At 40.8% G+C, this 283,960-nt stretch overlaps 20 protein-coding genes, 1 long non-coding RNA gene and 1 other non-coding gene across 37 annotated transcripts; 11 read left to right on the top strand and 11 right to left on the bottom strand.

Annotated features, from left to right (window-relative positions):
* Window positions 1-9,319: 9,319 nt before the first annotated feature.
* Window positions 9,320-10,857, top strand: LOC115049346 (uncharacterized). The gene is made up of 3 exons (XR_003841119.1): window positions 9,320-9,386; window positions 9,479-9,583; window positions 9,810-10,857. It is a non-coding gene; the product is annotated as an uncharacterized LOC115049346 (long non-coding RNA).
* Window positions 10,858-75,810: 64,953 nt separating this feature from the next.
* On the bottom strand, window positions 75,811-84,081 carry LOC115048835 (nucleolysin TIA-1). 4 transcript variants are annotated; one of them, XM_029510619.1, is made up of 12 exons: window positions 83,890-84,081; window positions 83,050-83,146; window positions 82,741-82,839; window positions 81,886-81,940; window positions 81,396-81,483; window positions 80,945-81,020; window positions 80,691-80,799; window positions 80,506-80,601; window positions 80,082-80,166; window positions 79,750-79,888; window positions 78,778-78,929; window positions 75,811-77,254 (listed from the first exon to the last, which is right to left on the bottom strand). In XM_029510619.1, the coding sequence occupies exons 1-12, from the start codon at window positions 83,913-83,915 to the stop codon at window positions 77,116-77,118; spliced, it is 1,161 nt and encodes a 386-aa protein (XP_029366479.1). In that variant the 5' UTR covers window positions 83,916-84,081; the 3' UTR covers window positions 75,811-77,115. The 4 variants fall into 4 exon arrangements, with proteins under 4 accessions (XP_029366479.1, XP_029366480.1, XP_029366482.1 ...); XM_029510620.1 differs by having other exon boundaries at window positions 78,778-78,926; XM_029510622.1 differs by lacking the exon at window positions 75,811-77,254 and having other exon boundaries at window positions 77,749-78,899; window positions 81,396-81,489; window positions 81,859-81,940.
* Window positions 84,082-84,468: 387 nt separating this feature from the next.
* Window positions 84,469-84,539, bottom strand: trnag-ccc (transfer RNA glycine (anticodon CCC)). The gene has a single exon. It is a non-coding gene; the product is annotated as a tRNA-Gly (tRNA).
* Window positions 84,540-87,527: 2,988 nt separating this feature from the next.
* rchy1 (ring finger and CHY zinc finger domain containing 1) lies at window positions 87,528-92,181 on the top strand. The gene is made up of 9 exons (XM_029510813.1): window positions 87,528-87,647; window positions 88,046-88,165; window positions 88,337-88,452; window positions 88,939-89,017; window positions 89,111-89,155; window positions 89,262-89,320; window positions 89,625-89,654; window positions 90,178-90,298; window positions 90,499-92,181. The coding sequence occupies exons 1-9, from the start codon at window positions 87,597-87,599 to the stop codon at window positions 90,673-90,675; spliced, it is 798 nt and encodes a 265-aa protein (XP_029366673.1). The 5' UTR covers window positions 87,528-87,596; the 3' UTR covers window positions 90,676-92,181.
* Window positions 92,182-94,207: 2,026 nt separating this feature from the next.
* On the bottom strand, window positions 94,208-102,522 carry lrp13 (low-density lipoprotein receptor related-protein 13). Its single transcript, XM_029509847.1, has 19 exons — window positions 102,468-102,522; window positions 102,160-102,306; window positions 101,629-101,835; window positions 100,506-100,721; window positions 100,199-100,428; window positions 99,601-99,730; window positions 99,008-99,198; window positions 98,678-98,864; window positions 98,089-98,301; window positions 97,794-97,977; window positions 97,508-97,709; window positions 97,268-97,432; window positions 96,840-97,040; window positions 95,893-96,442; window positions 95,646-95,765; window positions 95,360-95,467; window positions 95,003-95,236; window positions 94,531-94,891; window positions 94,208-94,334 (listed from the first exon to the last, which is right to left on the bottom strand). Exons 1-19 carry the CDS (start codon window positions 102,520-102,522, stop codon window positions 94,208-94,210), a joined length of 3,828 nt encoding a protein of 1,275 aa, XP_029365707.1.
* Window positions 102,523-103,033: 511 nt separating this feature from the next.
* On the top strand, window positions 103,034-112,798 carry LOC115048648 (mothers against decapentaplegic homolog 2). The gene is made up of 11 exons (XM_029510299.1): window positions 103,034-103,182; window positions 104,190-104,597; window positions 105,898-105,987; window positions 106,219-106,412; window positions 107,142-107,276; window positions 107,626-107,700; window positions 108,590-108,643; window positions 108,826-109,038; window positions 109,210-109,347; window positions 109,946-110,090; window positions 110,484-112,798. Exons 2-11 carry the CDS (start codon window positions 104,362-104,364, stop codon window positions 110,605-110,607), a joined length of 1,404 nt encoding a protein of 467 aa, XP_029366159.1. The 5' UTR covers window positions 103,034-103,182; window positions 104,190-104,361; the 3' UTR covers window positions 110,608-112,798.
* A 542-nt stretch (window positions 112,799-113,340) lies between these two features.
* On the top strand, window positions 113,341-121,251 carry LOC115048895 (paralemmin-2). Of its 2 annotated transcripts, XR_003841099.1 has the most exons (4): window positions 113,341-113,478; window positions 113,909-114,010; window positions 114,090-117,159; window positions 120,090-121,251. XR_003841099.1 is itself a non-coding variant. In XM_029510746.1 (2 exons), the coding sequence occupies exon 2, from the start codon at window positions 120,103-120,105 to the stop codon at window positions 120,766-120,768; it is 666 nt and encodes a 221-aa protein (XP_029366606.1). In that variant the 5' UTR covers window positions 114,143-117,159; window positions 120,090-120,102; the 3' UTR covers window positions 120,769-121,251. The 2 variants fall into 2 exon arrangements, 1 of the variants encoding a protein (XP_029366606.1); XM_029510746.1 differs by lacking the exons at window positions 113,341-113,478; window positions 113,909-114,010 and having other exon boundaries at window positions 114,143-117,159.
* A 1,152-nt stretch (window positions 121,252-122,403) lies between these two features.
* susd1 (sushi domain containing 1) lies at window positions 122,404-133,235 on the top strand. 5 transcript variants are annotated; one of them, XM_029510689.1, is made up of 19 exons: window positions 122,404-122,461; window positions 122,842-123,068; window positions 123,178-123,306; window positions 123,823-123,978; window positions 124,842-125,021; window positions 126,322-126,501; window positions 127,950-128,129; window positions 128,284-128,463; window positions 128,758-128,937; window positions 129,049-129,228; window positions 129,376-129,555; window positions 130,419-130,583; window positions 130,709-130,803; window positions 131,034-131,220; window positions 131,325-131,418; window positions 132,096-132,351; window positions 132,441-132,480; window positions 132,672-132,765; window positions 133,117-133,235. In XM_029510689.1, the coding sequence occupies exons 2-19, from the start codon at window positions 123,023-123,025 to the stop codon at window positions 133,133-133,135; spliced, it is 2,541 nt and encodes an 846-aa protein (XP_029366549.1). In that variant the 5' UTR covers window positions 122,404-122,461; window positions 122,842-123,022; the 3' UTR covers window positions 133,136-133,235. The 5 variants fall into 5 exon arrangements, 4 of the variants coding, with proteins under 4 accessions (XP_029366549.1, XP_029366550.1, XP_029366551.1 ...); XR_003841098.1 differs by lacking the exons at window positions 122,404-122,461; window positions 129,376-129,555 and having other exon boundaries at window positions 122,809-123,068; window positions 128,758-129,228; window positions 132,441-132,566; window positions 133,117-133,152; XM_029510690.1 differs by lacking the exons at window positions 122,404-122,461; window positions 129,376-129,555 and having other exon boundaries at window positions 122,809-123,068; window positions 128,758-129,228.
* Window positions 133,236-134,074: 839 nt separating this feature from the next.
* zbtb26 (zinc finger and BTB domain containing 26) lies at window positions 134,075-138,160 on the top strand. Of its 3 annotated transcripts, none has more exons than XM_029510871.1 (2): window positions 134,075-134,209; window positions 135,210-138,160. In XM_029510871.1, exon 2 carries the CDS (start codon window positions 135,234-135,236, stop codon window positions 136,536-136,538), a length of 1,305 nt encoding a protein of 434 aa, XP_029366731.1. In that variant the 5' UTR covers window positions 134,075-134,209; window positions 135,210-135,233; the 3' UTR covers window positions 136,539-138,160. The 3 variants fall into 3 exon arrangements, with proteins under 3 accessions (XP_029366731.1, XP_029366729.1, XP_029366730.1); XM_029510869.1 differs by lacking the exon at window positions 134,075-134,209 and adding an exon at window positions 134,220-134,408; XM_029510870.1 differs by lacking the exon at window positions 134,075-134,209 and adding an exon at window positions 134,495-134,776.
* A 240-nt stretch (window positions 138,161-138,400) lies between these two features.
* p2rx4b (purinergic receptor P2X, ligand-gated ion channel, 4b) lies at window positions 138,401-142,579 on the top strand. The gene is made up of 12 exons (XM_029510816.1): window positions 138,401-138,545; window positions 138,683-138,830; window positions 138,975-139,046; window positions 139,903-139,975; window positions 140,066-140,162; window positions 140,252-140,332; window positions 140,460-140,601; window positions 141,289-141,425; window positions 141,505-141,598; window positions 141,689-141,754; window positions 141,844-141,948; window positions 142,086-142,579. The coding sequence occupies exons 1-12, from the start codon at window positions 138,403-138,405 to the stop codon at window positions 142,116-142,118; spliced, it is 1,191 nt and encodes a 396-aa protein (XP_029366676.1). The 5' UTR covers window positions 138,401-138,402; the 3' UTR covers window positions 142,119-142,579.
* A 410-nt stretch (window positions 142,580-142,989) lies between these two features.
* Window positions 142,990-146,060, top strand: gucd1 (guanylyl cyclase domain containing 1). The gene is made up of 6 exons (XM_029511312.1): window positions 142,990-143,553; window positions 143,638-143,722; window positions 143,865-144,030; window positions 144,129-144,220; window positions 144,317-144,558; window positions 144,997-146,060. Exons 1-6 carry the CDS (start codon window positions 143,547-143,549, stop codon window positions 145,086-145,088), a joined length of 684 nt encoding a protein of 227 aa, XP_029367172.1. The 5' UTR covers window positions 142,990-143,546; the 3' UTR covers window positions 145,089-146,060.
* upb1 (ureidopropionase, beta) lies at window positions 145,769-152,158 on the bottom strand. The gene is made up of 10 exons (XM_029511311.1): window positions 151,993-152,158; window positions 149,608-149,779; window positions 149,237-149,324; window positions 149,028-149,122; window positions 148,796-148,954; window positions 148,536-148,705; window positions 147,972-148,053; window positions 147,838-147,880; window positions 146,618-146,772; window positions 145,769-146,411 (listed from the first exon to the last, which is right to left on the bottom strand). The coding sequence occupies exons 1-10, from the start codon at window positions 152,094-152,096 to the stop codon at window positions 146,328-146,330; spliced, it is 1,152 nt and encodes a 383-aa protein (XP_029367171.1). The 5' UTR covers window positions 152,097-152,158; the 3' UTR covers window positions 145,769-146,327.
* Window positions 152,159-155,496: 3,338 nt separating this feature from the next.
* On the bottom strand, window positions 155,497-164,183 carry adora2aa (adenosine A2a receptor a). Its single transcript, XM_029510999.1, has 3 exons — window positions 164,049-164,183; window positions 159,168-159,839; window positions 155,497-157,357 (listed from the first exon to the last, which is right to left on the bottom strand). Exons 2-3 carry the CDS (start codon window positions 159,503-159,505, stop codon window positions 156,412-156,414), a joined length of 1,284 nt encoding a protein of 427 aa, XP_029366859.1. The 5' UTR covers window positions 159,506-159,839; window positions 164,049-164,183; the 3' UTR covers window positions 155,497-156,411.
* A 1,061-nt stretch (window positions 164,184-165,244) lies between these two features.
* specc1la (sperm antigen with calponin homology and coiled-coil domains 1-like a) lies at window positions 165,245-183,659 on the bottom strand. The gene is made up of 16 exons (XM_029511510.1): window positions 183,521-183,659; window positions 177,636-177,798; window positions 177,410-177,545; window positions 175,688-177,321; window positions 175,115-175,322; window positions 174,791-174,864; window positions 174,101-174,276; window positions 173,677-173,840; window positions 173,222-173,340; window positions 172,621-172,711; window positions 171,975-172,064; window positions 171,728-171,887; window positions 171,220-171,322; window positions 169,011-169,127; window positions 168,860-168,919; window positions 165,245-168,305 (listed from the first exon to the last, which is right to left on the bottom strand). The coding sequence occupies exons 2-16, from the start codon at window positions 177,759-177,761 to the stop codon at window positions 168,216-168,218; spliced, it is 3,348 nt and encodes a 1,115-aa protein (XP_029367370.1). The 5' UTR covers window positions 177,762-177,798; window positions 183,521-183,659; the 3' UTR covers window positions 165,245-168,215.
* A 398-nt stretch (window positions 183,660-184,057) lies between these two features.
* On the bottom strand, window positions 184,058-211,577 carry LOC115048529 (breakpoint cluster region protein). The gene is made up of 23 exons (XM_029510065.1): window positions 209,896-211,577; window positions 198,495-198,664; window positions 196,581-196,685; window positions 196,009-196,194; window positions 195,401-195,508; window positions 195,112-195,172; window positions 194,952-195,004; window positions 194,717-194,857; window positions 192,440-192,561; window positions 192,089-192,254; window positions 191,731-191,850; window positions 191,422-191,497; window positions 191,216-191,320; window positions 191,054-191,128; window positions 190,452-190,549; window positions 190,083-190,214; window positions 188,421-188,480; window positions 187,910-188,019; window positions 186,445-186,584; window positions 186,136-186,270; window positions 185,921-186,026; window positions 185,475-185,634; window positions 184,058-185,394 (listed from the first exon to the last, which is right to left on the bottom strand). The coding sequence occupies exons 1-23, from the start codon at window positions 211,229-211,231 to the stop codon at window positions 185,305-185,307; spliced, it is 3,855 nt and encodes a 1,284-aa protein (XP_029365925.1). The 5' UTR covers window positions 211,232-211,577; the 3' UTR covers window positions 184,058-185,304.
* Window positions 211,578-212,802: 1,225 nt separating this feature from the next.
* Window positions 212,803-228,674, top strand: ift81 (intraflagellar transport 81 homolog). 3 transcript variants are annotated; one of them, XR_003841095.1, is made up of 18 exons: window positions 212,803-213,182; window positions 213,303-213,406; window positions 213,507-213,687; window positions 213,798-213,887; window positions 214,038-214,103; window positions 214,441-214,551; window positions 215,546-215,630; window positions 215,985-216,148; window positions 216,232-216,327; window positions 217,474-217,620; window positions 221,674-221,823; window positions 224,754-224,882; window positions 225,404-225,493; window positions 225,856-225,942; window positions 226,108-226,183; window positions 226,680-226,765; window positions 227,018-227,063; window positions 227,236-227,247. XR_003841095.1 is itself a non-coding variant. In XM_029510665.1 (18 exons), exons 1-18 carry the CDS (start codon window positions 213,039-213,041, stop codon window positions 227,416-227,418), a joined length of 2,028 nt encoding a protein of 675 aa, XP_029366525.1. In that variant the 5' UTR covers window positions 212,803-213,038; the 3' UTR covers window positions 227,419-228,674. The 3 variants fall into 3 exon arrangements, 2 of the variants coding, with proteins under 2 accessions (XP_029366525.1, XP_029366524.1); XM_029510665.1 differs by having other exon boundaries at window positions 225,859-225,942; window positions 226,108-226,179; window positions 227,236-228,674; XM_029510664.1 differs by having other exon boundaries at window positions 226,108-226,179; window positions 227,236-228,674.
* Window positions 228,675-228,861: 187 nt separating this feature from the next.
* LOC115048349 (sarcoplasmic/endoplasmic reticulum calcium ATPase 2-like) lies at window positions 228,862-247,831 on the top strand. 3 transcript variants are annotated; one of them, XM_029509753.1, is made up of 21 exons: window positions 228,862-229,385; window positions 230,345-230,362; window positions 230,450-230,532; window positions 233,359-233,463; window positions 234,271-234,409; window positions 238,414-238,494; window positions 239,395-239,480; window positions 239,618-240,082; window positions 241,334-241,422; window positions 241,605-241,707; window positions 242,621-242,752; window positions 242,849-242,968; window positions 243,066-243,284; window positions 243,371-243,706; window positions 243,897-244,117; window positions 244,250-244,452; window positions 244,547-244,632; window positions 244,706-244,839; window positions 244,928-245,045; window positions 245,133-245,253; window positions 247,121-247,831. In XM_029509753.1, exons 1-21 carry the CDS (start codon window positions 229,268-229,270, stop codon window positions 247,132-247,134), a joined length of 2,991 nt encoding a protein of 996 aa, XP_029365613.1. In that variant the 5' UTR covers window positions 228,862-229,267; the 3' UTR covers window positions 247,135-247,831. The 3 variants fall into 3 exon arrangements, with proteins under 3 accessions (XP_029365613.1, XP_029365611.1, XP_029365612.1); XM_029509751.1 differs by having other exon boundaries at window positions 245,133-247,831; XM_029509752.1 differs by lacking the exon at window positions 230,345-230,362 and having other exon boundaries at window positions 245,133-247,831.
* Window positions 247,832-248,024: 193 nt separating this feature from the next.
* On the bottom strand, window positions 248,025-253,512 carry anapc7 (anaphase promoting complex subunit 7). Its single transcript, XM_029510688.1, has 11 exons — window positions 253,050-253,512; window positions 252,443-252,629; window positions 251,969-252,088; window positions 251,522-251,633; window positions 250,633-250,786; window positions 250,387-250,529; window positions 250,187-250,304; window positions 249,897-250,093; window positions 249,561-249,785; window positions 249,317-249,467; window positions 248,025-249,193 (listed from the first exon to the last, which is right to left on the bottom strand). The coding sequence occupies exons 1-11, from the start codon at window positions 253,148-253,150 to the stop codon at window positions 249,004-249,006; spliced, it is 1,698 nt and encodes a 565-aa protein (XP_029366548.1). The 5' UTR covers window positions 253,151-253,512; the 3' UTR covers window positions 248,025-249,003.
* Window positions 253,513-254,718: 1,206 nt separating this feature from the next.
* LOC115048665 (ubiquitin-conjugating enzyme E2 G1-like) lies at window positions 254,719-259,496 on the top strand. The gene is made up of 6 exons (XM_029510331.1): window positions 254,719-254,889; window positions 256,631-256,733; window positions 256,826-256,923; window positions 257,126-257,304; window positions 257,416-257,523; window positions 257,614-259,496. The coding sequence occupies exons 1-5, from the start codon at window positions 254,847-254,849 to the stop codon at window positions 257,500-257,502; spliced, it is 510 nt and encodes a 169-aa protein (XP_029366191.1). The 5' UTR covers window positions 254,719-254,846; the 3' UTR covers window positions 257,503-257,523; window positions 257,614-259,496.
* A 6,284-nt stretch (window positions 259,497-265,780) lies between these two features.
* Window positions 265,781-273,448, bottom strand: pptc7a (protein phosphatase targeting COQ7 a). Its single transcript, XM_029511655.1, has 6 exons — window positions 272,907-273,448; window positions 270,861-271,040; window positions 268,699-268,897; window positions 267,426-267,549; window positions 266,752-266,881; window positions 265,781-266,592 (listed from the first exon to the last, which is right to left on the bottom strand). Exons 1-6 carry the CDS (start codon window positions 273,106-273,108, stop codon window positions 266,534-266,536), a joined length of 894 nt encoding a protein of 297 aa, XP_029367515.1. The 5' UTR covers window positions 273,109-273,448; the 3' UTR covers window positions 265,781-266,533.
* Window positions 273,449-273,811: 363 nt separating this feature from the next.
* On the bottom strand, window positions 273,812-278,301 carry LOC115048377 (protein phosphatase 1, catalytic subunit, gamma isozyme). Of its 2 annotated transcripts, none has more exons than XM_029509816.1 (7): window positions 277,885-278,301; window positions 277,313-277,444; window positions 276,949-277,179; window positions 276,621-276,725; window positions 276,203-276,426; window positions 274,980-275,114; window positions 273,812-274,488 (listed from the first exon to the last, which is right to left on the bottom strand). In XM_029509816.1, the coding sequence occupies exons 1-7, from the start codon at window positions 277,952-277,954 to the stop codon at window positions 274,399-274,401; spliced, it is 987 nt and encodes a 328-aa protein (XP_029365676.1). In that variant the 5' UTR covers window positions 277,955-278,301; the 3' UTR covers window positions 273,812-274,398. The 2 variants fall into 2 exon arrangements, with proteins under 2 accessions (XP_029365676.1, XP_029365675.1); XM_029509815.1 differs by having other exon boundaries at window positions 277,900-278,301.
* Window positions 278,302-280,652: 2,351 nt separating this feature from the next.
* myl2b (myosin, light chain 2b, regulatory, cardiac, slow) lies at window positions 280,653-283,593 on the bottom strand. Its single transcript, XM_029511436.1, has 7 exons — window positions 283,527-283,593; window positions 282,209-282,298; window positions 282,021-282,096; window positions 281,464-281,568; window positions 281,263-281,341; window positions 281,135-281,183; window positions 280,653-281,022 (listed from the first exon to the last, which is right to left on the bottom strand). Exons 1-7 carry the CDS (start codon window positions 283,527-283,529, stop codon window positions 280,918-280,920), a joined length of 507 nt encoding a protein of 168 aa, XP_029367296.1. The 5' UTR covers window positions 283,530-283,593; the 3' UTR covers window positions 280,653-280,917.
* Window positions 283,594-283,960: the final 367 nt, after the last annotated feature.

Here is a 283,960-nt window from a genome sequence, read left to right as displayed (position 1 = left end):
TGCATGCATGTGAGTATGTGTATGTGTAAATTTCATGGCACTTATACAAATTAAAAACTGCTATTTTGATACTCCACAATAAAAAGGCCTAAAGTTGAAGGTTAGTTGTTAGTTTTGTTGTCGTTGATTGGCCAGGGTAAAGGGTGGACAGCTCTGTACTCTGTCCTGATTGAAGTTGTAGTATTGCATACAGTCTATCAATCACATGGTAGTCATGTCGTAATACGTCGTCGTAATAGTCATAATACGTACCCAGCTTTGTCATCTATTTTTTCTCCAAGCTGAGACATCATTTTAAAAATGAGGACTGTATTGAATGAAAGAAGACCATAAATTCGTGACCAAAAGTATTACTGGGATTAAAAATCAAGTCATAGTCTACAGTCCATTGTGCAACTGGGGGACATGAACCTTGACGGTCATTACTGTAGGTAGACTGTAAGGTGCTCCAGCACTGGCTTTACTTTCACTTCCATCGTCTTCATTCATTTTTTATTGAGCCTATTGTCCATGGCTAATGAGGTAAATTCAGGAGAAGAAAAGAGTAAAGCAAAACTAGAGGGTTGTTTTGCAATCCTTTCCAACTGAACTTGAAGTTCTCAAAAATTATGGTGGCCCGCAGCTAACCTGATAACATTAAGGAGGCCAAATAATATTGTTCTCCGATCAGTATTTTTTTTAAATGTGGTTTGTTTTGATGAGCTGAACTGAACCCCCCTTTTTAACCAACAAATCTAGAGTTGTTTTTCTTTGTTCGCTAAGATTGCTGTTTCCCGTCTGCACTATAAATTTACCTTTGGGTCTTGTCTTTAACCTATTGTAACTATAACAATAACAACAATGAAGAGAATGCTGAGTTTTATTCATTCATTCATCTCCTGCTGCTCATCCGTTTCCGGGTCATGGGGCTGCTGTCACAGGGCAATCCCAGCTCACACTGGGTGAGGACCGGGGTACACCCTGGACAGGTCACCAGTCCATCGCAGGGCCAACACACAAGGACAAACAAAGACAAACAACCACTCACGCTCACACTTACAGTCTCCAGTTAACCTATACATGCACATCTTTGGACAGTGGGAGGAAACCCACGCAGACACGCACAGAAAGGACGCGAGCTGGGAACCAAACCCGCAACCTTCTTATTGTGTGGGCGACCGTGCTAACCACTACACCGCCATGGGTATTTTATTGTTAGCTGCCAAAAGGGAGGACCAAGATTCTTATCAGAACTTCAGGGTCAGAAGAACAAAATGTATCTTGTAGAAACACAATGTTGCCTGACATTTTATTATTTGCATGCAATTGCAAATAATGATGTTGTGTGTGGGTGATAAAGACAAACATTAACCAATGCCACAGGGCAATGTCTCGAACAACTTGAGGGCTCTCCAGCTGCCAACATTGGCATGTGTCACGTGAAATGAATTTGACCCAGCACACTGTTAATGTTTCAGCATTGGCATCCTTCAGCTTCACAGCATTACACCTGTCAGTACGCAGTCACACAGGGAATGTGAACACAGAGTTCTGAAAGGACACCCTTGTGAATGTCTGAGTTAACTTATTCACTTATTCAAGGACTTCTTCCCAGGTGTTTTCCACAAAACAAAACAAAAAAAAAAAGAAAAAAAAAAAAGAAACACACACACACACACACACAGATTTATATTTCTTTACAGATGGTCTGTGCCGCGGTATAGAGTGGGTAATTCAGAGTAGTGCAGGCACTGGATGGGCATTAGAAGCGAGGGGGGATGGGGTTGTTGGCTTGGCTGTGGTCTGGGCTGCTCACTTGCAGGATAATTTACAGCCCCTTCATCCTGGCGGAATGTGTTTGTAGCCAGGCATAATGGAGGCTATCCATTCTCCCTGTCAGCATTGGGAAACAGTTTTTTAGCCGGCTATGTGGAGAAATGTCTGACAGAGAGAGGGCAAAGTTGTTTCTATGCATGGTGACTTGAAAGGAAGGAATACTTGTGTGTTTCAGTGTTTATGAAAGATGCAATTTCGTTTAAGCATCTCCCATCTTATAAATTTGCTCACTTACTGCACTATAATTGCAAGGGCAGCGCAGCATACTTCAGTTTTAGCCCTCCAGCTTTAAAGAAACATTTACATGAACTGCGTGTTCTGTTTAATTGTTTGTCCATGAAGCCTATAAAGCAGTTTATTGGTCTGTCATCAGGGAATGCTATTTATAAGAAGCCATGGACACTTGTCATCACCAACACCACTACATTTTACACAGAGTTGCTACATTACACAAGCAACACAATACCTATACGGGCTTTATTGATTTCATCAATAGCAACTTAGCCTTTTTGTGAAGACAGAAAGTTGGCAAAGATGAAACAGCTGTGTCCTGACCAGCCCGATGAAAAACAGCTGCAAAGAGAGAGATACAGGTTAAAATAAAAAAAAAAAAGAAAACAAACATGTGAAAAGAAGAGGATGACGAAGAGCAGATATGGAGGTTTATACTAGCCCAAAATTAACTGTTAAGCCAGCTCAAGTAATCAGTGTGATGAAATGCTGAACTTCTGAAGTGATAGAAGCCAATATAACACACTTGACATAATTCAGACCTAAGTGTGGAGTTTGTCAGAACCATGGGACTCTGCAGATGTCAAGCAGACGTGACATGGCTTAGCATCATCAGCTGTGTTCTTCATCAAAGTTGTCATGTCGGCCTTCACTGAAAGCCTGGAGGAGGCACTCAATATTGACTCCTCGCCTAGTGTAGTTCTGTGTTTGAGTACATCATTTTATATATGTCTGCATGCTTGTATCTGTTTGTGAGTGTGTTGTAGCAGGGTTGCAACTTAAATTAATTCCTCTATCACTTCCCACTGGTAGCTCCTCCTCTCCTTGTCAAGATTTGGCAGGTGACTCTTGTTAGCTGCACAGTTAAGTGGGAATGTGACTGTGCCTGACAATATAATTTACATTGTTTGTAAAGAGCAATTGTAGCACAGCAGCTTTATACATGCCACATTAGAGGATTTGCCTGTGCTGCTGTTTTCAGGTCCAATTCATCAGATGGCTGTTTTCCAATGCTGTTTTATTGGAACATGCCCTTGAGAGAGTGCTGAATAGTGGATAGAGTGTTAACCTGAGTGTGCTACAGTGTATAACAGTGTTGTGTGTTTATATAAATGTGTATTAGAGTTTGTTTTGCGTCTGTACAGACTGTGGCTAGTATTGTCAGACAAAGCAACTCTTTTCGCCTAAAGAGCTATGGCTTCAGCAGAGGAACGATGTCATTGTCATATCAAGGTGCAACAGCGCTTCTCACAGGATCCCCGCCTTCATCCGCCCTTTGGCTGCCAGGTCTCCATTGGCGTGTCTCCTTTTGTAATGGTCCCAAATCACAGTCAAGTCATTCCCCTGGCGTGCGTTTCACTTTATAGCTGCCTCAACAACTGAGTTAGATACAAAGTGACAGACACCCACACGCAGCACAGGCATGGCTCAGGACTAAGCAGGCAGGGGTATGCATTGGAGATGACACGGAGGAGCTCATTTTTCATAGAGGATGCAAAATGTTGGGCCCGGAAAGGCATGTTGGCGCTGCATTGCAGCAACACATGCAGTTCCAAGTGCAACTCATTAATCATAAACCACGAGGCTTCAGCCAGGGGGGCCCATATCCATCTGTAACATACTTATGAGAATTTCCTAAACGGAGTGCAGCTGGTTGACTGAGTGAATAAACAGCAAAGCAGTGTACTGCAGGGCATGCCCTTACAAGGGCAACGAGTGAGCCTGAAGCACCTGTTGGAACACATTGCGGGCTTATTGGTCAACTGATTCGCAATGCTACTCTAAAATCAGAATGAATTAGTGGATATTTAGGTCAAATACAGATTGGCTTTTATTCTAGATTCCTTTTGTTCTCCTCTGTAATCTGCCATTACATAGCATTGCTGCCAGCTAACTTGAAGATTTTTGATCACACTGTCATGAGAGCAATCATATCAATGGCCCATTTTGTATATCGCAAATTAAAAGTTTTCAAAAATTTGAAAAGTATTGTGTTTCAGCTTCAACTCCATGCTGCAAATCCAGTTGCTCTGGCAGAGTAAGGTTTAATGTTTGTAGAGCCATACATTTCATGTCTGTTAGCTTCTGCAATCTTTGTACCAGCTCTAACACCTACTGTAATATTCCTCTCTGCTCTCATGCAGCAGCGTTCTCTTTCACCACATAACTCACTGAGCAACCTGCACTACGGGGACCCAAACAAGAGTTATCCGACCCAGTTTCTTCCCCTTCTGTCCCGCAGCAGCTGGATTGATTATCATCAGCATGCAATATGAAATCTGGATGGCAAGAAAGGTCCCTCAACGTTTGTCCATTATACTGGACACACTGTAAGCATGATATACTGAAATCAGAAAGTAAAACATCATGTTAGATCTGTGAATTAACGGGATGAATGAACCCAGAAACTTTTCCAATTATCAGGCTTGCCTGAACCTAATATCCTCACTGGCGATCCCACATGGCTGGTTATCAACACAGTAAGTCAACCCAGGTTTGTCCTGTGTATGCATATAAAAGAGTTATCAGCATCCAACAAACAGGAAAATGGACAAATCTCAGATAGAGCCGCTAACTTCACTAATGAAGATGTTACTGTCAACAAGTCAGAGGATTTTAAGAACTTAATTCTGCTTTCCAAACATTTACAGACTGCAAACGATCCAAATGACTCCAAATGATGATAAGACTACTTGGGACAAATACTTGCTGTGTAAATGCGTAAATTATAAAATGTAACATACCACATCCAAGCTTCTAATATCTGACTTGCCCATCATGTAGATACCTAGCAGAGAATAACTGAATTTGTGTATTCCCTTAAAGTCTTGGTGTTGTCATGGTTCTTCACCTCCCCTGCACTGCCTGCAGTCTTTATCAGTAGTTTTCCACTCACCCTGGACTCCAGCCAACCCTACTCTCATTCACAACTCACCTGATCCGCTCACCTGTCTCTCATCTGCAATCCGCCTGGTTTATAACCACATCACTCCAGTCACTCTTTGCCAGATTGTTCCTATGTGTTATGAATAGCTTTCTAGCCTTGTTTCTCTGACTGCACGCCTGTTATTGACTTTGCTTGTTTCCTAAGCCTGCCTTCCTTCTCTCCTCAAACAAGAGTGCCGCGGCAGACCTTCCTGATTGTCTCAGGATCTGTACCACATGCTCTGGGTGTGTCAGATACACAGGACGGTTTGACTGTCTCCACTGTCAATCCATTGCCAACTTGGAAATTGCTAGACCAATTGGCATAGAAAGGAGGAGGCGGCCTTATTGACCTTGTGGGCTGCTTTCAAGACACACACTACAACCAACCATCACAATAAAAAATATGCAAACAAGGCCTGAGAGTCACGCATAACTCTTCCACTCATCTCTTCTGCCTTTGAGCTACTCCAAGGGCCTACTATGTTCACCAAGACTGACCTCAAACGCCTACCACCTAGTTCCCATCAGGGAGGGAGACAAGTGGAAGACAGTCTACAACACCCCCACTGGGCAATACAAATACCCTACCCTTTGGCCTCACCAATGCTCCTGCTGTGTTCCAGGCATAAGTGAATCACATACTTAAGGACATGCTAAACTGAGTCTTTCTCTACCTTAACAGCATCCTGATCTTCTCCAAGACCAAAGGAGTATGTTCACCATGTTCAGTCCATCCTGCAACACCCCCTTGAGAATCCCCTGTATGCGAAGGCAGACAAGTGTGAGTTCCACACATCCAAGGTCTCCTTCCTGGGGTATTTTGTCGCTCAAGGGAGCTTACAGATGGAACCATCCAAGGTTGCTGCGGTCACAGACTGGCCTGTCCCCAACTTAAAGAGCAGCTGCAGTGCTTCCTGGGGGTCCACTCTGATGTCAGGGTGGGGACTGTTTTTATCCCAGTATGCTACACCTGATTATAAATGTTTCTTTTCCTCTTCTCCAGCTGAAAGGAACTATGACATCAGCAACAGGGAACCAGTGGCTTTGTGGGGACTCCTGACCCTGCTTGGTACATTGAACAGAATCTCTCCAGCCGTGCATGTGTAGCTTATCCTGCTGCTCTAAGCTATAAAGGTCATCACCAACTAAACCTGTTGCTTGGTGAATAGCAACTGGGTGATACCAACACTTTATCTTTGTACTGAATATTATTACGCCTATTTATTTTATCTATCTACATTATAGCTTACATATGTGTATATATTCTTGGCGTATTTTTTGATTCTCTACAGTCATAGCAGAGTAAATAAGGGAAATTGTATTTCTGACCCTAATGTCTAACTTTCCTGCTGAATCATGCAAGCTCCTTTATGGCCTAAGATATCAGGGTTTTCTGGGAATCCATTAAACCTCTCCATTATCTGTATCACTATGTGTATGGAGCTGCATTGTTGCGTCTCTTCATCAGCTACAGAACACAAGTTCACTCCCGAGCTAAAGTAGTGTAATGAGAGTCTTGGGACCGTCAACACTCTTCTGAGTATCTCCAAACTCATATGGCTCTAAAAGCTGAGAGATGGATCTCTGTCCATCTGATTAATCTATATCTATCATATAAAAGCTTCCCCCGAGGGACCAAAGTTACTGTGGTGATATTCCCCTTTAAGAGGTGTTCCACCTTTGGAGAACTGAAACCTCAGAATTTAACCTGAAGTTACTTTGATGGCTTCACTTCCCACTCCATAGTTCAAGCGCCTATTTTGTTCAATGCAAACAAGTAAGGCTGGTGTAAATGGGATCTTCTCAAAAGCTCTGCTTAAAAGAGACCGATCATTAGAGCTGCTCTTAAGTTAGTCCATTGACTCATACTACTTTAAAGCCAGTCCGTAAAGCCAACAGCAACATTCTACAATATCATGTCTAAATGCATCAAAAGGAACTAACAATCAACATTTTTTTAAATTACTACTTTCGAGCACCAGCACCAAATACCTAACCACATCCTACATACTAACCCATTCCATGTAAGCACTATTTTCTTTTGCATGTCCTAGGGACACAGGGCAATTTAGCCTTTAATTGATTGATGCTGCTTCTTTTCTATAAAAAAAAAGGCAACAAATGACGTTAGGGTTTGGACAGGGTGCTGTGACTGGGTGTGCACCGAGTGACTGTACAGGCCTTTGGAGAGAGGGTGGTTGATAAATTAGGCAGGAGTGAACTTTACACCACATCTTTACCAGTGGGATTGAAAGGGAGAGACAAGGAAGTGAGGAAGTATATGAGAGGCTCGAGGAGAGACGGAGATGACAAGGCCTATCATGGTGATGGAGTGGCTCTGCCACTCTTCACTGCACACCGCTGTTTGCTCTCATTCCCAGCCAGAGACATGCTACTTCTCAAACACACATCTACCGGGTTCATCTGTCCTACAAAATTGTGCTGTGTTGTGCTGTGCGTGGCATGTATAAAATAAACCCCAACACAAAGGGAATGAGAAGCGCCACGGCTCTGTATATGAGCAAACAATACTTCCATGGATATATTCATATCCCTACTGCAGGAAACTCACCTTTACATCTAGCTACAGGTCCAGTTCAAAGTCAACACTGTGAGAATGATTAAGAATATTTTTAAACAGGAAATGCTACAGCACAGAGGAAAATAGAATGTTCAATTTAACACCCACAATGCTGCTGTTAGTGCCGTGAAACCATATATATCTGAAACTTCTGCTCTTCGTGAGCTAAAGCTTGGTTTGAAATTTGTCACAACGCATTTCTTTATTTTGGTACAGTGGTTAGTACTGTCACCTATCAGGAAGAAGGTTCTGGATTCAAGCCGTGGGTCTTTTGTGAGTTTGTGTGTTCATCCTGTGTCTTTGTGGGTTCATTGTAGGTTCCTCCCACAGTCGTAAGACATATATGTTAATATATATACGTTAATTTAGTTAATCTAAATTGCGCAAAGGTGTGAATATGAATGTGAATATGAGTGTGATGGGTAATTCTTTGCATTGGAAGAAATTATTTTCAAATACAGGCCAACACTTCGTACTATCTATGCAAGTGCAGATAGGCCAAGTGAAGAGGTGAACTGAAAATGCAATGCAAGTGCCAGTTAGGGAAGCTGAGGTGTATGATGAGCAGGTGCTGTCAGAAAATAGAGAGGGAGCTCACATTTGGCAAGGGCAGGGTACACCCTGGTCCATCACAGGCCCAACAACCACTCACACTCAGGCTGGGAACAGAACCCACAACCTTCTTATTGTGGGGCAGCAGCACTAATCACTATTCCACAGCGCTGCCCAGTTACAGAGACAGAGACGACAACAACAACAACAACAACAAGATTAGTGAAGGACCTGCAAAAGCATCTTGCTATACCAACGGTATAGTAGCCTTTTAAAAAGAAGCTGCCTAAAACTCCCTGTCATAAGCAAACAGGAGGGTGGAGGACAGCTTGACTAACATCCCCCAGTCAGCCATCCAGAAGACAGTACAGGATGGAGTTATGGCTCCTTATGGATCCTTTTCCTGAACCTTTTTATTTTATTTTCCTTTCAATAGCAGACTACTACATGGAGGGTGAATAATGCTAATACAGCATTATATGTGGAAATTTATTTTGGGCTAACCTGATTATGTTGCTGCAGACCAGGAAAAGCAGAGTAGATCATCCTTTGATTAGAGTTGGTGGTTTAGCCACAGCTCTTACTGTTCTCTGGAAAAGGCCTGAACTCCACTCCTAAATAGTTTCTCTGGTTCTCAGGTTAAAAAGTGTAGTAACAGCAGTATGAGGCCAATTATCCAAAATGTATGAAGAAGAAGTATGGGAGCAATGTGACATTTTAGGAAACTAGAAATGACCTAAATCCGATTTTTTTTATATATATATCTAAAACATCACCCAAAGGTCTAAATTTGTTGATAATTTGAGGAAGCCAGATTATGTGTGTTAACCCTTGTGCAGTACATAATATAGAGTGCTTTGCTCTCTATATTCAATCCCACTGAGGTGATAAGTAACTAAACAGGAGTTCTAGCACACTTGCTCCATATTCCTTGCTGAAAAGAACAAGTGTTTGTTAAATTAACTTATAAGTGGGAGCAAAATATCAGGGGCCATGCTTGCTCGAAACAAATACAACACTGGCCTATTTTTCCAAAGGAGAATGCAGGCAGTCATTGTCGCTGGCTTGTTTCCCCAAACAGCCCCACCCACATCACATGCACACACTCACACACCTACTTTCTCTTCTGGCTCTATAGAGTATCAAGTTAGTCACAGATGTTAGTGGGCGCAGAGATGAGGGTTGTACAAGTGTCACTGATGAAGGGGGGGGGGGGGGGGCAAAGCTCCACCAGGGGTTACACCTGGGGACGCACATAGAGCAGGAGTGTGTGTATACAGTAAGTACTGTACTTTGGTTTTGCTTTTGGTCAACTACTTGGTTCATGTTCTTTGGTATTTCAACAGTCATTTCTATATCTACTCTTACAAGGTTAGACACTGTGTTTACGGCGAAGATAGAGCCCTGTGGAAAAAGAACATAGAGAAAAGGAAAGGGAGAAATTGCCTTCGCACTGCAGATGGGAAAAGACAAATGGTGAGTCAGTTCATGTCCTTATAATTAGAAATCACATCAAACTGCCAGCCTACCATGTCCACAGTTAGCTGGCAGATTGAATCAAATGGTTAGCATGATTTGTTTCACTCCTTCATATTGACTTCAATGTGTTGCTTAGAAAACACAAATTAATAATGATAATAAAGGTGTCAGATGTTGTTAATATGATTTCCCCCTTCTTGCTTTTCGTTTCTCTGCCTTTTAGCGCAGCTCCAGGTTCCTGCACATGACTCACAGTGGCAAACTTGTAGCACTGGAAAAATATTTTGTAATGACAGGAAATGTGCATGTAATTCTGTTTCATGTGATTTATGGCTAGATGGCTTAAAATAAGCAACCTAATTACAGGAGCTATTAAAATTACATGCAGCCAAACCTATTAAGTTGTCTGGCTCTTGGAGTGTATTTCCTGTGGGGGGATTTAAGGTTCATCAGCAGTTTAGGAGCAGAGTGATTTGATTGACTGAATCAGATTATAACTGAACCTTTATACCATGTACAGCATACATATGAAAGTACATGTACGTGGTTAATGTTCATGAGCAGAGCAGGATAACAGTTATGGATACAGAGTTCCATTCAAAAAGTTCCATTCAAAAAGTTGCACTTTGGCTGCAGTGGGAATTGTTTATAATGGTTATAACATTTGACTATCGCTTTTTGCTGTAGAAGATTTTGGTATTTATAACTTTTTTTTTTTTGTTGTCGTTGTTGTTGTTTGTTTATTTCCAATATCTCCACGGAGCGCACTCATCAAAGGAATAAATGTTTGTTGACCGCAGTGCTCTTTTCCTGAATTATAGGTTTTGACTAGTGGTGTGCGGATTGATACTGAAGTAACAACACTTCCAATACGACGTTTATGTTGTAGCATCGATTCTCTTATATTCCCTTTTGTAAGTTGGGCCTAAATGTGCGGTTTATCGCGAACAAGAACTATACTATTGGGATCTCGACTAAATTACATCCAGTTGGTAGGAACTACTTGTTCTTCCGCCACATGCGTGTATGTGAGTGTAGAAGGTGTTGCAGTACAGCGGACTGCCCTCTCACTCTCAGTGCTAAGGTCATCGATGATGGCAGAACGCCCAACGCAGTCATGTATGGAGCCATTTCAGCTCCACAATGATGCTGCGTGTGATGTATGTGAAGAGACAGTTAAGTATAATGAATCCACAAACCTCATCAAACATCTCACAATATATCACAACAAAGAATACGATGTTGTTATGACGAGGCGATCCGGAGGGGAGAAGGAGAACATCCACCTTTTTAATTACGTTGTTTTTCTTGTATGACAGTTCTTCATAATTAAACAATAACAACGAGTAATCTGATGTCTTGTATTCATTATGTAGCTGTAATTTCAGCTAGAATAACAGCTAGCTCCTATGTTGGTTTTTGATGTTTGATTTTTCAGATATTTGTGTAAACCTTTGTGCACTTCACTGCTATGTTGGTTCTCCGTTGAACTTGGAAATCATCGCCCAGAATTTGGTGAAAGCTTTCTTCTATAAATGGTAACACTTCTTCTTGGACATTAGAAGTACTCAAGTTTAAGTGGTGCAAGTGCAGGGATCCCCTTGTAAAGAAATCTAGAAAATCCTGCCATATGTGATCCTGAGAGAATGATAAAGCAACACAGGGTCTCTTTCAGAGCTGAAAAGCCAAATTCATAAAGTTTTCTTGCTGCAAACAGACCTGTACTGTAATAGTAGAATAGTAGCAAGAGCTTTATACGGTTTGCATTATTGGGGAATTACGTACAGCCATGTATGGATCTTAATTCCCCAGTAATCCCAATCCCAGTCCCTGATAATATATATTATTCCTCTGTCTTTTTGTTCCCATCTCTCCTGCTGTCCAATGTAGGCATTACACTGTCTCGAGTCTTTGTTTTTTATCGTGGTGAGAGGAAGAAAAGAGGAAGGGTGTGAAAACAAAAAAAGATAAATGTTTTTGGTACTGTCACAAGTCTCCCGTTGAGGAAGGAGGGCGGGGGTCTGAACAAGCACGGGGAGCAATGGAGGAGTGGATCGGTCCATCCATCATGGCCATGAAGCCCCGACACAACAAAAGATGGAGTGCTAGGAGAGGCCTCTCAGCTGCGAGGGGCCAGGGAACTCGAAACAATATTTTTTGGCGCCTGTCAGGCTGTCCAATAAAGAAGGCCGATATATGAACTATCTAGCACTGATGTAATGCGCCTCATAAATCTGCTTTAATTACTCAGCATGGGGACAGCCACTGGGAGCTTGCGTCTGGATTTATAGCGTCTCTGCTTGGCATCTTAACGACTCTGTGCTTTTAATATCATTACCCTGTAATTTATTATGCTGCCAGGGTGCACACCCAAACCTTCAGCATAACTCTTGTTTATTTATGCCCATTTAAAGGCCACTTCAGTGACACAGGCATTTAACACATTTTAGTTGGGCTTTAATCATTTGTTCTAATGAGGCCATTATGCAGTGGTGTCCTTTGGCTGGCTCTGACTGTGGCTTGATAGTACTGGCCAAGCCCTGAGAAGCCAGTGAGGTGGGAAGACACAAGTCTGCTGGGTCATGGTTCTGTGAGTGTATATAGTATGTGTGCATGCTCCTCCTTTACCAGATCCAGTGCCACTCTCTGGGAGGCCACAGTGGGAACGGCAGGATTTAGTTCTGGGCGTTCTCTTGTCTAGAAAGACTCACATCAGCCACACTGGTAGAAAACCACTCTTCGTTTATCTTCCTTTTACTTTCTAAAGGCCCTGAGAGGCCCCTTGCTGTTCCACTTGGTTTCTCTCAGTTTCCTACTGGTTAACCTCTTCTCCTTGCTCTCACTCATCCCATTTATACCCTTCCGTCCTCCACTTTATCCTTCTCTGCGTTTCACTTGTTTGACTGCAGAGTAAACAGAACAGAGGAAGAAACACAAGGATGAGCCTTTAAATAATGAGTGCAGAGTGAGAAAAAGGTCTGCACTCCTGTATCCATGTCATGCTAATGGTTTCTAGATCTCCAAATTACGAATGCTAGCTGCTAAATGCCTGCACAACTGCCAGTAATAGTACCATATCAGTTTTGCGTCTATCTGCAATCCTATACTGCTGAGTTTAACAGCATCGGAAGATCTGATTAATGTTATTTCATTTGGAGTCAGTAATTGGCTACAACTGCAGCCTGCAGAGTAATCAGACACTCCCTTGCAGTTCAGAAGGTAAGTGGAAGGGGAGAAAGAGAAAAGAGGGCAGCTATGCTAACGAGCAAGACAGTTAATTAAGCCAGCAGCAAAGAGGTGACAGTTACTGATGACTCTTATGACAATCTGACTCTTCTGTTTCTGTTGAACAGGGATGACTAATCACAGTACAGGTACATTTTCAGCATCATGGCCTGTATGAAGTTTCTTTTTATTACTCTCTGCTTCAATTTTTCAAGTCATAGGACAGGTTTGTACTGTTCCAAATCTTTCTTACAATACAATTCAAACATGCTGAAAGTGAGCAGAGCTCATATTTCTAATGCTGTTTGTTATCTAGCAACTGATAGTGTTAATGATTATGCTACTGCCAAATCTCTCTCCCTCTTCTGGGTCCTTGCACGGTTGGCTCTGTGGCCAACCCTTAGGGACATCCTGTGCTCTGGGGGTTCCTTGGTGCTCTGGTGGCTTGGTCCTGACCTACTTGTAGTCCTGGACTGGGAGCATGTTATTCCAGCCCCCCACGTCAGCTACAGTTAGCTACCCACTGCATCCAATGACAAAGCGTCGCTTACACATACACACACATGCGTTTGCCATGGAAATCCTGTGACCAATGCTCTCACTGTTTCTCTTGACATTGTTGTTGTTGTTTTTGCATTCATACTGCCTGCCCCAGGTCAGGTTAAAAACAAAAAACAAAAAAAAAAAACGTTCTCACTCTCTCTCTGACTGTTTATAGATTGTCTTTGACTGCGACAGAACTGTATGAATCTGGACCCAAATGCATGACCTGCAAGACAAAGCAGCAAATTAATAAATGTTTATTTGTAAAGTTCAACTCCAAATCACTCTTTGTGGAAACAAACTGGTACAAAATGAATAGCAAAAGTAGCAAAAAAAGATACGAGCAAATACTTGGAAATTACAATAGAAATATAAACAAAAGGCACAAGACAATGCTTGGAAATACCTAGACAAAGTATCAACACAAATCACGAGGCTAAACCTGACACAAAAGATCCAAGTATCAACATAACTCAGGAAACGAGACAAGGCAAAGGGCATCAACTGAACTGGGAGATGGCTTAGTTCTACAGCGCAAGACTCGACAAACTGGAACAGGACAAACGGAAATGCTGACTATGTATACACACGGTAACTGGGAAAAGGTGAACACTACAGTATCAGGGCAGGGAAAGACAACCACAGTGGCACAAGGGGAAGGGCAAGCAAACTGAAACACAAGAAGAGTATGGGAGGAGAATTTCAAAATAAAACAGGAAATGACTAATAAATACTGACAATACTGAGTTTCAGGACATGACAAACTGTATTTGTTGCATTTTTCTGTATCATTTAAACATTTGTTTTTACCACATGACAACTAATTTTAAAAGTGTTTCCCGGAGTAATGACATTTTTTCCTATTACAACAAAATTTTGCCCCTTGAAACAAGAAACAAGAAGCATCAACCACATCATGTTCCAAACCTGTATATAAATTGTGTTTGTTCAATCTGTGTGTATTTATATAAATACATATATATACATGTTTTTTCTTCATTTGTGATCACAACTGTCTCCTCTATTCTGTATTCTAATAAAATTTTTTCAACTAATTCTAATGAACCTTTTTTTTTTTATATCGGCGGCGTAGTGGTTAGCGTTGTCACCCCACAATAAAAAGGTCGCGGATTCGGTTCCTGGCCTGGGTCCTTTCTGTGCGGAGTTTGCATTTTCTCCCCGTGTCTTGTTGTACCCCGCTCCTCGCCCAATGTGAGCTGGGATTGGCTCCAGCAGCCCCGCAACCAGGATACAGATAAAAGCGGATGAAGGTGAGTGAGTGAGTGAGTGCTGGGCATTGTTTGAGGTTTTTAACTTCTCTATTTAGCTGCAGTGATAGACGGCCTCGTCTATGAACACAAAAATCACAACACTTTACAGAAACCAAGAACGGGAAGAAAAAAAAAGCTGTTCTATGCCTCAGTAAAATAATTGAGTCAGTTGTTACATGTGTGACAGCTTATTTAGCTGATAGCTGTCACTGAACTGTAAAACAGCAATTAAATGAGTGTGGGATCCATCATGTTCATGTCATGGCCTTGTCTGGTGGCATTACACTAAGACACAGAATACCTTCCCTGACAGGCAATCAATCACAACCAGTCAGACAGTAAAACCGGGTCTTTTTCATTAAACAGTAACATTATAGGAGCACTGGAAGACTTTTCAAATTCACAGTCATACCTCTGTGTGCCACCTGACTGTTTAAAGGGGAATTCAGCAACAAATGGCAATGAGAGAACGAAGACAACAGAATAGAATTTATTGCCATTTGTTAAGGTGCATAACAGTACGAGTACACTGGAATTCTCGTATGTTTCCCTGAGTCGAACATATTTAAATCAAACTCAAAAAGATTTCAAAGGTAACGCACAAAAGCGACTACAAAGTTAATTAAAAACATGATGTGGGCCATGTTGTCCGCATAGGATGGGGAAATAATGCGCGTTTATAGTTTATCTGTAGTGTGGAGTGACTTATGGTGTATACTGGTCTTTTCCCTCCTTAATGTCCTGTGCCATTAAATGTGGCTAGGAAGAAGCTTTTATGGAAGATAGACCTGTGAGTGCTGATGTTGACTGGGCTGCAGGGTCTCGGGTGGTAGCCCGAGTCCAGCCACCAAAACAGACCATGAGCTGGGTGGTGCTTGTCTCCGAGGATGCTCTGTACCTTTCGTCGACAGCTCTCAGTGTAGATGGCGTCCATGGGAGGGAGATTGGAGCCAATTATCTTCTCTGCAGTTCTGATGACCTGCTGTAGTGACCTCCTGTCGGCCAGGGTGGTGTCGCCGTACCTAACTGTGATGGTGCTGGTGAGGACGATTTCCATAATTTCTCTTTAGGTCTGGATGAGGGGCTGGCGTCCAAGTGTGTGTATATGTCGTAAGAAACACCAAAACAGATATTTCACACATCATCCAGAGTCAACATGTCTGTGCAGTCCAAAAAGATCTATTGGTGTTTTCCTGCAGGCACAGGTGTCAGAAGCATAGACAGTACATAAACGTGGACATCGCCTTTTGGCAGTACACCCTGGGTTTCCAACAAGTGGTCTTGAAAATTAGAGTGGACTGCTCGCCAGTGCCTGACTAATTCCCAGCTAATCCAAAAAGGAGCAAACAGGTGGGGAGTTTGTGGAGCACTTAATATGCCCCTCATCTGCCTGAACACTGTCAGTTACACATAATTAAATGAAGTCATTAAAAAAAAATCTGGCTATATTGGATAAGACAGTTTGAAAAGTGGGTGACATGAGGCAAATGGCACTGGCTGGAACCAAACCAGCGCCAACAAGGACCTTGTAGCCTCCTGTTTATGAGGTATACACGCTACCCACCCTGCCACTGATGTTTCAAATGAAATAATCCAAATTTAAACTTATATTACAAATCAACCCATGATGAACTCAAAGAACTGTCCATCGATACCTAAATACGCCTGTTTCCTCCTCGAGCCTGTTGTTATTATCCTCATATTTTGGCACTTGTACGTGTGCGTGAGTGAGAGAGAGAGTGCGGTTTTGTTTATACTTGTGTGTGTGTGTGTGTTGAGAGAGTGGAGCTGTGAGAATGGGGTTATGACAGCAGATGAGTGCTGTGTTTGGAGAAAGCTTTGGCCTTAACTGTTTTGTCAGCATGCCAGCTCTCTCTCTCTCTCTCTGTCTTTCTCTCGCTTTATGTTTGTGTGTGTGTATGTGTGTATGTATGTGAGAGAGAGAGACTAGTGAAATCAAGAAAAACACCATTTGCCTCCTGAGATAGACTGGGCGAGGAAAAAACCATGGGAGGCAAGAAACTATTCATCTGCCAGGCAAAGTGGGTGAAGAGGGACTAGGACGAAGAAAGGCAGACTCAATGGCTTCTTGAACTGATGCTGACCTTAAAATAACCCCTCTGATCAATCTCCCTGGACGAGAAGAGTTCCAAAATGATTAAAAAAAAGATGAGATTGGAATTTATTTAGTTTTGTTTTTTCCCCATTAATGGATAAAGTATTTCTTGCATTACTATATTTTGAAACTTGAAAAATTAAAACATTGAAATAACAGATGTAGATGTTTTCTCATGATAAGGTAGGACAGTTCACCTCATCCCTCCTAGCTGCTTTTGATCAAAACTTGTGTTTTTTCTTTTAGAAAGGATGCACAAGGATAAGGAGAGACAGTGAAGTGAAACGCACGCCACTATGCCCCTACTTGCTCAGGTAAAAAGGGAAGCAGCATAAGACTAGATTGTCTTGGTTGAAAAAAAAAAAAACTAACATATAACAGAAGGAGGAAAAGGACTGACTGATGCTGCTCAAAATAATAAATAAAACTAAACAAAAGAGGCAACACAAAAAAATAACAAATTCTAGCACATCATGTAGACCTCGTCTAACGACAAAAATACACCTGGGGAGAAAATTCCCAACTCTCCCGCAAATGGATAGTTAAATGAGAGATCAGTAAGCTAAAATAAAGAAACCCCCCCAAATTAAACCAAGGGATCACATATAACTATTTTCTGCACACAACAAAGCAGACGGGTTGCTCAGATCCAGTCGCCCAAACTGACTGGTACACCATGATTTTATGTGCCCAGTGCTGCCATTTGCTGCTCCTGGATTGGCACGTGGAACCGGTCATGACGCCACACCAATCAGCTTGAAAAACTGTGGGAGGGACAACAAACACAGACACATATATACACATACATGCACACAAACGTGCATGCATACTGTGCAGTACAGGGCTACAACACATGCTGGTCTGTGGTTTTCTGATAATATTGGACTGTTCTTTAAGCATTGCTGTGGGTAAAAAAAAAAAAAATTGTCCACAGGTTGCACAGACCTATTGCATGCAGATTTTATGAATAAGAAATGAAATGATGCCTAGTAAGTGAGCAAAGCACAGGAGAAAATAACCAAAATAATGGGAATGTAAAAAACAGAGTTAAAGAATGGTAAAAGACTGGGGCTGATTTTCATTTAGTAGACAAGAGATACACAACTAATTTATACAAAACTATTGTGAGGAAATCATTAAAATGCTCTACATTAACAGGATTATTTGATTAAGTTGAAATAAGGCATAGCAATGAATTATCCTGTTTAAAAATGAATTTATGTATTTGAATAAAATATTTCGAGTCTCTTGAGCTCAAGTTAGTTATTCCATATTATATTTTATTTCATTCATTCATTCATCTTCTACCACTTTTATGTTTCCGGGTCATATGCGGGCGTGTATTTTTGTTTTTGTATTTGTTTTTAGTACAATTTGCTATGATAGCAATTAGGGATGAGCGACTACACCACTATACGTATCTGTTCAAGCATCTACATTATCTGTATCGTACTCTGAGGGGGTGGGACTTGAACCAGAAATAGGCGTGGCTTATATTAAAGTTGTATTTTTAAGCCAGAAATTGATATGGATTGGTCAGACGTTGCTATTTTTATTGTAAGCCTTGATATATTTTTATTTACAGCTTAATTAGTATTACACCAAGGTAAGAAGAACAGCTGACCGGAAAAAAAATCTGACTTGGTGAAGAAACACAGAGAATGAGAAACATGATGCGGGCAGCATGCAGCACCGCTTCTGTTACCCCATAAGCCCATAAAGTGGGGCAGATTTGAAATGTTTGTGTTATAAAAATCTGTTTCAAAATGATGATGTAGTAGTGTGGATGTAGCCTAACTTTTTATCGCTATCAGGTTAAATGATGATCTTACCGGGGGATTTCATCAGTTAGTTGGAAATATCACTCAGTGGGATCATTTCTTCATAAAAATGAAGGCAAACAGAAGGGACAATGAGAACGACCAACAGGTGTGAGTTTTTCATTGTACCGTTTTTTCTCCGGTACAGCTAGTGTGTAACATACTCACCTGACATGTTGACATAATGTGTTAAGCTAACTACTGGACAGAGTTTTTTCATTTGTGCGACCGATTGTTTTCCTCTGAGGTGGGCGTGGCTTTCGGAATATGACGCGTTGCTCTCTGTCCTATCACGGGACGGCCTGAGGAGGTTTTCCCCTCAGCCCAGCAGGATATTGACTCTTAGGTACTCGTACTCGTCAAAATTGCTATATCCTCACCGGATAGCAGTGCTGTTGGTCATTATAGCATACATGTTTTTTATGAGCATATTTTAAGTTCTGTTATTGGGCTGGTCTTTTAGCTGTTTCTGTACAAAATTGGACAGGTTTGGGCCTGATTTTGCCTCACAGACCTGGCACCCCTGGTTTCTATACCACAGCCAATTGGAGTGAGGCGAACTCCCCTCTGACTCTGGGATTTAACTCTGGGGTTTTCTTGTCACTTTCAGTTTTTACCATCAGGCTCACTGCTCAGGCTCCCACTTGCCAAAACGAACTGGTACAAACACTCCTTTGTCCCTTCTGCTAGCTCTCTGTGAAACACCAGGAGAAAAAGGCAGTTTACCCATCATTTATTAAGTTGGGTATCATGTTATTTTTTTGTGCTATGTGCATAATTTGTCTATCTGTTTGTTTCTATGTTATGTGTATAACTTGTGTATTTCTTTGTACTTTAGTGTGCTCTGACTGCTGTGAAACTAACTGCCCCAAAGGGGGACAAATAAAAGGCATTGAATGACTTGTCACAAACTGGCTAAAGGTATGCCACAATTTTAGTGCCAGCAACAAAAATGCATTATGAATTAAACAAGATACTGTTAAAAGAAGCATGAAGTGTGGATAGGAGTGCCAGCAGTAGTGAATGTCGTGCACAGATAAGTGAAGCAGTTTGGTGAAACGTGTGTGTGTGCCGCTGTTGCATGCAAAAGAAAAAGCCAAAACAAACCCAGAGCCTGTGGCGGCGTGGACCCTTGATAAGAGTGCGAGGCCATGAGTCCAGGCTGGCGTTTGTAACCTCAGTAGAGGTCTAACCAGGTGTCAGCTCAGCACTTTGACCCCAATGACCCTCCTTAACTGCCAGCACCTGCAGGAAGTGATCCAGTGCATCATGGGCAGCAGAAAGGGTGCCATAACACTTCATTCATTTTGGTAAGGACAGTGTTTCCTCTACTGTACCTCAAATGGCTTTTTTAGATTACAGTCTTCCTGTTTTCCGTCCAGTCCAGACAGACAGCAGTGTCTGGTTTCACTGTGAGATGCCAAAAAGTATATTTTGAAAGCGTGTCCAGACTGAACAACACAAATTTTATACTGACTGTATTTAAAGATTGAAGCGACTGACCGTGAATATGAATTCAGCTGACAAACTGGGTGTATTTCACCTACATCCAATGGCTGTAAGCCAGATACAATGGCTGCTTCCAGAAAAAAAAAAAAATCTGGTAGTACAAACAAACCTTTAGGGGGCTATTTATGATTTTTATATAACTGCAATCCAACAGAAAGATCTTTCCCCAGGGCACATTTCAAGTAACCCAGTTTCTTTCTACTGGCTAGAACAAGAGTAAAAATTAAGTTCCTGGGTGACTGATTTACCCCCAAAAACATCTCTGCCGTGGCGATGGTACCTCCAATGGCAACAAAACCTTAGTTGTGCAGTCCACAACTGGGTGGACACGTTCAGCAGGTTCTAACTTGCACAGGTGTAAGACGCTTGCAGCTTAAATTCAACTAATTCAGCTAAGTGCTCACTACTTTTACATCATGCTTCATTTGCTTCATTCCCTGAAGAATTTTTGCTTCAAGATGGAGAAATAAAAGAAGACATGATTGATAAGACAACAATGAGGGCTTTGTTCATCATTTATGATGAAGAAGATAGAGTATTGAAGTTACCCTAATTGCTTTTCCATACATCAGCCTGATTTGCAAAAATCCCCAAGATTTAATGTCTGGGTTGGAAGACCTTTATGGCCATGTGAACTTTATAATTCACATGGCCAGAATGCACTTTTTTTAAATGGGTAAAGCTGGCCCCAACTGCAGCATGACACTGAATTAGGAAGGACTTGTTTAGACTCTTCACTGAAACACCAGTCAGGCAAGATGGCGGCACAGGAAAACATACAGGACAAATTTGGAGTCTCTAACTGGTCGCACAGATAAATAGGAATAGGGTTTCTACTCACTTGAGACAGTTTGCAAGCAGGTAAAAACAATACAACCTTTCACTATTTGCCACATCGAAGTCCAGATCTTCTCCGACAGAAGATCAGAAGTGGTGGTGATGCTGACTGGCAAAAGACAGGCAAAGATTGAGGTCAGGTTCAGAAGGCAGGAGCGTTTCCTAGGGCAGAGCCAGACGAAGTTGGCACCGATATCTCTGTCCCAGGACGAGTCCAGCAGAGATCTCCAGACTCCTGTGTGTAGAGTGATGGCATTTTTATTGCTGGGCAGGCAGGTAATAATTAGACCCAGGTGATGGTTATGGAGCTGGTGAGTAGGGCAGAGGCAGGTGAAGAGATAGGTAAAACCTGGCCCAGGTGGTGGCAGCCTGATGCTGCTAAATTTGGTTTATTCCAAGGAGAAAATTGTGTTGGTTGCCACTTGACAAGGGCTTTGGTCAATTGAGCATTCAAATGTCAAGAAGAGATAAGCGGAGACTGGAAGCCACAGCAAGTTACCATCGACATGTGTTGAGTTGGGGCTGGCTGATTAGCAGGCTAACTTCAGTAAAAGAAAAAAGGCCAACACATCCAGTAGTTGGCCTAGGCATGGAGACAGCTGTATAAATGAATAAAGTTGGATGCTGAGCCCAAAGTAATTCAAATTGTCAGCTATTGATGATAATGTTGGCTATGTAGCAAAACAAACGTTTAGCTGCTTTGGTTCACTCTCAACTTCCATCATTAGATGGCACATTTGCTTTTTTTGGGCGACCAGGTGGTATAAGACAAGGTTGGCAGCTAGCTTGTTAACATGTTCCAGCTGTTTCCTTTGTGAGCTGGAACTAAGTGCAGAACTTTATACTAGCTTGCCAGATAGAAACACAAGTCTGAATACAATTTTTCCTTCACATCTGGTAAATGAATAAATTAGCAATACAATCGTGAACAGAGGCATTGCTATACATAGAGCTCTACTGGCCACCAGGCCCTTATTCCTTTTTTTTGTGAAAAAAAGAGAGATTTAACCCTAACCCTTTGTTGTGTGTTAGTAGTGTGGAACACAATACAAACTTCTCCTGCTCTTCTGCTCATCCTATTTTTCCTGTATTCAGTACAATCTGGCCAGTCATGGACCAAGCACCCATCAGTCACTTTGAAAGGATCGAGAAGCTCCTGCAGGAAGACACCTGGCTTCAGTGTCTTCATAGGTACGGTAGGCAGCAGCAGCTCAGCAGCAAGCCCTAACCACTGTAGCGACCCAGGACTAGCACATGGCGGCAGCCCTGAACCAGCTATCTATGGCGGATCCAACTTCATATCCACCATTTCCAGACCCACCTGTGCCTGACCCTCAGGTAGGAACTCTAGAACATTATTCCGGGGATGCAGAGGGTTGCAATCGCTTCATCGCAAACTGCTCCATTCTGTTTGTTCTGCATGCAAAACCTTGCTAGAGTGACTGAAACTCTGCCGCCCTTTGCAATGCTGTTTTCCAGTTTGGCAGATGGTATTAAAGATTATTAAGTCTCCTATGACCTCCCAGCTTGATCGAGTTGGCCACCTGGATTGACCTCTGCATTCAGGCATGAACAAGGGAGACGAGGTGGAGAGCAGCTGACCACATTCACGGAGAGAACCCCCCGGCACCGGTCCCATCATCTCTCTTAAACCACGGCACCATCTGATTCTGGAGCCGATACAGGTTGGACACGACAGCCTCACCCCAGTGGATCATGAGCAACACCAGAGTGCAAACCTCTGCATGTATTGTGATGGCCATTTGGGCTCCTACTCCCCAAATCAGGGGTCCCCTATCCAGAGGCCCCTATGGCACATCCAGATTCTTCTCCAGGAGGGATCCCACATCCTCTCCACCGTCATGAGAGCTAATGCTAACATAATGGATGAGGAACTGGCTCATCAGCTGAGGTCCAGCTGTGTGCCTCTTCCTAGTCCTGTCCCTCAGAGCACTCTCGACAGTCGTCTTCTGGGAATGATCATGCACCAGATCATGTCGTTCCACATCCTGCCATCTCCCAAGTAATGTCTTATCCTGGACTTTCCCTGGCTTTTCCTACATTGTCTGGTCAACTGGAGCTCATCTGAGTTGGAACTCCTCTGTCAAGAACCGTTACCCTCTTCCAATCATTTCTTGGCAACACTGTTATCCTGACCCCTCGTTGACCGGTTTAGCAAGATAGCCCATTTCATGACCCGACCCAAGTTCCCGTGAATAAAGGAAACTGCTTGGCTGGTCTGCTTACATGTTTCTGAGGTTGGATGTTGATGTGGTCTCAGATAGAGGTCCCCAGTTTACCTCAATCTTCTGGAAGGAATTCTGTTAGCTGTTAAGTGCCTCCATTAGTTCTGGGTTCCACACCCAGTCCAATGGACTGACTGAGTGTATGAATCAAGAAATTTAACCTGCCCTCAATGCCTGATCTCTCTGAACCTCTTGTCCTAATCAACACAGCTCCTGTGGATGGAGTACACCCACAACACCCTCACCTGTTCTGCCATGGGCCTCTCATTGTTTCAGTGCGCCTATTGGTTCCAGTGAGAGGCTTCCTGTCCCTCAATCCAGGCCTTTATCCAGCACTGTCAGTGCACATTGGCCCGAGCTTGAGCCTCCCTTCTTTGCTCCAGTATGCATGACTCTCCAGCCTTGTTTCCCAGATTTTTTGACTGTTACCAACCTCGCCTGATCTAGACCCGTATCCTCTGCTTGATCCCTGTTAACCCTGCCTGGTTTCTGTCCTCGACCATGAACATTGCCTCAGCCCCTCCTGATTCCCAGCTGCCTGCCCCAGGGGATACATGGCATGCTCTGAGTGTTTATCACACTTGTTGCACTGTGTTGTAGGGACTCCAGTCCCCCAGATTCATGGCCCCACTGGATACACTCATCTGACTCTCCCCTGCAGTGTGTGCGTTGCTTGCCTTGTTGTTATAAACAATAACGGTCATTACCAACTAGACCTGAGACTGGGTGTACTGAAATTGGGTGCTACAAACACCCTAATCTGGGACCTGACTCTGATGGCTGATGATGCCATCATATGAAGAGCATTCTCAGTGTTACACACTGAATGCAAACAGTCGTCATCCAAGTGGAAGATGATTTTATTTGTACACAGACACTGCAACAAAATAAAAAGAAAATCTGTGAATGTTCAGTTACGCTGCTTCTATTGTGAGTGTTTTCAGTATGAATGACATCCTTTAACCTTGAAGTTTTTTTTTTTTAGGTTTATCCACACAATTATTAAGATAATCACTTTTTATTAAATAAATGTTATATAATAATAAATGTTTATTATATACTAATTGATAATTGACCAGCATTTGATGTAAATAGTTATTAATTATTTTTTTAATTTAATTTAATATAATTATTTTTTTCATAAACTGTATCAGATTGTATCATATCCCACCAAATCATATCAAATCGAATCGTATAAAATCAAATCCTAGTGAATTGAATAAATCTATTTAAAAATGTATCAGTCCTGAATTGTATCATACTCTATGTATCTAGATCCATATCAGCTGCTTTTTTCTGGAGAGATGCGCGCCCATAATATATCGCGTCTGTGTAGTTGTCTTCCCTCCAACAAAACCAAAAGATTCGGTCACAGTGCTACTTTTGTTGCTGTCTTCAGTATTCCTAAGATTACTTTCTTTAACGAAGTATTATGGTGCCAGCCATCCGCATCATAAGGACGCTATGGCCATCTATTGGCAAAAAGTTGTATACCTCAACCAAGTTAAACTGATATCAAATCAATATCTTCAGTTCACTCAATGTATTCAAAACACAAATAACGAGAAAAATAATGGTGATGGTGGTGGGAGGGGTGCAAGTTAAAACTACAAACTAATATAAGCACAAATCTAAAACCACTCAAAAGTTGGAAGTTGGAACCTGCAGGATGCTATATGATTCTTATCTCCCTATACTCATCTCTCTGTTTTTACTGCTTCCTTTTCCCTGCTTCAGTCACTATTTCTGATGTCCATAAATAGGAACCAGTAATGTTTTAGTCAAAATAAGGTCACAGGTTTCATCTAGAAATGTACGTTATGTACTTTAGTTTCGTCATGTTTTCACAGCTGACCTCGGCTCTGCCGACACCTGAACTTTTGCGTTCAATGCAATAGAGTGATTAGGGCAAAGAAAGGTAAATTGTTCTGTGTTTTTATTCAGCCATGAAAAGAAGACATGTTTTTTTACGGCACACAGGTCATAGGACTCAATTGGAATTACACTCGAGCACAGTAGATGTATATATTAGATCACATACTCCAGTAGAAGGAGTCTAGTTACACCCATGTTTGGCAAATTAAGTTTTCAGTACAATACTACAGTGCTTTGTTTTTGTTGTTTTTTTTATTTTTTTATTTGTTTTTACCAAGTGGCAAAACAACATTTTTCTAATTAAGCAGTTTGGTCAGCAAGTTCTCCATTGGCTTCAAGATCAAGAAAGAAAAAGAATTTAAAAAAGGGAAGAAAATGATGGTCTAAGTGAATAGGCTCTGATCACTTGTCTCTTTGCCTTCCTGCCAGTTTGCCTGCTGGGCTGTGGCGCTGTGGTATGCCCCCCCTCCCCTCCATAATTATACTTTACGACTTGCTCCACAGTAAATTCTACATAAATCTTTTGACGCCCCCCCCCCCCCGCCCTTCCCGATTTCTTTCCCCCTCCCCTTCCCACACACCCCTTATCATGCAAACATCGTAATCCCTGCCCGCAATTTCCTCCCTTTATTGCCAGTCACTTCTGATATAATGGGGCTTTGATGATTGCACAGTAAAATGCTACATGGGGTGAGATCGGACCAGATTGCCCGGTGCCAGGGCGTGTTTGTGTATGTGTGCATGTACGTGAGGATATATTTTCTTCCTGTCAGTGTGTGTTTGCTGACAGAAACCAGGCCTAGAGAGTTTTGGTTTGGCATCCCTCAACACAGGGCTCTGCAGCCCAGGCTGTGTAGGTGTGGTGTTTCTCTGTTTTAAATAACTGTAAACATCCATCCCCTGATGCCAAATAACATATTAAGAAATCTTTGCTCTCAAAGAAAGACCCAATCATCTTCTGTCAGGATTGTTTGCACCCCCACTGGCTCATCATGAGTTAGGGTTGCTCTGCTACAGCCACACCTAATACCAATTTATGGCAGGGTGACATCAACTGGTTTTGACCTCTCAGCAGATTAGGTTCAGTAGGCAACAAAGGAGGAATTTCATTACCTGATTCTAGTGCCATAGATATGTAAAAATGTTTGTATATACCTACGGGGAGTCCCACATGCACAGTGATGCACAGTGGGAGCCACCATCTTGGGCAACTACGATGGATACGCACACACACACACATACACACACACACACACACACACACAAAAAGGCACCCTGTTCAATTGCAAGAAAACGTGGAAAAAAAAAGTTTTGTTACAAATAAATAAACAATAAATTTGCGGTAATTAACAATAAGTATACATCTGGAAATTTCTGGAAGTCAGACATAGAAATTAAATGAATTTTGAAAATGATACCAACTCATGGACGTTTGACATTGAATTACATTAATTATACAGTCATAGAGCTACGTGTGATAAAAGTAGAGCTGACTTCAAATTGTGCATTGCCAAACTGTCAAGAGGAGGGAGGAAAACCAGCTCCTACAACACTTGATAAAACATCTGAAGAACTAGCACAACGTCGAGTTCAGGGAGTTTGTAATTTCTTAAACACGGCACTGCAGCCACAGCAGCTTCAGCCTGTGTGCTTTCTGGATCTTATCTTCCTGTGCTTGTGTGTTGTTCTACTGATCCTGTTCCTCTGAGAGAGCGCACCGGTCCACCTGCTATCTTCAGAGTGTCCGGCTGACCAAACCATCTCTCTTCCAGTGTGAGTGGCTCTGGCTCTCCCTGTTCCACGTCGGACTTTAAACAGTGGAATAGGACTTTCATTCACCTGCTGTGATTGCACTGCATTTTTTCCTAACACATCCCATGATAATTGAATTTTCACGTAGTAATGCAGCATGCTCAGTAGTCATTGGCCGGACCTCATCCATCTTTGATGATCTCTACAGTAAATTATTTCCTTTTGCCATGATGACACATAAATACAGGCATGCAGACCCAAAAGATACAAGATTAGGCAACTGAATCAACAAACGCACATGATCAAGCTAAATGAGGCTGTGAGGTGGGGATGTGGGTGGAATAGCAGGTTATTTGTTTATGTCTCTATCAACTTATCAATAACATTTTATTTTTCCGTCTTTCATACAGTGGCAAGACAAAAAAAAAAAAAAAACTGAATCTATTTATCCAGAGACTCAGAAGCCCAGTCCTTTGGATATGACACATGTCAACATTGTATTTCTTTATGAAATAATACGTGAATAAATGGTAGTTCAGTTAGTTGTCATCAGATTTAGCCTGTAAATCCTGTGCCTTGTTGGCTCTCATTTACTCATTACAGCTGATTACATCTGCATATTTCATTTGTGAAACATTTCATGCCTTGAGCCATTTATCATGCAACCTAGATTTTAAGAAGCCAATGATCAAACCATCAACCCAGCCAGCCTGCTCTTCCACCTGAGCCACTGTCCCCTCTAACACACACGACTGTTTGATGTCACTTTTTTTGCTTTTTTCTTTTCACCATCACTCATGATGAAAAAAAAAATTATCCTGAAAAAAAAAAAATCGATTTCAGGGCCTTTAATAAAAGAAATGAATACGCGGTCAATGTGTGAAATTTAAGACTTAGTTGAAAGCTGACCCTGTCAGACATCATGTTGTTCTATTTGCATACTCCCCAGTGCAAGCTGAATTCTGCCTTTTTACCTCTTCCCTATTCACACTGATGGGTGATAGGTGTCATTTAGAAACTTAAAAGGTTTAGGGTCATGAGCAGTGATCCTAACCCATATCACAGCTCAAGTATGGCATTACTCATTCTAGATTATTCAGACAAACAACGTCTTCCCTTGCATGTTTCTGTTTGACATGAGTTTAGATAAATAGATTTGGCTGTCACCAAGGTGTTGCCTCTGACAGATAATTAACAAATTGGATGAAAATATGTGAAAGGTATTTTCTGTCCACTTAGATCTTCTGAGAAAAAGCCAGGCTGCTATCAAGATGCTCTGCTGTCCCGTGGTATACTGTGTGTGTTGTAAACACCAGCATGTTACCATATTGTGTGGCAGCAGATCATATTTCACCATGTTCACACGCCATCTGTTTACCCTCATAAACATTCATTACATATAAATGAGTACACAGCAGGCTGCCATCAGCGAGCAGTGGCACATTCCTCTGTTTCGCTCTCTGTAGACTGACAGCCAAACACGTCCCCATATAGTGTATAGAAACACAAAATCCTGGCAGAAGTAAAAACACATTGCTGCATGCTGCCACTATAATACTACATTTCACATGCACACACTTTCTGTGCAAATACTCACGCACAGTCCTCCAAACATTAAGCTGGACGTCTTCCTCAGCTTTATGAAATTGTATCATAATCATAATCATAGTGTGGAAGTGTACACGTTAGGAGTGTCCTGAGCTCAAGCGCTCATTTTCCCTTAGATATTCATTTATCATGAGTTAATTTACTAGTACATTTCTATTATTTACTTTTATGTTCGCATAGTTCACTATTTACATATAATTGTGTTCACATTCATTATTTACATTGACCAATCGGGTGTAACATTATGACCACTGAAACCATTATCTCTTCATCATGACACCTGTAAGTGGGTGGGATATGTCAGGCAACAGGTGAACATTTACTCATCAAAGTTAATGTCCTAGAAGCAGGAAAAATGGGCAAGCGTAAGGATTTGAGTGAATCTGACCAGGGCCAAATTGCGATGGCGAGACGACTGGGTCAGAGCTTCTCTAAAACTGCAGCTCCTGTGGGGAGGAGGAAGGAGCAGTGGTGAACAGATTTCGTTGCTCATGTTGCTGAAGTAGTTAACGCTGGTGTGATCGAAAGTTGTCAGAGTGCAAAATGCATCACAGTTTGTTGCATATGGGGTTGTGTATGTGCACTGCCAAAAGTACCAACAATTGACATGTGAGCAGCAGAACTGAGCCATGGAGCAATGGAACAAGGTGGCCTGAGCTAATAAACACGTTGTACCAGGATGCACTATGGCCTTAACAGGTCAGGGCTGTTTTGGGAGCAATGCTATATTTGGCAGGTGGTTATAATGTAATGCCCTATTGACTTATAAGAGTTTATCAGGAGTAATCCAAATCCACAGATCTCAAACTGCTTGTGCAAAAGATCTGTCTCTTGACAAAAAGTCATACCGGTTCTTTTATTTGTTTTGTTTTTAAGAAAACAATGACATTTCCTATCTGCACAACATGAATTAGTTGCTCAGACTGACTGACAGATGTGTCAGATCAAAAGCATCAGAAAATAACGTCTTGCTTTTTGAATTTGAATATCTGTGCTAACTGTTTCCACAACTGTATATTTTCCTCAAGTTCCATGTCCCAGACTTGGGATGTCCCAGGATGAGCTGCCGACAATAATGCTTAGGTCCTGCTTTGTGTGAGCTTATTTACCCATATCAGTTATATTGCCAAATGTCAGGGACAACATTTTTACGAAAATATGTAAATAGTTGGTCTGAGTTTGTCTGTATCTAATTGAATTGGGATTGAGAGGGGAGGGTATCTGGGGTGGTGGTTAAAAGGAGTGAGGGAGCATTTTGAGTGGGCTGACAGAGATCTATTTACTCTCCATGCAACAGCAGACAGGGAGCTAAGAAACGCAGTCCATAATTCGGAGTTCATCGTACCCTGTTGGTGCACATGCACACAAACATCTATAGGTGAACCCACAAACACACATACAGAACAACGCTATATGTATATATATTTCCACACATCCTTGTCTGTTGGACGACATAGTGCGCGTTGAATGAGCCTCCATTTTTAGGCTGCTGCCTTCACGCATGCTGCATACACGTACTGTTTCTAAAACTAAAACTTGTCCAACTTAACTGAATTAAGTCAAAACAAGCCAGCAGAGGAGGGCTGGTAATCAATTGCTATGCACTCCGTGAATTTCTGATTGATGGCTTTTGCCGTGGGGTGGTCCTTGTCAAAATCTTTTTTCTCTCAGTGGACTCTTTCAACGACAACTGGGTGGCTTCTTTCAGCGCACACCGCCTGTTGCTTTTTCTTATTTTTATTTTTCTGCTCGAGTGCCTCATGTCAAGAACATCAAGAACAAGTGATTGTTCATGAGTTAATTTACTAGTTGCTGGTGCACCCGCAGGCAGACACCGGCAAAGTGTCCAAAGGGGGAAGGGCTGCTGGGCCTCGGTGCCGGACCTGTGCCCCCAAGGCACACGGACCAAGGAGACCTTCCAAGCACAGGGAGGAGCCCTCGACCCCCCACAGAAGGAAGAGACGAAGCAGCAACCAATCGACAGAAGTCACCAGGGAGCCACCACGGACCCAGTACCTCACAGGCAGAGCCCAGCCACGAGGACACAGAAGAGCCCAAGAACCCGACCAATGCATTAAAATCTTGTGTAGGGTGTATGTGGTGTACCTAACTGTGGCTGTGAGAAATAACAGTGGAAAGATGCGTGTGGTGGGTAAAGCGTGAAGTAAGTGCAATTTAGGAGGCAGGCAGGTGAGGGCCCAGTCCCCAGCCGGAGGAGCGCAGGTGGCCCAGGGGACCCGGAAATCCTCCAACCAGACCCCGCCCCCCAGCGCAGCATAGCAGCAGGGGCACTACAGCCGCTCCGAAAGCCACCATGAAAAGGGCACTGCCAGCCTCCCCCCACGCCCTGCATCACCGGGCCCCTCCCCAGGATGCACGGAGACTCCATCCACCACAATTTTATCTCCTTTCTTTAGTGCTGCAATTGGCGTGGCTTTCTATGACAGGAGCAGCTGGTGCTGAGTTGTGGTGGCATTATTTAAGGTTTGTTGCAGCACTAGTAGCTGGACGACTTTCTGTTGGGGCAGAAAGATTTATGTTGTGTGTAGTTTTTGATTGCTTAGTAGTAGTATACTATCTAGTATTAGCACCTCGATCCAGGTTACAAAAAACTATCCTGCTTCTCTTCCTCCTCCCTTCACTCCACAAATCTGTTCTCTTTTCTCTTTTAATCTGACGTCTTTTATTTTGTTCTGCGGGTTTAATGGAGGATGCACTCTAGAGGGCTAATGATCGCCTTGGCCCAGGGTTATCGATCACACCCATGATTGATTTGAAGGTCCCCCTTGATTATTGGATCATTAATCTGGCCTGGATTACCCTATCATTGGAGCTGCCACAGACTGACCCAGTAAGGAGATGGATGAGGAGAGAGGTCTTCAAGGTACGATTAAAGAACGGAATTGTTGGAAAAGAAAGCAGACAAGATCAAATAGGTGAAGGGGGCGTGGACATGAGTGGACTCTCTTACTTTAGATTCTGTGACAGCCTCAATATCTCTAATAAAGTTTCCAGGGCTGGGGGAGAATGTTGAAACACTGATGCTGGTGTTCACATTTCTACACGCATTCATGCTGTTTAGTTGCAGCCCTATTGGTCGGAACCGGCCCTGTGCTCTCTTTGGGACAACATTTAGCATATATAGACATAGTCTCCATAAAGCCACACAAGTTCCTCCTAGGGAAAAGTTTGTCATCTGCACAGTAGGCCTTTGTATTTTCTTTGTATATTGTACAAGGCAGAGACTCAGACTCATAAAAAAAACACACACACAATTTTTTGAAAGATATATATCATGACTTCTACAAAGTCAGTGTGTAGTATGACCTTCTTTGGCACCGAGCACACATTGAACTCTTTTGGGGAAAGTCTTCTGAGGTAATTTTCTGGTATATTACGTTTCCAAGAGGTTCTTCAATAATTTTTTGATGACATTAGACCCGATGAACAAAAAGATGCAATCTAATAAAGGATGAAAAGGTTTAAATAGTTCTGTTGCTGTCTGTGATTGCACACGCTTTGCTGTATCAATAGCTATTAGCTATAAGATATTACAATTCCAGCAGTCACCTATCCCTTAAGAAATCAAGCCAGGTAAAAAGAAGTATTGATATGCTTGTTGCTAATCATCTGTTCCACGTCTAAATGTGGTCATAGTCCACGGCAGAGAGACTGACCATAGGGTCCATAACGGTGGAATGCTTGCCATAATCACATTTCAGCCATTGATGCATGTTCCTACACACAACCATAGCCACAACCACACATACACACACACGCACCATAATGAAGCACTCAACAGTGCAAGAGTCCAATTACATCTGGTGGTGTTATATTATCACTCTGACGCTTCAATGGGCTTTTTGAGGTCTTTAACATGCATTACATTCATACACACCAAAACTGAAATTCAGACTGCATGAAATTTCAATATTTCATTGGTTGAAATAATGTTGAATGAAGGTGGCTCAAAGGTGCCACCTTGAAAATAAACGAAAACTGAGCAGTTCCCTCCAGATTAATGGAGACATGACAACTAGAATTGATATACAATGGCCAGATACTGAAATTTCAAATTTGAACCGATTTTGCTGATTTCTACTCCTCATGCTTCAACCAACTCCTCCCATAGTTTTAATCCAAATGACTTTACATTCACTGAGTATCATCTCAACATCTTTAATATGAACAGTTCTTAAAATCTTTTTCATCTGTTGGTGTCAGTTTCAATGTGTTTCGCCATGAGAGAGGAAGTGCTTACAACTCCATCATGTTGTCCAAACCGAGTAGCCAGAGGTACAAGGGCCCATTCGTTGCTGCTTGCAGCTTCAAATCCCAGATCAAGAGAGAGCTAATGATCCTCAAACTGTGGTTGTATCTGAAAAAACAAACAAAAAAAAAAAAAAAACTAGTGACAATTGTGAAAGGATGCTTCCTTTCTTCTTTCATTGTCTAGCTCGGTGTACAGTTTTCAGCCATCCCCTCAGCTCTTGGTTGGTTGCTTTGATGGAGGCAGAATCTTTCTATTTCTAAGTTTTTCTGTAACTGATGAGATCTGGATACCATCAAAGGAGAAGTGGAACCAGTCAGTAACCTTCCCCCTCTTCAGTACTAGCGACCTGGATTTTGTCGGTTTGAGTGATTAGGCTCTCCAAGCCCTGGATGATCCACCTCCTTCCTGGGACTGACGTGGTTGTTATCAGGTCATCCATGAAAGACTTACTGGTTACTGGACCTCTGGACCTCTCCAACTCAACTGACTTGACCAGCATGTTTATGGCCAAGGAGAAAAAGGTCATGGATGGTACAGCCAGTTCTGATCCCTTTTTCCAGTAAGTGCCAATTGGATATGATAGGCCCAGAAGTGAATCTCAGATTAAAGGTTTTGTAATAATGTAAGATGAGGTCCTTGATAATACTTGGGCGCTACGGTTCTTGGTGTATTCGCTTTGGTTGCACACTTCTCCACTGTACCGAACCTCTCAGTGGTGATAAAAGTGGTCATGGTTTTGGGTCTGCTGTCTGCTCCGTGTCCTAATAACTCGGCCTTGCTGCTGGCTGGAGGCCACTTAACTCACTAATTTTGTTGTGATTTAGGTGGTGCTTGAGCTTCTGGGGTTCGGAGTTTCTGGTTTTGGCCTCAGGGTCCCCTTGGGATATGTTTTCTTGGAACTTTTTATTACGAAATTGGGCTCTTCTTCACAGAAGATGCAGGTTGGGTTGCTGTCTTTCTGGGTTGTCAGCTGCCTTTCTAGCAGTTGCCACACTCTTCATGGTAGTCATCTAGCCAGTTCCTGGAAGTCACTGGCCGAACGAGGTTGACATGGTAGTTGAATAAAACACTTGATAACTTGGAGGCATCATCAGTGATAGTACATAGTATCTGATATCTGAAAAGAGATTTCTGAAAAAGAAAGACAGCTAAAAGCTTGTCTCTTTATTTCAGTCTGAAACTGCCTGTAGCTCTCTATTTGTTGAATGCCTTCTTTATGCACCAGCACTTCTCTAAAATATTGTATATTACATATTTTTAAGCATTTCAAGAAGCATGGTTTTTACTTTTCATTATATTATAACAAGCATATTGAGCTGGTTACACGAAAAATGAATTAGCTCCAGAAAACTGCTTGCATGGTTTAAGTCATATATAGCCATTAAAATACTGTATAGTCATTATTCATTTTATGGTGAGTGGTAATGAAACGTGATAGAAAGCCGCTATTATACCACAACTGCAAACTTGCAAAAAGGGATCCAGGTTTCATACCCAGTTTTACGTGGCTGCCCACAGAGATGTTCAGCTTGTTACCCTTGGGGAAAGGGAATAATAAATGTAAATTTTTGGGGGTCCAGGTTGAAGTTCTGGTGCTGAGAGTCTGATCAAAAGCTGTTATCATTTTCTCAGTGAGGAATGTTTGTGCAGTTTCACAGTTCAATTTTCTTTGTAATTGCACACTAAACTAATGACAGCACATTGTTTTCTTCCCATTTTACTCTTTAGCTGTTTGTGTTCACAGCTTGAAATATGGTGCAAAAACACCTCTTCACTTCTCACCTTCATCGCCCTCCCAAAATATGCTCACTCCTCTCCCTCCTCCTCCTCCTTCTGCCAGGTGTGTTACAAAAGTATACAAAAGTATCTGCAAGCATGTGTGTGCATGTGCACAAGTGACAAGACACTACCTGTACTCCTCAAATATTAAATTTAAGGGATCCAAAATATGCCAGACAGTCCAGCTAGGAAAATCAATCACCACACCAAGGATGTGTACATGTGTGCACAGGGGTGTAAGCGAGAGAGTCTAAGAAGGACAAAGAGGAAGAAGGAGAACGAAGTAAAGGCGAGGAGGGGGAGGGCTTTTGGGGAAACTAAAATACATACATACAGTTGGTAGTGTGTACTGTGTCTATTTGACTCCACTGGGGAATTGGAGTCATAAATCAAACAGGCTGTCAGAAATGGTAGTGGGGTTGTTGGAGAACATGAAAGTGGGGAAGTGGTAAAGGGGGGAATGGAGGGATGAAAAGAGAAAGCGAGAGAGGGAGAGAGCCACAGAGCCATTCACACACTGAGACCAAATGCAATTTCCCTTGAATGTCAGGCAGAGATGCAAGGTGGGGCAGATAAGAAAACTGTGTTCTTGTGTGTGGGTGCGTGTGTGTTTCCATCCCCATCCTCGACCCCTAGATCTGAGACACAGGCCCAAATCTAATTATGCCGACGTGATAGAATTTGCTCTCTGTGCAACCTCATTATCCTCAGTGTTAGATAAGGTGCTGTAATTGCACACAGCAACAACAGCCATACAGAAATATCTGTATACAACGCTACAGGGTTTGGGGCCTAAGTTCGATTGATGTATACCAGGCAGTCAATATCCTGTGTGACAACGAGTGTTTGTGTGACAGGGTGGCAAAAGGTACAAAATGGAAGCAGCGCCACCTAGGGGAATTTCAGCTCCCAGGATATTAAATACATTTTTGAAATTTTGAAGCTCCCCACAAGTTCATTTATGCCTTGGACAAGAGGTGGTTTTACTAGAAAATGTAGGGTTTATTAACTTATTATTAGTCTTATTATGAGGAACAAGCATAGGCAAGGTACCAGTCAATAAAAAAGATAGAAAGTCCACAGGCAGCTGAGAATTCCACACCTCTAAAACCGCTCAGAAACCAGGACCTGGACAACAGTGGAGGCCCTTCTTGTATAGGGACAGTCACAGTGAACATACTAAACACATCCATCATGATCAGGGCATTCTTAGACCTGCCAGATCTTGCTATAAAGAAAGCAAAAGTCCATGCAGAGCTGTAGGCTTGCACCTTTTTACCTAATAACCAGATGTGTGAGGACTACCGCTGTCCGACACTCAAGGAGCTTATTGGTATGATATTGGTATTCACTTCTTAGTATTCACATGATGGGAGATGCCACAACGGAAAAATCGTCGCGGAGCGGTACGCAATTTGAAATGAGATTGAAATGAGATTTGTACACCCCAAGTCACCTTTATAACTTTACAGCTTTTCAGAACAGGTCCTAGCCACCACCCACATCACCCCACCAGGTATATTCACAGCCCACTAGCCTCAAACACATATAATGCCCATGGTGTCCTTGGGACTTGGGCAGTAGACTGGTGTCACTTTGGTAAGGCATCCATGACTGGGCCAGGTTCCTGTGACACAGACGGAACTTCTTAGTAACCGCAGCACATTCATAAGAAGGACCATAGGTATGGAAGACACAGCACCAGGGGGGTCTTTAACAAATGAAGTTGTACAGTGAGGCATCATTTTGCCACAGAACTCCACATCACAGCAGAATGAATGGCTACTGTGTACTGTCCGGCCTTGAGACATATGGCTGCTTTCTGGTTGAGCTGATTAAGCTGGTCTGCTTGAGCAACCTGAGGGGTGGACTTGCAAAGGAGAACATTTGCATTTGGCATCCCATCAGGTGTGCACTGTTTGACTTGGGCTAGTAAGAGCCAATGAAAACTCCTGCAGTGTCTCACCTTTTACTTCGAAAAGAAAGCTGGCTGTAAGGTGATATATGAATGAATCGACCCATATAGTGCTTTTATGGTCGAGGCACTTGCTGGGTGTCCTTACTCTGCAGGAGAGCAAGATTTAATCTCCTCCTTTTCTGCTCCCTTCAGGTTGTCATAGATGAAAAGGGCCTGGTCAGTAGGAGAAAGGTGATGGGCACAAATGCATGTCCGTACTTCTTCCACCAGTTAGGCTATTCCAATACCTGTCTTACCATCAAACACTGGGTACTTACGATCTCTAGATACAACAATCACCTTTGACTGCAACAAACTTGTAGACAGGGCATAGCCAGCTGGTCTTGAGGAGGTAAAAGCAGCCCTAGAACCCTCCAGGGAAGAAGTCTGCATATAAAGGAGTCATTCATTATCGGCTCCAAGCTGCAATATCAGCTTCCTCAGCTGTTGGACCTCCTCTATGGTTACCGGGGGAAAAGCCAAAACAAGTCTCTTTACAGGATGGAAATCAAAGTGGATCCCTTGAACTAACCCTGCTGTTTTGGGTCCTCACTTGAAAAGTTTCCGTTGTGACGTTTCTCCCTGTGTTGCTGTTACTCAAACTCCCGAGTTTACTAGCACCATCTTATTTGTGGCAGCCTTTCCGGGCTTGGTCGTACCACGATTCTGATGATACAATGTTGATCTGTTGCATTTTGTGCAATTGAAATCGCAATTTGTGTCAGGCAAATTTAAAGTTGCAATGCGTCCCCAACTGCTGGTAGCTGGTGTCGATCTGATCCTCGGAAACAATTTGGCTGCAGTTTTTCCCGACACGGTATTGACCCTATTCCTGGAGGAAAAACAGACGATAAAGATTTGGTACAGTAAATCCATAAATACATAATATGAATAGATAAAGCATTGTATTAATAGAGTTTAAATATTGTACTTTTAACACACCAAAATAATAATATCATATGTGGAGGAAGTGTGAAATGATCATTATGAGTCATTATGTTGTACAGTTCAAGTTTCTGCAGTATCATCACACTATCAACTTGCAGTAGCAGTTCTGACAGACCTGCTGAGTCACTTTCAGGTTCATTGAAAATCTGTAGAAAACCATCAGCGTATACATCATAAATTGTATAACTTGGTGACAATTAAAAGCCATCAATGCAAACTCCAACAGTGATCTGTAACCCTGCCCATACTGCCATGCTGTGACAGCTTGATAAATTATTTTGTACCTGAATTAGTGCAGAATTTTCTATGAATATTGACTAACATATTGTTTAGATGGCTAAGAAAAGAAATGATAGGAGGCTGTGAGATACAGCAGCCCTGCAGATAAAACTTGGTGGGAAGTTGCTTTTCATTTTGCAAATCACAAATCCAAAACTATAATGCAGTTTCATTGTAATGGTACAAAAAATACCGAACTAAGTCCATGCCTACGTGACAGAGATGCAATGAGATGCGTTGGACAAGCACCCCATGCTGGGGAGAGAGCACAGATAGCCAAGACACATTTTTGCTCACAGGTATTTATTCAGCTATAAGCAAAGCCGCAAATTGTAATTCTGGTAAGAATAGCACCTCTGTACTCAATCCCGTCGACAAGCACCACATTAGTATATGGTGCATGTGTGTGTCATTATGCATCGGTTTGCACACTCTCCGACAACTCACGCTGTATAAGAAACATCTCCAAGATGAGCTGGGACACATCGTCAGTGATGTTTACTGGCGTCATCAGCCATCAGGTGTTTTGGGTTTTCTCAACATCATCCAACCTCACCCACACTACAAGGTAGGGCTCTCCCTTGTGTCCCACCAGCAACCTCTTAATCTATAGCCACCTTGTGGCTTTCTCAGTGGCTTCCTTTGGAGATCAAATGGCCCTCTTCTTTGCTGCTCCTGTGACAACCATCCATGTGAAGGCTGTAAAATGAATGGCCTGCAAAACCCGTGCAACCAATCTCTATGGGCTCATGAACTGTTTTCAAGCTTCCACTCCAACATTCTTCGACCAATACATCTTACTCATTGTTCTCCCCTTAATTTTCTCTTCTCAGGGCACTGTAAGATTCCAGCATGGTCAGATGTTTTGAACCATCAGAGTTTGTGATCATGTCTCACCGTAGTGATGTTACAACTACGTGTTGGGTTAACCGCCGCTGCTTTCACTCAGAGGCTGTTGTTTTTGCCTCTACCCAGGGTTTCTCACCAGCTCAGGTGACGGTGACTATGCGCCTAATTTGTGGCGTGGTGGCGAGGCTCTCAACAACTCGTTTAAACACCTGATCATGGCACCACCAATAGTGGCCATCTGCAAGAATCATTGGGCAGCCACTAAGGACATGCGCCAATGGGGCAGGAAGGTATCTCACTCTTGCCCCAGACGTGGAACATTGCTTCGCTTGGCAGGCCACCATAGACTGCTTGTACCAGGATTTGGACACAATGGAAATCTGCCTGCATAATGTGTGCCCAAGTAACGTTGTGCTTTAGTACACTTGCCCACTTAGTCCATGCCACATGTTTTTAAGGTCCCACCACCTTGCTCACTTAGTCTTCCTCCAAGTCTGCTTGGAAAACTCTTCCTGCAGTGCATGCTGTCTCTCCCTGTGCCTCAGGAAGCAGCCCAAGCCCCCTCTGCCTGTCGTTAGAGTGCCAACCACTGCTATTTGCCAGTGTATGACACTACCACCTCCAACACCTTCACCCCCCTCCATTTCCTTCCTGTCCTCATCTCAATGCTACTTGTGAACACCTTGCAGTTGCTAGAGCCCCTATACTCTCCTGTTTGTGCCACCATGAGTTCCTCTCTGAGGCCGCTCACTGTTGAAGCTTTTGGAGGCCCGCCCACTTCCAAAGGGAACCACTATTTTTTATTTATTTATTTATTTTTAATAGGACTCAATGGTTGTCACTGGGACCACATAGACCAACAGCGTCCAAAAGACATGAGGCAGGGTGGAATGCTGGTACATCCAGACTTTAAATCCGCCAGTCAGAGCAAACTTGTGAACCTTTGTGAGCCAGGCCCGAGTTGTTGGATCAACTTCTGGATGGCGGCAGAGTCTTTCAGGCTTGCATCAAAAAGCTTCCCCAATCTATGGACTGGTTGCTCCATGATGGATAAGAAGACATTATCAGTATTTTACCCTTCTTCAGCACCATGGACCTTGATTGTGTGCTTGAAACTCTTCCTTGCCCATGCGATGAGTCTCTTGAGTCCTTGTAAGATCCACCTACTTCCTGGGACTGAGATTGTTGTGATCATCAGGTCATCCATGTAGGCTCTGATTGGGGGCTGTTGCATACCAGACTTGGTCAAGGGCCATCTGTACTCCACCCTAGCTGACTTGATAATCTAAAACATTACACCAGTTAAAATGTCACACTGTCACGCTTATCCATTTCCGGGTTGCGGGGGTACTGCAGACAGTGTGTGGTGTGTAAAAAGAGATGCTACTGGTTTGGCTGCCATCTTGATGTATATGTCTGTCTTTGGAGCTGGGCAGACAGAATACAGTGATTTGTGGGGGCTTTTCGCAAAAAAAAAAAAAAAAAAAAAGAAAGAAAGAAAAAAAGCAGCTTCTTCTGTAGCAGAAGAATATTAGGCTGATGAGACAAAAAAGTGAAGCCTTAAAACCTCAAACAATGATCTGAAATACTCCAAGGAGAAGGAAGGAGGGACGCAGTATTTGGACATAGCTGAAAAGTCTCATCAGTGTGACTGACAATTGGACAGACCAGCTGCTGTCCTACTAGAGGGAGGGAGGAGGGGGTGAGGATGACAGGGATGTGTGGGTGCGTGTCAGTCTTTTTGTGCGTGCCTGCATGAGATTTGAAGTCACTGTGTCGCTGTCATCTTCTTTGTGAGAGTTACTACATTCTGCAGCTCTTTGTCAGTGCTTTTTGCAGCAGGGCGGGTTTGACAGGCTCTGAATGGTCGTCCCTGCTGTGCAGTGGTGGCCTGCTGCATGGAGTCAAACCCTCAGCAGTCCTTATTAGTGTCAACAGCTTGCAGACATGAGGGGCCTCTGGCATGTGCATAAGCTTGAGAGCGCATGTGTTGTTCCTTGTTTATTTTTTTTTACTTTTCATGAAATCTTATTAATTTAGCCTTGTTTTAATGATTTGGAAAAATCGTCTCAATCTCAATACAAACTAAACGGAGACTGTGCACCAGGAAGTCTGTAACAGAATGCATGAACCAAAGAGTATGTGTGTGTGTGTCTGCACTGCCATATCAAACGCCCCCCCTCCCCGACCTTGTCCTCCCTCTCCTTCCAAGTCTGACAGTGATTAATGATTCTTAGCTGTCAGGTACATTACTCTCTGTCTCTCACTTTCTCTTTTTCCTCTGTCTCTCCCCGGTGTTTCACTCCCTTCTTCTTTCACATCCATGGACACCTCTGGACATAAATGTGTAGTAAACCGCAGATTGAGAGACAGCAATTTTGTCTCTTTGTAACTCAACTCTGACACTCACAGAGGCCGCTCTCCCTTCCCTTCGCTCTCTTTTTCTCCCTCTCTCAAGGCCAGGGGAATGACAACCAGAAAACCCCTTTCACAATCAACCTGCTGTTGAAAAGAATTATGCCACTAATGAAAGACAAAAATCTGGACTGTGAATCAGAATACACTTACTGGTCTGCGTGTGTATGTGCGTGGGTGTGTGTATCTATGTACGTGTTTTTACATGTGTGTATGAGTGTGTGCCATGAATGTGTCATGCTAAGGCATTTGAAAGAGGCCAGACACCGGGTGTCAGGCATTCCTCTGTCTTTCCACCCCCTCTTCTCCTCCCTCCGCTCTTAGCCCAGATGATGGATGATGGCGAATGAGAAGTTTCCTCTCCTTGACTTCTGGCTACAGCCAGCTGCCATCAGAGAACAGGCCATCTGCTTTCCATTGCATGGGTCGGCAGGGGCCCTTGGTTTTGGGCCTGGGTTTTGGCTACACTGTCAGCATGATGGGGCTACAAAGACGGCCAGGCCTGGAGGCAAGGTGGGCTGAAGAGGTGTGAGTGATCCTCTGACATATCAGATTTTTTTATTTTTTTTTTTATTTCCAACTTCGTCGCCATTAAGGTGCCTGAATCACTGTTTGTGTGGCAGCTTCTGTTGTCCAGCTGGAACTCACTTGTCCGAAAGCCATAGTGTGATTGATGGGCTTCAAATTGGAGAGGTTGAGATGACAATGACTGTTACATCACTTTAAAGAAACTCTGACACCCTACATTTTTTCATTGTGTTCAATCGAGTGAACTGACACATGACTGTGCATGATTTGCCAGCAGCCTATGACAAGAGTTAATGGGAAAGATGAGTGAATAAAGTGCTTGAGTGTATTATTCCATGACCAGCCAAGTTAGATTTCTCTTATTGAACTTGCTAGCTTTTTCCAGTAACTACTTATTGAATTGAAAAGACCCCTGTGATTCCCTCCAACACATTAAAATTGGACTGTACTCAAAATAATAAGGGAGATGTGTTTCGTTAAGCCACAAATTTTCAAGCGTTTAGAAATTATTACTGCATGCACTCATTGACACCAAACTTCTGAACGATACAGTTGGTCATATCACACCGTGCTCCACTTTGATATGGTCAGGCCACACTGGTACAAAAAGCATCACATCATCACAGCACACAAGAAGTCAAAACAAGAAAAAAAAGCAAAAGTTTTGCTGTAGTGTTTAGCTACATAAGAATCTGTAGAGTGACATTTTGAAAAGTTGAATTGTTGAATGAAAAGAAAAATAAACTGCATGAAAATTCATTATATCAGCTTATAAATAAAATTTTCAGATACAAACCAATGTTAACGTCATCTTTATGTATAACGCAGATTATTGATTGTTAGTGATTAGTGATTATTTAACCAGGACCAAGATGGTCCGTGTTCATCTACTTTAAAAACCGACCACAGAGCCAGGATTCATCTTGCACGTGATCTTCACTGCTTTGTCATGTTGTAGACTGTTCGAAATTTTCTGGAAACTTAAGATTTAAACAAATCAATCAAAGACCAGGAAGGGCCACCTCAAGCCAAGCCACCATTTGCATGTCAGTGGTGATGTATTAACCCTGGAGGCAGGAAATGGGGAGCCACACTGGCAGCACAGAGGAGAGAAATCTTGAGACAAGATGGGAAAAGAAACGGGGGAGTGACTAAGAGGAAAATAATCACTTAATGGTACTCTCCAGAAGGATTTATTATTTGGACATTTCTGCCTCTCTTTTTTTTTTTTTTTTTTTTTTTACTGAACCAGGGTAGAAGTTAAATATAAGTTATATGCTTGTTTTTTCCTGTGTCTAATTACCTCAGTATTGTTAAGTAGTTTATTCAACAATTATGTTGTATGGATATCTGAATATTTTTATCCTAAATTAGATTATAGATACCTACCTAAAAATTGTAAGAATGACACAGTTCAAATTTCTTTGTGTACATGGTCATTGCAGTGCACAAGTGTCATGTGAAAAACTCCCTCATGACTCCTTTCACACAAACCATCAATCATCATGTTTGTCTGTTATTCCCATGCCACTCCTCTTACACATCCTCCATTCCTCCCATCACTTTCTCCTTTTTGCTTCAGATGTTTGTCTGAATGTACTCCTTCCAACACCTCTGACTACTCTCTTGATTCCTGCCAGATGTCTTTCTGTCACAACAGTGGTCAATGAACACTGACAATGTAAATCTCAGCATGGATGTGTGGGTTGCTGGTGTGTGTGTGCATATGTTTGTGGGTCATTGGCTAATAAGTTAACGAATACAGTCATTAGGCACCTGCCAGTTTTTTGACAAGTCTCTCTCTTCTTGTGTCTTCTTCTTTCTGCCTGCCTTTGCTTATTTCTTTCTTCTGCTGACACCTGTCTTTTAGCGAGATTAATAGCTATCCATCACTGTGCGTGTATTTATGTGTGTGTGTGTGTGTGTTACACAGATCGATCAGGGTCCGGCCCAACAGGGGAAAGAGGTGGGAGTCAGCATTGATATGCCAGTAAATGAGGTGATTGGCAGGATCAATAGAGACCCCAAGGGAACAATGAGCATTTCTAGTTGCCGGTCTTTCTTTCTAGAGGAGCAGACAGAGAGACAGAAGGATTGGGTATTAGTGGAGACAGAGACAAAGTGTAACACAGAGGAAGTGAGTGCACAAGCAGAATGTAAAACATAATAGAGCTGGCCCCAACCCTCTGTCGCTGCTCTCTGCCTCATCCATCCATATGACAGGACAATGGAGCAGCATGGCACAATATGAGCACCAGCTTCCATTGTGAGATTGGAATGCCATCCCATGTACTCGCATTGATCATTCACCTCCTCAGACCAACTCTCTTTGTATCGTTCTGCTTTGACCAAAATTGTTCTGTATTTCATACATTTGCATTGGGGTTTTTTCATTGACTCCTATTCATGCCACATTTCATAAAAGTAGTGTCAATTTTGTTATTTTTGTCATTTAGACGATCCAAGAGGTTTTAAAATGCTCATGCAAAATTCAAGCAAATCATCAATAATCGCAAATAAAAAATATCAGCCGTAGTATGCATAGACAAAATGAAAAGGACAAAAATGTAAAATATGTGTCAATGGGAAATATTATACTTGAATACTCCTGTCTGTACATACACATAAAAAAATCTGATGGCAGCTGGTGGGAGGGAGCTTTGGTGTGATTAGTCTGTGACTGGCTGTCACTGTGCTGTTGTTGATCACCTCCACGGCATTGGAGTGGATGTGAGGGACTGTTCATTATTATATGCACAGCAGCAATAATGGTTAGCATTGTTGCCTCACAGAAAGTTTGCGCGTTCATTTCCCGGGCCTGGGGCCTTTCTGTATGGACCTTGCATATCCTTCCCGTGCCTGCATGGTTTTCCTTGGGGCACTCCGGTTTCCTCCTGTTTGGATTAACTGGTGGCTCTAAATTGTCCGTAGTGTCTGAGTGTGAGTGTGAGTGATTGTTCCTCTCAGTGTGTCTCTGTGTGTTGGCCCTGTGATGGACTGGCTGGTGTGTCCCACTCTCGCCCAGTGTGAGCTGGGATTGGTTCCAGAACCCCCCGTAACCGGAAACGGATAAACAGTAGAAGATGAATGAATGAATTTACTATTGTTCTCAGCTTTGAGATCATTCTCTGGTCTGCCACCTGCACGACTGTATCACCTTCAGTCCCAAAAAAAAGACAGCCCTCTTGATTAGTTTTTTGACTCTGTATGGAAACAAGCATCAGCATTAGCAAATCAGGGCAATCCAACTCTTGCAGCGCGAGCCCAGTGATCTTTGCTGTGTTTTATATCTAAAACCCATATCATCTGTAAAAGAGGACATACTTTGGAGACCTTCTTCAATTGTCTTGAAATAATAACTACCACAATAATGTCCTAATGGGCTTATTTGGTAGGTCTTAGTGTCTGTTGTGCTGGAGCACTAGCATTATACAGTAATCGTTTCTGATAAGTGTCATTTAAATTAAATTGCATTTTTAATTTTTCTTTTGCTCCCTTACCCCTAACCCAGATAAGCAGAAGAAAATGGATGGCTGGATCTTAATTTCATGCAAAATCTGCGCCAGTGGCTGATAATAGTTGCCCTTATGTCCAGAGGTCTCTACTGTGTCATATAACTTCTCTGTCTTGTCCAGCCAATCTCCAATTTCACCGTGAGAAACAGAGAATTAATGGATATGTATCGCAAGTATACATAAAGGATTGAGATCTCTCACTCACTTTCTTTCCACCTCCTTCCCTTCCTCACTCTGTCTCGCCTCTCAGCTGTTCAAATATTGTCTTTCTATTTATACTGAATTTAGGGAAATATTTACTCTGGGCCACTGAAGCAGGGTGGATATGAATGGGCATCATTTCAGCTTGTCAAATTAGCGGCCGCGTGCTGCCTGCTAATGCCTCTGTAATTGGAAAGGCTGGCTGGCAGCCTGTCGCATGTTCACATCCGTCTCAAAGGGTTGAAATGCTGCATGGCAACAACTGAGGTCACCCTACAGAGTACATGTTTAAAGCATTTACATGACGTGGGTATAAATACTTGCTGGACCAATTGTATGCTGCTATTAAACTGTCCATCAAATTTGTGAACTGTTGCAAAATCTATATTAAGATGCCATCAACAAAACAGTAATTAAAAAAAGATATTTACTTTTACACTAAATGTATATTCATGGAGCTAAATAAGTTGGAATGCTCTTTGTAAATTGCAGACCACCTTTTCTAACGAGTCAATTGGTGTTACACTATAAAAGTGAGTTACTTTGTAAGATTGTACTGCAGTTGAACAGTGCAAAACATATTTTATGTAAATCTAACTGGGATACAGTAAGATGCTGCATTTAGATGAGGTTTGGGGGTAGACATTAAATTGTGTCAAGTCAAAATTTTTATGTCTAAAGTTTTTGAGAATATATCATTCAGTATCAATTTACATCATTACATCATCATTTACTGTGAGATAGCTACGGCAAATAGTAGATCAGGCCATATTAAGCTTTAAATATATTCACCAGAGTGGGTGTCTTATACACATCTGTCTCATTACTGAACAGGAGGTTACTGTTGTACAATTGCTGTTTTTACTGTCTGTGACAGCGACCAGCAGATGGTTTATATTGGAGGTAGTTTTGTTTAAAGAGAATTGCTGGACCGTTCTTCAACTTGCCTCATGTTGTCTTGATTTCCAACAGTCCCCACTGGTATCATAGAACATTCCAGCAGAGATCAGTCATTGTTCTTCCAGTATCCACATGGTATCTCCATAAGGAAATCTGCTCTGTATATATTCATAGTGCTCCAAGGAAAAAAGAAAAAAAAATATTTGTTGACACTTATCTGCCAATGGATCTAAAACACAGATTTCATGATTTCCATGACATTGTAAATTAAATTGAGTTACTTCAAAGCACTCCACATATAGAGCAGGTCTAGAGAAAACTCTTTATTGGATTTCTTAAAGAGACCCTGCTTGACTGGTGACCTGTCCAGGGTGTACCCAACCCTCACCCGTAACGCCTGCTGGGATTGGCTCCAGCACCCTGCAACCTTTGCGGATGAGCAATAGAACATGAGTAAGCAACGGATCCATCCCATGAGCAAGTGCCTGGCAGAACCATGCTCAGGTTGGGCTGCAAACTGCCTCCACTGGTTGGGTTGAGAGAGAGATGAGGATAGAGAGTGCAGGAGAGACAAATCTGTGGGTGGGTGGTGAAAACAACACCTACAGGAGATAAAGCACAAACAAGTGTTTACCAATTTGAAAATAGCTGAAAGAGAGACAGTAGTAAAACAGTGCTGGTGGTGGTTAACGACAGCCGTTAATAAGGGCTGGACAAGACAGAGAAGTTATATGACAGCTGAGGCCTCTGGACATAGGGGTAACCATTGTTAACCACTGGCAGAGATGTTGCATGAAATTAAAATCCAGCCATCCATTTTTCTTCTGCTTATCTGGGGCTGGGGTAAAGCAGCACAAGAAAAATTAAAAACGAAGGGGGTTAGCTAATGGAAAACTGCATTTCCTATCTAGAAAGGATCCTTGTGTAGACAAAGACATGGGCTCGTAAGTGAGAAGCGAGGGGCAGAAAAGGAAAGAAAGAAAAGCAGTTCCTCCTCTGATATTGATCTTCTGCCAGGGAGATTGATTGAGCAATAAGGAGCTGAGGAGAGATGAAAAATGGAGTAGAGGAGGTGGAAGATGGCAAAAGAGAGAGAGGATTGTGGGGTATGAGATAAATGGCTTGCTGGGCAAACAACAGAAAGGAGAGTGGGGGAAGAATAGATGGTAAAGAGGGAAGGAGGAGATGGACAGAAAAAAGTGACAGATAGCAGATGAATGTAGATGAAGAAAACAGGGGAAGTGATGTTGATAAATGAGGCAGAATAAGTGACATAATTTGAGAGGCGAAAGATCAGGTGTCTCTTCCTTAATTAGGTCAAGGAGAGCAGAGAGCAGATTGATGGATGAATTAGAAAAGATGTGTGGAAAGCAATGGAGACAAGAAAAGAGGGAGAGGTGGATTTCTGTGTAGGCTGGCTGAGACACTAAAGGTGACCCCGAGTTGCTTGATGGCACAATACATCTTTTTCAATAAGGTCACCATCAAAGTATAGACACATCTAACTACAGTTGTGTAGAGTTCGGACTTCAGCAAGTGTGCGCTGAGTGTACAGGACCAGCTCAGACCTCAGTCAGGTACGAGACTTAATGGAGAGTCATGGCAGGCAGCTGGCTGATGGATGGCCTGACCTCCACACACTCACACTGTCATCAGATAACAGTACTAATGCCAGACCTAACGCACTGCACGTCCTTCAGATGGAGAGTAGGGGTAGGAGAAGAAGAAGAAACAGAAACAGCAGCGTGTGTGTGTGTGTGTGTGTGTGTGTGTGTTGCCATCAGTGTGTATTATGCATTGGGGTGCTGGCATGTTTACATGTCTGCCGATATTATCTCAACTTTTCCTGTTAGTTCATCTTTTCAGTTTGTCAGGAGCCATAAACTTCATCAGGGATCTCCTCCAGGATACTGCCCCAATCACACAGACGCATATAGAGCTGTGTGTTCCTGATTATGCCTGCTCTCGTGCTCAAGCATGATCAAGAGTGACACAAATGTATACATACACACAAACACACCTGCAGCAGCCACTTTTACGACATGTGTTTTGTGTAGATGTGGGCTGCTGTACACAGCCTGACGTCACTCTTCGTTAGCCTCCATTTGACTGAGATGCTCAGAGACATTAGGGTAATTTTACAGGCCAATAAAGTATTTAAAGTCCCGTGGGTGCCAAGGCAGAGGTAACATGGTGGTTTGAGGGCACTGGGTGTTTGGAGGAACAGGAAGAGGCCACCTGGATCTAGAAACTGTAACCAGTAGGAAACAGTAATAATATATCAAAAGACATTATCATCGCAAATACAGTGTGTTTGAAGGCGAACTGCATCCATGTCAAAATTCTGGTTTCCCAACACATGACTACAGTAATGATAGCCATTAGTGAGTCAAACTCCCAAAAATGGAAACGAAAACGCACAGCTGTGAAACTCTTGGTGCCATTTTATGCAGCAACTTCACTATTAAACTTTTATGTTGCCAAAGCAAGATATAGGCTGGTTTATTCCCCTCTGCCATTGGGCTTGCTCAATGATTGCTAAAAGCTGCAAAGCCCAGCTGCTCCAAGAATTACTGCTAGCCTTCAAAAAAAGTGAAAGTTTATATGGTTTTGAGGAACTCAACTGTGAATAAAAGGTTCAGGTCAGGTTAGAATGACATCAGATAATCGTTCTGTGTTCAGACTAAAATACTGAAAAATATAGAATGACAGTTTTACCCTTTAAGTCCAGACCATGATTTTAGTTTAAGCACTTCTCAGAATAGCAATTAATACCACTGACAAGAGGTCTGTGCAGGTGAGTCATTAAATTTGCTAATTAAATTAGCCAACTTGAAAGCCATTACTTTTATGTTTTGTGTTTTGTGTTAACTTGGACAGCTTTTGTTTATTGGTGCTGTTGCTACTTACTAAATTGGTGTTTGAGTTTGAAGTCAGCATATCCTGACAGAAGGAACCTGTAATTATATTTTCAGCATTTTCTTTTTTTCAACAACATAGCACTGCTTTATCCTGAGCAGGATATCTGTGGCTCCCTTCTGGCAAAGCCTTGAACATTGACAATGCATTTTGCGCTTTAACCACCAACTGTTGCTTTGATACTTACTAAACATGCAAATGAGACTCATTTTAAATTCTGCATGCTTCAAAATGATTTTGCTCCTTGCCATATTGTCCCAAATTAATAATAGCTATGTGACAATGTAGTAGCTATACTCTACAGTATGTACAGCTGTGTATGTTATTCCAATAACCGTGGCCCTCATTTTCTCCTGCGTCGCAGATGGAGGTTCGTCCATCTTGGCTGAAAGCTAACCCATGGCTAATTAATTTACCTGTTGATTAGCTATTTGACAATGTAAACTAATGAGCCCTGTATCGTGAGCACACCAATAGCTGCTTAGTGATAACGTAATTATTGCGAACATAATTACAAGGCGTGTCACGATTCTCTAATTCTTTGATTCGATTTAATTTCAAATGCTTAAACCTTAATGGGTTTTCCACCAGGGAATAAAGTCGCATGTCTAATGCTACAAATCCCCCAATAGTTATTGCTTTAGCAGGAGTTGAATTTCATGGGGGTTTTAGCTCAAAATGAGGACGAAAGAGTTGACTAGCACTACCTTGACATGATAGGATCGTGCATTTGCAGATTTGTCGGCTGCACATCCATTATGCAAATGTTCTGTTCCACCACATGCCTAAGGTGTTCTATTGGATTGTAATCTGGGAGTCTGTGGAGGGAATTTGAATACAGTGAACTCATTATCGTGTTCAAGAAACCGGTTTGAGATGATATTAGATACTGTTAGGATTTTGGTACACTGTGGTGATAAAGGGGTGAGCGCGGTCAGCGACAATATCGAGGCTGCAGCACTCAACCCGTTGACACCGGGTGTTGTAAATTCGCCTCACACTCAAAACTTTGCATAAGCCAGTGGTTCCCAAAGTGGGCGGCGCAGAGCAATCGCAGGGGGGGCGTGGGAAAAATTTGTGAATAAATAAATACAGTAAATGACAGCTAGCGTAACATGGACAAATTTAATTTTAAAGGTGGTTTGTTATTTAGTTGTCTTTTATTACAACTTGCAGTTCATGGCAGTTTACTTTTATTTTTTCAAAAAAGGTTGAGGTTTGTATTAATTACATTGTGTGAAATAAACTGCAATGGACTCTGGAAACAAAATATGTGTATGCATGTCCTGTTCTTTTTTTTGGGTGGGGGGGGGCAAATATGTTCTTATGTACCAAAGGGGGGCCCAGCAGAAAGGTTGGGAACCACTGGCGTAAGCCTGTATGCCATTTTATGCAGCAACTTCACTATTAAACCTTTATGTGGCCAAAGCAAGATATAGGCTGGTTTATTCCCCTCTGCCATTGGGCTTGCTCTACGATTACTAGCCTTCACAAAAAGTGAAAGTTCATATGGTTTTGAGGAACTCAACTGTGAATAAAAGGTTCAGGTCAGGTTAGAATGACATCAGATAATCGTTCTGTGTTCAGACTAAAATACTGAAAAATATAGAATGACAGTTTTACCCTTTAAGTCCAGACCATGATTTTAGTTTAAGCACTTCTCAGAATAACAATTAATACCACTGACAAGAGGTCTGTGCAGGTGTGTCATTAAATTTGCTAATTAAATTAGCTAACTTGAAAGCCATTACTTTTATGTTTTGTGTTAACTTGGACAGCTTTTGTTTATTGGTGCTGTCGCTACTTACTAAATTGGTGTTTGAGTTTGAAGTCAGCATATCCTGACAGAAGGAAGCTGTTATTATATTTTCAGCATTTTCTTTATTTGAACAACATAGCACTGCTTTCAATTAACAAACCAACTGCTTCTATTCAGAAACAAGCTGAGATAGGAAGGAGGGAAACGCCTCCTCAGGGCGTCCTGTGATAGGACAGAGTGCAATGCGTCATACCCTGAAAGCCACGCCCACCGGATGAGGAAAACAATCGGCGACTCAATTTAAAAACCATTTCAACATGTCAGGTGAGTATGGTAATACACTAGCTGTACCGGAGAAAAAACTCACACCTGTTGGTCGTTCTCATTGTCCCTTCTGTTTGCCTTCATTTTTATGAAGAAATGATCCCACTGAGTGATATTTCCAACTAACTGATGAAGTCCCCCGGTAAGATCATCATTTAACCTGATAGCGATAAAAAGTTAGGCTACATCCACACTACTCATTTTGAAACTGATTTTTATAACACAAATATTTCAAATCTGCCCCACTTTATGGGCTTATGGGGTAACAGAAGCGGTGCTGCATGCAGCCCGCATCATGTTTCTCATTCTCTCTGTTTCTTCACCGGGTCGGATTTTTTTTCCGGTCAGCTGTTCTTCTTACCTTGGTGTAATACTAATTAAGCTGTAAATAAAAATATATCGAGGCTTACAATAAAAAATAGCAACTTCTGACCAACCCATATCAATTTCAGGCTTAAAAATACAACTTTAATATAAGCCACGCCTACTTCTGGTTCAAGTCCCACCCCCTTCAAGCACAAATACGGATACAGATAATGTAGATGGTTGAACAGGTACAGATAGTGGCAAAACCTTTTGCAAGCACCGGTTTCTAAGGACCAGGCAGAGTGTGATTGGAGTTACAAAAACCACAAATGAAAAAAGGATAAAAACTGCTGTATCAAAGCAGTAGTTATCAGCGCAACTCACTGAGGCCTCTCAAAAAAGGTAAAGACGCATTCATAATCGTAATGGCTGTACTAAGACATAATTGCAAATGTCTAGAGGGGCAAGAGCCATAAAGGCCAATGGCAAAAAAATTTATGACATTGATAGACTGGACTTAACTGGATGGACAGACAACAGCAACTCACTGCAGTCAGAGACCGGGATAATCAGCTCAGATTAAACAGTGTTATCAGGAAAAGGTTATATTAAGTCAGTTTCAGTTTTATATTTCAGATTTCAACTAGAAGAGGTAATTAATGTAATTATTCCCAACTTCAATTCCCATATGGCCATATACACCAATCAGGCATTACATTATATCCACCGTACTAATATAGTTTTGGTTTTCCTTTTGCTGCCAAAACAGCCCGGACCTGTCAATGCATGAGCTCAATTGCACCCCTGAAGGTGTGCTGTAGTATCTCATGCCAAGATTATAGCAGCAGATCCTTTAAGTACAGTAAATTGCAAGTTTGGGCCTCCATGGATTGGCCTTGTTTCTCCAGCACATCCCACAAAGGCTAAAACGTTTCCACTAGATGCTGGTTTGGTTTCAGTCAGTGTCATTTGCCACATTTAATTCCCCACTCTCTCTCCCTCATTTCCTGTCACTCTTCTAGTTGAGCCAGAAAAAAATATAAATTAAAAATAAAAATCCTGTGTCAGTATTGCATGTTTTAATATTTTTTAATCTTTTAATACCATTCCATTTGAACAGGTAATATAATAGAAGTTCCCAATAATGGTGATCCAGGAAAAAACATTTTAAACAATGCTTTGTATTTTATCTCAACCTTTTAGATTTGGGTTGACCAAATCTACATCGGATTTTGTCAGATCAAATCTGAGGTATTTTGTTGACCAAAACTGATTGGTATTTTCATCAAAGGACTAAATATAGAAATAAATGTACATTTCATGTCAAAACACTGAAACACTGAACTGAATGATTATGAATAATCACGAACTTCATTATATATACTATTCACACTCATGGCACTCCAGGTTGTACACAAAGACGTACACACAGAAAGCATTAAATACATCACATATTACTGATGTAACACAGCAGTAAATGCACGGGCACATTTGGACAATGTAGAGGAACACACACATTTTAGATGGCGCCTATATTGATGATCCAAGCTAAATTAGCTAGCCACATTAGCACAGCTCTGCTAACTCACCAAGACGTCAAAGATGGTTAACCCTCGGTTCATTGCTTATCTGCTACACTGTGGGCCTCAGGGATTACTGCGATTCTGTGTCTATGTATGTCAAGTACCTTTACCACTGACAATAAAGCTGGCTTTGAACTTTTGAACTCTGAACTTTATCTGTCACAAGCATCCTGTGTGGGTACACTTGATTTTCATACAGTATTATTCGCTATAGCTTGCTGACAATTGGCTCATTCTAATACCGTTGACTTCGTCTTGTTTGTGCTGCTTCTGGCTCTGTGCCATCAACTGCTCACTGAAGGGACCGGACTTACTCCCTCTAACCAATAGAAAGTGTGTATTTCCCAATATGCTCAACAACACTAATCTGAAAAATATATAGAGATGAATATTTTTGTTTACCCAAAGTGGAATAACTTCTGAGGAGCGACATAGCTTAACAAAGTATAAGCTGAGTTATTGACATACTGACAAGTAATTAGAAAGTAATATTCAAGGTAATGTTTACTAATGTAGCATTATTTAATAATGTTGCTGCACTGACTGATCCTGCACATAGTACCCATCCCAATGTGTGCACTTTTTTCATTGCTAAACTTGTAGTTTTTTTTTTTTTTTTGTCCTACCATTGCTGCTTCATATTGGATCAAACCTCACTGAATGCCAATTTTTTTTTTTTTTTCATTTTTCTTCAAAATATGACAATAAGCCATTCTTGAATCTTGAATCTTTAGGTGAGTACAAATCTTTTTTCTCTGCTTTTTTATTACTTCAATGCAAACAAAAGAAATAAACACATTACCAACAGAGCCTTTGTAACTGTGATGATATTCTGGGACAATTGGTGCATTGTTTAGCAGAAGTATAAGGGTGGCATTATTTTTGGCCGTGACTGTAAACATAAAATGATGATGAATAATAAGCTTTAAACTTTAATGACTGCAGACGCAGTCAGGAATGAATCTTGCTTTGTGGACATTGAGTATAGTCCCTTTCCATTGATTTCTAGCCAGTTTCCATTTATGGTTATCAACTTAAGATCTTGCCACATTTTAAATAATTTGGGAGCGTTGTGTTTTTGTCTCAGGGCCAATGGGGTAATTCTAAATCTGTAGAAGCAGAGGCAAATGTTCTATTCTCAGGGTAGGAGTGGGACTTTTTTCAATGGGTGTCTGATGCGCATACCTCGGCTGCTACAAGGCATCCATATCAGTTGGAGAAAAGGCCTGTGAAAGCAATATTTAGCATCTGGTGACATTTTAATATTTTCTCAGGCTGGATCAAGGTTGTTTTTTGTTTTTTGTTTTTTTCAAAAATGGGACGGGCAGCTAGAATGAGATGCAGAAGGTAATGACTGGCTTCTTAATATCAATGGGGATTAAAAGAGGCATTGATGGAATAGTTCAATAGAGCTAAAGATAGAGAAAAGTGAAAGAGATGATGTGAAAATGGTCACAGAACAAAACACAGAATAAGCATGTCAAAGAGAAAATTTACTAAAGCCATTGAGGATAAGACAACAGCACAGAAGAGATATATGTACTCACAGAGAAAAAGAGGGATCCATTGAGAGGGGAAAGGATGAGAAGAGAGGACAAAAGTGCATTGGTTAAGATTCAGGGCAGGCAGTGGTGCAGGGCTATCATTACCATACATCAGGACAATAAATGAGGCTTTCAGCAAGCTGTAATAAGAGTTTGATAAATCATCGGGGCCAGAATTAACTAGATGTCAAAACAATGTGAGGGCTCTGACGGATGGCAGAGGAGGGGCCGATGGCACAGATTAGTCTAGCTGGAAGTGAAGGGAGCGGGGGATGTGGGGCACGAGGGAGGGAGAGGAGGGGAGGTGAGAAGCACAAGGACAGAGGCAGGCAGACTATTAAACAGTGCAATAAGACGGTTTGCTTTATCACACTCCTGATGAGTAAGTCTGCATCGCAGTGCAGGGAAGAAGTCTAGAAATGTGTGTGTATTACTGTGCTTCCCTTCATGTATGAACCTCTGACCACAAGGGAGCATGCGTGCTGATACTGGTAAAAAGTTCCTATGTGTATCAATTTCCTGCATCTATGTGCGTGTCTTTCCGTGTGCGTGTCAAGTCCTCAGCACCCCAGAGCTAATTGTGCTGGTTATCGTCATAAGAGCTTTGTGTAGTGCTACTGTCCTTATTCTCCACTCCCCCCAGTCCCTCTTATCCACACCCCCAGTGGGTAGCTTTAATTGCCAGGCTCTGACCTTTGCCGAGCAGCAGTGACAAGGCCTGTCTGTGGTAGTAGGAGGTGGTAGCGGCTCGATTAGCTGTGACAGCAGAGTCCGACAATTCGGAGGGAGGGAGTGAGAAAGAAAGCAAGAGGGGGGAGAGAGGGAAAGAAATGAGAGTGAGCAGGGAGTCAGTGCTGGCTAATTGGAGCTCCTCACCCTCGGAGCACTGAGCTAGGGAGTAGCCGAAGTGGTCGAGGGCAAAGTGACAAGCTTGTGAGTGTGTGTCAGGTGGGGAGGTTATGGGGATAATAACATCCACTCTACTCATCTAAAGTTGTGTGTCCAGTCCAATATTGTGGTTTCTGTGTGTATTTTTTAACTGTCTTAATGTGTGTGTTCTCTTCTCTTCATATTTGACACGTATCCATTCAATCAGACTGCATGTATGTGTTTGTATAATGGCACTATAATGGCACTCTGCTATATTTATATTTGTTAGGCATTTCTGTGTGTGTGTGTGTGTGTTTGTGTCTGGAGAGAGACAACTGATTGAACAGAATGAAGCACAATGAGAAAGTTACGCTGAGACAATGCTGTTTACCTACACTTACCCATCAAACTTTTCTCTCCATACTCTCACCTATTTTATATACATATATTCACCTGAAGAATCTGCAGCACATCTTCTGCTTCACTCAGGAATCTGTGAAGACTCACATGAAGAACAGTTTGCAGGTAGAGGCCATGCAACCTTTATCACTCTCTCCCACAGCATGAAAGTAGATGAGAAATATCAGCTTTGCAACCAAAAATTATTTCAAGTTATTCCTTCCTGCTTTTTGTTTGATAGGAAAGCTTGAAGAGGGAAAACGAGAGAGAGAGCAAGCGATGACACGATGCTGACAAAGACCTCGTAGCCTCCTGTTTATGGGGTGTGCTCTCTGCGCGCTAAGCCAAAGCCCCATGATTTCCAATATTATTTATTTATTTATTATTAATTTATTGTGAAATTAGGGGCAGACCTCTCAGGATGGTCACATAATGCCTCATCTAAAAAAAAAGTCATGATTTTACTCTGTCAAAAAAAATGCCAGTGGCAGTGACATCAATTGAAAAGAAGTTCAGTTTAAGATTACGTTCAGATCAATTTCAGCCCTGCATAGACGTCATCACACTCATTAAGTTGACTTTAGGAAGTCCAGGACAGAATCCGGAAAAATCGCCAGCATGCTGATGTGCACAACAATGTCCCAACACATGTTCCAAGAAAATAATGCTTTACATCCAACACAAGCCACATATTGTTTCTAAAACAAAAAGTGTACCCTGTCCTATGGTACGAGTGGAAAAATCGAGTGGAACGAGTGGAAAAATAAAATAAATATGATTCTATCGACAGTATGGACCAGAGTGTTGAATCAACTATGAAAAACAGACATATCAACCACAAAAGAAGTCTGTAAGTTGTTTTTGCTGTTTTCATATATGCTGGAAAGATGAAATATGGTATAAAATAGCACAATCTAGTTTATCTCTTGGTTTGTTGAAGTCTCCAAGAGTAAATCAGCAGCCAGCTCTTTCAGCTATCAGCCTACAGTTAAAAATTTGAAGGTGTAATTCCTCTTTTCATTTCAGTTGTGCTGCTACAGGCCTATAGCGTCTCCCCCATCTACATCACTACCTTACATCTGTCTAACTTTGTCTCTTCCTGTAGTCTGTGTTTTGTCCCTCCTGTCCCTGTCCTACAGGTGCTGAATCATCTCTGCTCCATGTTCCTGCTGTGATAGTAACCTTTAGTTATCACTACACACTACTACTCACTCACATTGTTAGTTCCTCTGCTAAAAACCATATTTCCCCCACTGCTAATATTTACTAGCGCACACTTAGTGTTACCAAGCTGCAATCCCTTTATATTTTTTTGTTAGTATTTTCCACTGCATCCTCGTTTCTCCTGTTCTTGTTCTTTCTCCATCCCTCTACCAAGCCCCCCTCTCCTCTTCTTCAAGCTCGCTCTCACTGTGTGTCTCTCTAAGAAGCAGGTGAGGGTGAACCCTCATCTGTGGGGTTACCCTAACCTGGTGTGTGAGTTACCCTCACCCAAACTGCATGAAGACAACCCAGGTTCAGGGTTCACAATAAGGACAATTTCAGCCCTTATCTGGTGTGAAAGTTCACTGTGGACTTTAAGTTTTGAAAAGAAAGTGTATTGTCCACATTTATAAAAAGGAATCCACAAATTATCTTGACGCTGAATTGAATTTACTAAGCAGGTGACATATTTTAAAATGTTTCATTTTCTTTGAACCAAAAACGTTATTTTTTATGCAAAAGATGCATATTAGCATATTCTATCACTTTAGATCTGTCTGAAATGAAAAGGCACAATCAGTGGGCAGGCTCAGGGTCATCTCTGCCAGCCAGGTCATATTGAAAATTTGCTGTAAGGGAAATATGTCCAAAAACGAAATCACATATGTACTTCCCTTGTTCTGTTAGTAATATTAACTAGGTTTTTATGGCATGGTGTCAAGTCTTTGACTGACAAACAGGAGTCTAATGACAACCATCTGGCGTAGTAATGAAGGCAGCAGTGGGAATGAGATGTTTTAATTAATGAAAGCCACTCCATTAACACTGATGAGTGGAATATCAGATCTGGCTCATTATGCAAATGGTAAGATTACCAAGCAGGCTGCATCATTAATAACTGGGATTTTGTCCAGAATGACTTCCTTCGACCAAGGCTGGCTTTTCAGAAGCAGTGGAGTGTTGCAACAATGTTAGAAAAAGTATTGGATATACATACACAGAAACGTGCGTGTGCGTGTATGTTTTCCTAAAACTGCTTCTGAAATCCTGTTGACCAACATATACAGTATGTACGGTTTAACGAATCACACTCATTCCCATACAATAAACATCCTTTTTTGTACCAGCTAACCTCATCAAATGCTACACAAGAGCACGCCCTCGACAGGTAGTCCGTCTGTCAGAGGTGTGACCGAAAATATTGGCACCTTAACACTTAACACAGCTATCAGAAAATCTTTGCAATTACAAATGACTTGGTATTTACAAATAAATGGACTGGACAAAATTATTGGCACCCACAACTTCATATTAGGTAACACATCATTCAGAGCAGATAAATGAAATGTCTTTCCTTCTATAATCATGAGTTAGTTTCTCACATTGATTACGCTTCTTTGTTTTTGTCCATGACGGTATAAAAAAACAACACTCACAGAAGCATAAATAGAAAGTGACAACCATGCATTTGTGTGTGGTTTATATACATGTTTTTAATGTTAAAATGTTTTAGTGTATGAGGAATTGATTAAATTATAGTGTTTAATGTTACTAAACAAGAATTAATGGCATTTAATATTCATATCATTCATAAAATTAGTTTTCTTCTTTGCAACCTCTTGAATCATACAATTACAACAACAAATATTTTTTTAGAAAAAGCACTTGCTCAAGACAACAAATTGTCAGCATTGAGGGTCAATAATAGGAATATTAGAAGCCAAAACAGAATTAAAATGAGAAAATATGGATAGGAGTTACAATTTAAATGGGCAGAAAAATTACTGGGACAATGTAGCAAATAAAGGAATTTGAATTTGATTTCTTCTGCTATCAGACAAATAGCTGCAAGCATTAAAGGGCAATTGTGTAAGCTTAATGGAGGCTCTGTGGTAGAATGTAATATTCTTAATTGTCTTTATATTAGTATATGTGCATGGTGGCATGCAAAAAGGTTTGGGGTTCAATACCTAGGCCAGTCTGAGTTTGCATGTTCTCCCACTGCCTGTGTGGGTCCCCTGAGGGACTCCTCCTTCCTCCCATTTGCATTGTGCATTTTTAGGTGCAGTGGTGACGCTAAATTGTCTGTAGGCAGTTAACGTTTAAATGGTTGTTTGTCTCTGTATGTCCCCTGCCCTTGGCTCGGGTTATGGTTAGGGAATGGATCCAGCACTCCCATGACACTGACAGATAAGCAATATAGATAATGAGATATTTGCCCCAAACAAAATACCTCTTTTCCAGGCTTTTTTTCTTTTCCTAAGCTGTTCCTAAGCTTAGAGAAGAACGGCCAACTGAGCCATGTTTCCACGTTTCTACAGTAACACAGAATGGGCAAACCGGACATGGGCTCCATAAAGGACCTTTCATGTTGGTACATCGTAGGTTCTGCTCCGAGTGAATTTACCTTGCCTTTCCGTCCTTGATATTGCGTCCCTGTTTGTGTGTGTGTGTGTGTTCATGCATCCATTAATGACTCTGTGGTGATTAATCTCACTTGCTGTCAATGTAATGGAGACTGATGGGCAGGACTGTGCTTGCTCTCTCGCTCTCACACAGGTACACACCCGGAAACATGCACAAAGCCACACTCCCACATGCACGCACACATCAGTAGCTCTCTGTGTGAGCAGCTTCATGCAGCTCTCCTCCCCACACATATACAACTCAGTTACTTATTCACAGCAGCTGATGGCCACTCACTAAATAGGAAACAAGCTCACTAGCTCCTTACTCTGCAGTTGTCCGTGTGTCCATTCAGCTATCATGCCCTCTGCTGGTCAGTCAGAGAACTCAACAACTTTCCCCTACAAACTAGTCAAATATGCCTGTTTACTGTACTCCAAACATATGTTACATTTGCCCCCCCCCCACCCCAAAGCAGAATGTTTTGACCAGCCTGCATGTTCACTTCCTCCATATTTCAAAGCAATTACTCCATGTTGATTTAGCTGTCATTGGGGGCATGTGTTCCAGCATGATTTATAGAGCGCCCGCCTGGTGCCAGTTGACTCGCGATAAATTGCACAATATTCTGAAAGGCTCATTTGCTTAGCGCTACATTAGGGGGCCAATGATTGCTACACAAAGCCATGTAAATGAGTTCTGAGAGGGGCCCCATCAGTCAAGATGTCATGTAGTCAATCCCATTATTATTTATGACTGGGAGCCAGGCCGTGTTTCCTCAGAGGACAAGCAAGACTTTTATGTGTGCTATGACAGCTCCACTCTGCTTCTACGTGTGTGTTTGTGTGTGGGTGTGAGACAGACAGTGAAAGAATGAGTGTGTGATCTAAACCATATCTGTGGGCTGAGGAGGAAGGAGCCAGGCTGTCTGTGTTATCTGCTGGAGTGTGAAGATTAAAAGATGGTGATGATTGCGGATGGGGAGATGGAAAGATGACCAACTAACTTGTTCAAATATCCCTCTATGTCTCTCTTTCCTGCCTTATGTTCGCTTTTTGCTTCTCCCTGTCCATCATGCATGCAAATGCACACACAAGCACGTGTGTGCATATCCACACGTACACACATACACTTAACAAGCCAATAAGTCCAGAGATGTCTTCAAACAAAAGCCTCTTCAGTGCAGGCGCGCTGGAGGTAGGTGTAGTTCATTGTGTTTGTTTTTTCTTATCTGCATGATGTCAGGGTACGGGTGAAGAGCAGCACAGGTCTGTGCCCAAAGAATTTGGCCTTTTTCATGGTCGCTCAGACATGTCATTACACTGCTACTTACATTCACTGCTGTCAAACATGTCAGTTCCCCTAACCATAACACAGATAACAGAGCTTCTGCTCTCAGATCCATCGCTCAGCACGTGGATATCTGCATGTGTGTGCGTGTCAGTAGTGATGAGGTGTAATCTGCTTTCCATGCCGGGGATCCATAGTTTGCAGCCTGAAGGGGAAGGTGTGTGTGTGTTTCTACATCACAGACAAACACACGCAAAACTGCTTTTTAAAACCTATGTTGAGCTATACATTCATTCATTCATCCTCAACCGCTTATCCGTTTGCTGCGGCCAATCCCAGCTCACCCTGGGTGAGGGCGGGGTCACCCTGGACAGGTCACCAGTCCATCACTGGGCCAACACACAGAGAGAGACAGAGACCAACAACCACTCACACTCACACCTACAGACAATTTAGAGTCACCAGTTAACCCAAACATGATGTCTTTGGGCGGTGGGAGGAAACCCACGCAGACATGGGGAGAACATGCAAACTCCACACAGAGTTGCCCCCGTGCTGTCCCCAGTGGCAATTTACAGTTACTTTACAATACTAAAGTGATGCATATGAATTTGAATCAGTGATCAACTACCGAGAAGATACTCTGTAGACAGTTTTCATGGGGAAAAGTGGAAATGAGGGAAAACAATAAGAGATTTCCAACCTAAGACAAGTATCTAACAGAGCAAACAAAAGCACAAAACAAGATTTTTGCTGTCCAAAAACATAGGTTGAGTTTAGACTTGACAGAGGATGTCAAAGCATCCAGGAGGAGATCAACTTGAATTTTAATATCCAACCGCTGTCCAAAGGTATTTTTCAACAAAAACAATGTATACAGCCACTATCAGAATTGTCTGCAGTGCCCTGATTATATTTATTTTGAAATTTGTAGTTAAAAATGTTTAAATTTGAAATCCTGCATACTATCTCTTCATATGATATTTCTTATAGCAAAAGACATATCTTGAGTGAATTAAGCAGCAATGTAAATATTTGGAACTGCAGGGAACCAAATAAGAGATACATAAATCATATGAAGGAACCAATAATGTAAACTTGCTGGGAGCTGGGCTTGTACATGCTAACTATCCTAATTGTTCTGAAATATCTACTTCTCACAGACTTTGTTCGCAAGAGAACCCTCATGCTTACTGTAATTACATTCTGTCCAACAACGCAAGCAATTTCTGAATGGGGAATGTGGTTCCATAACTGATATATTTTATTTTTTGTTTTTTATCCTTTACTGTGGGAAACCAATGTAAAACAAAATTCTTTCCAAAGCACATATCATGGTGTACTTTGGCTGTATGTAGGGACCTTTAAAGTTTGAACTTAATTTTTTAGGTAAAAATATAAGTTTTTGTAGAGGCTAAATTGTCATTCCAGAGTTTATATTAGGTGCAGTTATGAAAGAGTCTCCATCAATGGAAACATAATTATAGTCATTAGGAAACCAATTTCAGCCTTCCCTCAATAAAGAGGGGATTAAATTAGTCACCCACACTGACACATGATAGTGGATGACTTGAATCCATGCCTATTGTTGTGGCTGGAAACAGTATAATGCACATATGAAGGCAAAGGGAATACAACGAGTGAAATACAGAGGTTGAAACGGATGTTTTTTGGACATTCAGAAACATTTTAAGTGCTTTGAGGGTAAGTAAATCAATTTCTATCAAAGATTAACGTTTGATATTTTGATACTACGTACAATGAGAGCACTGTCTCTTTTCTTTCTCTCTACTTTCTCTCTCACATCCTTCTTGTATCCTTCACTGCCTCTACCCATCTCCTCCACCTCCTTCTCTTCACTGGAGCTTTTTGTTTTTTAACAGATGAGTTATTGACTTAAACAGGGCCGATTAATCAGGGTTTAATGGGGCAGTGGGGAGGCCGAGGGAAAGCATGCATCATGGGCAAGAGATGCACTTATGTCAGCCGGCTCATGCAGGCCTCCTCAATCACTTCTACATTAACGGCAGGCAAAGATGATAGCGAGGGGAAGGACGAGGAGGGAGAATGTGAATAAGGAAGGGATGAGAAAAGAAAAAGGAGGAACGAGGAGAGGGAGTCAGAGGGGGTAGGAGGAGTCAAACAAACAATGAGCAAGCTTGTGAGAGGCCACACAGAGACTGTGGACTTAATTTTGGGCAGCTGCGTGTCTCATCTGATCTTACCTCAGGTGGCCTATGAGTGAACAAATGTGTGTGGGGAGCGTGGTGTGTTGCGTCTAGATCAGATGAGATCTAACACTTGACTTCACTTTACACCCAAACATAGCATGCCAAAGATCAAACTAACATCATAAGATACAAACAAACATGTGGAAGATGAAAAAAGGCTTACTTGTGAAATGAATAGCATAGCATAGAGAAATTAAAAAATGAAAAGAAACCTTTTGTGAATATTCATTCACTATATATTGTTATGATCTATTTCATGATTTATAAAAATTTTATTAATGCCATATCTTCTTGCGTGTATCAGTTTGGGAGATTTATTTATTTATTTACTTAAAACTATGTTTCATTATTGATTAGTACATAAATGTTTGGCCTGAATGGTCCTGTATACTGTAAAACTGTCAACAATGCTAATCCAGTGGATTAGTTCATCAAACCTTAGGCTGATTATGTCACTTAAAAATGTTTGATTAGTTACATCACGATTTGGTATACCATATCCAGTGCTGCTTTCTCTTAACTTGTCGCTTCATTGTCCATTTCCCCACACGCAGCACTGCAGAAGAAGGTTCATATGAAAGAGGTAGTACACAATCTCAAACACCTGACTGACTCATCTAACTTCCTGTGTGTCATGGTTTAGTGCTTAAGGCTTACCAAGCAGCTGTGTGTCACATCATCATCATCATGAAGCTGAAAATTGTAATTGAAAATAAAGATTTTTATCCATAGTCCATTCTATCCTAAGGGCTTCCCCAAACGAGTCATAAATTCATGTGTTTTTGATGTGACTGGACCAAGACTTGATCTCTTGACCCCTTGCCACGTTAGGGACATGGTTTGCTCATTGACCTTCAGTGCATTCTGCTGCAGAAGCAACTAGTTTATCATATGCAACCCATATAAAACATAGAACATAAAACATTGGGCCACAACAACTGCTAGTGATTTAGGAGTGTGGTTGCACATTATTTTCTTATGGGGAGCACACAAACTACTACACTCTTGCCCTTGAGACCTCCTGAAAACATCTTGAGAGTCATAAAACCTTGCTATTACCTTATGTCAGTGCTAAAAAGTTATTCTTTTGTCAGAATCCTAAGTGTGAACATTAGAGAGACAGACTCACTGGGATTTCAAACACCATTAACTTGACAGGCCTAAGTACATACTAGTGTTGCTTGATGCTGTTGTGAAAGAGAATACATTATACTTAGAGTTCATAAAGATCAATAGGGGCTATGCTGTCTGATGTTTCTACAGTACTTTGCTGCTTACTGTATCGTTGCATTAATGTTCTACAATTCCTAGGGCCAATTGCTAACGCGAACGGCTTGCCGTTAGTCTTGGTTAGTGGTGTGCGATATAAAGCAGTTGCTAGTTTGATTAGTGAAACATTCACTAATACTCTCATCAAATATTAAATGTGCATTGCACTTGTTCCACTTGCCTTACAACTAATAATCCTGGAGTTATTATGGCTTTGTTTTGCAGATTTGGATTAATGGGCAACTGGATAGATAAGGCTGCTAGAAATTAATACAGATAATTCAATTCATGTAAAGAGAAATTTAAATGTTATAAATACTGTTACATGACTTGTGATTGCGTTGTGTGTGTATGTGTGACCAAGCCCCATGCTGAAGGAGGTAAGGCCTGGGAAGTGTGTGCGTGTGAGAAACAGAGCTGAGCAATGCCTAAGTGGTCCAGCGCACGAAATACCTGTTTGGACTTTTTTAGTTGTTAATGACTGTGTGTTGTTCCCAGCATGTGGCTGACAGTGTTGCATTGCCTTTGGCCTTTTCTTTGAGTCGTTTAAAAATAAATTATGTAGTTATTAACCTGTCTCCTGAGTCGCAACAATTTTTTTTTTTTTTTTTTGGTTAGTGTGTCCTCACTCAGAGTCCTCAGGAGGCATATTCTGTCATTTGTGATGAGGAGTACCTACATTACGAGGCTGTGAAAGCAGCCATGTTGAAGGCATACAAGTTAGTCCCTGAAGTTCACTGGGCGTAGTGTTGAAGCTGGGTCGAGTTTGTCCATGATTTGGATTTCCATTTTTAATTTTCACCTGATCCAAAGAGGTTTTCAAGTGGATTTAAACAAATTTTCCTTGTCCAGGGATTGGGTCACTCAGGTCTCCGCCCATGACTGCCACTCAAACTACATTGCATCAGCCCCCATCCTACTTCACGCGGGAGGGGTGGGCCTACGCGGAGGTGGGTCCATGTCGCTCCTTTGTGTCGAGCCCAGCCAGGTCCCATCGGCAAAGCCCTGGACACCAGGGCTCCAAGTCCCAGACCCAAGCTGGTTCCAGGGAGGGGGCCCTGGTAGTGTAAATCAAGAAGTTTGAGTGGGACAGGGTAGTTGGGCTCACCTCCACACACACCTCAGCTCTGGAACCAAACTCCATGAGAGAGGCTACACTCTCCTGTACTCTGGAGTTGCCTGTGGCAGGAGGCGTCAGGCTGGTGTGGGCCTGCCCATAGCTCTCCAGATCGGCTGCCATATGTTGGAATTCCCTGTGAACAAGAGGGTATTGCACTGCACCCTAGGGTTGGGGGTCCCTCACTGGACTGGGCTCTGACTGGGGGCTCCATAGTTCTACTGGCGAACTTCAAAGACTGGCTGGTGACAAAACCAAGTAGTTAGCCTCTATGGAGTCGTTATCCAAACTATTGATGCTAATGGCTCCTTTGGGCTCTGATGTTTAGGAACGACCACCATTGGAGGTGTTAGTTTCAACAAAGAGTCATTGGAGCCTTTAGTAAAAGACTGCTGTTTTCAGAGGCTGAGCTATTGAGTGTCCTGGGAAAAATGAAAGGACGGCATAGTAAATGGGAGATAGGTGGTGTCGCAGACTCCCTAATCTGCTGAGGGATGGTTTCTATCTATGTAAAACTGGAAAAGCTGAAAATTCAATGAACAGGAGAGCAACAGACACTCCTGTGATATTTGCTGTTTGAATGTTTCTGGCACAAATTAATCCACAGGCCCTCCTTTGGCTTTTAGATACTTGATTGCAAAAAGTGTTTGAAATCCATCTCTAAAATAGCCACACATCCAGTCGTTTTTGCATTCGTTATAATGCCTCTAGTTCTAACAGTTTCTTTTACATCACATGCATGGCCAGGTGTGTGTGCGTCACTTACCTGGGGAGCACATGGTGCCAGGATGCACTCAGGAAAGAAGGCATGTCATTGGAGGGAGTGTGATGCTTTGGGCAATGTTCTGTTGGGAAACCTTGGGTCCTGTCATCAATTAGGGTGTTACTTTGGCACGTACCACCTACCTAAGCACTGCTGCAGACCATGTACAGTGCAGCCCAAAGGTTTGGACACACATTCTCATTCAAATGAATAGGAAAGTGTGCCCAAACTTTTGGCCTTTCAATCAAACATTATTCCTCGATGGCTGTCAGCAGGATACTGAAACATGTCACAAAGCAAAAATGGTTCATGGTTGAGGTGTTGAATTCTCCATATTCCCCAGATCTCAATCCAATTGAGTATTTGCGAGATGTGTAGGACAAACAAGGCAGATCTGTGGAGGCCCCACCTCACAGAGGTGCCTAAGATCCTGACAAAGAAACACAAAACTGGCTTGAACGTATCGTAGATGGCATATATTTTTACTCTAATAGCAAGACTTATTGGCTCTGAACAAAGGAACATGCAGGCCATATTTACACACACATGGTAATGGGGAACATGTGGAAATAATCCGGGCAAGGAAGACAGTCAGACCAGCAGGAACACACACGGGGAAGTGGGAAAGTTACTTGAAAAGAGAAGATTTCAGAATAAAACAGGAAGCCACAAAACAACATAGACAAGACAAAATGTATGTTTTTCTGGACGTGACATAAACCTTGCCCCTGCAAAAAGCACAACAGCCGATGTGGCCCAACATGGGCCAGAGGAAATAGCTCCACCTGGAAGGACTGCAGGAAATCACAGTGAGGGCTGCATGGAGATACTAATCCGTACATAATGTTAGCCTTAAGCATTGAGCCAAACAGGAGGAGAGGACTTCTTCCACTTGTAACAGATGAAACAGTGTTGGAAGAAATAGTCAAATGGATTGCTCACTTTCAACATTTTCATCCTCTGCAGAAATAAAACCAAAACAAGCATTTACGTACCAGCAGGTAAGATTGGTCAAGAAGTAGCCAAAGACTACACAATGATTCCTCGTTGCTTAAAAGATATGGTCATTGAGATTTTATGGCTTCCATCTGTTTATGGTTGTGCAGTTTTACATCATTGAGAGTGAATCGTTTGACCGTGTTTTACCTATTAAAACTGCAACTTGTCTTATGTCAAGCAACTGAGCTAATTCCAGAAGCATTTTTATCACTCTAAATGTAGTTATATCTATTAGGTGCTTGTTCAACTTAACAATAATGCAATGGCTTTCCTAATTGAGGAATCATTTTTATATTTTTATTAAAATTCAGTTTTCTTCCCTAACAGACACACACACACACACACACATACAGATATACCACCCAATCCTTCACCCCACCCATCCTTCTCCTCTCCCTCTTTCTCTGGCAGTGCCTTGTGGTTAATGTCAAGTGACACATTTAAGCGGGAGCTGTCAACCCTCTGTATGAACTACTGAAATGCAGAGCCACTAAACACACACACACACACACGCACACAAAATCCACATACATATCCTACCCTCCATTATCGTGTCAGCCGAACCCTGCAGAGGCCCCCATTCAATTTTCACTCTGAAAGCACAAACACACACAAACACCATCCATAAGAAGTAAGTATGTGACGTTGAATACAAACATTCAGACATGCAGTGATATGGTCACTTTTTGCGCATGTGAGTGCATTTTTCAAACCTTTCTACCATCTACCATTTTATGCCCCTGCTCTGTCACCCCCGAAGCAGTCAGCACTGTCCAGCAGGCCAGAATGGGGGAGAAGAAGGAGAACAAATCTGGGAAATGAAGCTTAGTGCTGTCAGAAATCTTCTCTTCTTTGCTGACATTTGGATTTACACATCTCATTTTCCTCAGTGACAAAGTACATAAACACCCTTCAAAGTCACGGAGCTTGGCAAACTGCAATGCTCCAACACACACACTCATAAAAAGACAGTCCTCACTCTGGCTTTTTAGATGAATTTGAGGAAGGGGAGTGTGATGTGACACCAAGTCTTTGATCCATGGAGCACTCTCCTATACGCTGCATGTTCATGATGAGAAATGACTCAAGTCAGATGAGGGATTTTTTTTGCATTTGGATCATTGCAATGGTAATGGGGGGATTTAGCCGCAGGCTTCTTTTGTCCTATATAGGACTTATCCAAGACTTCATTTGAGGGTGCACAGGAATTGGCTCGGGCTGAGCAACAGCCAATTGGTGTTGTTCATCTGTGTTTCATCTCTCTCCCCTTCTGTGGTGCTGACAGCTCGAATGAAGATGTGACACACAGCTGTCAGTGCTGTACCTGACACACCCTGACAGTCAGAGAGTTTTTGCAAGTTTTTCCAAGGGAATGTAGAGTGGTTTGTGTGTGTGTTTACACAGGAAGTTCTAGCTTGAGTGTACCTCAAAGGATTAGTTAGGTTGTTTGACATGCTGCCTACAAATCAGTCACGACTGTCTAGTAAACACCCTAACAGCCACAAAATCACCTGTAGGTTTATTTACACATCCCGGGGACTTGACTTGCCACTAAGGCGATATAGCAAGTGCATAATGAAGGGTGGCAGAGATCTGAATGAGACATGCCATGGCACATCCTGGACAGGTTGCCAGTTTATCAGCCCTCACAGGGGGGCATTGGGTGGGGTTTGCTCCAGCACCCCCGGATACGATGTGGAAAATAAATGGGTCAGTGATCCCAGACATGTCCAGGATATGTCCTTTGTCCCTCAAATCAAACAAAAAATCAAGTGTCTGGGATGGATGGATGGCCACCCATAGGTGGCTTCTCCTCACCTGGATCGTCAGTGCCATGCCATGTCACCAGTATTTTTACTGTGTGTGTGTGTACGCGTGTGTGGGTGTCGGGATTATACGTGGGGGTAGGATGGACGGGCTTCCATTTTTTACTGTTGTATGTTTTATATGTTGTTTTTTATTTTACTCTGCAAAGCACTTTGGGCTGCATTTTCATATGCATGAAAAGTAAAGTAAAGGATGGCATTCTTCCACCAAAATTGCAAAAATCAGAAACATCCTGTCTCAAGAGGAAACAGAAAACTTTTCCATGCATTCCTTACCTCTTGATTGGACTCCTGTAATTCATTACTATTAGGATGTCCCAACAAAAATCTCTGAAAGGTCTTCAGTGGATTCAGAACGCTGCTGCACGAATATTAATAGATAATCAAAAACAGATCACATTTCTCCTGTAAGCTAGAAAGAAATCTTTCTAAAAATACTTCTAACTCACAAAGCTCTCAATGACCAAGCTCCATGATATCTCACAGAGCTCATAGTTGCTTACTGTCCCAGGAGGTCACTTCACTCTCTGGATGGAGGTTTACTTGTTGTTCTTAGAGTCTCCAAGAGCAAATCAGGAGTCAGCTATTCTATGGAGCCAACTTCCAGTATCAGTCAGGGTGGGGGGGTGGACTCTGTCGCAGCTTTCATGATCAGGCTTAAAACCTTCCTTTATGACTTCCTTTCAGCCTACAGTTAAAAAGTTAAGGTTTAATTCCTCTGTCGTTATGCTGCTGTAGGCCCACAGCAGACTGCTGGAGGACGCACCTCTCTTTCTCTCTCTCTCTCTCTCTACTCCATGTATGTATATCACAACATGACACGTCTCTAACTTTGTTTCTTCCCGTAGTCTGTGTTTCTCCCTCCTGTCCTCACCCTGCAGGTAGTGAAGCTCTGCTCCATGTTCCTGCTTGGTATCTGCTGCTGAAATAGCTGCCATTAGTTATCATTAAACGCTATTAATCATTTCCACTGTCACCTCTCATGCTAAAAATCCTTTTTCAATTACTGCTAATATTTACTAATGTACATTTAGTGATAGCAGGCATTAATCACACCTTACATTCACAATTTTTTGCCTGCATTTTCTCTCCTCCTGCTGTCATTATCTCTCTACCCCCCCATCTATTCCTTTTCCTTTATTGCCCCCCCTCCACCTCTCCCCTCTTTCTCTGTGCCTCTCTTTCACCCTCCCTGTCTCCCTGTCTCTTTCTCTTTCTCAATCCAACCAGTCAAGGCAGATGGCTGCCCTTCCTGAGCCCAATTCTGTGTCTCAAAGGGAATTTTCCCTTGCCACTGTGGTTTTCTCATTGAGGGAATTTAAAGGTCTCCTTGAATAACTCTATAAAGAGATTGGTCTGGACCTACACTAGGTAAAGTTCCTTGGTGTAACTCTTTTACGATTTGGTGCAATATAAATACATTTGCTTTGATTTGTTCCCTGGTATCTCCAACCCTCTGTGTGTGTGTGTGAGAGATTCCCTAAGCATGGATGTGGCACAACACTACCAGCCAGAAACACCTCCATTCCATTACTCACCAAACGCTTTTGAAAAAACCTGTCAACTCACGTCTCAATGTGGTAACAACTCGGGCCACTCCTCAGTCTCTGCTGTTCATGAATAGAATTTTGCTCCTGCCATCTGAAATTTTCAATCTCAGATTGAATCTCAGTTTCTCCTCACTCAAGCTCCTGCTGGAGTGCTGCTGCCTCAACATCTGTGACCACACCACCCTCCTGTTAGCTCCACACCGCTCAGATGTTACCTGCTTCTGGACTCACCACCTCCACAGCGCTTCAATGGCCGCTACACCATTCATCTCTCCTTTTCCTGGATTTTCTTTCTCCCGCATTTGCTGAAGACTCCCCTGGAACTCTAACTGCCAGTTTACAATAAAACCCTTTTATTAAACCACACTGCACCTCTGCTTCCAGGTCTGCTCTGGGATCCTGAACAGAAGCTCTTGCCAATATATAACAGCCAAGCTTTCTTGTAACCTTGGTTGGGGTGAGGGTTGAAGAGGCAATTTTGATATTGATTTTGTTGCAAAGAGACTGATTGGCCAGGATGACTATGAGCTCAGTTAGGTACTTTTCCCTCACCTGTGCAGATATGTCATGAGAGACTGGCTGAGATCTGTAGAGAGACCATGGGATTATCAGGAGGGTGGAAACGATAGGAATGGTCAGGATAGCAATGATAAGAGAGGCCATGTGAGCTGATACTTGGACTCAAGGAGGCGATGTATAATCCAAAGAGGAGGATTCTCAAAACTGATCCTGAGGGAGATTTGCCTCTGCCATGAGACAATGAAGTAGTGCTTGCTGAATTAGGATTAAAACCAAGAAAGGTGTTTTTGACGCTGATTGAGTTTCATACATTAAATTTCAACACGCACATGTTTTTTTTCTGTTGTTTTACAACCATGCCTTTATGTAAAGCTAATAGTACTTTCAGTGGCCATAAATCGTATACTGGATGTATTGTGTAAGCCTAATAAATGTCCTTGGGTTGCATCGATTGTGCTAGAATGTTAAACAGGAACATAAATCCAGTGAAAATTACACCAGTGCAGAGTTGCTGCATTTAAACTTTTAATCTAAACTACAATCTGGAACTAATTCAATGACAGTTGACTGACATGCTATCATCATCCCTGTAACAATAAGGAATACACTGGATTTGATAATATGATCTTATCACATCTAATTTCACTGATGTGTAGATCAAAGCGTGGCTCTCTGTTCACAGTTTGCTGTTCTGTGTAACAGTCCACGAGCCATAGATGTTCACCTGAGCTGCACCATCAGAGGGACCAGAGATTCAGCCCATTCAGGGGGCCTTGCTTTGGGAAATAGGGCCAGAGAGACAGAAGATATCATGTACAGAGGGACATGATATCTTAGACATTCCTGTTTCTGCTAGGCATCCCAGTGAGCAGCAGCAAGGCACTGAAAAATCTAGATTTAACCACTAACATGATGGAACCCGTTTGTTCAACTGCTAATGAATGAACTTGTAATTATTGAAGAATAACAACACATATAGTATATAATAATGTTACATAGCTTGTTGTTGTGCTTTTTATACATTGTTGTTAGGTATTGTTTAATGATATATATTGTTATAAGCTTAACAATGATCAGCAATCCTTTTGAATAAAGCATAATCACCCATTGTTAGTTTCATGTTCCTTTTGTGGCATATACTGCATTTTCCAAAGCAGACAAGCACCAGCTTCCCCGATTAAACGTAGACACACACACACAATGTTCATTGGCTGGGTATGTGTGAGTGGAGTGTGGTGTGAGAGAAAGCCTTAATTATGGATTAATTGTGTCATTAGCAGGTTTCTGCTGTTGGCACTACATTGGGCCTGTCAAGGTTAATTACTGGAACATGTTTATTTGCTGTCAGCTACTGCCACAAGCTGTCATTTGCATGCAAACACAGACAAATATGCAGACGCTGTTCACTCAAACAATTTACAGGAACATTGCGTCCTTCAAGCCCTCAACATTTCCCTTTAGTACTTTGTTTTTCTACGCCAGCACAGTACTTAAACTGTCCCAAGTCAGCCACCTGAAAGACGAACACTCTGATCCTGTGGTTTCAAACTGCCTAGAGGAAACTGAAATGAAATAGATAGTCCTGTTGTTCCAGGGCCGCTGGCCTGACGAGACCTGTCCATATCCTTTCTGACAAAGGTGCATAACTTGTCTAGTCCTCTTAAAACACTGTTGCAGTTTATATAGCAAATGTATATCACAGTCACTACATATTTACAGTGCGTGAAGAGACATTTTTGTATGTAATTAGGTGGTTCTGGCCATCGGTTCAGGTACCTCAGCACTTTATTTTATGATTTAAACAACAAAGCATTTATGTTTAATGTGAACTATTACACTTGTGATATAAATGTTAAATAATGTGATAGTATAATTCACTGTCCATCCCATTCCCCAGAACCTGTGATAATTTTACAATATTCTGATAGGCTGATGGCTCATAAACAAAGCCTTATACAACATGTACATGTTAAAGGAGCATTAAGAGATAATAAACTAAAATAATATAAAGATGACAAAATAAGACTGGCAAAGTAAGAAAAAATCCATACAATTAACTGAGCAATACAGCGGAAATCAGTTGAAAATTATACTTAAATATATGCACTAACTTGAAGTTGACCTAGTGTGTGTGGATCCTTACTGCATTAATGGGAAAGAAAACTTGAAAGACAATGCGATTAGTACAATTTTCAAAGACATCAATTATTCACAATACTAAATTGAGTACAGCTTATTCACTGGCCCCAAAGGTCAAACAGCACAAGAACATGACTCACAATACAGACAGAGGTCCTGTCATTGTCCTGTCAAGTGCCACACACACACACACACACACACACACACACAAAAAGACAGAAAGGAAACACAACAGGCAATAGGAGGAAGTGAGTATGATTGATTTCATCTAATCTGGTTGCTAAATCATACCCTGACATGTCAGTCTCTCTCTCTCCCTCTGACTCTCTGTCTTTTAGAGCCCAGCTGAGCTGCTGTTAAGAAACAAATCATTTATCAGCCTATCAACCTTGCTGTCTGTTATTCCAGCCCACCAACACTCTATAACGCTGACTGTTGACAGCTGGCAGACATACAATCACATGTTAACAGTGCTGGGCACCATATTTAAAAAATATATATATTAGCTGTAGTTTATAGTCACGTCTCTCAAAAAGTAACTGAGTAAATAACTACTTACTGGAAAAGTAACTAATGCATTGCAACCTTTAAAAAATAAATCTTTTTTTTCCCCTAGAATTGAACTTTGAATTCAACAGTTTAGTCAATTATATGCATCAAAATCCAAACATGATATATTTTTAAATGAATGAAATGGAAAGCTAATACAATCAGTGATTAACAGAAAACACAACAAAAGTCTGAACCCCCTGACAAAAACCTCCTCTAAGGCTGGGAGCTGGGGGTGACAGGGGGTAATAAACTCAATTATAGTACCACGCACCATGTGATGTTGGTAACTGTAACAGTGCTGTAATGATGTTCCATAACAGTGATTTTTAAAATTTTCCCTTACTGAAAAAAGTTAGGCCATTTATTTTAACGCCATTATTTCCACCAGTGTCTCACAGTTCAGTCAGTTCTCATGCTGACTGACATGCTGACGCTTTGACAGAAGTAAAGCCAGCCACCTGCGCCGCAACAGCAGACGGGAATATGGGCCCAGACTGCCATCTAGTGAAAAGTTGGATAGTCAGAGATCACATTTTTCATCTGTAAATGGGGGAACATTTTAGTGTAAATCTAGAAATACCAGAAAATTTATTTTTTCACAGGTTATATTCTCTGCCACCTATTGCACAATAGATTCACCATGGGATCATTTTGCTTCGTGTTTATTCTGTTTATCAAAGTTTTACTCACACTGCACTTTTTCTACAGCCCTGTGTGGTTTTATTCTTTATAGCGTCCTTCATTTAATCATCTGGGTTGTTTTATTTATCTATTGTATGTGCTATGAATGAATGAATCTTTTTTATACAGCAGATGGGGTAGTGCTCCTAAACTCATTGTCACATGTTTTGCAATGACAATAAAGGTTTCAGATTTTTCCTATTTCTGATATTGAACCAGCTTTCAGATTGCATGACTTTCTTACGCCTTACTGTTTATATGTATACTTTTATCTCCTATGCCACTCAGATCCAGTAGACTATACATTCATCCATTCATCTTCTACCATTTGTCCATTTCTGGGTCATGGGGGGGGGTGCTGGAGCCATTCCCAGCTCACACTGGGGGAGGGCGAAGTCATCCTGGACAGGTCACCAGTCCATCACAGGGCCAACACACAGAGACAGACAGAGACCAACAACCACTCACACTCACACTCAGACCTACAGACAATTTAGAGTCACCAGTTAACTCAAACACAATGTCTTTGGATGGTGGGAGGAAACCCACATACTCAAGGAGAACATACATACTCCACACAGAAAGGCCTCAGGCCCTCTAGTAGACTCATCAAAATTATTTTAAACTAAACTGTAAACTAATTTGGTTCGTGACCAAACTATTTTCCAACATTTATGTTGAAAGAGAAAAAACAATATCCTGATAAAATGATTAATCTATTTCCAGAGTTCAGCTGTATTGGTGACCCAGCAGCTGACCTAGCGCCAAACCCAGGGCATCACTAAAGTTAGAACCAGAGGTTTGTTTACTCCAGTTTCGGGTGATGACTGGTGTTTTACTGCCTATTTATGATATAGGCCATTCTACTGAAGACATTAAGATATTAACATTGTGAAAGAATTCAAGTGCTGTGTTCAGTCCACAGAGAAATTCAGAGCCTATATTCAGAAACCAAGCCCTAAAAGAGCCTTTAGGACTTTGTGATGTAACCTCAACAGTCACCTCTTTCAGTCATGTCCCAAAATTTGCCCACTTGTGGAGATAACCTCCAACATTGCAGGATTGGATTTCTCTGAGTGTCTGTTGACAAACTGGTTAGTTTTTGTTTGTAAAAAGTGAGGGTATCATCTGATTAGCTCACCAACCTTATTTTATGAAGGCTCCAGGAGGGGGTGGTGTTAAGCTACATTGGTAAAAAATTATAACGAGATTAAGTTAACAATGGTACAGTGTATGCAGGTATGTATATATAACGAGGACATAAAGACAGCTAAAGAGGCATATGCCCAGAAAATACAGGCCCACTCATATATATATATATATATATATATATCGGAATGCAGCATTTGTTGATGGTGGACGAAAAACACCTTTGCTTTTGTCAGAATACCTATGAAACACAGTAAAAAAAAAATATCTGACAGTACAAACAAAAGAGACATCTGCTGAAAAATAGATGAAAAGGTTGTTTCTTTTATGTTTCTTAGAATATGAAGCTGTACATTAGAAGGAGGACAACTAACACATTGTGTGGTTTATGTGCATTAGCATTTTAATTGGACAAAGCAAGAAAACATTGATTACAGTAGCAGAGTCATCAATTCTCAGGGCTAACACCTTTCTAAACAAAAGGGTCTGAAAATGTCTGTAGGCACTGCCTAATTAAAAAGAGATTCTTGTCAGATAAAAGAAACCAGCTCTATAAGGCAACAGTTACAATGTAGACCTCCCCATCCTTCTGGCAAAAAGAGCAAGTGTAAAGGTTGAATCCACTCAGATTTTTATATAAAATACTGGCGTTTCAATAGATATTTAAAAAAAAAAAAAAAAAAAAACATCCCAAGTGTCAAACGTGTTCACCCATTAACATTTGATTTGTGTAAATTTTAAATATGCACTGCATGGCAATGCTCTTATCCCTGCATGGAAGAATCATGTGTGAGTTTTGCACTTTGCCAGTGTCACATTTCATAGTGCCGTTCTGCTACGTACAATGTGGAGTCAACTGTTGAGTTATCAAAAAAGAAAAGCAAGCACCCACAGTTAACAGTAGCATTTTACTTACATTGTTTCAAATGAGTGAATGAATGGTTTTATACAAGGGGCAAATTGATTTGAGGTTGTCTGAAAGATATGAGGGAGAAATGGAATGCAAAAAGAAACACTCTTGGTTGTGAAACTTGTTCATGTACAAGAGAAGAAAAAACTGTGCAATATTTATCTGCCCTTACAGAGAAACAGCAGTGGCAACAATCCCTGCAATTGATTTAATCCAAGAGAAAATGAGAACAAATTAAACACATTTCCATTCCTCAGGTAATAACTAAGCATCATAACTTAGCACAACTCAGACTTTAACAGTTTCTTTTAAAAAATTACAAACCTCTCAGTGGCTCTGAGAAGACAGATGTGAAAATGGAAGCAACTTCTTAACACCCCCAACCCCCTCAAAAACAAACAAAACAAAAAAAAAAAAACAAAAAAAAAGAAAGAAGAAAAAAAAAAATCCAAAATTTCTCCTTTACAGTTTTATATTCATTTACAGTTAACTTAAAAATGGTAGGAGCCCTGGTTCTTGGCCAGTCTTGCCTTCCACAAAAGGTGTAAATACCTGTGTAGGTCAAATCACTCCTCCCTGGCTCCCATTACCACAACCCCCCTCCCCATGAAATCCCATTTACATCTCTTATAGACGTCAACCTTCCCCTCAGGATTCACATCCCAGTAAGAGTCTTAGTCCTGCCACAAATGGAGACGGTGTAATACAGCCCTGCAGGGCACCGTACAGCCAGTAAGAAGCTGATGGTGAACAATTCTCCCACCCTGTCCACTTATCAGTGTGTGGGGTATCCTGCGGCTCCCATACCAGGCTGGTTGGCTAGCATACTCCCATTCAATCCCTGTGTAGGCTCCATAACCCCACCGTTACTGATGGCGCTCATGCCAGTCCACCCAGCACTGGCCGGTAAGTGACTAAGAAAGAGAAAGAGAGAGAGAGACAAAATGCCAGCAAGTTAGAAGAGACAAGGCGAAAGGGAGCCAAAGGACGGTTTATATTAAAGCTACAAGAAACTGAACAGGCTAGAATGAGAACAAGAAGATAAATGAGAGTTATCAAAGGCTGTGAGGATGAGCAGGCTGGGCATAAAAATAAATCAAGCTAGCAGAAAGTGGAGGGCTTTTAGGAGGGGCCAAAAGGTGTCATTTGATTAAACAGGGGTGGACAAGCAAACAAAGAGCACACAGGCTAAGCACAGCAAGCTAAATATACCTCTCCAACCCCCTCCCAAATGCTGATAACCAAGAACAGGAAACTTCTGTAACCAGGTCACAGACAGATAAGCCAGGCTGTTTACAAACATGTAGATCACCTTCATTTCCCTCACAATACCTCTCCATATGGCCACAAAGTACAAAAAAAAAAAAAAAAGTTCTCATCTAATTCACATGATACATTTTGAGTCACCTGTGTAATAAAATTTAATTCATAGTTCAGTGTGGAAAATAGACAGCTTATACAGCATGAAGTTTTATCTTCAAATTTCAAGTCAAAGAGGCTTGCACCCATCTTATGAACTGTGCATTCACTGTACATTCAACACTCGCGCTGCTTTGAGTCACATCAATCTTGTTCCTTTGTACAGAGTGTATTTATACAACTATTCACCAAGAATGTATGAGTATAAACAATATATGGCCTCTCCTTAATTTTTCTTGGGTGCACAAAGCATCACTGCATGTAGGCTGCCCAAATAAACAAAACTTACATGATACATCATATTTTACATATCCTGACACATCTAGATGAAATCCTCAGGTATATGTAAAAATAAGTCAGCAAAAATGAAAAAGAAAATTGAGGGGAAAAACCCCAGCATGATCATAGACACTCCAAACAAATGAAGAGCCTTAAGGACCTTACATAGTTCTTATACAGTGGCCACTCTTGAAATTAAAAAAAGGAAAGAAAAAAAAAGAAAAAAAAAAAAAAAAAGGAAAGTCATTCCTTGTCAATGAACTCTCCCAAAGTGTGGAGCTGTTCTGATGTTTTTGGTTTTAACATTTCTTTGTTTTTGATATTTACTTATTCAAAGTGAAAAAGTTCAAACTGGTCTAAGGCAAGTGTTTTATAATCTTTTTCCCATTTAGTCATGAACTATACCTGCGGTAAATCAAATGCAAACATTTTTGAAGAAAACTTCAGTTATTAGGGTGTGCTAGGCACAGTGAGCTGTGATGACATACTGCAACATGATTACACCAAAATTAAAAAGTTCAGGTTGTTTCTGTGTTTGGGTGCTTTCGTTTTTTCTCAAATCTTCTCAAGTTGTGGAGCTGATGAGGGGAAGGGGGGGAAGAGGTGGAATTCAGGGGAGATATGGCTCCCTCTTGTGGCCAGAGCTGGTTTTCACTGCCCCAGTCTTGAAGGGGAACCCTGGTGGTGCTGAGTAGGAGGAGGCGGTGAAGGGGAGCCCTCTGCACAACATGCTACTTACTTGAAGCCCTGCTGATTCCAAGCCTGGCCGTAGACGCCGTAGGTGGGGACCTGCCACCCGTTTGGAACATACTGGCTTATCTGGGGCCCGTTGCCGTACCATTGGCCCCACTGACCATAGGGCTGGGCTGCAGCGAAGCCCATCTTATTCTGCTGTAGAATACAGTACACAAAGTTTGACTTCAGTTTGACTCATGGCAACAGCGAGCCAGCCAGCGAGTCTTTATAGCTACAATGACATGAAAAGTACTTTGTGCAACAGCATCACCAGTGCACAAGCTCAGAGTCAAAGCAAGCTTAGGGCATCAAAGCCAGCATAGAATTTATTATCCAATTATGACTTTTAATATTTGACTAATTGACTAAAGCAGGGGTCAGCAACCTTCAGCACGTTTCTTTTTTTGGATGTATCCATGGTTAGCTTACGTGGGATCAACAGCTTAAAACAAGTCACCTGGCAACAGGGGACGCATAGAAAGTGCTTTGCATTGACTTTATATTGGAGAAAAAAAAAAAAAAAAGAAAAGCTACTAATTAGAATACAAATGTATTGAAATGAAATGGCCATTATTTATTCATATTCTCTCAAAGCCACAGGCAGCCACGGCAGAGCAATGAAAGAGCTGACCCCTGGACTAAAGTAATGTAGCACAGCTTAAGTAGATAGGGCCTGGTGGATCGGCACACCATGATGTATGACTGTATTTTCAGATTACCCACCACTGCTACTACTAACATAAAATAAATAAATATCTGTAATAGAATAGAAGTAATAGAAGTTCATATACACTCTTTGATGTTACATGCATTAATGAGGGTAGAAAATGCGTGTAAAATAACTTTTCCCAAGATTTTCTCACATTGCCGTTTTCTGAAATGACAACTGGCAGATTTTTACTTATCTTGGCCTGAAATGTCTAAGAGGGCAGTAAGTAGATTAAGAGTTCGATTGTACTATGCATATCAAATTTACCTGGGGCATAGGCATCTGCTGCATCGGGTTCATCATGTCCGGGGTTTCTTTACCCCAGTAACATTTGACTATGTGGCCTTCTATTGAAGTGCCATTCACTGACACAATAGCATGGGCTGCTGACTCATGGGAGTTAAACCTGGACAAAAACAGAGAAGGAAAGCAATTGAGGAAATGCTGTCATTTCAAATGTATTTACTAAGTAATGGTGACAACACCATCGCTGAAGGTCCAGCCTGTTGGCATGCGTACTTGCTTCCGTCACATCACAATATCAACAAGGCGGCATCAAAGTTTGATCTTGCTTCAAGGGGGTGGGGGCATTCACATACCTCACAAATGAATAGCCTTTGTCTGGGAAAACTCTGATTTCCATGATTTGTCCAAAGGGTGAGAAGGTCTGCCTCATCAGTTGTTCTGAAAGCCAAATAGAAAGTCAACATCAGAAATCAACTGTAATGGCTGATGTGTCTTGAAAAGCCATGGGCAGCATGAAAAAAAGTGGTTTATTAAAAATAAATAAATAAACAAACACAATCTTGAAGACATGTTTTCATGTAAATGTTTTAATTTTTACTCAAAATTGGCTGAAAACTGTAGTTTATAAATGAATAAGCTTGAACAACATAGACAAAAGTTAAAAGAATAAAAGTTTGTTGTTAGTTTTTTGCATTATTGATGGAATGGTACACCCAGGTTAATCTCAGTTTGTCTGATATGACGTATCTTTCTGAAGGTAGTGATAGTCCTCCTTACCCGTCAATCCTGTGCTGACCCCACCACAATATACAGTGCAGTTACTGGGGCTCGACTGACTCACTACTTCATCAAAGGATAGGTGCTTTGAGTTATCTTGAAGGAAATTGCAAAGACAAATTAGCTGTTAACATACAAGTCTAATATTCTAAGCAAGTGAGGTTGACACTTTCACGCCAACATACTTTCATAGGTTGTCTTTGGAGCAGGGGGCTTTCTTGTTGCCCAGTTAGTCCGGATCTGTCTGCCTCCTAGCCACTGACCCCCCATTTGCTGAATGGCATTCTCTGCGTCCTGGAAGAATGAAAGAAAGAATTTGGTTAATACAAATATTGGGAATTGGGAATAAAAAAAAATTTAAGAAAAAAATGTCCAGATCACATGTGTAGAAGCGAGAAGAACACACAACATTCGGATTAACACAATACAGTCTACTCACCCATTTGTTGAAGAAAGACACAAAGCCATAGCCTTTAGATTTCCCTGTAGCCATATCTTTCACAACACGAGCATCTCTGTGGAAAAACCCAGCATAAGGAGGGTGAAGAACATGATATCTACATTGTATGAGATGCAAAAGGAGGTTTCCTCCAATTTTAATTTAGGTAGGAATAGGAAAAGAGCACAGCTTCATTTGGCATTTTCTATAACTCACTTAATTTTCTTTTAAAGCCAGCTACTAATGGTTATATTTCAATGAAACCAAATTCAACTCCAGAAAATAAATAAAGTTTCTTGATGTCATTAGCAACGGTTTTAAATACTTCGTTTTGTCCAAAAAAATAGGCAAAAAGATACTAAGGGGGCAATAACATGAAACAGAGAGATTCCTCCATTGAAATTATGAGGTTGAAGTTTTTAAGCCTTTACTTTTACTACTTTATACTTACGATATCCTGCCAAATGGACCAAAGGCAGCTTTGACATCTTCTGTAGTTATTTCTGGACTGAGGTCTCCAACGAATACATGAAAGTGATCTGTAGGAGGAAAAACACATAAGAATGAATGAAGAATTGTATGTGTGATAATACAAACTTTTGGTATTAGGAGTACAGAGTACGCCAATGTAGGACAACTACATTCAAGACAAGAGTATGAAATGACTATCACTATCTATGTATGTGTGTGTATTTGTATTTACAGTGTATATATATACACCGTGTGAATCACACTTTTGTTATGTCATCACATGGACATTCTGTTACCTGCTTATCATTAAGGGATCACCTAGTTAAAATAAGAGCCCGATAAGAGGTCGGCAATAAATCCTCTGTCATGAATTTAATGTTCAGTTTCAGTAGAATCTTTTATATGAGACTGCATTATTTTAAGCGAAGTGCACTGAAAATACTAATATTCAGTCAAGTACGTGTACTTACTACTTGTGTCTTTTTTCTGGCTTGTTGGTGTCGTGGCCCAGTTGACTTTGACCTCCTGTGGAGAAGGGCAAAGAAAAAACAGGCCAGGTGGAGTATGTTTACATCATTTACAGAAAAACCTTGTCATTCCCACTATATTGGGTGTATGACTAAAAAGTACTTTGTCATATACTATTTATTCAATGTGATATGGTGCCTTATCTCTTGCTTCTGTCCTGTAGATAAGTGATATAGTACAAGTTTGTTTTGTAAAAATTTATTTTTGTATAAACCATGAAATGATACTATCAATTCAAATTAAAGTGTAACTGGTGAGCCATTAACAATTTCATAACTGTGCGTAAGAATTTATACAAAAAAAAAAAAAGTATGATTCAAAGGGGGCATCAATGCAAAGCTTTTTGCACATTTTAATTAGATGTACATGTCAGGAATATTTTGTCTTAAAATACTCACTATTTTACCAACCAGCACCACTTATATATACATTGGTATTTTGATAGCTTTCAAATGTATCCTAAAAGCTCTTGGACCCTGACAATAAAGCACTAGATAGTTTGCCAAGCTGAAATTTCATTTGTAGTTGGCAAAATTCCTTAAGACCTAGCAAAAAAAATATTTGACCATTACATTTGGAAAATCTTCAATTCTGAAGAAGATGAAAATTTCACTGACAGAAAAACAACTTTCTGTGAGAGTCTAAAATAGTCAAGAGCCGTTGTGAAGCTTGGCTGTCTATGTAATGAAATACGAATGCTAGCCGTTCACTATTTGACTCTTCAGAAGTCACTTAAGCTGTATTCCAATACCTGATGCCCACCCATCCCCACTCACCCTGTAGATACGATAGCTTACCTTACCCATTATTTTCCTTCCATTCATGGCTGCCAATGAGGCAGCAGCATGCCTGTGGTCATAAAACTCCACAAAGCAGTATGGATCATTTCCAGCTGTCTGTCAACGGGAAAACAAAACTCATGTTTAATCACCCTGGACAAGAGTCAACTGCTATATCTAAATGTGTCAGGCCTGACAGAACAGATTGGAAAAGGACAATCAAACTCCAAATCACATGCAGATTGAGAGCTTCTGAGGCACAACAACCTTTCGGGCCACTCTTACCATTTCCTTTTGCCCAACAATACACAAGTCTACAACACTCACATCAACTATCATTTTACAACTCTTGCAGGGTCCAATCTGCGTGAAGACCTGCAGGATGAGTGGTTCGGTGACATCCCTGGACAGATTCCCCACATACCTGGAAACAGGGAGACAGATCAGAGAGTTGAGTCTTTGTCAAACAGGAAGTAGCATGCAGACAAAGGCTAGTTATCAGGGTTAGCTAAATCCCACAACAATTCTTTATTTTAACATAAAATCAGCAATGGCCGCGGACGTAATAATACAGAAAATAGTCACAGGACAACCCAGACAACAGGAGTGTGATCTCCCGCTTTCTGGTGCTCTCCCTTGCCCTCTCTCCGAGCGTTGACGTGGCTTGCCTAGCCGCTAGCTAAGGATAACATTAGCCGGTTCCAAACGGGCCTCATGCTAACGAGGCTGGCAGCTAACGGCGTTTTACAAAAAAAAAATCACAGCGCTTTTTCGGGGGTTTACTTAATGCCTGTTCAGTACTAAGAACAAACCACATTTACATTTTACAAGAAACTGCTATCTAGTTCCCAAGCGTTTCGCTAATGAGAGCCGGCATTGACTATCCCTTGGGTTTCATTTTTAGGCGAGATACGGTTCCGCGTATTTCTACGGGCTAAATCCACCAGAACTTTACGATCGGGTCAAAATGTGTCTCTGTCCGGATACATTCGCCAGCGCTGGTATTGTCAGTACGAAATGCTAACGCGAAAACCGTGCTTCTGTGTGTCTAGACTACTGAGTTTTTTGGATTTTAATTGAAACAACAACGTGGGAACATTTTTTGAACGCGCAGTAGTTACACAGAGCCTTCCATTCCAGGACCTAGACAGGGCCGCTGCTACTCACAAGGTTCTGGGTTGATCGTCCTCCATCGTCAAGGTTTACTGGTAGCGTCCTGAGAGGTCTTTAATCCAATGACATACAAATACTTTATGACTAACTTTAGCGACTGCGAACGTTTAGCCGAAATCAACCAATTCTTTGCCGATCGGTGGCCTGTTCTGCTCTCACACACACCGCAGACAGCCTCAGTCTGATGCAAACAATAGGAAGTTGAAGATGGCGGAGAAGCGGCGTCAGCAGCGTCAACATGCGCGCTGAAATGAAGCCAAAACCAAGCGCTCTTTCTCCGCACGCAAGACGGTGCACCTCCAGATTTGTCCGAAGCTGCACATATAACGGCTTACTCGCAGCCCGGCATAGCTGCAGATGGTCGCAATCAACTTATTTCTTGGCATTGCTTAATTGGCTACAGTACGAAACCATAAAGGGGAAAACGACAGTAAAAAAAAATAATAATAATTTGGAACGATAGCTATGACGGTCAGCTGAAGCAGACACTAACATAACATTTCGTGTAGATACCGATAACGTCTTTATGGGTGCTGTTTTTATTTGACATTTTTTGCTGTCGAAGCAAAAGCGTGCGCCGCCCGGGAATCGAACCCGGGTCGCAAGAATGGGAATCTTGCATGATACCACTACACCAGCGGCGCCGTGTGGATGTTGGGGAGCACAAAATTTATCAATTCCTTCTTAATACAGTATTTCGCCATCTATCATGTTTTCAGGTCATTCAGAAAAGGCGAAAGACTGAATATTTAAAGTATGACATTTATCATTTCGCTCAAAAAGTTTATGGCAGTTGACATACCATCATAACAATATATGTCAGTTATTTATAAATAAATAACCTGGGCAAATTTTTGAATATCTTTTCAACCTTAAACCCTGTCAAGAATAAAGAATAACTGACTAACTAAACATAATGCTGAGGTAGCATGTGCACCTCATCACATCCCCCTCCAGCACCTCTTTGCTGGGTTCTTGTGATGACAGTTGGCGTGACATGTTTCGTTGACTGGAGATCCTGGAACTTTCTCTCTTTGATAAGCAGACTCCAGGGAAATATTCTGAACCGTTACACAGGCTCATTTGGCACGTGTAGCCTCTGTGGCCGTGCTTTCCACGCAGAGTCCTCTGAGAAGGACAGCTTGAAATGGATCTTACCTTCACTGCTAAACTAAAGAGCCCACAAGTCATGCACAGTTGGATCACCAGCATTTTTTTTTTTTTTTGCCTGGTCTAATGCTAAAGAAGTAAGATCCGTTCGTTTTCAACTTCTCGTGCTTGAGCACTTTCACGTGGTAAGGTGACGGCCTGATTCTTGCAGTCTGGAGTATGATGACGTAGTCGTAGTCCCTCAGGGCAAAGATATCCACCTGACTATCTGTTCTATCTGTTCTCTCTGTTCTGTGTATGCTGTGACATTCCATTTATGTTTTGCCCTGTGGTAAGGTATTTCTGCCTTATTAGTAACCCATATGTCCTTGCAAGTTCAGACAATGCATTCGCCAAACATCAAACCTGATCAAACCTTCAAAATGGCAATATTGAAGGTGTGCAAATACATTGCTACCCAGATCCCAAATGTAGCAGTACCATTCCTTTGATCTCAAGTTGAAGTTATGGACCTGCAGTTTCGTTTTGTTATACAGGTTGCTGGCTTGGGTCTTTGAACACAGCACCACAGCCTGCAAGTTCATTGTCCTAACTGACTTCTCACTATTCACAGAATCCTTGTCACATGATTTCTCTTCATGTAACACATCTCTGAAATATCGTATTCCAAGAGCCCTCACTCGAGCCGTTGCAGCTACCTGTTGATTATCCTGATGCAACTTGAGATGGTTGTGCCTGGGTGAAGGGACTTCTTGTTTTTGTAGGTCTCTGTGCTTCTGCAGTACTGTGAATCAATAGTGGGCAGGTCCCTCAACCAGTCCTTCACAAAAACCCTTGACGTCAGTATCAAGCTTTGCATGCTTGCCGTTCATGTGTCCAGATTTAGGCAGTGGTGCTTTCATTTTATTATTTCTTACTTGGTCAAGAAAATGGGTTTTCAAGCTATTAGTAGCAAATACACTAATCATTTTAAAGCACCATAAAATCCAACCCATCTTCTTGAAATTATATGATCAACTTCTTGAGCAAGGTAGAGCAATCAGATTTATCATGGGTTGGGTTGATAGTTGATGAGCTTACATTACATTGACTAACTCTTCCGGGCGAGGTCAGGGCACACCCTGAACAGGTTGCCAATCCATCGCAAGGCCAATACATAGACGGAGAGACAGAGACAACAACCAGCCACTCTCAAACCTACTGGCAATTTAGAGTTATCAGTCAGTCTAAGGCTATGCATGGCTTTAGAATCTCCCTCCTCTCCCTTTTCCTTTCCTTCTCCCATGCTCTGCCTCTACCTTCTTTTTCTGTCCCTAGACCTGCTCAATGTAAACTGCTTTGATTTAGTTCTGCTATGATTTGGCACTATATACATACATTATGATTTGATATAGTCATGAGATCATTCTTTCATCCTGAGATTACAGATGTGTAGCATATGACAGCAGATGAGAGAATAGATGTACTCAGAGCTCAGGCCCTGAGAAACAGCTCCATGAACAACAATCCAGACAGAAATGGGGGAAACTTAGAGAGTGAAATTCAATGCCTTCAAATAACCTTCAGTACCTCATGAGACACATCCAACCAAGAGTGTTTGGCAGACTGCTGTGAACAAATTGAGGCAAATTACAGCTTCAAGTTTTGGGGTGATGATGTAAAAATGGTTCATAGGTTTACAGTAGTTACCACATGAACCGAAGAACAAGTCTAAGCAACTTGCAGTACTTGCAGTAGACATATATTCCAGAACCACTTTGATAATTTTTTCTCAAGCTCAGAATTCATATTTATGAATGGCCTCTGGCGATCTGAATACAGATTTAGCAGGTATAGCAGTGTATATTCCAGCAAATGAAATGCTAAGAAAAGGCTATCAGACTATCGGTCAGCATAGGCTACAGAGCTATTTGTAACCTTGCTGACCTTAAATTGGCTTGAAGAGAGAGAGCAATTAATAGAATTGCATGCATCAGTTGTGTTCTAAAAAGCAGAAAATCTGATAAATCAGCATCAGTGAAATATTCTTTGCTTTGTGAAGAATGGAAGTCAAGAGGGTAGTATATGCTTTCTCTGGGTGCCTGCTGATGTGGGTGAAGAAGGAAATGAGGAGGTGGATATTCTAAACAAAGGCTTAAAAGAACGCCATTCAGCAAAGCTGCAGTGAAAACATGCATTGTGAAAATTATCCAAAATATGTTGCAGGAATCCATAATATACAAATGGGAAGAAGGTGAACTGTAAAATGAAGGAGGAAAATTACATAATTTAGAATTGGTCATGCAGGTTTCAAAAATACATAAAAACCAGAAACAGTTGAACAGTTGGAAATATAGTAATAAGAGAGATCGACTCTTTCATCCACTAACTTTACAATGCCAGGTATATGGAGGAAAGCTGTAGCAAGCTCGCTTTCTTGAAGGAAACTGTTTTCATTTATAATTCGTGCATTGTCGTTCTTGCCACATTCCTGTCCACTTGGCGGCGGTAATTCCACATTTGAGCAGTTATACCATAAACCAATAAGAATCAGCGAAGAAGAGAAGACACAAGAAGAGGAAGAAGAAGAAGAAGAAGAAGAAGAAGAAATAATGGCTTCCCCCGGAGGTTGTGAGCACTATGTTCGCAGCTGTTTATTGAAAGTGAGTTAACTTAAATAAAATGCATACATTTGTACAACATTCAAGACTCTCAAAGGACAAACGAACCTGCACTGAAGGCTCAGTGCGGGTTCGTTTGTCGTTAATTACTTAATTAATCAAACGTTTATTAAATGCTACAACTGTGTCGTTATGGCATATCAGCTAGTGCCATGTGTGGTTCTTATATGGTAGCTACACAACATAGGTAAAAGCTGTTCCAAGTTTAGCTAGCGTCGTTTCTTACACTTCTATTGGTCTTTTTTTTAAAGTCCAGAGAGATGTAATTCGCCTTTACTACTGTTACCCTGCGTTTTCTCAGACGGATATTAGGAACCGTTGCGTAATCATCTTTATTTCAAACATGAATACAACTGAGTCGCGGCTTCTCTGCACTGCAGGCGCCTTGCTGTGGTAAACTGTACGTGTGCCGGCTGTGCCATGACGCAGAGGAAAACCATCAGATGGATCGCTTCCGAGTCAGCGAGGTGCAGTGCTCTGCGTGTCAGACAGTGCAACAGGTAACACACACAAACCTGCAAATGGATGTTTCTTAATTCCACTGTCGACTATCGCAGTGATCTTAAATGTCTGTTTCCTGACATTCCAGACATCCGTCTCGTTCATGCACGTGGTGGTGAACCCATACTGTGATAAATCAATAATAAACATTTAATATGTCGTTCTTTTAGGCACAGCAGACTTGCCAGCAGTGTCAAGTGCAGTTTGGGGAGTATTACTGTAACATTTGCCACTTGTTCGACAAGGATAAGAAGCAGTACCACTGTCAACCCTGTGGAATATGCAGGTGAGAAACATTAGCAGTAAAAATGTAATAAGTTGATCGTGTCAAAGTCAGAGGTTACATTTTTCAATTCTATCTCATGAGGTAATTAAAGTTGATGTAAAGCTAATTTTAACTGCATCACAGTTGTGGTCTTTGTTTTGATATCCTTGTATTGGATTTCAGTATTTCTAAATCAGTCAGTGGGTTTTTAAATGTACCCTCCGGATGCTTCTACATTCCATCTTGTTTGTGCAAAAACATCTTAGTCTGTAATGTTGTAGTGTTCCTGTACAATTCTACCATTGTGATGAGTATTGTACAGTACAACTATGATTCCATTATAAAAGCAATAAAACAGTAAAACTTGCTACTGGGTGAACAATTTTTATTGGTACTGTAACTTGTAACTTAGTGTTCGTATGTACTCCTCTACTCCCCAATCACATGTTATTTGTTCATAAGTTGATTGGCATCTATGTTAGCAGCTCAGTGTTTTGGCCCTTACAGGATTGGACCTAGGGAGAAGTATTTCCATTGTGACAAGTGCAATCTGTGTTTAGCACAGGATCTACGGGGAAACCACAAGGTGATAATTGTGATGCTCCTGTTTTGATCTACACACATCCTATTTTTCCATTTTATCCTCAATGTTTGTACTTACGATTATTTCTGGTTTCAGTGTGTTGAAAATGTGTCAAGGCAGAACTGTCCAGTGTGCATGGAGGTAATACAACTCAGTTCACATTAGGTGGTGGTTAAGAGAGGGGTGTAGAGTTTTCATTTTTATATGCTTATTGTACAGTCCAATCATTTCTTCTCTGTATGTGCAGGATATTCACACATCCAGAATTGGAGCTCATGTTCTTCCATGTGGCCATCTTTTACACAAGTATGACTCAGTATATTCATCATTATTAAATTGTGCATATTTAGCATAATTGCAAGTAAGGAAACAATCTTGAATAGTACAATAGTGGTATTTGTAATGTATCAAAAAATTTAAATCATTAGATATCAAAATGGTTGAAAAGATTCATGATGTAGACTAATAAATCCAGATACTACATTTTTAAGCCCAGTTAATCCCTAATAACTAGTTAATAACTAGTAGACATGTATTGTTGAAATTCAAATGAAACATTGTTAAGGAAAATAAACTAAGACCTGTTAACATGTCTTTCTTTTCCCTGCAGGACCTGCTTTGACAGCATGGTTAGAACAGGGTAAGTCCTAATAAGTAATTTTTCTGTGATCTTTTACAAGGTCAAATATGACTTTTTTTTGTTCGATTGACATAAAACATTTTCTGGGGTAATTGAGTCCTGTGACTGCCACCTTGCTCCATCCAGCATATTTTCTTTAACATCTCTGATAAACTCCAGACTGTCAGTGTGCCTGCTCTCATCCTTTCACTGCACTGTCAACCTCCTCTGGTTGGCATGCATACACAAACTGTCCATGTTACATATTTACAATATAAGTAAGTAATAAAGTGTAGGATAGTTTGGTATACCTGATTATTTATTAAATAAGACCTTTGCCCAAATCACATTTTCGTAACCTCTTCTGAATCACATTTGACCTTATAACAATATGCAGGTGAAATAATGGCTCCTCATGGTGGTTTCTGTGTGAACAATAAAGATTCAACATGTAGGACTGAACTAATAGCTGCACAGTCTGTAAAGTGTTTTTAAAGATTGGAAAACGCCGTACTGAATGTTATTCTTCCTTGTTTGTTTTCAGAGCATATCGCTGCCCTCTGTGTATGCACTCTGCCTGGAATATGGAGGACTACTGGGATCAGATAGACGTAGAGATTACTCAGACACCAATGCCCACTGAGTACCAGGGCTCCACTGTCAAAGTAAGACTGCTATAAATACAATAAAATGCTCATGTAATAAATTTTGCTGAGTTGTTGTTTAAGTTGAATTAGCACAGTGTTTTTATTCAATTCAAGTGAGTCTTCATTGTTCAATAAAAATAGACTTTGACTGTTATTATTAATAATCCAACTGGCTGTCTGTACATGTAATCCATTGCCCTTGTCTTTTCTCACAATAGATTGTATGTAATGATTGCCAAGCCCACTGTGTGGTGCCTTTCCATGTGCTGGGCACAAAGTGTAGTCGCTGTGGCTCTTACAACACAGCACAGGAAGGAGGACTCATCCAGCGTCAGCAACATCAGTCAGACCAGGACACTGAGAATGAGGCAGAGGCTGACACAGAGCTCGAGTAGCAAGATCAACCTGACTCACTGACAACATTAGTACTGCTGCAAAAACGAGTGGAGTAGAGTGCAGCACATCAAGTGACCAGTTGCCATTTTCTTCTTTTAAGTTCAGGAACTGTTCCATACATATTTTTGATGACCATATGTGTGTTACATATTGTGTCAGTTATAACTGAAAATGAAAACTAGCTTCAGCACCATGACTTACACTGTCTGCATATTCTCATAAATGGACTGACTGGAAGTGAAGTGTGACGCGGCAATTGGGCAGAAAAATAATGCTCAAAAAGTTCAGCTGGTTAAATTCATCCTCAAAAAAACATTTGCACCGCTTGTTCTGCTCAGTTTTTGCAAGTGAGTTATATAGTATTTTTCTATATTTGACTTAAATTATGAATCTAATGGATCTAATTCACCAACGTCTTTGATCATAAATTGCTGGTTATTATAACTGCAATATATGTACCATATGCACTCTTTTATACACTAAATGGACAAAAGTTTGGCTCACACTAACTTAATCCAGGAATACAGGTATTTTACACAGTCCCATTAGCACAAGTGTATAAATGTTTAAAAAACCTTTACAAACATTTGAGAAAGAATGGGTTCTGAAGAGCTCACTGAATTCCAACATGGTACCGTAATAGGATGCCACTGTTGCAGCAAGTCAGTTTGTGAGGTTTCTTCTCAGAAATTCAGAGTGCTGAGGCACATACTGTGTAAAAGTCACCAATGCGCTGCTCATTCAAAAACTGCAGGATACAATTTCAACCCTCTGGCACAAACATCTTCAAAAACACTGTGCAGTAAGAGCTTCACAGCAGAGTACAACATTAATGTGCTCCATTGTACCAACTAAAAACAAAGGATTGATGCAATGGCAGTCCTTAGTTCCAGTGAAGGGAAATCTCAGTGCTTTAGTCTACAAAGACAGGTTGAAGAATTCAATGATTCCATCTTTGTGGAAGCCGTTTGGGGAAAGCCATTTCCTTTTCTAGCATGTCTGTGCCAGAGTACACAAAAGCAAGGCCCATAAAAGCATGGTTATGAAACAAATTGACATATGCAGGGCCCACACAGAGCCCTGATATGAACACCATTCAACACCTTTAGGATGCGCCAGAACAGAGAACAAACCTTTTTGTGTGTGACCTCACAAATGCTTTTTGTGATGAATGGGGAAAAGGCTTCCAGAAACAAACTCTAGACTCTTGTAAAAAGCCCCAGAAGGCTGGAAACTGTTACAGCTGCAAAGGGGGACCATCTCTGCACCTATTGGAGCTTTTACAAAATCCTATTCTAAATCCATTGGAGAACAATGTGTTAAGGTGGTCCAGTACTTTTGTCCATATAGTGTATACTGTTTAGGTTATATTTGTATAGCTGTTGTGACAAATGTGCTATTAGTTACAATATTGTAGTGTGTTATTTTCAGAGCCTCCCATTGAATTAGACAGAGCCACAAGGATAGGAAATAGCAAGCATAAACAGTAAATAAAAAAAAAAAAACTCTTAAGTTTAAAGATACTGGAAGTCAATGGGAGGTAATAGGAGATCATCAATTGAAGAAAATTGTTTTATATCAAACTGAAATGAAACAGATCAAAGAGGCGTTTTATCTTTATTGAGGTATTTCCAGGATACCTCACTTAAATGTGTGGGTTACTGAGAAGCACAATTTCCATGGGAGGAGGGTATGTATGTAATTGAAGAAAACATATAAACATTAAGGGCAGAAAATCATGCAATTAAAAATATTAACTCATGGAGGACAGTGGACCAGACAGATTGATTCAATCACTTGACACAAGAGTATGAGACACTTTTTACAGAACTGGGACAGATTACTGGTTAGAGTGACACTGGACAGCAAACTGTCCTGGCTCTAATGATAGAAGCTGTAAACAGGAACTAGGCAAAATGCAACAAAAACTGAGTGGGTGCCTGTTATTCACACTGAAGAAAGACACAGAAGAATTCAAGCTACGTAATCCAGTGCCTTCTGTGGCCAGTACATTGAAAACTCTGCAAGGACCTAAAATATTTGACAAATTGTATGCAAGAAAATGATTTTGGCAGTAAGAATCCAGGCACCAGACTACTATCATTACACACAGAGGGTAGCGTTGCCTGGAGGCTGTCATCTGCCAATGAAAAGGCCTTGGACTCAATACCAAGAGGGGTGACAGTTATACCAGATTATGTAAATGTATCTCAACCACTTCTGAAATTTGTTAGCACGTTACTGTGACTGAAAGGTCATCCTAGGAACTGAAAAAAAAAAAAAAAAAAAAAAAAGCTGGTAAGTGAACCACTGACACTGCGCTACTCCCAGATAGAGTGGGAAGCTGGAGGATGTGTACGGGCAATCAAACACAACATATTTGTGACACTCCAGATTAATCACAAGCCTCTAACATACAGCACATCTGGAAAGTATTAAATTTTTCTACATTTTGCTATGATAGTCATTTGAAAATAGATGAAATTATTTTTCCCCCTCAAAATTCTACACAATACTTTGGCAATGTGAAAAAAGTTTCTTTCTAGTTCTTGTAAATTTCCTAAAAATAGAGAAGTATTCAAGGTCTTTGCTATGACACTCAAAGTTGAGCTCAGGTACATCCCGTTTCCACTGATCATCCTGCAGATTTTTCCACAACTTGATTGGCGTCCACTTGTGTTAATTCAGTTGATTGTACATGATTTGGAAAGGCACATACTGGTCTATATAAAAGGTCCCATAGTCAACTATATCAGAGTACAAAGTCCACAGAATTGTCTGTAGACCACAGATCTCAGTACTGATACAGAAACATTTCTGCAACATTAAAGACCCCAATGAGCACAGAGGCCTCCATCATCTGTAATTGGAAGAAATTTGGTACCATCATGACTCTTCCTGGAGCTGAGGGATCAGGGTAGAAAGACCTTAGTCAAACTCACTAACATACATATATACACATATATATATCCCCTCCACCCTAATTCAAAGCTGTGTGTACAAAGCCATGTGAAGCAGCCTTGAAGGAAGGCTGGGTTATGTTGTGGAAAAACCGAGCTTAATTGGAAGATGGTGCTAGGCTCCAGCCTAGCTGCATCAAATGAGACTTGCATTGGCCGCATGGAGCAAATACACCAGTATTATAAAATATTAAGTGAGCAGAGTTAAATTCTACATTAAATGAGGAGGGGGAAGAAATGAAAAAAAAAAACCTAACACTGAAGTTATGTTTTTCTAATTTCTTACTGTTTTCCTGTTGTAGAACTAAGCAGGAAACTAACAGCAATATGCTTTTGTAAAAAAGATGAGTTTGTTTCAGTCCAAGTGTGCTCAAGCCAGGCACACCATTACTCAAAAGCGGCCATCTTTAGTCAAAATCCTTTGGTAATAAAAAACTTAAATAATTTCACAGGAAGCAGATGAAAACAAACTGTTTATTTTAAATTACTGCAAATACAGCCTCAGTGCACAGACAATCCTGCAGAGAAAGGTGTCAACTTCATCCCACAGTGAGCCAAAAAGCAGAAACTGCTAGTTTATGGATGGGTCCACCTCAGACGCCACTGTTTCTGAGGCAGTTTGTGCAGTCGAGGCAGCTTCAGCTATGTTCTCCAGGTCTGTCATACTCGTTTCTTTTCCAGCAGCTGGGTTAGCTCCCCTGCAAGAAGAATACAAATTGCGTTTCCTATGTTGACATTTGTTAGATTAGGCTAAACCCACACATGACCCAACTTTAAAAAAAAAAAAAAATAAAAAAAAACTGTTTTGCAAGTGGCAATGTCCAAGTTTCACTAAAAGTGCATATAAAAAAAAATAAAAACCCAACCTTAGTTTAAGGAAAAAAAAAAAGAAACCTTGCATTTGTGCTCTTCCTCCTTTTGACCACCACTGCCAACACAGAAATGACCACCACTCCTGCACCAAGCACTGCAGCACCGTAGACAATGGGACGCTGCATAGTCTTCATTAGATGGTCCTGACAGGAATCACCACTGTAGCCTGCTGTGCACACACACACGGTTTCCCCACTGATCTCGACACAGTGTCCATTTCCACTGCAACGTCTCTGGTTACACTGCTGTGCATCCAGGTTCATAAGCTGACTGTTGACATTCACAGTTGTATTTAACTCAGTGGTTTCAGACAGAGGGGGAGAGCTGCTGCGAAGTTTGGGAGCATTGGTCTTGCTTTCTGACCAGTCTTTCAGTTCGATACCTAGAAGATGGAAGAATCTAGGTAAGATGTTTTTCCCTTGCCTTTGCTAGTTGAATGAGATCGTTTGGTTTATGTATGCATGCATGCATTTCATACACTGAAAATACTCACAGTTCTCATCAGAGTGGTCAGAGCAGTCCACGTGTCCATTACAAAACTTGTCAAGAGGTTGGCATGAAAGTTGATCCAAACATGGTCTTGTTCCAGTTAGGCAGCCATGCTCCAGGCTGCAGTGTGTGGCATTCACAAGCATGTGGTCATAGCCACACTTGCAGGTTCGACCTTCTGGGGTAGCAAGGCACAAGTGTTGGCAGTTACCATTGTTTTCTGCACACTGATTTGAACCTGGCAAACAACAAGCAAACTTAATTTGCTGCAGTTTGTTCTTCCAGATGGTATTCAAAGCCATCTGGAAAGCACAATTCCAAGATACAAACACCAACTTTATGACCCAGATGTTCTTCATACCAGTTTGACTCATCTTGGTGAATGCCTTAAAGCTGACCACTTGTGTGCCAACCTCAAACCAAAGGTTGTTCTGCTGATGATCATCTCTGTACCAGAATTCAGTCTTGTCTGAGGGAAGACAAGGCCAACAGAAGCATGGGGGGAGGGGGGGGAAAAAAAAAAAAAAAAAGTGTTGATGATAAAGCTAGTATTCATTACTGAGACACAAGTATGCTGAACATCCAAAACAAAAAGGCTATTGTTGAATCTGACAGTTGGATTCCATTTAGTAAATAATAAATCATACCATTAACTGTCATCCAAAGTAGTGTATCATCACTCAGAGCCACAGCAGCCAAGCCATCACCAGCTTTCAGCTCTCTGTATCCTGATCCATCAACCTGGACAGAGCCAATGGTGCCTAAACCTGGGACAGTATCCATGAAGTCAATTAAAAAAAAAAAAAAAGAAAAAAGTGTATGCTTGAGCTCCTGTGAGTTTAATATAAAAAAAAAAAGCCATCTGAAATAAGATTTATACCAAACATGTCTTACCAGCATCAGCCCAGTAAATGCTGTCACCATTATTGGAGAAAACCAGAGATGTGGGCTGCACAGCATCTTTCCACACTGTCCGCCGCTCAGCACCATCCATGTTTGCACACTCTACTGCGGCCACAGATGCTGTGACCTGCAGTGCCACGTTGGAGAAACAAACTCTGCCAGTGGGAGGATGGAGTGCAATGGACTCCACCCTACCAATATGTTCCTTAATTAGAACTGCAGTGTAGGCACCTGTGACTGAGGTGACCTGCAGACGGGGCTGTTTGTTGCTACTCCAGTAAATATTAAGTGTCACCCAGTCCAATGCCATTGCAGTGAAGGTGTTACCCAACAGCTTGAGAAGATGACCTTTGGAGGACAAGTCTGAGTCCTTCAACTTGAAGGAACTGAGTGATGTTGTGCCATCATCTGTCAAGAACAAGATGTTGTCTTGTAGGTTGTAGTCCATGATGGCAGCCTCATTGACACTGGGTACCTGCAGGGCCAGATGTTCAGGCCAGCCCTTCAGCTCTTCTGCTGAATGTAGAGACTGCAAGTAGATCTAGACACACAATTGGGATTAAATTTACATTTATGTAAGGCAAAGGCTAGCAAGTTACATAAATGTACACATCCATGTTACAAAGGCAGTCAAGTGGCAAAAGCATAATCTGCCCACCCCTCACTGGCACATTTTGTAACTAAACTGCCCTAAACACTACATTTACTGGCTCTACACATTACCTGAATGATGCATTCAGGTAATCTGGCTTTAAGTTAAATTGCCATTTGAGCAGATGCTGCAATTCAATTATTTAGAGCCAATCAAATTTTACCTTAAGATGCTGAAAAGTACATCCATTTCTAGAAGACCACCCATCTGAGCTAAGCTAACCCACTGTAGGCACAAACTGCACAGATGAGCAGTATTAGTTGTGTAAACCCCATTATAGCACAACCTGAGTGACAGTAGAAGGAGACAGTACAAGCAGGAATGCAGGATTGACCAGGCTGGAGCAGGTGAGACCATCCTGTGCAAGTAACAGACCAGCGGGACACTTGCACACAGCTTTGGGTCCTGGGGCTAACACACACATGTGAGAGCATGCCATCTTCTGACAGGGGCTCTTGTGGCCCACCTGTTGCAATGAGTGGATAATCTGCAAGACAGCGCATAAATATTTTACAATCTAGTGCTTCTTTGTTTCCAATTCATTATGAGCAGTAGAAATATACCAATTATGCATAAAATTTTAGAAAAACTGGTAAAACTGCAAGCAAATAAGTGCACAATTTATTTGCAGATGGTCCAAATCAAGTAATGCATCTATGTTTGATCCCAAAATATATTTTATATTTAAAAACCCACACACAACCCTTTACTGACCTTCACACCAAAAGGTTGTCTTGGTCTTTTCAGAAGTGTTTGACAGTTTTTGCCAGAGATTTTGTGAGCAGCATGCACCACTCGCCTCTTGGCATCAGACCAGTAAAGCATGTCATTGAACACTGCCAGTGAAAATGGGTTGGTGGTCTCTTTCATCTGGAGGATCTGAAAGTGATTTAAGATTAAAAACCATTCAAAGCTTAAAATGAAAGCCACTTCCTCAAGATTTGCCTAGTTTACCTGAATATCCTCTCCATCCAATGTTGCTGAGCCAATTGCACCAAGTCTTTCATCTGTCCAGTAGACCCTGTTAGCGATTGTATCTACAGCCACACCACCAGGCCAACCCAGACTAGAGCTCACTACTGCCTTTCTCTCTGACCCATCCATCCCAGCCCGCTCAATCTTCACAACATTACCAATCTCAGTCCAGAACATCAACCTGGTAGGGGAAGGAGGGGAAACAAGAGAAAAAAGAAAAAAGTTAAGTACTGTATGACAGGTTTTTAAACAAATTCAAACCAACCCTTTTTGTGGCAGGAGGGCCAGAGAATGGGGCTGATCCAGGTCTTCATCCAGGATCACACTGTGGTCCAGTGACTCTACAGAAGCTGTTGCCAGTCTGATAGCGTCAATTTGACTGTTCACCCCATCAATCCAGTACAGGTTCCTCCCAAGCCAGTCCACAGCTACAGAATCAGCCCGAATGCCTGTGGAGACAAATGGAGTCACCCATTTATGTACGACAGGGAATACTGTTGGTTGACTGTCAAAGTTGGACTAAGGGGAATAGTGTTTCAACCACTTGTGCTGCCCCCCACCTTTAATTAAAGTTCCTGTGGTCTTCTGGTCGAGTGAGGACCACCTGATGCTTTCAGAGTCAAGACTAACCCAGAAGACCTTCTGCTCCCTCCAGTCATAGTCCAAAGACAGGATAGATTTCTTGGCAGAAGATGCCAACACATCTAGGCTACCACTGCGCAGTCCAAACAAGAAGAGGTCTGTCTGTACTGACGCCAACAGGAAGGGTTCACCTGTGGTTGAGACAATTATGCAGTAGTTCTGATTGGATCCAGTATAAGGGTATATAGGGGTAGACTGCATTTGTTGGAAAGAGTAGTAAGGCAGACTATGTTAATAGGGATAGTCATACAGAATAAGTATCTTACATTGAAAATTATTTTTGGGCTTGTTTTCTTGTGAAAAGAAAGCATCTATGCTTAATGAAGCCATGGTTATAAGCCTGTTGGCTTAAGAAGCTTGAAATGGCTCAGGGAAATGTACACAAGTCTCAAGACATTGAGTGAGACACCATACAGGTTTGAGTTTAAAGAGCTGGTTGACGTATTGATGCTGCAAATCAGATTAGTTTAACACATTAATCTGTTTCCGCCACTGAACAGACTTTACCTGTGATCTTACAGCTGTGTCCCCCTGCCTCCATTATGTAGCCTGGGTGACAGTCACACTGGTAAGAGCCAAGAGTGTTGATGCACAGCTGACTGCACAAATTTGAGCTCTGACCACCACACTCGTCAATATCAGCACAGGTGATGCCATCCTCCATCAGACTGAACCCTGCTGCACAGTAGCAGTGCTACACAGAAAAATTAGAAACTGACATTTCTCTTAATAGCCAATTTAGTAGTCAAATATTGGCCAAATTTTAAGCCACTGATTTGCAGGACAGAATGCATTTGCTTGAGCAATTGGTGGAATCAGTTATAGAACACAACTCACTGGTCCCTGTGGGGTGCTGTAACAGCTCTGAGAGCAGCGGTCATCATCTGCCTCTGCACAGTTTATCTGGCAGCTACCGCCCTCATCTGAGCCATCCGCACAGTTGGTGATGTTGTTACACAGCAGGACTGGATCTAGACATTCCTGACTGCCACACTGGAACTGGTGAGTGGAGCATTCCACTGGCCCACCTGATACAAACTCACTGTCAGGTTTACCATTTCCCCAGGTATTCTGCCACTATGACAGTAGATTTTTCTATTCTCATGGCAGTAATTCTTAAAATGACAAATACAGCTTGCTAGAAGCTCAAACATGCTGAGGAGCTGCAAGCTATGCATTTATTCTGAAATTTGGATTCTTATTCTATTCCCAGTCAAGTGAAGAATCCCTCTTTAAAAAGAAATTGCCAATTCCTCGTATCTTGTTTTGCAAGTAACATTTTTCTGGTGTTTTGATTTCATACTGATAACCATGGTCACTTCTAAATCAGCTAAGTGTATAGCTGTAATTTGGCCCTTTAATCATTGGCACTCATTTTTGCAAAACAAACATGGAAATTTGGTCAAAAAAAAAAAAAGAATGCTACTCACATTCAGCCTCATCACTACCATCGTCACAGTCCTTCATGCTGTCACACCTCCAGACTGTAGGGATACACTTGGTCTTGGATTTACATGACCATTGGAACTCACCACAGGTCAGTGGCTCTATAGGACAATCCTAGAAGTAGATTTTTTTTAAGCCAATTGTACAGTTATGGCATAATTTTTTGAAATCTTGACTAACAGGGCCTAACATCTGGTACACATTCTTCAAAAACCTTGCTGAAATGCAGCATCTCAAAATCGACACTACTCATGAAGTCACTAATGTTTAAACACTGGGCAGGGAAACTCAAATATAAATTTTACATTATATAAACTGAGAAGCTACTAGCTGTTAAAGGAGTCAGTGAAACCTGCATTCAGAAAAACGATGCCATGCCAACTAAAGCAATAGTTAGCAAAAAAATAAATAAAAAAATCCTGTCAGCTCAGCACACAGGTCAGAGAAGAGGGGCAAAACCTATACGACAGCTATGTAGTTTAATGGCTTTTCTACTCTACTGAATGTTCAGCGTCACTAGCTTTCTAATGTGGTGTATTCTAATCTCAATTCTAGTGCAGAGATGCTTTTGTTGCCATGTACCTTCTCATCAGTGCCATCTTTGCAGTCCTGAGCACCATCACAGATCCACTCTTGCACCAGACACTCCTTACTCTGGAGGCAGCGATGTTTGGTGGTGCAGACTGGTGCTGTGCTACAGCTCTCCTCATCCGAGTGGTCCCAGCAGTCTGGGTGGCCATCACAATGCATTGTGGCGGCCACACACTGCCCACTGGTGCATTTAAACTCAGAGGCACTGCAGTCCTCATCAGCTAGAGGGTACAAAATTACATGACAAAAAGGTGCCACAATTAATGGAATAGCATTTTCAAAACTCACGGCCACGTACCACAGTTTGCCTCATCACTGCCATCCCAACAGTCCACCTCGCCGTCACAAAGGAAGCTGCTGGGAACACAGCGGCTCTTGTCATCACATTGGTGAGCACAGTCCTCCATGTGCTTGGCACATCCCAGTTCATCTGAGCGATCCTGGCACTGATGCACACCATCACAGACCTGGCTCTGCTCAATGCACTTCTTTCCATGGGCACACTGGAACTGATCTGCATGACATGTCAGGATGTTGACAAGGTGTAGTCAATTCTTTTTACTAAAGGGGGTTCCCAGTGGATTTGACTTAGCTGATACTGCTCCACTAGTCACACTATTGTTATACATGAGCCCAATCATGTTTAACACCAATTAATGATTTGTGCAAACAATACTTTATACCAACACTAGACTCTAAACCAATGTCTATAGGATTATATAATTTCAGATTACATTCAGGTCAATCCAGACACATTGAGTGTCATGTAATGCCAAAATAAAGGTGAAGGCAAGTTGCTTGCCATCTATGTACGCCTGTCACTGAAGCAAGACCCTGAATACTTAATGTACATGCTAGAGAGCTACGATTGACATTTAGTCTTGATCTATTTTCTATAAATGTTTGGTATTCACCGGACAGCAAAAAAGAATTTCATTCAGGGAAGTGTTACACTGTACATATGAAAAACACTTTGAATGACTCTTAAAGTATAGTTATATAGTTTAGTTATGCTACCCACTAGAGGGCACTGAAAATTCTTAAACTGTACAAGGAACCAAGTCCACACTGACAGCTGCCAGGTTACCAGTTTCACATGTTGATGAACAGTCTTCTTCATCAGAGCCATCTCTGCAGTCCGCTTCTCCGTCACAAACATGGTTGTAGAGGATACACTCTGTATCATCCTTGCAGGGTATGGCACCCAGGGGACACTTCATCACAGTAGATATGCCAACAGATGCAGGAGGTTCAGGTGTTGTACTGGCCTTTTCTTTTTCATTCCCATCCCCCTTTTGGTTCTCTAATTTTGATGCCATATAAAATGAACAAGCATGTCTTAATGTGGTACCCTGTTCAGCTCCTAGCTAGAGATGTCATTATCTCCAGTAAAATGAAGCTTCTGAAGGAATTTCACCTACCACAGTTCGCCTCATCAGTGCCATCTAAACAGTCTCTCTCGCCATCACAGAGGAAGCTTGCAGGCAAGCAGCGACTGTTGTCATCACAGTGGTGATCACAGTCCTCTATACATTGCAGTTCATCTGAACGGTCTTGACACTGAGGAACACCGTCACAAACCTGGTCTTTATCTATGCATTTCTTTCCATGGGCACACTGGAACTGATCTGTTTGGATTAGAAGGATTTGACGTTCAATTCCAGTAAGATACCAAAGAGAACGTCAGAATCTTTGCTATGATCATAGACACCAAGTTGCTAGTTTTACCCAGGCTTTTAACAGTTCCAACACAACTCCATTGTAGTTATGTTTTTGACCTTGGCCTATTCTAAACCCAACGGTGACAAATTCACAGAACTGTGCCATATGGTGAACAGCATGCATCTGGATGTCAAAAGCTTGTTTGCAGATCCATACTGTTCACGTTCATATGACCCTTAAGTACCAGCGTGTAGCACTGACTTCATCTTCGCAGAATTAAAGTGTTGTACCTCCTTCACATCCAGACACACAGTCCTCCTCGTCGGAGCCATCCCTGCAGTCAGGCTCTCCATCACATACATGGCTGTAGAGTACACACTCTGAACCATCTTTGCACAGTTTGGAGCCTAGGCCACAGTTTAACTGATTGCTTCCAGCTGAAAAAACAATTAGATGGAAAGGAGCAGAAGAAAAAAAAAAAAAAAAAAAAAAACACTAAGTATTATATATAGTACATAGTTTAAAAAGCGAGGGAGGGGGCAGGGGTTACAAGGTCCAGCAATGTTTTTAAAAGTTATTTTTGGTAGACATAGCTCACCTTGCAAGGACTCTGACACCTGCAACAAAACAATAAGAAAGAAATATCCACCCATCGCCACAGACAAACTAAAACTAAACACGTGCTACGCCAGGTTAGCATTTTATAGCCGCAACAGGTGCGCCCAATGCCACCTAATTGAACGTGAGGGGAGGAGCTTGTTCACCACATTAACCTGACCAGCTGTAATTGTTTTTATAGCGTGCATAAATGCAGGTAAAGACAATAAAGCCGTAGCTCCTGAAATATGAAATCATTATCTATGTTTTATTAACTGTTTTTTGTGTGTGTTTGCCTGTTTGAAATGGTGGGAATGTAACTATAAGGCCAATTTAATGTCCTCTGGGAATGCAGCACAGAATTTGCTTTCTCTACTAATGTGTGAATGACAGATAGGAACCATGCTGTCAAATTAAGAATAAGACTTGTCAAGGACATGTGCCACGATTCAGACGTCTTTTCACAATCTTCCAATCAGATTTTGTGTGGGCGGGATTAAGGGCTTGTACGTAGCTACCAAGCTTGTTGTATTTTCCGGTCTACCTAACCTAGCTGACTAGCTTCAATAGCACTGGTAGCAACTTGAGAGGAGCCTATAAGGCTTGTCGAAATTAGTTGCAGTACTAAATAGTTCAGGCATTTTTGTCAGCAGGGCGTCCAGAGCGCTGTGCACACATTTGAGTCTGAAAGCGGTGCCCTGGATTTTTAAACTGGGGTAACTATTGGATTGCTTTAAGATCCTTTCGCGACTTTGAAGCATGTTGATTTGTGTAAGATGTACATTAGCTCCGTTAGCCAGCGGGAGCCAGGGTTCAGTTTGGAAGAGTTCGTCCAAGATGCTAACTCATTTTTACTATATTTCAGCAAAAGTCACGTACATCCAATAGCTACGCTCAAATAAAACACAGGAATATCTAAATTCTGAAAGTTGCATTTTAAGTAATTGGATTACTTGTAGCTTGAGTTTCTTTCATAAACTGACGTTTGGTAACAAAGTAGCGCGACATGACTGTTGCGCACAGGAGGCTTTTTCGGGGATCACAACAAAAGGATTTTTGATAACAAGCTGGCAGCTAGCATGTTAAGCTAACGTTAGCTGATCTAGCTTGACGAAGACTTCTCCATGAAGTACTGTCGATTTACCTACAATTTTTCTGGTCTTCGTTTTTAAGTTAAGACTGACTCGGCAAATGACAGACGAACACTTGGCAAGCTTAAACGAGTGAATTTACTGTGGTGCTTTGAATCAAGCAGCCCCCCACAAGGTAGCTAGCTGCCGGCCTTCCCAAGCCAGTTGGTGTTAGCATTGAAGAGGGGCTTTCAGCAAATAGTCTGCTTGTGCCTTTTTCGTCGACCTGTCCACGATTTTAGTTTCAAACTTGCAAATGTTTTCATGTACGCGATACGTCAATGCGAGGGATAGCCTGTGTGTTGACTTTGTAAGTTCACAAGTTAGCTAGCTTAGATGTCGAGTTGTGATAAGCTAGCATCAAGTGGACGTTGTGCCTGTGCAACTTGTTCAACTAATGCCTAACTTCACGCAAGAGGCACCGATGTATGTCCGCTAAGCTATTACCACAAAAACCTCACGATTTCATTTTCTACTCGAAGAAACAGTATCTTCTAACTTCAGTTTTTTGACAGTTAGAGGTGGATATTTTCCTGTTCCATGGTTTGTTTGTAATTATGTACATTGTGTATGTTTTTTTTTTTCCCCCTAAGGTCTGCATCTCGTGAGTGTGCCCTGCTAGCACTGGCTTCCAACCTGTGACTTGCTGGTCTCAAGAGGGGCCCAGCCAGAGCAAGGGCCCAAACTGTAGTCCCAAGTTCCCCTGTCCGTGTGCATGAGAACTGGTGTTAAGTCCTCTGGAGACTCCCAGCTTTTCCAGTTAAGATGTCCTCCATCTTGCCATTCACCCCTCCTGTGGTGAAAAGGTTGCTAGGTTGGAAGAAGTCAACCAGTGGCCAGGGTGGAGCGGGTGGTGGTGAGCAGAATGGGCAAGAAGAGAAATGGTGCGAGAAGGCTGTTAAGAGCTTGGTGAAAAAGTTGAAGAGGACAGGTCAGCTAGATGAGCTGGAGAAAGCTATCACCACACAGAACTGCAACACCAAGTGTGTCACCATCCCCAGGTAAAGACCCCAACACTTGATAACTGTTGAAATTAGGATCAGAGAAAAAGCCACTGCTGTTACACTGTATTTTGCATTCTAGGTTGTAATCAGTACGTTTAGGGATTCAAAATAGTTGAACAGTAATAATACTAGATTTTGTGTGAGAATTTTATCATAAATTAATTTAAATTATTCTTAGTTTATAGGCATATTAACCCAGAGGCAGTTTCCATGATTCTTATTGGGAGAGAGGTTGGCAAAAGAAACTGTTGTCTTTATCAGTCAGCCAGCCTTGATGACCCAGACTCTTGTTTAGTGGGAACACTGTGTTAACAGATTAATTCCTCAAAGACGTGTCGCCAAAATCTGTGTCAGATTCTTGTATGTCTGTAGATAGTGGACTGGTTGTTATCGCCTGAGAATGATCATTGGCATCATTACATTTAGGGATACAGTGGCTGGCTGAATGTGAGTTACATTATTTCTGCTAGGTTATGGCATTACCACTAGCTTTACTTATTTGTACACTTTGATTGTAATAGGAAAGCTTGTCTAGGTCTCTTATATACTCTAAACATCTGGTTTTCTGTATTAAAAATAGCCTGTGGACTGTAGGCTTTACAAGCAAAGCTGCTTTGTTTTGAACCAGGTAATGGCAATCTTGAATGGTAGTTGAGGTCCCACAAAAGTAATTAAGGCTAGCATATGGTGTTCTCTTTTTGTAGCATATAACATGTAGAATACTTATCATGCCCTGTTATTCAGAAGCAACTATTTTCATTTGTCATTAAATTAATCAATACATTATATACGATGTATTAATTTATTGATGTAGTTTTTTTTTTTTCTTCATTAATTTTTAAACTTTTTTACAATTTCCTCTCTTGTGTCAGTAATGTCTGAGAACCAAATTATTGTTTCTTTCAAGGTTACCTCAGTTTTTCCCTTGTTTGTGCCATTATGTGTCTCCAGGGTTTGGTTAATGTCTCCCAATAATTTTACATACATAAACTGTAAACTGTAGCGAAAGAAAGGCTTGTTGAGTGTCTGATAAAATGCCACACTGTTGAAGAATGCTCTTTGTCGCACTTGTGTGTGTTAGCAGAATATGCATGTTTTTCTTCCCCTTAATTCTGTCAAAAGGCTCCAATCATCCATCTCCACAGCTGAAAATGAAGTCAATGTATTTATTTTTCCATCAGACTCCAATAACAGAGGCCTTTTAGTATTCACATTATCCATACTGATATTCTGAATAAGCCATGTCCCATGTTTATTGTTTTTTTTGTTTTTGTTTTGATGTTTTCTCTGTGCACAGCAATTGCTCTGAAATATGGGGACTGAGTACACCAAATACGATAGAACAGTGGGATACATCAGGCCTATACAGCTACCCTGACCAAACCAGGTGACTATCCTCAACTATTGTGTAGTGTTGCATACAACCTTGATGTGGGAGAGTTGTCATTGCAGTGATGGAGGTGACAGATGATTTAAAAACCTTTTTGTTTCTTGTTCTTGTCGCTACTCAATCCAAGACATCTGTGTTCCTCCTCCTACTTGGCTATATATGTCAGTCCCTCTTCCAAGTGGATTATCTGCCCATTTCACCAAACTCTCTTGTTTGCTGTTCAACCAGATCATTGGATGGCCGCTTGCAGGTTTCCCACAGGAAGGGGCTTCCTCATGTTATCTACTGTCGCTTGTGGCGATGGCCGGACCTTCACAGTCACCATGAGCTACGTGCCATAGAGGCCTGTGAGTATGCCTTCCACCTCAAGAAGGATGAGGTGTGCATCAACCCCTACCACTATCAGAGGGTGGAGACCCCAGGTAAGTACATGAAAACATGCACATTTCTATTTCACCTTTAACTGAATATGAATCTTTGTAGGATTTTTGTAATAATTTGTCCCCTCCAACTGGGACTTGGTGCTTTGGATTGTTTAGAAGCAACATGGTAGATGCATTTGCCATTTGTCTGTGTAGAATTTTCTTAACTTGCACCAGCTTAAATATTAGTTGGATACTTTCAGGAGCATTTATGGCCTTAGGGATCTGAGAATGAGTCAGTGTGCAGTGCACAGCACTATATTTACTGGAGCTGGACTTTTATTATTGATCCCATAGAGTGTTTATAAACAACACTCCAGCCCCTTGAATTCAAGTACTTTTCAGATGTGTCTGAAAGGGAGTCTTTCTTGAGCTGGGCGCAATGTCTACCTGCAGTCAGGGTAGTCATCCGACAGACTCCAATAGACCCACAAATTGTTAGGTTTGTGCAAATAAAACTAAGCAGGTACACTTTGAAATGATAGCTTTATGTGTTCCAGTTTTACTTTTGAACAAAATTTTCATATCTAATAAGTTAAAATCAGTGAAGTAATGGCATGTCCATACAGTCAAAGTCAGCTTCAGTGTGACAACACAATGTTCTGCAAAAACATGACAGAATAAGGAGATTTTGATGTTATTTATTATACTTTGGAGTATAATATTTTACTATACTTTTGATAAGCATACGTGCTAAGATACTCTTCTAACACTTGCCCAATATTGTAGTGCTGCCTCCTGTTCTTGTGCCAAGACACTCAGAAATTCTGCCAGAACTTCCACCTCTGGATGACTACACCCATTCCATACCTGAGAACACAAATTTTCCCGCAGGAATTGAACCTCCAAACAACTATATACCAGGTGACTTTACCTCTGCACCATGTAGCAGGGGCAATATTTGAGTGGTTCACTGAAGGGTTACATACCATAATAACTGAAATCTGAAAGTGACAAGATTGTAATTTTAGCTTTCTCCATCCTGTGTTTTACATTGTGTTTAATATGCATATGCTAAAAATGTTTTCCCATACTTACACTGTTCTAAATGAACTTAGGAGCCTCCATATCTTTTATACACTTAGCTGGTGCTATTACTATCTATTACCAAATGATGTGATATAAATAAGGAAGGACTTCTTTGATTCAGTAGGTTGAACGCACATTTTTAAGTTTTGATAATGTTGCACTGTTTCTCCACACATCTCAACAGAAACGCCTCCACCTGGCTATATCAGTGAGGATGGAGAAGCCAGTGATCAACAGATGAATCAAAGTATGGATACAGGTACCCAAGACTAGAGTCCTCTTATATTTCCCTTGTCTGCTTGCTTCATCAAAGTCAAATGTAATTGTTCATGGAAAACATTGGTGGTTGTTGTTGTTTGTTTGTTTTGGTTTTTTTTTTTTTGGTTTTTGTTTTTGTTTTTTTAATCAGCAAATATAAAAGGATAGCCACGATTCCTTCCTATTGCTTTCAAAAATGCATTTTACTTCTTTTAGAGCTTTTGGTCGATTGCCTGCAGATATTGATTTTGATGTTGCCTGTGTACTTCTGTATATATTTATGCTGTTGAAGTAAATTACTGAACTGACCCAACCTGTGGGACAATACAAACAAATTCTTTATCAAAGACCCATGACTGAATACTGGGTAAATTCCTTGAAGAAGTTGCTGCTTTGAATTAACATTCATTTGATACCCAGGTTAGTTTCTGTTGTATATCTATGCTTTCACCTTTGAAACAGATGATACACCTCTTTGTTCACTGTAGTTCATGGAAAACCCTATGATGTGAATATACCACATCTTTAATAGCTATCTCCCAACTCCCTGCCCTCAGTGTTTACACTTCAGTGCTGTTGAAGAGCATAACAGCAGAAGCAACCTACTTATTATTTTTTTTAGCATACATCATCCATTTTGTTCTTTGTGCAAGTAAATTATAGTTGAATCTGTAATCCCAACAGGGAACCCTAGGTTGTCCACATGAGGCTGTAGTTGAAGTAACAATAAACAGCATCCTTTCATCACTCTAATGAAAAAAGATAATTTTTACTGCCCCATGATGGAATTTAGCCAGTTTCATTACTAGACTTCCAATCCACTGGTACATGCATTATGGCTTCCATTGACTTAGTGACTTCCTGGTTTTTGTTGTTGTTTTTTCCATCAGGTTCTCCAGCAGAACTCTCCCCCAGCACTCTGTCTCCTGTCAATCACAGCATGGGTAAGATACAGTTCTCTCTCACATCGAACACATAAGCATACGACATATGAACTGCATCCTAAGATGGAAGCCAATTGAATTAATGTAATCGTCACTGAAGGTACCTATCATTTTAACTGTCAAAATATGCATCATAAAGAGACGATTGAGATAAATTTTACCAACAAACTCTTCTGTCATAGACCTGCAGCCGGTGACTTATTCTGAGCCAGCCTTTTGGTGCTCTATAGCCTACTATGAGCTGAACCAGCGTGTGGGGGAGACATTCCATGCCTCTCAGCCCTCACTGACAGTGGATGGATTCACAGATCCATCAAACTCTGAACGATTCTGCCTGGGTCTACTGTCCAATGTCAACCGGAACGCAACTGTGGAGATGACCCGGAGGCACATAGGTATGGCAAAGATTCACCTAGCTTCAGGGTAATTCCTCATCTGAGTGCAACATTTTAGATTCTGATGGTTAGTTAGTTAATTAAAATATTGTCATTGGTTGATTCATATTTTCACACCTTCCTCAAGTGAGTATTGTGTGAGATAAATTAATGTGTGTCCTGTTTTTACAGGAAGAGGAGTTAGACTCTATTACATTGGAGGGGAGGTATTTGCTGAGTGCCTGAGTGATAGCGCCATCTTTGTCCAGAGTCCAAACTGCAACCAGCGGTATGGCTGGCATCCAGCAACAGTGTGTAAAATTCCTCCTGGTAAGATACTGAATAAGTAACTCATGGCACATCCAAGAAAATTAACTTAAATTGGCTGTAAGGTACCACTTGAACTAACGAAAATATCCTTGTTAACAGTGCATCACCTGGTATAAACATGTTTCTCTTCCCATGGTAATAATGATGATGATGAAGAAGATGTAACTCACCAAACCACTTCACTATATGTGCACCAGTGACACCACATCTATACGTTTATATAAAAATCTGATCCTCTGTGATTTGCAGCTAATTCCTTTGTGGTTTAGGTATATGTTACAGCACATGTGCAACACAGACTTCTGCTCTGAACTCAGTACAGACTGTACCTTTAATGTGCTTGTAATACTGAAGTATTTTTATGGCATTGTAAAGTTTTGTTTGAAGTTAAAAAGTGAATAAAAATTTATATTATGAAAGCACCTTAAATCCTTCAGATTTTAGACTAGGCTTAATGATGACTTGCATGTGGAAGAATTTGCTACAGATGCACCAACACAGATCGCAGCCATCAAAAAGCCGCAAGTCATCTTAGTGTGACAAAGCCCAAGGGAAACGCGCATTAACTGCTGCCCTGTTTGTTGTTTTGCTCTCTCAGGTTGTAATCTAAAAATCTTCAACAACCAGGAATTTGCAGCTCTTCTGGCTCAATCAGTCAACCAGGGTTTTGAGGCAGTCTACCAGCTCACTAGGATGTGCACCATCCGCATGAGCTTTGTCAAAGGCTGGGGTGCTGAGTACAGGTGAGCAGTGCCAACAAACTATATTTGGATTGTTGATTTTTCATTTTAATGGTTTATACCTACTCAGGACTGAAATAACTGGAGATTTTATATATCAACTGCACCCAAAGTTGGAAGCTAATTGAATCCATTAGGAATTTAATCCTAACTAATCCATCACAAACTTAACTTGAAAGGACTTGATATTGGGTTATAGAGTGAAGGAGCTTTCCTTTCTTTCTTTTAAGTATGCCTTTATATCCTTGTAGTATAATATAGATTTTTCATATTAATTTTGATACATGACGTATCAAATATAGTCTTGAAAACCACTGCATCCTGTACATTTAGTTCTATGTATTTTCTTAAATGAAAGCACAAACATACTTTAAATTATTTGTGTTGATTTCACAGGCGACAGACTGTCACAAGTACTCCTTGCTGGATAGAGCTGCATTTGAATGGCCCTCTGCAATGGCTGGACAAGGTTCTAACCCAGATGGGTTCCCCATCTGCACGTTGCTCCAGTATGTCCTAAATGGCAAAGGAACCACCCCAAAAAAACCACAGCCCATTACAAAGATCATGAAATTCTAAACTTGAGTCCTCATGGAAAAAAATGAAAACCCCACAGAATGAATTTTCTGTCATATACTTCATAGTATTTGTGGCCCAGTACCACATCCCTCCATACCCTACCCTTACACACACACACACACACACACACACACATACACACACCAATACATAAAAGAACAAATGCACCTACACTGCTACACACATACATCTAAAGACTTTTCAGTAGAAATTTGGCACTTTGTTACCCATCTATGTCATGCACCTTGTTAAATTGCTTTTCCCCAAATCCTTAATATTAGATCTATTTGTGGTACAAATAAAATGTATATTGGTTTTTAGTCCAGGAAGTAGGGGAAATACCAAAAATATTTGTGAATAGTTTCTCAGTATTGAAGGTTGCTTGCATAAGTAAGACAAGCTTGGATGCTAAAATGATTTTGTTTCAGCCCAGCCCAACCATTGTTCTGAACCTAAGTTTACTTTTCCCTGGGAAACTTGGCCCCATCTTTTGTCAAGGGGAGGAGGCTTGCTGAAGAGACAGATGGCCTTGGTCGCCCTTCTCCTCTGACGGAAATGCCACAGTGTTTTGTGAAATTTGATTGAATTGACTTTGTCAGGATGGCCCTTTTTATAACTCTTGGTGTGTCTTTATAAGACGTGCTCTTAATGGACAAATAGGAATGTTAGCTTAAAAAAATAATCAAAAACCCTAAAACTGTAAACTCAGTATGGCCATAGTTTATTTCTATGTAATTATCCCATCATCACCACTGAATAGCCTGGTGTGGAGGAAAAATATGTTAGCCGGGCTTTGTAAGATGCACTGGGCAGGGACCAGAGGATATTAGCTGTTATGTAAAAGCTTATTTCTTTTTGACACAACACTGGGAGTCCTAGGGCTCTCCAAGGTGAAGCATTAAATGTCTCACCAGGAGAAATTGAAGGTATCAATAAATTCATTCTGTTTTTAGCCTATATCCCCATTGTTTTGCTACTTTTTTGTATTCTCATGTATTTTTATATATAAATATACTTAAAATTTTCTGTCGTTCACTTTTTATTGAAGTAATATTTTCAAGACCACAGTTGTTTCTAAAGTGACATGGAGGGCATGGATCATTCCTTTATTTTAACCAAAAGGGTCAGTTAGAATTTATTTCCAAATCATGGCTTTTTGTCATGGTTAACAAAAAAGAAAATCACTGCCCCACATGACGTGTAGCCTGTTTTATCCTTTGTTTCTGCAAGATGTCTTGTGCATTTAAAGTACACAAAAAATATATTTGCCTGAAACCCAAAGTCTAATTTTGCAAAAATGGTTTAAATGATTCCAGAGGCATGTAAAACTTGTAATGGCCATTGACACGTTCACTGCTTCCATTGTTTTGTTTTGGTTTTTTTTTTTGAGAGACCATGTGACCTCTTGTAAGCTTTTTGTGTTCAGTCATGCGGGTTACAGTCAACCACATATAATTGGCTTTCAAAATGTTTCAGAAATGCAGTTTTCTTCCACGTGAAAAGAAGAGCAAATGTGCCTACACACTGGGACATTCTGTGTTAATGTATGTTTTGTATTTGTTCTGTCTATAAAATACAATATGTACGACAAGACTTATGAGCTTAAACTCTGCCATTATTGTCATTATGTGGCTGTTGAGAGTCTAACATGACCCCTCACCCCCTCTTTTTTTTATGTAAATGTGTTTACCTTATGGCACTAGTGATTGTACTTTAAGTGCACCTAGTGAAGTTTGGATTTGGGGAACTGAACCATGTGTTAGGGTCCATTGTTACATTGTTTTTATCTTTGGCCTGCAACATATGAATGTGAAAAAATACATATTTCAAAAACTGATGTGGACCAGACACCAGACATACATATACATAACATTAGTACAGTATGTGTGTATTTAACAGTAATTCTTTTGCAAAGCAGTCAGTACAGTAGATGTCGCAGTTGTTTTACCAGTAGAGGGCGGTATCAATAGATTTTTTTTTTTTTGTTTTTGTTTGTTTGTTTTTTGTTTCCTATTTTTGGGTCTTTTTTTTTTTTTTTTTATTCCTTTCCTTTTTCTGACCATAAGCTTCTCAGGCGTGTGGCATATTATGCAGACTTCATAAAACACTAATAAAGATTTTTATTCTCATGATTTAGTCTTGTGTGTGGGATTATTGATCTGGCTGTTCAGGATATGGATTAGTGGAAATATATTAGATGTAATTTAATAAGCATTTTCCGCTGTCAGCCTTTTAAATATATGTGTTTGACATGGTAATAATATTGGGCGGGATCACCTAGTGCAGTTTCCAAGCGCTCTAATTCAGTAAAAAATATTTTCTTCAACTGTTTCGTTTTTGTATTATTTATTTGTGTTATACATAAAAATTGGAATTTGTAGTATTTTCATGAGTATTATTCTACTTTTTGTATTCTACCAACCTCTCCTCTATTATTCAGAAGAAATTATTTCAGTATTTCAGTATATCAGTTTTCACGACTACAACATTAAATATTCCAGGAGATTTTCTACATTGTGCACTTTAAAAAAAAAAGTATATTTACGTTTATGTTTTAAGTTCAGAATTTACCGACATTTTAAATTACAATATACAATTTTACATTATGTGAGGCGGTAGACGGCAATGTTTGTCCTTTCTCAGCCACCGTACTAAGCTACGTCATAAATAAATACGGTAGTGTCTCGCAGTTAGCTACTTGTAGCTACTTGTGGAAATAATATGGCTTTTACTTTGTATTCCCTCATTCAAGCAGCGATACTCTGTATTAATGCTGTCGCTGTGCTGCACGAAGAAAGATTTCTCAGTAAAAGTAAGTGAAATCATGACTGTTTGTCTGCTAAGGGATAATTTGAAAGTTGAAGTTTGGCTAACCGGTAGGCTATCTCATGCTAACTAATTTCTGATAGAACAGATGGAAACGTTTCAGATTTATCCGAGAAGGTCGATGTCGATTAGAGTCATTGGAACTGTTTTTAAATAATTACTAAATGGTCTGAGGTGATCCGCTGTCTAAATCCAAATTAATATTTGTTATAGCTTCCTAGTTTTGAAAGCTTTTTAAAAAGAAAACTGCTTTGCTAACGAAGGCTTTATTCAACAACCGCAACAAAGTAAATCAGAACAAAACATTTATTGTCCTAGTTGCTTTCACTCAAACATATTTATTTAAAAAACAGAGAATAGTCTTTAAATAATGAAGTTGTGCTAATGATATGTGTGCGCCTTTGTCTCCATATCAGTCGGCTGGGGAGTGGACCAAAGTGTCGGAGGATTTGGTGATGAACCAGGGGTCAAAGTGCAGCTAATGAACCTTATCCGCTCTGTGAGAACTGTAATGAGAGGTGGGTGTCCACTGCAGGTTCTATTCTACAGCGTTTCATTATTGTGACACGTTCTCATGCCAAACTGTTTGCCTTGCAGTGCCTCTGATCGCAGTCAATTCGGTTTGCATTGTGCTGCTGCTTCTGTTTGGATGAAGGGAATTGGCAGAAGATATCGGGAGAATGTCTGAATTAACTCAGGAACCATTTCATGTCTCTGACCCACAGAATGTTTCCTGTGACTCTCAGTATGAATGTTGTGATCTAATAGTTCACATTAATACATTGGGCATTTTTAAGGTCTGTTTTACATGGCACAGAAATTCAAAATAAATAAAAGCAGATGATTAGGACAGCTTCTGTCCCTATTTTTGAAAGGTTAAAAGAATTTGATGATGCTTCTTGTTAATCTCAATTTGTTTTTAAAGGCAGAATGGCAGAATGACTTTGGGTTCGAACCCTGGACCTAGGGCTGTTTTGAAAGTTCTACCTGTGCTTGTCTGGGTTCTTTTTCTTCCCGGCTACTCCAGCTTCCTCCCCATCCAAAGACTTGCTGGTGTAGATACATTTTTGACTCTAAATTGCCTGTAGCATGTATGTGAGCATGACAGGTTTTACATCTCGGCCCTGTGAGAGACTGGCAACCTGTCCAGGGTCAGTTGCGATTGCCCCCTCCAACCCACGTTGTTTGTTTTGGTTTTTTTTTTTTAGGAGGGGGTGGGGGGTTTTCCAAATAATATGATTTATACCACTTTTTTTTTTTTATTTGTAATTGAAGACTTGACTACTACTACTACCATCACCACAGATGAAGAAGCCAACCAAGCAAAAACTTATTTGAGCTCCACTTGCTACAGGTCCGATCCTCCCTTCAGCTAGGCAGGATTTGGGGTTTCTTTGTGTTTGCCTGAAATATGTTTTACCATTAATAGCGCACAGACCCAAGTTTGATTGTTTGTTTGTTTGTTTGTTTGTTTTATTCGGGTAAACCCACTAATACAAACTGATTAGTCCATCTTCTACTACCAGTCCATGAGCCCTGCTGCTCACACTGAAGACACCCAGTTGTGAGGAGCAAAGTCATTATATGCAGTACACAATGCAATGAGACAAGTATTACTGGAAATTCTCAACTTTTTTTCCCTCGTACTAAATTCATTAACCTGCATGTGGATACCTCTGGGTTGATGCAACACTTTTGATTGTCAGGGTACAGATCTGTGTCCGTGCTTTGAAAGTTGTTAATAAAGAAAAAGGTAGAAATTAAGGAAGGAAGGCATTTTTAAGTGCATAAAACCTTTGAGTCAACATACATAAAAGGAAATAAATCTCAACTCCAAACTTTGATTTATCCACATTGACATGCAAGTTCTGCTTTTGAAATCATGGGGCCTAAGAGGATGTCCTTTTCATGAGCCCTGACATGTACCAGAATTTATGGCTCTTTGCCAAAAACCTTTGTATTCCATGATCAAGGCAGATGGCTGCCTACCCCGAGCCTGATTCTGCCCAAAGTTTGTGCCTCCTAAAGGAAGTTTTTGCCTTTTCACAGCTGCGCCAGGCCCCTGGATGCCATTGGTCTCCTTGGCTGAAATAGAAAAACACAGAGGTACACACATGTATGTTAATAAACATAAGAATTTTCAGCAACACTTATCTAATTGCCCTGTTCTGTCCTTTGGGTTTGATGGCATCCCAGCTCCTGTAAATGTCACCACCCAGTTTCTGGAGTCTTTTGTTGGTGCTAGGCCAATGATGATCATGTTAACTGAAATAACTGAAAGGGGCCACATTCAGCAACACCGAGGCACAAAATAATTTTTGGTTGAATTCTTTTCAACGTCCTGATTGAAATTGAGTGTTATGCTGTCAACACACAATAAATTGTAATATTAACATTTCCTTCCTCTTTAGTTGGTTGGTCTCGTTTTTCTCATATGAAAACGATCTGTGGTAAAGTCATACTGCAGGAGGAGAAGGCCACGGACACATTATCCTGACACGTGCTTTCAGTTTTTATAGATCCAGTCTGTCTGTTTTGGGTAATGGGCTCAGAGCAAGACGTTTCTTTGTTTCAAACCTGCTGCCTATCAGGCCCTTATCATAATTTAATAATTTAATTATCTTTGGGAGGCAGCATGAAGACCCTTCTTAGTCCTAAATTTAGACATCACAAATCTTGGCTTTTCATTCTGTGTCATGTTGGATCATTACAATAATGAGACCTTTTTTAATTTTGGCCTCTCCATGTAACTTCAGCAAATTACATGTTTTTGTCAAAAAGCCTTCTTTTCTGCACAGTGTGTGCCGATTTGTGTGGACAGAATTGTATTTTTGTAATTTTTTTTTTTTAATAACTTCGGATACAATGAGGCTAACTTTGACTTGCATATTTGAAGTATTTATGTAAGGTAAGTGCTTTACTCTAAAGAAATGAGATTCTGTGAGAAATGAGAAATTATTTTCTTCTCCGACGCAAAGTGAAAATTGAGATATTTTCCAGTTAGGGCTAATTTTAATTAAATTTTAATTCGGAATTGTATCACATAGTTGTAACAGCAATTTCACAAATGCTGCTGTGCTCAGGAAAGGTCATTATAGAGCTGTGAATCAATTTGGATTTCAAACATTCTGGTTTTTGTCAAAAGTACGTTGTGTTGGGGTTTCATAGATGTACTGTACAATCGCACTTTGTGAGATACCGTGTCTACTCGATGACTGTACCAGGCTAATGCAGCCATAACTCGCACAGGGCATGACAACTTTTCAATATTTGATCCCTTCCACGTTCCTGTTTGCAACTTTCATGTATGTGCATCTCAGTCTTCTTGTTTTATTTATTGGAACATATTCAACGCATGGGAACGAGAGAAGAGGCTTTTCATGCATCCCTGCACCATGGCAACATTTCAGAAAGGAATTACTTAGGTAGCAAGTGTACAAAAGAAAGCAAAAGCTGAATGAGCAAAAGAAGCAAATGAATGTCCTGTGCCTGCCTCTCTGCATACAGTTGCAGCACAGGAGGAGGGAAGGGTGTGTGTGAAGGCTCTCTGTTTTTTGGCAGGTGGAGGAATCGACTTGAGCTGGAAATCAGCTGTATGCCTGTCGTCTCGTGTGATTCTCATTGGACAGGCATCAGAGGAGCAGGGTACGGCTGTGGAAGGCTTAAGGTAAAGTAGTTTTCAAAAGTTTAACTTCAGGATTTTTCATGAAAAGCTGACATTTCAGCATGTATAACCTCACAGCTGCTCGTGTTAAATAACTTGTTATTCACATGCAATCGAGTTACATTGTATAGAACAATAAAGACATAACTCCTATTGTGTTCTGCAGAGAATAGTGAGGTTTGAAAATGTAACAGCACTTAAATTTTCTGTCATTCTACTAAAGGGACTTTTAAACAAAATGCTTCAAATTGTGGTTAGTTATTTCTAGTGGCATTTTGTTTGTAACGCAGCAAAAAAAAGTTAACTCAATACATAGAGTTGGATGACAGACAAGAACTCTGGTTTGAGGGTATAATGGTCAACTTCAAGCGCTGAAGAATTATTGTCTAATTTCTCTGTCTTGCCATAAGGCCATTCTGTCACTGTGAATGCTGTTTTCAGCCTTTTCAAATCTGGACTTAGTTGTAGAATTTTCATGATTCAACTTCTTCAGAGAACTATAACCTGGATGACTGAGAACCTGCAAAGCCTTTTGACAGTCACAACAAATGCAACTAATGCAATTAATGTGTTTAAATTGTGCCTATTTTTCAGCTATTGTTGCAAAGTCACCACAAAAGCTGTAGTGGAGCACGCTAACAGTCACATGAACATGTACATTGCTGTTATTATTCATTTATAGAGTCCTGATTCTGTCATGCATATGAATCAGTCAAGTGTAAGAAGGTCAGTCTGTGACGCTCTTATATGGAGCACTGTGTATTTCAGTCATGCACTTACCCAAAACAAAAACTCATTTCTTTAATAATAATATAATGTCAAATGTGCTTTTTCAATGCTGTAGCAGCAAGCTGAATGTACATATCAAGCTCTGACAGTTATGTTAGTTTCATGTAGCTGATTTTTACAGTATCTACCATGAAAGCTAACATTCAGTCTCGATTGTGGAAATGAGAAGGGTGTGTGTGTGTGTGGTTGTGTGTGTTGTTAAACAGATGAGGCACACATTCCTTTGAGAAGAGTACTTCTGATGAATTCATCCCCTTTCTTATTCAAAGAGCCGGTCCTCAGGGAATTCAAGTTATTTTTTGCCTCTTTTAAAAGTTACAGCTTTGTTTATTTATTCAGAGACCAACACTAAATTACAGCTTGCTGTCTCTTACATGTCCATTTTTTCCCATCAAAAAACCCTGCTGCATTTACTGCAGTTAGTTATAGATATGGACAGAATAAGTGCAATGTTACGATCGCATACAAACTGCATGGGAGTATTTCTGAATGGGACGTAACCTTTCTTGCAGAGAGACTAGCTGACCAGAATGAAATCTGCATGTCCACAAAGACACATTACTGAAAACAAAGAAAGATTACACCACTAGTGATGCAGAATATACAACCACAAAGAGACATTATACATCTTTAAAAACATTAATACAGAAAGACATTGAGCAACTATAAAGATGTATAATACAGTTGCAAAGAGATGCAAAAAAAACTTGTCGGTTTGATTCCCAGGCCTGGGACCTTTCTGTGCTTGTTTTGTGAAGCTATGAGCTTGAGAAAAATAAATGAAGCTTAAAGATGTGGGTAAAACTGTATTATAAGAAAACTTTATGACATGATCAAATGAAGACAGTGGAGAACAGGGCAGTTTTTGGCTTCTTTTTGAAACTAATCCTGTTTTGGGTTAATCAGACATCCACTGGACTCTGTTTCTGGTATATTACGGCTTTATGTCATATCACCTATTTTAGCCTTAGTTTTAGACCCCACTAATGGATTTGTCCCTGCTGATCTTTTTTGGACATATATACATTGAACATTTTAGAAATAGAAGGTTGCAGGTTTGGTTCCCGGCCTGGGGCCTTTCTGTGGGGAGTTTGCATGTTCTCCCCGTGTCTGTGTGGGTTTCCTCCCACCGTCCAAAGACATCATGTTTGGGTTAACTGGTGACTTTGAATTGCCCGTAGGTCGAGTGTGAGTGTGATTGTTGGTCTCTGTCTGTCTCTGTGTGTTGGCCCAGGGTGAGCTGGGATTGGCTCCAGCACCCCTGTGACCCAGAAATGGAAGAGCAGTTGAAGATGGATGGTTGTAGAGGCCTCATGGTCTAATTTGATAAACCAATGAGGAGAGTGCTGCAATAGTCTTGAAGAGACACACTTTCTGACCTTAGTTCGGGTTTTTGAGAGCCAGTTGCAGATTTAGTTTAGTTCCTTTGATGTGACCTACAAGATTTGGGATCCATCTATTTCTCAAATACAAAAATGTATAGTAAAACTGTAATAGAGAAAATATGACAAGGTGTTGTAGCACATGCAGAGGCTGGAGGGGAAATAATTTGTCATTACATGAAGGTACAGCAACGTCCCAGATATTGCCAGATATGGTGCTGCATTGTAGCTCAAGGGATCATCAACTCTTTCATCTTGATGGCAAGTTGAAGGTGTGCAGCAAAGTCGTATACAAGCCATAGCCATTTTACAGTCTGAAATATTCCACACAGAAAAAGTGTTAGCTTCATGGTGGCAGAAGAGCTACATGATAGCAAAACTCACCCAAGAGAGACATTTGAAATATCTGAGAAATCAAACTGATAATTTCTACCATGCTGACTTCTTGTTATTCAATTCTTCTGAGTATATCTATGTGTCACGAAACTTAATGACAGGGCTCCTGCTTAATTTGCTAACTCAGATTGAGAGCAGTAGAGCAACAGAGGAAACTGGAAAGTTAAAGGCTATTTATCATTAACTTGCCATTTGATCAGATCTTACAGGCTTTAGACTGAAAGTTAGGATTGGTATCATGTCCAAAACCTGAGCTTTGCGTGCCACAGTTGAAACAGACAAGTTATAGTGTCTTTAGCCATCAACCTCTGAAGTGAAGAATGAGCATTTATTTCGATTTTCTGGGTTTTTTTGTTTTTGCTGCAGTAAGTGAAAATACATGAAGAAAGAAAGCAAAGGGAACGCAGCCAGCACCCCTCTTTCATCTCCGGCAGGCAGCCGCGGCATGTGGGGTTACCATGACTACCAGATGGGAGCTTTAAAGATGTATCCTGGGAATGGCCACGCTACAGAGACAGCTTCACACAACACAAGACACCATGTCAAAGAGCCAAATGGTACAGGGAAATTGCCTGACTCTCAGAGCCAAGATGCAAAGTACAAGGTCAAAGACAAGAGTGTGAACAGAAACACCATGTGGATGATGGATTCAAGCAGTCAGGACTGCTCAGGACCACACGAGAACTCCACAGATCTCCATGAGACCCTAACAGAGGCTTCAACTCTGACCTTTTTGGATGCCCACATCAAGGAGGACTCAGCAGACAACCACAGTTTCAACAGAGTGGGGATGGCTTACCTCAAAGAGTTTGTGCTCATTGATGATGATGATGATGGAGACATGTCACTGAGGGAGAAAACAGTGACAGACATATCTGTCATGGATGGAAATGCTGCTGACCTGGTGTGTGGGAGACTGTTTACCACCTCCAGTGACTCACTGTCTGAGGACAAGGAGGAATGTCTGGCTCCTGAAGCACCTCCAACAAAGGAAGTCCAGACATCACCTGAAAAGAGATGCTGCTGCTTCTGCACCCTTTCATGAACCTGCATTAAGTCACAGATATGACATCTGCCACATCGTGTGTCCAAGACCAGGACAGTGTACCCATCCAAAGATATTCCTGTACTGATTGTGTGCTGACACACGACCTTGTTAAAGCGCAGGGCACACTTAGCGTTATGATGACACACAGTTGACACAGATGCAAAGGCTTCTCTTTTATTTGTTTTTTCTGGCAGTCATTTTCTACAGCATTTTGATTATTTTGACATACCCCCCCCCCCCCCCCCATTGCTGTGATTATGGAGTGTGTAGTGTGTGGGCTGAGAGATTTAGTTCTTTCATAGTTAGTTATTTCCATAATGTGAAAAGATGGGTGATCATTTCAAGTCCAACAAACTTTTCTCTGACTTCTTTGATAAAGTTTATACACTAACAAATATATATATTCCTGTTTCTGTAATGCTAGATCTGAATTACAGACTTTGTGATAAGAAATCCATCCACATTGAATAAAATTGTTTCCATTAGCACAATTGTGTGTGTAGATTTTTATATATATCTATACAGTACTGTGGAAAAGTTTTAGGCCACTAGCTTTGGCCTCAAGTACTCAATCATCCATCTCTTTCGAACTCTCCAAATCCAATGATTGGACCTTTTCACCCTGTTCCCATTCCAAAAAAGCTGTTTCTTGGCCATTCCTGATCAAGCTTCTTCAGACGGTAGAAGGATCAACTTCCCAACTATCCCGATTACCAGGGAAACACACAGTTGGATTCAGGCAGGATCTTAAATCAAAGTCTGTTCATTCAGGCAGGTAGAGGCATTGCGGTGAAGCTGTTGGATGCTGAGTCACGTCCTTGATGAACTTCCTCCAATCACCCAAAGAAGAAGCTCTGATAAACTTCTCATCAGATTTTCAAACTCTTCTTGTCCTTCCAGTCCCTTTTTGTCCACTTAAACACTACATCTTGAGTATCTCGTGTTTTGTTTTGTTTTTGTTTTTTTTTTGCTTATTTCCTTTTGAGTGGCCTTGCTTGATTGAAATTTGGTCTTTTATGTATAAGCAGGCTTCCAATAAGTTAAAGTCATACGAAATGTGTGTGTATGCTTCTACTTAAACACAAAGCTCATGTAATACACCTTTTTCAAATAGTAGATCAAATACAGGTGAATATTATAGAGGCAGTATGGGATCAAAAGCACAGCAAAAGAAATAATGGACGGGCCTGAATATGAACGAGAACTCTTGAAAGTGTTGAAAGAAGCCTTAAGTGACAAAAACCAGAAGATTACTTCAGAAAACTTCAGGACTGTCTCCTCACAAGAGTTCAAAGTGAAATTAGCGCCAAGGAATGGCATTCATGTCGCTGCATGTTGGGAAGCTTCCTCAAATCTAACTTTACAAACAAATTCTTCTAAATATAGACATAACCTAATAATGTATTTGGCAGGAAAAGACTCCAAGTGACTTAAACATGCACCACTGCAGGAAGAATAACCTGAGCTTCCTGAAATAGCTTCAATTGTGGGATCTGGGCCCATCCAAACATATGGGCTGATCTTGCAGTTTGGGGGTTGGCTGTACTGTGAAACAGACCAGGGTTTATCAGTCCAGTCCAGTGGGCTATGGTGTAAGGTTGTAGTTTATGGTTTGAGTGACAGTGAGACCGGGCCAGGACCCTTCTGTGCAGAAAGATAGAAGTTCACCAGACTTATCTCTCACGACACAGTAAGCGACCCCCCCCCCCCCGTTCCAAGATACACCCTGTGGTAGGACATAGAAGTTTAAGTTATATGTGTTTGGATAATCAATAATTGATGAACCAAGTATTTAAAAGGCATTGGATAAAGATAACACTGCCAAGATATCAATAAAATAAAAATGGCTGTGCTACTCAATATTAACCTGAATTTAGTAGTAGTTGTTTCTAATGATATCGAAGACTTTTCACAGACATGATGAAGGCGTGTTTAATGTGCCGTTATATGTTTGAAAAAAGTTGTGTTTGTGAAGGGGCTAAATATAGCTGTTATCAGGCCAGCAGCATGAGTGAGCCGTTGGGTGAGTGTGCCATCAACACATGTGAAGCATAACTGACTGTGTCACAGAGCAACAGATGGAGCCACAAAAACCGCAGGCTGCAAGAAGACCATTCAGAAAACAAGGCACCTCAGCTCCCCCTCTCACAGAGTCCTCCCAGTCTTTGTTATCAAGAATGCCCACCGTCACCATAGTCCTCAAGACGTGATGAAGAGACAGACAAGGTGACTCTCATAGAAGACTGAACAGATGACCAGAACCATGATCGCGATTTTTCTACTCTGTGCCATCACAGGTGAGGATGTCAATGATACGGCCTTCACCCCATCATTCCCATTTGGTAATTACCGAGAATGGTGATGAATAAATGATACTTACTAATGGGCATCCTCTCTGCCACTAAGGAGTGCAAACTCTAGACGTGTGTGCCAGCTGCCATGTTAACGCCACATGTGATGACAAGCCAGATGGCTCTGGCAAAGTTTGTAACTGCATGTACGGGTTTGTTGGAAATGGAAGAACCTTCTGTCAAGGTAGGAAGAATTTCTGTTCATCGTTCATTATTTATAGCACTTGTCCATCGGGGTTGGGGTACTTGAGCCAATCCCACCTGACACTGTGCGAGCCTGGTACAGTCTGGACAGGTCATCACAGCATCAATATATATAGACAACTATTCAAAGTCATATAAATCATTATATTAATCATCAGCATCCTCATAAGTGTCTTCAGCACAAATCTATGGCAAGCAGGAGATATGAAAACCGCCTGGCCACCTGGTGACCATGAAGGAAAAGTTGAATACTGAACAATGGGTGGACTCAAATTCAACGTGTGTGAAAAGAAACACAGTTGACTAATATGCTCAGGAGATCAACTTTTTAGGGTGATGGTCATGCTGCAGATAATTCCCACCATCAGGGAACCATGACAATGTTCATGGTGATGCGTCTCATAGTATTATTCTTCCATAGGTATATTCTCAGTTCTTCCATTCTGCTCCAAAGTGTCAGATTCAAAGTTTATTTATGATGTATTTTTTCTTCCAGATAAAGATGAGTGTCAGATAGGTGCCAGTAAGATCTGTGGGCAGCACACCATATGCCACAACACATATGGCAGCTACTACTGTACCTGCCTGTCCGGCTACACTCCCTCCAACGACATGGGCGTCTTCATCCCAAATGATGGAACCCACTGCCGAGGTGAGTGTCGGCTGGGCCAGGTTGTTAAAGGCAGGAATCTACAGAATAGAAAAATGGCTAACAACTTTGTGACTCCAAAGCATGTAGTAGTAGTTTTTGTGCCAGTGTAGAAATGTAGACACTGTAGACATAGACATGTGCCATGTAGACAAAACCTATGTGTGCAAATGTGATGCATTTTGTTACCATTTCACTTCAGTCTGTTGAAAAATTACATGTCAATCCTAATTATTTAATGGTTATATGTATTAAATAGATGATGCCTAGATGAATCTATTCATGAAATTGGTGTTTGGTCAATTAAACATTCATGTAATTTTTCTGCTGCATCACCAGCTTCTCTTTAGCTTCAGCAGGTGGACACACACACGGCTGTTATGTTGAAAGGGATCTCAATGCCAAGCTGTCCATACCAAGGAACAGCAAAACTCTAAAAATATGATAAGCTCCTACCTGGACCTGACTGCTCGGGTGATGGTGTAAATGCAGGACTAAACTATCTCCATTTCTGAACTGGACTCATGAATATCTAAACTCTGAGGCTTTACACCCCTTTCTTCAGTTTCATGCACATCAATTGTTAACCATTAATCTTCTCTGTCATTTTTATGATCTTTTATTCAAAGGCTGATGTTTCTCATTTAAACCATAGCCTGTAACTTACACCTCCAATTTCTCATTTATTTCAGTTAGTCTTCAGTTAGTGTTAGGTACTCACACACCTATTGAAGGCGCTGACTTAGTTTTTCTTAACAGTTGAATTAGTCAAAGTCCATTCTGTATGTGGACTCAATAGAAATGACTGGATGGAGAAAACTTGGATCTAAAGCGCAGTTGTTCTCCCCCCCCCCCCCCCCCCCCAGAGGTGGACTGTGGCCAGCCTTCTACAGAGGAAGACACAGTGCTGTTGTCAAAAACGGGAACCACATATGGCAGTGTTGCCACATTTGTCTGTGATGAAGGCTTCTTTTGGGCAAATGGAGACAATACCTCAGTGTGTGGAGCTGATGGACTGTGGACAAGAACATCAATGGTCTGTGAAGGTAACAAAATATTGGTGAAAAAAATCTCTTTCCATACCTTTCTGTTTTCATATTACTAATCATCAGTCATCAGGACAGTGAAACTGCACACAATCTTTGGAGATAAAGACATTCACAAAGAGAGTGGATTTCTTGAGTCAGTTAAAGTGAAATACATATTAAGGTACAATGATGCGACCCCCAAGCATTAGCTGTACTGCCATGAACATCGCAAGGTGACGTGTAATCATTTCAATGATATCTTCATTTCAAATCTTGTGTCCTTATCAGGTAGTAATTTTAATGACTGATGCTAAACCAACAACATGTCCATCAGCTTCAGCTGTCGTTAGTGCTCTTAAGCAAATCTTGCAAATCATGCTAAGACACTCAACTAAGACAGTGACGCAGGTAAACGTCAGAATTTTGGTGTGATCATTGTTGGATAGCATTTATGTCAAAGCACACGTGTTTGAGTGCAGCTTCACAGAACTTCTGACATCAATTCATGACTTCCTTAAACAAGTTTCATGCAGCATCACTTTGGTCCTCAGAGGTTGACTGCGGCCCTCCCCCTGCACCCCCCCACTCTCACATGCTGTGGAATAAGAGCTCAAGGATTGGCACTGAGGTGCTTTATCAGTGTCAGTCTGGCTTTCATAATGTTAAACCTAACCATGTTCGACAGTGCCCTCGGCACCAGTTGTTCACTACAAAGAATTTGAGACTGCCATACCAACTTTGTGGCTACGCAGGTCAGCCAACACACTGGACCCAATCAGCTAAAAGCCGAAACAGCCATGAACAATGTCTCACTCTTTGTTGCAGGAATGAAGCAGACATGCACGTTCATACTAAATTAACAATATTCATAGTTCACAAAGCTGATCATTTTTATTATTTTTCATTCATTCATTCATTCATCATCTACTGCTTATCCATTTCTGGGTCACGGGGGTGCTAGAGCCAATCTCAGCTCACACTGGGTGAGGGCGGGGTCACCTTGGACGGGTAACCGGTCCATCACAGGGCCAACACACAGAGACAGACAGAGACCAACAACCACTCACACCTACAGACAATTTAGAGTCTCCAATTAACCCAAACATGATGTGTTTGGATGGTGGGAGGAAACTGGAGGACCTGGAGGAAACCCACACAGACACAGGGAGAACATGCAAACTCCACACAGAAACTGTGCTGATTATCTGGCAGTTGAATTAGTCAAAGTCCATTCTGTATGTGGACTCAATAGAAATGACTGGATGGAGAAAACTTGGATCTAAAGCGCAGTTGTTCTCTCCCCCCCCCCCCCCCCCAGAGGTGGACTGTGGCCAGCCTTCTACAGAGGAAGACACAGTGCTGTTGTCAAAAACGGGAACCACATATGGCAGTGTTGCCACATTTGTCTGTGACGAAGGCTTCTTTTGGGCAAATGGAGACAATACCTCAGTGTGTGGAGCTGATGGACTGTGGACAAGAACATCAATGGTCTGTGAAGGTAACAAAATATTGGTGAAAAAATCTCTTTCCATACCTTTCTCTTTTCATATTACTAATCATCAGTCATCAAGACAGTGAAACTGCACTTTGCTCTCTCTAACATTCTGAGATAATTGCATTTATCATCTACAAAGAGATATGTGTTCAAAATCAGAGTTGGGTTACATCAGGGATCAGCTCTGAGCCCGTTTTGTTCACTATGGTGATGAATAGACTGACAGATGAGCTTACGGAGGAGGCGCCATGGACTGTTTGCAGAAGACATTGTAATTTGCAGTAAGACCAGGGAAAATGTGTGTGTGTGTGTGTGTGTGTGTGTGTTGGGGACAGAAGAAGAATGAAAATCAATAGAAGTAAGACAGAATACGCTTGTGAATGAGTGGAAGGAAGGAGGTGCAGTGAAGATGTCAGGATTAGAAGTGGAGGATTTTAAGTAAGTGGGGTCAACCATTCAGAGTAATGGTCAGTGCACAAGAGAGGTGAAGAAGACAGCGCAGGGAAGGAAGAGTGGGTGTCAGGGGTGATCTGTGACAGATGAATAGCAGCAAAAGTGAAAGGAAATATTTAGACTGTGGTGAGGCCTGCTATGGTGTATGGTGGAGAGTCAGTGGAACTGACACAAAGACAGGAAGCCGAGCTGGAAGTAGCAGAGTAGAGGATGCTGAGGTTCTCACTTGAAGTGACTGGAAAGGAAAGGATTAGAAATGAACACATCAGATGGATGATTGAGATTGCGAAGTTCAGAGACAAAGCTAAAGAGGCCTAGACTTAGATGGTTTGTAAATGTGCAGGGAAGAGAATATGTTGGACAGAGAAGTTTAGAGATGGAGGGGACAGGAAAGTCGAGGAGAGGTCGTTCACAGAGAAGGTTTATAGATGTAGAGAAGGAGGACATGGAGAGAGCTGGAGTGATGAAAGAGGATGCTAGAGATGGGGTCAGGTGGAGGAAGCTGACTTGCTGTGGTGACCCCAAATAGGGAAAAGCCAAAAGAAGAAGCTCTATGAAGGCAGTGTGTCTTTTCTTGTTTTCTTGAGTCAGTTAAAGTGAAAAGTGTTAAAGTGACATACGTATTAAGGTGCAATGATGCCACCCCCAAGCATTAGCTGTACTGCCATGAACATGGCAAGATGGCGTGTAATCATTTCAATGATATCTTCATTTCAAATCTTGTGTCCTTATCAGGTAGTAATTTTAATGACTGATGCTAAACCAACAACATGTCCATCAGCTTCAGCTGTCGTTAGTGCTCTTAAGCAAATCTTGCAAATCATGCTAAGACACTCAACTAAGACAGTGACGCAGGTAAACGTCAGAATTTTGGTGTGATCATTGTTGGATAGCATTTATGTCAAAGCACACGTGTTTGAGTGCAGCTTCACAGAACTTCTGACATCAATTCATGACTTCCTTAAACAAGTTTCATGCAGCATCACTTTGGTCCTCAGAGGTTGACTGCGGCCCTCCCCCTGCACCCCCCCACTCTCACATGCTGTGGAATAAGAGCTCAAGGATTGGCACTGAGGTGCTTTATCAGTGTCAGTCTGGCTTTCATAATGTTGGAGAAGGAAATGTTTCCATTTGCACTGCTGCTGGAGTGTGGGAAGAGCCGCTGGTGCTCTGCAAAGGTACAGTCACAGACCATTTCAGAGGTGTGCTACACAGATACACTGTGCGCTTCTTTTTCTTCTTATATTTTACATTTCCTTAAATTAAATGATTGAATCAATATTTTTTGTTGGAAATGCACTGCGTAGTTATGGTGTATGTTGTTCTTCGTAGAGACTTCATGCGGAAGTCCTCCTCTTAGGGAATCCACTGAGCGTGTGTGGAATGGAGACACAGCTCCTGGCACTACTGTGCTCTACTTCTGTAAAAAGGGCTTTTTTAGCAAAACAGGACGTTATAAATCAGTTTGCATGGAAAATGGTCAGTGGACAACCCCTGCTGTTTCCTGTCAAGGTAACTCACTCAGTGTGTGAGACAAATGAAAACATCTTTAATCTAAAACTGTAGGAAACCATTGGTTCTGTTTTCTGTTCTATACACTATGTTAGAATATGTTTTGAGGAAAAATTACTTATTTAAAAATAATTCTACAAACAATTTGATCATATGTGCCCTCAAACACTGTCCATATTTAAAACAAAAGAGATATTTTGCGTGCATGTAGTGGATGGGAAATTGTTATGAATTTATTTGGGGGAAAAAAAACTTGAATTTGAGATGTTTAATGTGCTTTATTTCTTGTCCCAGAGATATTATGTGGGGACCCCCCTCTACCACCTCACACGAGGCAAGTGTGGAGTGGCAGCTCGACCCCTGGAAGCACAGCAACTTACTCTTGTAAAATAGGATTTTATCACAGTGAAGGAAATAATGTGTCACTGTGCAAAGTTGATGGTCACTGGACAGAGCCAAACATCTCATGCAAAGGTAATGCCTTGCTCCAAAACACTGTCCATGCTGTGGTTGGTCTTGCTTTCTCCTTCTGTTGTCTAAGGCCAAATAGTAACCAGTCAAATGGTATCATTTCTATCCCTGTAGAAATTCAATGCGGTACGCCCCCATCCATCCCTCACTCTGTCATGCTGTGGGATAAAACTTCCACCGTGGGCTCTCAAGTTGTTTACCAGTGTAAATCTGGATATAAGAGTGTGGGAGAGGGAAACATATCAGTTTGTAGTGCCAGTGGAGAATGGGATGAGGCGTCTCTGCTTTGTCAAGGTGATAACGGCATTTATCTGCACATAACAGTATTAAGTCACCCATTGACTAATTTACAGTAATCTAAACTGTGTTACAAGGAATTGTGTCTAGACATTTGAACATCTGCCGATCTTCTTGTGATGACTTCCTGTGTTTTTATTGTAGAAATCAGCTGTGAAGAGCCTGTTTTTAAACCTCATTCTAAAATACTGTGGGATGGCGCAACACACATTGGCAGTGTGGTGTATTACCAGTGTGATGAAGGGTATCACACCAGGAGCCCGAGAAGCTCCTCAGTATGTGGAGAGAATGGACTGTGGGAGGATGTTGATCTGTGGTGTGAAGGTGCAATGTCTGATGACAAATATATTGGGGAGAAAAAAAAATCTACTGAACGTGCTCATCAGAACAGTTTTAGCTTGTATTTTATTTGCTTTGTATATTCAGTTCTGAATGAGTGCAGTAAAAATAATGCATTTGTATATTGTTCAATACTGAAGTATTAACAGCTCAACACAAAGCACACATTCACTTGTTAGAATGAGCTCCTCTTTCAATGTGTAAATGCTCCATGTCTGTTATGAGTCCACAGTCTGTGCTGATTGATGTCTGTGTACAGAAATAAGCTGCGGTCCCCCACTAATTCTTCCCCATACTAACCTCCTGTGGGACCACACCAGCAGACCGGGCAGCGTTGTGTTGTATGAGTGTGTGGATGGATTTTACCCGGAGGGTGGAAATATGATGTCAGTATGTTCAATATCAGGAGAGTGGGGGGAAATTTCAGTTAAGTGCCAAGGTAAAGTGTCTCTACGTAACAGTGGAATCATTTATGAATATTACACATCACTGATGCCTTTCTGCTGATCCTTCTTTGTCTATCCCTGCTTGGGTTCTCAATGCCAAGTGTTTACTTTGATGTTTGAGATCATTTTTTAGGTAACAAAAGATTTTACTTTTGTATTTTACCTTCAACATTTAATTAATCAGCCTTCAGTAGAAACATATCAATATATCAGTCGTATCAATCTTCTTCCAGTCTTCCAGTGGAGGTCACCGGGAACCCACGCTAGGATAGAAATGTGGACACGACCTACTTTGGAACGTTTACAACTTAGATTTAACCTTTTTTACACTCATTGGTTTCCTTTGAGTGTTGCTCATTCAGAATGAATCAATAATTTAGTGCAACTATTTTGTTTTCTCAGCTAAATGTGGCCCAGTTCCCTTCCTTGCCAACTCAGAGGTGGTGTGGCATAACAGAAGTGTAGTGATCCACCGCTGTGTGGAGGGGTATCACAGCTGGAGAGGAAGCAGCCTATCAGTGTGTGGCATTTCAGGAGTGTGGGAAAAAGCAACTCTGAAATGCATAGGTGAGTGAAAGAACTGTTAGGCCTTACTAAAAAGGGCTGCTGAACAGGTGTGATGTCCGCATTTTCAGTATATTTCATATCATATATTCTAATGACGGATACTTGGTGTGCTATCACTCTTACAGAAATAAAGCCACCGATCGATCACCTCTATGTTTTCAATGAAAATTGTGTGCATTGGAAAGCAGAGAAGTATGAAGAGGATATGGAAGTATACAAGGTAACAGGAGATTACAAATAATCATCTTCTGCCACTGCAGCTGCTGGATTTATCTTTGCGGCTCATTTTGACCTGTATGTCATCAAAGTGAACTGGCATCTTCAGTCAGTTCTCCTCTGTGTTCTCTACTTATATCTGAATATCCATAGAAAGTCCAATGTTTCATTCTTGTTTATCTGTGGAGGATGTTGTGATCCAGAAGTACGCCACATTGCATGTAACCATTTCAGGTGACATATGTGGGATCCAGAGACTACCAGAGGTCATTTCAAGATAGAAGGAACAAGTTTCTGAGCTCCAAGGCTGGCCAATTGGAGCTCTGTCTCAACCTGCTGCCAGTCACAAATTACAGCATCTCCATCACTGCAGTATCTGCCAGATTCACAGCCATCATCACCACTAACACCAGTTTACCGGGTATCACTATATCACATTCCACTGCTGCAAATGGAATGACATCATTATTGTATTTGACTTCTTTATACTTGGCAATGCACATTAAACCTAACCATGTTTGACAGTTCCCTCAGCACCAGTTGTTCACTACAAAGAATTTGAGACTGCCATACCAACTTTGTGGCTACGCAGATCAGCCAACACACTGGACCCAATCAGGTAAAAGCCGAAACAGCCATGAACAGTGTCTGACTCTTCTGAAACTGAAAATGAACAAGTCCTCAGTTTACAAAGCTGACTGAATCATTTCAGCATTTAATTATAATAAATCAATTTCATAACACACAGCTACACAGGTACTGTCTCACTATGTCTAAAATGACATACACTCTCACACAAGCTCAACAACACAGAGCTCAAAATTAAGGCTAATATATTTATATATATATATATATATATCAAACTTCATTTTGATTACATTGCTGTAATCAAACCTAGGAAATGTAATCCTAGTTTTGAAGTCATTAAGAAACAATAATAATGCAGAGAAGTGACCACTGATTTTACCTCTCACAGTCTAACAGTTTAGTTATCTTGGTAACAAGATAATCAAGATTGTTTGTAAGTTTATATTTTCAGAAAAATCTCATTGGTTAGTCTATTTCAAACTTCAAATATTTCACTTCATATATTATATATATGTATAGATAGACGGATAGATGATAGATTCCTTCCAAGGGGAATTTCTTTGTCTACTTCTCCTCATCCACAATAACACAGTGGCATTAAAACAGACAAAATAAAATAAGAGCATAATATATAGCCATTGAAAAGTCACATACTGTTGCCTGATACATATACACATATATATATATAATTTATTTTTACCATTGCAGTTTGTATCAAGTGTTCGTGCTTCCTGTAGAGAAGGTCATGGTGTTTGATTGCTCCAGTGCTGGACACCAAGACCTCTTAAACAAAAGCAAATCCTCTTCAGAGTACATTACTGCCCAGATCCTTGTCAAGCACATTGGGTCAGAAATGAACTTCACTGTTGGGGATGGATTCCACTATGGAGGTTTCTATAATGCACCACTGGAAAATGGCAAGAACTACTATGTCATCTTACGAGCTGTCACTCAGTGGAAAACAGTGGGTGAAATAATTACTCCACAGCATAAAATGTGTGTTTAGGAAACAGCTGGAGACTCATTAAATTACCTGAATATTTTCTCTCTTAGGCTTTAAAAAGTTCCTGCATCCTCTGGGCTAAAGTAGGCGGTAAGTAACTGACCAAATCATCCACATGCTTCAGCCTGAACTTAAACATTTGGATTGAGATTCACCTTGGGAGAGGACATTTTTACGTAATTACTTTTTGAGCTTTTCATAGAAAGTCATTTAAAATACAAAAACAAGAAGATCTACAAAGTGCTTCACTGCCAACAACTTATCAAATGTCCTTATTACAGGTACATCATATGCTCTGAGGGTGTCGTTGCTTTCTGCTGTTGCCTCAGTAGGACTGGTTGCTCTTGCCATTTGGGGTGGATACAATTGCATTTGGTACTGAAGACATACAGTTTAAATAATTAGTCAATTAATAATTTGCCTCCTTCTAAATAATTAAATTCACTACACTCATAGTGCATCATGTAGTGAAAACAATGAAATTGTTGTGGCTATAAGATACATATGCGATCACATGGTACTATTTATATCTTAATATCTTTAAAAAGACTATTGATAAATGAACAGAGGCCAGAGATCCAGAAGATCGACATTATTCCCTTCAAAATACCATCTTCACAGAAGTAATCGCATATCGCATATGTATGACTAAAATGCAGTGTATTCCATGTTCCAAGTTCATGTTAGACAATGAATATGACCTTACCAGTTTGTTTCTTTTTTTAGGTTTTTCAAGAGGACATAACTCTCTGCAGTGCTGATGGTCAATAAAATAAATGTCTTATTTTTTCTACTTTTGTACTTTTTATAAATAACAATAAACCTCTACCTGCCTTAAGACGCAATGCTGTGTGATAAACATCATTTTGTGCATAATAACATTTTTGTTTCGTTTTTTTCCACTTTCACAGCCCACACTAATCCGCCATGTTAACTCAAAGCCGTTTTTTGTTTTTTTGTTTTTTGTTTTTTTTTTTTTGCTGGGGGGGTTGATAAAATTATATAGTAGAGACCTAATCCACCTCCAAGTCATTCAGCTATATCTAAATATTGGTGGTTGCAATATTAAGTAACATCCCTCTGTTTTTTCTCCCCGATTCTTGTGTTAATGTACAGCTATTGTAGGAAATAAAAACTGCAGTTATACATTAAATAATGGACAAAACAAACAATTCCATGATCAGGTGGGAATGATAACACAATCAATGTAATGCTTATATATCTCATAGATCGGCAAAAACCTGTATTTTCTGAACAGAATATTGTTCTCATTTTTGACCCTCGATGATTGAAAAAAAAAAAAAAAAAAAGCTGAAGGGCTGAAGATGTGGAAACATCAGCCTGTTTCCAGTCACAAATGACACCATCTGCAGCATCCACGAAATTCCCAGCCATCGTCACCAGTTTACCGGGTATTGCTCTGCCAGTTTCCAACGCCACACCGAGCCTGAAACATCGATCACGTTCATTCCTTACAGATTGTTTAAACATAGCAACCGCACCGGGCCCAATGACACACACCGAGTCCGTCATCAACACAGAAATACACATCTTACTCTTGAGATTACAAAAGATGGACAAGAGACAAAGCTTTATTGAGTTCCTTCTCTTGCTGGTATGAGGTGAAATAAAGCCTCTAAAATAACGTTGTATCTGAGGTGCCTTGTGATTAGTCGTGGCAACATGGCAGAGGTAATAACATGCAGAAACTGGGGGAACGTCTCTGTGACACACACACAGCCTGTGGACGGGCTCCGTACGGGGGTCTTTAAATAGGATTTGCATCCGGAGCAGGGCGATCACATCCTCAGACAGACAGGTCAGTGTCCTGCCGAAAACGACGCTCTAACGGCTCCCTTTACACGGCTGCACTGCCACAGCGCTGTTATTCAGCCTCGGCGAAGGCAGAAACACAAAGTTAGCTTGTAGCCACGGAGTCCCCACGTAGTGAGATAGCCTGACATGTCCGCTGCAGAGTGGAGTAGGCCAGAGCAACACCTCGGGACCAATTGGTTTTGGTTTGTTTGCTTTCGTTTTTTTTTTTTTGTTTTTTTTTTTGTTTGTTTGTTTTGTTTTTTGTTTTTTTTTTTGTTGTTGGCATGACTGCAGCTAAAGTTCAACAAGGAAGGAGCTCTGCACAGGCTGTTATTGTTTTTAACGGAGACTATATCGCAGCGACACGGCGTCCTCGAAAACTAATACTATGAGATTGCCGGGGACGCTAAGCTAGTTGTTAGGCGGCCATAGGTCAGTCAACTCGGACAGCGAAAGCTCAATGTTCATCCTGGATAACAATCAGTTTTGGTTTTCAAACGATGGCGTTGTGTTCACCTGCAGTCCTTACGACCATCGTATGTGTTGAGGCAACGATAAATTAGCGCTAGCGGTAAGAGCTCGTTTCGTGTAGTTTGGGTTGATGATCGCCGAACTGAGGGATGGACAGTGTTTTCCCAAAACAGATAAACTGAAGCGGAAGTTCACTACAGACACGCTTTAATGGGTGAAATTGTCAGATTTGGGCTTTAAGTTTGCGTCTGTGTATCCAGTCTCTCCGATCTTTGGGCGATCAGGTCATGGCTGTTTGTGTTGAAAGGTGTTGTTATGATGGTATATCAATGATGCCTTTTGTCTACTGTAATCATATGAGCCTTTTTATTCGTGTGGAATGTAATGTGTTTTCAAACATTAACAGTTGTGTTACATATTCATATAGTATGTTAATAATGTTGACGTTTTTCTTTGTCTCTGTTTTTATTTTATATGATACCATTGGCAGAGTTCTGCCAGGAGAGATTTTTATTTGTGTTTGTCCTTCACAGGTGTGCTGTTGGCCTCATTTCAGTATGGCCCAAAACCAGGTGGTCCTACAGTTCAGATTCGCTACATTTGGGGACTCCATGCTACAGAAGATGAACCTTTTACGACACCAAAGACGGTTCTGTGATGTCACTGTGCGCATCAACCAGTTGGAGGTCCCCGGTCATAAGGTTGTGTTTGCTGCTGGGTCGTCTTTCTTAAGAGACCAGTTTATCCTTCAGCAGGACTCCGGCGAGGTCCAGATCTCCATGATTCAGGAGGCGGAGGTGGGCCGGCAGTTGCTGCTCTCCTGCTACACTGGCCAGCTGGAGTTCCCAGAGCTGGAGCTGGTCCATTACCTGACAGCGGCCAGCTTCCTACAAATGGGACATATTGTGGAGCAATGCACACAGGCCCTTAGCAAATTCATCAAACCTCAGGCTGCACACCAGCTGGAGGTTGATGTTGATATGAGGAGGGAGAAGAGGGAGGACGGTTCATCCTCTGAGGCCCAGAGAGACCAAGAGCGAACTCAGGTGCAGGCTGTTTATCAGGATGAGGAGGACGAGGTGGAGCAAGTTGAGGATGACAACAATGGTGACGACGACGACGACGATGATGATGATGTGATTATACAGCCCAAGTCCCCTCTCCAAATTTTGAGCAGACCCCAAAAGCAGGGAATGGTGGAGAATGATATCACAATAGTAAAGGTGGAGTCTGTGTCTGATGTAGCAGAAAACTCCATCACTGGCCGTTTCCCCACCAGCCCTCCTGCTGCTCTCCACTCACCTGAGCCCCAGCACTCACTCATCAACTCCACTGTAGACAGTCGCAGCAGTGAGATGGTGATTCCACCGGGCATGGCCAGATACCCTCTCACCCCCCCTCCTCCCTCGCCCACCACAGAGAAACACAGTGCACACCAGAGAAACTATGACAAGCCTTTGCAGTGGTACCACCAGTGCCCGAAGTGTGCACGGGTCTTTCGTCAGCTCGAGAACTACGCCAACCACCTCAAGATGCACAAGCTCTTCATGTGCCTGCTGTGCGGAAAGACATTCACACAAAAGGGCAATCTGCACCGACACATGCGTGTCCACGCTGGCATCAAGCCCTTCCAGTGCAAAATCTGTGGTAAGACCTTCACCCAGAAGTGTTCTTTGCTGGATCATCTTAACCTGCACAGTGGGGACAAGCCCCATCGCTGCAACTACTGTGACATGGTGTTTGCTCATAAACCAGTTCTTCGCAAGCACCTCAAACAGATCCATGGCAAGAATAGCTTTGACAACGCAAACGAGGGCAGCTTGCACGATGGAGGACTTGAATATGATTTTGGTCGAATATGAATACAATTTTCAATAGATTTGTTGCATACCATCAGTTATTTAAATAAGCATGCAGATTTTACTTCCAATGAGCGCATTCTCACGACAGTTTCAGAGCAAAATGCCAGCAGCTGTTTTCTTATGGTGGCTTCAATTGGAAAATATAAACATGAAAAATTAATCCTTACTGGTTTCGATTTCACTCTAGCTTCATTATTATGGGCTATTTTTTTTATATTTGTATACAGTACATTATAGATGCCTTCATATCATACTTGAAAATTCAGCACTGAAACCCAAAACACAATGACTGTACATAATAATTATTAGTTTTATTCATGAATGAATATATCTTCATGTCTCATTTGTCAAATGACAAAAACATTGCAGAAATAAAAATATACCTGGTTGTATATTGTGTATACGGTCAATTGTTGACTTTCTGTCTTACCCATGTAAATATGGTAACAAGGACATTATAAGTAATTGGAAAGTAAGTGAGGGTATAATAATATTTTATGGAAAGCAAGCTACACCGGTGACAAATAGGATACCAAAGTGTATCCTATTCAATGGTTCTTTTACATCAGCTTTATTTAAGGTACTATTAAACCAAAGTGGCATTGTATTTGTCCTGTTCTCATGAAAGTTACTGTGTTATGAAATTAAAATCTGACTCTTAACATATTTTGGTTTCATGTGCCTCATGTTGTCACACACTTCTCACAGTATGTAGTCACAAGACAAACACTTTGTCTTTTTGTGTGTAGTGTTTGGACTGTTTTTTGTTCATGATGCAGAGGATTTTAATTTCGTATTGTCTTCAACGTGCAGACTTGGTTTAACAAGCTGTTTAATCAAGTAGAGTTTGCAGTGTGACTATCTGAAAGTAGCATGTAAATGTGTGTGAACTGCTTTAACAAAAAGTTTCTTGTGTTTGTGGCAACATATTCTCTGAGTGTCTTCAGACCAGCAAGTAGATCGCTACAGAGCAGTGAACGGCAGTGTAGCTTCACAAATTAAATTAGATCAATAACTTGTGTGAGTGCTTTTAAGTTGCAATGCTGTATATTTCCATTGTGTGTCTGTGTTGTGCAAACCCCACACAAGTTCAGCCACTGGCTGGGCCTGAGACATCGCAGATAGTTCTTTGTCACCATCTTCTAAGATCAAATATAGAGAGGTTTTTACACTTACATTCATAGGTGAGATCAACAATCTGTGATTTGTGTTTGCCATGTGGCCATTGTATATGGAATCAGGGCTGCTAATTGTTTACAATAAGTAAAGTGGAATTTATCTGCCTCAGTTGTTTAGTACTTATTTCAGAATAATTTACAACAAACATGGGTAAATGTGCCTGCTCATGAGCTAAAGTCTCCAATTAAAATGATAATTGAAATGAAACAGTTCTGAAAAGTGGAATATGGGGTACAAAGAGTAACAAACATAATATAATGCAACACTTGAGGAAACAATTGAAGTCTTTGATAAGGAGCTGAATGACAAATTTCTCAACTTGAAACTGCAACGACAAAAATTACACTTGCTTGAGTAACAAGATCAAACCTCGTCCTTGCCACATTCCAACTGCATAATTTTGTACTTTCACTATATATATTTTACATTTTCTATCGGAATGTCGTCACTCACATTATTTTTTGTATTAAATCATTTCTGACTTATTTCAGTATGTCTCAACTTGATAATAAAACTTTATAAACTATGTCGTTATTCAAAGATACTTAATGTCTTCAGTCCACCACAGTTGAAGTGAGGTCACATGTCTGTGCAAAGAATATAATTTGAATACAATAATTTGAATGTGGGCTGTTATGATGGATAATCCTTAGGACACAGTCTATCACTGGCGTGTGGTGCAGCAATGAGCAAGTCTGCAGGATTCTGCCAGGGCTGTCTGCATTATGTGTTTGATTATGAAACACCCAAAACACTGGTTATTCCAAACATACGGCTCGGATTTGCATTCAGGTTCACTCAATTCCTGGTAGTGCTGTACGTGGTGGGGTGAGTAACAAAAACAATATGCGTACTTGAATTTTATGAAATTTTGTCTTTGAAGCTGAACTGCTGCAGTTGTGTGGTGACTTGATTGTGTCGTGATTTGATTCCACTATTTAGATAAATGTGCTGTAAACATGCAGGTATGTTTGTGTGGTGCAGAAGGCTTACCAGGTGACAGATTCTGTCATCAGTTCTGTCACCACCAAAGTAAAAGGCTTTGCTTTAACCAACGCATCTGACATGGACCCCCGACTCTGGGATGTGGCTGACTATGTTATCCCCCCTCAGGTATTTAAAGAAACACATACACTCATTATCAGGGGTGTGGACTATATGACATGACAGCGGTACTTAACTGATTAACAAAGTATGTTAATCAGGTAATATTGTATGCCTTTGATAGTCATTGGCCAGTGACATCCTGTCTTGCAGGGTGACCATTCCGTCTTTGTGATGACCAATATGGTGGTGACCCCAGAACAAACACAGTCACGTTGTGCTGAGGTGAGGCTTGAATGTAGTGTATTGACTCACGCTACATCGTTGGAGAATAGAAATAGAGATCAAAGTTCCATTTGGTATCTTTCGAAGGAAAGCTGCTAATATTTTATGTCGTTTTTGATTAATCTGTGAATTATTACCACATCTAATCTGCATAATTATTTCATCTAATTTAATCAAAACATATCAAGGAGTCATTTTGCCTCCAAAGCTCAAGGTTACATATCTAAATGACCTTTTAATTAGTCCAAAGGATACAAAACCCTATTGTGTGATCCTCCCATTTGGAAAAATAGAACCAACAATTGCTCAGGATTGTAGGCTAAAATACATCAATGACTACATTTATCCCTAACATTCATTGTTCACCTACAGATAATCCTAAGAACTTTCATGATCCACTTTTTTTTTTTCTTTTAGCATCACCATTACATTTACATTTGTGGTTTTGGTGTAAATGTTAACTGTTGGAGCCAACTACAATATGGTCATTGTAATACAATACAATTTCCTTTACGAAGTGTTTAACTTCCTAAGAAGTTCCAGTTTTGTAGGAAATAGTACTTTCCAGAGAAATGACTCACTCTGGGTATGTCACTTTATGGGTTTGCAAACTAAAGCTTCCAAACATGTATCAACCTTGCTGCTGTTTTTTTCAATCAACAAATCAATAATGGGTTTTTTTTATGTCCTGGTAAGGCCACATAGCCAATTCAAATTCCCTACCTTCAGCACGATTAAACACCAAGTGGTTTAGACCAGTAACTTAACTAAAACAACAAATTTTGCATACATGCACAGCCAGTTCTGGAAAGTGACTTATGTCCTAAGAGGTTAAGAGTGACCTTTTCTCCTCCAGCTTCCAAGTCCATCAACAACTTGCACGGATGATTGTGACTGTAGGGAAGGATACAGTGATCCTCGGGGCAGCGGTACTTCCTTTGATACATCAGTTTTATAAGTCCAGTGAATTTGTGGCATACCATACACCAAACAGCATCTGACATTTATTCTGCAACCAGGTATACAAACAGGACTCTGTGTCAACTACTCTTTAACTGTCCAGACATGTGAAGTGCTGTCATGGTGCCCCCTCGAAATAGATACTGAGCTGCCGCAGTAAGAACATATGCAACATTATATTATTTAGGTATAAATATCCTAAAATGAAGATTTGGTTGTCCTGATATGTTGTCTCTGTTCCATAGAAGAGCACAGCTGGCTGCAGCAGAGAATTTCACTATGCTGATCAAAAACAGCATAACATACCCGATGTTCAAATTTTACAGGTCAGTACAGCTCACTGTATCTGAAGGAGCAGAGATGGAAGCGCATCGTATGCTGTTATCAGTACACCATATGCAAACATACTGCTTTATCATGTGCAATTACACTGAATGTGCTTTTCCCCTCCAGAAGAAACATTCTGCCACATGTTAACTCGTCATACTTGAAGAGATGTAAATTCAGCCGTGCAACAGACCCTGACTGCCCCATATTTCGCCTCAAAGACATTGTCTCGGAGGCTGGCGAGGATTTTCAAGACATGGCTGTGAAGGTACACTGAGAAAAAAATAAATGGGATGGATGGTCAAACAGACAGACGGACAGAGCCGGTCAGTATTTCAGCACATGGGTTTCCGGCTGTAGCTGTTTCTCCTGTCCTGTCACAATGTTGTGAAAGGGTGGCTGGTATTGTCTAAAACGTCCTGCATCTTCCAGTGCATGCATCTCACCGCAGCAGTCCTCAGTGTTGTGGTGCCAAGCAGAGAGCAAGCCTTTTCAACAGCTCGTCTAGTCTCTTTGCGTTCGTGTCTGACATGGTGCTGCCCCAGCAGATGGCAGCATAAAAAAAAAGAACTGGCCACAACTGACTGATAAAACATGTGCAGCAGTTTTACTTACTCCAGAGATAAAAGCATCGGCCTAGCTTACCCTCAGCCCTTATCATAAGTGGTGCCATTTTCAGGAACCAGTTCAGTTCACTGCAGGTATTCATAGGCGTGTACCACCTCAATGTCCTTCCCTTGAGCACTGACCAGCTAAAAGCTGGGCCTAAACCTAAAAAAAGGATGAACGTCTCCTTGGTGACAAAGGTATATTTGTTGTACAATTTGCATAATTAAGTCCTAAGACATGCTAATCTATTATCTTCCCAGACGTTCAGTGTTCAGGTTTTCCAAGAGTGTGATCTTGTCAACACTTCAATGCAGTGACAAAGAATTTCGTTCTTATGTGTATGAAGGGTGGCGTTCTTGGTATTATTATCGACTGGAGCTGTGACCTTGACTGGTGGGCAGGGAAATGTTACCCCAAGTACAGTTTTCGCAGGCTTGACAACAAGCACCCAGACAATAACGTGGCCCCAGGATACAACTTCAGGTAAAACTGCTTTTTTTACGCAGCCTTATTAATAAACAGACATACACAATAGAACTGAAAATATTGGCATTTTTCTTAGGTTTGCCAAATATTACAAGGCCCCAGATGGAGAAGAAACCAGGACTTTAATCAAAGCATATGGGATCCGGTTTGACATCATTGTATTTGGAACAGTGAGGAATGAATAAATGCTGCTTTATAGGAATTTGAGTGTGTGCTTTCCTTGTGCTGACAAAGCCTTGGGGATTGGTTTTATCTTGCAGGCTGGAAAGTTTGGAATTGTACCAACTATAGTGAACTTAGGTGCTGCATTGTCTTTCCTCAGTCTGGTGAGTACTATGTTCTGCAATGGAAAGAGGAAGAAAAAAACTGTTTTGTGATGATATACACAGTTTCAGTATTCGTTTTTCTACCTCAGGTTCCTGTAGTTTCTGACTGGTTTATGTTGACATGTACGAGGAAAAGAGATCTTTATGGCAAACTTAAAGCAACATATATGGCTGAGGACACTGTAGCTGAAGACGTGAGTGACTCTTCCTTCAGTTTTATATTCAAGTACACATGCATACATTCGTCACTGATGGAATTTTCTATTGACTATCAATAACCTTATATTCTTAGAGTGTATCATTAATGTTTCTTTCATTTTTTTAAATACAGGTTTCAATGGGCACCTCCTATGGAACACAGTGACATGGTCACTGGTCATTTTTCTGAAGAGTGATCTAAACGTGCTCAAGAAATCAATTTAATTTGAATTCTACAAAATATCTTATATAACCACCGACAGGTAACAAATTGAATGAAAAGATTAGGAATTTTAGAAACAGTACAATGCTTTCACAAGAAATGAGGGTCACAGACACACTAACACACACAGCAGCGGCATGTGACCCTGTTCTTCTCATCATGTAACGCATACATATATTTACATATATTATTTATTTTAATCATTTGTGATTTATATTGCTTCTCCCAACTGATTTTGCAAACACAATTTCCTGCTCCTGACTCAGAAAATATTTCTGATTCTGCTAAAAAAAAAAAAGGGAAGTGCTGGCAATATATCATCTAACCACCTCTCTCAGTCTTTCTTTTCCACTGCCTAGATATGCTGTAAAATGATTAAAGTCAAAATAAGTGTTTTGGTTTTATGTAAGTGGATGGTTTAAAATCTATAAAATATCTTTAAAAAATATCTTTAAAATAAATATTACAAGTCACCCTACCCCTGTCGTCCATTTTTGGTTTTTGGTTTGAAATGAGTGTGTGTGTGTGTGTGTGTGGGCAGTTGTGTAAGTAATAAACTGAATTTAGCTTTTCAACATTAAGATTTCTTTTGTGCCCAAATCTGGCCTAAACTGTGATTCTCCTGCTGTAGCGGCGGAGGGAAAATAAGATATAGCAATATGTCGCGTGGTCACATTGTATCGATACTACAAGCATCGATCTGTTATTATATTTAAAAAAAAAAATAGAATTGAAGCTTCGATTACTTTTTGGGTCCGCTAGAGGGATTTAGTGTGTCTTCTGCTGAGGCAGTCAGCCTAAAGAAGGAAGTTACTGACATGGAGTTCACTCGACTCCATGTCGAATGAATTCACTTGAACCAACTGATTGGCCTTCTGTCAGCGGCTGTTGACGGCTTTATCAAACCGCTCTGGTGACCTACAACTTCTCCAAGACACCTTAAACACGTTTAAGCTTCCATGTGTTGTCTGCCCCGGTGTGTTCCACCATGGAGCCCATGCCGGACTGCTCCTCGCCGCCGGGGGCAGCACAGCGTTAGCTCACAAGCTAACAGAAGAAGCCTCCTTAGCATCGTTTGCTAGCAAACAACAGTCCACTTTAGATGGCGGCGGCAGAAATCAGGATTGTGCCACTTTTACCGCTGACGTGTTCGGGGAACTAACAGTCAGGCGGGTCGAGGAGCAAGACTCGCTGAATGAACAGCAGCTAACCAGCGAACAGGCCGGTCAGTACTGAGTTGCAGAGTTGTAGAGTTGCAGCGGGCCAGCTGGTTTCCTCCAGTTAGCCTCCATGAGGAAACCCAGCCCAGCTGTAAACAAGACGAGACTGAACAGCTGGTCTGGAGGTAGCTAGTCGGTCGCTTTTCTCAGAATGACAGGTGAGTGATACGATCAGATGTTGAGCTAATGTACCCTGCTTTGGCCTGCTGTTTTGAAGCTAAAGGGTTATAATGACTTTTCAGAAGATGACGTCCTGCTGAATGTACCCATCATCCGGCAGCTGTACCACTGGGACTGTGGCTTAGCCTGCTCCAGGATGGTCCTGAAGTAAGTGCGCAGTCACCTATACTGACCCTTACTTATACACTCACTGCAGTGTGTTTGTCGTTTATATGAGACCTTTAGTGAACTGCAATACAATGTAGAGTTATAAAAGTTTAACATGGGTGCGCTACAAACTCTCCTGCAGATACCTCCACCCTGTCTGCGAAGAGGAGTTTCAGAGAGCATGCTGGGAGTTAAAGCTGACAGAGAGTGTGTGGACTATTGACCTGGCCTACCTTATGTGCCATCTTGGAATTAAACACTGTTTTTGCACGCAGACTCTGGGCGTTGACAAGGGTTTTAGGAATCAGGTACTTTACTGAGTCTTAGTTAGTTCTGCCTTAACCAAATCTGAAGTTTCAGGCCTATGTGTGATTGTGTCTTGGTATTCTCTTGCTGTTGTTTGCAGTCGTTTTATAAGAAGCATTTTGATGCAGAAGAGGACAGAGTGAATGAGCTCTTCCTTAAAGCAGAGAGCAAAGGTGTGGTGGTAAGGAAATGGTGAGCTTTACGTTTATTATTACACATTCAGACAAGGTTGATTTACACAAGGTGAGACAAACTTGTGAAATGTCTTGGTTGTTTTTCTCTCCATAGTTCTGTGTCCATTCAGGATGTCCAGTCTCATCTGGAGCAGGGTCATGTGGCCATAGTGCTGGTCAACGCTGTTGTTTTGACATGTGAACTATGCTCTTCACCTGTCAAATACTGTTGCTTTCTGCCTGTGGGTCAGAAGTGTTTCTGTAGGAAGCCTGAGTACCAAGGTCACTTTGTGGTGGTGTGCGGCTTCAACAAGACCACAGGCTGTATTTTCTACAACAACCCTGCATATTCTGACAGTGAGTTATTTCATATTTCATACATTATCTAACTTTATGAATTTTAATGAGACACAGTTACGCTGTCAGGCCACAGGGATATCAGTGTATGACATTTTTTCAGAACACACCACCAATAGCCAGCATCAGATGCTGAAGATTTGGTCCCTTTAATGAATTTCTTTTGATTGATTTTATAACTGATTGTTACGTTACAATGTAGCTTTTAAACTGTGGGTCATACAAGTTCTAACTTGTATATACACCCACACACACACGCACACACTAACACTATCAAAGTACTGTGGATTGGAAACGCCACCTAAGTCTGAAAATGTCATCATCCTGTGGGGGACATACATGTACCAGCTGTCATTGTAATTACAATAATCGGCAGATTGACTGCCAATTATTAAATCGTGTGCAGTTTGGTTCTAACGTGTGTCTGTATGTGTTTAGGGGTGTGCTGCACCAGCATCAGTAACTTTGAGGAGGCTCGGCGGAGCTATGGGACAGATGAGGATATCCTGTTCATATATAAGGAGAGTTGATGGGCGTTGTAGGATTTCACTCCTCCTCAGCTCATCATTATATAGACATCATGTTGCTGCAGATCTCTGGACAGTCCTCTCTGGTGCTAATAAGCCTGACTTACAGGAAAAACAATCATTGCAGAATCACCATGGAAGTCAGTACTACTTGACCTGTGATAGGTTAAAAGCGAAAGGGTTCAATATCTTAATTTTTTACTCCCTTTTTTGACACAAGCAGAGAGTTTAAATTACTTTTATTGTCAATGTTGAATGATGACTGCAGTTGCTCTTTGTAAAATTACAGTTACAGAATTGTGGGCATCAAAACCTAGAGCAGGAATGGTCAGGATATAGTGTTGGAAGTAATTCAGGGCTGCTAATGATGATATTTCGTCATGTGTTGCCACCACCTCTACTTGTCTTTAGGATTCCTCCTAACTTACTTCTTGGCCCAAACAGAAAAAAAAAGGACAACAGTAGCGTTGCATTAAGTCTCAGGTAATTAATGCCCTCAAGTATGAAGTGTGCATCAAATAAAATTAATGTAAAAAGGTCAATGCAATACTGCCTGCAAAAGAACACAGATACAGTGCTGATAATGGGGGACACAATGAATTATACAATCACTGGTTTCATTCATCTCGCAGAGGGAAAAAAAAATTCCATGGCAGCATACTGGATAGATGGATGTATTGATTGGTTGTTTTAATTACATGAAAGTGAAAATTGAAAACCGACAAAACTAGCTAAGTAACATATCTTCACTCATTTTTATTTTTGGTATTGTGTACATTTTTGCACTACAATTTTCATACAAAACATAATTATGTGTTATTTAATTTAAGGGTTTTACCATGAAATTGCTTTTCATAATTCATGAGGAGTATATTTTACTGGTTGTTGTTTTTGCACAATAAGTGACACGTTTTTAACTGCATACTTCATTTTTTATTAAACATAAATCACATTCATTAAATGGACTTAAGCATTGTTTTCTTCCCTCTGTACACCTCGGAAAGAATTTGATGTTCCAAAAAGCTATATTTTAAAGCAAATAATAAAATTTTTTAAATGAATAATAAAATCAAGCTCATTCAGTTATGCACAAATGTAAAACAAAGCTGGGCTTTGGTTTTTGGTTTTACAGAGCATCAATCACAAAATGTCAATGAAAACTGAATTAGAGCAGAATTTAGTGAGTACCCTGCTGAAATCAATCATAATTGCAGAAAATGTGCAGTAAAGTATGAAGGACTCCTACTCTTTGACTATGTTGGGTTTAAAGTCATGTCTGACAGCCTTGGAAAGTTCCTCTGCATACATAGGATACCTGCCCGTCATCTGCAAAGTCAAGTACAGTCAACAGGCTAGTATGAGAAAGAGTATCAAAGCAAAACAGGTTTGACAACTACATATATGGGATCATATGAAAGCAAAATAAATGCTTGGAAACTTACAACATATCTAATGAGAACTAAAATTACTTAACAAGTAAGTTGAAGTAATTTTTCTTATAAAAGTGGCAAAGTAAAATCTCTAGAATTCACCTTAAAACTCCATTTGTCACTTATTTGTTGGTTCAGGTTGAGATCCATTTCTACCACCAGAAGTCCATCACGGGTTCTAGAGAGCCCTGGGGTACGGCTACCGTCAGGAGCAGCCACATAACTGGATCCATAGAAGTGTCCAAAGTCATGGTGAGCTGCAAAGGTCAGGAGGGCAATTTTTACCTGGCTTTCCTACATTTACGGTCTGTGTGTGAGACCTAAATTAAAGTATATCATGTCTGGACATTACAATGGTTAGTATATTAAACTGGAAAACAAAATGTTCGATGTTCATCAGATATTTTGGGCTAAACAAATCAGACTATGGTCACAAAAAATAATAACTCTATGAATGACAAATTTGTGGCCTAAGAATGAACTTGCTCAAAGTGTCAGTTCTGGTAAAAAAAAAAATTTAAAAGTTAATAATGAATGCATTCCAGAAAAGCACTTGTCAATGGCACTATATATAAAATTAAGAAAGTTGAACTTCTTGCTCCAGAGTGACGAGGATGAATGAAAATCACTGCATATATGTATCATGACCAGGCAAACAAAAAACTCTTGGACCCATATCCTAACCCCAACAGGAAGTCCAACATTCCCATTCCCTGGGTGTAGTGATGCACCAAACCTCAAGGTTAAAATTCCTGTCCATACTGAGTCAGATTCAGAACGCAACCTGCTCAACTTCATATCGTAAACATCAATCGATTTACATGATATTTACAGGTTTTTTTCTCCACATCATACACTATCACATGATGCATAACTGGCGGTGGTTCCATAGAGCCTGTAGAAGTTAATAACAGAATAACTTGCCAATAATGTAATAACTTAACATAAGTTATGTTGATGCTTGGTTATTATGTAATTGGCCTCCTAAAAAAAGTCTTCTGAAAATAACTTATGTTATACTAGTATCACATTATTTGAGTTATATTTATCGGGTAGAACTGAAATTGTAGTGAAAATGCACACTTTCACTGTTTGCCTGTCTGTCTAGCTCTCTCTCTTTGTCCATCTGTCATTATTTTTATTTTATTTTATTTTATTTTTTTCAATTAAATGACCACAGCATTGAGAGAAGGATCATTGAGAAAACTCCATGTCAGCCAAAGTGTTGGCTATAGACTGAACTTCCACATCAGAAAAAAGGCTGACTTTAATGTCATACCATATTCAGCACCTTTGTGAATTTAAGCAAATAAATCTTGTACCTTTTTTTCCATCACCGGATGTGAACTCATTTTGGAAATTTTCCTGGAGGATACACAAGACGTAAAAGACACATTTGGATGATTTCATATAAATACATTTGCATCTCAATACATGTTTGATTTGGTTGACTTACCGTTCCAACGCGGTTGATTGCACAAGTAAAACAATGGTTAGCTATCGCTGCATTCCTGGCTTCTATAGGCCACATGGGCTCACTGTGGAATGGAAATAACTTTATTGTTGATGTATATGATATTTGTACTATCAGTAATATAAAATGTAATGTTTAATGTCGTGGGGTCGGTTCCCAGCCTGGGGCCTGTCTGTGTTGAGTTTGTATGTTTTCCCTGTGCTTGCGTGAGTTTCCTCCCACTGTCCAAGACATACATGTTTAGGCTGATTGGTGGCTCTCAACTACAAGTAGGTCTGAGTGTGAGCGCGAGTTGTTGTTTGTCTCTGTGTGTTGGCCCTGCGATAGACCCCGCCCTCTCCCAATGTGAGCTGGGAGTGGCTCCAGCACCTAACCCCGAAACAGCTAGCATAGGGGATGAACGATTGAATATTTTTTGTTCAATATTTTCATATAATCACACTCCAAATATGGGGAAATGAATATGCTGAATAGAGAGCACAGACAGGATCATGGGTCTGTGCAGGAAATGAATACAGCTATTACTTAATTTATTCAGTCTCTTACCTGAGGTCTCCAACAGTAGCCGAAGGATTGAAGATGATCTCAGCTCCATTCATACTGTACATGAACCAGTTGAGAGGATGATGGCGGCCATAGCAGATATTCACAGCTATCTTCCCAAACTGTGTCTGGAAGACTGTGTGGCCAGTGTCTCCCTCCATATAATATGTAGACTAAGATTAAAGAAAACCATGAACGCATCAGTTTTCATAATTCTACACGGCGTTTATGGTTCATATGGTCTAAGTGAGATTCCCACTAACCTCATTAAAGTCTCCAATCCTAGGAATGTGGTTTTTCCTGCTCTTTCCTAGCACATTTCCAGAGTTGGAGATCACCACTGCTGTGTTCCACAGAGTGTTGTGCAGTGCCTCTCGCTCCAGAATTGGGGAAATAACCACCATGTTGTACTTTTTGGCCAGCTAATAACAGAATGACAGTGTTTTCAGGCTTGCATTCTACATTGAATCATGCCGGCCACCTGTGTACTCTCACCTCTTGACAGAAGCGTGTGGTGTTTCCCACTTCAGCAGACTCTGCAAACTCCGTCCATGGTTCTTTTTCACGGGTGCAAAAAGCAAAGGGCATGGCTGTGTCCAGAAAAAAAGGTTTTCAGATTTTCACAGTCATTTTTTTTTAACTGGAAAGAACTGATTTATGATATTATTTTTACAGCTGTAACTTAGACTCATGAAAACACTTACTCCAGGTCTCCTGAAAGCAGACAATGTTTACGCCGCACATAGCTGCGACCTTCACCATTTCACCGACCCGGCTGTGCATGGCATTGATCTGCCAAGGGAGTATCCGGAATTACACTCAACACATCTGCTTTCATGGTTTTAAAAAGAAACCCATGTCACCCAGCACCCTGTCTCTGTCTTTATCATCGTTCAACAAATAAATCCAATGTAGAAAGTTGAAGAAAGTTCTTTCCCCACACCATCAACAAGAAACAGCAGCACAAAAACCAAACATTTGAGATAAATAGAAATAGAAATAAATAAAAAATCCTTTGTATAAAGTGGAATGCACTGGAATAACACCCCGGTGCAATAAGTGTCTAAGACCTGACCTGGTCCAGGATGTGGTTTTCCGTAGCCAGAACAATATGGTGCTGAATGAGTCCCACTCGGATCCTCCTGGGTGGCCTCAGTTCTTCCTTCTTAGCATCAAACATGTAGCCTTTCAGCTCAAAGTCTTGTTCATTGGCAGCTTCGATAGCACATTCTGGCAAGTCCAGTTTTCTGTAATAGAGAAGATTTACCGTGTTTTCTTTACCCAGCACAATGTTAACAGGTATCTCTCTGGCTTTACGTCAACAGTGAGAAGCCAAAAAATGACTTTGACCAATTGGTCAAGAGAAGATTAATGCAACTATTTTTTCACTATTTAAAGAAGATAATTCTTAACTTGCAGCAAATTGTTCTTCAAATGTTTATTGCTGAATGGGCAATAAATTTGCATTACTGTAAACACACACACTACATAAGATAAGATCCTTTATCACACCCTCAGTGGGGAAATTTGCACATTTCAGCAGCAGCAGACATAAGAGAGAGAATAGAAGCACACAAGAATAACTAGAAGAGCTAGATAAGGTAGAAAGGAGAAATTGACAGATAGAATATATAAATAAATATATTAAACAATAATTTAATCAACAGATATGTACATGAAATTGGTAGTTGGATTGTATAATTCATCTATGTTACTGCATTTTTTTTTTCTTCTTCGTGTTATTATTATCGAGCAGACGGTGTGTGTGTTGAGCGGACTACTTGGTGGATGGTTTGCTTTGTACTCTGACCACCCAAGGAAGGACCTGCTTCCCTGGACAGAGCTGGCCTTCTTGATCACTTTATCAAGTCTCTCCCTGCAGACAACTCCATGGAAAATGGCTGATGCCATCTGGAGCCAATTATATCATTACAACATAATTATATATTATACACAGAAGGTCTTTAGAGGTCTCTAAAAGACTCCAAAAGACCTCAGTCTCCTGAGTCTGCTCTGACTTTTCCTGTAAAGTCCAGATGTGTGATGTGACCAGTACAGTTTGTTATTAAGGTGAATACCCTGGAATTTATAGGGAGTCATCATGTCAGTGGACATTTACATGGTGACATGGGGTTTGGGTCTGCCTGTGAAAATCCACCACCATTTCTTTTGTTTCGACCTCATTGATCTTGAGGTGACACCAGTCCACGAAGCTCTGCATCACTTCTGTGTACTCCCTGACATCCCCATCCGTGATGAGGCCAACAATGGCAGAGCCTTCAGAGAACTTCTGCAGGTGGCAGGTGAGCAAGTTGTGGAAGAAATCTGCGGTATAAAGGGTGAAGAGCTACGGAGGCAGGACTGCTCCCTGCAGGGCCCCTATAATGCAGATGACCATGTTCTGCGCCGTCACACACTGTGGACGATTTGTGAGGTAGTCCTTGACCCAGGATGTTAGGAGGAGGTCCATTCCTGAGTGTTCCAGCTTGTCCCTCAGTAGTGCAGTTTCAGCTTGGGAAAACAAAGAACCACAACCTCACTGTGCTTCCAGGCTTCTCCAGGTGAGAGAGGGATTCAGTGTTGGAGGAAGATGACCTGCCAACCTGGCATCGGTAGGTAGGCAAACTTAGGTGGGTCCATAGGTGGAGGCCCCAGGGTCAGGAGATGCATCAGGACCAGCCCCTCCAGGGTCTTCATTAGGTGGGATGTATGTGCCACCAGGCTGTGGCACATATCCGGCACCGGACAGGATGTTTTCTATAGCTGTGGCAATCTCCCCATTTTCAGGCTCAAGTGGAACATGCATTCAACAATCCTACTCCCTGGTGCTGTGTCTGCAGCCTGCTTGTGTGATGGCGTGGAGGACACCACCGAGTTAAAGCATCCGGTGTGAGACACTTCAACTTGGCTGTCCTCCTCCTCACATGTTACAGCTGATCCTTATTGTAAGTGAAAAAACATGCACACACACCCGAAGTAGCAGCTTTGGCCTCTACAGTGGACAAAAACTGTTATAAAAAAAAATTTTTTTTGAGAAGAACATTTCAAATTGAAAAGGAGCTCACTAGTGAAGAAATGCCACAACAAGCTAACACTGTGAAGTATGAGGTTTTTACTGAGGAAGCCTGCTTGAACTGGGGAAAGGTCGTGTAGGTTGAACATCCAGCTCTGACAAGACGGGCCAAAGTCCACTTATAAGAATAATTAATTACTCAGGACAAGGGAAGCTATAACAGTTCTAACCGTTTTTCAATGTTTAAGCTTTAATGACTTTCAATGACACACAGAGGGTAAAACTTATTTTCTTATCCATCACGGTGAAACTCACAGTAGTAAACTCACTGTCTGAATATTAGCCTACAATCATCATAGTGGCTATTTCCTACAGAAAACTACTAAGCAAAGCCAAAAGCGCCATTCCTCTGATGAGTCACATTCTTCACCATGAACAAAGACTCACGGTGTTTCCTTGCCGAATAAAATCCTCCTGACCTCGGCCAGCTCGGGCTCCGGCAGGTGAGACTCCAGACACTTCTCCAGAGAGTCCAGCCGGCACGCGGACATGGTGATGTCACGCTGCAGAGCAGACCTGTGCTCTGCTGTGGCAAAGTTCAACTCCCTTCCTGCTTTCGATGCTTTTGAACGGAATATAAGGAGCCGCCCCTCCTCTGCCTCCGATTGGTTAGACGGAGCCATGAATTCCTCAGATTGGTAAAATTCAGACAGGAGGAGCGGGACGTTTCTGTTAATATTAACCGATCAGAGGTGGCAACGCGGGGAAGGACAGAGTGTGTCCGGGAGGACAGGGAAGGACAGGGAGGGACAGAGTGTCCGCGGGGACAGGGAGGGACAGAGTGTCTGGGGGGACAGGGAGGGACAGAGTGTCTGGGGGGACAGGGAGGGACAAAGTGTCTGGGGGGACAGGGAGGGACAGAGTGTCTGGGGGGACAGGGAAGGACAGAGTGTGCCCGGGAGGACAGGGAAGGACAGAGTGTCTGGGGGGACAGGGAAGGACAGAGTGTGTCCGGGAGGACAGGGAGGGACAGAGTGTCTGGGGGGACAGGGAGGGACAGAGTGTCTGGGGGGACAGGGAGGGACAAAGTGTGTCCGGGAGGACAGGGAAGGACAGGGAGGGACAGAGAGTGTCCGGGGGGACAGGGAAGGACAGAGTGTCTGGGGGGACAGGGAGGGACAGAGTGTGCCCGGGAGGACAGGGAAGGACAGAGTGTCTGGGGGGACAGGGAGGGACAGAGTGTCTGGGGGGACAGGGAGGGACAAAGTGTGTCCGGGAGGACAGGGAGGGACAGAGTGTCCGCGGGGACAGGGAGGGACAGAGTGTGTCCGGGAGGACAAGGAGAGACAGAGTGTGTCCGGGGGGACAGGGAGGGACAGAGTGTCTGGGGGGACAGGGAGGGACAGAGTGTGTCTGGGGGGACAGGGAAGGACAGGGAGGGACAGAGTGTCCGCGGGGACAGGGAGGGACAGAGTGTGTCCGGGAGGACAGGGAGAGACAGAGTGTGTCCGGGGGGACAGGGAGGGACAGAGTGTGTCCGGGGGGACAGGGAGGGACAGAGTGTGTCCAGGGGGACAGGGAAGGACAGAGTGTATCCGCGGGGACAGGGAGGGACAGAGTGTGTCAGGGGGGACAGGGAAGGACAGGGAGGGACAGAGTATGTCCGCGGGCACAGGGAAGGACAGAGTGTCCGGGGGGACAGGGAGGGATAGAGTGTGTCCAGGGGGACAGGGAAGGACAGGGAGGGACAGAGTGTGTCCGCGGGGACAGGGAAGGACAGAGTGTGTCCGCGGGGACAGGGAAGGACAGGGAGGGACAGAGTGTGTCCGCGGGGACAGGGAAGGACAGGGAGGGACAGAGTGTGTCCGGGGGGACAGGGAGGGACAGAGTGTGTCCGCGGGGACAGGGAAGGACAGGGAGGGACAGTGTGTCCGGGGGGACAGGGAGGGACAGAGTGTGTCCGCGGGGACAGGGAGGGAAAGTCAAAGATGGTTCAACATTTGGACACGCCGAAGCAAGTCCAATGATAAAGCAGAGGGCAATATTTGGAAATCACATATATCATCTAAAATTGGCTCAACAATCTTCACAGTTCGTACTTTCGAAGATGTGATTTTTTTTCTGTGAGTAAACTGTTTTTCCAATCTCTTGTCACACAACTCTGTTGTGTTTGTATTGTGTATAATGTTGTTTACCAGTAGCTAAGAGCTTTTTGAATCAATGTCGCTCAGGGGACAGGAGCACAATTTTTGTTTTTGCCAAAGATGGCAGCTCAGGTGGTTGACACTAAAACCCGATTTGGACTGAAATATTCTTTTGCACGAAAGTTCACTGTGGCTTTATTTTCCAGTAAAGAAAATGTTAAATTAACTGTTGCATAAATGTAATTAAATTTCAAGGCAAGTTATTTTACATAACAGTTTACGTATGGATGGTGTAAATCAAAGTAGTAGATTCACTGACAAAGTAGAGGGAGGTGGTGCCATCTTGTGTCTACATTTGAAAATGATCTAAGTATTAATTTATGATTATACGGATTATTTCAAAGGAGCCATTATTTTGATCGGAGGTCCAGCCACAGTGGCTGGTCCCCAGGTTATATAATCTGTGATTTCACTTTATCTGATGCAGGTCGGTTTTCCTGAAGTTCGTCATTAACTCGGAGAGCTAAGTCCCAATGATGGTTGTCAAGTTTCCAAAAATACTTGCGCAGGTTTTGGGGAACATTCGGTAAAATAGATACCAAATAAAAAGAATGGAGCTGTCTTAATGATATACAACCCGAAACGGTGTCATTGTAGACATCAGGATGAAATACTCTAAACATCTTGGTTTAGGACGATGATGGAGCCAATCCCAGCTCACCACTCACTGGTTATACCCCGATAAAATCATTTCCTTTAGAGGTTACACAACATTTTCAATGGATTATTGTTCAGATAGACCCTGACTGTAATTGTGCAAAGCTTCATTTGATGTTATTGTAGCCTTTTAGTAAATCAAACTTTAATACTCTTGGGCTGAAAACATAATTCACTTGTTACCATTTGCCTCCCTTCATAAAGAAAAAAAAAATGTTTTAACTGGTAAAGCATACTGAACTAGTAGACCCTCCACACCAAAGACTTACAACTCACAGTGTTATTTCTAAATTGTCCTTTTCCAATTTCACATACCCTAATCTGCTTCTACTTTTGTATATTTTTTTAAATATCTAGCTTTGCTTACAGTATTAATACATATAATATGCATATATAACACCATGCATACACCATACATATATACTACCATACATATGAAGGACACAACTGAGGGGGCAATATACTGCCACACAGGCAGCAGCACAGCACATGGAATCAGGAGGTCTCTGTGGTGAATCTTTAAAAAACATTTAAGATCCCAGGGGATGCTTTCAAAAAGTAAATGTAAACTCTGGGCCCTGTAATCTGAACTCATCTGGGAATTTTAATGAAAGCTGAGAAAATAAAGAATTCCAAAGATAGTTTGATTTTTTAACTAACTATTCCCAGAGAGAGGAAAGCAGATCTGTGACTCACTTCTATGAATCTACAGATCAGAAATTAAACATGACCCTGTCTGGTAAGAAACCAATGGAAAGTATGGAAGTCTTCCTGCAGGAATTGATAAATGACTTGGAATATCTTGTGACCTATGCTGAGTGCAGTTACATTAAAAGTTTGAAAACATTGAATACCATTGAATACTTTGTGACGCTGTCCTGGTGAAGGTCATAGCTGAACAGGATGATTTCATCATCATCATAAACATCATAAACAAAAAATTCTCCCATGGGCTTGACCATTTAGAATATTCATCAAACTATTAATTATCAACGTGAATTAGCATTCATCATGAATTTAACTCAAATATGCACACAATCAAGACACATTGTCATATTGAGCAAACAAAAGTTATATTTAACCCCTGAATTAATGCAAAACTTTACAACAATGACACGGACATGAACAAATCTATCAATGAAGGTATTGTCTGGAATTTTAATACATTTAGGAAGAGCACAAAAATCTTTACCCATTCATTTCTGTTCAGAATGCAAATGGAAGCCAAAACGCTTAAATTATATCCTGAAAGACAAGAGGAGGCTGAAAGTGAGGACTATCATGACCTTTGCTTTACTGTGTACCCTACAAGGCCACAAGACATGATGTAGCTAGAAGTGGTCTAAGTAATGGTGGTTAACAATACAGCTGCACAATTCATTTAAATATAATCAAATTCACAAAATGGCCAAGTACATTGACTGGTAATTTATATATATATATATATGTGTGTGCGTGTGTGTGTGTGTGTGTGTGTGTGTAATTTTATTAATAATACATTTTCTGCATATCAGCTAGCCATAATTTATGTTGAAATCCAATAAAAGTGTTAATATCCATATAATATCCATCTCCCTGAAAATTGAAATCAAATACAATATCAATCATCTAATAATGAATCTGTTGTCTTCAGCCAAAGGCAGATTTAGATCAGTTGTGGCAAACACACACTGTGGAGAAGTCTTTCAGTTTTCAATGCTCTACAGTTAAATAATGAGCGATGTTCCTGAAAGTCTCTTTCCCCAGGTTGGTTACAGTATGTTTTTAGAGATCTCCCAGTTTCACTGGTCAAAGTTCATTAATGAAGTCTATCCATGAAAATGAAGACAATGCGTTTAATGATCTTGTTTGTAATGAGAATGTGTATGAAGTGGTGGCGCTTAAAAATAAAAGTAAGTGGAAAGCTTCATGTGGAGCTCAGTTCCAAAATAGCACAAGCTCTCTGTGCCGCAGCAGTACCTTTACATTTCTACTCCGATTTGAATTGAAAGGTCACTGTGTGTCTTCACTGTTTGTCAAGGTGAGGAGATTCAAGTTGTCTTAGTGACACATACTGTCTGTTATCGTCGCAGTTATCCAGATACTTATCCACTGTGATCGGTGTTTGACTGGGGGCTTGCAATAAACACTGCTCCATCTTGGGAGAGTGGGAGATGACAACTGTCAGAGAAGGGTGGGAGACTGCCACCAGCCCTCCCCTTACAGGAGAAATGTCAGCGGGGCAGTGAAGGGAGCTCTCACAGCTACTGCTGCTGCTTTGCTCAGTGAAAAGTTGAATGCTGAGGCTGTTTGCCTTGAGTCTGATGGAGTTAGTGACGCTGTTATGACCGGAGCTACGCCGACTGATGCCAGCCTTCACCAGCTCCTGTTGGCCCAGGATGTGGCGTTGGATAATTTTACGAAAGGTTTGCCTGAACTCCCGGATCCGGTAGGCGTAGATGAAAGGGTTGACCACAGAGTTGGCATGAGAGAGGATGATAGCTACATACATGATCCAGAGCGGAGGGCGAGGACACTGAGGACAAAAGAGGGTGAAGCAGTTGATGATGTGTAAAGGCAGCCAACACACTGCAAATAACCCAACAATAATGGCCAGAGACTTGGCAGCCTGAACCTCCTTCTGCAGTGTGGAACGTGACTTCTCACTGTGAACAGCTTTCACCTCAATCAGTTTGAGCTGGTGGCAGGCTGCCATGAAGATGCACAGGTAGATGGCCAGCATCAGAAGGAGAGGGATTAGCACGCAGGCAAAGAAGTTGAAGTAGACCATGTACTCCATGTCCACAACGGCCTCAAACAGGCACTTCATCAGGCCAGGCGGGCAGGTGCTGTTGCTACTCTCTGGCAGCTTGTGCCATCCCATCATTGGGGTCAGACCGATGATGATAGATAAAACCCAGCAGATGGCAATAATGCATCGAGCACGGAGGCCTGTCACCAAACTGTTGTACCTGGAAAGGGAGACGGTAACATCAGCTTTGTGCTCGTTCAAAATTCCCTCAGAGTTAACTGCAGGTCTTTTTCCCTAATAAATTATCTGTAGGTGTTAGAAGACGATCTCAAGAAACAAAGCTTGTATTTTTCAGGCCACTCTACAATAATGCTTCACAAAGCATTTATGATTGACTATTAGCTTCTTTATCAAGTAGTCTGTTAACACTTAATAGAATTTATTGTAACACATAAGATAAAAGGAGGCAGATAGTAAACCCACATTCATCTGTAATAATTGTAATAATTCATTAGAATGTGAGATTTCTTTCATTTTTCTGTTATCCTGCATTTCTACCTACCTGCTTCAGCTATTTGTTACGTTTCTCACAATTAACAATTATCAGCCAAAGGGCAAATATTGTAATTTCACTGTTGTTTACGTTGACGTTTCACCACCAGCTTTCATTATAACCACAGATATGAAAATGTTATCAGATTTATATACACAGTGGATGTTACAGTGTGGATGCTTGGCATCTCATTTTCACAAGAGTTATCATTAGTTGTTGTATAATTACAATAGAATTACAAACCAACACTTCTAACCACTACTAACAAACTACACACAAAAGTACCAGATATAAATTTAGTTAGATTAATGGCATTCACTTTTGAAGTCTGATTGTAATCATAAATTAAGTGTTTTATGAGTCATAGACCTCTGAGCCTATTTTGAGGATGCTCATGGCAAGTGTGGGAGAGCAGCTGAGATATTTGGCTTGATTCCGCTGAATTCTCAAGATGTTAAATATTAATACTGTGAAAACAACCCCCCCCCCCCCCCCCCCCCCAAGGAGGGCTCTGAGTTTTAATAGTTAATTGGAAAAGGAGCTGACAGCTTGAGTTATGAGAACCCCCCCCCCCCCCCCCCCCCTTTGTCAACATTCACCCTGCCATCATTCAGTGATAGATTTAATGGCTGACAAAGCCTTCTAGGCACATTTGAATCCTAAATCAAAGTTAGCATCCTAAGTAAACTGTCTGATGAGTAGCATGTTTTCACAGCAATGTAATAAGATTTCACAGGGGCTGATGAAAAGGTTACACAGTCTGTATAAGCAATTAGAGCAGTATTTGTCCTATTGCTCTGGGGGGACGTTGCCTTATGGGAAATGCCATTTCTGGACAAAAAATTCTTCAGCCAAGTCTTTATCAAATGTCAGGACATTACTGATTGGAATAAAGTACGAAGATTTATTGTGAGCTCTTGCTGCACGAAACTAAGAGGCACATTAAAGAAGTAAGAAACAGTTTCAGTGTTCTGTTTGCTTTACAAATATTAAATGAGGCACCATATGTCCTTTCTTTTTTTTGTCTCGGTACTTTTGTTACCATTTTCTGATACATCATCATTTCTAAACTGTAACTTGATCTCTTAATTAAGAGCTAATAACTAATTGAATAAAGCTTTATAAATCCATTATTAAAATTTTTTACTTTTTGGCTGCCAGATTTTGATGAACATCTTTGGTGGGAGTTTGCTATGGTTATCTATTCATGAATGCTCATGACCATTAATAAAATTTAAATACAATTATTATTCTCTCAGGTCTGCAAAGTATGGGTTGATTACATGACGGTACTAGTTCAAGAAAGAATTTTTCCCAATTTAGCAACCCACAAGTTATTATTAAGACAGTATAAATGATATGCAAACCAATCGAATATTATTATAAACCACTAAACTGGTTTCTGTGTAGAAATGGTGGCAGAAGGTGATACCAAACATTTTTGTGTCTCTTTCTAACTGTTTTCTGGTTCACTGACCTGAGCGGTATCTTGATTGCAATGTAGCGGTCAATAGCGATGGCCAGCAGACTGAAGATGGAGCTCTGTGTGAGAACCAGGACAAAGCACGCGATGAACAGGCAACCATAGAAGTTGGAGCAGAAGCCGGTGCTGATGACGATGGCAAAGGGAATGGCCAGGACACCAACAGCGATGTCAGCCACCGCCAGCGAGACCACAAAAAAGTTGGTAATGCTCTGCAGGTTGCTGTTGAGGTACACGGCCCAGCAGACCAGTACATTGCCCAGCACAGAGAACACAGCAATCAGCAGCTCCAGGATGATGTAGAGGACGGAGGCGGCAGGGTCGTCCGGCATGATGAGACAAACAACGAAACCTCACCTCAACAACCATAGCTGCAGCCTGGCGGCCGGTGAGCTCAGCCTCCTCATCTCTCAGATTCCCTACAGCTACGGCAGCACCTCTACACCTGCTCAGCTCGAACAGCTGATCAACAGGTTTTTCCAAGAGCAGTACAAATGTCATTCCACCGATGCCTACACATAGTACACGGCTGCTTGTCTCCTGGCGAAAGAAAAGATGCTCTGTTGGAACCGCTCCTTCAGTCCTTCCCCTGAGTGTCTTGTTCCCATGAACTTCTGAAGAGGCTGAGATAATGCCAACAACACAAGTTGCTGGAATGTTATGTCACTGGAGATAAAAAGGTGCAGACAAAGAGGAACTTTTTCAGTGAAGGAAATATATATAATCAGATATTTACTGTGGTTCCATTTAATCCTTCTGTATATATGATATTACACATACTGGATCACCACATACACACACACACACACACACTACGTGACCACCATGGCCACTGCCAGTCAAAAGTTTGGACACGCTTTGCTATTCAGTTCAATGGGGCAGTGTGTCCAGCCTTTTGACTGGTACCGTATGCTCCACAGAGCCATGGCTTTCACAGAGCTATGACAAACAGGTAACTTTTAGAGGATGGCAAGATAATATTTAGCATATTTAGAATGTTGTTACTTGTTTTGGTTTTCGAGCCACAGATGTTATTGTTATGGTTCACTTTTAAAGCTCATTGGAAAAAGATATAATCTTCCAGCAAGAAGGGTCGAAGAGTCCACATTAGTTTCTGAGCACCTAGTGCTTTGTAAAACACGTTTTTAAGAGCAGGTTGAAGAGCCTCCTTTACAACTCAGTACAAATCAGTCACACAAAAGACGCCTTTCATTAATATTAAAACTGTATTTTTACAAATCCTGCCAAGAACCAGCTCTGCTTCAATCTTAAATGACAGAGCTGCACCTCACAAGTCTTACTTTGCAATCATTCGTATTTAGCTTGTGAGTGTTCAATAGCTAAAGAACCAGATGTTTTCCTCGGGAGTTGGTGGAGAACGACAAGAAAAATTCATATCCAACTTTCATTGGCCAGGTGCTCACAGACATCAGCTCTAAATCTATGCTAATGTTTCCTCCAATCTGATTAAGAAGGAAATGCTGTCAAGTTATTCCAAATTAAATCCCACTCTCAACATTAGTTTAAAGCCACCTTTTACAGCTGGTGCTCGTTTTGTTTTGGAATTCGTAAATATGGCTTTTGCACAGTTACACTGTGGAAGGTTTCATTCTTCTGTCAGATTCATTTCAGCGTAAAATTGCATACAAATGGATCCAGGTCTTTACACTGTAGTTAGATTCTGTGGTATCCGCAGGAAATCTGCCATAAAAGGCTTAACAACTTTTTTTTTTTTTTCTGTATTCTCTCAGAAGGAATGCCCCTTGAGGTCATAAAGAAAGAGGAGATAACAGCTGTACTAGAACACAGAGGTCTTTGCTCTCCCATTCAGGTCAGGCTTTTCCCTTTGGGTTAAATGAGTTGTTATTTCAAGGATGATAGCCATCAGGAAGTTTTCAAGTTCATTCTGTTTGACTTACAAATAAGGTTTCTTTTTGTCTTTGGTGTTATATTGCAGTGTGTTATAATGTTTTATGCAGCACCATTGCAAACAGAACAAAAATCCCCAGGGAGCGTAATGGGAATAATGAATCTCTGAAAACTAAAACAGTGACCCACCGTATCCAACAACAACAGGCTATCCTGAGATGGAAGTATGAAGCACATCAGTGAAGCTCAAGGGATTCAGGATAAAACAAGAGACAGTGAGGTCTTGCATAAGGACAAACTTTGGTTCACATTGGCTGCTGCAGGAACTTTGAGAGTATCTTTGTTTTCAGATAAACAACCGAGATTGTTTGCGAAAAAGGGATTAAAATGCACCTACAAGTCTATTAAAGTTTGGGGGAATTTGCCAACAACCCTGCTGGAGCTAACCAACAAAACAAATGCTTTCATGAAGGAGGAGCAAGCATCAAACATTAAGCCCTCGGATAAAAGGCATCGGTAGCAATGTGATTATTGTGTTAGCTGAGTACTGACATTACAAACAGCGCATGCTAGAGCCTCTACAACATGATCACTCTCCAAACGACAGTGAATCCCAAGTTGGTGGTATCCACCGTCTGTGTTGTCTTCATATTGCAGTGGTCACATCCAAACTCTGGTGGACTCTCGGTGAAAAGCAGCTAATTCCTGCCACCGAATAACTCCAGTGGCTTCCTGTTTGTGCTGATTGAATTATGGTAATTGACCTTCTTACACCCTACCAACAATACAGGGTTAGCAGCCCACACAGATAGCCATGCAGGACTTTCCATGAACTCATGATAAAATTATTCTGATAAATTTATTGTCTCCATAAAAGGTGCGTGCTTCAAGTGTTGTACTTTTGCTATATTTCCATTTTTTCATTTTCTCTTTTTTTTTGTCATCAGCAGATCATTTGAAATGTTTTCCTGTTACAGGACTCCCTGAATATACAGTTTCCAAATTTTATGACATGGGAAAGTTTTTGTTTTTACCTCTGTTCTATTGTTGACTGGAGAGTTATATTGCTCTGAGCAAGGGCTGAGTTTTTTTTTTTATTTATCGAGTTTTCAATCAAACACCAACATAACCTCTTTAATTACTAAATGCCTTGTCACAGCTTTGTTCAATTTATCAGGAGATTGGTTTTGTTTCATTCTCTAAAAGTTTGATGAGGATGCTGTATGCTGAACCCTCATGGTTCATTTTATGAAGTTTGAAGATGAGTAAGCAGGCAGAGAAACTGAAACTGAGCTGAAGTCGAACAACAAACGATCATCACAGGGAGTTTATGCACTTACAATTTACTGTTGTGTTGTGTTGATAGCAGGTGAGGAAGGCTAACTTGCTGTGCAGTTATGCTGCAGCACAATCCACATGCCACTGATATCTCACTCAGTCGATTAAGAGGCCCTGACAGACATTTCCTCCAATCACCAAGCAAACACAAATGGGAAACGAAATTCATTCATACATTAAACTGAAAACCTCCAGCACAAACAAATGAAAAACTCTAAAACACAACATTGAAACCCTTTCACAAAAACAGCTAAAAATGTATACTCTCCCATAAACAGCTGAAACCCTCTCACCTAAATTGCACACCGCACAAAGGAAAACCTCACAAAACAATACAAGTACACCTCAAAAATTGTTAATGTCTCTGAAATGCCTCCCTCCTTTTGTTATTGAATATTAAAATGTAAGACTTTTGTACATCTGATTTTGAGGATTATGACCACTCTTCTGACTTTACCTGCCTGACCTGAAATCTGAGTGTTATTTATTGTCAAGTGGAAGATCACCCAATTATACAGATAATTACCAATTATTAAGCATAATGCCCCGACAGAGGGTTTAACTTCCAGAAATATTATTTATGTAATTTTTTGTAATTTTATTTTGTAATTCACGTTGAATTCTGTATTCTGATGAATTTGATTGTGGCAGTCCCCTGGAAAGGTGGGATGGCAGCAGGTGTGTTGAAACCTCCACTGGGAGGTTGGCCCACAATAAAAAGGTCAGGGGTTCGATTTCCCACCTCGGTGCAAGATGGATTAATAACTTTTTGTGAGCGCATATATCTTGAAGCATGTTGAGGTTAACTTATTCCCTCCAGGTCGTGTGCAGCCAAAGGAAGGTTTATTTTTGTGATATTGTATCGACTTTATTATGAATGTTCATTCATTCATTCATTCATTCATTCATTCATGCATTCATCTTCTTCGTCTTATCCGTTTTCTGGGTAACTGGGCGTGTTGGAGCCAATTCCAGCTCACATTGGGGGAATGGGGGGCACACCGTGGACAGGTCACCAGTCCATCAGGGCCTACTATCAATGTATTGAAAATATATTTCATTTTGTACACCATTTGTTTGAACAGTTCGACGATGTCTTAGGTTGTTTATGACGGTGAAGAAAAACCCTGTCACTTTAAGAACTGTGGGACAGTGTATTTCCTGATGGGAGTGATACTTTTCAGAACATGAACATTTCTATATTGTAGGCCAAGGAAAACATTTTTAAATGGGCCTATTTTATTATATCTAGAAACTGGCTTTTGGAATTCCATAAGTTCTAAGCAGAAGTACAAAATAAAAACAAAAAATGCTGGAAATCTTTCACTTTAGGTGTAGTAAATCTGGAATATATTTAAATTTCACTTTTTAAGATATTCTGTCTCGGAGATATGTCTGTACTAGTGAAATATTTCCCATCTTAAATGCTGCCTTAGAATACTGATGGCGTTCGTGCAGGGGAAGGACACAAATATGGAAGTGTCCAGAAGTGAACCACAGCTGGTGGAGCTACATCTGCTGATCACTGTTGATATACAACTTCATAAGCATTACATAGAGCTTTGAAATGATGGTAAAACTGTGTCTAACGTCTAACTTCATTAACATATTCCAAATTTCAAATTCCAAATTTTATTGATTTTTATCAATAAAATAAGAATGACTTACCCCTTTTTCTTGATGCACGGCCACAGTGTAGCTTTGAAACTCTTACATCCGACAGAACTTGTCTTTTAGGATATCGGTGTAATCAGAATAAGAGAAGAAAAAGAAAAAAACCCTGTAAAGCACGAACAAGTTAAATCAATCTGGCAGTCAGGGAGAAATGATTCCACTTGTGTGGTGCTGGACTTCCCACAGCTGAGAGCATTTCCTCTCTCTTTCACACACAAACACACGCCCCTCCCTGACTCTGGGGCCCACAGTACGTCTGACTCCTCTCCTGCTCCATCCGCTGATTCACTGTTTGCTTGGAGCATCTGCTGTGACACTTCAGGCCCATGAATCAAACAGTTGCAGTCGGGCAGGCTCTTGGGGGCCGTGGCGGCATAAACAAATGACACTTGACTGCAGATTTAATTTTTGCAACCTATTTATTGGCTGGCCACTTGAAAATATCTTTTTCCCCTTAGAACCACTACAACTTGTACGTCTCAATCGTATACAACGTCAGACAAAGGCTGAATGTAGAAAGTAAAATAATAATAAAATAAAACTGTAAAATTCAGTCAGTAAAAGGCTAGCATCATCTGAATCAGTTGTCTTTCTCTTCTCAGAGAAATGTTTGAACAACCTCATCTTAAAATTCAGTCAGAAGTTAAAACATCATGGCGTGTAGATATTAGCTTAATGCTACCAATTAGTTTACCCACGTTAGCGCCCAATTAACTTAAGCTGCCGGTATGTTACGTAACGTTAGCTGGCCATCGATACTTTGTGAATGTCTGTTTAACTTGTAAAATCTATGGTTATTTATCTTAAAATCTTTAAAGTCTACCTTTCCTCCGGTAAGTTGCTGCCCTATTTTCCAGGACGGCACCCCTCTGACTCTCTGACCTGGTGTCTGAGTGACGTCACTTTCAAGGCCGCGCTCTCGAGAGCACTTACCGTCGTATTACCTCCAACAGGACCCCGCCCCGGCCGCCTCTCCTGAATGAATGGAGGAGACACTGAGTTGGTTCATCCGGACACCGCCTTTAGTCAACATGTCCGGCTCTTTGACAAAGACTGCAAACACCTTCCATCAATCACTCTGCATAAATAAAATGGGACTGAGACAGTGATAAGAACTCATTCAAATGGACTTTAATAAGTCTATTACTATTGCCAGAAAAAGAACAACATGAAACCAGTTTTTTTGTTTGTTTCGTTTTTTTTATTTCAACCCATTGTCATTATTGTGTGCACTTAATGCTTGGCTTAGTCTGTTTAGACACTCGCATACAAATCTGCACCAACAAATACACATTTATTTAGCTTTAACTTTGCCAATGGAACATTTCAGAACTAGGTTTAGTCTGATCAAGGCAAAAACAAATTGTAGCAAGAAAAACAAGAGGAGCCAACGTTGGAAACAAAAGACAAATTAAAGCAGTTTCAGTGGAATCTTCAGAGCATTTTCAAGTAAACTGAGAAAATGTTCACATTAGCTTTATGGTAAACGTAAGGGCATCAACAAAAAAATGAACATGTCCCTTGTGGTTGCATCTTCTGAAGGTGGAATGGTGAATTCTTAGGTTCATTACAGCCTCATCAAAATGCACACAAGGAAACTGTTAGTATTGCAAAAATTCTGTCAAACGCAATCAACACAGAGACAACATTCTCAAACATCATTAAATAATTCACTTGCATTCCCTTCAACGCAAAAAGAGGCTGTCCCTGCTGCAGGCTCTTGTGCTAACTTTAAATGTCAAAAACGGTCTAAAAACTGTGACCTGACTGAGTGTTTTCTGTTGCAATGGATACCAGCTATCGGTTTCACTTGGTCCAGATCAAAACAATGTGTAGTCACCTTAACCAAACACTGGAGGAAATTCAACATACTTCCCAAAATAGCTCAGCTGAGTATCCTCAAGAGGCAATTCCAAAAAGCACCTTCAGCCAAAAACTGTTTGCACACTAGTCTCGTGAGAAAAGAGGAAGGATAACTGCAGTTTGAAGCATCACAGTCTCACTTGTAGAAGCTACGGCTTAACTGTTAAGGCAGGAGTTAAGTATAGAGTACAAAAAAAGCTTATCTCAGTGCAGCTGTATACTGTCTCTGTAACAAATTCATTTGCACACAAATAAAGCAAAGTCCTTGCTACAATGACTGCAAACCTGCAAATAAATACAGTGAATTTTGTATGTTGAGGCACAATAAACTTACAGCTGTCAGTAGCAGCACTGCAGTAATTACATCGGACAATTTTAAGGACACTGTGCTTTAAAATTTCTCCAAAGAACTGTATACAGCATCAGCTTTCACACAAATTGAGTCAGTGGCACAATCACGTGCAAAAATTCATTTTGCAACATTCACTGACGTGTTGAGAAATACGGTCATTTGCTTTCTTTTGGCAACTTCAATGGTAAAATCAATGCTCATGTTTGAACAGTAGCCAGTCAGCTTAGCACAAAGGCTGGAAACAGCTTGTCTGGCTCTGTTGGACATGTCACAAATTCAAGCCAAGAAAGAATTTAGTGCATATTGAGCCATTGAAACTATAATGTAATTTTTATATATAAATTTCATTAGTGAGCTTCAGAGTTGCTGGAAGACAGATATTGTGACCTTGGGAAAGAGTCAGGCTACCTGATTCCTGTCTTTGTGCTGAGCTAAGCCAAGCAGCTGCTGTCTCTGCCTTCATATGCACTTTACACACATGAATATTATATCAAACTTTCATCTAACACTGCCAGAATGTGAAAAACTATGCCAGGAAATCATACCTTTCAAGAGATACTGCACTGGCTTAATAACACAAGCTCTCACCAATGAATCCATTCCAAGTGATTTCTACTAACTACAGTACATTTTACCAACAAGAAGCCCCTGGGCGAGAGACAATTTATCTCAATTAAAGTTGTGGGCAAATGATTTTGGTTTGAATTTCTCTTGTCAATCTAAACACAAACTAAAAGAAAAACCCAACTTCATTCACTCGTGTTTTGGTGATGATGAACTGATGTGCTATATGTGCCTAATTAACTCTAAATGTAAGGTAGAAAATATAGGCATACAAAATGCAAACATTCATACTACACAGTTCTATGATAAGCTTTCACAAAAATCAAATATCTCTTAGTTTACCTTTATGAGTTTATTACTGAGAAAAAAAAATCAGTGTGTTTGAGCTGATTCTTCAATTGTGTTGTAGTATTTTAGAATGTCACATATTTCTGTGCTTAAAAAAAAAAAAAAAAAAAAAATCACTTAATCACTTGTGATCACACTCTAGTCACAAGATGTAACCTTGTATCAAACGTGGTATCTGTCGACAGCATTGCTTCACCCAATAACCAAAAAAGTCACAAAAGAACAATGGAAAGGCTCTGAAACATATTTCAGCAAAAACTTCTCAAATCTTCAGCTTCATAGTCTGTATTGAAAAGATAAGATACTGCCTCTGTGCTAAAGAGAGACCTCATTACCTGTTCTCCCGAAACAAAAACTCAAACAGGCATGCTATCCATTGAAAGAGGCATCAAAATTGCACTGTACTGTTTGAATTAATTGCTGCTGAAGTCCTTTCAAGGGGAATTTTCAGGGTTGTGGAGGAAATTCTAACTTTTCCAACTTTTGGTTTGTTGTTCTGCAGGAGCATGCATTTTCCACAAAATGTTCACAAGCAGCAAAACTTAGAATATTTAAGGAAAATTCTCCTGTTGTAAAGCAGTACACTTAAAGTTAGATTTAGCAGAATTCCTCTTAACAAAACTGGGAATAGTCCTCTACATTTGCAAGGAAGAGCCAGGTAGAAGGCACTCAGACTCAGTCTTTTCCAGACTGCTCTTTCAGATGTGATTGTGGTCACTCACATGGTCAGTTGGTGGTAACTTCACCTCCTTTTTGCATGACTCTAAAGACTCATTAGTGTAACAGTAGACATAAATACAAGCCCTTACTCTACAGAGAAAATACTAGGTGGTATGTCCAATCAGGCTGTGGCCTGCCTTTAGTGTTACTAAATACTGAGGACCGGCATGCAGTGTGACTGGCTGACTGGATGTGAAGGAGAGAGCTAGGTGAGGTATAACAGTTGACTGTGGTGATGGAAGGTTGCTGACAGCGCAGAAAGGCTGTTGTGGCACTGACTGTACTGCAGGAACAAGGCAGGTGAGGCGGTCAAGTCAGGTCTCAAAGTACTTGTATATGGCTGTGACATAGGTCATGACACTTTGCCAGTCCGGCCTCTCTGTGTGGACCATCTCATTGATGTCCTGGAATAGAGATGGAGGCGATTTAGGAGAAGGAAGAAACTGCTAAACTAAACAATATTACTTCATTATTTTTGTTTTAACGTAATATTTGTAATTTCAACAATTAATTTGGACAGTGCATATAAATGAACCATCTCCATAATAAGTTAACAAGTTGTCACTAAAAGGTCCGGCAGATCTAGTCGGTGAACCCTAACACATAAAATGGACACAAATACCAATGAACTAGACAGGATAACAATGGAGGGTATTCTGTATAATCATTAACATAGGGTTTTCTCTTTGAATTTATAGTTTTTTTATATTCTTTTCAAGAAGAAAATCAATACTATACCACTTTTGCATTTATATAGTAAATAATAAACTTCAGCAGGAAATCAGTCTAGCTTAGCATAATTTGACTAACTTGTAGGAAAGACTGGAAAAACAAAAATATGATTACATGTTTCTGTGCACATTCCTGTGAGTTTGTATAATGTTCACATTGGTTTGTATATAGTGTTACACTTTACTCGTACTCATGCTAACCATCATCATTAAGATTCGAAGCTTACCAAAGTGCATTTGATGCCCACACTCTCTGCAGCTTGGAAAGCTAAGGTGAAATTTCTCCTCTGAGAAAAAGAAGATGCACCACAATGAAACAACTGGACAAACAGTGTTGGCCATTTAGAGGGACGGGATTCTCCTCTGCTCTACACTTGCCTTCTCTTGGCTGGTGAGCTCCTGGTAAGGGATGTGTGCAGGCAGATAGGTGTGGAGCACAGCACAGAAGGCCAGGCCATCGTTCCAGCTACTGCTGAAGTTTGTGATATCAATGTTCTGAGAAAGCAGGGACAATCCAGTGTCACTCTGATTTCATCTGACAGAGCATTTGCAATCCAGCATAAAAATCGATAGAAAATTAATTTCACTCTGAACTAAGAGGGTACAAATTCGTTATTTCAAATAATGTCACTGTCAGACATGTTATCGCAGGCTTTCAACATTGCTACCAACACTATTATGCTAACAATATATTCAGTTTTCAAATCAAATCAGATCAGATTTATTTGTATAGTGCCAAATCATAACAAAGTTACATCAAAGCACTTTACATATAGAGCTGGTCTAGACCAAACTCCTTCACTTTTTTTTCCACTGGACTATTTAAAATTATCTAACAAGAACATTTATCAGCATACATCATCTCTCCCACCATCAACTGTCGCTTGACCTTTGAAGTCAAAACTTTATAGTGCTTAAGTTAAATGTAGTAAGATGTTCATGTCCCACCTGTGTCATCAGCATAATCTAAATAGTGCACAATGACTCAGATAGGATCTTGGGTTTTTGTCAGGCAGGTAGCCAGGTAGCAGGATGCATTCAATTTCACACATCTGCTGGAGAGAACATTAACTCCCACAACAACATAAGCTGTAACAGTAAAAAAAGGGGTACACCTCACATCAATATAGCAAGTGTCTCTGGACAACTCTGGACAACAGCTGCTATCCATTTTACTCATTTCTAGGTCAGCGCTTTGATGATTAAGATTGTCTCCGCACAGTTCTAGACTGACTTCTTCAATTAGAGTAGGCTATCTTTTTGGAGTATTCAGAAGGCTGCAGGTGCTGACTCAAAAGTTTTCACACAGTGGACGCAGAAGTTGGAGATGACCAGTATTTCTTTCAACAAAGCCAGATTCTGGGTTCCCTTGTACTGAACCATATCCAAGAGCGACGAAAGGCCCAGGCTTTGTTGTTCCAGGTGTGACGAAGAAATCCCCCTCCAACGATAAAAGGGTTCAGCTTTATCTTAGCTCAGTCTGAATCTAGGCTGCAGTGGCTTCTTTATTTTTCATCCTTATTGATGGGCCCTGAGCCTCCGTTACCTCTGGTGTGACGGGGGTTGTGTCTCCATTCTTTGCAAAGGCAGGAGTGGAGTCAGTGAGCTGGTACGCTAACCAATTAGTTGAAATTTTTTACAGCTTTTGACCACACAGGAAACTTCAATGAGAAGTGGCCTAGATGCAGCAACCAGGCTGCAGAGGCCGTGGAATAAGATAAGAACCATGGTTGATTCCAAATAATCAGGACCGAAAATCTATAATCATTTGGGGCCACTTCTGCAGACAGGGTGAGTATTTTTCACTCATAGTCAGTAAACTAGCCTCTAACAATATATACTTGTAAAATAACAGAAAGTCCAGAACAATCGGCTCTAAATAGTATAAAAGTATTCTTTAGCTCCTTTTTGTATTTGCGTGGTTTATTAATTTTCAATTAAGCAGCTAAGACAGACATAACTACATCAATTACAAATATGTGGTACAATATTGTGGTCTTTCTCAACTTGATAACTGACAAGTTTCTAATTTGTATTTCATTTTGGAGAACTGGGGATGTCCCCCAACTACTCTGAAATCTTATAATTGAACTACACCATTTATCCTGCCAAATGAACTAGTTTTATTTTATTATTTTTTTATTTATCACGGACCTCCTCTCAAGTTCCCACTGCTATTATTAATTAGACAGAATCTAGTTTTACTACAACAGTGATACAGAATTGTCCCAGACAAACTCTTCCAGGTCGAGGAACTACTGACGCTTAAAATTGCTATTGTGACAGACGATGCTTCTTCTGAATTCGACTTCTGATGTTTTGAAATTATGTAATAATTTCGTAACTATATGTTTAGCTAAGTCAAGACACAGTACAAGGAAATTTTCTACCCTGTAACAAATCAAACTCTTTTGCCTATAGCACCCACCACGCAGCTCAAACACTGACAACTTGATCACAGATTTGGGTCTGCGGATCACTTGCATGTGGATTCTGATAATCTCAATTCTAACTCCACACACCCAGAGACACAGAACCATAGGAGAAGAGTGGAATCTACCTTGACAGGCCAGAGACAGGAACTTACCTGGTAACCCTCAGTCTTCTTCTGGCACCACTTCAGCAAAGCATTTCTTTTGGAGCCTCCATACTCCCTGGCCAGTGCTGACAGTGGGTCCTTTCTCTCCTCTCTGAAACAGACATACAGAACATTTAAAACTTTACAATGACAGAGGGGCAAACACATTTTATGACAGGGAAAGATGGCATCCCTAGAGCTGTATTTTCAGTAGTTCAATCAAAACTAGAGTAACAGGAAATGATATTGCACAAGCACATGACAGATCAAAACCAATGACACACATGGAACAGACATTATACAAACTAGGTTAGTCTGTATAATGTTAGTAAGTGTGTGTGCGTTGTGGTACACAATAACAACAGTTTAATAGCAGAATGTAACATTATCATTACATGTAAAGATATATGCAGAGAGCAATATAAAAATACTGATAATGTATGATAATTATCAAATTTGTGGGGAATGGTGGAGGAGGGGCCACCATGACCACCACATACAAGTGAGGCAGTGTTACCTTAGACGACTACGTGCTGTGGGGGTGATGGAGGCTGTGGGAGAGGAGGAAGACAGGGAGAGAGGAGAAGATGCTGCACTCATAGCAATTAGGGAGGATGAGGAGGTCCCATCTGAGGTGGACATGTCCCTTTTTATCTCTTCACTGCTCCTGCGGGACACTGCTTAGAGCAGGGGAGATGGTTATAAAACTACAAATAATGTAGATTTTTTTTTTTTTTTTAAATAATTAAACTTTAATTTCTCACCTGAAATTGCCTTGGTGGAGTCCATGTTGGAGACCCTCTGGAGAACTGATGGAGGTCGACTACCCGAGGTTCCCCTGAGAAGGTGTTCAGCTGTGTACAAATGTACATGCAGTGTTTAAATTAGATGCAAGAGGGGCATTGTGATTAAGTGTTCCTCTGAAATTAGAGGAAACAGGGTCAGTACAGAGCCACATTGAGTCCTTCTGAGTTTAGGGAATATCCACACACAAGGCCAACTCTCTAAGCAGCAAAAATCAAAGAACAATAAACTGCCCCTCTGTGGCTCAAGCCAAGTCTGCACATTCATAAAAGACTTGAACTCATTACTGGTGAGGGAAACTCTACAGAACATGGTGGCTTAATTTTTCCCTCCTAACATCTACTCTTGTGTTTGATCAGCTGGAGAATCGGCTAACAGTAAACCTGCCTAACTGGGGCCGTCCATCCAATTAATCCTTAATAATATTTTGCTCTGAGTCTGCAGAGGAAATACAGGCTATGGCTCATTCGATGTGTTGCCCATAGTATGAGCACACAATTTTGCCTTTACAGAGGCTATGGGTCTCAAATAAATTATAAAATAAAATATATTATAAAGTGCAATGATCAATTCAGAATTCAAATGATCATTCTGGCAGCTGCTCACCTGGCATGGTGATGTCTGTGTAGCTGGGCCTCTTGTCACTCAGTGAAGAGAGTGGCTTGGGTGCTGACATAGACCCAGTTAGGGAGTGTCTCTAAAACAGGTAGACATTAAAACAGTTTTTATAAAATTCCAAGATAAATCTTGATTAAAAAATAAATAAATATATATACATATATATATATATATATATATATATATATATATATATATATATATATACCCCATATATATATATTTTTTTTTTCCACTGTGTTCTGATCATTTCCATAAAAAACTAGAGAAATTCTATTAGACTGTCCCATTTTGTACGATCTTATTATTTTTAATTTTTGATTTAGCTCATGAATTCACACTCATACTGTTATAAGACACTGCTTCTTAAAGCTTCATCCAATCTTTAAGTTTAGAACTAAGATATATCAAATTAGTATAGATATCTTCAGATTTGAAGCTTTACAAATTTTTACTACCAATAATACCTCATGTTAATGCAAATTATGTGTAATGAAGAATGGGTTATATCTCCAGAGAGTATGCTGTAGGTACAAGATAAAAAGAACATTTTAGGAATTCATTCATTCATAGGTTTTCCCTCCTGTACCTGTATGGGTGAAACAGCAGCAGCTGGAGGCGTCTTCATTGGACTGGGGCTAAGGGGGGTACGTGGGAGTGGGGCAGCTGTTGCGGTTGGAGCCACGGAGGCACTGGTTGAAGGTGGACCTTAGTAAACACAGAGGACACACAGCTTAGAGCTGCTGCACGTAGGCACCTTCAGTGATAGTCTATAAAACATTTTTGTGAAACATTTGGAGCGAAAACCCCAAGAAGAACTTGAAGTAAACAAAATCAACATTCCCCAGATTTCCAATAAGATCAGTCACTGAAACTGAAAATAAAGTCTAGGTGCAACTCAGAGAACATCATGGAAAAGCATGATTCACCTCTCCATGTAAATGTTTCAACAGCACTGTCACATTTAAATCTGCAGAACTATATAGATGCATAACTTGAAGGTATAGAAATTAGTAAAGCAGGACAGTTCACATTTTACGGTACCTTGTGAGGCACTGTCAAAGCTCTTGATGAGTGTCTTGACAGTGGGGGAAGGCTCTGAAGAGGTGGAAGAACGCCGGCTGAGGCCCATCCCTTGTCTGAGAGCAGCCAGGTCTCTTTCCACAGCGTTCATGTAGTTGTATACGCGGCCTCTCTCCTCTTCCTGCCTGGGACACACAGTATTCTCCTTAAAATGTAAAGCTAATGACCAATATTCAAAAATTTACATTAAAGTGTAGGCACAGATATCCAATCAATTATAATGTATTATTTTGGTCTGCTGTCCTCTAACAGTAACTATAATCCTGTGGGATTCTGACGAGCTTCCAGCTTCATAATCAAATAAACAGTGACATTGCTCCTGCAAGAGACAGAACAATGCAAGCACGACCACTGGAGCTGCTCCACTCCTCTCTCTGGCTCTTACTTGCGGCTCTTGACCTCATCCAGCTCTTTGCTCAGCTTCTCGTTCTTCTCCTGCACTTCCTGTAGTCGCCGCCGCAAGTCTCCAATCTCCTCCTGCGCTTCCGACTTAATGTCATTAGCAATGACAACAGCTGTCTGCAGGTCAGCCTGGAACTGACGCCACTCCATTGACTCTTCCTGTAAACACAGACAGGCCCGACAGACAGAAACCCTTAGAGAATTATCGCATAGGCTGAAAGTGTTTTAGTCATTTCAGTCATTCTGGGGCTGACACTGTGCTAACAGACCAGTGCCAGCAAAGTAAACCAGGTGCAAGCAACTAAAATGTACACCTCTACTACTCAGAGCAGGTTCAGGTTATCATATTGGCTGTGCGAAGTATTTAGTTAGTGGCTATAAATCTTTTGAGTGCCAGAAAAGATTTAGGGGAAATGTGAAGGACTTCCCTTTGTTTGTTATGAGGAAGGAAGGAAAGTGCAAATTTGAGTTATAATTCTCAGTGGGTTGCTAATACCAAAAAAAAAAAAATTCTGAGCTAAAATAAAGTCTGAATATTATTGGATTTATCAGTCTCTGGATACATGTACTATTTCACTGTCTTTCGCTGACTTCACTGTCTGTCATTCATCTTGTAAATCAGAAGCAAACTCATTTTAATCAAACAATCAAGCAGCCTACAGTAGCACCTCACCCTCAGTCTGCGGTGAAGAATCTTAATCTCTCTCTCCATGTCATGCTTCTGGTCCTGCAACTTCTTCACAGAGTCTGAGACAGAAAAAAAAAGATACATGCTGGCTGAGTTAATGCAACAGAACAGACCGAGTCAACACCACAGACAGTCCTTGGAGAAAGCTGTTTGATTTACGGACATGATAGCGTGGTAGAAGCATAATAAATCTCAAAAAAATCTTCTTTCAAATGTTAAATTTAAGGATATCTGGTTTGTCCCTTTCAGCGAACAAGAGGTGCCTAAACTCACCACCCAGTCTAACTTTATCAATTTTGACCCACTTACTTTCAAGGTCTGTGATGATGAGGTTGTCGTGGAGTTTCAGAGCTCTGTGCTGCTCTACCTCATCCTCCAGCTCAAAGATCGTTTCCTTCATGTCTGCGATCTCTGTCTCCTTTTCCTGCAGCTCTATGCGCTGCTTTTCCAGCGCGTGCTCCTGCTCAGTCATCTGTTGTTGCACCTGTTCTTGGAAGTCCCTGTACTCTCTGTCCATCTGCATACACAGGATGGAGAGTGTCCTTAAGTTTATAATCAACAAAGATTTAGGTAATCTACTGACTAATGTGCACCACAGTTAAAGCACTGTCACACTGTAATACAAAAAGATCCACGGTGTGCAGTATCTATATTTAACATCTGCCTAGGTATCCTCGGAAGTTTCAAACAAGGACTATGCACCAATCAACGGAATGGCATTTCACCTTCCTTAATAAAAAGGACACTCATTTTGATGATGCAAAGAGTCTTGAAACATAGATTAAAATTCCCTTTGGCTCAAACTCCAATTTAGTGTCTTTAACGTCTCTGTAACAGCTTATAATTTGTCATCTTATCTTTGGGCCTCACATTTGAACTAACCTTGGTGAAAGTCTCCTGCAGCCTGCTGAGTTCACCGTGGGCTTGTTCCATCTCCTCCTGCATCTTTGCAGCCTTCGCCTCAGCCTCCTCCTTCCCCAGCCGCACACCTTCCAGCAACTGGCAGATGTCGTTCTTGTCTCCCGCAGTGTGAAGAGAGTACAATTCAGCCACCTTTTGCCTCTCCTGGTCCAGCTGGGACCTGCAGCGGCTCAGCTCCGCCTGGTCATTGCTCACTGCTGCCTTGTACTCCTCAAGCACAGCAGCCATGGCAGACCGGTCCTGCCTCTCAGACTCCATTATCCGTTCCATTTGGTGGTTCCTCTCCTTGAGTGCGCCAATCATCTCCTGGGCCTCAGCATTGTCTTGTTCAGCCATCTTTAGCGTGTTGGACAGGTGTTGTTGCACCCCAAGCAGCTGCTCTCTTTCAAAGCGAGCATTATCTGCCAGGTCTGCATAGCGCTGCTCCAGCTCCAAGTAGCGGCCACTCTTGATATCTTCTTCTAAAACGTAACAAATGTGGTGCTCATCCAGTAGGGAGCGTAGATACTCGATTTGGCGACCATAGAGCTCAAGCTTGTCACTCTGCTGGCACAAGGAATCCATGAGGATCACCTTCTCCTCCCCAAGTCGCTCATTCTCCCCATTCAGCTCCTGGGTGATTTGCTGCAGATCAGCCAACTCCTGTAGTGTGGCCTGAAGCTCCTCAGCAGTGCTGTGCTGGTTCTCTTCCATCTGGTGGATGCGCTCTGTCAAACAAGCTACCGACACCTCACTGGCATTACCACTGCTGCCCCTCCGTGAGCGCTCCCTGCTGGGTGCACACTCTGACTCAGATGATGAGGATGTTCCAGAAGGAGCATCCAAAGCATCATCACTGGAGGTAACAGCCTGGTAGACCTCGCTGGATTCACTGTCGAGGTTGTCCGCTGAGCCTCCATGCTGGTGTCCTGTAAGCAAATCCTCCAAAGAGCCTGGGGCAGAGCCTTCAGCTGAGGGAGTCAGTGTACCCAAACCCCCACTTTCACCCTGCCCAATGCCTGCGGCCAAGTGGTCTGGGCTCAGCGAAGCATAGTTGAACAACTTGTCGGAACCATCCAACCTTTGCTCCAAAGAGAAGCCCAGCGCATTCAGCCGGTCCTTCAGCATGCGGTTCTCACTCTTAAGCAGGTTGAGCTCCTCTCTGATTGTTTGGTTCTGCTCTTGTAAGAGAATTAAAGTGGACTCCACATCAGCAGCTGTGATGGCTGAAACTTGGGGCTTTTCTTCTTCTCCGGCTTCTTCCTGCAGTGGAAACTCTTTCCTACCCAAACCAAGCTGGGCCCTCATGTCCCTCAACTCGCTGCGCAAATGTAGGATCTCTACGTCTTTGCTTTTAGCCAAACCTAACAAGTCTTTCACTTTAGCCTCCAGAGCCACCTTATCACTAATTTGGCCGTCTGATTTAGATTTGCTCATGCGTCCTTCATTTTCTGTCAGATTCTGGCTACAAGAGCGCTTCCCAGAGGGCACATCTCCTGCTACAGTCCCTGATACTAACTGCTTCTTAGCAGCTGATATCCTGGATGTCCGAAGACGATCTCGTGATGAATTTGGCTCCTTTGAAGTTGAGGATGTTGTACGCTTGGACGAAAATCCTGGTAAGAGAACAAACGGCTAACTTTACATTTCCAGTAAATCATCACAAGAAAAAATGTATACCCAGGAATGCGATTTTAGATAAACCTGATGTTTTTTGCTTGTTGTCTAGATTGTTAGCACTAGTCCCAATGGAGGTGGTCCTCTTGGTCTTGGCAGTGCCACTATTCGATGCAGAATTCCCTCCAGCCATTGCTGCTAAAAGATCATCATTGCTTTTCATCTGAAATCACAAGCATTCAATCCATTCACTTTCAAACATGATGGAAAAAAGTGTGTGTAATCAGCTGGTCAGTCACACAGTGATTCTCACCTTGGACAGAGGTGCTGTGATGCCAGTTTTGGCTCCAGGCTTTCCAGTGCCAGCAGTGGCCAAAGCCTCAGCCTTCCCCCGATCTGCACTCACTTTACTCGCCACTGTCCGAACCGACTTCTTCATTCTGAGTCCTCTGATGCCAATTCATTTATAATTCAATCTGTGGAAAAATTAAGAAGGAGAAAAGTAAGATATGTCAGCCCTGTAGAATAATGGCTTCATTTTCTATGAAAGAGGAATTCTTTCCATAGATTCTGCCCCCTGTATACCAAGGCCCACACCTAACCCTCACCCCTAACCCAGAACCCTGTGACTTTAAGTTCATTCTAGATGGTTGGTGTTTGGTGGTGGCAGAGAATTTGGCCTTTGCTGTTGATCTCTTCTATGATACTGCAGTTTAAATGGTTGTGCATTTATTTACTTGGACACTTGCTGGGCTGTTGTATTCACTACTTAAATAATTTTACCTTCACAGCAGTTATATTTGGTGGCTGTTAATGCAGCTGCAGTATCACCAATAACGCGCACACAGGAATGCAAGATAAACAGTGAAACAGGACGAACTACAAGCCAACCAGAGCCCCCACTAGATGGCATGTATCTACAGTTGTGGAAAAATATTGCAGCGTTAAACTCCTCTGAGATAATGCACGACTTCACTCCCAGAAAATCAGCAATTAAGAATGCTTTGGTATTCAAATGTTCATTTGCTTTGATGCACTAAAGTAATACAATGTTGTTTTTTTTTTTATCATATTCAACACAAAACTCTCAAATGGGCTGGACAAAATTATTGGCACCCTCAACATAATGTTTGATAGCACATCCTTCAGGATAGATATCGGAAACTAATTGCTTTCTGTAACCATGGATTACTTTCTCACACCTCTCCCCTAGATTTTTGGACCACTCTCCATTTGCAAACTGCTCCACATCTTTAATATTTCAGAATCAGAATCGGCTTATTGTTATATATTCATGTATACAATACATATCATCCCATGGTGTTGGTGGGAGGGATGGCAGGCAGAAATGGATGCCTTGCTGGGCATTCTTAGTGAGAGCTGTTGTGTTGATGAACCAGTTCAAATCATCAGCCGTTCATGGTCAGCGGACCTTCTGCTTGATTTTCTCCATATTTAAGGAAAAGTAGTAGTTGTTGCACTGCTTGGCCAGTAGATTCAACTCATCACTGTTCTGTGCAGGATTGTCATTTGTGACAATACCCACCATTGTCATCAGCAAATTTTATAATGCTGTTGGAGATAAACGTGGCAGAGCAGTCGTGAGTGAACATAGTGAACCGGAGTGGACTGAGGTTCTCGAGGCGTTGCCTCCTATCTGTAATAACTGTGGCCTGCAGATGAGAAAGTCCAATACCCAGTTGCATAGAGATGTGTTGAAACCCAGTGTATGAATTAATTAAATAATAATTAAGTTTATTTCAGTACATTTCAAAATAAAGCAAAACATAAAACACACAGTAAACAAAACATTTTTGGAGGGATTTTTCAGTTATGTATACAGATGGGTGTAAGTAGAAGCAAAAGCTTATATAGACCTACTCCTGTTACTTTACATGGCTATACCTGTCACAACAAATCCAGTGTGCTCGGTTTCCCTGTCAGGTTTTGTGAAAAGATGGTGTTAAAGGCAGAGCTGAAGTCAATGGACAACATGATATGGTGGTGGGTTTGAAGAATTTTGAGACAACCCCCTGGAACAGATATGTTTTATAGACGTCAATGACCCAAAACATACTACAAAAAGAAGTACAGAAGAAGTACACCTCTGCGTTGTATGCTTATTAAAACTAAAGAAAACTAAAAAAAAAAAAAATGTAAGAAATACGGATCAACGCACAAAAAAGATTAACTTCATTTACCCTGTTTTTCAGTCTGAGTGCATTTTCAGAAAAGATTAAAAAGTGCTTCAATTTACATTAACTTTGAGAAAGTTAAATCCTTATAAGCCTTAAACACTTCTCAGCCAACAAGATGAATGTGACTGCTACGTCAGTCTCCAGGGAATAAGTTATAATACAAACTTATAACAACTGCTGGAACCATTTGTTACTGCAAAATAACTCTGGCCCCGTGGCATGTCACCGCACCCCTCTATTTGAGAAACACTGAAGCCATGGCCAGCTGCTGCATTCAGTGTGTATTTATTTGTTGGAGGAATGCGGCCTTTAAGTATGGACACAGAGGACAACAAAGAGTTTTGCTTTCTTTGTGTCATATAGAAAGAAGAGTGAGGCCAAAAAAAGTAGATTCCCTTACAGATCAAAGGCAGAACTCCAACTTAACAGCTGATGTCTTATTTGTTAAGGCAAAAATGTAAGTCTTTTGGTTAGGCACTGGCCAACCACTCTGACACACTACATTTCACAATACGCTGCTGGAAAATGAGTTGGTGCCATTGTTGTTCAAGGAAAACAAAGTGTATAATTCACAGGAAATAGTCAATATTTTTCACATGTATACAGGTCTGAAGACTGCGAGCCAAAGTGATTTATTAAACACAGGAACTTCAGCTACGATCTGTCTTTGAGTCGATGCTATACTGTTTTCCTCAGCAACTACTCTTTATTCAAAACAAATACTGTACTGACTTTAGCTGTGTTTCCTCATTACGAGTGTTTTGAATGTGTCACAATAATTATTTTTTGTCAACATTTTTTTTTTTTGGCTTTTAATTTCTGCCTCCATAGACAGACACCAAGATTTTTGCCTTCTTCTTATAGCCAAACCAAAAGAAACACTCATTACTTTCATTTTAACAGTAACTGCCAACCCAGGATTATAAGATCTTACATTATTTATCTGCAAGAGGTAGAAATAATTGCCTGGAAAGCTTTTAATGTGTTTAAACCAGACAAGACAAGACAAGCACTTGCCTCTAATAAACTGAAGCTGAGCTGAGGCTAAGTAGCCAATTAACCAATTAACTAAGCTAATCACTACCTACTTTGGATAGTAATTAATTTACTTATTCTTTCAAGCTACTATATGTTTAGCTTCTCATTTGTGAGAATTTTTTTCCCCCTATGTGACAGAGCACTTTAGAAGTTCTACGTTCTATAGTGTTGCCTAGACAAAACATAGTTTGGTTTCACCAGCATTTCCTATTGTTTTCAATTATTAGATTTGTTTATAATAAAGCATATTGTTCTAAAAATGACATGCTTATTATATCATAGTTTGAAATCTAGCTAATCAAAAGCCATTTAATTTGTCATTTGTCTTTACACCACTATGTGCTACTGATTGTTAAAATGTGTGTCTCACTATGCATCCTTAACATATGTTTTAACTGTGCCAGGCAATTTGCTGAGAACTAACATGCTCTCAATGAACAGTCATTCTTCTGAATAGCTGAATATGTGTCAAAGCAAATGTCTGACACAGAGAGCTCAAACGTTTTTATTGGATCTGATTAAACATAGGCGCACAGGCTGGGGACCAACAGGGCAGCTATATGGGGCAGAGTCAGTTCCCTGTTCCCTTTTCTTTCAACTCTCCTTGTCTGCAGCACAGCATGCGTTTCACCATGGGTACATGGCCTTCAACAAAAAGCTTTTGAGTAGGGCCCATTTGAGAACCCCTTAATTTATACACACAAAGTGGTCACTCTCAGTTCAGTTAGTTTAGTTTTAAGAATGCAGGCAGAACAACTTGTTCCTCTCATAGGACTGTAGTTTACAATAACATCTGTGATGAATCACACCAACAAAACAAAGCTGTGTATCTGATATGGAATCGCAACTTTCCTGATGACTCCACATCACTGTGTTGACTGTAACTGTGTTTTTCTTTAATTATAGCTAAGATCTTAAACAGCACAGCAGTAGAAAAGGCCATGTGGGTAGTTTAACGGAACCAGGCATTTTCTTAAATATTAGCCAGTGACTCACTGTCAACCACACAAATTTGATGCAGAGGAGTGACAATTGCTGGATTTCATATGAAGAATTTACCATATAATTAATTCATCGAAAATAAAAGATGATGTAAAATGTTGTAATTTTGCCTATTGAATATATATACGAGGTCTACACCTTGTAATATCAGCAAAACAAAATTGATGAAAGTTGTGGAAAACCTGCAAACAATATTAACATATTTAGTTCTGTGCTCCACATTAGTCCGGAGACCAGTAACACAGTATTTGATTTCATTATTATCAGATACAATGGACCCGATTCAAAGTCAAAGTGAAGGAAAAGAGCTGTGGGCCATAGTAGTCAAGTTATAAATAGCCCTCCTTTGCTCTCCTCCCACACTCATAGTTTAACCATAAGAAGGCACTTCCTTGCCATAACACCAGCTTCCTGTGGTGGCCTTTCCAATAAATAAATAAGTAAACAAACAAAAACCTAAAAGTGTTGCTTGTGTGTGCCAAGGACAAACAGACATCAGTTTGCCTGAGACATAGCTGACACTTTCAAGCATTTACTGCACTACGCCTCACTGTTAATACAGAGGTCTAAAACTGTATCAATCTGGACCTTCTCTTTTTCCAACCTTCATTTAACAGCAACCACCAATTTTAATATTTCAATGTTGCTACATTATGCTGATAAAGAATCACTAAAGTAAATACCTACACTTAAGTCATCCATAGGATTCATATTTCTGACATAATGATGTTTTTTTTTAGCTCCCACTGTAAAGACAACCTCTCACACAGATGAATTTCTGTTTTTCCCCTTCTTTACTCACTCGGGGTGGGAGTTTCCAGGACTGAAGTGAAATCATTTTTCTACAAACAAAGCAAAAAACCTGGAAAGGCAAAGTAGAAAGATCCCATAAGTCATGTGTCCCAGATACTGAACTGAAGAGTGGGATGTGAAACACTGCTGTTTTCCAAGCTGGGGAGTATCGACCCAGATTTAAAGGTGTGTGAGATGAGTTTAGTGTGCAGGAAAGAGAAAGACCTGGTCTACAAAGGACTGAGCTGGAGCATCATTTCTGTGTTCAGCACCACGACAAGCACTCGGTTACACATCAAACCGTTCAGGTAAATAAAACCACTTCACACCGTCTAGGAAGCCACCGTCGCTAAATGGCATCTTTGAACCAAGGAGACCACCCAGCTAGCTATCTAGCTAGTTGGTTAGCTGCTATATCGCAGGGAATTCCAGTCATTTCACTTCCTGTTTGACCTCGCGCTTTCAAATCAAAAGTACTAACAAAGACACGTAAGCATGGCCATCATCAGTTTTTACTGAATCGGAAACTGATTCACTTAATGGGTTTTTTTTAACCCCCACTTAGAGTAATAGTAGGCCGAATAGAAACGACAAATTAAGCTTGATCACAAGCCTTAATAAAAGTTAGACTCAAAGGCTTCTACTCTCCACAGACGTGCCCAGTGCTGTCTGCATGTAATGCTTGTGCAGGCAGATGTAAACTGAGCATGGCTAGAGTTTAAAGCGACGGTTTACATCCTAGAAGACCAATGTCGGAGTTTAAAGTGCCTTCACGTGGTTCGGCCCAGTCCCAGCTGCGGAACAGACATTGTAACACATTCACGCCCGAAGCACGCTGAACGCGTCCTTACACAACGAGGACTTATTTTGAAATCATTCATACAACGGGTCCAAGTAACGTCTGCTGTCTTGACAGCTGAGCTGAAAAGTGGCGTGAGGTTTAAAGCAGCAAATCATCACGTTGTTCAAAATGAACCACGCCAACATGTCAAGTATGCGCTGCAAGTGGAGCTCTAGTGCAGGTTTCGCGTTTCTGCTACTTCGGCTCGGTTAATTTACCTCAGCTGTCAGTGAGCTTATGGTGGCTAAAGCTAATGTTAGGCTAACAGTGTTAGCGTAGCCGGCAAAAAGGCAGCGCTCCGGCAGGAAGATGGTGAAATACCCATACCTGGTAGTCTGTTAACGTTTCATCTCAGAGAAATTAACGAAAATCCATTTATGGTCAGCAATCCCACAATTTGAGACACCACCAGGTAGCATCGGTTTCGGATGTCAACTCCTTTCTGCTGCCAGCAGCCGGATGATCCTCTGCTCCCTCCTCTGGTTGCATCACCTAGTATTATCATGACTCCTGCAGGGGGACACTTCACTCTCCCAGGATGTTTTCATATCCACTGCTGGCTTCCCATGACCCTTTGAGCTCACACCAGTCACAGAGGGGCAGATGGCCGAATGCTATTCATGTTCCTTCGCAATCCATTTCTTTGGATGATTGCTTGACCACCTGAGAGTTGAAACAAGTCGTTCTCATGTGTGACCATTCCAAAGTGCTCAGGCTGACATTTCGTGGTAAGAGCAGTTCATCCCAGCTCATCGCTCTCTTCACCGCATGGTGAACGGCGAATCACAACAACTTGCAGACAAAAGTCAATAGAGCACAGTAAAGGAATAGTATTTGTTTTTTATTGGCATAAATCATACAATCATGACACACTTGTCACTGATTACCCTACCAACCCCTAAGAATTATTGCTGATTTTAAATGAATTGCAATACATGAAGAAAATAGTTTGTGCTATCCAGTGTATACTTGTGGAGAAAAGGGAGAAAACTGCAGCGTAACCAAACAATATATGTGCACAGACGTTGGAAAGCAATGCTAGGCATGTGAATAATAAACCTGTTCATAACTCAGCAGATGTGGATATGAATGAATCCTGGTGCTTCCTACAAGAAACCGTTCTAGCCTCTCTAGAACAGTATTGGCTTGTTGTATTAAGTTAGAAGATTACACACGGGGAATGCAGAGAACAACACACATGCATTGAATCCAGCTGGATACATCAGAAACACTATAGACTGTGGGCTTAAAACATAAGAAATGTGGACAAACAGAAAACGCTCTCTCATTTTCTACCCCTTATCCATCAGGGTCACAGGCAAAAGAACGTGAAATTAACTGTATACAAGCATTAGGCCTTGCCTTTCCTGGAATGACTTGTCTTTGAGCTTTGGGCATAACCTACAAAGATACACCCACAGCAAAATGGAAACACCACCAGAAGAATCTTCCAATTAAATAAGGACACTATACAAATTTTATAGCACAGAAAGAAACACTTCCAACAGTTGGGTCAACATGCCTGCATGTTGTTTTTTGATGCCTGCACTTTTTCAGTCTCAACCTTTATATTCTGTACAGTCAAAAGAGCGTGTAAAACATCATGAAATGTGAAATGTTCTATTGGTCATCAGCAGGGAAATACTGGTACAGCTGAGGTTTCAAACCAACTCAAACATTTCTGGGAAACAAATATGTAGAGACGGGAAAAGTATATGCCCATTCATTTAACCATTTAACCATTCATCCATCCAAAAAACAGCAGAAGTCCTTTTGTTTGTGGAGCTAATGTGCACAACAAGAAATCGGGCAGGGAATGTTTTTAAGTACAGCATTTAATACTTTTTGAAATTTTACTTACTTGATAATGAACAATGATATGAATTGTCTATATATCATATGGGGATGTCTTTTATTGAGAGCAGGTAAACTAGTAAATAAACACAATCATTGCATCTTCAAAAGAAATTGTGTCTTGAGTTTACAACGTGTTGATGGCTCCCCCTGGTGGCTACATCAAGCCTCATTTGAGTCAATCAGCCGTGAGGTGCTGCTCCATGGTGATTATTCTTCTGAATGAGACTCTAAGACGCAAATACATCCTACTCCTCTTACACTTCAGTTGAGAACAGCAGGCTTTGACGTTTGCTGTCAGGCAGTGGGATACTCTCCAGCTGGAGGAAATAGAGAAGCACCTGAACCTATGGAGACAAGCAGAGGTGATCAGAAACTCACAGGCATTCCATATCTAACTGTTTCACGGTTCTGACAGGAGTTTTACCTGAGCCATAACCTCTAGAGACCAGCTGTCATTCATGGAAATTGGCTGTGAACTATATGAGATTTTGCTGTCCTTATCAGAGGGACGAAGCAAGGTGGGACCAAAAACTGTGGCCAGATTGTACAAGGACATCTTATTGATGCTCTCATTCTCAGCCACCCTGTGAAAGCAATCCAGAAAATGACATTAAAACCTGTATGTACTAATAATTATCAGATTGTTATATTGTTATTAAAAACAAATTGTTCTTCCACTATCAGTAGCATGGCTAATGTCCTTCAAGGATGAAGGACAATCGAGACAGATTGTATTAAATAGGTTATTAGACAAACATTTATGTAGTCTATATATTTTATAAAGGCACACAAAGTGCTGGATTCAATGAAATGGCTACCAGTCCCATTGTGACAGACACTGAATTATGTATTCACCCATAAGTTGTTCACCTTTTTAGGTGCTCAAGCAGGAAGAGGAAGGTGACCAGATTGGGCTCTGGTAGAGACAGCAGCAAGTTGACCATGCAGCTCTCCTTAGCCACACTATCAGAGAGAGCTGTGAGGCCAAAGCACACGTGAATATATTAGATCTAAGAATTTGCGACTTGGATTTATGTAAAAATGTTCAGATGGAAATGATACAAAGATAAGTTTTGGCAGCTGACCAATGCCTCCAGCAAAGTTGAGGTACAGCTCATCGGTAAATAGAGGCTCTGGCAGCTCACGGAAATACAGCTTCAATGTTCCAGCAACCGCATTTACATCCATCCCTCTCATCATAACAGACACATCCTTGTTGTCTGTGCAGGAGATGAAACAAAATTCTGTGATTCACAGAAACTGAGCAGAGCCTTTTGAAATGATTTCACACACATTATGAATCGATTCTGCTGTTGTTTTTTTTGTTTGTTTTTTTTTCACCCCACAGTTGTCAAATGGCTTTTGAAAAGAAATCAAGTTCAGATCCAACTCACTAAAATCAAATGCAGACTTCAGCGCCTGGATGTCAGTTGCAACGCCAGACACTCTGTAGATTCCCACTTCCTCCAACCCTCGCTGCTCAATCTCTTCCACACACTGTCTCACAATGAGGGGAACCTTGGAGCGCTCTCGCCTATTAAAGATACAGTCACACCAACACAAGTGTAAGAGTAATTTACAAATCAACAGATCATATAAACACTGTAAACATAAGTGCCATGGAAACCAGAAGACAACAGATAAAAGTAGTCTGTACTATATTACCTCCAGAGTAGTGTTTGTACTAGTGTTATGCACAATCCAGAGATTTCCCATACAGGAAACAGTTATTCCTTGGTTAGGGCCAATGTCTATAGGTTTTTCACAGAGCGCATATTCTGTCATGTTCCAGTAGAATGAGCACAAGTGTAAATAACATAATTCATGTTAAATTTACTCTTTTGAAGCCTGGTAAAGAAGCCATCATCTTGTTCTCAGTATGAGATGATCTTTGCAAACAGACCTGCGAATTTCTCCGGGTAATAATAGCCAATCAAATGAAATGGAAGGAGCATGTTGTTGCTCAAACTGTGCGCTGTCTCCACTGTCTGAGATTCTTTAGTTTGAGTGAAATTTTGCATTTTGGTTTTACAGCTGTGTTTTTAATCTGAAATTAAACCTCCTTCATCACCTTTTATTGGTCATGGTACACATGCCATATCTAACACCATCTTATATTTTTGGCCTCTACTGTTGTTTTTATTTATTATGATGAGCAACTGTGCTCAGGTAATGTGTGGTATGTTTAAAAAAAAAAAAAAACATGATGTATTGCAATTGCACTTTTTGCATGTTGAACTTTGAATTTGTTTGAGGTCCCATAATCTCACTAATGACTAAGTGTAGATGCTGGACCACTGTGTCCAGGACAAATTTCATTTTTAAGGACAATGAAGTTAATCCTGATTATCCTTTTTAAGGCAGCTTGGTCTCAGGCTGTCCACTAGTTGGAAAAATGGCTAATAGTTTGATTTTGGCTGCATCCGTCTGCATTTTGAAATGAGTCCCTGAGCAAAATACTGAATCCCACAACTGTCACCGATGTAGCTCTCATATGCAAATGTGTCTATGGTAGGAAAGTGCTGTGCTGTAGGCATAGGGAAAAGCAGTGTGTGAATAAATGTATGCCATAGGACTGGAAAAGATCTCATTTCAAACCATTGAAATGTAATATCAGAGTACACTGTCACTGTCAGTTTACTGGGACCATTGAACAGAACAAAGCTATCTTCAATATTATTAGTAACATACTTTGTAGAACAGAATAATTGTCAGTAAGCTTATGCCGCAATTTTCTTTTATAGCAATGCTGAGTCACTGAAAACTCAAAAGATTCTACCAACACCAATCTTGTATATCTTGACCTATTAGGACATCTTAAAATGTGAAAAATAGGTTGTATAGCTCACAACAACTCACTTAGTTACTACATTGATTTTTACTCCAAAGACACCAGATTGTTTCCGTGAAGGCGTCCTCTTCAAACTGAACTCTCTGCTGGCGTATTTCATCGACAGCTTCACCTCAACCTGAAACGACATAATTTAACAGTTACTTTCAACACATCAGCAGGATTGTACGTGGTCATATTAAACTTACTGCTAAACCAAAAGAATGCTACACTGCGGCTACAACTAGTGAATGTCCACCACAGAAGACCAGCTAAGGTTGTTGGCTAGACTCCTCGTAAAATTAAACTTTTATTCTGTTAAAATGAAATTAATACATTTTAAATTTAAATTTAAATTTCAGTTTTTATACTTTTGACATTTTTGCATTCAGACCAGTTAAAAAACAACTACATGTACATTTGTAAAAGCTGTACTAAAGCAAACTGCATTTCTCTGTTTTCACAAATAATATAACAGTCCTACTAAGTTTTTAAATGAATATTTCTGCAATGTCTTTTTCAAAGCTGTAAATCACTTACCCCATTCATGGTGAAGGCCGTCCTCTGCCAGTCTTTGTTTTGCAATGTCTGTGGATCCAGCTGAAACAAAATAAACTCCTTTTGACACCTTCGATTATATTAAGTGACGCACTTAATACTATCAAAAATGATAAATATTGAACCATATTAAATTCTGTGATTTTATAACGATTTTATAACGAAAACAAAACAAAAACAAACACAAACTATGACAGGCATAGATTTAGATGCTGGCATCTAAATATTGAAATAGATAATTCAGTGTTAAACTCAGGAATGAAATGAGGGCAACTAAAAGTAAGTTCGTCCTCATAAGTGAGTGTCGACCTGCCCATACCACAGTCTATATCATTACCTTTGGTCTGAGCAGAGCATGCTATGGACTCTGTCCCACAGACGTACCATTGTACTCAGGAGATGCCTTGAGCCAAGTCTCCCTCTTCATCTACATTGCTGCTGGCCTCCACATTCTCCTCCTCATTAGGATTACACTCACTCATCCTTTGTGGCACAAGTCTCTCTAAACTCCAAATTGTTACATTCATTGAAAAATGCAAATCCAAAAAAAAAAAAAGGAGCGGAACAAGCGTCTCCCTAAACAAGAAGCCACTGATCCCTTTGGTTTGAAGAAACTTGGCAATTGTCAATGATAAGAGTCCATCTGACACACTGCAAAATCTTTTCAATGTTCCAGCATTGTTAGATTTCAATTGTTTTCATTCCATCAGGAATCAGTGGGAATCATGCAAGCTGTCTGCGTTGTTCTCCCTGATGGATTTGGGAAATTCACTGAGAATCCCCTGTTCTCCTCATTACCATTGTGTTTGTCACAGAGAGCTGTGATGCCTGGTCACTCAGATAGCCTGCAGAAGATCACTCATTCGCATTTTTAAACTCAAATATGAATATGACATGTGCATTGTCCTCTCCATACCTGAAGCAATATAGAGTAGTCAAGTCTAGTTTATATTAAAACCTTTTACTTTCTCTCAGGATCCTGGGATTGGCATGATTATATTATGTCAAAGTCAATTTATTTCTAAATTCTTCTATTTTCTCTAATAACGAATTTTTCCCATTTATAATTTTAAAAAGTTGCATACTCTATTTATTTTCTCTATTATTATTTCTATAAAATGAAATTCTAAGTAGCCATTGAGTGAAGTAAAAAAATTGAATAAAGTTTTGTCACAACAACACAATGAGTAGAAAGGCTAACATGACACTATGGGTCAAGAAAGTTTCTTAAATACGGGACACATGTCCCTTCTCCAGCTGGTTGCTTCCTGGCTGACAGTGGCCACATGCTCGCAGACCGGAATGTGTTCAGCAGGGAAATCCCTTCACTGACTGAGCAAAGAACACTCTGAGTTGAATGAACGGACCTGCAGTGTATAACACCGTGACAGAGACATAAAGTCTAACTGTCTGTCGCAACTTCTCATTAGGGGTCAAGCTCAAATGAGTTACGGCCACCTTCGTGCCTCACGTCTCTTTCAGCAGAGGCGTCCCATAGAGCAGGTTTTGTCCAAATGAAAAAAATTTATAAATAAATAAATTATGTGTAAAAACTGACACAGGTTTATAGCCATACCTGTCTTGTTAATTCTCAACAACACAAGAGACTTCTTCTGTGGCATTTAACCCCTTGTCTGTTCATACCTTTATCTGTCCTTTGGCCATAATCTTGTCCGTGAGCTCCCTGTCCTCTTTGCTCTGCTTGGGTTTGTTGCTGCACTTCTCATAGCAGAGAAGCCTCAGTGTTTGAGAACCCTCCAGTTCAATCTCAAACTCCTTACACAGAGACAGAGAAAAAGGGTATGTTTTTGCTCTGGGCATAGCATATTGCTTTTATTGTGTCAAAGCACCAAATATCCCGAGGCCACTTTCCAAACATTATACTTTCATCTTATGTAGTTATGTGTTACAGAAGTGTAGCTCTTTACTACATATCTTACTGACACACAGCAATGGTTACTGAGGGTGGATACCTCACTCATCTACTTTCTCTGTTCTTGTGTGGCCTCTCACCTCATTCCAGTTGGGCTCTGTGGAGTCTCTGTACACTCGTGTTTTTGCCTTGTTCACAAAGTACCCAAAAGAATCCACCTCCAGGGAGCAGTACAGGTCTATTGGGAGCAAGCAATTTTAACAGCTGAATCAAAATTAAACTTAAAAAAAAAAAGAAGAGAGATCTGCGTTAATGATCTGGTTGAGACATCTCCGGACAAAGAAATTGTATGAGCCAACAACCTCATGCTGGTGAGTTTTCCACAGGTGTCACTGTAGCTGTACTGGTGTTTGTGATAGAGGGCACACGCAGAGTGCAAGCAAGGAGATATTTGAAAGGCCAAAGACATATTTCAGTGCAGCTTGCAGACAGGGTTCCTAGCTAATCCCACATGTTCCCCTGCAGCTGCCCTTCCAGTTTACAACCACACAGAAGAGAAAGAGAGAGAGAGAGAGAGAGAGAGCGCAGGAGAGGCTGTATAAAGCAAATGATACCGGACTGACTCAGTGGATGATGTAGCAAAAGCAGCTACAGTATTATTAGTCACATGATTTCTGGTAAAACAAAACAAACAAAGAGAAAAAAGAAAAAGAAAGAACAAACAGACAAACAAGCCACCTACTTAAGCTCTGTTGGAGCCCTGATGCAGAGTGAACAATGACATTCAGGAAGCCATATAAACCAGGGGACTCATCGTCTGTCAAAGTGAGAGATCAGGCTGAGATACAATACAAAACTGAGGGCATGTTAGATGCATATTAACTCAGAGTAGAGTGAATCCCACCTTCCTTATTCATGGTCATTGGGATTGTGTGAACCGTCTGGAGCTTCACACATGAGTTAGTGAGCATCTGCAACTCCAGAGAGGTCAGGGAGAAGCTTTTGAAACCTGCAGGACACAGTCAAAGCCATTGCAAATTGAGACGTGGCCTGATAAGCAACATAACATAGCAATATTTCTGCGACCATATCTTGAATGTTAGAACTCACACTTTTTTTGCTGCTCACAGATCATCTCCCTCCATTCAGCACGTTCGTAGTCAGATGGGATGAGCAATGTGAAACCCTGGAAGAAACAAAATGGTTGAACATTTTAATGTTCACACGCTGCAATTATAAACTCCAAACAGCAGAGGGGAGCAAAAGACAAAATGAACAGACAATTGAGGATTACAGGATACTAACAACTTTACTTTGTAGAAAAGGTCCACTCTAAAGGTAAACTGTGTCATCACACTAGATCCTCACACTTCACCCATGCTTAGTTTCAGAAAGGAGATCTGACATGTTCTGACTCACCTTTCCATTTCTGTTGGCCACTCTGAATGCTATATTGGGGGACATGAGAAGCAGCAGAGACTCCTGCTCTGATAACTTCTTTTTTAAACGCTCAATCACTTTGGGTCCTTTAGTGGTTCTCTACATGAAAACAGTACCAGGGTTAATGCCATCATCTATACACTGTGTTCCACTTATGAGTATGCGTATTTATATTCAACTGCTCATCACACTGTAGCTTATCTTCAAACTTGGGTGTTCTGGCACTGCAGTTCCTGCATATTACTAATAAAGCAATATTCCATTCAGTTTGTTTGTCATGTTGGCCTTGTGTTTTATGTTGGAGATATTTGACTTTTGTAGCTGCGTTTAATCTCACCTTTTCTCTTTGGATCTCATTTTTGATCTGAGAGATTTTAATCTTAATTGCATCAATCTCCTCATCTTGGACCAGAGGAATGGGAGTGGACTCGCAGTCCTCGATGGTCTGGAAGGTCAAGTCAGCCAGTGGGATGTACCATTTACAGTCATACTGTTGCCCTTTGCTTTTGGGATAGAAATGAGATAGTTGTATAAAGTTTGTACAAAGCAGAATTCATATTACCATGTTAAATATCTATTTGGGTGGAGCAATTTTCCTATCTCATCAAAATTCGGATTTGAAACAGTGGATTCCCCGGGTCACATGCCGCCACACCTAAACTCCAGCTGGACAGTGACCCAAACTCACCCTGCCGCCTGTTTCTTCAACTTGGTACAGAGCAGCAGATCTGTGAAAAGGAAGACATGGCGGAGTTTCCTGGAACCCTCAACAAGCTCCACCATGAAACGATCTCTCAGCAGCTGACGGTTCTGGCCATAGAAAAAAACAAGAAATCATGTCTAATGGAAATGTGAGGGAGTTCAATCGCTGTACTATTGCAGCAAATCCAAATGGGTGTAATACTATGAACTACTAATGGTTTAGTATTGACATTGAGTTTGAAATGGTTTCACAAATAATTATTTTCCACTGATGTTTGCACATCCTTGAAATTATTGCAACGTCTGTGGTGATGCTACTGCTTTCTGTAGAAAATAAACAAAACTATAACTAATTTGTAGGCAATAAATGGCATAACGTCAGTCTCCCATGGTCTTTGTTCCTTGGTGAAAGATTCTAATTTCAAACTTCCTCTCTTCGTCACCTACCAAGCCAGCTTAAGATCAAGCTGTACGCGATGACATGGTTTCTTTCTGAAGCAATGTGCATATAAATGCGACTGCCTACAGGGCTGAGGCTGATTATAGTGACACCGTCTATTTGAGACTCCTGCCATCCCACACTTGCCACAATTTGACAAAAACAAGGAAGTCACTTTGGCATGTTTTCCTCTGCTTTTTTTTCTCAAGTTCAGCTCAGGCTGGTTCTAAATATGTTGGTGACACACCAGTGCTGTCCTGATTTCAAAAAGACGTGGCAGGGTATTATCGGTTTTTGTTTCATTAACACAAATGTGACCAGAACAGTCAACAGTGCAATGGAAAAATAAAAGCTGTCACCATACAGTGCTTGCACCTAGAAACCATTCTTGATTTTAATGAGAGTCCAACTACTGAGGCATGTTCACAAGGATGAAGCTAAACAAAGTCATGTCAAAGGCAGATCACACACAACTAACCTGTCCCCGCAATCAATTGTCATGGGCTAGTTTGTTATCTGTCCATCTTCCTGTGGGATTTCAGAAGAATGTTCCCAAGAACTTTCTTTGATTTAATATCCCACTCCAGGATGGTCAGTTCCCAGAAAAAACTGAGGAAGTTCTCACTCAGGTCATCTGAATCATAGCTCGGAAGTGCCTGATGTAGGGGGACAGCGGGATCAGGAAGCATTGGCTAAGTCGGTACACACCCAGTGTAGGGGGCTAGTTAGATGTTAGAGGTAGATAAGGCATGCCTCAGGTCATTTCTGTGAAGCAGTGTTGACACTGGCAGGAAACGATGGGAGTGGGAACAGAGTTAATGAAGAGGTTTTCCTGGTTTGCGATACATAGACCCTTCAGTTTTTGCAGAAGCTTTGTCACAAGCTTCCCCTACACTCCGCTTCCTTCAAAACAAAAGCAACAGACTGAGATGAGTCAGCAACAACATGACTCATGCTTTATTACAGTTTCCAACACCTTGAAAGAAAGAGCAGCACACTAAAGTACTCTACAAGGGTTATATTTTTGTTACGCATTAAAAAACTCAAATTCATATCGGCAACTGAACAACAAGATACCACAGAATATAGAATAGAAATTCAATAACAAGATTTACCCATGCTAACTGCATCTTTTTCTGGTGACAGCAAGATTAGTCTCTCACTATTTGGATCCAAGCTGAAACATCGCAACAACCATTGCATGCAGCTCCCATAAAAATCTAGTCCTCATATTTATGTCTCCCTCAGAATGAATCTGTCATTCCTTCTAATTACCATCACCAGGTCAAAATATTCACCTGTCCAGGGGTATAAATGCCTGCAAACCCAAAGCATTCTATTAAACCCCATGAGGTCAGAAATAGCTAAACCAAGATACTAAGATATGAAGATATACTCACCAAAGATAGGCACATTAAACATAGAACTAATTATATGACTGTCTGACTTTTGTAACAAATATCCAATTAAACACGATTGTCCAGTTGGATATTTGAGAAAAAAGTCAGAACACGCTGTCCAGTTTTCAAGAAAATGGTCTGTATTACAGCGTATAAAAGTATAAAAACATAAAAGTTGGAGGCCCAAGGAGCTAACATGGTAGTGCCACCACTTCATTCGAACACTGAATCTGTCCATGCCACAGAAAATCTGTTTAGCAAACATCTGTTGGTGAATAAATAGCAAAACTAAGATGCACCATGCTGATTTATTTAGCAAAAACATGATTCATATGTATTTCACTTTCTGCACAAGTGAGTAGGAGACATGATTGGACAAATATTTGTACAACCCTGAGCTGATGAAGTGACTTGCCACACTGACCTCTCCTTTCTTAACTGTCATGGACTGTCTGCGCGGGGTGATCTCTTCGTTAATACTGGACAGGAAGTTCTGGGAGATCCGCAGAGCGTCCTGCAACAGCGGGTAGTCTGGGTGACTGGATGGGGTGTGCTTCAAAAGATCCTAGACCACAAAAAATAATCACTAATTTGACTCATTTTTGACTCTCGTGCCAACAGGACGGTGCTCCAAATTTAAGTAAGGCAGATTTACTCACATGCAAAACAAGTGTGCTGCGTGTCACTCTGTCCACAGGTTTGTAGAGAAGAGCTTTGGAGGAAGGAGAATCAGCTTAACAGGCACAGTCACAGCTCACTTCCTTATAGGTGATATTGATAATGTGTGAAGAGTGGCCACTCATTTCACTCAATACTTACTTTCCAGAGAATTTTTAGCTGGCTGGTCTTTGCAGTCCTTTGTGCTTTTGACCTTGAGATTCTGGTAGAAATATAACACCAAGGGGACTGGTAAAAAAACTCATTAAATTAACTCAATTAATTAAATTTCATTGATTAATTAAATTAATTACATTTAATTGAATTAATTAAAACAACCCACAGATCTACACAGATGAAAAGCTCTAAGCTGTGAGGGCTGCTGCTCTGTCATCACTTGTTCCTGGGGGTTGCCCATCAAAGTCCTGCTGTGTGTAGTGTGATCACATACCTCAGATATCTCAGCAAACTGAGCGTTTGCCTGGCAGCACTTGTCTGCTGTCTCCACAGCAACTTTATAGTTATCCACAAAGGCCCGGTACACGCCAAGCTGGCTGGCCTACAGGGCAAGAGTACCGATCAGATGCATTCCATAACAGCAGCATTCATTAGTCGACTATCACTATCACTTGGTATGTAGCAGTGTCACTTCAAGATGTGGACTGCAAGTTTACTTTGTTGATTAATGGTTTTATGCAGTATTAAACTTTTTTTTTTTTTTTTTTTTGCTTTAGCTCCAAAGCAATGTCATGACACGCTTCTATCCACAATTATATAATACAATGATATGGTTAAATTAATTTAACCATAAAAAAAAAAACAAAAAAAAAAACAATCAAAGGTGGTATTTTTGTTTTTGATAAAGTGCAGTTGATTAGATTTGTGGTAATATAATAGATGGAATAAGTCAGTTTTTGGTGTTAATTAATAATTAACTTGGTAACCATGTGCTGACACACTCATGACAGCATGAAGATTATGTGGACCAAAAAACGTATTGACAAGATGAATGTTTTTGTTCAACTCGCTCATCCTGCTGAGACTACATAACTTGCATACCAGTTTCTGGAAGAGGTCGCCCACACACTGCTGGAGGCTCCAGTCCTGGGCTCGGGGCAGTAGAGAGTCGTAGAAGTCCTTGTGGATCTCATGAAGTTCTGGCACTTTGAAGAAGATGGTCTCTATCTGCTGGATGGTCAGCATTGGTTGTGAAGTTGTGGCTGCTGCCCTCAGAGGCTTCATGGGCTGGACATAAAGGACAATTTATATTTTAACACTTGCTGACTAACAAAATATATTTTGTTTGTAGCTGTTTGCATTCACTTATTGTGTATTAATTCTAAATACATTTATTGAAAATACAGAGTAATGATAAATGCCGAGCAATGTGGTGCTTTTTGATTCAACTTTTAATTACAAAGTGAAAAAAAAAAGATTGGTGTTTTGTCATTAAAAAGTCTTATTTTCAGTAATTCATACAGTACACAAAAAGTTTGATTTAATCAATTTTAAATATACTAGCTAATCATATATCTTATATCCACAAGCTATATTGACCAATTATAATTAGCTTAAGAATTTTGTGTTTGATTTGTGTACATGTTTGTGTGTGTGTTATAAGTTGCACATACTATCAGTAAGGCCTCCAGGTGACTGAGGTACATCTCCTCAGCGGCCAGGATACCTGACAAAACCCACTTTCTCATCTCCAGTCCCTTCTCCTCACTCAAGTCCACCTGAAATAAACATGGTCAAAGAATATGAGGTTTGCAGAAATAGATATACGTGGCCTGTAAATGGACTTGTATTGAACCACGCACACACACTCTGCAAACCCCTGGCCACAGAAGTTGTTGTTGTGGGATGGGACAGACCAGATGTGTTAAATTTAAATCCTGTCACAGTTTAAGATGTCAAGGTCTGAACCAGATAGATTTACCATCTTCAATAAGATAGATGTGTTGTAACTCCAAACAGGTTAAATTCATTATTCATCCTAGTGTTGTCTATCACGACAGACAACACTACTCAACTCTTTGGAACATCAAGACAGGCTGTAACAAGCTCCTCCATTAGAGTCAGCCCCTCCACCCTCCATCATGATTTAGGCTTTGAAGATCCACATAATTAAAATAGAAACAGAAAACCTTTATGTCATTATACTGAATATGTGATTATATGCCCTTATATGCCCAAATACAGACTGATGAAACATGGCACATACACAGCTATAATAAAATGAAGACATGCGTATAAGAGTTCATGATGAATGTAAAGAGATAATGCAGTTTGTACATATTACATTATATACATGTAACCTGATGGAATTGCACTGTAAGCGTGAAAAAATAAACTACACTGTTTGTGGGTCTTTGAATGACCTACTGCCTGCCAGCAGATCAAATAAACGATGAGCTGCTTGTGAGGAGTCTCTAAGAATAGATCTGGTTCTTCTGATGCGGCAGGAGCTGGAGATCTCATCCAAAGAGGGCAGAGGTCAGCCATTAATCCTCTGGACCCTCTGCAGAGCCTTCCTGCCTGCAGCCAAACTCCTAGAATTGTAGAGCAGTAGAAGGCGACCAGCGACTTTTATCCAATTGGGTGTTTCCTGAGAATTCCCTGAAAGTGATGTCACAATTGGGGCTTCTTTGCCACTGCCATGACTTATGTGGTATAGGAGAGCTCCTCTGATATGTGAACTCACAGGAATTTAAAGATGCCACCCTCTCCACACTGTCCCTGTTGATGTGGAGAGGGTTGAGGTCCCCTCTAGTTTACGTCATCGGTTTTTGCCAGTTGCTGGACCTCCTCTCATTAGGCTGCCTCAACCCCTCCTGAGAAGAGTCATTTGCCAAATGGATGATGGTGTTGAAGGTTTGGGGGGGGGGGGGGGGGGGGGGGGGCACAGCCACATAAGAACAGGATACACTGGAGCAGACTCAGCACCCAGCCTAGTGGTGAGCCAGTTCTCAGTGTGAGGGGCGGGAGGAGATGGGAGCCAAGTTTTACAGATCACGGTCTGTTGGTGAGCAAGACCTTTATTCAGGCGCAGGTGGCAGGGGGAGGTTTATCGATCAGAATATCAGGGATTATGGCATTAAAAGATGAGCTATAGTCTGTGAAAAGCAGTCTTCCATGGTTCCCTGGGTCTTTCAGGAGACTCAATATACACTGTATACACATTTTAATATAAAATTTTATTAAAGAAAAATTGAAATGCGACTCATAAGACAACAATGACTTTCACTTCCTATCCCTCTTCAACCTTTCAGGTCAAGTGAATGATTGAATGAATTCCATAACTGTGTTATTTACACACTGCTGCACAGATGAATCTGTGGACAGACTGAAAACAAAATACCTCTGCACTACTGAGATCAACCTTTACATTCTAAAACCTGTTTGGAGCAAGATTCATATGGTAGTGGTGGATAGTTCTTGGAGAGAGTAGACAGTGAAGGACAATGTTCCAGAGCTGATCAAGTTACAGTTAGTGATACTTAACATGTCAGAAATGTTTGCGGTAGTTGACCAAGAAGCATTACCAGCAATGTGGCGTCCAGAGACCTGAAGCACACCTGTGTGTCTCTGCCGCTCTGGCTCTTTGAGTGAAGCCTTGGTGAGGAGGGAGGAGAGCCAATGTAGGACAGAGAGTCGTGGCATGGCTGGTGCAGTTCCAAGTGCTCTTTGCCACAGCCATATGATGGAGGGGTCTCTGTGAGAAGCAGCACAGCAGTCACACAGTATGTCATCACTGTTGAGTCACAATGTAAACAATGAGAAACATAGCACAGCAAATTGAAGAATCAATTTCTGTTGGTATGACAGTTTGAGTAACTACTGACCATGGGCATAGCTACCGTTATATAAGGGTGGGTATGGCAAGCGCAGCTCACTTTTAAAAATGATCAGTTTGGACCCCCACCTTTTACTATGCCCGTAATCAGTACATCTGTTTTTCCATTTCAGTGGCATAGTGGTTAGTGCTTTTTCCCCACAACAAGAAGGTTGTGGGTTCAGTTCCCGGCCTGGGGCCTTTCTGTGTGGAGTTTGGATGTTCTCTCTGTGCCTGTGTGAGTTTCCTCCCACCATCCAAAGATATCATGTTTGGGTTAACTGGTCACTCTAAAGTGTCCGTAGGTGTGAGTGTGAGTGTGAGTGGTTGTTGGTCTCTGTGTGTTGTCCCTGTGATGGACTGGTGACCTGTCCAGGGTGACCCCGCCCTCACCCAATGTGAGCTTGGTTGGCTCCAGCACCCCCCCCCCCCCCCCCCCGTGACCCGGAAACAGATAAGTGAATGAAGATAGATGAATGAAGGAATGAATGGCTGTCCACTCAGGGCTTTTTGTTTAGTGCACTGCCAGTGTGTCAGTGAGAGAAAACCCAGATCAACCAAACTCCAGTTCATGTTTTCACTGCTACAGGCATCTTCCTGCATATCACGCAAGCACATGGACGCACACAAGAGAGAAAGTGGACATCACAATAGACCCTCAGTGTGTGTCCTTTGTTCAAGCAACCACAAGTGCTATTATTAAGGAAGCGTCCAGGCAGGTCGTGCTGGAAACTTCAACAATTCATCTGCTTCAGTGCGGAAACAGGCTTTCTGCTCAAGGTCATCCTTTCACAAACAGCTCTCTGTCCAACTCCTAACACACACAGACACACACACAAACATGGTCAAAAACTACTGAACAGGCCAGAAATCATGGTGTAGTCAATGACTTGGACTTCCAGACTCAACTTTATCTGACAACTGTAAATCTCTTTAAAAATATATCCAGGACACGAAAAAGCTTTAGTTTATCCCCAGTCAACTCCACCACTGTGATCTCTTAGCACTTTTAGACCATCTGTTTTGTTTTGCTCGACTGTGTTTTTCCCTCTTGTTGTTGTGTCCTCTGTCTGTGTCCCAATCTGTGAGTCTATCAGTCAGGTCACTTTTTTTTTTTTGCATTTTCTGACCAAAAATTAAACCAGATTGGGACCATCCAGTGCTTCCAATCCTCTCTGACAGATTGCTCAATGAACTTTTGGACTGCTGCAGGTGATGCTGAATTTGAATGCTACAAAGTGCTGCAGGGAGTTTTTTTTATGTAAATACAGATGCCTGGGAGGTTATTAGAGTGACTTCTTCCTCTACAACGTACTAAGCCCAAGCTAAACATACAACATTCAGTAGTTGCTGCACATACAGACAGCTGCAGGTATGCCTGCTCCCAGTTCTGTTATATCAAGACTTTTCTGTTTGTCTCTGCCTTTTCAAATAAATGCTTGATCGTAATCAAACTTTTACAAGTGTATTTCTCTTTTTCTAAATGTTTTACTGTGACTTGCATGTTATCTTAAAAAGATACAATACAAAAGAACCTACCTTACTTATGTTGAGAGTTACTATAATTACATTCCAACTAACTCCAAATTGTCTTTAGCAATTTCAGACTTGGCAACAACGGCCTATTTTTCTACAAATCTAGTTGACTCTTCACACTCATTAATTTCTTCAGACTTATTTCTGCCTGACTGAAATGTTCTGGTTATTCTACGTAACCTGTTTTCATATTCTGTATTTAACCTGATTGAAAAATAACTTGACTTTTTTATGTCTGAAGAAATCAACCTAAGTAAAGACCACTCTGCAATTTCAAATCTCAAATTACCTGCAAAATCCAGTTAAACGTATTTAGTATCTATTTGTATTTTCTACTTTTTCTATTTCAGTCAATGTCAATAATAATTCAGGCCAAAGCACTTAGTGTTATTATTACACTTGTGCCTCTTCGGCAGCCTTTTTTGGGGACTTTAGCATATACCAACACTCATGTTGCAGCATTTTAGGAATATATCTCATATTCCTAACATGCTTGCCAATCCAGACACACAAAAGAGTCTCAAAGACCCATACCCACGTTCCTATAGGAAGATGGCCAATTTCCACACCTTGTACTTTAATGAACTCCTACAGTTTAGTTTTTTACAGATCGAGCCCCATTTCATATTTCATCTGCAAAGGAGAGCGCATTAAAAAAGGACTGAAAGGCGCCACCTTGAAAATGAAGAAACTCAAGTCCCTTGCTCCAGATTGAAGTAGATAAATGAAAATTGGTACACTTGTGTACATAGCGGGACGCACAAAAATGTCTCCTGGACCCGATTTCTTTATAAGATGAAAACTTACAAAAATATTTCCTGTCCATTAGACCTGCTGGGTGTGGCGATGCCGCCAATTTCGATGTGTAAAAGCGCAAGGCCTTGTAACTCCAGCATCTATCATCCAAAATTCCCCAAATTCAACACAAATGTTTGGAATCCTGCCCCGAACACTACTCTGTGCCAATACTGAGTCATATGAGAAGTGCCACCTATTGGACACAGGAAGTAAGTGCATTTACACAAATTCTGATTACACATCATCTGATTTAAATGATATTTACAGGGTGTTTTTTTCCCCAAACCATTCAGTATGACATGAGAAAGATGAAAAGTGATCAAAATCTTTTTAATCCATGATAATTGCTCTGGGTGGCGGTGCGGTGAGGTTTTGAGGCTTCGCCAGGTTTCGCCGTAAAAAAGAAAGCCCTCATAATTTAGACATTGTCCAAACAGCTCTGAATTCATCACGTTTATCACATGCCCTGAACACTACTGTGTGTGACTACTTAGTCATATGCAGACTGCCACCTTTTGGACACAGGAAGTAAGTGCAATCACACAAACATCATCCGTTTTACATATTTACAGGATGTGTTCCACAAATTTTTCTCAACGTGATATATAATTCGAACCCTCCAAATGTTGCACACATGATAAAACTGCTACCCTGAACAGGCCTATGTGTTAATACTGAGTCCTACTCTGAGCGCCACCTACTGGAAACAGGAAGTAAGGCTTACGGATTTTAAATGTCTGTCTGTCGGTCACACATAGACACACGCATGCTAGCTCTCTAGTATGCGCCAACTTCTTCGTAATGTATGATTTGAGAACTGTCAAACAGTTTTGACAGCATGCGTCAAACAGTTTTGACAGTTCTCCCAGCAACGGCATAGCAACGCAGCAGTTGATTGTGGATGCTTCTTACAGTATTTTTATTTTTGCTTTGGGAGAGGTTGGGGGGATTAAGCCCCCGACCTCTAGCCCCCGACCTCTAGCCCCCCCTTTCACCGTCAGTGCCAGGGGCCTCTGAGTTGCAGAGGTATGCAAGGGCCCGTCCACCGCTGCTTGCAGCTTTAATTTGGTTTGTTTTTAAAATCTTGATAACAATCCAATAAATTTGGTTATTACGTCATCATTATATATAAAAATCTTTTGATCACTGACAGTTTCTCTTTTTTTTGACAGCTTTCTGGCAATTATAAAATTGCATAAATACATGTCGGGAGTAGAAAAAAACTCCCATTTTGGCAGACCACTGTGTATGTCTCATATCCATACCCAGCTACTAGTGGCTTAAAATGTTTCAACTTCTGCAAAGCTGTAGGAAATACATGCTAATGGCATTACATAACGCAGCTTAGCCCAGTAGTTTCAGTTGTGAGCTGTGTGAAGCCATGGATCACAGAGAACCACGTTTTGCTTTGCACTGTCTATGAACTCTGTAATTCTGTCATTCAAGAATTTCACCTAGCTTGCCACTTTTCACACAAGCCAATATACATCTTAGAGTTTTGTAAAGAATCATTAAAAAAAAGTGTATTTAGTAGGAATCATCTTTTCTACCCATAACACAGTGTCTTTGCTTTCCCACCCCACTACCCTTAACACAACGCCTAAAAATAGAACTAATGATGACTAATTAGTCATAATGAAATAGTTTTTCTTCCAGCAGCATACAAACCAGACCCATGATCAGAGGGCAATCAGAGTGGTTTAATAAAAAGGGGCACGCTGGATGTCCTATTACTGACAAAGCAAAGACACATTCAAGGCCCTAATCCTAATCCACAGAGATGAACTGAAATAAACTGACAGGGAGGGGGCAACAGATGTGCAGCCAAGACAGTATCACAGCATCAGATGCACTATCACAAAAATAATCGTGTTGTGTTTTCCCTATACCAGACCAAGAAACAGTATCAAAAGGAAAAGGGACCATGGGATGCTTTCAAGGCTGAACCAGAAACCATAATACCTCATTTCTCAACTGTGAAACGAAATGTGCTGCCAAGCTTTGCACACTGACTGATCACTGATCGGTGTGTTTTGAGCCAGAGCCAACTTATTGTTTCCTTTCTACTGGTTATATAAATCCGGAGAGATTTTAAAGCAAAAGCAGCTGAAAATGCTGATATGAGCTGCTAAAATATAAGCAACAATTTTAAAGCTCCTGAAAATGTAACCTTTTCCAGACTGTGTGGTCACTGGAGAAACAACAGTGGCAGGCAGAGCAAAGAGAGGGGAGTAGGCTGACAGGTGATGGCTTTTCAAACACTCCATGTAATGACCCTGGACTGCGACCTTTGCAGTTTTCATCCCATCACGGCATGTGAAAAGATCTCGATAGTTGTATCTGAGATGCACGTCACAATGACTCTTTGCATTGCTTTGCCTTCAGAATACAAAAAGCCAAGATTAATCGTACAACTGCAAAGGGGAGCTCTCTGACCACATATGGCAATGTATGGTTTTCTGCTCTTCACCAAAAGCCAGGTGAAATGCAAGAAGTAGATTCTAATAACAACTACTGCACCTGTAGCTAGATAGATAAACTGACAATTAGTCCCAAGTGTGGTTCAACCTGGATCCTGCCTTTTAGCATAACGCAAATCCATAGTACATTTTGTTCATCCTCCCCCTGAACGATTTTGTGCCTTGTTAGGGTGTGAAGCCATGCTAACTCCTGTGTGGTTCTATTTTCTTTTTAGTAATTGTGGGGTTATAACTTTTTGTTAATATTCTCATGTCAACATGCTCACGACGACGATGGTTAGCTTGCTCTTAATTTGACTTTAAATAAAAAAAAAAAGGGACTTCCACCAATGCACCTGCAAAAAATCCATAAAGAAAAATCATGTATTAATAGTGCAAGACTGCTATCATTTCTAAGTCGGTAAATTCGCACTGCTTTGAACATTTCAGACAAAAGGATAATTCGAACCTTACATGAGGTGCACTTTCTGTGCTGGAAAGCCAAAGGATTCCCAGTTTACAATTTCATTATTCTTGAAAAAATACAAGCTATACATGTTAAGTGAAGTTCAGCCTAAGTTATTGGTGAAGCACAAGCCTTGTTTTTTACCTTTAAAATGGAAAGGTGAAGGCATCGGGAAAGAGATTTTGTGTCTTGTCCTATGAAGGTTTTGGTTGTTTAATTGTACAATATTATTACACTACTGAAATGCAAGTGGTTAGCACTGTTGCCCCACAACGAGAAGGTCGTGGGTTCAGTTCCAGGCTTGGGTCCTTTATTTGCAGGGCATGCATGTACTCCCCATACATGCGTGGGTTTCCTCCGGTACTCCGGTTTCCTCCCACCGTCCAAAGACGTGCACGTTTAGATTAATTGGTGACTAAATTGTCCATAGGAAAGCATCAAGCGTTTGATTGGTTTGTGGTCTCTGTCTGTCTCTGTATGTCGGCCATGTGATGGACTGGTTACCCGTCCATGGTGACCCCGCCCTCGCCCACTGTGAGCCACGATTGGCTCCAGCACCCTCCGCAACCCGGAAACAGATTTAGCAGTGGAAGATGAATAAATGTAATCCAAGGAAATAATGTTAGTACACAGTAACTATTGCTTGTAAATGGAAGATAGACCCCATTAGGCTCTACAATGCTCCTCCTCTGTATGGGGAATGGAGTACAGTTAACTTGAGCTTTTGTGCTTTGATTATTCACCATAATAAACATTGCACACTTCAATTTTTTTAATGCCTTGTCGTCTAAGTTTGTTTTAGTAAAAGTAACTTGAAAGTACTGTAACCGGTTACTTAATACTCTAAACTGAAAGTAATTTTACAGCATCACATTACTTGCAAATGAAAATAACTATAAATATAGTACATTTTGGAGTACCTCACCCAACACTGCTAATCAGTGTGTGCTGCAATATCTTAAGGATGTCCAGCTACTTAATTCCATGTGCTGAGTAACGGACAGAATCAAAGTCAGGAAATGAACAGGTGATGCACATTTTTACTGCACACAGATTATCTTTATGGCTGGAGCAGGAAATGGCAGTTTATCTGATATGAAACAGCAACTTTAAGATTCATTATTAAATTAGGGAATTATTCTGATCACTTATAAATTACATTGGAACCTGGCCAGAATTTAGCCAAGTTTTAGAGTGTAGCAAACATGTCTGCTTACATTGCTTATTACAGGCAAAGGATAACCAGGCCACATGAAAAGCCTCAATGAGATATGATCAAATATTAATTTGCATGTCTGGATAGAATTAAATATCTGTGAGCAGCCATCACCTGATAAACTTAAATGTGACTGGTAAATCATTTGTTTTGTTTTGCCAAATTACAATGCTGGAGCTCTCCATGTGCCATGAGAAAAGCAGATGCACTTTGAGTGGAAGAGGGAGCACAATCAGGACCTAGTCAGCAACTACCACTGACCAACCACACAGCTAAAATCAGGAAAGGTGCCTATCTGTGGTTGTAGGGTGCAGAGGATTTGCAGGACAGTCCCTCAGCAGGGCCTACCCTGAACTCAGCATCATAGCCAAAAAGAAGAGGGGAGCTATCGCCAGCAGTACAGAGGCTATAGAGAAAGCCTGCAGTTGGTTCTGGATTAAGAGCGCAGATAAATAGGAATGTGCTGGTATGGCACAAGATGAGGGCTGATCTCCCTCAGCTGGGTTGCCAGAGTGCCGGTGTGTGATGTTTGTAATACCCATTAACACCTGATGTTCTTAGGATACGTCACTGATGATGTGTCTGTGCTTAGCATCAGAGTATGGTTCATTACAGTAGAAAAAAAGATGGTGTTGGAATGAAGAGTGGGAAATGTAGCAGTTTGTGTTAAGGGGCTTGGCCCATACTAAAAACTAATGGTCAGGACATGTCTCGTCCCTTTTTACATGGTCTGTTCAATTAGCAATGTTATTGATTTCTAAAAAAAAGAACGTGTTATGAACAAGGAATTGGATACATTGTTCTTTTTTCCTATAAGCTGACAGCTGAGGTTGTCTCAGAGCCAGATAATGTCTGGGTGGGGAGAGCTTACAAGGTGGGACAGATGCCAACACAGTTGTGTTCACATATCACATCTATGAATTGCAGACATGTTCTCTTAAATCCCCTAATGCTAGTTTAATTTGATTCAGTAATTACAAGCATAGGCAGCATGAAGACGAGTCTATTCCATGGCAATATAAAAGTCTCTGTATGCTGTCTTTGATCCATCTCGCCCCTCCAGACAATTAATTGTATCAAAACAGACTTTCCCCAGTAAGTGCTAAAATCAGACAAATGCTATTTACTGTTTAAATGTATTTGTCCAGGGTTTCATTCACTTGCACAGACCAGACTCAGTTTTACAAAAACAGACTGCTAAGTAGTGATACAAACATCAAGTGGCTGTTGTGAGAAGTGAACTCATACAACGCTTAACATTTCATTAGCCATTTCCCCCCACACCCTATGAGCAGCTGAGACATTCCATAAACATTTTGCCTGCCAGGCAGCAACACAGAGGAGCCTTTGAGCAGGACCAAAGAAAGGGGCTGCGATTACAGGAGAAGAGTGCAGAGGCAGAGCATGAGGGAGGATCACTGAGCCAAGGGAGCCTGGAAGCTCATAAACATGCCAGACATTTTTTTTTTCTATTAATGTTTATCAATGGAGTGGTGCATGTTAGTATATGCACATAGGAGCTAACTGAAATATCTAAATAAAATGAGGTGAAGTCTCACTTAGTGTTTTGTTCTGATAGGCCAAGACAGAACAAAAAGGCTATTCATGGCTTTTACCATGAGAGCAGCTGGTGATGCTGGACTGGTGTACTGTTGGTCTTCCAGCTTTCCACCACTTTAGAGCGTAGACAGCTTAGAAGAACAGGTGTCTTCCTTACACTTACTTTCTTACTTACACACACACACACACACACACACACACACACACACTACAAACACCCAATCTTGGCTGCTAACAGTGCTTCCTCTAGGAGGCCAACATTTACCCTTGGAAAGGGAAAGATGAGATTTATTTGCTTCTTGATCACTAAACCTCCGATAATCTAGTATAATGGCAGGCCTTACCAAGCTTCCAAGGGGGACCTGAAATGTTCATGAGGGTACTGTTTACTCACAGGACCAGCACTGGTGTCACTTCTGCTGAGGCAGCAAGCAGTGCCTGCCTTTGGACTAGAGCCATGACATCCAGACACACATCATCAACTTTCAGATACATTTTATTAATGTCACAGTCATCCTGGGTGGGCTTGCCTACCTGCAGAAACTGTGCCACTAAGTGCAATGTAAAACATAATCATCTGATTTTCGCTGAGAAATTCAGCTTAAACTAATGAGAGATTTGTTATTTTGCTACTGCCCAAACCTTTACTCTCTGCCTACTTGCTGAAATACATAACCCTAACCCAACCACAAAAGAGCTATGGCCACAGGCATATCAATGTCATGATGATAATTAATTATGGCAAAGTAGGCCCATCAGAGAGGTGTCCTCCTTAAAGGTCCACAGCTAATCGGTAACTCTATTCAGAGCCAGGACTGGCAATTGACCTAGATAACCAGAAAGTAGGAGACAACAATTATTCTATTCATAGAAAAAAAGTCCCCTGAGATGCGTCAGTTTTAAAATGGCCATTTCAAGAGGTAGTGCAGCTAACAAGTATGGATTTGTTTGTATCACATAATCGGTCCTACTTACCAGATATGAAAACAATAACAGGAAAGTATGGACATTGTCAACACTGTAAATACTGCAGAATTTATATATTGCATGGCACAACAAACATGCATAAACAACATTTAGAAGATAAATCCAGACTTCGGATAATTCACAAAGCAAAAGGGCCACATGAAGCAGTTGCGTCATGTGTCAACATCAAGTCCTCTTTGAATTACAGTCTCCAGTGTGGGTTAACAGAAGGTGTGAAATAGAACAAATTCCATTAAATGGGGAACTCCAACAGTTTTACATGTAAATGTCTGTTTACTGGTCATAGGATGTATTACTCATAGCTCATTCTTGAACACGTAAATAGGTGTCTGACAAAGTTTTTAACCAGATCTCACGGTTTTCTCATCACTACTTAGCAATTGAGAAATTTTACAGTCGAGTTAAAATATTTGGATGTAGCTTGTGGAGCTTGAGATATTTTTTGTAAATGACATGGCTTTGGAAAAGCACAGTGATGTCATCATGGTAGTCTGCTAGGGACTGGAGACTACCAATTTATAACAGAGAAGCTGAATTACAGACTTGTGGCATGTAACGGACTCAGCCAGGAAGAGAGGTACTAACTTAAAAATATGACATTGGGTGGCATTGTGGTATCAAGTGCAATGGAATGAAAGTTGGGATATTGGGCTCTACTGCATCAATTATTTTTGTTCATTTCATGTATCCTAAAACTTTATACAAGTGCAATATTATATTTCGGACGCCTAATTATCATTTACACTGCCAGTCAAAAGTTTGGATGCACTTGCCTATTCATTTGAATGACAAAGTGTGTCCAAACTTTTGACTGGCATGTGTTTTCATTCTTCTAACTTTTTAAGCATACAGTGAGAAAAACTTTCCAAGCTTATTTGGTTATTTTTCATCACACTGAAAAGAAAAGACCTTTGAGACTTCCTGACAGTATGTTTGGAGCATATATTTGCAGAGTGACAAATGGCAAAGTGGAATGACGCAACACCGCAATAAATGGGCTTTACACATTTCAGTCATGTGAACATCATGCTATCTTACACTTTACTGCGATTATGTCACAGACTATCAGCTTGTTTGCTTTGTGTCAGAGAGCTTTGGGCTGGATCATCATATACAACAAGACATTATTCTGCTTATGTGCTCACTCTGCTCCAATCGTAAAAGGTCCCATGTATCTCAATCTCTGTTTAACCTCAAACACCAAAAATATGTTTCCTTGTGTCTCACTCTGACAAATGTTCTCGTGGAGGAACGCTTGCTTCCCCTCTTGCTCTCCTTCTGTCCTTGGTATGACCATGTTGCCCTGACCACTTTGCTTATCCCACTTAACGTTGTTACATTGTTAACATGTCAATGCTTGAGCTCAAAGAGGGATTCTCCTATTGTGTTCATCCATAACCACAGGAAATACTGATGGCAGGCATATTTATTGTAAACCATGTGACACACTTAAAGCCCCCTGTATCCTCTTTTTCTCAGTGAGTAGTCAGGGCTTTTTCCTACTTGCCTTCCATAAAAAAAAAAGACTGCCCCTAAATAACGCTAGATAACGCTAGACAAACCCCTTTAAGTTAATTACTCTGCACTGCTGACACTGATGCCTGCTGACACGAAAACAGCCTGAGTGGACAGATAGAGAACGAGTAGCTGTAAAGCCCAGGGGTTGTCCCTCTCGACCATGGTGCTACAGCACTCAGTGGGCAAAGAGCAAGGGGGGCAGGCCTGCTAACAAAGGGGAGAGAAAACGCTGCACAAACAACTGCAAAACTACTGGATTACTGTTTAGGATCAGTATACGTGAAGGCAATGACACTTAAATTAAAAGATTTTAAAATTCTGACACAATATGGATGGCACCTGTGAGGAAGTTCAAAAGATTTCTATAAAACATCAACATGTGCATTCCACACACCAACAACTTACTCTGGGTCAAGGCCACCCAGGGAAAGAACAGATCTCTTATTGAGATTAAAGACAGCCATTAATGTGCCTTTTAGTACTTTATCTCTACCCATTAGAATATTGGGGGGGGTTTGGTCTAGAATATGACAGGAAAGTCTATAATGTGCCGTGTACCTTGCAGACCTACCCAAATTTTCTTGAACACTGTTGTCGCGAGAGGTCCTGCTAGACATGGTAGAGTCTCCATCCCTGGACTGCAGGTGGCCAGTTTTAGACATCCCAATGATAGAAGCCTCAGAAACTATTGCTTGCTGCTTCTGACGCCTCTGAGAATGAGGTATTGATGGGCTGTTGCTGTCAAAGGACCGCTGGGAGTGCTGCGAGGGTGACTGGCTTTTTCCACTGCACATCTCATAGGTGGTGGGGCTGGGGGACACATGGCTGGACTGGCCTGAGGAGAAGTCCTCCTCGCTGGATGTTAAATTCTCATTGGAACTGCCGTCTGGGGTGTAGTCTCCACCTACATCATCAAAGCTGCCAGGGGAGTAGGAACATCTTGGCCAAGTGAGGTCTGCTTCCTCCTCTACAATGTGGTCCTTAATGTGGAAGTATTGGGTGTCCTCATCAGTCATCATTCCTCCCACATACACACTAGTGTAAGGCTGGACCTCAGCTGGCTGTCGATCAGACCCCACTCCAGTGGAACGGATCACTCTCTCTTTCCGGAAATTAGAATTAACCTTGGCGTCATCATAGTAACCATTGTAGCTGCAATTCCCTTCAGTGGATCTGTGTCTCTGAACGCCCATGCTTATGTTCCCAGTGGCAGTAGACAGGTTAACTGGGAGGGAGTGATGGGACCTGTTCAGCTCCATCTGCATAGTGTGACAGCCCAGGGTACCAATCTTGTCAGAGACCTCCCTGCCATCAACTTTGAGCAGGCCACATTCATGATGATACTCCATGTTCACATAGAAATTTTTTTCCAGGCCACCCATCACCAACAACCTTTTGCAATCCCCAGCTGTGTGAGAGGTGGCTCTTGTGATGTGCTCAAAACTGGATCTCAGGGCTGCTACTGAGCCTGTGCTCGCTGCGAAATCAGGAATCAACAAATCAGGGGGGACAGGTGACACTTGACCCTTCTGTTTGGCTGGGGATGCACCATCCACCTCTCCCTCTGGATGTGGTTGACTCCTCACTGTCTTCACATGCCCCCTCTGCTGCTCATCTGTGTTGGATCCGTCTGATCCACTGGCCAAATTTCCATCTCTTATCTGCTGTAACCTTTTAAATCCCCATCTCTGGCCATCATAAGATTTCTTCTCTTTTGCTAGCAGAGTCTGCAGGTAGATCATCCGAAATCTCTCTTTGTTGACCTCCTTCTCCAACTGCCTGATTGATGTTTTGCACTTGTCTAGCTCCTGTTCAATGTCCCCCAGTGTGTTAAGCTCCATGCAGGGGGGATCAGACTCAGGGAACTGGGCTCTCCATGCGTCCATAAACCCCACTTGTTCAACCATTGTTCTTACTCTTACATAAACTATTCAATCAACTAACAATCAAAATATATATTTCTAACGCACGAACCTGACGTAACTGTTTACAACTCCTCATGGCGTTACAGTCGAAAAAGGCAAAGTGCACTCCACAGTGTGCAGTCGTTACTGAGAAAACAAAAGAATGAAATCCCACTGAGGCAACACCATGGGTCCACCATGGGTGAGTCTCTCCTTGTTCCTGCAGCTGATGTCTTGCTGTGTCCGCCTGTATCTGGTGTTGGCGTGTTGTTGTGGTACTTGGTCCGCTTTTAGATGCAGCTCTAAGAGGTGGAGCCACATGGACTTTTGCACTCCGACTATATAACACGCTTAGCTAATTGTGACAGGGTGGAATTTCTCAGAAAACGAAAGTGCTGAAACACGATTACACGTTAAACATGTGGTCCCCCCGCCAAAAAAAAAAAAAGACAGGCGGACACTTTACAAACAGAAAACGTCCAAAGCGCGGCCAGCAGCAGGGTTTAGTTTACCGCGGCACGGTGTCGGCTAAAGGCTGCTTCACTTCTGATAGATAAAAAAAAAAAAAATAAAAACGAGCTCCAAACCTTTACAACCATCTTTCGAAGTACCGGCCAATCGTTATTTCTTAGTCCATATAATGTTTCCGCGTGACAGAGCTCACTTCTCTCCCAGTTAACTCCAAAGTTCACTGTAGTGCCTCCTGAAGCACGGCCGGGGTACACAGCGCGATCTAACGGTGCCAAGCTCCGCGTAACACGGTGCTGCGTTCAGCACGATCGCAGTACTGCTACACTGCTGGCGCGGTGTGGCACGGAACCTTTGGACTTCGTTTGGTTTGTTTATTTTAATGGGATTTAGCAGACTGAATGAGAACATACCGGCTGGACGGACGAATGAAATGTTTACAGTATGAAAGAGAAAGGAACAAACTGAAAAAAATAAAATAAAATAGAAATTGCAGGAGCGGTGTTAAGTTTTAAAGGAATGTGGTGAAACATAAGATCACAAGAGAGGTGTTGAAATATTTAAGAGCAAACCGGCTAGACAAAATGTGGGCTATTTTTTCACTGGTTTGTTATTATTCTTAATTGTATATGATGTAACCAAGACGCCTCACTGGCTGAAGGAGAGACATGGGAGGGAAGACACTCAATACTCTCAAATACACATCCACACGCATAAGTCCCTTGCCATTGTGGCAGTAAACCCACAGCAACGTGGGTGCAGTAGCATCTAATGTCGAGAAAGTAAATTACAATGCTCACTGTTAAGCTAACCTACATCCCCATCCCCCTTTTTTGGTAAATAAAGGACTTTCAAACCGTTTTTGCAACTCCGAGCCATTTTGTCAGCTTTCTTGGACAGTGGACCCACACTCTTTTTGTAACAGATTTATTTTGGATGAGCAATGTGTTTTGTATGTACTAAAGGATAATCGTATTTTATGCTATACTCATTACAGACCCAGAGGTGGCACTCATTCATAGGGCATAATCGTCCGTGCTAACTCGAAGAAGTAGCACTTCCTGTTAGCAACCAATCCGCGACGTCTTCATGGTTTCCATGGGACTGTTGACAACAACTGTTGACTGCTCGCTAGTTAGCTAAAGATTGACGAGAAGACCTAACAAATGTTTTTTATGTGTCTTTGCATTTTTTAAGTGCCAACACCATAGTCAAACGTTTATAGGGATTTTTTTTGGAGTGGTGGCTCGTAAATAAGTTTGTCGACGACAGAGAGCTGTCCTCACTGTTAGCTAGTCAATCCAGAAAAGAGGACGACGGCAAGCTAGACTCCATTCCCAAGATGAGCGAACAGTTAAAATTCATCGTTGAACAACTCAACAAAGACCCGTTCAAGAAAAACTTCAATCTCATCACGTTTGACAATCTCGAACCGATGCAGCTGCTGCAAATTTTAAATGATGTCCTGGCTGAAATAGACCCAAAGGTGAAAATCTAGCACTGGCTTAAGTTATTGCAGTTACGCCTGTTTATGTGTGTTATTCGTGAATAAATCGATGTTAGGTTAAATCCTTTGCTGATGTCCTTCTTCTTCTTTTTTTCTTAGCAAGTTATGGATATACGCGAAGAAATGCCTGATCAAACCGTCAAAAGGATGAGTGCTCTCCTGGGTATGCTGAAATACAGACCTCCTGGAAACCTGTCTGATGTGTATGTGACTGCAGCCTTATTCAACTAGAAATGCGTACATTGCATTTGTTAGTTTTGATATATTGTCATTATTTGCTGTACCTCTAATCGCCTCTTGTAGAAGCACTTTCAGGCAGGGACTGGTGACAGGCAGCAAACCTGTGGTGCACCCTATCCTTCACTGGCTCCTCCAAAGGGTCCATGAATTGAAGAAGAGGGCTTATCTGGCACGCTTTCTAGTAAAGCTGGAGGTGCCTGCAGACTTTCTGCAGGATGATGTCATCAATGACACTTACCATCAGGTTTGCCAATATATTACAGATAGAGATATCATATAGTGTCTTGATGTTTTTTATATTGATTATTACTTCAAAGGCTAAAAAGGCAATAAATTATTGTTGTCTGTTTCCAGTATGAAGAACTAGTGGAAGGATTTAAGACATATCACAAGGAGTGTGAACAGCTGAGGACTTCAGGCTTCTCAACAGCAGAAATCAGAAGAGTAAATAAAACACTCAGTACCTTTGGCAACCTTTGTTTGTTTCAATGCTATGTTTTTGGTTGTGGGGTACTAGTGAGTCATTTTTCCTCTATTAGGTGATACAGTGCAAATGTAAAAAAAAAATAATAATAATCTTATGTTTTATAACAGGACATTGGTGCAATGGAGGAAGAGAAAGACCAATTGATCAAACGTGTCGACAGGTTAAAGAAGAGGGTAAGGCAGGTCACTTCTGCAATGCTTGGAAAGCCTAAGGATTCTTTAGAGACTTCATTGTCATTGTAAGCAGAGGAAACAATCAATTTGGAGATTGATTCATTGAGGAATGCAGCCTCAGATATAAAATTTAAAGCTCCTCCAAAAGACTTGACAGATTGCAATGCTGTCTTAAGTTCAAGTCTATGGAGTGATGAGCTGTTTATTTAATGGTTGGTAGTGTTTGTAGGCCCAGTGAAAAGATGAAACCTAAATCTGTTGGGGGAGTTTATTTATTTCTTGGTGACAGTGATACCAACTTGCTGTCAGAGATCACATTAACTTTTTATTCCACTAGGTGGAGTCAATGTCCAACCATCAATGGATGCTCGAACAGGCCAGACAGCTAAGAGTGGAGAAGGAGAGGGAGGAGTCACTGACTGACCAAAAGCAAGAACAGAAGAACCAAGTAAATGCTCCATCAGTCTTTGTTTAAACTCTGTGGCATATTTTGCATTGTCTGTGCTGTAAAGGACTGAGAAGAAAAATGTGAGTCTTGTGCCTGATTCTTAATAATACCAATAAGACCAAAGCTCTTTTCAAAATCACATACACAATCACATATCTCTCAGTACTTTTCACGCGTTTGAAATTAGCATTAAAACGATTTGTCTATAGCATGACTAATGGATTGACAAAAAATGAAAAAGACACGCTTTTCATAACTAACAAATAATTTCAAAGTTTTTCAAGTTGTGTAAAACTTTTAAATATTAAGCAAATCAGGTCCATAGCACCACCACATGACAGAAGCTCCAAAAGAAGTGCCTTAGATTCTCTGTCAAGGTTCACCAGTATAAAATCAATTTATGTGCATTGTATTGCATATTTGTTTGTTAACAAAGGATAGCACTGCTTAGGTCATCTGTTTTTCCCATATTTTCATGAAGGAGTGGTGCTAATATGTTCCAATGAGAAGCAGCTAAATATTCTGAAATTTTAGATTAGTGTTTAGCTCAGAAGTAGGTGAATGTGAGAAATTGAAAATTACATACAAATTCAAATGAATGCTAGACATGCACCTTGGTAATCAATGACTCTTTTTGAAGTTGTTGTTTTGTTTTTTTTTTTCAAACTGTGGAAAAATGACAAATGTCCTTTAGTTTCCTAAATAAGATTCTTTTTTACTTTTCTCTGTTAAAACATTGTGAATAATAAAGTAATAAGAAAACGTATCAGGACTTTTGAGACAAAACACGCAATTTGAAAATGTTACCTTGACTCTGGTTAAACACACGTGGCACTGGTAACTATTTTGTGATATTTTATAGACCAAAAGATTCATGAATTGATCTAGAAAATGATGAATGAGGACAAAATGATGAATGCGAAAACTACCATTGGTTACAGCAATAATAAGTGTTTTGTTAATTTTCCTAACTTATCTGTGTTTGTGTGTGCAGCTTTTCCAGGCAGAGCAGAGACTACAGCGATCACAGCATCAGTTGAAGGATTTGCAACAGGCAGCAACAGATGCCAGTCCAGAGAGTAAGCACACTCCTGTTGTTGCCTCCATAGGACACAGCTGGATGGAAAGTTCAAGGACACAGCAGAGCATTAGGGGGTCACTCAGCTAACCATCTAATTACGCTTTTCCTTGAAGCGGTGTACTACAACTTATCTGATCTTGAAATAGTCTCATAGTGTTTCCTGTGATATTGGAGTCTTCTGAGAGAACAAAGCTTTGCTATATTTTACACAGGATATTAGTGTTGTGTTTTCTGGCCTTTGAATGACTTTCCATTTTTAAGTGGTAATCAACTTGACTCAAATAATCAGAGCCTGAGAGGACCTTTCAAAAATGTAAAGCTCTAATTAAATTAGAAGCTCTTGTTTGTTCAGGTTTAATGAAGAGGCTTGAAGAGGAGATAAAGATCAATTCCTACATGGCTTCTGAAAAGCTCCCCAAAGACCTTGAGGGGATGAGGCGCACTGTGCAGTACCTTCAGAAGGTGGCATCTGAGCCTGCAATGGGCCAGGCTGATCTCCAGGAGCTAGAGGACAAGGTCAGGAGCATAGTGTCATGGTATGTCTGTATATCTCAATGTTTTGCAAAATTCTCATGTAATTGTTTTATATTCTTACACAGATTAAAGAATGCGATTCTCAGATAAACCAGCTGATTGAGAAGAGGATGATGAGAAATGACCCCATGGATGACAAATTAGCCCTTTACAGGCAACAGGTGCTGCCTTTATTGAATTTCTTTGATCTCCTTTGTCTTTGGTCAAGCTTTCTTGTGTGACACGTGCTTTCCTGGTGCGTTGTGCACTTATGTTGTGAGACGTCAAAGGTGCTCTGTGGAGGTTTCTCAAATACAATTTGCTTCCTATTAATGTTGCCTACCAGAAAATAGCCAGCATATCTTTAAGAATAAGGCGAATTATGACAAACAAAAGAAGGACACACTCCTACAAATGATTAAAAACTCTGGGAGGAGCATCAGGTCCATTGTGGAGATTTATTCATGTTAGAGAAAATCAACACATTTATGAGCACTTGATTGTTTATTTGATTGCTAACAAGTTATAGAACTGCACAAGTCCTCTGTTTTTACTACATTTTGGAGTCCTACTAATGTGCTCCAGTCCTGAAATATTATGAAATTTTAGGTGTTTCTATAAACGATAGTGTGTGTAATGGTAAGTTCTGAAGCATATGAGTGTGAATATATGAAATGTTAAAAAGTAGTCTATGTCTTAAGGATTTGTCTCACACGAGGTTCACTTTAGATGTGCGCTTACTCAAATAAAAGCATAATATTGAAATTGGAGAAATTAAAAAAACATTAATCTATCCAAATAGCAACTGTATTACAATCATTCAACAACCAAGAGATGTAACAGTTAGAAAAGCCGATCTTTGAGTGTCATGGGTTCTGTATAGACATTTGCTGTAAATGTGATAACTCAAGAACAATTCCTTTCAGCAATTACTTTGCGCATTATTAGCACCCTGTTACTTGAAGTTGACATAGCAAATTTAAACTGATACATATACATTTAACATACTGATGTTAGCAAGCGCTTGTCAGTTTGTTTTCAGTGGCATGGGGATGATGGCTCTTGCCACAATAATATTCCCATTGCTCAGCTCAGTGACTCCAGTCAGTCTCCCATGTGTTAAACCTCACTCTGGCAGTACGGGTGGCTGAGTAGTTAGTGTGCATGGCACATTATTGCGGCGTCCTGGGTTCGGTTCCAGCCATGGACCTATACTGCAGTTTTTCTCCCAGTTTCCTGTTGACCTCCAAAAATAAGTCTTTAAAAGTCATTCTGCAGAAAATGTTTCTTGTCATGTTTGTAAATCTAATGGAAACTGACCCCTGCAGGCTTCAATCATTGTTCGAAGAAAGGAATCAAAAGCAGAGGAGCTCCAGGAAGCGAGGGAGGAGCTGGCAGCAGCAGAGAGGGAGCTGAGACAGAGGAGCAGCCAGGCACAAGCTTCAGATGGGGCAGAGGTCATCCGGGGTGATGAGGTACATTGTCCTTCCTGAAGGACAGATCCGATTTCAGATTTGTTTATTTATATAGCGCCATATCATAACAAAGTTCCATCAAGGCACTTTACATATAGAGCAGGTGTAGACCAAACTCTTTATAAAATTATTTAGCATCATCTGATGAGCAAGCACTTGGCATAAGTGGCAAGGAAAAACTTCCTTTAAGAGGAACTTAGTAAATAGTTACACATGGTTAGAACTGGGAGAAACGGAGACTTCAGGGAAACATGGTTAGTGGTACAAGGTGCAAAATATTATAAGCAGTAAATATACCAGCTTGTTGCCCTGTTGGCATTATTATTATTTCTTACATAGCTGATATCTAGCTTTATTTTCAATAAGAAGTTTACCCCCAGTGGCCAATGATTATCATGACACATGCTATACAGCCATGATTCTGAAACCTTTTCAGTCATTCCCCACTTTGTACAAAGGGCCCTGCCCCCAAAGCCCCAACAAAATGCTAGTGAAATGCACCAAGCTTAAAATTTAGGTAACATGTTCTACCTATCACCAACTTTTGTGGTCTGTGTCATAAAATTCATCCATTTTGTGACAGTTAAGGCCACACTAGCGTGCCACCCATCTGTGTGAAAGGTTGATTATTGTTCCGCTGCAATTAAGACTTTTCATTTAGGCTACATGTAGCCTATTAGATGCTTTGTGTTTGGGTGTTTTGCTTTGAAAGCAGGGTCTTTGTTTGTCATGCCTAGCCTGTCGTGTCTCTATTCCCCACCAATGAGGTGTGCCCCACACTTTGAGAACCGCAGCCATTCAGAAACTTCACTTTTATCTAAATGTGCACAAGCACATCTGCAAACTGTAGCAAACACAAGAGGCTATTTCTGTTCTTATCCAAACTCACATGGACCTGCTGTCTAATGTTACTCATCCTCTTTCCTTGATCTCATTCACATTCCCATGCCAAGTCATAAATAGACTAAAACAGAGAAAATCCAGAACAAGGAACTCCTCAACAAAGTGCCAGGAAGTTGGCTTTTTCTCTGATCTTTAATATACAGTAGTCAGTCCCCCAATTCAAGTCAGCTGGACACATTAAACAGTTTGGGCACAAAACCTTTACCTTTTATTTTATATTCCATGCCAACAGTGTACTCCCCCCTTCAGACATATACCATGGTCTGCTTGGAAGTATCGTTGTACAGTCAGATGCTCTTACAGAATAGCTTCTTCTTTTGCCTATGCATAAATTAGGCTCATGGCCAAAGTGTCAGCTACAAACAGTTCTATATTGACAGAGGGACCTTGATAGATGACGGTTGTGCGCAGCTGTGATCAATGTACATGCATCATGAGAATTTTTACTGCACAGGGTTTGAACCACATTAATATCCATGAGATATGAGTTGCATACATGGAAAGGGTGCCGTTGAGGAGGGTACCATTGGTAAGTATTTTTGATGGTTCTGACTGAATTGTATTGGGTTTACTGAGTACCGATTTGTGTCAAATTGAACAGTGCAAAATTTCAGTACTTCAATTCAATGAAAGCTGCTTCTACTATTTGAGGTTCAAGGTTTTTAAAGTCTTGAGGTTTAAGGTTAAAGTTTAAGGTCTATATTTTTTTCAATTCCTTTATGATTTCATATGTTTTATTTTGTTTAAAATGTTCAAAATGAATAGGTAAGAAGTTTCTGACCTTTTTACACAGTAATTACATTTTGAATTTTGAACAACCCCCTGTCCTATGTTCTGTGAGGTTACTGTCGATCCCTGTGAATGGTGTATGTTTATGTTGTCAAAGGAGTCTCCTCTCAATCTCCTCCCAATGAGCCAAATACAATTTTCCACTATGGTGGGCATAAAGATTTATTCTAATTCTAAAGTTCTAGTTATATGAAAGACCCCAAAAGAGAGTTTGCATCTCTCCATGGTCCCTGTGTGGAAATGTAGTTTTAAGACCTTCTTTATTTTAGTTTATATTATAGTCACACTTAACTTGGAGGGCCTGAGGAATGTTTTGGCAGATTTTGCTAGCTTGGGACAGAGCCAAACTAGCTGATGGGCTGCTGGTTCGAGTACTATATTTAGTCTTTGAAGTAGCATTGATGTTCTGGTTTGATTCATTGTAATAAAGTAATTAGAATCTCTCAAACTGAAGAACTGTTTTTTTAGACAAACAAGACCAATGCTCCTTTGGTCTCTATGATCCCCTTCATATTTATATACCAATAGATTGTAGCAGAAACATAATGGGATGGCAACACAAGAATAAAAGAGGCTGGTTTCCCTTCTGCCAAAACAAAACAAAATTTTTCATTGACTCTGGAAAATGATAGCGAGAGTGAAATATCAGTGGAAAAGTTATTTCCAACATGTTTATTCCTTTCAGGAAGGGAAGAAAAATCAGTCACCCGACTAAGTACTCAGAGGTGGTGTGTAAAATGTTTGTAAAACCACTGGTGTTAGACAGACATTCTGTATACTTTCTGGCTGAAATGATGAACTTGTTGAGACAAAGAGATTTCTTGACACTGTACATGAATGAAGTTAATGCAGACTGTAGTTTTGACCCATCAGCTATGGTGGAGATCACTCTATCAGAGGTATTTTCCATTTTGCTGCTTATATGTCATCACACGCCAGCTACCATCTGAGAGGGATGACTGCCTCTGTTTGTCATTGATTGGCCAGTAATATAAAACCACTTTGTCACCCAGTCTCATCACACAAGTTAAATTTAGCCTTGCTTCAGTAAGATAGCATCAGAAATCTGAGAAACGTGAAATTCTGCTGGCCCATTAATGTTTCCATTCCATTCCATGTATGTCAAAGTCAAATGTATTATGACTGAGCTGTTGTCCTTTTTGACAGCAGTTGTTTTGGGACACAAGCCGGGAACACTATGCAGTATTATGCTGCTGCACTAATTCGTCTTTCAGCCGCGTCTGCCCTTGATGTCCCAAAATACACAAAGAATTAAAGTGCACTCATACACACGCCCACCCACACACACATCAAGCGTCATAGATCCCCCAAAGGATTTGAAGCAGTTTGATTTCTGGGGCTGCTCTCCTGTGTCCATGTTCATTTATAGCTGTCATTGTGGAGAAGTTTTATTGTGTCCTGATAGACAGTGTGGGGACTGACTCAACAACCATTTAAAGCAGTTTTTCTTCCAGATGAAGCTGTTTGTTGTAGATAGCTTGCTATGAACCTGAAAGGAACTAGTGACTGTTTCAGATCAGGGCATTTCCCCCAAGGCCCTCTGTTGTGGTCACTGCTGTTTTTTAATCTCTTCCCTCTCCTGGCTCATCCAATTGTCTTGTCCAGTGGCCTTTAACAGTAGCTCAGCTGTGTAGACAATCAAAATTAGTTTTAATGCATCTTTCATGAAGTTTCCCAAGAAAGAATATACACTTTCTAACTTGCAGCACAAAATCATTGTTTCTATTGAAATACAATGGTGCATGTGATATAAATATTAGTGTTGTGCATGTCTGGTCTGTGACTGATGCATTATATATCTTAATAATTGGCCAAACCTCTGATAATTTAGTGATAATTAAGCAGCAACCACTGATGTGACATGCTACAATTCACCCCCCCAATCACGATACGGACGGTTCAATGGAATTTCATTCAACAATTAAATTATTATGTGACCCTGCAATCACTCTCAGCAAGATTTTTTAGTTTTGGTTTTATAGCGTGCAATATTTGTTTTGATCCTGTTTCTCTGCTCTCAATAACATTGTCTCAAGCAGCTTGTTACTGTTTTTCAGAGGAAAAAATGCTTAAAACCCACTGTACACTAGGTTGCAATTAGGTGGGGAACATTCATTGCCAAGTGTTAAACTGTTAAAGACTACGATATTTCATAGTTCATCATATGAACTCAGGCTATTATGTCAGCGTTGGGCTGACAGCTTCTTTCTGTTCTCCTCAAAATCAGTCTCCAGTTTTGTTTTGTTTGCTATTTTGCACAAGTGCTTCTTTTCATTAATATCTGCTATAGTGTTTATTAGATATTGAAGTAATGTTGATTTCTGTCTTTTTTCTTTAAAGTTGAAACATCTGGTAGTGAAATTGCGAAGCAAGGGAACCATGTACAAGAAGAAACGCCTGGATATTGCTGAGCTGAAAGCAGAATATGGAGTCCTACAGCGAACTGAGGAGATTCTCAGGCAGAGACACGAGATTGTTCAACAGAAACTGGTAAGTCATTACTGTATTAGAGTGGGGATGACATCCAGCAAAGGGTTGTAAATTGGGCTCAGATCCAGGCCACTGATGTTTATCATTATTTTCATGTTTTGTTTCTGAGTTACATTTCTCTCTCAGTCACTCATTTGATGTTCTTTTTGTTTAGGCTACATGTAGTCTATCAATGATTGCTTTGTGTGTGTGTGTGTGTGTGTGTGTGTTTTGGTTTGATTGTAGGATCTTTGTTGTTGGTAAAAAAAAGACATAGTAAAGATGGGCATGAAAAGGAAAATTTCCTCCTGTTTGCTGTGCCCCACCTGTCATGTCTATATGCCCCAGCAACGGGATGCGCCCCACACTTTGAGAACTGTTCATGAGGAAGACAGTTCGATCTGGAGATCGAAAAATCAAAGCATTGAAGGTGTCAGTTATAATTTCTGCAGCTTCCTTATTATTCAGCCCTTTAATGTAAAGCATTAAGTAATTTGTCCAAACCCCCGCAGAATATAGAAGATAAAATGTGTTTATGAAAAATTCTCCAGTAACTGTGACTAATAAAAAAAAAAGCTTACTAATTAATAGGGTTGTCAGTGTTAATACATTAATCGTGATCAATAAAAAAGCTCCTTAAATCACATTTTTTTTAATCACGTTAAATTGTATGCTGCCATTTATAGGCAAATTTTTTTGCCAAATTTTACACCAAGTAACTACAGGGCCAGAATTGCCAATACCAACGTCGATACTTCATATTCTAACAAGTAGCTAATGAGCTTTCATGTAGGGGCAAGCAGTGTGTAATTTTGTTTTTTTGATTTTTTTTTTTATTAATGTGTCATCATATGTTAAATCAGAATTAATTTTCTGACAGCTATATGAGTTTGTGAGTTCTGTGTTCCTTGTTTATCAACCTTGCTTAAAAAGTAAAAATAGATTTAGATATATTTTTAACAGAAAATCTTTACGAAAGAAAACTCATAATTGAAGTCTGAAGTTTGTATTGAGAAATAATTGTATAATAACGAAGCAATTTTTTCCTATATTCCTACTTCTTTGGCATTTTTAAAGTACACAAAACTATTATTGCAATAATCTAACAGTGACTATGAACTCAGTATTAGTAGTAATTAGTAATTCCCTAGTATTAGTTATACATTAGCTCTCAACTTATTAAAAACAAAAAGCATTGAAATGGTAGCGTCAGCTTGATTGGTAGTTCAAAAAATGTTGATCCAACTTGTAGAGGAGTCAAAATTGCCTTTTATTGCTAGTAAATTAACATGATCAAACCAGGTTGACAGAACTGCAGTAGTGATGGGACGAAGTCACCAAGAAATGTACCATGTATGCACCACAACAGTGGAAAATTACAACTGGTCTAATATAGAGCTGCACGTGGAGCTCTGTACTGTACAAAAAGAACCAACATCAGCAAAATACTTGCCACTTTAGGATGGTCATTAGTAAATGACAGACTACTCATTTCTGCTTTCTTTGGTTTGAAAAATTTTATCCCCTAAGGGCCCAGGTGACTTGTATAACTAGCTCAAAGCTAACTTTGACAAAAACACCAGACATGCATTACAATATTTCTTTATGCTTTTAGTAGTAATCATTAGCCCATTTTCACACAAAATGTATCATATAATGCCATTAGGAGTCAAATGGTACCAAATGTTGGAATGACTCAAACACAACAAACCTTAACCAGCGCTTGAAAAAGCAGACAGTTAAATTATAAGACAAGCTGCAATAGCGATATTGGTGTGAAACCTGCCACGGAGTTCATTTGAAATTTAACATTAACAAGCCAGATGTTATTTCAGCAAAACATGGATGCAACTTTAACATTCATATTTAGTCTTCTATATAAATTTTTATGTTACAGTATAAACCATAAGATTTCCCGGGGACATAGCTTGGTGGTAGAGCACATGCTTTGCATGCAGAGGCCCTGTGTTCAAACACCAGCCACAAGGCAAACCAGTGGTAGGCTTGTGCTGGTCCCAAGCCTGCAGAAATTGGGAAAGTTGCGACGGGAAGGGCATCCAGCATAAAAAAACTGTAGCCAAATCAATCATGCAAGTCACAGATCTGATTTTCTGTGACAACCTCAAATAGAGAAAAACTGAAAGGGGGGGGTAAAAACCATAAGATTGTAAGATTGATTTTACGAACAACAAGAACAGTCACAATTTTTGTTCCTGTATTTCTCTTTCACCATCAATTGGTTTAATTAAATATGACTCTAGCATGATAGGAGTCATTGGCCAATGTGTAGCTCCATTTAATCAGTTGAGTTCAATAAGTTGGACAAGAACATGTGAGAGGTCCAACAGAAGGACACATTAGTAATCATCTGTTTCAATGCTCTACGTTTTACAATGTCTTCTAACGCCTTACAAAGTAAAGAGGGCACGCTGTACTTTGTAAAATTCAAACTCCATCCATCTCAGACACTCAGACTGCCATTTCTGAAGTGCTGTTTTCAATTGATCTCCCCATTCACACAGTTTGTGTTGATAGTGAAGTGCTAGACGAGTCCTGGAAATGGCTTCACATCTCTGTTCTGCCACAGCACCTCACATGTATATAGGCTGCCCAATGCAGGGAGAGCTGTTGTTTCGAATGGTCCTTCTGCAGCTCCTCTGTCTGCATCCCACAGTATGATATGTTAAAGCAATGAAAGTTTTCCTGCCCTGCTTTTCCCATGTTGCTGTAGGGTTAGCGCTGTTTTTAAACATTCAAGGGTTTGTGTTTGTGTTTTCCATATCACAGTTTAGCGACTAACCCTAACTTCATGTGGAGTAAAATTGTATTTTGCTCTTCAATAGGCATTGTTGTGGACTTGCAGTGTTACTCCTCGGAAGACAAATTTATTTTGACCATTTCATTTCATTTCATTTCTGAAACTGCTCATGTTTCTCTGTTGCATTTTAAAGCAAACCGTAGAAGCTGAAAAGGGAATCTCTGGCTACAGTGACACTCAGGAGGAATTGGAGAGGGTGTCTGCTATTAAGAGCGAGCTGGATGAGAAGAAGGGCCGAACACTGGATGGCATGTCTGAAATGGTGACTATTAGGCCATGAGTAAAACCACCACATCCAAGTTCAACTTTGTAGTTAATATTCAATTGATAATTGCTGTTAAATTGATTACTAGTAATAAATAAAAGATTAAATGTTGTCTGTTTAAAAGAAAAAAAATCCAAACATCTGGGCAACAAGTGCAAATTGCAATTTTCTTTTCATTTTATTTAATGATTTTTTTTTTGCCACATGGTAAAGATGTCCTATGCCACTCTCCCACTCTAATCTATAATTTTTTAAAGCCTCTCCATAATACTGGCTCACCCACATGACACAGATATTTTCACGTAGTTTGGCTAATTACAGTAGAACTACTTACTGAATGAGCCTGTCCAGACTGTTCTTGGGTGGCATATTTTTCAAAAATAGATTTCTCAGATGTGAATATCTCTCAGTTAGCATCTGTCTAGTCAATGATGCACCATAACCATCACATGCTTTTGATTTAGAAAAAGTTGTATACCGTTTCCTCTTAATTTACACTTATTTGTGGTTTTCTATAGGTGAAGAAATTAAACTCTATGATTGTAGAAAAAAAATCTGCTCTAGCTCCAATTATAAAAGAACTGAGGTCACTGAGACAGCGATATCAGGTGAGCAAGCATTTCCCACAACATAATGCCCCCACCCCCAAACACACACATACACACGCACACTGAGTGAAAGAAGAGGTTTCAATTTTCCAAACATTTTTCCAGAATCACTCTTGCATTTTGTAATTTACTTTGGACTATCCTATTGAAAAGCTATATTAGGAAGCAATAAATTGAAGAGTCTGTTGCAATATAATCAGCTCCAGTACCAGCCGTAATCCTATGTTGATGTGCAACAGTGCTATGAGTGTGACAAGTGTTAAAAATGTGTATTCTCTGTATTTGTCTCAATTCTCATCCAGCAGGAAATCATTTGTCTCTCAGTTCCTGTGTACTGACGGTTCCTTTTCTCGTGTTAACAGGAGCTAAACCAGGAATATGAGGAAAAGAAGGTGCAGTATGAAAGTTGTGCTGCTGGTCTGGAGAGCAACAGATCTAAATTGGAGCAGGTATAATTTATATCCTACATTACACTGAATATATGTGACAATTTTAATATATTTATACATATTATTCAATGTATTTTTGCTTTATATTTTATGTCTACAATATACCATAGCTGTATAGTGTATGCCTTTATTCACCTTGTTTTTTTTTTTTGTTTTTTTTTTTAGGAAGTGAAAATCCTGAGAGAGGAGAAGGCACAGGATGAAAACCACTATCATCATATTAACTCAATGTCAGAGGCATGTATGTTAAAGATTGTTGTACAAAGAAAAACATTTAAGCCTGGCAGTGCATCTGGTCCACAAACCATTGATTCATCGTCCACCCCTTATTTGCCAGTCCATTGCTGGGCCAACAGACCGAGACACACAGAGACAAACAACCACTCACACTCACTGACAAATTATTTGTCACCAATTAACCTAAACATGAATGTCTTTGCACAGTGGGTGGAAACCCACGCAGGCACAGGGAGAGCATACAAACTCCACACAGAACAGCCCCAGGCCTGGGAACCAAACGTGCAGCCTTCTTGTTATGGGGCAACGCTAACCACTATTCCACCATGTGGCCCAGGTTGCAAACCAAATATTGTAAAATTTAAATTGATACTGCAAACTGCAAATAGCGACTTGCCACCAACACAGGTTCTGCAATAAAGTGTCATAGCAATTTGCAGTGACCAAGTGTGACCAACCCCAATTCATCCGTTTGATCTCTCTATATCTGTCTTCCACAGATTGTTGATATGCAAATACAGCGGGCAGCTGAAGAGATGAAGGCCTATGTGTCCTCTGATCCAGATGAGAAAAAGAAGGCTATCAGGTACCCATGCAAAGCAAGGTCCACCAGCAAATCATAAGATGAGAGTTTTTACTTTACAAAAGTCTTATTTAAACACAGGTAGCTGAGTTGTCACCTCTTTATTTCTGCATACATCAGTGAGAGTTGTCAGAGACCACACCTTATGATATCAAGATATGCTGATACAACACACCTTTTCTAAAAACAGTGAGTGAGAACAACATGTGAGATTGTAATGACTTGAATAAATTTTTTTCTCTGTCTCTTTTATAGAGAGGTGTACATGAAAAGCATTTCAGAACAAGAGTTACTTGGCAAGGTGAGAATTAACATTGTAGACTTTATTCTGTCAAGGTTATGGAAACAAGGAAACTGACTGTAACCTTTCAGATATATATCAATGTAAAGGAGTACATATTTTTAACATGTTCAAAGTCTGCATTCAGTGGTATTCCAACTTCATAATTACTCCTTTGCCTTGTGGAATCCAGAAGTTGCGAGAGAAACAGAAGATGGTGAAGGGGAGCCACACCATCAACATGGAGCAGATGAAGATGTGGCGGGATCTGGAGCAGCTAATGGAGTGCAAGGGGCAGTGCTTCATACGAGCACAGAGCCAGGCATCTATTGGTCAGGTGATACAGGAAGAAGGAGAGGATAGGCTGGTGCTGTGAAGGTCCCTGTCCAGGCAATGACATCTGCTTGTCACCTACAGCACAATCTCTATACCCTTCTGTAACGCGTCTGAAACATTCTGCAGTACAGGGTTGTTAATAACTGGAAAACATTGTCCAGTCAAAATGTTTGTTTCATTGTGTTCATGGGATTCCATTTCCCTACCATTTTGTCTTGTTACAAATTGCTAACACGTTTTGCTTGATAAATTATCTTGTGAACATCGGAAAGTTGTGGGGACTACACAGTTTACGGTGTTTTGTGGGTCCACATCTTAAAAACGTGTCAATCAGGAGGTGTTACAAGATTTGGTTTTCACTCTGGCCCACTGAAGACTCCCAAGTCACACATCTTTAAGAATACACTTTGAATCAAATCATCCAAAGATAACAGCATACAAAGTAGTGCACTTGGGATGTGGCCATTGTCAACTATTTTTGGCAATGACAACCATGACCTTGGACAGAGAGTCTTGCCAATTTTGGAATTGGCAGGGCTGGCCATTGCATTGGACAGAGCAGATGAAATAGTCCAACAAATTAACTTGTGACAAACTGTATATGGCACATTTTTCCCAAATGAAGCCTTTTTAGGTAACCATGTCTAATGTGCTCTTTGCTATGTTAGTAATGTTGCAGTGCTTTGTGGATCTGGGGCATTACTAAACTGCATAAACAGGTCTTAAAACGGCTGACTATGATGACCCCTAAAAAACACAATGTGCGTTGGAGGGGTTAGCCCACTGTCCTCAGACGTGTAAAGAATTTTGGCTGACTTTACACTTGGAATGGAGAAACAGGTCAACTCTACTCTGCCATTAATTGTTTCTGGCTGAAAACATGTAGCTGCCCTAACTCCAGCTAGTGGAATGTGTTTTGTGTGACTGTCAAGTTGAGTATCAAGTGTTAGACGAGTATAAATGAGGTATTAATACAGTAAAAAGGATTATTCTCTAAAGGGACAAATGTTGTCTGGAAGAGGGAATTGTGTGTCCGTTGTTAAATCTATACAAGCAAGTCATAATCCAGTGTACAGCACCAGCATGACAATATTGAATGTGGGATAAAATTATCCACATTGGTTTTGTTAAATTCTATCTTCTTTGGGTCAACGTTAACAGAAAGCAAGTGCCTTTTTTATTGACGGCGTCCATCCTACGTTATATGTTCCTGTTTCATAAAGCCTGTCACGGGTAATGTTTCTGGATGCAAATAGCAATGATCCTCTGAAAAACCAGTCCGGTAAGACGAGCAATATTAAACACTATAATCAATGATAACTGACTCCGTGGTTTTTTAATTTAACCTAATTATATACAGCACGTGATGTTGGAGCACGTCCTCCGGTTTTTCACTTCCTGGTTACTTCCTGCGTCTGACTCACTTGAACGTGGCTGACAGCGCTCGTCCAATGGCATTAGTCCACATGCAGTGCGGGGGGAGAGGGGCAGCAGGAGGCGCTTTAATAAAACAGGACGGCCAGCACCGTCCGAGTCCACTGAGAGCTGCGCCGCAGTGAGGCAGGGCCAGGCACCGAAACGGGTCAACGAGCCCCCAGCAACACTGCCCACGACACTTCCCGACCATTTCTGGAGATAGGAGGACGCTCGGAGCGATTTCGCTTCCAAACAAGAGCGAGGAATTTGACTCTCCACCATTTCTGAGCCGCAATTCGCGCGAGGAATCGAGCAGTGACCGCGGAGGCGCGTGAGACCGCGGACAGCATTGCGCCGCTCTCCGGGGATACACTTCGTCTCCTTTTGAAGCAGGGGCAGATTGAACGTGTCAAAAGGTGCCGCACGGCAGTGTCTGCAGGTAACGCTGTGTGGGAAGGAGTCGGCCGTCCACCATGGAGAATGCTCACACGAAGAGTGTGGAAGAAGTTTACGGTTATTTTTGCGTCAATGAAAGCACAGGACTTTCCCTGGACGAAGTGAAACGACAGAAGGAGAAATGGGGCCTAAACGGTACGACAATCTAAACAGCACACTTCCACAGACGCCGCTGTTGTAACCGAGGCGCGGTAAAAAAAAAAATAAAAAAAATGTCCTGTCATCTGTAGCATATGGGCATGTGAACACAGTATTCAGCTGGCTATTGGGCGTAAAAGTCACCAAAGACGTCAGCCGGTCGGCGCTACCCAGCACAGGAAGGGGGGCTCGGTTGACGTCACCACAGGTGACCGCGAGTGTTTCCCATCTCTAAGTCGCAAATGAATGATTACCAAAGATGATCACATTGCATACGTGTTAAATCAGTGTGTGACACTGTATTGTAATGACATCGATAAAACACAACATCACGGTGGCATTGCTGCCTGCGGTTGTGAAGTATGGAGACATTGTATAACACTGTGTTGTTGTTAAGCACACAGCACTGCTGAATAGGTACAACAACCCAGCCCACGTGCCCAGAGATCCAACAGACATTTGATACTGAACCCTGTTTCGCTTAAGACTTAATCTCTTTTGTTCCAGGCAGTTTCAGCTGTTTTCTATATTAATATCACCCAGCAGGTCAGGGAGCATATACTCTCTTCTCCACTAAACACTTTTACCCTTGAACTGATCGTAGTTTTATTTTGAATAATAATTTTTCAATAAAAATATGTTTGCCATAACTGGGACTAAAAGTTATACAATATTGTAAGGTCATAAGAGATACATTATTGTGCTGTATTTTCGATTGTATGACAGTGGTTAAACGATCCACACACAGAACTCCATTACATGAATAATGGAAATAAAAAGTAAAACCTTCCCAAACTGTCATTTTGTATATTTTGACACCAACTTTTGTAGTCACAAACTAGTCATGTAACCTTTGAATATAAACATATTTGCGTGCCACTTACATACCTTTTTTCTTTTCAATTTCACCGGTTCCCTTTGCCACTGCTGGATGCCTTCACCCTCTATGAGCACAGAGTTACCAGCTGAAGAAGGTAATCTGCACTGCTATTATTGTCACTCTTTTTTTTTTCTTTTTTTTTAAATGAGGGATTGCTACTGACCGAATCCTTACTCTACAGGCAAATCTTTATGGGAGCTTGTCATCGAACAGTTTGAAGATTTACTTGTTCGAATTCTTCTGCTGGCTGCATGTATATCTTTTGTAAGTTCCTTTTGATTTTTATACAACACTTTCCTGCAGAATTTGTCACATTTACCTCATTTAGACTTAATGTTGGGCTACAGCCTGTGATTTCAACATTATGTCATATTTGTCTGATTTATTTTACTCGCTTTCCTATCTTGCTACCTCCATTATGCTGAGAGAGATGTTACATTTTAAGGTAAAAACTGAAGGGAATATCAGGATCAGGTAATGCATCCTACAAAAAAGCTGTAGTGCCTCAGAGTGGAAGAGTCCGCTAAATTTAAATTGCACATAGGATTATCATTATGCCCTGTGTAATGAATATCAGGGGGGCAGTTTATGTACTGCATAGTGCTGAAGTGTGAACATTATCAGTTTGTGTAACCCAGCAGAGGTTACACTTAAATAAGAAGGTAAAACAGCTGAGAAGGCTAGCAACTCATTTGAGGAATGGTGACGACAGCAGTAGACGCATTGAGTTGCTATCACCATGTGCAAAGTAAGACATATGAGTTGTCAAGTGTGGCTGCTGTGTAATGACTCCTGAAATCCTGGACTTAACCAGGACACTCTCTTTTGGCGCCAGGCACATGAATGTTTGATGTTGAACATGCATTATGTAACAACACCATGAGTGTGTTTTTGATCAGTTTCAAAAGCTGAAACAAATGTACATTTTTACACAACCTTAGCACAGATTATCGATGCAATGTCACATGGAAAATTTTGGCTTTGTGTATAATGTTTACAAAATGTACAAAATTTTTTTGCACTATTGTGTGTGAGTGTGAGTGAGTGAGGTGTGAAGTGCAAGAGCGACAAAGGGTATGCTGTTTACTCTGCCCGGTTAGGTGATACAGAGGTGTCAGTGGCTGCTGTCTGACAGGTCAATAGAGTAGCACCCAAGACCAAATTTGGGCCCTCACTCCTCAGTGGGAGGGCTCTCATTTAAAAAAAAAAAAAAAAAAAAACATGAACACCCAGCTAGTTAAACTCCCACAGTTGTGAATACCCAAGGAATATGGAAGGCAATCAAAAGACTTAGTGTTTGAATGATTTGTGTCAGCAGAATTTATTAAAAGCTCAACTATCATTATAGTCATTCACAAGGCAAAAATGTCTTTCATTCTCTTGTTTGAAATATATCAAGTGTAAAAGTTTGTTGCTTTTATGTTTAATATAATTTCAAACAGAATCTGTTGTAATTTTTTTTTTTTTTTTAAGGATTTATTTAGTTATTTGGCCCCACTATAATGAAAGAGGCTTTTGGTTGCCGCCCTTGGTAGTGTGATACATTGCTGTATGTTTTTGCGTCTGTACATACTTGTACTGTACATGCATTGTGTCATAATACTTGGATATCCAACACAAACAGAAACTTCAGGCCCACTGAGGTTGATAACTTTATCATGTGATGGGACATCACCCAAATCCCGGTGACACATAGGGGTTAAGGACCGTTTACATTTGAACTGATTTGAACCACAGCGCCGGTATTTCATTTTGTTACTTTACTGTGAATCTATAAAGTGAATCTATAAAGCTATAAAGCTTTGGCTATTTATTCGGAACACAAACACATATCTGAAAATATAAAATGGCTATTCCTTTTGAGCATATGGAACGTTTAAACGCATGAAAATGGGTGAGACAAGCATGTGGACCCTTTCAGGTTATAGCCATGCCTGCGCCATACTAACTGTGTCCCCAGCCTCTCTGACGGTGTAGAGGACGCCTGCATATCAAGAAACTTTGTTGCAGGGTTTGAGTGCATCGGCATCTGCTCCTACTGTTACTCCTTCAGGTTTTCTTTTTTCACATTATACCATGCTGCTATACGAGTGTTTGTCAGGAGATCTCTGTTAGGAGGATGGATTTTTGGGTTCAGGTCCCTGTCATCTCCCAGTTATCACAAAAAGATGATACAGTGCAGTATAAACGTAAACATTAACGCACAATGCAATGCTGTATCATTAGTATCCTTTCCAGTGCCATCATCAAAGTCATATACGTAAGCCCTTATTTGCACTTGTCAATATTGAGTTCTATCTTTTGATTTGAAACAAATCGAAAAGGAAAGTTCACAAAGTCCTTTTCGTTGATTCCAAATAAACAAACATTGGTGAGAACTGCTTCATATTGGTAATACGGCCAAACTGTTGTGAAATTTCATCAATCCATCCACATTTACTGAAAAAGAGCAGTGGCTCTTCATCGGGATTTGTCATGAATAAAAAAAACATATCAGCCTCATGTTATTTATCTCTTTAATATAAATATAAATTCAATATAAATGGAAAATGATCATTTTTGTGTCATTTAAGAATTGATTAATCCACAGCTACCTTGCCTTTTAATCAGGTAAAATTTTTAACTGAGGCCTAATAATGGGTTGATTCCTGGCTAGAATCTGGCGTTCCTTCTTATTGAATGAGCTGTCCATGTCAGTAGTTAAAAGTATCTTGAATAACAAATATCCAGAGGAGAACAGCGGTAGTTTCCAGCATTGAATAGGGTAAATGTATCTCCTATTGCTGAAATAAGTGGTCAGCTGTGAAAGAGGGAAGATTAAAGTAATCTTCATTTATTCTAAAATTTATATTGAGAAATGTGTGGATTCAAGTGTGAGTGCATTTAAATGCAGTTGTACAATATATATTTTTTTGTTTTACCGCAGAGCTTTATCCTTTAACTGGTTTTAGTATCAGGTCTTTTGAAGAGATTAAAAATTTTTTTATTTTTTTTTAATTTAAATGCATTTAAATAAAATGTAAATGCATAACTTGTGAATGTGTCTGCATTAATTAACTATTAATTATTTGTTTCTTGTATTATTTTCAGATTCTGGCCTGGTTTGAGGAGGGGGAAGAAACTATCACAGCCTTTGTGGAGCCTTTTGTAATCTTACTCATTCTTATAGCCAATGCCATTGTCGGTGTGTGGCAGGTGAGAAAACTTGACATCCTGTAATGTCACTGTTTTTAAATTCAGCTCCCATCTCCTCTGTATCTGGGCAATAGGACTTGAATCGCCGGTGATTTTTGGTTTTTATTGTAATACATATCATATTTCATTAGATAACAGAATAGCTTACACACATGGAAACAAAACAGCCAGTTAATACCTTAAGTACAATGCCCTAAGACAACAAAATGAGCGTCTAAAATGTAACAGACTACCACGGAGAAGTATGGTATGAGTTGTTGCTTCTCAGCATTAGCCTGTATCAACATTGGAAGAGATAATGACATTAGGCACTACCAATGTAATCTTGACCCTGTTTTAAAGCAGCTGGATGTCCTCTTGTTGAAGACACAGCTGGATATTGGTGTAAATAATTTGCAAGATTTGTTAAATGTTCATAAATGTCCAATTCAGCATATCTGTCAGTGTGGTGGCCATTCCACTTTGTAGGCAGATGACAGTGGAAAATCAATTTTGTTTTAAACGGGGCTTCTTACTGAAAACAAGCAGATCATAAGTTCTCATCTTGCATTTCACATCCATATTAGGTTCATTTTAAAATCCTGTGTGTGGTACTGTTGCTTATAAAGTTGCTTATAAAGAAGATGGTGAAAAATAAACACCAAAAGTCAGAAGTTATATAACTTATATCCCAATTTCTTATTTACTTAACATCTGAACCTCAACAGTCAAGTCTGTTAAGACAAACATTACACTCAGACTAATTATGTTCAGCAGAACCAACAACAAGCATGTTAGTTTAAGCGGCTCTTGTTTTCATTTCGCCAGGAACGCAATGCTGAGGATGCCATTGAAGCGCTTAAGGAATATGAGCCTGAGATGGGAAAGGTGTACCGGCAGGACAGAAAGACTGTACAGAGGATCAAGGCCAGAGAAATGGTGCCTGGCGATATCGTGGAAGTTGCTGGTAGGGTGATTTCCTTTTGATTTTAAATGGTAAAGCATTTGAACAGACAACTCTGTTGTTTTTGGTAATTGCTGTAACTTTTACTACCCTTCTACTGTTGCACGTGTTCCTTAGTGTACCAGCAGCTTGGTGAGATGTGAAAAGGTTAGGGTGTTGGTTTCAAATGCAGAGCCCTCTAAGGAAAAGGAAATATCTGGATATTGCATGAATGATATGGGAACAAACCTTGAAATTAAGATATTTGGTATTTTAGTGACACCGTTGCCTCTAGCAAGGATTGTTTTGGGGTTTTTTTTTTTGGCAATGAAAAAGCATATTTCCATATGCAGGTTTTATTCAAATCAAAGCAATCTACGATGACTCTGTACCTGTGCTTGACCTGGCCTCAGATAAAGGTCACTGATAGATCGAATAAGCACATGTATGGTCATGGATTCATTTTATGGACTTACACAAGAGAGTAATTGAGGCTGGTGAGTTCCAGTCAGTATTTCTGCAGGTGGAATCCTGAAGACACTCCCCCACCACACACAAATGGCAGAGGGACATACATAATGGTGCAAAGGGATGAACAGTGGTAGATGTATTCAGGAATGCTGGAGTTCTTCATACTAGTGTTATCTTGATACTTGATTTTTAACCCTAAGACACTGAAGTGATGCACCGTTCTCTGGCACATGGTGGTAGGTTTTATTTTTAGCCCTCCTAGGCTTTTTAACTTATGGAATGAAGTATTTATAGAGGCAGTGACAGTCGTGAAGATGACAGGTGTCTGGTCCCACCCCATGAATGCCCTTCCCTTTCTGCTCTGGGAAACATTAATGTACTGTGTGGCGTGGGATTACAAGGTTAAATTAAGCAGGAGTTCACAAGGATTTCAACTACTGTTAATTATTTGGCTCAAGTTTAAAGAGGCGCTGCTTTGTTCTCCTCTTCCATGTTTGAGACCTAGTTATCATAAAGTTTCCAGAGTTGCTGGAGGCTTTGCTGCCAGCAGTTTAAAGCATACTCAAAAAGGCAACCCACCAACCAGTTTTTGTTCAGTGTGCTTTTCCATGGAGTGTCCTGTGACACTCGTCAGGTTGATAAAATACTTTAATGTGCCTCAACCAAATTATGCTGTGTTGCATAAAATAAATTCATGTTTTTTTTCCAATAATTATCTCTGGAATTGAGAAGAATAAGTTACCTGGAATGGTTTAGATTCTGCAATCAGCAGTATTGATTTAGCAAAATTTTTACTGTAATTCAGCTTTCAGCAATTTTTAGGACCAGCATGTGCCAGCAGTCTGATCAATCCAAGAAAGGATTACCTCTGCCCATTTGTGGAGTTAACAATCCCTTTTTAGAGCGTTTCAAGGCCTTATCATAAGAAAGCTTGCACACTGTGCTGACAGTTTAGAGTCTATTGTTGAAAACTTGCAGATCGGGATGTTGACCTGCCCTCTGCTGCCTGTGAAGTCTGGTAGTGATGGAGACTCATGTAGGGGGCGTCAACATATGGGGGAGGATCTCTCATCCGCTCTCTTTTTGTTGGAGAGAGATGACCTTATAGGGAAGCATTTGGTGGATAACTGTCCCACCCCACAATGTTCAATGCACAGTGACCCTACCCATCAGCACCCACACACTCCACTAAGATTCCAGAACCCATGGATAGTATGTGGCATTAAATGTGGTCTGGCAAGCATCTGTTGTCACCGAGTGACTGTATTTTGGCCAAGGTTCCTGACTAGTCAGCAAGAGAGAGAGAAATGGTCTTGCCACTCAAGGAATAAGGCTTTACAATGCAAAAACTCACAAGTAGTGAGTAGTGAGGAGTGAGGAGAAGGACTTAGAGGTTTTCATTCAGACCAGCAGATGTAGTTTGAAGGTGCTGACCAGTGAGAGAGAGTTTGAGAAGTATGTATTTTAGGATCCATATAAGTCATGTAGTCTCGCACATACAGGTCATTTGCTGCTTCTTACGATTCACATCAGATGGTGATTTTGTAACTGAGGTCACACGTGGATTGACTCCCAATGTCTCCTGACAATTGTTTACTTGACAAACTAGTCAGTTGTGGGTAAATATTGTCTTCCATCAGCCAGCAGTTTAAAGATTATTGTGCTCTGCTCTTGATTGTTCATAAAACAGTGAAACTAATTTACGACGTTTATAAACACAGTGGGTACAAAGTAAGATTCCTGCACTTACCATAATAGACTTTGTTGTGACACCAAAAATGCATTGTGATACAGATAGGACATGGAAGCTAGTACACATACAAAAGTCTAATTTGCAGAAAGAAAATAATCAGTTTTATTTCCATATTGATTGTACTGATTTATGGTATAGATTTTCCACTGTACCTAACTGTCAATAGTTTGAAAGAACATACTACAATTTTCAATACCTGCCATACAGTGGACATGGTTTTTGTTTTGTTTGTTTTTTTTCTTCCAGTTACATACATTTTGTTGATCATTTGTATGAATGTACATATGTAAATGTCACTAGTGAGTCAACTGGCTTTTTGAGCTTTTTTGGTTGATGGTTCTGAAAAGGCCCCCTCAGGTCAAAAGGTCGCTCTTTTGATTATCTTCCTGGTGTGCCCTGCTGAGGTCTGGCTGTCTGAACTGCACACCAGGATTTAATACATGGCAGAGCCAGGTGCATTTCAGTGCAGAAGGCTTCACCTCACACGAGTCAGCTTTGCTGACTTGTGTATTGTTGAGAGGTATATTTTATAGGGCACCTCTGAGTCTAGCCTTTGTCATTCAGAAATTTGGGGATTTTGTGACCTCTTGTCAGGCGCAAAGTTTAAAAAAAACAAAAAACAAATGGTAATGTTTGAGGAGATACTTGGACCACTACCAAGTAGGATGTTTACATAAAGAGACAAAAGATATACACACTTTTCATCAGCGCAGGTCTGCAGTTTAACACAGTTTTGGGAAAATTCCAAACTGCAAATAGTACAACCATGTACTTTATCGTAAAAAAGTTAGTGACCTACCTAAAGAAGCCAAAATCCTTTTAGCAAATCATCTTGTGAACAGATAAGACCAAAATATTGAGCTTTTTGGTAAAACAAAACAAAATGAAGTTCCATAGAACACCTATGGGGATATCTCAAAACAAGCGGCCTTCAAATCTTAAATACCAGAAGCAGTTTTTAAAAGAAGATTGGACCAAAATAAGAGTAGTGTGGAGTGGAGAGGTGGGAAAAACTAGTTCATGGTTACAAGATGCAATTCATTTCAGTTATCTACCCTATAAGATTGATATTGATATTGAGTTGAGAGAGCCAACATGAACCAAAGCATTTGTAAATTTGTAAATGCAATGATTTTCTGGTCCATTATCTGATAGAAGTGTTGGGTTGCTCATAATTTTGGCCATAATTGTATTTGTAATTTACCCCAAGCCTGTGATTTTACATTGGTTAACCAAGTTGCATGACCCTCCCAAAAGTGAAACTTCCTCTGGAACAGCTGGGCCATATTCAAATGGTTTAAATATGCAGCTGAGTTTGACATAAGTCCCTCTTGGAAAAGCTGTCAGTGTGTCTTGATTGGCCTATGCCTGCTGACAGACGAGCATTCCTGGCACCACAGTCAGGACATCGAGTGAGCTAGCAGCCATCAACTTCTCACTGGGTTGTGTGCCATATTGAGAAGTTGATAGTTAGCAAGAGTGGTAACACGTTACATAAATTTGGGCATTTGTCTAGACTTCAAAAGGCTTTTAGGTGCACAAGGTGGGCTACAGACTTTCCCTTCATTTCTTCTTGGTTAAACTACACAGGAAGAGTGCTGTATTGTTCATTACAGAGCTGGAGTCAGTGTTCTTTATGTGATGTTTGGCCTTTATGTAATGCTGGACTGCTCCATATTAGCTTTCAGACCTAATTCAAAATAATTACACTGCTCTGTTTTATTTTCAGTTCATTCCATGTTATGTCCTCAGTGTTTTATTTTATTTTATGTATTTTTGTCTCTAATTATGACTCTGCTAACAGTTGGAGACAAAGTACCCGCCGACATCCGTATCTGTTCAATTAAATCAACAACATTGAGAGTCGACCAATCAATTCTAACTGGTAAGAACTTCGAATGAGATCATTTCCGTCTGGCATTTTATCAGTTCAACGTGACTTTTTTTTTTTTTTTTATAAATTTAGCCCTAAAATTGTTGAGTGATTAGTTTTATTTACAAATGTAAATTAAATTTTAGCACAAACATTTAGTTGTTCTTAAGGATAAACTGATTGGAGCTTGTAGGTCAAAGGTCAGAATTTTGGCCTTGTAAACGGGGCAGCTCATAACTCATTTTGGGTACCAAAAATAGTTGTTCTTTTGATGCTGAACAAACAGGGGTGGTAACCTACAACTAATCTGAGTGGTGGATGAATACAAACAAAGAGCAGACTTAAATGCATTATCATTATACTGTATATCATTTAAATCTGTTGAAGAATAAATTTAAACTCTATGAATGTGTGCTCGTCATCTAGTAATAAAAAGAAAGTCACATAGGTTTAAGACTCAAGCTAATACAAGTAAGCTGTAACTTGTTTTTTCAAACCACTGCTTAAATGTCACCCCCAAGCCTTGTAAGGGATCTGTACTTATCAGTTAAGTAGTTTTCAGACATCAGCGTGTTTTTGTTTAATGAAGAATATATACCTTTTGATAACATGGATTTCCCAAATGTGTACTTACTTTAAATTAGCTGCTGATGTCCTGTTTCTCTCAAAACACAATAGATGAATGGATCAGCCTAGAATAGATAGATAATATGAACAAGATCATGATCTCGGCTGTAGACTGAGCCAAGAGGCGTATCAAAGATGCCGTGTCCAATTAGAGTATACTTTTGATTTGTCTGAGGTACAATGAATGCACAATACTGATCTCTGTAGCGATAATTAGCAGAACTTTGTTTCCCAGGCGATTGAATCCAAACTGATTTAACCTGACACTCTGTGCTGTCTTTGTAGGTGAATCTGTCTCTGTCATCAAACACACTGACCCTGTGCCAGACCCACGTGCTGTGAATCAGGATAAGAAAAACATGCTCTTTTCTGTAAGTCCAGCTCAGCACAAATTATGTTTTCAACATCTTATTTTTTTAGTTTCAGTCAACTTCTCGCAAAAACCACTCTTTATTTGGAGATGTTATGAAAGATACTTCACCCACAATGTATATTCTTGGTTTTTCAGGGTACCAACATTGCAGCTGGGAAGGCAGTGGGTGTGGTTGTAGCCACTGGTGTTAACACAGAGATTGGTAAAATACGTGATGAGATGGCAGCCACTGAGCAGGAGAAGACACCCTTGCAGCAGAAGTTGGACGAGTTTGGCGAGCAGCTGTCCAAGGTCATCTCCCTCATCTGCGTTGCAGTGTGGATCATTAATATCGGGCACTTCAACGACCCTGTCCACGGAGGCTCCTGGATCCGTGGAGCGGTTTACTACTTTAAAATTGCTGTGGCACTGGCTGTCGCTGCCATCCCTGAGGGCCTTCCTGCAGTGATTACCACCTGCTTGGCCCTGGGTACCCGCCGCATGGCCAAGAAAAATGCAATTGTCCGCAGTCTTCCATCTGTTGAGACCCTGGGCTGCACCTCTGTGATCTGCTCTGACAAGACGGGAACCCTGACCACCAACCAGATGTCTGTCTGCAGAGTGAGTCATGCACACACAAAGTCTCGGTGCACCGCTGAACAGTGTGATAGTCATTGCTTAGTCATCTTTGCTGCCTTATGTTTGGATTAGGTGACAGCAGTGAGAGAGACTACTGCTGTAGAAGTCTCTCTCAATACATTAGTCAGCTAAAGTGCTCATACTGCTTGTACAAATGGTGAGAGAGGAGTATTTCTTCTGATCAGGTATCCAAGTTATTAAACAAGACAGCAGTATTCTGCAGCTCCTGTAAACTGCATTGAACTCTTGGATGACTGGCAGAGCTGCTGTTGCATAACTGACCTTGCGTCACCAAACTGCAAAGCAGCCAGCCGGTAGGTCTTTTCCCTCTTCCTATGTCTGTCAGTGGCACCCTGTAGCTACTTGGCTCCACATTAAGAGGACATTTCAGCATTTATTCAAATTTCATCCTTGTTCAATCCTGTTCAGCATTTCCTAAAAACTTTGGCTTAGCCTGATATAGACAGATTTTATCATTGCGTTTGTTCTCATTTCAGTTGCATGTTTTGTAGAGGATATAGGATGCTATATGACTTAAATACAGTGATTCACAATGAGGCAGAAATCAAATCACTGAAATCACTTTTTTATATCTTTTAAAAACATATTTGCATCTGACATAGTATGTTGAAAATAATGGTGGTGAAATCCATCCATCCATATCCACACCTTATATTATCATGTGGCTGACTTATAGAGACAAAGAACCACTCACACTCACTGTCAGGCCAATGGGCAGTCAAAAACTGAACCAAAGGTTTGTATCTCTGGACTGTTTGAGGAAACTGGACTCAAACAGACTTCTGGAAAATAATAATAAAAGCTTGTATGTTGTACAGAGGGACCGTATCATTGTTACAGCCCATGTTACCTGTGTTTCTGTCTGTGGGTGAGCGAGCTCAAAGATGAAAGCTTCCTGTGCAAGCAGGCCTGGCATTGCACTTTCCTCCTATTTAGCACAGCTTGTATCTTTTTTTTTCAAGCTCCCTGGCAGTTTCGTCTGTATACTTTTGGGGAGAAACTTAACATTGTTTTCTCTCTTTAGGCAGACAGCCATCTAGCCTGGCCCTCACAGTCCCTCTTTGAAACACTGCAGGCCAATTATGCTCACTCCTCTATGGGTTTCTTATCGTTTCTGCTGCGACCCACTGTGGCAGTGAAGAAACCAGCAGCTAATATATGCACTGGCATGACATTAAATTATATTTGCTAATTTGCTCTGTTGATCTCCAGATGTTCACTATCAACAAAGCTGAAGGTGACAGCTGCTCTCTGTCAGAGTTCACCATCACAGGTTCTACATATGCCCCTGAGGGAGAAGTGTGAGTACTTTATAGCCAACTCTCCAAGTTCATATGTAAGACAACATCTCATCCACTGCCTTTAATTGTAGGTTGATAGGAAAATATAGACTTAAAGATAATATATTGACCTGCAAATAGGCACATGTAGACTGTTACATTAGGTACACACACTCATTGTCATACCCTGTGCTTGCCTTCAGGTACCAGGATGGTAAACCAGTGAGGTGCTCCCAGAATGATGCTCTGGTGGAATTGGCCACCATCTGTGCCCTGTGTAACGATTCCTCCCTGGACTTCAATGAGGTCAAAATCCTACCTGATTTTAACTTTGAATGTCTGACAATTGCACAGTGTACTGTTGGTACAATAGTATTAGATTTTTTTTTTTCCTTTGGTTTTTCTTTCATTTTCATTTCTTAAGTATTACATACAACAATAATGTTAAGTTAGAGTGCTTGAATACATTTATCAATAAATGGTGTCAGTTAGAGGATTGTGGAGAGGTGTATGGGGTGCAGTTGCGATGTTGCTGACTCCACATAGTCTGCTTGCTCCTCTGCTTCTTCCCAAAACAGAGGTGGCTGCCCAGCGTAAACTTTATGTACCATTTCTATTGTACTTAAAGTTAAATCCCAAAAATTGTTGTCTTCAAACAATTTTTTTTTTGTCTTTGCGCTGAACTGAACTGAGCAGGAATTTGATATGCTCACTCAGTTGTCCTTTTCTTTTTCTTTTCTTTTTTTGTAAAAAGTTCTTCGTTTAAACATAATATTTTTCAACTAAACCGCTTTGTGAAACAAGATTAAATTTATACATCTGTCTGAAATCTGTTATATCTATATTTTAGCCAGTATCTATGTTATGAATCCTGAATCCTGATATTTATCTGTTTTGTTCTCACTCATAGATTTATCAAACTAATGTTTGAATTTGATAAAATGTTAACTTGGAATCAAAGATGAACAAATTTTGATGGTCAGAGAATAAAGGTCATTGTGACCTCAAAATACTTTTACTGGCCATAACCATGCAATTCATACACTGATATGACAAACCTTCACACAGGAGTCTGACAGGATAAAATGTAAAATGTTTTATACTCCCAAAGTCAATTGCAATAACATCTATGGAGAAGTAAATATGTCGCCTTTGTTGTGGTATATTTGAAGAGAAAAATTGTTGAATAATGAAGACAAGATCATCTCTGATGTCTCAGGTGAAAGGCGTGTATGAGAAGGTTGGTGAAGCCACAGAGACAGCACTAACCTGTCTGGTGGAGAAAATGAACGTTTTTGACACTGAAGTCCACAACCTGTCCAAGATTGACAGAGCTAATGCCTGCAACTCAGTGAGTGACACCAACTCCCTCACCTAGTCACACTGTGCATTTCCCCTCCTGCCATTTTGCAGCTTCTCTAACTCTTTTCATTTCGTGATGGATCAGGTGATCAAGCAGCTGATGAGGAAGGAGTTCACCCTAGAGTTCTCGAGAGACAGGAAGTCTATGTCTGTCTACTGCACCCCAAACAAGTCTCGTTCTTCCATGGGCAAGATGTTCGTCAAGGTATACGGAAAGAAATGCGTAGCAGCAACATGTTGCTTTTGGTGCCTGGATGTTTTCACCACATTGTTTATATTTCATTCCTCTGTCTATCTCAAAGGGCGCCCCAGAGGGCGTTATTGAAAGATGCACTCATGTCAGAGTTGGAAACAGCAAAGTTCCTCTCAGCAAAAATATCAGAGAGAGGATCATGTCTGTGATCCGGGAGTATGGGACAGGTCACGACACCCTAAGGTGCTTGGCTCTGGCCACAAGGGACAATCCACCCAAAATGGAGGAAATGATTCTGTCTGACACCGCCAAATTCTCAGAATACGAGGTAAATATTTGCTTGTTTTTTTGTTACAGTTGTTTGGTGTTTTGGTAAAATTAGCTTTAGCCACATCTTTGCCTCTCTGCATTCAGTCCAACCTGACCTTCATCGGCTGTGTTGGCATGCTCGACCCTCCCAGACAGGAGGTGGCTGCCTCCATCAAGCTGTGCCGCCAGGCCGGCATCCGTGTCATCATGATCACCGGGGACAACAAAGGCACAGCCGTGGCTATATGCCGTCGCATTGGCATTCTGAATGAAGAGGATGATATTGAGAACAAGGCTTTCACTGGACGAGAGTTTGATGAGCTCTCACCATATGCTCAGCGGGAGGCTGTGACTCATGCTTGCTGTTTCGCCCGAGTTGAACCTTCACACAAGTCCAAGATTGTTGAATTCCTCCAAGGATTTGATGAGATCACTGCTATGGTATGAAGTCTAAATTTGGATTCTTACAGTGGTCATTAATGTCGACTATTAAACCTCAAATGGTTGGGATTTACAATCATTGTGTTTTTCATTTTTGTTGAGCTGAAAATCACGTTTCGTCATTGTGTGGTTTTGCTGGTGTTACAGAACAAAAGGCTTGAGCTTTCATAATAAAACGTTTTGTCTAAAGACAGGGGATGGAGTGAACGATGCCCCTGCTTTGAAGAAGGCAGAAATTGGCATTGCCATGGGCTCTGGCACTGCTGTGGCCAAGTCAGCCTCTGAGATGGTCCTTGCTGATGACAACTTCTCTTCTATTGTGGCTGCTGTTGAAGAAGGCAGAGCTATTTACAATAACATGAAGCAGTTCATCAGATACCTTATCTCCTCCAATGTGGGAGAGGTTGTTTGGTGAGTCACCTTAGGAACAGATGACTGTGGAAATGCATTTATGTTGTTGATAACCACAAAGATCAAATGTATTTATATCAGACCGAGTTGTATGTCAGTGAATTTTCTAATGGGAGTTATTTCCTCTAAAAGCATCTTTCTTACTGCTGCACTGGGTTTCCCTGAGGCTCTCATCCCAGTTCAGCTGCTTTGGGTCAACCTAGTGACAGATGGCCTCCCTGCCACAGCCCTTGGCTTCAATCCCCCAGATCTGGATATTATGGAGAAACCTCCCCGCAATGCTAAGGAGCCACTCATTTCTGGCTGGCTGTTTTTCAGATACTTGGCCATTGGAGGTTCGTTGTAAGAGTATCAGATAAGTCTTTGATCTTGATTAGTGAAGCTCCTCTGTATTTGCTGATGGTGTTGCTTTCTTCTCTTGGCTCCTAGGCTATGTGGGTGCAGCAACAGTGGGAGCTGCTGCCTGGTGGTTTACAGTTTCTGACGATGGACCTCAACTCACTCTGTACCAACTGGTAAGTCTGCCAGTCTAAAAGACTGCCCCACAACCCCCTTCAACTGTCTCCTCTACTAACTTCCTCTCCACAGAGCCACTTCCTCCAGTGCAGCCCTGACAACCCACAGTTTGATGGCCTGGACTGCCATGTCTTTGAATCGCCATACCCTATGACTATGGCCCTGTCTGTGCTCGTCACAATCGAGATGTGCAATGCTCTCAACAGGTAACTGCCATTCCAGGATGGTTGCTTGATACATCAGAAGATGGAGGGTATAATTCAGTCACCATCTGTGCTGTTTCCTCCCTGTCAGTCTGTCAGAAAACCAGTCCTTGCTTCGGATGCCTCCCTGGGAGAACATTTGGCTGCTGGGGGCCATCTGCCTCTCAATGTCTCTCCACTTCCTCATCCTCTACGTGGAGCCTCTGCCTGTGAGACTGCATATACATGAATACTCTACTCAAAAATAGTAGCTATATTGTTCAATGACAGATGCTTTCACTCTTGCTCTCTCCCAGGTCATCTTCCAAATAACTCCTCTGGACTGGACTCAGTGGATGATGGTGCTGAAAATCTCCCTGCCAGTCATCTTACTGGATGAGCTGCTTAAGTTTTTGGCCAGGAACTACTTGGATTTTGGTAAACAGCTGGAGAAACCATCCAGCAAAGGCTGCTCTCTGTCTGCATGCACCAAAGGCATATCCTGGCCGTTTGCTGCCATCTCCCTGCCTTTGGTGCTGTGGATCTACAGCACTGACACTAATTTGTCCACCATTTTGTGGCCCTGACTGACTCCAGTACACCTTCCCCCTGTTTACCAGTGTGAAGTGGACATTAACACACACATTTAACACAGTTATGGTAACTCTGAACAACTTACAGTCCACATTTGCACCTGCTCTGTCGGCCTGTCTGCTGGCTGATAATTTGTATTTAGGACACTTTCATTGCATATTTTTGGGTTTGAGAGGGCCGGTGGGTTTAGTCATTAGTAATGACTTTGACTAACGTGTCCTGTTTTTATTTTAACAATGTGCTTTTCGTTTTTGCCCCCCTGTTTTGAACAGTAAGGATGCCCACCATGTCAAGAGTTGTGTGTTGAGCTGTACAGAGAATTTATACTATTTTATAATAATTCATATTTTGTAGTTTGTGGTAGAGACTGTTGGGACAAATTTGCTGGGTGTGAAAAAATAGCATGACGACAGTGTACTACAGTCTATTAATTTTTCCTGAGCTCCAATCTCTCTACTTAATTTTATCCACCATACATCTTGTTTATTCATTATTTTCTGCATTAGGCAGAGCACAGCTACCTCAATGCTGTTAATATACCCATGAGTACTCATCAGTCTTAACAATGCTTTTATAGACTATCATTGGAAGTGCTGAGGTAAGCACACCTTTGTTTGCAGTAAAGACAAAGCCCTTAGACAAATTTTAATGCTTAATATATTTTTTCCTTTTCTCTGCTATTGGGGAAAAGTCATTTTGTGCGTATGGGGGTCAGACATATGTCCCCAGTGTGGCTCAGAGCATTTTTGATAAAGTCTGATTTGTTTACTTGGTGACAATACATTTGTCTCAGTTTTTGTTTTTTTGTTTTGTTTAAATTTTGAGACTGCTTCAACCTTCAGTCTTAAATTTGTGTCTAATAATTTTAATCATGTATGTAAAATGTGCACATACTGTATATGTACATGTAAAATGGCACCAAGCTGTTGCTCTTCAGCTGAGCACAACATGAAGAGTTCAACAGGAACCAACCCTGAAAGGTTGAAATGGCCAATCATTGGAAGAGTCTGTACATAGCACACAAAGTAAAAGCTCTTTAGAGATATTTTTGTTGTTGCTGTCAAATTGCTCCATAGCATCACACTAGTTTACTTGGCTTTGGACTTGGCCTTTATGCATGCCTACTCCTGTAATCCCAGGCCTTTTGTTTATTTTTTACGTTTCAACGCTAACAACTGTCTCTTCCGATCCCTTCCAGTAAGTACACTTTGACCTGCATGCCAGCTACTAACATTCTCCTCTCTATGCCGCTTCACTTCGAGCTTCAGTCTGTCGTTGCCGTTGACAGTAGTAATGGCTGAAAATGACAGCAGTAATGGCTGCTGGAGGTTTTGATGCAGTTCAGAAAAATATAGATGAAATGATAAAAGCAAGAAGTAAATCTAGGTTTTTGTGTTTGAAAGGCTTTTGATGTGACCAAGTGCAGAACTACCACTATGTTGTAATGTATGTTGCACTATGTGCTGGCTGTGTTTGATTGTAGATTGGCAGTATATTTTAGAGATGTGCAGTTTACTCGAAACGCTCACACGCCATTACAGGAAATAATAGAGCCTTTTTTGATTTTGTCCCAATCTTCTGCTTGCCTTCAGCATGGCCTTTTATTGGAAATAAGTATTGATGAGTTTAAATACTTTGACACTCAGATGCTTACTTTTACTTTGGCCTTTCATTCCACTGATTTGATTCTTCCTTTCTCTTTTTCTTGCAGCAAAGGCCAAGTAAAGCCCAACCTCTGCTCTAAATTACTTCCAGAAGCTTGGTTTTTATTTTTCAGCGTGCATGTGTATTTTAAGGTTACAGGAGCTCTGTGTCAATGAAATGTTACGAAAATAGGGGCTCATAAAGTTCATACATCCTTTATTTATAGAATGGCCAAAAATTAATGTCTTGCCAGTCACAACTTATCGGTCCTTCAATTTTCCTGCATGAAAATCTCTCATACCATCCTTTTAGATCTTGGTACTATGTGTAGTAAATTATACATTATTCTATGGTGCATGTCTGCTCAGTCATCTGCTTTACCAGACTTGTGTAATAAACCATCTATAGTACTGGTAAATAGAATAGACGTTCATGAGTTCCATACAAACATTAAATAAGCTCAAAAACAGTCCATCTTTCCTAGGGAAACACTTTTGTGGTAAAAAATAAACAGACTTGTTTCTGCTTGCACTGAGACGTGCAGCATATTTAGAGCTGATTTTGCCATATTTGGAAGGCAAATGCAGAGTGGCACAACCATGTACACATTTTAGTATGAGAATGGCAAGCAGTCCCTCAAATGGCATTTTTTTGCCAAACTGCTGTACTGTATTTTCAGAGATGATTGTATAATGTATCACATGTACATTGGTTTCAGGTAAATAAAACTGTCACAGTTCTGGGTTCGATTCCTGGGCCTGGGGCCTTTCTGTGTTGAGTTTGTGTGTTGTCCCTGTGCCTGCATAGGTTCCCTCCAGGTACTCCAGCTTCTTCCAAAAACATATCTGGGTTCATTGGTGACGGGCCTCCGGTCCGCAGTGCACGCTGCCTTTCCCTGGTCCCACATTACTGATTTTCCCGGTGTTATTCAATTGACCGCAGAACCACACACTCATTCACGTAAATAAGTTGTTTGATAATTTTATTATACATTTCAAAAATATGTACAAAACACTATAAACATTTGTCCAGAAATGGTTAACTCTTTTTTCAATTTAAGGAGCCAATCACTGGGTTATTTTCTGAAACAGACAACTGAAGACGCTCACAAAAATAAGATGCATGTATCTGTTATGACACAACTTAAAAAATGTGATAATTAAAATTCTTAAGAATGATAAAAATAGCAGCAGAAAAACACTATGTGACCATTCCACCACAGACCTGTTTCCTTTGTCTATCTGGTATGAACGATTTCATCGGTGGCAAACTAAACAGCACATATACAGCAGTCCCCCCAGAAACACACATCATGGATAACACCAGCCATTTTTGGCCTAATCAAAATTTCCCCATCACACCAGTTGAGTCAATGTACTTGTCCCACTTGTCATTTTGTCTGGAAATGCTTTTTATCCAAAGCATTTCTATTAATACTCTTGACAGTCACTTTGTAACAACTATATTCAAAGTTTGAGTTTACTTGCTTTACTAGTGATCGTTTCATTCAGAGAACCACGGACCTACAACAGGTAGCATCAACAATTCCAGTTTCAAACACATTTTACTACAGTGACAGCAACACATTGAACATCCCATTTTGATTTACACTGGGGCTGCCGATCTGCTGGTCCTGTAAGACTGTATGAACAGTTCCACGGTCAATTGGCTGATGGGAAAACATCAGGTCAAAAACTGCTGGAGATCTGTGCTGATTTTCATCTGCTGTGGCTGTTCTGCAAAGCAGGGCATCAGTCGCAGCTGCAATGTATCTAAATTTGGCAACATCAGTCACTTGGTGATTACCTCTGTTCACATGAGGTATGGGAAGCAGTGCCTCCTTCTTCTTCTATTTGACTGCCCTGAGGGCTAAAAGCTTCCCGCAGGCTGCAGTGTATTAGAAGATGGGGTACTGACTACTGACGGTGCGTCCCTCAGTATCCTGATGGGTCACTGCATGCCAAACCACTGTTCCTGATCAGCCCACTGTGCTGCTTCACTGTCACTGCCCTCCAGGTCTCCATCTTCTCCACTGCCCTCCATGTCATCACCATCCAGCTCCACCGTGGCATCTGTTGGGCTCTCTTCTTTCTCCATCTTCTGCATGCCTTCTAAAGACTTCTGGTCATTGGGGTCCAGGCTTAGGACAGGAAAAAAAAATTAAAAAAAGACTAATATCTACAAAGAAAAAAATGTTTCTTGACTACAAGACTTACATCAACTATTTCTCCTAGAATTTGAATTAAAGACTAGCAATGGTTACCTTAGTGCTATACTGTACTGATCCATGGCTTCTTGGTAATCATTGACAGCCACCAGAAAATCCCCAAGCATTCTATGCAGGACACAGTCGCTCTGATTTGCCAACGCATTTCGGAGGAGTGTAATCCCTTCTTCATACTTCTGTTCCCGACCTACACACACACATACACACACACAAAAGTAATGGCTCTGAATATAATGGCAATGCCAATAACTGATGTTAAAACTCAGTCAGTTGTACGTACTCAGTAGTTCAGCTTTCTTAACAACAGCCTTGGTGTAGTCAGGCCTCTGAGCCAGTGCTTTGTCCAACAGGGTTTTAGCTTTCTCCTGAGTCACTGGGTCTTCCAGGCACACTGTGGCAAGGATAGTCAGAGTCTGTGCATTGGCCCCCAGAGTCTTATAGATGTTATTAGCCATCCCCATAGCTTCTCGGATCCCATTGGATGCTAAGTAACAGTCAATCAGACCTGTAAATGAGACAGTTAGGTAAATTCAGGCAAAATCGAAATGTTCTACGCTATACAAAGAAGGCCGTGTAAGTATTAATGTTAATAAGAAAAAAAAAAAAGTGAACATGCCCTCATAACAATCAAGTCTGCAGGGTGCCAAACGCATGGCCTCTCTGAAATGGATAATCGCTTCTTGAACACGACCCATGTTTCTCAATGCTGCCCCCTTCAGGAGGAGAGCCTGGACACTGTTGCTGTTCAGCTGGATGGCTTTGGCTCCCAGATAGAGGGCTCTGGAATAACGCTTGCTATAAAAGCTGTGACACCTGAAAAAGAGCCAGAAAGACAGATGATTACAAAAGGTTAGACTTTTCCCAAATACCAAAAGTCTCTATTATGGCTGTTCACTCAAGACTGACCCAGAGATCACCCAAGGCTCAGCATGTTGGTCTGAAATATTAAATAATCGTCCTCCCAAGACCTCAACATCCTCCAGATGACCCTCACGTGCCATCAGGTAGCCATAGACATCCATTCCTGCAAGCACAAGCAACCAATGTGACTTTGGCAACAGAAAGATTTGTGTAAGCACTGTTTGTGACAGGTACAAGTGGCTCACCTTTAATGAGGTAAGGATCCAGCATCTGGGCTTGTTCAAATTTTAGGATGGCATTTTTGGTGTCCCCTGCCCTGAAGTACACATCTGCCAGGCTCACCAGAAGGTCCACATTGTCCCGGAGGAGGGACTTCTTCTCCAAAGAACTGAGACACAATGAGGGAGGAATGGTAATGAGCATCAAAAAAACTGTTCCGGTAGGAAAAATGTATACTAATTAGTTTTACATTGGGCAATTGGTTTGTTTACCAAATTGTATTGATGGCTCTTTGATTGTCCCCTGCGTGTATGAAGGCATAAGCCTTGATCCAAACAGAGAGCCAATCCAGGTTGGGGATACTCTGGATTACATCCATAGTCATGGACGCTACTTCAGCTCCTTTAACCGACAGAGAGAGGAGACCTAACAAAAAAATAGCATTCATTTAGAGTGTTTTTATGATCGATGAATAAGCAGTCCTGAAGATAAATACACTTAACTATAAACAGAGTAATCTCCATCTGTAGCTTGATTTTCCTCCACAATCACTCATTCAAACAACTTCAAATGATGTGCTGAGGACCAAAGGAAGTGCTGTAAGCCCTGACAGTTTCAAACACTGCTTTTCTACATCCGAAAAGAAATTGTCAAACAAGGACAGTGCATCACCCAGACAACTGACAGCATGTCGCTGGCACAATTGTAAAACAGAATAATGGTGTTGAACAGGGAGGCTACAGCCCTTAAATATCATTTTCTGTATTTCATGTGCTGTTACCTTGCCACACAACTTCTTAGAGCTCATGAATCTGAGGACACACTTAACAAATATGAGTGGACTATGGATCTAAGAGCACAGAGTGTGCACAAATTTTTAAACCCAGCGATTGCATGTATAACATGGATCTTTTTGCTCTGCTGGCCCAAGGCAGGTCCACACCGACATACAGTTAGTATGGTTCTATAACATATGCATAGCATATATATATATAAAATTTGCATAACAGGCCCAAGTGATCAACCTTCAGTGGGCAAATTTTGGAATGGTCATTGGAGTAGTAAAATATTAAAGCATCTAAATGTGTAAAGGCACCAGACAGACTTAAGTGACTCAGCAGGTTAAATAGATAAAGGTGACTCTGTGGCTACTATGCATACCAATGATGGCATCCAGGGCAAGTGGACACTGTCTGAGAACCTCTTTGTAGCTTGTCACAGCAGAACGTTCTTGACCAGCCTTCCTGTACAGGTTTGCTAGCATCATGTTGATCTAAATTGAGAGAGAGAACATCATCCATTTCATCACTGGACTCTGAAAAGCAAATACACTGAAATTTTGCCAATTTATTGGATAATGGTACATTTTTGTGTCGTACTGTTTTGATCTTGGCAGAATTTAGCAGCTTTTATCAAGCAACAACAGAGAAGTCTCCTGTTCATTTAGCGTTGTGGTTTTTATTATTACATCATTAGAATAACAACAAATCACAACAGCTGATCAGTTTCAGTCCAATGTTACCTCAAATTTCCAAAAATATAATGCCGGCTCTGTAATAAAAATCATGCACACAAATAACTAATTATAATAACGATAAGAGCACCTACCTTTGGAGTCCTCTGTCTGGATGGAATCCCATCAAGCACTGCAATGGCATCTTTGTCCAATTTCAAAATGGTGTAGCATTCAGCTATCTTGTACTTAACCTCAATTTCTGATGGCAAGCTCTGAAAGTGCAATTGTAAATTTTTCTTTTAAGTCATGCTTTTTGACCACTGTTGTTTTTTTCCCCCCCTCCAGACTGCTAAATTGTTTTTGCTGCAAATTGTGCAGCCTTGCTTGGAGCCAACACTTGCATCTTATTGTGCTGCTGGAAAAACACACATTAAGCCACATGTTTCAACCTATAACAACCAGCAAATCCTAACTTTCTTGGGTTTGCGCAAAATGAAACAGTGTCCTGTGTCAAGGCTGTTTCAAGGGCAAAAATCTAAATGCCAACGCTATTTAAAGTTACCCTGCAGTCTGCCAAGGGAAAACGCTGAGGTGTGCTACAGCTTTGATCAAACGTTAAAACACACCTGTGCCTGAATGTTAGTCGATGCTCCGCCAGTGGAAGTGCGAACTTTGGATGTTTTGCTGAGCACTTTCTTCTGTTGCAGCGCCATGCTGTACTTGCAGGCGGCATTCCGGTATTCCTTATCGTGGAAGATAGCATCAGCGTGGTACACCAGCAGCTGGTACTTCTGGGCCGGTGAGAACAGTTCTCTGCGGACAAAAACACACCCAAAACGGCAGGGTAAAAAAAAGAATCCCGCCACACACACAACAGAAACAACTTCACAGAAAGATCTACGATCCTCAACATGGAGCAATCCACGCAGTGTGTGCAGACAGGAGGCATTCCCCTGTTCGACTCACAATTCAAGCTAGCGGCTAACAGGCGCTCTATAAAATACTGGAGATGCGACTACTTCTTGGAACAGAACAGACACTATGTCGACCCAGTAATATCAATAAAAACCTCTTCCATTATAACTACTCAGACTGGACATTTAACGGGCGCCAGTTTCTTCTTACGACTGCAACAAATAATGGCAGCTATTGTCGACTGTCATTGGGTGACAACTAATATGTTGGTAAAGCATTCTTCATGAAATAGACGGACCCCACTCTGACACTACTTACGGATTGTTATTGCTCATCGTCAGAAACAAACTACTTAATATCCGGACGTTAGAGTGAAGGCCAGCTGCAGCCATGTCGCGTACGTGATCTATAACATTCATATTGGCAAAGTGGAGAGCTTGCTTCAGGTTTCCGCTATAAGTTAAAAGTTTGGGCTTGTAAACAGCTAACGCTACCTAGCTTTCACTGTATTAAATATGGCGCCGCACGCCCTTCCTTCCTTTTTGTGTTGCCTTCACAGAAAATTCACAAATTCGAACTGTGAACGCCAATGTGCGTAAACGCAAAGTCTTTTGGAAATCGACTCTGACTTGAACGTGATTAATTTTTTTCATTTTTCATGTCGTATAAATGAAAGATCACATTTTCGAACAATAAGATAGTGTTTTTCGCTAGCTCAATACATTAGGCTCCGCCAGTGATCGTCATATTTTCGATAGTCTAGAACGCATCTTCTATTTTTTTTTTAAATACAGAAACGCTTTTAATTCAGACGTCTAAATCAACGTGAGGCAAATTTTGCCTCCATTAACTATTGTATTGTTAGAAAAATATCTGATACAATAACAGGCACAAAGGCGACAGCCACCTCTGGCTGATCGCGTCGGGACGTCAAACTTCCTTCTTAACCTTTTTTTTTTTCTTTCAGCTGACTAAAGATGCCTCAAGCCACACAAATGTAAACAAAAAGACAAAACAGAGATCGCCTGTTTGTGTCCTTCCCAACAAGTCCCCTTGACGATATGATGCAATAGCACGACACCGGGGACATCCTGTTTTTGATTTCCATCCTTGAAAATATTTTTTATGCCACTGCGAGACACAAATATAAGGATACTTATATATGGTCGAGGCAGAGGGCTGCCCCCCTCCCCCCCCGAGCCTGGTTCTGCTTGAGGTTTCTGCCTCTTAAAGGAAGTTTTTCCTTGCCACTGTCACCAAGTGCTTGCTCATTTGGGGATCTGTTGGGTCTCTTTAAATCATTTTATAAAGAGTTTGGTCTAGACCTGCTCTATATGTAAAGTGCCTTGATGTAACTTTGTTATGATTTGGTGCTGTATAAATAAATCTGATTTAACTTGATATTTGAAAGATTGTTTCCACGCATGCCAGGAAAAGCATCGTGTCCATTACATTCATTAGCAGACTCGAGAAAATAATCAATTAGATTATATTATATCATAAGTTTACAGTTATCACATGTTGACAGCTCTTTAATTGTTTAGCTTTATCAACTCAAATACCTGGACTACTAATGTGCCTTTTGTTTTCTTTTTCGTCTTTTACAACATATAATATATTTTAAGTCTTGATTTTGTTTAATTTATCCACTGAGAGTCACAGAGAAACGCAATTTATGTGTCCTGTACACATTGTAGAATTGACAATAAATACATTTTGACTTTGACTTGAGATACCAGCGGCCCCTACTATAAAACATTCGATAAAATCTGACATATCAACCGAACCTCAGTTAAACTGCGTGAAATAAACAGCCACCGGTGAAGTAGAATCACTATAAACATGAAGTTATCAGCGGCTGGAACATTTGTCCAGCCAGTGTGCTTTTTTTTTTTTTTGAAGACAAACCTCTTGTGTGGCCTTGAACGGACGCAGATAAACTCAGTCAGCCGTCCAAAGACGCGCAGGCGCACAGCTCCCACCAGCAGCTGATCCTTGTGTCAAAACACAGAGGGAGAGCAGCAGGCGGTGCATCATCTCTCTCCATTTCAGCGTTACCTATTCCCCGGAAAGCAGTCATCCACAGAAAGTGTTTTTACATTCCGCCCGCGTACCATGACCGAACAATCAGCCTTACTCCTTCGAAAACAACTGGCAGGTAATATGAATGGAGCCTGATGAGCCAACGTTGTTCACGGAAAGGCCACCTACCTAAAGCTAACGTTAGCTTTTTTTTCTCAGCTACGCAAAGCTATGTTTACGCCATAGGAGTAAGCTCAGAAAGCTAACCAAGCAGCACACTGGGTTCCTTTATCACTGCAGCCTTGTGTGTGACTAAAACGCCGCGATTAGCCAATCTCTGGAGTGTCTATACATATTCATATACACATATATGTATATATAGCTCACCTATATTTATATCTTTAGCATAAAATCAATCGCATCGGCAGCCTTGCTAAGGGGGCTAGCAAGTTCGACATTAGTTAGCTGACGGAACAAAGGAATAATCAATCCAAGGAGTCATCTGCTCTTAAAACTTTAGTTTTTTTATGGATGTTAGCTGTAAGAAGTCCGAGCATGTCATAGACACGTACGTCATTATATCAGCAGCAATGAAATTACAAACTTATCTCCCAGCTATACAGATAATATCTAATGTTTGTGGTGTCAGACCGAGCTCAGGCTGTGATGCTGCTTAGTTGTAGCATCTCCGTGTTGAAGCACTCTTTGTAAACTTGTACTTTTATCCCGTTGCTTCGTTTTGCCCCATCCTGCCCCATTTTGCCCCATTTTACCCCAAGAGTCAGTAATATTGCCGATGGTGGCAGCGGACACATGGACCTGGACACTGGAAAAACATGATGTCCTGTTGATTGTCGGTTAGAAGAATTACTTTCAGGTCTTTATTTTAAACCAAATGTGTTTTCTCAATTTATCGGAACATTTTTTTTAATCACACTTGAGAATTAGATGAACCATGTGATGCTGACACTTACAACACCTATAGTTAAATTCCTATTAGGCTTTTCACTTAACAACTTCATATGGAGCGTTTTCATAACTATGCTGGTTTATTAAGATACTTCTACTTAACAGTGAGAAGTTAAAACAATAATTTGTTTCATTGACCGATGACTGAAAAGTAATGCAGCCTTCAAGGTTAGCGCAAGAAGTGGTCAATATCACAAAAGAATGATAGCCACCAGTCTAAACAATGGATAGATTTTAAATGAAATTGTTATTATTTTTAATATTTATGTGACCAGTGCTGATAATATAGCCTGCTGTCAACACCCGTGCAAGAATTCATGCAGCCAATTAATTGCAATGAAAAAGAAAATCATTTTATATTCACCTATTGCTGGTATAATACATGGTTTGACTGCAGTGTAGATTAAATTTAGCTATTCATCATTCTCTGCCAGTACTGACTTGGCAAAAGCTGTTCTGTTCTGGTGTTGTGCAATTGTGGCCTATTTTAAAATTATATCAAGTTGCAGTTGCGTGTTTACTTTTCTAAACACACCTGTCCTGTAGTTTGTCAGTCAAGTGTTTTCATGTTGATATAACTTGTGGTTCCTAAGAATTTCTGATATTTGCCAAACACTGGATCATTGTTAACTATATTCATTCCTCTGTAAACCTGCTGTAAGAGAAAAAGGAACTAGCTAATTTGACAGTTTACCAGTGGTTTTATTAGATTGTCAGCCGTCACTACTCTTACTGCCTCTCCCTTTTCTGCATGAAAGGCATGATTAATGGGTGACTAGCCTAACAACCCTAGACATGTAGGCTGCTCCAGTGTCAGTATGACAGTTAAGGATAAGCAGGTGCAGCTGATGGATGGATGGTTGGTAACATGACTGTATTAAAAAGATATTGTGTTCCTCTTTTCCCAGAGCTCAACAAGAATCCCGTTGAGGGCTTTTCAGCTGGTCTTATAGATGATGATGACATATACAAATGGGAAGTTGTGATCATAGGTCCACAAGATACCCTTTTGTAAGTTAGAAGATATTTGAATAATAGCATTTTAGCTTGTTTAGTTAGTTTCACGATTTTAAAAATTTCTCTATTTCTCACTTCAATTGCAGTGAAGGAGGGTTTTTCAAAGCATACCTAACCTTTCCCTATGATTATCCTCTACGACCTCCAAAGATGAAGTTCATCACTGAAATCTGGCACCCAAATGGTAAACACATTTAGAATACACATGTTTCCTTGCTTCAAATCTACACTGTAATCACTTTATCTTATCAATTACATTTGAAAGTTTGAAAGCTGCTGTTCAGTTTTGCTTTTGATAGAGCAGCAACATAACCCTGACTTGAAGTGTCATTCTTATGAAATCCATCTTTGACTTACGTTGCTTGTTTGAACAAATTTCTTCACAGTTGCAAAGAATGGAGATGTTTGTATCTCAATTCTGCACGAGCCAGGAGAAGATAAGTTTGGCTATGAAAAGCCTGAAGAGCGCTGGCTCCCAATCCACACAGTAGAGACAATAATGATTAGTGTTATCTCCATGCTGGCAGACCCCAACAGTGATTCACCAGCTAATGTGGATGCTGCTGTGAGTTGTATCACTTACTCCCTTCCCCCAACTCTCATTCTTGTAATATTTACAGCTCAAAAACCATTTAGTACATACATGCCAGTTAAGAGTCTGACGTTGCCTCTGCAGAAAGAGTGGAGAGAAGACCCTAATGGTGAGTTCAAGAGGAAGGTGGCTCGCTGTGTAAGAAAAAGTCAAGAGATGGCATTTGATTAGGATTCAATTATAAATTCCAGGGTAAGTCATTTAAGATCTTTCAACCAACACTCGTGTGTTAAACAGTAATTATAATGATTTATTTGTGTGTCTTTTGTTTTTTGTTTCCAGTTAAAGGAAATGCCCTCAGAGGGAAAATTTCAGCAAAAGGCTTTTGCACCCCTTATTTTGCCATTCAGAGGAACAGGTTAGCTTCAACCATGTTACTTTGAACGGTCATCATTTTCCGCAAGATGAGCCAATTTTAGAAATCTACCAGCGTATTTAACTTCTTTCCTACCTGGAATTGTATATTTAATTTAATTTAATTTATTTTGAAAAATTAATGATGTAAGATATGTCACTACTGTAAATTAACTTGCTTTTTTATCTGCTGCTGAACAGTTTCTACTTTATACCAAGTTTCTTATGCAATTAAGTGATCCAGATTGTGTCAAACAAAATGAAAGCCTGTTATCATAAGATCATCACTCATTCTCCCTGCTGCAGACATTAATGTAGTTCCCAGCAAATCTCTGTCAATAGATGTGATTATTTTTAACACTGTCATTGAATCACTGTTGCCTTTGTTTAGCTTCACTCTCTCACAGTTTGCTCATCATTTAGAAGGACTGCTTGAGAACTTAAGAGGGACTTTTAAATAACTTCATTTTTTTGAGAAACAGCCTCCGATTAGCATTGTCACCTGTGCTAGTGCGTGTAAAACCATGACTCTCAAACCTGCATGATCCACTTAGACAGCTTTGTTATCCATAATTGCCAGCGGATGTATAAATGGAATGGCTTACTCAGTGATTTTAGAGCTACTGTTTTCTAACATAATGACTTGCACAAGAAATGCTAATGCTAAGAGAAGGTTCATGCAAAGTTCTCAGGATCAAACATCTTTGAGTCTCATTCAACAATCAGTCAGAGAAACTTCAAATATTCCTGACCCCTTCCTCTGCTGTGTGGTCCTAATTGTCTGTGAAGATGTCTATTGATTATCTCGTCGTCTGATGTCTTTACACAGCATTGTTATGAATCATGAGCAACCAAAAACAGATCGTAAAAACAACCTATTTATTTGTTTTCCATGTGTATGGTTTAACTGGCATTGGAGCTTACCTCATTTTAAAAGTGGAACAAATTTGACAAAGTTTATGGTTTTCTGAGTTTTTAATCCATTAACATGGCAATTTTTTTAGGATCTCCGTTGTAGAATTAGGCCCGTTCTTTTTACTTCCTTTCTGGTGGCATATTTGGTTCTTGATCACTGTAAATGATGATTTTTGTTTGCCACATTCAGTGGTGGGTTTAGACTCTGGATGGATTATTAGGTAAAGCTATTGAGTTCTGATGGTGCATACTTAGATAATTCACCTTTACTATTACTGATTTTGAGCTATAATTCTTGATCATGACTTATAAATAGCTCACTCTCTTAGTAAAGTATAAATAAGTCTTGTGATAGGGATTGAACATAATAGGTTTAATTATTATTATAAGAATATACATACTTTTGTTCAGGTGAAGTCTGGAAGGCATTGGTTTTTTTGTTTACTTTCATTGATGATGTTCCTTGCTATTAAGCCATGATGACATCTACTTAGAATTATGTTATACGTGAACAATTTTATTTTGGCTCATGCAATCAGATCTGAGCAAGTCCGATATGTTTAAATAGGTTACCATTGTTAGCACATTCTGTGTGAATGTGATGTGTACAGTTAATAGACTTCTGTAGGTTTGATCACATAACGGCTGTTGATGTTACCTTTTTAAGTCGAAATTTTCTAACTTACCATGACCTCCTCTGACCGGTGTTCACTGTATTTGCACAGATTTGGTGCGTTAGAAATGTCATTAAGCAATATGCTCTGAAAATGGTGTGCCCAGGTAATCCACCCTAACGCCATTGTTTATTTTTGTGTTTTGTTCTTTGTTTATTTTCCCCATTTTGTGTCAATGCAATGTATATTGGACATGATGCTCAATAAAGTGTGTAAACAGAATGGCTTATAATTTCATAAATTTTTTATATTTTGAATGAGAACAAACCCAGAATTCAACTATATTAAACCTCTGATTGTAAATTGAAGCCCGAGGAATGGTGTTAGATTTCAGTGCTTGTTTGAAATTAGTATTTATATCTCTAATTTAAGTCTTAGATTAAATATATCCTTCCTCATGCAAATTCAGTCAGGTCTTATATTTCTATTCTTTCCAGAAAAAAGATCGTCAAACTGTCAGAAATGAAAGATTGTGTGTCATGTTGCTTTTAGTATACCTTGAGTGTTTACTTGGTCAGCAGCTAAAGGAAGATGTTAAAACACACCAGAATGTCTGTAAGAATCCAGCAAAAGAAAACAATATACTTTCACAAATCTATGATGTCTGCACCCTTTTTGCAGACAACCACATGAATCTGCAACAAACCCATGTTTAGTTTTTTTTAATTATTTTTTTTTTTTTACCATCCCTGCCTTTTAATATGTCAGAATGAGATAATGACAATAACTTTATATAATTTATGCAATAAGGCCACTGTCAATCTTTAATATACAGCCCCATCAGCTCTTGTCTCTTAACTCAGCACCCCGTTCTCCCTGCTGGTCAGAGATACTACCTTTGCAGAAGGGTAAGTATTTGCAGTACAGCAACAGATGAAGCAAAACTATCTTAATGTGCTGCGCATGTTAGATCAGGTGTGTATCCAAACGTCTCAAAAATAAAAACCGACTACTACCTTCCCTGCCATGGTATGCTTCATGTCTCGGGTCAGAATCCCACTTGCAGAAGGAGTTCTGGGGGTTACCAACATTGAGAAAATAGTTTTTCACAAAGGATGTGGAGTTAAGAAAGGCAGGGGTGCTGCTTCTTGTGATCCCATCCTTGCAAAAAAAAAAAAAAAAAAAGTCAAGAAGGCTTCAATGACCCTTTAGTGAGTGCTAATGTCACACCAGTAATATCACTCCCCTTTTTGTTATGGACATGAAGAAACTTTGACCTCTGACATTACTACTGCAAAGTGTGTTACATATTGTCAACACTTGGTGGCAGTGCTCTGCAAATATTCTCTGCTTCTGTGCTAGGAGTTACCAGGACTCACAATTTCCTCAATCGTTTCCTCAAGAGTGAGTCTCTGCAGGGTGTGTGTGCCTCACACAGGTTTCACAGTGTTACTACAATGATCAGAGCACAGCATGGTGAGACCGGCCGATCTGATTGTACACCCATCATTGCAGTGTCCTTGGGGGCAGCAGAGGGATTGAGAAAGAAGAAGAATGGGAGGAGAGAAGATGCCTTAAAAAAATGCTAACAAAACATACAGATGTAAATAATGAGCGCTGCCTGGTAACACTAAGTGTGCGCTAGTAAATATTAGCAGTGGGGGAAATATGGTTTTTAGCAGAGGAACTAACAATGTGAGTGAGTAGTAGTGTGTAGTGATAACTAAAGGTTACTATCACAGCAGCAGGTATTCAGCAGGAACATGGAGCAGAGATGATTCAGCACCTGTAGGACGGGGACAGGAGGGACAAAGTTAGACAGATGTAAGGTAGTGATGTAGATGGGGGAGAGAGAGAGGGAGAGGGAGCAGTGCTTAGTGCGTCCTCCAGCAGTCTGCTGTGGGCCTACAGCAGCATAACGACAGAGGAATTAAACCTTAACTTTTTAACTGTAGGCTGAAAGGAAGTCATAAAGGAAGGTTTTAAGCCTGATCATGAAAGCTGCGACAGAGTCCACCCCCCCCCCCCTGACTGATACTGGAAGTTGGCTCCATAGAATATCTGACTCCTGATTTGCTCTTGGAGACTCTAAGAACAACAAGTAAACCTCCATCCAGAGAGTGAAGTGACCTCCTGGGACAGTAAGGAACTATGAGCTCTGTGAGATATCATGGAGCTTGGTCATTGAGAGCTTTGTGAGTTAGCAGAAGGATTATATTCTGAATTTTACTGACTCATGTCAATCCATGTTCCTTATCAGTCTGATCTTAATTATCCAGCCTGGTCAGTTATGAGAGTTTGTGTTGGCTGGTAAAGTTGTGAAATAATAGGTTTTATGATATCCAGATTTTCATCTCAGTCAGCACTTTTCCGCTTCTAGGAGCCAGCCTTGAGTCAGTCACGGAGCTGAATGTCAGGTCAGCCTGGGACTGAAGCGCTGTAATTCCCATCATCTGTCCTATGCTATGTTTGTCTGCTCTGCTAACTGCAGCTCATGCTGAATTGTACAGCACCCTGGGCCTTAGTCGATCTTGTCACATCAGTTGCAGTTTGTACCGTTGCGCATTCTTGTGACTTGCTCTTTGGTTTGCTTGTGAATGCTGTTGGGACTCTGCAGTAACATCAGGGACATGATGGGCAAGCAATTTTCAAATGCTCCTGTCCCTACTGCTCAAGATTCCAGCAACTGGCTTTGCTGGCTTTGCATTTTGTTTAATTTTCTTATCAATCATTTAGGCTGTATACATGTACAGTGTATTTATATACATTTATTAATGTCACAGTCACTTATTAAGTTTCAGGGCCTTTTGAAGAACAATCACAAGCCCTGAGTGCTCCTTGTGCCTCAGGTCTGACTGCTTATGTCAACAGACTTAAGACCACTTTCACTACCTAATCGTAACCCTGCTACAGTGGTCAGTAGATGTCTGCTCCAAGACTCGGCATGCCACGGTTACTGATCTGGTTAGGGCCCGTATGATAGGACAACTTCAAGCTGGTGTTCTGGAAAACCAAGTTACGGCATCATTTGGAGTGAGCCCTAGTACCATCTCCAAAGTGAAGGCCAAGTTCCATATAACGGGGGATGCCAGAGCACTTGGACACCGCAGGCTGTCTTCTACAGATTTGCAGTGAAGGCTTGAAGGACGACATGGCCAGCAGCTCTCTGCCTAAACAAACTGGAACAGAGTGCACGCAGCCAATCTCCAGACTCAACGGGCTGCCAGGAAGCCTGCCGTGACTGCCCTTCACCGACAGGCCCGTTCGCCCTGGTGTCAGCAACATGTGAGTCCACAGGGTCGAAACGTTATGCTGATTGCTGCACTGATAGAGTAGCATCTTTTAGTTGATGCCGTGTAATGGTGGAAAAACAAGGCTCGTCTTCATTGGAGGCAATCTCAATGCAGAGAGATATCAAGATGGGATTCTGCAACCAGTGGCAATCCCATATCTCCACAGTCTGGGACCGAAGTCCATTCTCCACGATGAGAACGCTCGCCCCCACCGAGCAGTCTATCAGGAGTGGAGAGGATGGAATGGCCTGCCAGCAGTCCTGATCTCAACCCCATTGAACACTTGTGGGATGAGCTTGGGCGTGCTGTTCATGCCAGAGTGACCAACACAACCACGTTGGCTGACTCACGAAAAATGCTTGTTGAAGAATGTGATGCCATCCCACAGCAGTGTGTGACCAGGCTGGTGACCGGCATGAGGAGGAGGTGACAAGCTGTGTACGGTTCTTCCACACGCTACTGAGGCTCCTGTTAGTTCAATGAAGAAATTCTTAAATTGCCAATGTCTTTAAACTTCAATCCTCCAATCACTGAACAAGAGCCAATGGCAGAATGAACTTTTTGGCATTAGCAGAGAAGATTTAGCAACGTTGTCATGGGGGAAACCCCTTTACTCAGCTCTGCTGCTCATCTCACAAATGCTGCATCATTTAAAAGGGAAATAAACAGGATTTCCAGTGGTATAAGATTTAGTGCCAAGAAGCATTGTTGTAATAAATAAATAATCTACCAAACACAAATGCCCTTACTTTCTGTGCAAAGTTTGTAGAGAGAGTTCGTAGAGAGAGAGAGAGGTGCACATTTAACTTGTACAGTTTTATGTCTAATGTTTCCCACAGAGGAACTGATCATTAGCTGTGAATAATGGACTCATGAACAGCCCACCACAGCGACGTGTGTGTTGTTTGTGCCTTCAGGTGTGCAGACACAGCTGCCTTGCCTGTGGTTATACTTGTGGCATACAGCAGAGAGCCACAGGATACTCATGCTGCTACAGGGCTGATGACATCCAGCCAGGGGAGCCTAATAATTGTTATCCACCTCCTCTGACACAGCCCCTACCTCAGACTCATGACACCGGTGTACATTACGTTCCTGGAGAGGTCTGGACTACAACCACTGCAACTACAGCTTCTACCACAGTAACAACTTGTAACTTGCAGTTTTGAATTCTGACAGGATTGATCAAAGTGCAGTAATTGCTTTATATGAACCTGTACCCATAATGCCATGCCTCACCATATGAGGCGTGACTGAAGACAATTAGCTATTGCACCATGTATGTGATCTGATAGTTGTGCATGTCATCACACCATGATGAATGAGTTTTAAACAGCTGGTGTCCTATGTTGAGTGTATTGGTCCAGCCATCTTCATTTTTTCATAATGACCTAATCAGAAGACATTCCAGCAAGCTGTGCAACTTTCACATTTGTACTTAGTTCATGTATTTTTTTTTTCTTCTGAATTCAGCAAAAATTCTAATGAATAATAAAGAAAGAAAACAACTCAACTGTACAATAATAAAACATTGTAAGAGTGCACTACCACATAACTTTTTAATCCCTGTAGATCTGCTTCCTACTGATCAGGGCCTTATCTTCTGAGCAGAATGTTGATGCCACGTTGCCTGTTTCGCTGCCTTGTGCAGATGCGGTGGAAATGAAAAGCCCTCGACTCTGAGAACAGAGCTCTGTGAGAATCTGTTTTTCATCCCTAAATGACAAAAAATAATAATAATAATAAAAAAAAACAAAACAAAAAAAAAAACAACGGAAAAATGGGTCAAGAATACCCAAAAATACTTATGAGAAAAAAAAGTTAACTTGGCAACAGTGGAGTGGAAAAATTCCGTTAAATGTTAACATTAACATCCTCAACATCAACAAGCACTGTAAGACTGGTTGTAAAAAATGACAAGGGTTGGGTGCATTTATATAATATTGCAATTAACATAAATAACAATGTGTTTCTGTATAGATGGCAAATCTGGCAGATGCCTCCTGTTGAATAAAAGGCTTTCCGAATCATCATTTGGATTCAGAAATAAATGAGATAAGCAAAACTATCTCTGAAACATACCTTAAATACTGTACCTGTCTGTTCCCTAACCCTAACCCTTTCTGTTCAAAAGCAAATATCACACACAGGTTAATAATAAATACTATACCCTTCAATTACATATTGTACATGTATTTTTATATACAGATGTACTCACGTTGTTTTTGGAACATAGGAGGATGAAATTTACGGGAGGCAGCAGAGAAGAGAATCAGGGCATGTGTGGGTCAGGAACCATAAAGCTAGTAGTAACTGGAAGAATTGTTTTGTAACCTTTGGGCTGCTTAGATTGTACTCAGCACTTTAATTCTAAAACTCACATTTTGACCATTCACAGTTGTTTAGTTTCAGAATGACACAGCAGCAATCCAGTGTGAACTTGTCAGATTCAGCAGGGAAATAGTCCAACTGTGCAGACTGCACACACTGATCTGGATTGCATTTATCAATATTGCTATGACCCTGACTCAAAGAAACAGATTTCCGGAGAAAAAAGTGGAAAATATTGAAAAGACCTTGTGTGTTTTCAGCAAGTTATGGCTATTTAACAATTTCAGGTTTTGTGCTCTGTAGCTGGCAAATACTCAAGCATTTCAGGAATAATGGACATTTCTCCCAGTATCAGTAACATGCATCAGAACATTGCGCTTAATATGGATCTGACCAAGAAATATTATTAACAGTGGGTAAAAGAAAATGCCAAATCAAAATCTGCCAATGTAGCTGAAACACAATGCCCATTTTTCATCGATGCTTACAGTGACCAGACTGATGAGCAGAGATCAGCAAGGGAAGTAAACTCTGGTTGTCAACACTTTCTAAGGCTCCTCAGATGTGGTGATTAGAAAATATTCCGACGCCACTGAACAAGTATCTTACAAAAGACCTTTGGCCATCTGACAAATATCCATTGTGTTCAATCCCTTCAGATAGGTATGTTCTAAACATGTACATTTAAAGCTGCAAAGGCTACTTCAACCCAGGGGATCTAAAAAGGAGCCTTCGCATCCATTTCGTTGTACACACTGAACATGACCCATACACATAATAAGAAGTACATTGAGGTCATCATGACATCAACCAAACACACATTCAAAAAGGCATCATTATTAATAATGTAGCAGCAGCAACCAAGAGGCTTAAGTTAAAAAGGTACATTAAGGTACATGTGTGCAGAACCTGAACCACACTGGTATGGAAAAGGCAGCTGACACGCTTTGTTACTACATTTAATTGAGTCAACCAGCTCCAAGAAATTGTACACCTTACTCCCTTTTTGCCAAAATGTATACATCTCAGAACAACACACTACTCATCTTTTTCTGTTTTGTTTTTTTTAATCCAAACATGTGCTCCCTGCATTCACATTCAAGTTTTCTACATCATTATCAACATCAACTTGCATATGGTAGCCCATTAATCAAGCTTTAATGCTGGCATTTCCTGGGCACATCCTCTGTTGATATTATTGGATGACTATATCTTTCCCTTCTGACAGCAGGCCACTTTAAAAGCCTAACACCTACCGTCTGCCCTGACTTTTTGAATCTCCAATTTCCCTCTTGCCTGAACCATGGACAGCATTCCCATCTCCAACCCTGCTAATCACTACTTATCCCAGGGAATGTGATTATCCACTCAGTGCTGTAACTGTGCAAATATGCCACCACTATAGCCCGGCTTAGAGGATGTGTCAACTCTCTGGTCCTTTCTGCTCTGGTTCTTTATTCAGCAATTCTGTAAAGTATTCCATCGCAGAAATGTGGGTACGTAAGAGATTTTTGAAGGGAAAGATGAGTGACAGCTAGCTGGAGGTTGACTTCAAGTCAGGAAGTTGACTATAACCATCAACCACCAATGTGGGGGGAACATCTGGCATTAGTCCTTCCTCCTGGCCAGCAGGAATCAAAGCAGTCCATCACCTGCAAAGGTAAATGCCCCCCCCGTCGTAGCTCTACACAGATTCTAATCGGTATACTCTGCCACTATGGACAGCAGCACTGTGATGTCATCTGGCTTTCCTCCTGGAAAAATAAGGACAGTGTCCTGTAAGAGTGGCAGTCAATATATTACAACATTTCATAGCAGGAAAATGTCATTGAATTTCATCAAATTCCATTTTCCTCAAGTTTAATACATGAGCATCGATTATTATCTGGTTCATGTGGAAGTTAAACACCTACCTCTTACATTCAGTCCATTGTCACATGCAAACTCTGCAAAAGGTGACATGTAGTTGGGGTCATATGCCAGTATATGGGCCTGCTCTGCAATGCTGCGGGCAGTCCGCTCAATGCTCTCATAATTTGTATTCTGAGGAGCACAGAAAAAGCATAAATATGGAATATTGTCACTTTAACTCTCAGCAGCAATGACTTTATGAGCATCTTGACAAATAAGATAAGATAATAATAAGATATTTTATTATGGAAAGTGGAACATGTAGTTGGAATTAAAGGAACTGCAGCAATTTTGTTTAAATCATATTTATCATGTATATTACCATGTCCTTATGTTACCAATGACATGCAAAAGACTTTTCACCCTTCATATGCTTCCTTCAGACAATATTATCAGGAAGCACTACATTCATTTTCATTTCTACAGATGACACCTACTATATATATTCCTGGTATATATCTATGAAGCTGAACAGTTAGCCACACTTCAGGTGTGTTTTAGCTTTCTAACGCTAATGAGTCTTTCTGCCACTGTCGCCAACTGTTTGCTCAGGGTGGATTTTGTTGAATTTCTTTACATAATTCTACAAAGAGTTTGGTCAAGACCTGCTCCATATGTCAAATAGAAGTAACTGTTGTGGTTTAGCACAATATAAATAAAATCTGGTATGACTTGCTTTGAGTTTCTTCAGCTGTTGCAGGATCATGTAGTCTGGCATGTTGTCGAACAGCCCATCAGTGGCGGTGAGAATTATGTCACCTAGTTGAACATTGAAGGAAGAGCTCTCTGCAGCATCAGGGCTGAGGGCACAAATGCAGTGGAGTCAGGTAGAGAGTATGTTCAGTGGAACATGTTGATCTGAAAAACTCTCAATTAGAACACTGTAATTATGTTTTCCTTCTTCTGTGAAGGTTGTTGATTGCTTTCATATATGTGCATTTGTGGTTTTGGATCAGAGGTTTATCTACTATTACACTCTGTGTAAATGCTTCATCTAAATATTGCTATATAAATGAAATTACACGCAAGTCCAAAATTAAAACAGCGTGCAAGTGGAACTCATATTGCATTAAGTTGAAACTGAGGATTTACAGGAAATTTAAGCTAAACTATGTGCTACTGGTGATGTGCAGTTCACCATCTTCTTTTTGCTTTTAAGAGGCTCAAATAAAGACTGTTTTAAACAGATAAAGTAAGTAGCTGGTGGAGCCTGCTGGCGTATCTGTGGATTCTTCAGTTTGACTGATGGCCCATACAGACTTTGACCTGGGTAAGAGGGAGAGCTCAGAAAATATTCAACGACTGGTTGATATCTATGGCGCTGCTGCTTGGCAAAAAGGAGATACAGCAGCATGTGACTTGTTATACACTGTTAACACATTTGCATATACAGGGTTCTTGCACCATTTTAAGAGTAAAATTTTATGCTTTTTAAGACCTCAACACATAAAATTTAAGGCAATTTTTGTTTAAATTTACTGACAATTTAAACCTGGCCCTGCTGTGGCTAGTTGCTGCCATATACTGCTGGTGCTCTCCTCCTTTCACTTGACGGCTTTGAGGCCCATGGTCCCTAATGAAAAAGTCTTTTGGTTTAATTTGCACATTGCCTCATTTTTTTTTCAGTCGGTGACAACCACCTCCTAATTGCATCCTCTTCTATCCATTTGTCGTTAAATTTGCACTTCCCCATCTTTGCAGCGCCGTCTGGAAATTTAATACCTATAGCAAATTTATGGTGAATTTCAGACAATTTAAGGCTTTAATTACCTGGAACATTTTAAGACTTTTTAAGGACCCGCGGGAATTTTGTTATATTCTACATCTGGATGTAAGGGATACAAGCATGGCAACTGTTTGTTGTGCATATGATCTGTATTCTTATTGGAATGTGCTTGGCTTTATCCCAGCTCCTTTGGAGAGGACCCTCCCACCCCTGGGAGTCTCACCTGTCACTGAGGACAGCCCCCTCAGACCCTGGTGGAACAATAGATAGCTGGAAAGGAGTGTTGAAGTAGTGCTGCTGCTCATCTGAGCGGTGGACCACCTCTCCTCCTCGGACCACCAGGAAGCCTGAATCTCCCAAGTTGGCTGTGTGTAGCCGGTGACTCTGACGGTCCAGAACCACAATGCAGGCTGTGCTACTACCTGTGCGCACGCACGCACGCACACACGCACACACACACACACACACACACACACACACACTTACTTTCAATTTCAATGTAGAGATATGAAAAGTTTGGACAATACAAATCCAACTATTTTAAATCTACAGTTTTGTCTTCCATGACTTATCAGGGTCTGGGTTATAGGAGGAGCAGCCTCAGGAGGGAAGCCTCCTCACAGATGGGTATGCCCAGAAAACCTCACCTGGCAGGAATTCCAGAGGCATCCTAACCAGATATCCAAACTATTTTAACTGGCCACTGTGGATGCAGATTAACATCAGCACTTTGAGCTCACCCAATCGCTAAGCTGTGCTCGGCCACACTGTGGGTAAAGTAAAGCTTCCCCCACTTGGATTTGCATTCTTGCTCTTTGGTGACTACCCACAGAGCTTGACCATAGATGTGAGTTGGAACACAGATGGACTAGTAAATTGAGAGCTTGGCCTTCTGGCTCAGTTTCCTTTGCAACTCTGCTGCTAGAAATTTTTTCCATAAAAATTATGAACAGAATAGGTGACAAAGAGCCTTCATGGAGTCCAACTCCAAACAGGAATGGGTTTGACTTGATGCCAGCAATGCAAACCAGACTGATCCCAAGGACAGGTTCTGAATGGCTTGTAACAGGGGACCATCCATCCCACAACACCTTCCACAGGACACCTTGAGGGACTGGGTCATAAACCGTCTTCAAATCTACTCCCAAGGCCCCTTGTGGGGGTATAGAGCTGGTACTGCATTTTGGCAAGAAACACACAGTTGCTGAATCTGAGACTTGACTGACAGTCGGACTCTCCACTCCAGCACCCAGAGAGCCTGAGGAACGTCTTCGCCCTATAGGGGAATGCAGCACACACTCTGGTCCCATTTATTGCAAAGGGGAACCATCACCCAGGTCTGTCATTTCAGAGGCACTGTCAATGAGATGTTGCAGACGCACATCACTCTGAGCCTTGAGATAGTGAGTAGATAACCAATTAACATGCATTTGGGAAACTGATGAATGAGGCTAGCCTGAAAACACAAAATTGGAAATCCATAATTAATAAAGCCATTTTCGTCATTGGTGGAGTTCCACCAACTAGGAAATGGTGAGGACGCATTAGCTTGTGATGCAGGTGGACAGTATACAGCCATATCCTGCAGTGATTCATCTGGCACACAAAACCCTAAGCCACAAAATATGCTCTCTGGGATCAACCTTCGAACACCCCTCACACACTGTGACTCACTGGTTTCCTCTGTTTTCTCCACAGATTACTACACACACACCGACTTCCACAAGAACATTCCCTGTGCAGTTGAGCTGCAGCACAAAGCAAGCTTGTTTCCCTTGCTGCATGTGGGAGAATTGAATGGAAAAGTACATAAACTTAAGTGAAACATTCGTTTGATGATATTACATGTTTGTGAGTGTTTTTGTTGTCGGGGAAGTGGTACAATGGCTGGAAACAGCATGGGACAGGTTGGGACTTGGGGCATTCCTAGGGATTCTGAGTCATGATGCAAAAATCTCCTAGCAGCCACCACTGAATGGAAATAAACAACCTAGCCCTATATAATCAGATCCAAACCACATGTAAAAAATACTGTTTCAATGGCAGGCATGGTATACATTTATACAGTATATTTTTGATATGCATTGCTCACTAGATTGGTTGACTGTTAATAAACCCATGTATGAAAAATTAAGTCGATCCAGGAGCACCATGGTCAGTAGTAAACCCTGTTTTGTGCAAATGTTTCAGAAATTAAGACTTGAGCAGTTAGACGTGTTGAAGAACAATCCAGTCCACCTGCATTTTAAGAAGATTCAGTGAGAGAAACCCAGTGTTCTACAATGTACAAAATCATCGACTGAACTTGGTCAATTAGCTTTTAAAACTAATTTCAGCTGGCAGGTCTGGCTCTGAACACAGATATTCAGATTTTGCTTCACTCACCCAGTAGTGGGACTTTGTTCTGCAGCAGCTCATAGTAGCTGGTTGTAAGGACTCCCACAGGGTTGCTCGGAACAAAGCGCCCTTCCCTCACCAGCCTCTCACAAGTTTTCATCAGAGTAGCTGAAAACTGTGAGGGGTCCACGCCATAGTCTCGCCAACCACCTACTCCATCTGCTACACCTACAATCAGACAAGTGTTGAAGGAAAGTATTATTTTGCTATTTATAATAGTTTGAAAAACTCAGCACATTGCCCCAATATCTAGATATATTGTAGTCACAGCTTCTTGATTAACTGGGCAATTTTCTTTAAAATATAAAAGATATGAAGTGCAAATTAAATACAGTCATTAATTTTGACGTTTGACTGGTTCAATGGCAGAAAAAAAAAGCAATTGGACCAAGAAGAAGAAAGAACATCCAGTGTTTCCTCGAGTCATTTATGAGTGGCTTTCTTTTTTTCCCTCTTTTTTAATAGTCTAAAATACATCTTCACAGCACAGCGTGGTGCTGAGCATAACGGCGGGGGTCCTACTGGAGTTAATACAACGTTAATTACTCGCGAGAGTGCGGCCTTGAAAGTGACGTCACTCAGACAACAGGTCGGAAACTCAGAGGAGTGTCGTCCTGGAAAAGGTAGATTTATTAGTTTAAGATAACAAAAAAATAATAGATTTTACACGTTAAACAGACATTCACAAAGTATCGATGGGTTAGCTTAAGTTAATTGGGCGCTAACGTGGGTAAACTAATTGATAGCATTAAGCTAATATCTACACGCCATGATGTTTTAACTTCTGACTGAATTGTAAGATGAGATTGTTCAAACATTTCTCTGAGAAGAGAAAGACAACTGATTCAGATTATGCTAGCCTTTTACTGACTGAATTTTACAGTTTTATTTTATTATTATTTTTACTTTCTACATTCAGCCTTTCTCTGACGTTGTATACGATTGAGATGTACAAGTTGTAGTGGTTCTAAGGGGAAAAAGATATTTTCAAGTGGCCAGCCAATAAATAGGTTGCAAAAGTTAACCCCCACCCAAGAGCCTGCCCCAGCTTCTAGAAAAAAAAAAATATCCTAGAGGCAACACTGACATCTACTACAAAAGTTCAAGATGAGGAAGACCAAACCAAACCAAAGATATCTGCATCAATAAGGAGATGACCTGACATGTTTTCATACATTTCTGATAAAGTTAGATAAAGTCCATCAGGCCAGACAGTTAAAAATGATTACATATCGTTATTCTATAAAATATATTTTACACCTACAAATATCCTCTCCCTTATCTATCTGCACTCCTAAATGCACCCCATCCATAAGTGAAGATGTAAATAATCTTTATATAGAAACCTGTTCTGGTTAGATGAGAGAGATGCTTGTTCCCGTGGGGACATTTGATCAGGCCCAAGATTTTCCTCGAAAGGAAACTAGCATTTGCTTTACTGACCATACAAGGATGACTATGTGTCTCTACAGCCTGCAGCAGGAAAGAGACAGGGCTGCTCGAAGAACACCCAGAAATGATTGATCCCCAAGGAAACAAACATGATTTGCTGAGATGACATCCTGATATATTTATGGGTTAATTCCTGATATATACACAGAACTGCAGCCCTGCAGGTGTGTTAAAATCGGGTTGTTCATATGAAACTACTTTAATTAACTATTAATAGGCTTAAATCAGCATTGATTTTGTTTTGAGATTGATTATGTGAAAATTAACGTACAGAATCTCTATATAAACCCAGGGTTCATATTATGTAAATCCATATTTAACCAATCATCCATACACCCACAATTACCAATTACATAGAGGACAACTGAGTGTTGCAGGTCATCAATACAGAACAAAAACACAAACACTGATGTACAGTAATGTGATGTTAACAGTGGATATATCCATAATAAGGTAGAGCAAGTATGTATTTCAATTAAACAAAGATTCGCATGTGCAGGTCCATCAGGTATGAAATGATTAAAATAAACGTGGTGACTTTTACTCGCATTAGTTGGTCAACATTTTGAATCTGAAACTCACCCAAAACATCGGCGGATCTGTGCCGGGCAATGAAGCACGCGTCGTCCCCGTAACACATCCCTTTCTTCAGGATGCCTTTACGGTAATCCTTGCCGAAGCCACATCTAGCTGTTACCAGACTGTAGTCGCGGCTGTCTGTCTGAGAAAGTCCGCCGATAACAGCTCTGGCAACCAGCCTACCGTACGACAGTGCGGACAACATCACCCATACACCCGCTTCCGCCACACGGACAGGACAGGCTAGCAACCCAGCTAGCTTCGTGTCAACGTGAGCACACGGCGCGTGCCTGGTAACTTGCTAACGAGGCTGGCGATGTGCCGTTGAGCTAGCCTGACATTGCTGCCGACAACAGACGCCACGCATGCAGACAATACTTCCCACGAGTGTGCTAGCTTCAGTCCCGCACCCTGAGAAGACAGCGGCCTGGTTTGCTCCCACAAACCCCTGTGTGTTGCTTCTGCGCGGCCATGGTGCCTGTCCTACCTTTTAACACACAAACATTGGCGTAACCAGTCTCCCTCAGCTCCGCACTCTTCGGGGCTCACCGGGTCTTATGACTCTCTGACGTCACATAACATTACACAACATACGTTTCCTAATAAGGAAATGCCGCTTCAAACTTATCTGCGTGGAGGTACTTTGTGTTTTGGGCAGTTCAAAAATTCATAGAAAACTACCCGCGTTAGTTAAAAAAATGGCAAAAGGATTTCGGGAAAATTATAAAATACATAATTTAAATGCTTTTCACTTTCCTTCACCGATTCGTAATTTGCTCTTTCCATTTTGTCTCCCCCTCGTGGGCCCTCCTTTTAGCATGAACCATTCCCGAGGAACTATTGCGCTTTAATCTTGCATTTCAGTTTGTGCTGTAAAGCAAAAAAAAGTAAACAAATGACAATGCAAATACTAATCCCCCCCTAAAATACACTCAAAGTTTATTAGAAAGATTTAGACATTACAAGAGTGCTTTCTTATTCATTTAATTTAGCACAAGACTTGTTTAAAAATGTGATGATGCAGTGTAGAGTCAATGTTATATGACTTGCACTGCAAAATAACTGTAAATAAAGTTTTACTGAAGAAGTGTTTCTGACTATCCCTGTGGGTTTTATAGTCATTAATATCTATTACAGACCGTGAAGAAAAAGATGCCAAATGAATAAGACAAGAAGAAAAAAAAAAAAAAGGAAAAATTGTGCACAGTTTCAAACAAGGCATTCCTGTGCATAAGTCGCCATATTATTACATTTTTCCTGATTGAACAGTCATATGTGGCAAAGACTAGCTGCAAAATGGAGTGCAAAACACCTGAGGTTTTCATGGTGACATATCAATTTACCCCTGTGGACAAAACAACAAAATATTTTGCTTTCGGGTAGGAGTGGATATCTTTTCAGTATTGGCAGCACGAAGGAGAACCATTCCTTCAAATGCAGAAGACAGAAGCAGAAGAGGAGTGAAACTCTGGTCATTAGCCCCCCACCTCAGCCCTCATTTCTTGGCTTGCTTTGTGACCATGTTGCGAGGTGGAGTCACTGGACGGCTGCCGTTGGGCTTCTTTTTTTCAGCTGGTTTCAAGATCTACAAAAATATTAGAGTTGAAATTCCAGCACAACCTAAAGTTGTGATAAAACATCCAAGATATTTGTAAGGCACATTCCATTCTCTTCAACTGAAACTATCAATTATGAAATGAAAAAAAAAAAAAGAAAAAAAAAAGAAAAAGAAAAAGCTGATTATTATTATTATATATGCACCTCAGCAATATATATTTACTAGTAATGTTTAGTGGTGTGTTTTCTGTGTTTTAAATTAATATTTTAGCTGCAGTAACCTTGGCACATAATTTTGAATAATTTTTAGGAGTTTCATTTATTGGCCTTGTAGACACAAAAAATATAACATTACAAACTAGTGTCAGGTGTGACAATTTTCCCCCCCATGTCATTACTCCATACATTATACATTTGCAAATCAATTTGCCTTGGCACAACAATTTAATGTGCAATAATGGGCAATATTAACCCCAGGTGGAAATCATATTAAGCACTTAAAGCTCAAAGGCACTGTACCTGAAAAGAGCACATGAGGGTTTCATCTACGCTCATCATGGCACCAGCATTATCAAATTCTCCACAATAGTTAGGTGCTGAAAACAAAGTGACAAGCTGCCTCTTTGCAAAAAATTCATAGCCATCTTCAACAACCTGCAAGTGAAATAATAGAATTTATTATTTAATTTATACAATTCATGGATACATTTGTTGAGGCACAATCTTGAATGTGAATAGTGTAAATTACAATCAAATAAACTTTTTCCAAAACTGGAGTGTCACTCGATAAATCAGAGATTATTCAGGTAATTCGAAAACACATTACTGTCACACAAATCTACATTTTCTCTTTTATTCCCTGAGATAAATGCAATCAGCATTTACAAGTAGACATTAACATTAGGTATAAAAAAAAAAGGTCAGTGACTACTGTCACCCTCATTTATCAAATGAGCATATGCCATAAAATAGGTGTATATTGATTGTACTCCCATTTCCACTGACAGCTTGGCATTTATCATTTCAGAGGTGAGCGCAGGGTATGCTAAAATCTCATGCAAAGCCTACACCTTGAGTAAACAAGTTTTTAAATCAGTGTGGACCTGTACTATGCCATAGTAATATGTATGTATGTATCAGATAATTAGGTAATAAGATATCATTCGGATTTATAGACAATACTATTGTTATTATTAATATGTTTAAAGAATATTATCATTCATAGGATATATTATTTATTATGATTAGGATTGATGTCTATTTTATTGCAATAGCCAGGCCAACTACAGGTGACACAATTTACAAAATTTTATTTAATTCGAAACAACGAGTAATCTATTATTGATCTCTATTATTGGCAGTGGCAAGCTGGGGTCCAGTGCACCTTCAGTCTGCATGCTAAGCAACATGATTCATTAGTGGCAATCTTTGAATGAGACAATTTTGCCTTTACCTAAATGTAAAGGAACATGATGCAATTTATTAGCCATATAGTTTTCAGCTATGCACACCTATGCTGTGATTGATTCTAATCGAAATGTTTGGTAAATCACACGTAAAACCTAACATAACATGATTTTTTTGGATGTGGCTCATGCTTGATAAATGAGGGCCAGTATGCGTACAGCTTCCTATACAGTGTATAAAGACCTGATTTCTTTATATTAGTTCTATCACCTTATCCAGTGACCAAGCAGGAGTAGCAAGTCAGATTTCTGTTTACAGAGTTGGAGGAATTGTACCTGATGGGCACGACAAATCAGATCCAGATCATGCTTATGCAGGAACTTCGCCACCACCTCTGAGCCAAAGGTAAATGATACACCTCTGTCGTTCTCTCCCCAGCCCAAAACATCTTTGTCTGGATCAGACCAGAGCAGATCGCACAGCAGACCTTGGTCAGGCACATCAGTGGGGCGCATGATGCGTCTGATCTGTTCCATGGACTGAAGATCAGGTGACAGTCCTTAACACAATGGCAGTAAAGGTACAAATAAACATAACATAATAACCATTACATATGGGTGAGGATTACAAAGACTGTATTACTCAAAGGCAAACAGCAATGGTTGACATCACTTTGGATATTGTACATGAAACTAATCCATAGTGGAGTTAACGACATCTGTGAATATAAATTATTGCGAATTAAGCACTCACCACCATGGCAGCAAAAGATCTTCTCATCAACAATGGCGGCAATAGGGAGGCAGTTAAAACAATCTGTGAAGGTCTTCCAGAGTTTGATGTTGTACCTTCTTTTACCTAAATCATTAAAACAAATAATATACATTTTAACTCTTCATCATCTCAGAACATTAAACACACTTGTTATTAAGCACATATTAAGCTCACCCATACAGCTAAATAATCCACGGAATGTAAAGATCAACCAATCGTGTTGTTGCAAAATATTTTAAAGACACATTAAAACACAGCTGTGGAACTTGTCAGATGCTAATCATTCCATTCAATATATATTACTCACATTCATCGTAGAAACCATATATTCTGTTGATTGAAGCACACTCATGGTTTCCCCTCAGCAAAAAGAAGTTCTCCGGATATTTGATTTTATATGCCAGCAGAAGACAGATGGTTTCCAGAGACTGCTTTCCCCTGTCTACATAGTCTCCAAGGAACAGGTAGTTGCTTTCTGGAGGGAAGCCACCATACTCAAACAGCCTCAGCAGGTCATAGTATTGCCCGTGGATGTCACCTGCAGGACAAGGGAAACTCGCACCAACAGCACTGAACTGATTTGCACATACTAATCTATTCAATGATGGTATAGCTCTATCAAACTGGCCAATTCTTTACAAATTAATACGCATCGTAAATACATATCTTACCACAAATCTTGAGAGGGGCCTCCAGTTCCAGAAGAATGGGCTGACTGAGAAAGATCTCCCTGGATTTCAGGCATAATCCACGGATCTCATTCTCCTGCAGCTGCACATTCTTTCCAGGCTTTGCTCCTCTGACTGCAACGGAAAACAAACAAAAAGGTCAGCAAACATAAAATACTGCACACAGTCACGGCTAGTTTGTTACACTATTGTTATACTATGGCATGAATGGTACTAAACGATTGCTCTGCTAAATCTGTATGATTTTACAGTAGGACATACAGTGGGCTTATTGACACACAAAGTTTGTGTCTGTGTTTAGGTGTGTGTGTGTGTATTGGACCATATAATGTAGTGTCCATTCGTGCCCTTCAGCTACGCTAACACGCCAAACTGGTGAAAATGGATGGTAGACCGTACAGAATAAAAACATGTTAGCCAGCTAATAGTATTATTAAATACAATTCAACACATTAGTATGCGCACGCCTGCGGAACTATAGCCGTTTGTGTCCACTGTCCGTGTCTGTCGCAAACAGCATGCAAATAACCCAAACAGCCTTTCATAGGCAATACTTGGCCTTTCCTTACCCTCTAAGAGACGTTGGATGATACTGTCAATGTTGAGTTTATCAACATCAGCCATTGCAACGTTGGCGTTGGTGAAAGTGACCGAGTCAAATCTAGGTCTTGGCGTTAACACACTAGTGAAAGCTAGCCCGCTAGCTACCCTGACATTAGCTACCTAATGTTAGCTTCGCTGATTTTCCGGCTGAAGGTAAAATCGGGGTGACTCTGCTTCTGGTTAGCCACTCCTTGACGCGTCGGATAATCTAACACGCTACTTAAACCTCTCAGATAAAAAAAAATCGACATCCAATGATGGCTTTTGCTTAGAAACGAGGAATAAAAAAAAATAAAAATAAACGTCAGCCGCACTAACCACCCGCTAGCTATGGTGTCCGGTCCCTTGTTTTTCCTCTGCCGCACCTCGTACAGAGCTAGCTAGTTTCTTCAAGGAGGCTGCTGGTAGCCGTCCCCCGGCTGCCCCCTACTGTACTGGAAGGACACATCGCCTAACGCGATCACAAAGATGAGCTGAAGAAGGTAAGAAAAAAAAAAAAAAAAAGCAAGCTTGATCATTAACTAGTTGTTTGGATGTTTGGTCACCAGAAACCAGCCATTTTCGATACAAACGTGGCCAAGGGGATACAAAGGGTTATCACTGTCTTAAAAAGCCTTTAGTGTTTGTCTACAGAGAGATGGCACATTCAAACGAACAGCTGAGAGATGAGCAGGGAGACACAGCGACCGTGCTCCCTGTCTCAGGGCATAGGGCAGTTATGTGAATCATCTGCGTTAGCTCTCACAGTCACCAGATGTTTACCACATTCAACATTTACAGGTCATTTTAGATGGAAGTGTTTGACAGTGCCCCCACCATCCTCATTAAATGAGTGAATGAAGGAAAACTGGTATTCATCCCTGCAGTTGAGTCCAGAGAGGTAGAGCATCGATGCCAAGGAGGATTTAAACTACTCTGGAGGCCTGTCCGCCCCCCATCCGAAGAGAAAAGTTGGTAACTTTTGTTTTACCATACCATTTATTATGTTTTGTATTTATAGTACATAAAATGTGTAATAAATATGTAAAAAATAAAATGTGTTGTGGTAAAAGATAATGTGCATTTTTGCCTAAAATGAATGGGTAAAGAGTAGGTGAGTTGGGGCAATAAATCTTAGTGGGGAGTTTATTACTATTAAAGTTTATTACTTTGGTAGTTGTGCAGTAGCTTAATTATTAGTAAGAATATGGTAGTGGTGAAAATATAGACCTGTCCTTCTTGGTAGGCTGTCTCTAATTGCAGTTGTGAACTGCAATTCACGTAATTATAAAGTGATCAAACATCTTTTGAAATCTATTAAAAATGTTATACAACTCAGATGAACTTTTCAAGCTTGATTAAGATTAGTTGCTTGAGTAAAATTAAAAGACACCCATCTAGACTAAGAAAACATTACTAGGTATATGGAATACAAGGAATATGCATACAAAAAGTGTAGTGCAAAAAGAAGCTGCAAATCAACAGATCGATGGTTAAAGAGCTTACATCCAAGAACCAGAATTAAAGCTAGCAAGGATGAAAGGCAAAATCTTTGGAGGTGTCGCATATATGTAGCATAGCTTTTCCAATTTCAACCAGAAGAGCAGATATATCATAAAATTGATTTCTATAGAACTTCTTAATCATTTAATCTCAGGTTTGTCTATTAAAACCATTTCTGTCTTTCCCCCGTGGCATAGAACATTTCATGAAACATCACTCATAAATTTGATGACTCCAGTAAAGACAGGAAATATCAATATAAACATCCTTTTCATATTAGGCCCGTGTCTTTCAAAACTGTAAAGTATTTATAGTACAAGTGGTTAACTGCTTCGTCATCATGATTAGTTTTACCAAAATCTAAAAGTAAATAAATTTAGATTACACAGCCATTCTTTCACTATAATGATGAATAAAGTCGCTGTTGATGTCAATAGTGTCTGTTCCTGGAGTGAAGGGTGCCGACAGTGTGAAAGCTCTTCAAATCTATATATATATATATATATATTTTACTACTCCAAACATATAGATCCAATCATTTGGTTTGAGAATACATTGATAGTCCATGATATAATTTTACTCAGATCTGTGTCTGTAAAAAATAAGATCCTGGTTACTACCAGGATTGGGACTGTGTATATGACTCCCCAGGATTCACACTGAGTCAATCTCAGTTTGTTTACTAAATTCATTTTCCTTTATAAGAAACAATCAAGGTCAAGGTTTCTTTATTTGTTTCCCTTGGGGGAAATTTGTCTTGGGCAATCAAATATCTGTTCAGAGTCGTATTGTGGCAAATGAAGATTTTGTTTGTTCTATCTTGCATCTGACCATGGGGCAAATGGTTTTATTTGGAGCCTTAACAGAGGGAGTTTGATGGTAGTAAAAGTACAGAGTACAAAGTGTGAATCTCAGGTCCATAATTCTAGATATCCTTATTATGAACCTTTTTTATGGTTCATGACTGATACCAGGCTCAGTATGTTCACTCTAATATGCATATACAGCATATTTATGTGGTTGAGAGATTTACTCTTGGACAATACAACTTGTGACTGCTGAGCTCTACTTGTCTGCATTTTAGTCCACTACTGTTCATTCAGGAGAGCACAATATTTTTAATGGACTATATTGCTAATTAAATTTAATCATAAAATATTAATGTACATGAATCTGCACATATATGAACAAACTCCTCCTTTTTAGTTTCAGAAAAGTAATCTCACAGCATGTAATGTTCCCTTTTATATGTTCACATAAGCTTTTAATTATATTAAATATCAGGCAATTACACTTTAGCTGAACATATCCGTACCTATACATGTTATAGCAATTGATGAATTTATATTAATACACTGATATTCAACTCTGGAAAACAAATCATAGAAGCTGAAGTTTTTTTCTTCTCTGTTCTTCTCTAGTTAATGTTATTGCACACATATCACAACAAAAACACGACCTATTGATTGAACCGTCGGAGGAAAATCTCAGGAATGAATGATTCATTCCTGGTCCTTTTCTTCACCATGTGTGATGATATGTACTAGGTTCTTGTAGTCCAGGTTTCCTGCTACATCTGGAGGGAAAGCCGTAAACATCTGCTCCATCTATGAGCGAAAAAAAAAAGAAGAAAACAACAAAAAACTAATTGTTGTATTTTTGAAATGAACAGAAACATTGCTGCCCACTGTAACACTGGCAAAGATGCAGGGCTCAGACCTCTTCAGGGGAGAACCTGTCAGCCTGGGTCGTCAGCATCTCTGTGACACTGTGAGAAAAAAACAGTGATGGTAAGCATACTGGGCATCTACCTTACTGAGGAGTGAGTGTATTGGGCAGTCACTTACAAGTCTTTCTTTAATGTCCCTTGTCCCTCAGGATCAAAGACTTTGAAAGCATTGAGAATGGTCTCTTCCGGGTCAGAACCTAAAGATGAACAGCTCTGAGTTTCATGAAAAGTAAAATAACAGTAACACCTGCTGTAGTGTGTTATTGTACTCCTTGTAAGTTATTAACATACAGTATGCCATCATATACTCCCAACCCACCTTTTAGTTTCTCCCCAAACATGCTGAGAAAAACTGTGAAATTAATTGGTCCTGGTGCCTCCTTTAACATATCATCAATCTCCTCTTGCTTCACATTCAAACGGCCTGGAAGGGGAGGAGAGGAAAGTGGAACAGGCTTTAGGCTTTAAGATTATTTCAATCCTTCTTTTCTTAATTTATCGATTAATGGTGAAAATCAAAAAGGGGCAGCACGGTGGTCCAGTGGTTTGCACAACAAGAAGGTTCTGTCCTTTCTGTGTTGAGTTTCCATGTTCTTCCTTTGTGGATTTGTCTGGGTTTTCTGGCATCCACCAAAAGTCCAGTGACATGCACGTTTAGATTCATTGGTGACCATAAGACCACCTTTAGGCATGACCATCAACTATTGTATTTCTCTATATCAGCCATGCAATTGACCTATCCGGGGTTGAATATGTTGTTAAATACTGGAATGATTTCATGGTTCTCAAAATAGAATTTGTCTATTTAAAGTAGGAGCACTTAGGCATGACAATGGGAAACCCTCCCAACCAAGAAGAAATATAAAGTGGTCCTACCTAAGGCTGCAAACGTGTCTCTCAGATCATTCTTATCGATGAAACCGTCTCTGTTCTGGTCCATGATAGTGAACGCCTGCAGAGGTGTTATTGTAACAGGATGTCACTTCAGTACATAAAGTAAACATTCACCACACAGTCAACTGCTCATACCCAAAATGAAAGAAAAGATATTGCAGTGCACTGACTTCTTTGAACTCCTGGATCTGCGTTTGTTCAAACATGGAGAACACATTGGAGCTGGCTCCCTCTGCTCTTTTCTTTGCTTTCTTGGGTGCCTGCAAGGTTGAGTAACACTCTTATTTCATCCAATACTACTAATGTCACTGTTCTATGTGTCGGTTCTATGCTTCAGTTTACCTAATTATTGGTTGTAATGTGACAAGTGATAAGGTGCCAGTGATCTGCATATGATGATGAACCCTTATGTGGGGGACATTAATTGCTCAACATGGGGGTTTATATTAGGGGGCACATTTTATGAGAGAGGATTACAAGCAATCAGTTTGTCATGGAAATATTTACTCAAGTTTCCAATTTGTGAGAATGCAGACTAAGGCTCAGGAGGGTGTGGTCCACTGCTTGCACTCCTACAGTCCCAGGATCACATGAGGGATTATTCTGTAGGGCCTTGGGGATGACAGGATGGTACACTATGCTATGTTTGATCAGAAATTCCTCAGAGGCGAGGATTATGCTGAGCTATTTACATGACTGCCAAGGTACTGTAAAAAATAGTCTAAGATGATGCAGAGCAATGACATCATATTGCTTGGATTTATGGGCCTCTCGACAGCTGCTGTCTATACCTTGTCGTGGATTAGCTCTCAAGCAGTTGTATCTCATGGAGGGGACCTCTGGTGCTCAGCTTTATTTATTTCTTTGTTTTCAGGGGATTCATGCAATCATGGCATGGGAGGCAAAATGTGCAGTTTCTTGCTGCTTGGAACAGATCACAGGAATACCAACAAAAACTTCATATAAAAAAAGTGAAATAAATGAAAATAATGTTTAAAAAAATCTTGTTTCGTCTCTCTTCGCCTGCTCTTCACCACTCTATTCTTTTAACCTTGTTTCATCCCCTCTCCTGTTTCCTTTTGTCTCCTCCCATTTCCTCTCCTATGCTTTTTTTGGGGGGGTTTTCTCCGTCTCTCACCTCCTGTCCCCATCTCCTTCCTGTTAAACACTACAGTTACAAAATTATTGATGAGTAGACAAAATAATCAAGAAATCACCAATGGAATAGTGTTAAGAATTGTTTTTGTGTTTTTTTTTTATCTCTATTTAGCACCCATGCACGTATTGACATGTCATCACCCTTATTGATTCATTATTGCTAGTGTAAGTAGAGCAAGTACAGTTTATCTAAACATGCGAGGACAGCATACCATATAATATACTGTATATACAAAATAACTGTACAGCAGAAGCAGAATGTCTCCTCATAGTCTGGTGGCGCTGCAAACAAAATTAAAGCCAATGCAAATTCAATCTCAGTACACTCACCATGTTTCAGTGTTTGCTAGATGAGGACTGAGCAGTATCCTTGCTGCTTTGTGATGTGTGTGGCAGACAAAAGAAGGGGTAAATATAGTGACCCCTTTCCCCTCTATAATGGTGCATGCTTATGGGCTATAAATACTTCATACCTTCTTTAGTCAGATACCCAGGTAAAGAGCACTATTCCCTTGCCACCACCATTATTGGAGTTCATGAGATTTAGGGATAATAGCCAAACATACATATTCCATTACTGAGACCCAAGAATAACAACATTACATAGCTCTGGCTCGGAGAGAACAGTTGTGTCTGTGACTGACAGTCACACTTGAGGGCATCTGTCATCATGTTGGCAAAACCTGTCTGAGCCCCCACAAGAAACAAAGGCCATGGTGTGGAAAATGTTGGTGAGTAACATCATTCAATGACACGGTTCAAGA

This window comes from Echeneis naucrates, chromosome 9 (assembly GCF_900963305.1).
Source record: "Echeneis naucrates chromosome 9, fEcheNa1.1, whole genome shotgun sequence".
Classification (NCBI taxonomy): domain Eukaryota; kingdom Metazoa; phylum Chordata; class Actinopteri; order Carangiformes; family Echeneidae; genus Echeneis; species Echeneis naucrates.
This window is presented reverse-complemented; position numbering and strand designations above follow the sequence as displayed.

Bases quoted from the DNA above. Each gene is read 5' to 3' on its own strand.
- susd1 (XM_029510689.1), top strand. From the start codon at position 123,023: ATGACCAGAACCATGATCGCGATTTTTCTACTCTGTGCCATCACAG. The intron at 123,307-123,822 runs GTAGGAAGAATT...TTTTTCTTCCAG, and splicing joins TGGAAGAACCTTCTGTCAAG to ATAAAGATGAGTGTCAGATA. The intron at 125,022-126,321 runs GTAACAAAATAT...CCCCCCCCCCAG, and splicing joins AACATCAATGGTCTGTGAAG to AGGTGGACTGTGGCCAGCCT.
- specc1la (XM_029511510.1), bottom strand. From the start codon at position 177,761: ATGAAGAAGTCGGTTCGGACAGTGGCGAGTAAAGTGAGTGCAGATCGG. The intron at 174,865-175,114 runs GTAAGTGGGTCA...TTTCTGTCTCAG, and splicing joins CATCATCACAGACCTTGAAA to ACTCTGTGAAGAAGTTGCAG. The intron at 174,277-174,790 runs GTGAGGTGCTAC...CTGTGTTTACAG, and splicing joins TTCTTCACCGCAGACTGAGG to GAAGAGTCAATGGAGTGGCG.
- p2rx4b (XM_029510816.1), top strand. From the start codon at position 138,403: ATGAGCAAGTCTGCAGGATTCTGCCAGGGCTGTCTGCATTATGTGTTT. The intron at 139,047-139,902 runs GTGAGGCTTGAA...TTTCTCCTCCAG, and splicing joins CACAGTCACGTTGTGCTGAG to CTTCCAAGTCCATCAACAAC. The intron at 140,163-140,251 runs GTAAGAACATAT...TCTGTTCCATAG, and splicing joins ATAGATACTGAGCTGCCGCA to AAGAGCACAGCTGGCTGCAG.
- LOC115048665 (XM_029510331.1), top strand. From the start codon at position 254,847: ATGACCGAACAATCAGCCTTACTCCTTCGAAAACAACTGGCAG. The intron at 254,890-256,630 runs GTAATATGAATG...CTCTTTTCCCAG, and splicing joins CCTTCGAAAACAACTGGCAG to AGCTCAACAAGAATCCCGTT. The intron at 256,924-257,125 runs GTAAACACATTT...ATTTCTTCACAG, and splicing joins TGAAATCTGGCACCCAAATG to TTGCAAAGAATGGAGATGTT.
- LOC115048895 (XM_029510746.1), top strand. From the start codon at position 120,103: ATGAAGAAAGAAAGCAAAGGGAACGCAGCCAGCACCCCTCTTTCATCT.
- upb1 (XM_029511311.1), bottom strand. From the start codon at position 152,096: ATGTCCGCGTGCCGGCTGGACTCTCTGGAGAAGTGTCTGGAGTCTCAC. The intron at 149,780-151,992 runs GTGAGTCTTTGT...TCTCTATTACAG, and splicing joins TTATTCGGCAAGGAAACACC to AAAACTGGACTTGCCAGAAT. The intron at 149,325-149,607 runs GTCAGGTCTTAG...CTCCCTTGGCAG, and splicing joins AAAACCACATCCTGGACCAG to ATCAATGCCATGCACAGCCG.
- anapc7 (XM_029510688.1), bottom strand. From the start codon at position 253,150: ATGAATGTTATAGATCACGTACGCGACATGGCTGCAGCTGGCCTTCAC. The intron at 252,089-252,442 runs GTGTGTTTTAAC...TTGCACTTTCAG, and splicing joins CGACTAACATTCAGGCACAG to AGCTTGCCATCAGAAATTGA. The intron at 250,305-250,386 runs GTGAGCCACTTG...TTGTGCTTGCAG, and splicing joins GGATCCTTACCTCATTAAAG to GAATGGATGTCTATGGCTAC.
- LOC115048648 (XM_029510299.1), top strand. From the start codon at position 104,362: ATGTCCTCCATCTTGCCATTCACCCCTCCTGTGGTGAAAAGGTTGCTA. The intron at 108,644-108,825 runs GTAAGATACAGT...CTTCTGTCATAG, and splicing joins TCCTGTCAATCACAGCATGG to ACCTGCAGCCGGTGACTTAT. The intron at 110,091-110,483 runs GTGAGCAGTGCC...TTGATTTCACAG, and splicing joins GGCTGGGGTGCTGAGTACAG to GCGACAGACTGTCACAAGTA.
- ift81 (XM_029510664.1), top strand. From the start codon at position 213,039: ATGAGCGAACAGTTAAAATTCATCGTTGAACAACTCAACAAAGACCCG. The intron at 215,631-215,984 runs GTAAGCACACTC...TTGTTTGTTCAG, and splicing joins AACAGATGCCAGTCCAGAGA to GTTTAATGAAGAGGCTTGAA. The intron at 217,621-221,673 runs GTACATTGTCCT...TTTTCTTTAAAG, and splicing joins AGGTCATCCGGGGTGATGAG to TTGAAACATCTGGTAGTGAA.
- pptc7a (XM_029511655.1), bottom strand. From the start codon at position 273,108: ATGTTGTCCGCACTGTCGTACGGTAGGCTGGTTGCCAGAGCTGTTATC. The intron at 268,898-270,860 runs GTGAGTGAAGCA...GCGTGCGCACAG, and splicing joins GAACAAAGTCCCACTACTGG to GTAGTAGCACAGCCTGCATT. The intron at 266,882-267,425 runs GCAAGTCATACC...TGTGCTCCTCAG, and splicing joins AACAGCTGAAGAAACTCAAA to AATACAAATTATGAGAGCAT.
- rchy1 (XM_029510813.1), top strand. From the start codon at position 87,597: ATGGCTTCCCCCGGAGGTTGTGAGCACTATGTTCGCAGCTGTTTATTG. The intron at 89,018-89,110 runs GTGATAATTGTG...TTCTGGTTTCAG, and splicing joins ATCTACGGGGAAACCACAAG to TGTGTTGAAAATGTGTCAAG. The intron at 89,321-89,624 runs GTATGACTCAGT...TTTTCCCTGCAG, and splicing joins TGTGGCCATCTTTTACACAA to GACCTGCTTTGACAGCATGG.
- LOC115048835 (XM_029510619.1), bottom strand. From the start codon at position 83,915: ATGGAGGACGATCAACCCAGAACCTT. The intron at 80,167-80,505 runs GTAAGGAGGACT...TTTGGCTTTCAG, and splicing joins GGTCAGCACAGGATTGACGG to AACAACTGATGAGGCAGACC. The intron at 79,889-80,081 runs GTATGTGAATGC...GTTTTTGTCCAG, and splicing joins AAAGGCTATTCATTTGTGAG to GTTTAACTCCCATGAGTCAG.
- LOC115048377 (XM_029509816.1), bottom strand. From the start codon at position 277,954: ATGGCTGATGTTGATAAACTCAACATTGACAGTATCATCCAACGTCTC. The intron at 277,445-277,884 runs GTATTGCCTATG...TTTCCGTTGCAG, and splicing joins AGAGGGTAAGGAAAGGCCAA to TCAGAGGAGCAAAGCCTGGA. The intron at 276,427-276,620 runs GTGAGTGCTTAA...CATTGTGTTAAG, and splicing joins GATCTTTTGCTGCCATGGTG to GACTGTCACCTGATCTTCAG.
- lrp13 (XM_029509847.1), bottom strand. From the start codon at position 102,522: ATGGGTGGATATTTCTTTCTTATTGTTTTGTTGCAGGTGTCAGAGTCC. The intron at 97,710-97,793 runs GTTGGTTTGAAT...TTCCCCTACCAG, and splicing joins GCCCTCCTGCCACAAAAAGG to GTTGATGTTCTGGACTGAGA. The intron at 94,335-94,530 runs GTTTCTTTTTTT...TTCTTCTTGCAG, and splicing joins AGGAAGAGCACAAATGCAAG to GGGAGCTAACCCAGCTGCTG.
- LOC115048529 (XM_029510065.1), bottom strand. From the start codon at position 211,231: ATGGTTGAACAAGTGGGGTTTATGGACGCATGGAGAGCCCAGTTCCCT. The intron at 195,005-195,111 runs GTAAGTATTGAG...CTTCCTCCAAAG, and splicing joins AGCTAAAAATTCTCTGGAAA to CTCTTCTCTACAAACCTGTG. The intron at 185,395-185,474 runs GTAAAACTCCTG...TTGTCTCCATAG, and splicing joins CTCTAGAGGTTATGGCTCAG to GTTCAGGTGCTTCTCTATTT.
- gucd1 (XM_029511312.1), top strand. The intron at 144,221-144,316 runs GTGAGCTTTACG...TTCTCTCCATAG, and splicing joins GGTGTGGTGGTAAGGAAATG to TTCTGTGTCCATTCAGGATG. The intron at 144,559-144,996 runs GTGAGTTATTTC...GTATGTGTTTAG, and splicing joins CAACCCTGCATATTCTGACA to GGGTGTGCTGCACCAGCATC.
- zbtb26 (XM_029510871.1), top strand. From the start codon at position 135,234: ATGGCCCAAAACCAGGTGGTCCTACAGTTCAGATTCGCTACATTTGGG.
- adora2aa (XM_029510999.1), bottom strand. From the start codon at position 159,505: ATGCCGGACGACCCTGCCGCCTCCGTCCTCTACATCATCCTGGAGCTG. The intron at 157,358-159,167 runs GTCAGTGAACCA...CTCCCTTTCCAG, and splicing joins GCAATCAAGATACCGCTCAG to GTACAACAGTTTGGTGACAG.
- LOC115048349 (XM_029509751.1), top strand. From the start codon at position 229,268: ATGGAGAATGCTCACACGAAGAGTGTGGAAGAAGTTTACGGTTATTTT. The intron at 230,533-233,358 runs GTAAGTTCCTTT...TATTATTTTCAG, and splicing joins TGGCTGCATGTATATCTTTT to ATTCTGGCCTGGTTTGAGGA. The intron at 241,708-242,620 runs GTCAAAATCCTA...CTGATGTCTCAG, and splicing joins CCTCCCTGGACTTCAATGAG to GTGAAAGGCGTGTATGAGAA.
- myl2b (XM_029511436.1), bottom strand. The intron at 282,097-282,208 runs GTCAGTGCACTG...ACACCTCTGCAG, and splicing joins AGATCCAGGAGTTCAAAGAA to GCGTTCACTATCATGGACCA. The intron at 281,342-281,463 runs GTGGGTTGGGAG...GTTCATCTTTAG, and splicing joins GTTTGGGGAGAAACTAAAAG to GTTCTGACCCGGAAGAGACC.